Here is a 288358-nt window from a genome sequence, read left to right on the forward strand (position 1 = left end):
GAGGGTATTGGGTTGAGTTTCAGGAGAAGTTAGTGGACTAGTTAGGATCAGGTCCTTAAATTTGGAAAGAGGGGTTTTGTAGTTAAGAATTTAGTATCTTAATTTAACAGCATCTAGCAAATATAAGAGAGAGGCGCCTCATGTGTGTATCAGTCACCAAATAGACAAATCAGATAGAAAATGTCAAACACAGGGTACTCACCTTTCCATAGAGCACCCTTATGTGCTAATAGACGCAGGCAGGCAGTATGAAGGTGTGTCAGCTCACCTCCTCTCGACAGCTGCACGTAGTCCAGGGACAGCTCAAACACACTCACAGTGATGAACCAAACACTAGGCCCAACACATACGTGCACCTGGCAATTAGGGCTTGTAAACACTTATAGTTTAAAAACTGATTTATTAAAACCATATAAAATTCAAACAATACAGTGTTAAAAGCTGGTGGGTATGCAGTCTGTACCCCCAGATATGCAACGCGTTTCTCAGCAGTTACGCTGTTTCCTCAGGCATAACAAACCCTATACAGATGCACTTATTTAAATGCTATCCTATCCAATCAGATTCTGAGAGCACAGGTGTAATGACAATGTCATCTAATAACTAACAGTCTTTAGCTGTAGTATCAGTCAGTTTCAAAACAGTGTTAGATCTAAAATATGTCTACATTATATAATACAAATCAATCAATCCCAACTGATTAATCCTTGTATACAAAGCTATTTCACAGATAAAATAATATGTATATATATCCTATTGGAATTGCGATGAAAAATGCTTATGATGAAACAGAATAAAATAAATAACTGACACATCACATATGATAGATCAAAAGTAGATGACTCATTAATGCTAACATTAAGAAAGTTAATGCATACAGTGTATAGACAAAATAATACAATGTAACAGCTTTGTTGAATAATACAATGTAAAATTTCAGTTGAAGCTGACAGAAATAACCCACAACCTAAAAAAATATAACTAATAATAAAAATGAATAATGTGTGGACTTCAAATGAGTAATGTACGAAAATGCCTATAAGTGTGCACTAACTGCTATCTGTGTGTGCACAAACTAATATTCACAATTCTAATACCATAAGTGTCTTACCTAAAATATCTATTGACAGTGAAAAGTCTATGGAGGTGAATCTCTAAACGTGTGTAAGCTTATTGCTCACTTAATATGAGTAAGTGCCTATAAGAGTGTGCACAAACTGCTAAATGTATGTGCACAAACTGCTGTTCACAATTCAAATTCTAATTCCATAAGTGTCTTTACCAAAATTCTCTATTAGGAACTCCAGGATCTTTAATCGTGTGTGAACTTATTGCTCACTTTAAATGAATTATGTGCTTCAGTGCCTATAAGTGTGTGCACAAACTTCTATATGTGTGTGCACAAAATGCTATTCAAAATTCTAATTTTAATTCCTTATGTGTATATACCTAAATTATCTATTGAAGGTGAAAACTTCAAGATGGTGAATCTCTAATCGTGTGTGAGCTTATTGCTCACTTTGAGGGGATTATGTACGTTAGTGCCTATAAGTGTTTGCACAAACTGCTGAATGTGTGTGCACAAACTGCTATTCTAATACTAATTCCATATGTATCTATACATAAATTATCTATTTGAACGGAAAAACCACAAAGTAATGGTAAAGACCCGTGGAAGGCCATCTTACATTGGAGAAACACTCCAACAGAAGGCATGGATAGTAGTCCGGCATAGAGACTGATGTCAAGGAGATTAAAGACATCCTTAGCAGTAGCCAACAAGCTACTTAAGCCCTCTGTGATACATGGTATACCAGAAAAGTTACCACTTTAGAGGCAAGTGTTCAAGGCACAATATGACACATCTGCCAGAGATTTGCCTGAATTAAATATTGGGGAACGAATTCCTATGAAACCGCTGCCTGGAGATCAAACAAGTCATTGGAGAATGGGTACCTGTCTGCAAAAGGTTGCACCACGCTCCTATCTTGTGGACATTGAAGGAACCCATCATGTGGATCTGCGAGTGGCTGAGCAGCCTCATTCTCAATATCCAGTTGACAGGCCAGACTCGCCTGGTATTAGAAGGGCACACTCATCCATTGGCGGTAAGGAATGTACAGAGGTGATGCCACAGACTAATATTAAACAGTCCTGAGCAAGCAGGAATACCTGTTGGTAGTCAAGCACAGAGCATGCCAGCAAGTGGTGAGAAGAGCCCAGTAACCTCAGAGAGAGCTAAGAAACTAGTCTGTACAAGAAGGGCCAGTCTTCACCCGTAATGGCAGACATTCACAACCACCCAAGAGACTTAACCTGTAGAATGTGTTATTACAAGGACTCATCCAAATGTCACATTGTTGATTTATTAACACTAAAAGAGGGAGAAGTTATGGGTTTTATGTTTAGTTTATATGCAACTCTATGATTTATTTCTATTGCACTTGTTTCCTGTTTTGCATTTCCTGTTCTGTTGGTTCTCTTCTATGACAGACATCCCAACCTGCAAAAACTCATTTCAGTGAGTCAGTAAATAAGGTAGTATTTGTGTTTTATTTTATTAAAATCAGTGGGGGGCTTTTTGGTTACTGATGCATGCTTTAAGGGTTCTATAATGTCCCAGCAACTAAAAGCATTCCTTAAAGAAACACTTTTCCGGATTTAGGCCACATTGGATCATGGTACTTGGAGTCTCCGGGAGATTGCATTCCATTTGCTGGCATCAGGGAGTTGCTATTCCAATCAGGGAGACTCCCTGAACTTCAGGGAGAGTTGGGATGTCTGCTATGATCATGGCTTCTGTACACTAATGCCTTGTACTGTCATTATTTACACCAACTGAAACAACACACACACAGTACAGTATATACAGAAATATAACACTCAACACCGGTAAATTATATACACGTATACTATAGAGACACAAACACACACAACTTATACATAGATATGTTGACACCTGTGCTTATAGCTGCCTAAATAAATTCGTTACAATTTTTTTCTAATTAGCTAAAGGGCCAATTATTGCATAGGAGCCGCTTTACCTTTAGCCTCAGCAATCACGTGACTTACGATGATATAACTAGTCCTTTAGTTGAATAGGGACTAAGTTCTACGTCTCATAAATCAACAATCAAAGTCATACTGGTAAATACCTGTGTATACTGTACTAAAGAAGGTGTTTGTGTGTATGTTGTTATGAGGCGGCAGGAACTGATTGTGTATCACAGGGAATCTTGGAAAGGGGCTTCCTGTTTGTAATAATATTAACTCCACAATACTATATATATATATTACTTTCATCATCTGCCTCGTACCAACACAACCTGTTTCCAAGTAACTTATATACAGACACATAATATTGTACAACTGCCATTCTGCCTCTCAATCACACAGACAACCCATTCCCCCGCGCTATATAAACAGATATATTTAAAAAAAAAAAAAAAAAAAAAAGACCCCTGTTTATAGATACCTTCCCGAATCCGCATAGAGTTGAGAGGTGACAGCTAGTTCCCATCTACCTAAAGGACCTGCAATGTCGCAGTAAACACGTTACTGTTGAGAGTATTTTATACAGATCTTAGGACGCAACACTGTATTCTACTGATCAGCTGCTTTATGCTCTCTGTACTATTTGGTGGCTGCAGTTCGTGCAAATATAGCGAAACACAGCTTCTTTAGCTGGTCCGGACTCCGGAGCTCGCTGCTATCGCTAGGTCCCATCCAGGCTCCAGCTGTAGGACCGATACAGTCACATGGTTGCCGTCACGTCAGTGATATGTTGGCTGAAGGCGACGAAGCAACAAGTTCGATAGACACATTTGTCTGTATTTATTGTGAGTTATCAGCTGCGTGTGACACTAGCGGCTGATGTGTGTGCGCGCGCGAGATGGCGAGGGTTATGTGTGAGTCAGGATTGGGGTAGCTTTATTATTAGGGAGCTGTGTGGGGGTGAAGATGCCGAATATGGAGCTATGTGTGCGGGACTGAGGCTGAGGGGAGGGGGGAGTAGGAGGCTGTGTGAAGGTAATAAAGGCTTTATAAGGAAGAGGGGGAATCTGATAGGGTGACGAGGGAGCTGTGTAAGGTAGAGAGTGACTGAGAGGGCGAGGAGGCGTCTGTGTGAGGTAGATGGTTAGTAGGGATCTGCGAGGGAGAGGAGGGCTCAGAGTGTAAATGGGGTCTCTGTGAGGGATAGGGGTGTCAATTGGGTAAAAAGGGGACTGTGTGAGTGTAAATCATAAGAAGATGGGTATAAGGCTGTGTGATGGATGGGAGGGTGACACTTAACACCATGTGTGTTGTACATTGTGAGCTATTATGGGGCATGTGAGTTAGGGGCTGTGATTGAAAGAGGAGGCAGCACAACAGCTAATGAGAGCCTCCTGTAAAGCAGGTGAGAAGGGGGCTGAATGAGGGAGATGTGAGAGCCTGAAGATGGTGTATGAGGGTGAGGAGGGGGCTGTATGACTAAAGTGGGGGTGAGAAGGAGCTCTTGAGAGGGGAGGTGAGAGGGTAAGATGGGGTTGTTTTTTTTGCGAGAGGGGGAGAAAGGGGCTTTGTAAGGGAAAGGGACTGTATGAGGGAGAGAGGGGCCTGAGAGAGTAAGGAAGGTTCTGAAAGGGTGAGATGGGAGCTTTATGAGTAATATGGGGACTTAGAGGGTGAGAAGGTGGCTTTGAGGGAGTTGTCAGAGGCTGAAGATGATCTGTATATGAGTGTGAGGAGGGGGCTATATAATTAAGAAGGAGGTGTGAGGGTGCAGAGGGAGCTGTAAAAGGGAGAGGGGGTGACAGTGAACTAGGGACTCTGTCACTGCGATGGGGTGAGAGGCTGAAAAGGGGGCTTTGTAAGGTAGAGGGGGACTGAGAGAGTATAAAAGGTGCTCAAAGTGTGAGAAGGGGACTTAATTACCAATATGGGAACTGAGAGGGTGAGAATGGGGGATTTGAGGTAGAGGGGTGGAAAGGGTGAGGAGTAGGCTATGTAAGGCAGAGTGAGCTGAAAGGGTGATTATGGGGTTGTGTGACAGAGAAGGCGGCTCAGAGTGTAAGGTGAGTGCTCCCTGAGGGAAAGGGGGCTAAAAAGATAAGAATGGCACTGTGTGAGGTAGAGGGGGTTTGAGATGGTGAGGAGGCTGTGTGTGATGGAGAGGTTCTGAGATGGTAATGAGGGGGCAGAGTGAGGGAGAGGGGGGCTAAGAGGGTGAGTAGGGGGCTGTTTGTGAATGAGATTTGTGTGTGTGTGTGTATATATATATATATATATATATATATATATATATATATATATATATATTGTTATGGACTAGTTACAGGTATTTAGACATGAAGAGAATAGAGAACTAAATGGATACTGAGTTTCTACAGATTGTATGAGACCACACGCTTATCTGACTTTGTTTGCTGTGTGGTTGGTTCTGTATGTAAAACTGCTGTGCACTAATGTCGCACAAAGTCTCCTCAAGCGGGAAGGTTGAAAGGGAAGACTAAAGATACAGCACTGCCTGTCACATCTGGCTAATTAGTGAGGCTCAGATTCCAAAATGCAAAGGAAAAAAGATAAGACACAGCAATAGAATGAGGGGGCATAAGTGAAACCAGAGACTTCACTACCAGACAGGGAGATCTTCAGTGCGCACACAGCTGAAACAACCTCTGGCTATGTAATTGTACAAGTGAACTGAAAGAAGTGCGGCTGTGACTCACACCTCTTCCAGTTAAAGTGTACCGGCTGTTACGGTTGCCTCCAGGCTGGCTGGAAGTTGGACCGTAGAAAAGGATGCTCCTAGCGCTCACCAAAGGATCATCAGCACCGTAGACACTATAACTGCTGCGTAGCCACCATAAGTAATGCAGACTCTACGAACCACTGCTGCTGGGCTGGTATCTCGCCATCTGCTCTGCGCCCTGGACCTATGACCAGGCTCCAGTAGGTGAACCTCTTCCTTCTGTACAGCGAAGCAGGATCAGGAACAAGAGCTCTTACAGGAGCTCAGTAGCTAAGGGAGTATATAGAGCATAGCAATCCCTGTAGTGATTATAGCTGTCCCCTACAAACATGAGTCAAAGCTGCAAGTTAGAGGGTCAGAAAAGGTCTGATGTGCTGGAACACACATCCTGCTTTTTATTGAGGTTACATGCAAAAAAAGACACTCTCAGGGGGAGGCATAAAATCCCCAATCACACATTTGATACATTTAGATAGAGACAACGCCCTTTTACAGGCCATAGTAGAATTACATTTCTTCAGCAGATAACAATTTACACACAAGAAAACAATGCAGTCCATCTTATCACTAGCAGTCTGATTAGACAATGGGAAGGTTTATCACTAAACTTAATTAGAGCTGATCCTAGCAAACTTGTATTTAGAATTGAACAAAATTAACTCTTAATGGCACACAATGAAAACTAATGCTTTTGTAATAGTGCTCCCTTTCTGTGGAACACTCTGCCTGTGTGGTACTTGGTTCAGTAAGCCCTATTTACTGAACCAAGTGGGAGAAAGCCAGGGACAAGTTATTTTACAGGTCTGGGGACATAGTCTTAAAGGGGCATTGTTCACCAAAGTCACAATATGTCCCCAGACGGTTCTTAAAGGGCCATACACACCCAACAAAAGTTAATATGTTTTCAGGGGCACAATCTTCCAGGGGCCATAGTCATGAGGAAGGAGGCTGGCAAATAGGCTTCTCCAAAATCCAGGGAAGCAGGGCAATTTTCCATTTAAAGGGCCAGTTACAAATAGCAGTTTGTAACATATCTCCCCTTTTGGAGGGAGACTAACCAGGCACCTGACCTTCTGTTGGTCAGTGCCTAAGTTAGTCTCGCAACCCACCCACAAATAAACATTAGCAGCAAAGTAGCCCCCCCACAATAAGTAGTACTGGCCTGTAGGTTCCAGGTTGTAGGATGAAAGTGTAGCATCCTCGGCCTTCCTGGCGCAGCTGGGCAAATAGCTGGTGGTACTTGGGGGGCAGAGGCCAGCGGCACTCTGCCCTGGTGCCAGCGCTTCTGCTGGGGTGAGGGGTTTGCAAGCCAGTCCTGTAACAAGGGGGTCTGTAGGGCAGAGGCCAGCAGCGATCTGTCCTGATGCCAGCTCTTCTGCTGGGGGAATTGGGGCAAAGTCCTGCCCGGTGGCAAAGGGAACGTGGGGGTTAACATCTCCACTGTTAACCCTGGGCCCAAGTTAGGAGTTAGCTGGGGAGGGGGAGATTGGCTTACCTCCTCCTCCTGATACTCCGGCGGCCGTTGGGAAGGGAGGTCGATGCTCTCCGCTCCCTGTGGAACATGCTGCGGCTGGGGAGAGAGACCGGTTGTCTCCTCTCCCTGGAAGGCATACTCCGGCTGGGGAGGGGGGTCGATGCTCTCCCCTCCCTGTAGCTGGGTCTGTCGCTGGGGATCTGGGCCGCCTGCCCAGCATCCCTGTAGGGCCGGTAGAGAGACTGCGGTCCCATCTCCACCTGCCTGCTGGGGGTCCTCCCAGGACCAGTCTATGAGGCCTGCTGCCTCTGGTATCTCTGGTTGGGGAAGGAGACCGGTTGTCTCTTCCCTCTGCACGGTATACTGCCGTTGGGGAGGGAGGTCGCTGCTCTCCTCTCCCTGTGGAACATGCTGCGGCTGGGGAGAGAGACCAGGTGTCCATACCCTCAAACTCCACAGTTGGCGCTCAAAGGCTCGTGCCGCTTCGTTCTCCGTATCCAATTCCCGGATGATGCGACTGACTACCTCCTGCGCAGGGTCTGGACCATATCGGACTAGCCGCCTCTTTACCTCTGGAACGAAATCAGCGCCCTCATAGCGACGGATCCGGTTGAGGTGCTCTTCACAGGGTTCTGACCAGTGTCTTGTCAGCTCCATGCTGCTGTAGGTAGGGACGCTGCGCAGTGGCTAGCGTTGCCCTCAATAACTCTCCTACGATACCAGTGCTGTTGGGGTGCTGCTCCTTGCGCTAGGACGCTATCCCACCGCTGCCGCCAAATGTTACGGTTGCCTCCAGGCTGGCTGGAAGTTGGACCGTAGAAAAGGATGCTCCTAGCGCTCACCAAAGGATCATCAGCACCGTAGACACTATAACTGCTGCGTAGCCACCATAAGTAATGCAGACTCTACGAACCACCGCTGCTGGGCTGGTATCTCGCCATCTGCTCTGCGCCCTGGACCTACGACCAGGCTCCAGTAGGTGAACCTCTTCCTTCTGTACAGCGAAGCAGGATCAGGAACAAGAGCTCTTACAGGAGCTCAGTAGCTAAAGGAGTATATAGAGCATAGCAATCCCTGTAGTGATTATAGCTGTCCCCTACAAACATGAGTCAAACTGCAAGTTAGAGGGTCAGAAAAGGTCTGATGTGCTGGAACACACAGCCTGCTTTTTATTGAGGTTACATGCAAAAAAAGACACTCTCAGGGGGAGGCATAAAATCCCCAATCACACATTTGATACATTTAGATAGACAACGCCCTTTTACAGGCCATAGTAGAATTACATTTCTTCAGCAGATAACAATTTACACACAATAAAACAATGCAGTCCACCTTATCACTAGCAGTCTGATTAGACAATGGCAAGGTTTATCACTAAACTTAATTAGAGCTGATCCCAGCAAACTTGTATTTAGAATTGAACAAAATTAACTCTTAATGGCACACAATGAAAACTAATGCTTTTGTAATAGTGCTCCCTTTCTGTGGAACACTGCCTGTGTGGTACTTGGTTCAGTAAGCCCTATTTACTGAACCAAGTGGGAGAAAGCCAGGGACAAGTTATTTTACAGGTCTGGGGACATAGTCTTAAAGGGGCATTGTTCACCAAAGTCACAATATGTCCCCAGACGGTTCTTAAAGGGCCATACACACCCAATAAAAGTTAATATGTTTTCAGGGGCACAATCTTCCAGGGGCCATAGTCATGAGGAAGGAGGCTGGCAAATAGGCTTCTCCAAAATCCAGGGAAGCAGGGCAATTTTCCATTTAAAGGGCCAGTTACAAATAGCAGTTTGTAACACCGGCCATTACAACCAGAGCCAGGGTCCATTTTCTTGGCACCACTTGTATCCTAGCACACAGGATAATCAAGTTCTGCTATACACAGTCACCTGCTGTTTCTAATAATTTTTGCTGTCTCTTTAATATAAAATAAACGTGTCACCTCATGATGTTTGTCAAACATGCATAAAAAGATTGTCACGTATTGTAACTTTATATGTTATCTGCTCTACATGCAGCTTATCATGTCTAGAATAAGATTGTCCATAAGTTAAATAAACATGTTTAATATTACAAAATCTGCTCTTTACCATAATATAAATACAGGAAGAGCTCATATTATTTCCTATCTCTCATGTTGATGTTTTTCTTCTTGCAGGTGTTGCATATATAACATCAGACTCAGTCACTGACGATTAAGAAGATGAACAAACACAGGAAGCAGATGGCAGAGCAGTTCCTGAGTCAGGCCCTGGGCATCATCTGTTTGCTGACCGGAGAGGTGAGAGCTGCTGGGTAATGTTATGTAACACTGGTCCTATTTACTGTTCTGCTTCTGATACACGAGACTCGTCTCAATAACCCCAACTTTAGCTCACCCAGACCGTCTCACTAACCCCCACTTCAGCTCACCCAGACCATTTTACTAATCCTAACTTCATCTCGCCCAGACCATCTCACTGACCCTAACGTCAGCTCACCCAGACCATCTCACTGACCCTAACGTCAGCTCACCCAGACCATCTCACTGACCCTAACGTCAGCTCACCCAGACCATCTCACTGACCCTAACGTCAGCTCACCCAGACCATCTCACTGACCCCAACGTCAGCTCACCCAGACCATCTCACTGACCCCAACGTCAGCTCACCCAGACCATCTCACTGACCCCAACGTCAGCTCACCCAGACCATCTCACTGACCCCAACGTCAGCTCACCCAGACCATCTCACTGACCCCAACGTCAGCTCACCCAGACCATCTCACTGACCCTAACGTCAGCTCACCCAGACCATCTCACTGACCCTAACGTCAGCTCACCCAGACCATCTCACTGACCCTAACGTCAGCTCACCCAGACCATCTCACTGACCCTAACGTCAGCTCACCCAGACCATCTCACTGACCCTAACGTCAGCTCACCCACCTGTACAACCTACATCCACAAAACTTTCCTTTACATTCTACACTGTAAAACCTTCCCAAGCGCTCAGGATCCCCTGTACATCCCTCCATTGTAAAGCCTCCCTGGCGCCCAGGGTCACCTGCAAAACTTTCCTCTGCTAAATCTTCTCCCGCACCCCTTATCACCTGCATTACTTTCTGTCATGGGGTTAGTGTTGCCAGAGACTGCTGGAGGGAGGAGCGGACAGTCCTGCAGTCAGGGTGGCATTCCTGTGTCCTGAAAAAGACCCAGCTTCCAGCAGGTAGAATCCAGCAATCTCCTGCACCACTCCAGTGGAGATGATCTGTTGCTTACACCTGTGGGTTACATCCTACTTCAGCGTTTAAGGATCCTTAAAGGACCAATTTACTTAAATTAATAAACAATATTAGAAAATGTATCTTGAAATTAAAATAAAAATTAATGTTTTAAATGTTATTTTTACCTTTTATATTAATCCTCTGGAGCAGGTTTGCCCTGATATTTAGGGATGCCCTAACAGATGGGCAGAGGCAAGGCTATTGGAGCATGCACCAACTACGATCCTAAAGGAGTATGCAGAGAATCCCTAATTGCATCTGTCACATGAGCGCACATCCGTTAGCTTGACAATATAGATCAATATATTAGTATCCAAAAACAGGGGGTCCAGCAAAGAATAAAAAATAAAAAAAACATTTGTAGTGTTACAGCTGCAACTTGTGGGGGCAGCATCGGAAAGCAGGGTCCTGGAGACTGCACACTGAATTATCAGGAGCAGATCCCCGAGCTGTGAGTTGTAAATCACACAGGGCACAGAACCTGTGCTGTACTTCACTATAACACACACGCGCACACACACACACACACACACACACATATTACTACTAGCTCAAGTTCATGTCCTTTATAAACTGTGCAGTTGCAATCTTGTCAGCCATAATGTCACAGGCTATTTATATTGTAGCTCTGCATTACCATAGCCCTTTATATCACTACTATAAATTACAAAATGACAAAGGGATCCAGCCAACAATAAAAGAATTCATGATCAGATGGAGCTCAGCTCCCTGTTCACACTTTGGTTGACATCACTTGAGAGACTCACACATGCGCTGTAATAGACAAAGGAACAAGACTGGGACTCCATAGAAATTATATTTGACGTGCGTAAAGAAAAGTTTACATGGGGAAGAGATACGCTGAAGGAGGTCCTTACTTCCTGATAGATCTCCTGATGTCATTGCAATTACCCCAATATTAACTATATGCACCGGATTCTGCTGCTATGGATTCCTGGATGCTGTTTGGAAATCATCCTCCATTTGTGGTGAGAAAGCCGAGACTTGTAACCTGGGAAGTCTGCTTTATTGAGAGAACTGCAGGGGTATAAATAACACTTCTCATCACATGCCATAAAACAATAAAAACTCCCCTTTCATAGGCACTTAACAATAGCAGCCTTAATTGAGACACTGTGACCAATTTGCAGCCTGATGGTAAACCAGCTAATTGTAATAAGTCCACTACAGCGATTTCTGATTGGTCAGTAATTTGACTGTTGATTGGCTAAAACAGAACTAATCATATGAATGTGCTTCAGCCAATAAGAGGAGTCCCTACTTCCTATGGAGTTTAACATTGAGATTGCCTGACTGCTGAATCTTATTAATCCCACACATGTTATTAGTAACTGAAAAATATACTTCCCATTATTACAATAAATTAACATTTAATTATTATTTCAGAGATGGGGCATCCCTGACTCCCTCCATCAAATAACCCCCCCCCCCACAGCACCCAGTGTCACATGCACAAATGTTTACTTTAAAATGTTCCTCAGCACCCAGGGCTCCCTGATAACTATCAACTGTAAAACAACCCAAGCACACAAGATCCACTGCACAACCCTTCATCACAAAACCTTTCCAGACACCCAGGAACTTCAGCACAACCATCCACTGTAAAACCTCCCCAGCACCCAGGGCCTCTCTACAATCCTTTAATAAAAAAATTAAACAGCCCTAGCACCCAAGTCTCCTCATCCCCCGCAGCATGGTCCGTCCTACCAGGCCATACTACATAGCTCTTGGGGCAAAACTTCCTCCAGAACCCAAGGCTCCCCCTGCATAATACCAGAAAACACAAAATATATATAAAACGGTACTTCCCAAGGGCTAAATTGCCACACACCAGCAACTGAGGAACCTCCTATCACACAAAGACTCAACTCTATGAATCCTGAAATCAGACTCCCCAAAGGTTATATTTTACATTAATTGATGGTCCTACAATGTCTTAAAGGGACATTCAACACTGCCCACAACATTAATCTATGTTTCAAAACTAAATAAAAGGATAAAGCTGCAAGGTGCCCCCTTTCTCTTACTTACCACCTTCACTGTTGAATCGTCTTTCGCATCTTCCAAATTGTTGTCCTAATATGTCTTCCTAACTCCCCCCACCGTGACGTCTTCGCCTTCTTTCTCAAACTAGCAGCCAATGAGAGCCCATTCCCCGGACTGAAATCCAAGCGCGTTCACGGCCGTTAGGGCATGCGCAATATACTAGGAACTGTAAAAGCGGAACCAAAATAATAGAAGTTGTTTCCGTTACGCTGATATTACTTGTTGTTGCGGATAGGGTATTTACCTAGAAAAACGTAATCAAGTACTATAAGTAAGATAATCGGAACGGAAACACTTTGGGTTATTATGGTTCCGCTTTTAAGGTTCCTATTGTATCGCGCATGCGCTAACGCCCGTGAACGCGCTGGGATTGAAGTTAGTGAAAGGGGACAGAACTGCCGGCTAGTTTGAAGAAGACGAGCTGTACGTCACAGTGGGGGGAGTTAAGCAGCCATATTAGGAGACAAATTTTGACGATATCGATGAGGATTGAACAGTGAAGGCAGTAAGTAAGAGAAAGGGGGAACGTTGAAGCTTGCTCTTTAGACTTAGTTTAGAAACATAGATTAATGTTGTGGGCAGTGTTGAATGTCCCTTTAATTCTTGATTGAATCTCATGCCCTCCTTCAGCATCTTCAAACCACAAAGCTCCCACAAGGTAATTCAGTCAGCTACGTTTCTTTATGGTGATCAGCACTGTGAAGAAAACCCCCTTAATTTAAAAAGATTTAGAAGTAAATGAAAAATAGAGAAATGTTAGTTCAGAGAAATAGAGTCTGATGATTTTCTCTTATATATTGTATAGGAATATGCCATTGTGAAGAAGAGGCCCTCTCACAGCAGCATTCACCGGCAGAGCGGAGAGGTGAGTACTGCTGGGGAATGTAACATTTTATCAGAGTCATGTTACAGTGAATCCCTTTACTGAGATATTTGGCCCAGTGTGTGCTTTCCTAACGTTTCTCTGTGTGTCTGCATTTTCTCAGTATTATTATCCCCAACAAAAGCATTCACCAGCTGAAAGGAGCGTTAGCACTGCTAGGGAGTGTGACATTATAACAGTGCCATGGCACAGTGACTCCCTTTATTGACCCATCTGATCCTGTGTGCATTTCCTACCTTCTCTCTTGTGTCTCTGCATGTTCATCGTAACATTATTCCTCAGCAGCAGCATTCACTGGTAGAGCGGAGAAGTGACACTGCAGGGAATGTGACATTGTACCAGAGTCAAGGCCAGAGCAATATTTACATTTCAGGCGCCTGTAGCAACAGACATCTGAAGAATCTCCCTTTCTTTTCTTTTTTTTTTTCTTTCCCAGAAGATTTAATTGTAGCACATGAGTCACTAGTAGCCATTGGCTCAATCTGTGTCACTGAAGGACTAAGGCCCTGATGATCGAAACATCAAAATAATATATTTAAAAGGAATCAGTCACGGAAACAATAGAACCAGTGAAATATTCCAAAGGGCTGACATCGGTGTTTGAAGGCCGTCTCACCAAGACGCATTTTACTATACAGCTCAGTGGGTAGCGATGCTTTTCTGATACCGGCATTATATTCAAAGCAGCATCTACATTAAGGGTGTAATGTAAATGATCCCTTTACACAGTATTGTATGGCAATACAATTTACATGTGTCAATAAAAACGCAACTCCTTTTGTTACAATACAATAGAGAAATTATGAGATCAATAATACACCTATAGGAGCTGGGGGATTGTGGGTATATACTAGATGTATATATGCAATGTTTTATTTACCTGCATTGTATAATTTTATATTATGCAAGTAAAGTCTTGTGGTTGTAAAAAATGTGTATTTTTTTTTTTTTTTTTTAAAGGAAGATTTTGTGTTTGCCTATTTAATAGAAGACAGTAGGGGCAACTTTAGGTTTTATGTATGTATTGCCAAAATAAGTTCTCACTGTTCTGAACGTGTTATATGGTAATTACTGTAACAAATGTGTTATTAAAGGGACAGTAAACCTTAAAAATAATGTTATATAATTCTGCACATAGTGCAGAATTATATAACAATATTTAAGTGCTATAGTTATAAATGCCTTTTTTCCCTTTTGAATATTTTAAAAATATGGCGCTTTTACAGACCCGCTCTCTGCTGAGCGGGTCTGTTTTTTTTACTCAGCGCATCGGGCCAGCTGTATAGTCACAGCCCGGCCCGACCGCGCCATAACATTAAGTGAAGCTCGCTCCTGCTGCACTTAGTCTTATGGCGCGGTCGGGCCGGGCTGTGACTATACAGCTGGCCCGATGCGCTGAGTAAAAAAAACAGACCCGCTCAGCAGAGAGCGGGTCTGTAAAAGCGCCATATTTTTAAAATATTCAAAGGGAAAAAAGGCATTTATAACTATAGCACTTAAATATTGTTATATAATTCTGCACTATGTGCAGAATTATATAACATTATTTTTAAGGTTTACTGTCCGTTTAATAAAGAACTCCTCTGTTACAGTATATCACATTCAGAATAGTGAGAACTTACATTGGCAATACATATATAAAACCTGAAGTTGTGGCTTCTCTCTTCTATGAATTATTAATATCAAACACAATATGTTCTTCGGAAAGAAAAAAAAGACAAAAACATACCGAAGGCTAAATACATGATTTTTACAATCATGAGAAGTAGGGCTGCAACAACTAATCGGCAAGTTTGATCATAAAAATAGTTGTCAACAAATCTCATTATCAATTAGGTGGTCAGCAATTAGTTAGTCAGTTGCACAGCACCAGCTGCTTTAATCTGATGATCTACTGCAACTAAGATTGTGCAAAAAAAATTTAATGTATTTATTTTTTAAATCTTTTTTTCTATCCGATTAATCGGATAGAAAAAATAAAAAAAATAAAAATGTTTGCACAATACCATGTGCAGGAGTTCATCAGATTGAAGCAGCTGGTGCTGTGCAATTAACCAACTAATCGCTGACCACCTAATTGATAATGAGATTCTTTGACAACTATTTTTATGATCAATCTTACCGATTAGTTGTTGCAGCCCTAATGAGAAGACTTTTCGTACATATTATAACATTTATACACTACAGATAAATAAAACATTGCATATACATATATCACATCCCCACTCCTATAGGTTTAATAAGAAGGTTTTTTAAATTTATATTTTAGTCTTTATATTTGTGGTATCTGCAGTCAACTTTGTTAATAAAGGTTGTTCTCTGGGAGTTTTATGGGCATTGCATGGGAGCAACCTAATAGTTTAATGGGGACATCCGTGCGAGTGTAATATTTAAAACACTTCCCTCCATCTTAGATACACCTTTTCAGACTTGTCAGTCTTGCCAGCTTTTCAGTGGTGAGAATTTCCTGTGTGAGAAATCTATTGAATGTACATTTAAAACCTAATTTGCATATGCATAATTTGAAGTGTTACTACACCAAAACCATTTTTTTGTTTTCGCAAACACAGTCTATGTTGTGTAAACGCACTTTGATGATAGCCCCCCCTCCAGGCGAAATCACAGCTAAGTGGCGATGTTGGCAGAACTATTGCTGAAGCTGCTATCCCTATTATTTCCAAAGGGAGACACATCACACTTATTAAAACAGGTTTAGGACACTTTTTTTTTTTTTTTTTTAAATATTGGGGCCTAAATGTCTGCTCAGTAAACATTTTGCCAACATTTAAGGCTTAGGTAACAGTGCAAAAAGGATTTTGAAGGAAACAGTGCTTCTAAATAAGATGAATAGGTGAGGATACATCAGAAGAATGCAAGAAAAACTGTTCATGCTCAAATCGTGGCTTGATATGTAGCACCTGTGCTCCTTGGATATTGGGAGCTCCTGTATTAATCTTGCTACTTTTGCACAAGATGTAGTAATAAAACCTAAAGTAAAAGAAATAATAATATATAATAAATCTAAAAATATGTAATCCAAAAGTCCATCTGTTAAAAAGTGATCTGCTCAGGCTGCTCCGCTTCTAGCCTTAGTACCGCTATTTCAACTCTAAAGGTTATGAAAAATAAATGGCTGCCCCATAGTATAATCTTGTAGACATTATTTTGATTGGTAAAAAGTACACACAAACGTTTACAGCAAGTTTAATATAATCTGTTGCTTGCTTTGAAGGTGTGTTACCTGACCTCAGTTATCATATTACACTTGTTGGTTATAGGCTTGGGCAGTGACAAATACCCTTCAGCTGATGTGGACTACATTTTCCATAATGTGTAGCAAACTTTGCAGAGCACAATGGGAAAAGAAGTGAACACCAACAGTCATGTCTGAGACTGGCCATCACAAGAGTCTAAGCACTAAGTTTGAAGGATACATGCATAGACCTTCCAAAGATTCCACACAACTATTTTCCTAGTAGGGGCTGACAACTTCAATGAAGCTTGTAATTATTTCCTCAAAGCCTGTGGACAGCTCAGCTGTATTTTACTATACAATAATGCACGTGTTTGAAACCAGCCTATCTTAAAAGGTCCAAATGAATAGATGATGCGAAAATAGTGAATAGATGCCTTAGGAATAAATATTTTAACATACGGCTAGGGATCCCTTGTCATTCCCCCTAGAGACCCTGCCCGGAGCTTACCTTTTAATCTGATATGGGTGACTGGACTGACTGCTCTTTGCCGCAGGGATTACGTGCTGAGACACTGTGTGGAATTGCAGGTCCCCATATTTCAGCACAGATGGGTCCCAAGGGCCACCATTGACCACCACATGACCTGCTTGGCTCTGCCCCTAAGACCAGATCACCCCTGATCTCAACAGCTGTCCCTTCAGGTAATACACCAGGTTGGTTTTAGTGATTGTACGGATGACATCCTCAGAGACCGCCTGGGGCAGGACTTGCATCAGGTTTCCGACGGATAACCATTTTACCAGGGAAAAGTGATGCTGGTTAGGAGCAGCAAAATATTTAAAACTTACTGATTAAAACAGGCATGGAGTGCCCCTCTATGGAGGACACCTGTAGGCATGTGCCTACTTTGCCTTCTGTCTCTGGTCAGATCACAGTGACACCCTTTACTGATACATTTGACCCTGTGTGTATTTCCTACCTTCTGGCTGTGCCTCTGCATGTTCTCAGTAACATTATCCTGGCTCTGTCAGTAAAAGTGTGGGACAGAACCAGTCCCTGTATCAGCACTGAATGAGTTGTGTGTGTTTCAGGTGCCTATAAAGTGTGATGATGTTGCTATGCATTTCACTATGGAGGAGTGGGAGTTTATAGAGGGACACAAGGAGCTTTACAAGGACGTCATGATGGAGACTCACCAAGCACTAAGGACTATGGAGATCCCAGGAAATGAGAGCTCAGGTAACGCTGTGTAGCAATAAATATCTCACTCAGGAAATGCACAAACACTACTGACGTGACTGACAGGCAACAAATCTACAGTGAATCCATCACATGTTATATTACAAACATATTTAGAGGGTCGAGAGGGATAAATGTTAAATAAATAATATTAATTTATATACAGTATGTAAACATTTTTATATGCAAAAAGTAGCAGATGCTTTCTTTTTGTTCTTAAAAAAAAAATGAATACATTTTAATATGCAACAATTGTTTCATATCCATTTAACAAAATAAACTGATTCTATTCTTTATTATAATTAACAGGTCACAGTGATGAACATCTAGACACAGGAGCTGCAGAACTTGTACAGAATATTCAGCCAGTGGAGACCCCATCAGACGTCATTGCAGGTAACTGATATATGGCAGAAGCTACTAGTATTGTTTTCTTTACCAATTATTTGAAAACTCAGATTGTAAAATGATTTTATCCTTCAGGAAAATAATAACAACTATGGACCTGAAGATTGACCATTTCCAGTCATTAAATACTGTAGTGTTGTGCAATATTACTGTATAATTTGTGAGAGCTAATTGAGCTTACATCCATTTAACTAAAAAATAATAATTGCATTCTTTATCAGAACTAACAGGTTACAGTGATGAAAATCTAGACACAGGAGCACATGGAGACCTTGTACAGAATATTCAGCCATCAGATGTCTCTGCAGGTGAGTGATCTATGGTATAAGATTCACAGTTAAAAAATTCAGATTCTGAAATGATTTTACCCTATAAATATGATGATTCCCTTCTCTCTCACCTTCTATTTTATTCAAATACTCCACACGCACACACATGCCCTCTCTTCTCTCACGATCTGCTTCATGTGAATAGTACAAATGCCCTCTCTTCTGTCTCACCCTCTACTTTATTTGAATAGTACATACACATGCCCTCTCTTCTCTCTTACCTTCAGCTTCATGTAAATGGTACACACACATGTCGTCTCTTCCATTTCCCTCACCCTTTGCTTCAAGCTAATGGCACACACGTCCTCTCTTCTCTTTCACCCTCTGCTTTATACAGATATCCCAACCTGCAAATACTAATTTCAGGGAGATGGCTTCACCCGCTACTGTGCCACCCCCCCTCCCCTCCAAGTTATATATTGGACACCTCAAAACCCTAAATAAGATAGACTTATCATGAAAGTAGCTTCCCACTAAAGTCACATAAAAAAAAAAAGTAGCTTTATTGCACAACCACATACAACAAACCTATTTTCCAGTGATCGTACGCTTGTTGGTAGTATTTGTGTTTTATTTTATTAGAATCAGTGGGGGCTTTTTGGTTACTGGTGCATGCTTTGAGGGTTCTAGAACGTCCCAGCAACTAAAGGCATTCCTTAAAGAAACACTTTTCCGGATTTGGGCCACATTGGATCATGGTACTTGGAGTTTCAGGGAGATTGCATTCCATTTGCTGGCATCAGGGAGCCGTTATTACAATCAGAGGGACTCTCTGAACTTCAGGGAGAGTTGGGATGTCTGTTTATATGAATAGTACATACACATGCACTCTCTTCTCTCTCTCACCTTAAGCTTCGAGTGAATAGTTCATACACATGCCCTATATTCTCTTCTCTCTTACCTTAACATTTAAAGGGAATAGTACATGCCCTCTTCTCTCTCTCACCTTCTGCTTTGTGCTAATGGTACATACACATGCCTTCTCTTCTCTCACCCTCTTCTTTATGTGAATAGTACACATACATGTACTCTGTTCTCTTCTCTCACTCTGCTTCATGTGATTAGTACACACACATGCCCTATCTTCTCTCTCACCCTCTGCTTCATATGAATAGTATATACACATGCACTCTCTTCTCTTTCTCACCTTAAAGGGATATTCCAGCCAAAATTGGAAACCACATGGGTGCATTTCAGTATTGAACAGAAGCATTTTTGTAATATACATGCATTAGCAAAAATGCTTCTAATAAAAGCTATAGCTGTTTCAAAAGTGTATTTAAGTATGCAACGTGCACCAGCATTTTAAACACAACACTTGCTCAAAGAGCGTAAGGTGCTTGTACCATCTGGTAATTACTCAATTTGTTAATTGCTGACATGATACAAGCCCCACTGATGATGTGAGCAGCTGCATTATTTAAAATGTGAGTGCAGTGACAATATCTAGCTATGCTTCACATGCACATGCAGATAAAAATGTTAACACTAAAACAGCAATAACTTTTACTAGAAGCATTTTTGCCAATTCATTTATATTGCAAATATGTTTCTATTCAAAGATGTAATAAATCTATGTGCATTTAAATTTTGACTGGAATGTCCCTTTAAGCTTCAAGTGAATAGTACATACACATACCCTATATTCTCTTCTCTCTCACCTTAACCTTAATGGGAATAGCACATGTCCTCTTTTCTCTCTCACCTTAAGCTTCATCTGCATACTATATACATGACCTATATTCTCTTCTGTTTCAACTTAAGTTTTATGTGAATAGTACACATACATGACCTCTATTCTCTCTCACCCTCTGCTTTATATGATTAGTACAAACAGATGCCCTCTATTCTCTTCTCTCTCACCGTAAAGTGATGGTAAATTTCAGACTATAAGAATATTACAATGAAAAATGTTAGTTTGCAAGTAAAACCACAAGTTTTTTTTTTTTTTTTTATAACAAACAATTTATAATCTTTATAATCCTAATTTGTATTGTCAGTTCCTCCGCCCCCTTTCAGTTCTTCTTTTGGCAAGGCTGTGATGTATAGAACAGTCCCACCCACTCTCTACGTAGGCTGTCTAAGGGCTTTAAAGGGGCTGGACTTCAAGATTGTTTGACACATATGTTGATTGGATATTCACTGGAAATTTTATTAAAACAAAAAAGAGTTCATCCAAGTGGGCCGGCATAAGATTGCAATAGAAGCATTACTATATGCCCTAATTTAACCCTTTCACATATGGATTTAAAATAAAAAAAGGTTTACACATACTTTTTTTAATGGCAAAGATTACATATCTGGCATTTGATTAGTTAAAGTTTACCATCACTTTAAGCTTCATGTCAATAGTACATACACATGACCTCTATTCTATTATCTCCCACCTTCTGCTTCATGCAAATGACACACACACATGCCCTCTGTTCACTCTCACCCTCTGATTCAAGTCAATGGCACACACATTCTGTCCCTTTCCTTTTTTTTTTTTTCTCAGCCTCTGCTTCATGTAAATGATACACACATATGCCCTCTATCTTTTCTACTCACCCTCTAGTTCATCAAATGGTATTCTGAAAATTATGTTTTTTATTGTGAATTCAGTCATTTTGACCATTAAAAATAAACTGCCAACTGGTACTTTGCAGTATAACTATCCTTTTAAATCAATGACTGTATTGGAACATTATTTAATCTACAAATTATTCTACTGTATGTACATTTAAGTTCTGAAATATATTTTGGGTGTATAGGGTTCATACTCAAACCTTCAATTTTGCCATTTATTTTAAATATTGAACATTACATCTGAATTTGCAAATCTAATAAAAAACAAATTCTTGATGTTATCGATCAATCTGAATATGCCCCAAATATTGAGTGTAAGGAAATTATAAAGTGCCCATTGCTTTTAGGGTAAAATTAAATCCTAAACCATAAAATATTGTCTGCATTAAATGTTCTGACAGATGACATTAATACTGATGTATTTATGAAAACAGAAGATCTGAGTGTAACGTGTCAGCTGGAAGTTCTAGTGAAGGAAATCTGTTACAGCGACAATGAAGGTAAGTGCACATGTGTGACATGTCTTCTGTTTAATGAGGTAATTGCCTGGCTTTTATAGCGTATTATCTGTAAGTAGCAGACAGCTTTTTTAAGTACACCTAATAATATATTATACATAGTATATGCTAATATTTGGAAAGAAGATAGAAAGATAGAAAAGAGGAAACAAAAATAATGTAATGAATAAAAGTTAAGGTATGAGAAAATGTGTGAAGGAATAAATCAGATACTATATGACATAAGATGTGTACGGTATGTAAAAATTAAGTAGAATGTAAGTGTGATATGAGGGATGAATATGGTTATGTGTGAGGGAATGGTGAGTAAGTTTAATATAACATAAGGCGAAACTGATATTGTATGTGTGGAGAAAGAGAAAACAAAAATGGTGGGTTGTGAAACTATCTGAGATGTGTGGTGAATAGGATTTTTTGTTAAAGGTGGCAATTAAAGAGTGATAGGGAGGATAGGAAATTGGTGAAAAGTGTGTGATAAGGAGGAGTGTTGGAGACTGGAAATGTATTTGATAAAGGGAATAGATAGTTATGTTGATCTGGGTAATATCTGGAATATGTTGTAAGTGTCAAAAGGTGAGAGAAGGAAAAAAAAAAGAGAAAGCTTACTATGGCAAAATAATTTAATAAAAGCTTCAAACAATATCTTATTATACAGCAGTAAACAATTTTAAACCCCAGATTTAATTGATACCATTGGGTTTTCCTGTCTTCAGAGAAAAAAATCCAAAACACCTCTCTTTTGTTAAGTTGGGCTAATCTATCTCCTCCAAGAATACTAGGATGAACACAATCAATGGCTTAAAATGAAAACATACTCAGGGATCAATTTATCAAAATGTTATCTGAAAATACGCTTGAATCCAGCGTCATATTTGATGCGAGATTGATCCGCCGTAGTTATCAAAGCGTCATGATCGGCAAATGTTGAAATTTGTGACGTAAAATATGATCCTGCGATCTCAATCCAACGCAGATTGATGCTTGCGTCATTACAGATGTTTTGAATTCAGATTCCACTCTATTTGACCCTTTTCCCGATTTATCAAACATTTAACAGGTATACTCGCGTCTATTCCAACGCAGCATACCTAGTTTTCAATCCGCCACCCTTGAGGTCGCTGATGCCATAGAACTCAATGGGAGTCTGAAAACACAGAAAGCTTATGTTCGATGCTGCAAGAGAATGAAGTATATTACATAATAAAAGTAAATTAGAAACTTTATTAAAATTGTATACCCTTTCTAAATCAATCCATATTATTGCTCCACATTTGGTGCACTAGTAGATATAGAAATAAAAATGAAAAAATACATTACTACTTATGGATTATGCTACAAATTTGTCTCTCGTTATAAAGCAAGGGGACAATATTATTTCTACAAATTTGTTGAAAAGTTTTGCCCCAAACTTGTCGCACTAATAGATATAGAGATAAAAATGAAATAAATACACAACATAATATAGCTAACTTCCTTTTTATATTTTTAAAAAAAATCTATCTGCACCATGTTTAAGGCATGTAATAAAAGTCCCACTCTACACATTGCACCAATTTTGACGCAACACTTTTCGCATCAATTATAACACAAACTCCTAAACAACCCACACACTAGTGAATTTTTCAACCACTTTTGATTGGAATATGCATAATCACATGATTTATGACATCAGCCAATCTGATTCGAATATACATTTTAAACTATCACTATCGAATCAAATTGCTTGATACTTGTTATTGATCACTAATCAGAACTTGTAAGTGCCATTTGTTACATTGTGTATTTTACTTTGAAAGTATGTATATGTGAATTTAGAATTAAAGATAAACATTGATGCTGCCTTTAGGACACACAGTGTAATATTTTAGACAAGGATTTTAAAATTCAAATTGATGTTTGATTCAATATAATCTTAAACTGATAGCGCAAAGGGATAGCCCACCTAACATTAAACTGTCATGATTCAGATACAGCAGAAATAATTTCTACCTTTTCTTGAATTTCTTTTTCAGTAACAAATGTCATCTTATATACCAGGCCATTTTTTAACACCTGTGAAGGGGTGTTTTTTAAAACTAGATTGCAATCAGGAGGGGTTACACATGTACAGAGGGAAAACTGGCCCAGCTCTTAAAATATCCATTGATTTGCAAATAAATACATTTGATACTCTGATTACGTTATATTTGCAATTATTCCTGCTCAGAATAATAATACATTTACTTTATATATATCTGAATGGTTGGACTTAATCCTACAGAGAACAGTAAAATCACTACATAGTCATCTGAGAGATACTACCCATGTCCTGTCTATGTTCAGGGATTTCCAGTGGCTGGAGTGATATAGCTGGCTGACAATTGATGTTATATCATTGTATTCTAGCATCCCACATGACAAAGGACTCCAGGCCATTGGTTATTTTTTGGATCTAGGTAACAAATGAAATACCCCAAATAGGTAGTTTCTGCAACTCACAATGTGTGATTTTCCCAATATTCACACTAAAAGAATGTTAAATACCAAATGTCTGAGTGTGCATAAAAAGCTCTACCTAATAGTTATGACCTTAAATTTAATTCACTTAGAATATACTAAGATTTAAAATATTAATAGTTTATTTTTAAATGTATAAAATTCATACAAACGCACATTTATAAAAAATATATATGTATACTAGATTACTAAGGTGCACCTTTTCAAATTAATACATTAAAATCATAGCATCCAATTTGTACACTTATTTAAGTTAATATTCAATGTATATTTAATAAATGTCCAATGAATCCCAAAATATTAAGGAAAAAGCTTATAGTTAGTCTTTTTTAGAAAATTGTGTCCAATGTTGCAGCTTTGTTAATTAAGGCCTTTTAAGTCCGTTTATAAGCTGAAACAGTATCCTTTCAATTTGTTATAATATTACTATTGCAGTGTCTCTCCAATTCATATGCTTGTTAGGGAGATTGCGCATGAAGTATGTAAGCCCCAAAAAACCTTTTATACACTCACCAGATTACAAAAGTTTATATTTTCTTTCCCCGACCGTGCCTTTCACCTTTACAAACAGTTATCCGGCGTCTCCGAAATCGGCCGTTAGCTCAGGCCGTGACGTGTATCCTCACACGTGTCCAATGTGTTAAACCAATGGCTCGGTCGGGTTACCGGTGCAGTATGTCAGGCTGTGGGTTACCTTAAGTATGAATGTACCCGTTTTAAAGGGGTCTTAGTGTCATCAATGCTGTTCCTCAATGTGGCTCCGTTGATATAGCAATCTCCCCAATATTGCTTTAGCCGAAAAAAACGGCAGATAGGTGAATGTCAGCAAAGTCCAATCAGATCTTTCCAGCTGGCCAGCCTAGCAAGTTAGTTCATCTACGCGTTTCAGCTCGTAAGCTTTTTTCAAGATGAACCTGCTCCTGCCCAGCAAACTTTTATACACCTTTCCTTAAAGGCACAGTTGGATTCAATTTGGATTTCTGTATTTTATCCATTCCATCTATTAGTTTCAAATGTTATTCACTTTGGGATTCTATTTGACTTTATATTTTGATACAGTCTTCATTTGGGATATTTGTAATAAAGATTATTAAAACTTATACATTTTGATAATATATTGCAAATTGTTTTCATTGTATCGTTTCAAACCTTATTTAATTTGGGTCATAACATATGAGAACCACCTTTTATTAGAAAACCAAAATATTAGCTAGGGATATCTATTCTATCATATTTTCATACTCATCAGTCTTAAAAATAGGGATTTTTTTAAGTTAAATTTATAGATCTTTCCATTAAACCAATTTCTGAAATTTTTAAAAACACTTTTTAGCCATAAAATAATAATAGATGTATATATTATCAAGAAAGGGATTTCTTAAAAATGTTTTTCTTATTGTTCACAACTTCCTAAAAATTAATGAAATAAGGAATATTGATATATTAAAAATTCATTCAAAAAACTCTCTCTAGACTCTCTAAATATTAATTTAAAATATGAATATAAAAGGGATAGGAAAATTTGATGTTGTATTCACATTTTATAAGAATGCATTTAAAAACATATACTAGGTCAACATTTAATTTGTGGATTCTATAGGGTTTGTGAATGGGTAGGTTTTATAGGGGTTAGAAGGTGCAAAAATATACAAAAATTATTCCTATTCTTAACAATCTTATTATAAAATCACTAAAAATAGATTAATATAAAATTCTTATTAAAGAAACTTCCCTAAAAAACACTACATATATATATATATATATATATATATATATATATATATATATATATATATATATATATATATAAAATTAATTAAAATTATTTATATAAAATGATTAAGATCTAGCTCTGCATTTAATCCTAGAGGAGTTAGTGTTTTAAAGTTAAAAATTAGTTCCGCTTCTATTCTTAAAAGTTTTTTATTTACATCACCCCCTCTCCAGTCTGGTTTAATCTTCCTTAAGCCCCAATATTTTAAACCTTTTGGGTTCTGATCATGTTTTTCTTTTAAATGTTTGGACAATAAATGTCCTTCAAATCCATTTTCAATATTTAGGAGGTGCTCCCTGATCCTATCTCTCAACATGCGTGAGGTCTCGCCCAAATATTGCTTTTTACATGGGCATTCTATAAGATATACTGTATTTTTATCAGAGCATTTAATAAGATTTCTAATTTTAAAATCTCTTTGTGTTAAAGTTGATTTAACAATGGTCTTTTTACTGCTAAATTTACATGCCTTACATGATATGCATGGGATGTACCCCTCTATTTTATTCCCTTTTAGATCCACATCTATAGATTCCATCTTTCTAGGCTTAAAAGTGCTTGGTGCTAGCATATTCTTTAAATTTCTCGCTTTTCTGTATACTATTCTTGGTTTTTCAGTGAGGGATTCACCTATAAAGGGATCCCTCAACAATAAATGCCAGTGTCTATTTAAAACCTCTCTTAATTTATTATGATTGATGTTAAAATCTGTAATAAAAGGTATATCTAAAACTTCATTATTGCACTCTTTTAAAACTTTCCCTTGTAATAATTTGTTTTGTGTTTTTTCTTTGGCATTCATTTTAGCTATATTTACAAGATCTCTATTATATCCTCTTTTATTAAATTTATTTTCTAAAATAGTTGCCTGTTTTTCAAAATCTTCTAGCTCGGTACAGTTTTTTCTGATCCGCAAGAATTGATTTTTTGGGATGTTCTCTAGCCATTTTTTATAATGGCAACTTTTATTATGAATAAAATTATTGGAATCTACTTCCTTAAAATGAGTTCTTGTAATAATTTTATTATCTTGAGCTCTAATATCTAGGTCTAAAAAATTAATGTTACTTCTACTTATTTCATGTGTTAAATTTATTCCAAATTCATTATTGCTAAAATCTTCTAAAAATAATTATAAAAGTTCACTGTCACCTTTCCAAATTAAAACTATGTCATCTATGAAACGACGATAGAGCACCAAGTTCGCCTCCCATAAAAAGATTTGCATAACTGGGGGCGAACTTGGTGCCCATCGCTGTTCCTTTTATCTGTAGATAAAATTGATTATTAAAATTAAAATAATTGTTATTTAAAATAAATAAATATGGTAATAGAAAACTGGAACAAAGGCCAATAAATGATTATCACAAGCATAATACCAACAACGATGATAATAATTGGAATAGAGAAAGGGAAACTAATTATTGCACGGGACATGGGAGATGTAGAAAAAACATTTATTCTGCGTGTTACACAATTTCTCCTAGAACATAATTTCTTTATATTCAAGTTTTTTTTTTACCTGCAGCTACGAGGCACGCAAACTCTTAACAACCCACACACTAGTGAATTTTCCAACCACTTTTGATTGGAATATGCCTAATCACATGATTTATGACATCAGCCAATCTGACTCAAATATACATTTTAAACTGTCACTATCGAATCAAATTGCTCGATACTTGTGTCATTGATCAGTCATCAGAACTTGTAAGTGCCATTTGTTACTTTGTGTATTATACTTTGAAAGTATGTATATGTGAATTTAGAATTAAAGATAAACATTGATGTTGACATTAGGACACATAGTATAATATTTTAGATAAGGATTTTAAAATTCGAATTGATGTTTGATTCAATGCAATTTTAAGCTGATAGCTCAAAGGGATAGCCCACCTAACATTAAACTGTCATGATTCAGATACAGCAGAAATTAAAATCACCTCTTTACTGTCATGCTATTTTCAGTGTATTTCTACCTTTTCTTGAATTTATTTTTCAGTAACAAATGTCATCTTATATGCCAGGCCATTTTATAACACCTGTGAAGGGATGGTTTTTAAAACTAGATTGCAATCAGGAGGGGTTACACATGTACAGAGAGAAAACTGTCCCAGCTCTTAAAATATCAATTGATTGCAAATAAATACATATGATACTCTGATTACGTTATATTTGCAATTATTCCTGCTCATAATAATAATAATAAATTTACACTATATATGTCTGAATGGTTGGACTCAATCCTACAGAGAACAGTAAAATCACTACATAGTCGGACTTCCGGGAGGCGGAGCTACTGAGTGGCAGCAGGGACTGAGAGCTCCGGTAAAGCAGCGGCTTAAAATAACACGAGAGCCAGACATCCAGAGGACCAAGATTACACATGTATATCATCATCTAAACAAACATTGTTGAGGATAGATTTCTTCCTTATATCAACAGCTCTGAGCCCCCTAACACTAGACACAAAAATTGACGCAGTCACATTGTCTGATCACGCATCGATATCATTGTCATTGTCAGTGGGTCCCAAACGACTTAAAAGGGAGGGGTTGAAATTCCCATACTACCTATACAGAGATCCAAATCTCCTGAACCACCTTAAAGGGGAATGGCTGCACTATGCAGAAATAAGCAAAGCACATATTTCAAACCTGTCTTTGTTCTAGGATACCGCGAAGGCAGTACTATGGAGGGTAATTATGGCATATGCATCAGGGGTTAATAGGAAATGCAAACAAAGAGAAGAACTGTTAATAAAGCAGGTAACAAATGCTTACAATAAATACCTCGGATCCCCCAACGCAGAGAACAGACAAAATTACAACAGAATTAAACAGCAGAGGGACACTTTTCTCCTTCAAAATGCCCGTAGAACTATAACTAAATCGAAAGCACGTTTTTATAGGCACGGTAACAAGATAGGTAGTACCCTAGCTAGTATCACTAAACTAGTAAGAAAACCCAATGTCATACCGCCACTGAAGGTACAAGGGTAATCCCTGGTAACAGAAATAGAAAAGCAGCAGGCATTTTGTAGCTACTACTCAGTTATATAATTCAGTGCCAGTAGACAGGGGAAAAGAGAGCAGTTCTGGGATGGGATATAACATAACCACAAATTACTGAAGAGAATCTCCAACACTTAAATGCACCAATCAAAGTACAGGAAATACAAGCAGTGATCAGACATCTTCCCTTAAATAAGACAGCAGGGCCCAACGGCTTACCCAACAAATTTTATAAGCTCATGATAGAGGAGGTGTCAGGACCCTTGGAAAAGCTTTTGGCAACATAACAGAGGGAGGTACACATATGCATCCTTCCAAAACCTGGGAGAGACCCCACAGCTAGAGAGTCATATAGACCCATATCAACAGACTGGCGGAGATAATACCAAGCCTTATCCATAGTGACTAGACGGGGTTTGTTAAAGGTGATCATCTGTACTCAACATTAGGAAAGTGCAATTAATATTGCAACACTATTGGAATAGTCGTGAGAAAGAGACAGACACAACATCACAAAAAGCATGCATGCTGGCGATCGACGTGGAGAAGGCCTTCAATAAGGTGTTATGGGTCCATTTGTTCCATGCGTTACACAGATACGGTTTTGGGGGCCCTTTCTGCCCGGCGGTCGCCGGCATCTACTAGTCAGCACAGGCAGTGGTGATAGTCAATGGAACACTCTCCCCAAGATTTCAACTACTCAGAGGCACGAGACAGGGCTGCCCTCTGTCCCCTCTTCTCTTTGACTTAGTGATGGAGCCAATTCATCCATATTCAGTGTCATATCCTCTTCACACGTTACCTGCAATTGTTCTCCTTTTTTCCTTAAACCTTATGGATTGGTCTATACTTATATAACGCACCTTTTTCCTCTGTATATATTCCCACTTCAATCAAGTTACTGTAAGATAAATTGTATCTTTTAGAATTGTAGTGTGTTGCTAGTTGCAAACGCCAAGAGATACAAATTATAACCTGGCAATATGCTTCAAGCGTTTTGCTAAGAGTGAACTCACAGGAAATGCTGCTAGACAAATATGATTCTATTCAGACAAACAAGTGTGCAAGTCTGATAAATTCACAGAGGCAAATATGGATAGCTAGATCAAAAATAGAGTTCTTTAGCATAAGATCAATTGTTAATATAAAGACTGAGTAAGTACGGTTGATAATATGAACTAGAAACAACTTGAGAGAATCTGATTAGCAGAGTTATACTTGCGGTAGCCTGTGCTTGGCTTTCCCTTGCAGCATGGAACGCTGTAATGGCGGAGTGAGACTGGAGTTCTTCCTGAGAGCTGAGTGGCTAGTTGCAGTACTGGTCAGGCTGAGAGATTGTTCTGTAGCTTCCGGAAGGAAGGTGAGTTGAAGTCCTAGCGAAGCAGGTGAATGAATCAGCTGCAGCTGGAGATGTGAGAAAATCCTCTGTAATACTGTGGTGGAGCTGCACTTTAGGAGAGAGACTGACAGGCAATCTATGAAATGGATTCAGATGGCTGTGCAGATTAAGTGTCTTTAGTAGAAAGCAGCAATTAGTTAGAAAGTTCCTTTTTGAGGGTTAAATTCAAATAAGCAAAAGTTCAATATCACTCAGTTTGAGATGATAGCAGGAGTGACTTGATTTCTGTGAAGTATTCCAATCAGAACAAACAAAATAATCAAGCAAAGTAGATCTCAGGAAGTGAGGTTTTATAGGCAGGTGAAAAGGTGGAAGTGGAATGTCTTAAAGGGACATTACAGATCCCCCCCCTCAAAGCATCCGCTCCGAGGATGCAGGCTTAGCAGGATAACGCCTATGGAAAGCATCCAAGAGACGGGTAGCATGAACATGAGACCTTGGTACCCAGGAATCCTCCTCAGGACCGTAGCCCTTCCAACGGATGAGGTACTCCAAATGACCACGGTACATACGGGAGTCGAGTATAGAATCCAACTCAAATTCGTCATGGTCATCCAAGTGAATGGGCGGAGGTGGTTCTTTCGGCCTGCCCCTAAAGGTGCTGGATGTATATGGTTTCAGCAAAGACACATGAAACGTGGGATGCACCTTGTATCTAGGTGGCAGTTGTAGGGTCACAGAGGTTGGATTGAGTATCTTCTTTATAGGAAAGGGGCCAATGTATTGGTTAGCCAACTTCCTTGAAGGAACAGATAATTTCAGATATTTCGTGGATAGCCATACCAAATCACCTAATTTGTAATTCGGACTATCTCTGTGTCTTAAATCATAGTAATGTTTCTGCGAGGCTTTGGCAACCTGTAGATGTTCCTTTAGTAAGATAAGAGAGTCCTGGAGATTGATGAGATATGAAGTGGCTGCTGGTGAAGTAGAACCTATACGCGAAAGTGGAATGCTTTGTGGGTGGTAACCATAGGTAGCATAGAATGGACTGACTTTAGTCGAGGCTGATATTGAGTTGTTGTATGAATATTCAGCTAGAGGGAGAAGAGAGTACCAATTGTCTTGCAAATGTGTTATATAGCAACGAAGATACTGTTCTAAAATCCCGTTAATTCGTTCGGTTAAACCATTAGCCTGAGGATGGTAAGAAGTTGTTAATCTAGGTCGTATACGTAGAACTGAACATAAAGCTTTCCAAAAATGTGAAGTGAACTGAGTCCCTCGGTCTGTTATGATGGATTGAGGGATTCCATGGAGACGTACTATATGTTTTATGAATGCGTCTGCGGTGTCAGTTGCAGATGGCAAAGACGGTAGGGGAACAAAATGTGCTAATTTTGTGAGATGGTCGACCACCACCATAATGGTGTTATGGTTTTGAGATACTGGCAATTCCACTATAAAATCCATTGAAATTATTGTCCAAGGAATATCCGGAATTGGTAAAGGTGTGAGTAGTCCAATGGGCTTTAGTTTCTGAGTTTTATTTCTAGCACAGACTGTACATGATACTATGTACTGTTGAATGGCATCTGCCATCTTAGGCCACCAAAAATATCTCTGAATTGCTTCCTTAGTCTTATATATACCTTGGTGTCCAGAAAGGGGGTTATCATGGAATTGTTGCAAGATATAAGTCCTAAGTAGTGTAGGTATATAGAGCTTGTCATGGTAAGTATAAAGTCCTGTTTTGTCTTTTTGTAGTTGTGGGATGTCTGGTATGTCATCAGTTTGAAGAGCTTTGAGGATATCGTTTTCAAATGGTGTGAGGTTACCTATAATTTTGTCTGGAGGTATGAGACACATGTTATGTTCTGTCTTTTGATTTTGTTCATATACACGTGAAAGAGCATCAGCTCTAGAATTTAAAGGTCCTGGTCTGTATGTTATTACAAAGTTAAACCTGTCAAGGAATAATGCCCAACGGACCTGTCGTGACGAGAGGGTTCTACTCTGACGTAAATATTGAAGATTTTTATGATCAGTGTATATTGTGAATGGTCTGTTAGTACCTTCTAAGATATGTCTCCAGACTTCTAAAGCAGTCTTAATGGCCAACAGTTCCTTGTCGCCAATCGTATAATTTAGTTCTGCAGGTTGCAAAACTCTTGAATAGTAGGCAACTGGATGAAGCGTAGTATCTGTACTAGTTCTTTGGGAAAGGATTGCTCCTATGCCAATGTCTGATGCATCTGTTTCTAGTATAAATTCACAAGTATGATCAGGGATTGACAAGATGGGTGCTGATGAAAATTTCTCTTTCAAGAGTTTAAAAGATGCATCGGCTTCTGTTGACCAAAAGAACTTTGTATTAGTTTTTGTTAGATTGGTCAGAGGTTTCACAATAGCTGAGAAGTTGAATATAAATTTGCGATAAAAGTTGTCAAAACCCAAAAAGCGTTGCACAGCTCTCACTGTTTTAGGTTGTGGCCAATCTTTTATTGCAGATAATTTTTCTGGATCCATTTGAATCCTATCTGGTGTGATGATATACCCAAGAAACTTTATCTCATGCACGTGGAATAAACACTTCTCTAATTTAGCGAACAATCTATGTTCGCGTAAACGTGTCAACACCCACCTAACATGTTTTATGTGTTCAGATGTTGTTCTGGAGTAAATCAGTATATCGTCTAAGTATATTATTACGCATATATCAATGAGATCTTTAAATATTTCATTTATGAAATATTGGAAAGTACCTGGGGCATTGCACAGGCCAAAGGGCATGACTCTGTATTCAAATAGCCCGTATCGGGTTCTGAACGCAGTCTTCCACTCATCCCCATCTTTAATCCTGATCAAATTATACGCCCCCTTGAGGTCTAATTTAGTAAATATAGACGCACCGTTAAGGCGCTCAAGGAGTTCAGGGATGAGTGGAAGTGGATACCGGTTTTTAATGGTTACTGCATTCAGAGCTCTATAATCTATAATTGGCCTTAATGTTTGATCTTTGTTCTTTACAAAAAATATACCCGCTGCTGCGGGAGATACAGAAGGTACTATAAAGCCTTTTCTAAGGTTTTCATCTAGGTAGTCTCTGATATATTGTAGCTCTTGTTGTGATAGTGGGTATATTTTACCAAAGGGGGCAGCTGAACCTGGAACTAAATCAATCGGACAGTCGAAAGTCCAATGGGGTGGTAAGGTCTCAGCCTCTTTGATATCGAACACATCAGATAAATCCTGGTACTCAGGAGGTATGGTAGTCTGTAGTGTAGCTATAGTCTGTTGTGGGAAGCATGTGTTTTTACAGAACTCAGAAGTGAAATGTATGTTACATTTTTCCCAGTTGATACTAGGATTGTGTTTTACCAACCAGGGTAAACCTAAGATGACTGTGTGAATGGCTGTGGGTATGATGTCAAAGCTTTGAAATTCAACATGACCCTCTTCTGTCTGTAACAATAGTGGGATGGTGTGGTGTGTTACCGGTCCTTTCTGGATTAAAGATCCATCTATTACCTTAATAAAAAGAGGGTTTTGCTTTGAAATTATAGGTATTTTATTTTTTCTGACAAAGGAAGCATCCATAAAACAACCATATGCGCCAGAGTCAATAACAGCTTCAGTCTTGAACTGATGTTGATCCCACTGCAAAGATAAAAAAACGGTAAGTGCATGAGTCTGTTTCTGCAGGGATACAGTATAGATATGGGATGGCTTACCCTTCTTAGTACGTTGTAGAATGGGACAAGTACCCACTGTATGATCTTTACTAGCGCAATAAAGACATAGGTTAGAGGTGCGTCTCCTTGCTTTTTCCTCTGGTGTGAGGGGAGCCTTGATAATGCCAATCTCCATGGGGACACTTACTGGTGTGTTTCTGTCGATATAGGTAGCAGTTGGTCTTTTAAATGAGGAGTCAGAAGTCAGTCTCTCAGTGCGGCGTTCCCTTAGCCTGCGGTCTAAGGTGATTGCCAGCTTAATAAGTCCTGTTAGGGTCTCAGGCATCTCTACTCTGGAGATTTCATCTTTTAAGATGTCATTGAGCCCAAGCCTGAATTGATTTCTTAATGTGATGTCGTTCCACAATGTATCTGTGGCCCACATCTGGTATTCTGTGACATAATCCTCAACAGGACGTTTTCCCTGTCTGAGAGATCTAAGTTTGGTTTCTGCATTTATTTGTGTGTTGGCATCTTCATAAAGTGATGCCATTAAGGAAAAAAATGCATCAAGTGAATTCAAAATCTCATCACTGGATTCAAAAAAACGGTTAGCCCAGGTCCTGGGTTCCCCTGTTAAGTATGAAATAACAGTACACACCTTTATTTTTTCTGTATGATAAGTGCGGGGTTTCATAGAAAAAAGCAGCAAACAAGAATTTTTGAAGTCTCTGAAATCTGACCTCTTTCCTGAAAAGACTGCAGGAGGGTTAATATGTGGTTCAGGAGGGTCTAGATTTCTAGGAGTTATTATTTCCTTATAAACATTTTTTAAAGCAGTGTTCTCAGCTTGTAAGTCTGTGAGCGCTCTTGCCAAATAATCAACTTTTTGGTTTAAGGTTTCAAACTCTGTTTTTATGGCTTGGGAGTCCATATTTATATTTAAGGCTTGATTATTATGTAAGATAAATTGTATCTTTTAGAATTGTAGTGTGTTGCTAGTTGCAAACGCCAAGAGATACAAATTATAACCTGGCAATATGCTTCAAGCGTTTTGCTAAGAGTGAACTCACAGGAAATGCTGCTAGACAAATATGATTCTATTCAGACAAACAAGTGTGCAAGTCTGATAAATTCACAGAGGCAAATATGGATAGCTAGATCAAAAATAGAGTTCTTTAGCATAAGATCAATTGTTAATATAAAGACTGAGTAAGTACGGTTGATAATATGAACTAGAAACAACTTGAGAGAATCTGATTAGCAGAGTTATACTTGCGGTAGCCTGTGCTTGGCTTTCCCTTGCAGCATGGAACGCTGTAATGGCGGAGTGAGACTGGAGTTCTTCCTGAGAGCTGAGTGGCTAGTTGCAGTACTGGTCAGGCTGAGAGATTGTTCTGTAGCTTCCGGAAGGAAGGTGAGTTGAAGTCCTAGCGAAGCAGGTGAATGAATCAGCTGCAGCTGGAGATGTGAGAAAATCCTCTGTAATACTGTGGTGGAGCTGCACTTTAGGAGAGAGACTGACAGGCAATCTATGAAATGGTTTCAGATGGCTGTGCAGATTAAGTGTCTTTAGTAGAAAGCAGCAATTAGTTAGAAAGTTCCTTTTTGAGGGTTAAATTCAAATAAGCAAAAGTTCAATATCACTCAGTTTGAGATGATAGCAGGAGTGACTTGATTTCTGTGAAGTATTCCAATCAGAACAAACAAAATAATCAAGCAAAGTAGATCTCAGGAAGTGAGGTTTTATAGGCAGGTGAAAAGGTGGAAGTGGAATGTCTTAAAGGGACATTACAGTTACCTTGCTTGGTAATTCTGCTGTGTTAGGATTCATTCAGCCTATCTCCTACCTGCTACAATTGAGGATCGCAACTTCCTTTCAGAGCACCTGCGCTCCTGACCGTTACAGGCAAATTTCATTCAGAGCAACTGCGCACCATTCTCGCCTGCGGTGACGTCACGCCAACTCTGTTTCCGCCGAGCACTAATTGACTGAATGCCTTTGCATCTCACTCCTCACAGCAGCTAAACCTGCATCACGTACTTGAAGTAAGATTTATATGAAATTCGTTACTTTATGTGCAGTTCTTCTCTCTCCATGTTCAAACCAATCTTGCAACTAAGTTTCAAATTGCACGTGTCATTTATACCAAAGGGTTGTTACGCTTAAACTGCATTAAGATTCCTTGCTGTTTGAAATCAATACGCATACAGCCGATACTTAGTAACTTGTTATTGTCCTAATGTGCCTTACCTTACAGATGTACTTGTCAGGTTAACTTAGTATTTTCACTCTTTTCTGCTTATTTGTCACTTCCTGAATTCATATTCAATTGCCATAATTTTTTTTATTTTTTTTCTTCCCTTTTTTTTTTTATTTTTTTGCTGTACACATCAGTAGTTTATTTTAATGTTAATTTTGAACACATTCAAAAATAAGGAAACTGAAGAAATTCTTTCCATCTGCAAAAAGCTACTAACTTCTACTGGCATATAATGTTCAAATCATTACAGCAATGAAGATGGTAAACCATTCACCGCCTTCAATATCAAAATAATCAAATATGGTACGGCAAATGTGTTGAAATAGGAAGTTTAATGATAAGTCAATATCAAACAAAACATCTAAACAATAACTAAAGGGAAATTGCCACAATGTTGTATGAGGTACATTTACTGAAAAATCAGGACAATAAACACTTAAATGTACACAGTAGGTGATCACCAGGTAAACAACTCAGATGTTCACATGTTTATTTGTGGTATTTAAAAAAAAAAAAAAAAAAAAAAATATTGAAGCAGACTCTAAAGCTTAATGGCTCTGATGCTCCACTAGAATCATATTTTACACTTTACTTAGTCCCAGCTCCATTTGCCATTACACAGTTCAGATGATGGCAGGGTTTGAACAGCAAAAAAATAATAAAAAATCTGGCAAACATCCATAGCTAAATTGGAATGAGAATAAAAACTAGTCCCAATATTTGTTGTAAGCTAGGGAATTCAAGTAAAATACTTCCAGGTAACAGATTGCAAATGTAGAACTTTTATAACACAAAATATGTATGTATGTATATATAAAATAATAACCATGAGAAATCTGTGTCCCAGAAATGTATGAAATAGTGCAAGACTTGCCATAAAAACACAGAAGACCTCTACTGAGGACAGGGGGGGGGGGGGGGGGGAGGAGAAAAAAAAATAGTATGAGTCTTATTTTGCCTAGCAAACTGGAAAAAAAAATACCTTTGTGCACAGTTTTAGAAGAGGCTCAGAAAACAGTTGCATAAGTCAAAAGCAGCATGTTACTCCATGTGCATCTATGCACGTAGATTTGATTTCAGAGGAATGAGGTCTCCTATACTTCCAGATGCAGCTCTAAGTGTACACACTTCCCTTCTGAGCGAGGCTGGTCAGTATTTTCTTTTACATTTGCAGTGTACTGGAATGTAGAGAGAGACAATAGTCCTAAAATGGTGCATTTCAGGGGACCATTTGAGGAGAATAGCTGTAAAAAAAAAAAAAAAAAAAAAAAAAATGAATCCTCACAACTTCCTCAGAGACAGAAGGGTGGTTTCTGGTTAGTTTTCAAAGTTGTGCAAAAAAAATAAAATACTAATAATCGCAAGTAAAAACAAACCCTGTATAAGTGTAAAGTGCAGACACTTAGAGCTGTTCATCCCTTCATTGAGCACTGTAGTAGATCCTCTGCTTCCAAGTCTAGTAGAACTTCAATAAGTTAATAGAACTGTGCAACTGGACATTTGCGGAGCACCATGTACATATTCTCCACTTGATGCACTTTTAAGTAGATACAGTAAGGGCTTGAAACATACAGACATAGCCACTACTCGCTCCCACAAACGGTATCCCCCCACTATTGGTAAACAAATACCAATGAGATTAAGGTGAACCACAGCAAATACAGAAACTCTAACAACAGACCAATGTACAGATACTGCAGTTTGGTTAGGCAGGCGTTTCAATGATTCTTGAATGTATTGAAGCGGTTTGGCTTTGCAGCACAGTAATTCATTCACTGTACAAAATCACCAGCAAGGACTGGAATGATGTATTAATAGAAGGCACCATCATGCTTATTACATTACCAGAAAACTAAATTACAATAAAGTACTAATTGTTACTGTACAAAGCTGAAAAGGTTTTAAAGGGCGGAGTAGGTTAAGCAGCCAGCCATCTATATCTCAGAAGGGCAAGTGCAAAAAAAAAATCTTCATTTACATTTAAAAAAAAAAAAGGGCTAGTAGATTCAATCATATCTGAAGTACTGGATCAGGTTTAGTTCAGAACTAAGAACACTTCTGGAGTATTCACTTCTACCAACACTTGCTTGTGTACAAAATGTTAAGGTTGGCAGGCAAACCAGATGCCATTAACAACCTAGTGACTATTTTTTTTACATATGTGACAAGAGGACACATTTAGTGCATTTTGAAGAGCACACTGATTTCCACTGTAAGGGAAGCATTGTGAAGGGCTTGGGAGAAGGCACACGTTGCACTGCTGTTTCCAACGAAGAAACCATAATACAAGCAACATGCGCAGTGGAAGGGTTTCAATACAGATTTTTTTTTTTTTTTACTATGTCCTTTTAACGTCTGATTACTTGCAGTGCTAATGGTCATTTCAGTCAAATTTCCAAAAATGGGATGTATAACAGTTTAAATTCTGTTCTGAAACTGGGGAAAAGAAAGTTCACCTCAACTTAAAAAAAAAAATGCTGTTTTTTCCACATCAAACGATAGGGGGTGGAGGTGAGCGCCAAAGTAGGCTGAGGAAGGGAAAGGGGGACAACTATAGCCCACAATGTGGGTCCTCCTACTAGTAGTTATGGAGTGAATGTACAAAAGATATATGCTAAAATGGGTATATAAGTTAAAAATGTATATCAATATTTATTCCACACAATCGGTTAAAAATATCGGTGATCTTCTAAAACATACAGTCAAAACGATATATTACACATTCATAAATAATCATGGATCCATGTTACAATAACGAAATGTAGAAAATGACATAAAATCTGAAAAAATAATAAAAATAAAGATAAAAGAAAAAATGACCTGTACCATAGAGTACCACCCATACTAAGACACTTGGCCTATCAGGTCATTCATTGTCAGACGTTTTTAGGTGCACCAGGTCATTTTTTCTTTTATCTTTATTTTTATTTTTATTATTTTTTCAGATTTTATGTCATTTTCTACATTTCGTTATTGTAACATGGATCCATGATTATTTATGAATGTGTAATATATCGTTTTGACTGTATGTTTTAGAAGATCACCGATATTTTTAACCGATTGTGTGGAATAAATATTGATATACATTTTTAACTTATATACCCATTTTAGCATATATCTTTTGTACATTCACTCCATAACTACTAGTAGGAGGACCCACATTGTGGGCTATAGTTGTCCCCCTTTCCCTTCCTCAGCCTACTTTGGCGCTCACCTCCACCCCCTATCGTTTTCTGTTTACATCGGGTACACTAGGGTATCCGTTGAGGAGAGCTAGAGGTATTCCCAATCCCCTCCCCCCATCTGTCTTCTGCGCAGGATCTACATTCACTCTCTTTTTTTCCACATCAAAGAAATGAGGGGAAGAAAAAGGCTGTGTCACATTCCAAAGCTAAAAATTAACAAGAATGCAAACACGACGATTAATGTGTCAAGTAGGCTTGACTTTGTTTTAATAACATTTCAGCGGCGTTGAGCTGTGAAACGGCCTTCCATGGGTGTGGTTCCTCTTCCAGTTCCTATCTTTTGCGCCATTCCACCTCGAGGTGGGGGACCTCTCCTATCCCTTTCACGCATCATTCCTCCACCAATTATGCCACGAGGGCCCCCTGGTCCCCTATCATTATGGCGTACATCTCTCCGATCATCTCCACGAGTTTCCCTCTCACGTGCGGCTCTTGTTTTCTTCTCTTCAACATTCAAACGCACTTCTCCACGAAACATTATTGGTTTTGCAAGTAAAATCCACTGGACTGGTTCCGAGTCATCAAAAACCACAAAGCCAAAGTTTGGCAATTTTCCTCCAACACCTTTGGTATTGATTCTTAGTTCCATTACATTTCCATAACTCATGAAAAACTCCTTCAGTTCACTTTCATCAATATCATGTGGTAAATTTCCCACAAAAAGCTGATGACTATCTGGGTAGCGAAACATGCGTCTATTTTCAGATTCTCCTTGTTCTGAATCACGACCTGGTCTTGGGCCTCTTGGTTGAAAACTTGGTCTGTCTGGAGGGCGCTGATCTCTCACACGAGGGGACTGAGCTTGTGCATCAGGCTTATTTTCAGTTCTTACCTGTGAGGCTGGAGCTTTAATTACATGGGGTGAAATTCCTGATGATGGGACAGTACCACTTGGAGGATGGTTTTTACTGGTCACTGACGCCCAGGAAAAAGCCTTTGGTGGCTCTTGGGGCAAAGTGATTGGCTCTACAGGTGGTGGTGTTGGTGGTTTTTCCTCTGGCTCCTCAAAGCTTTTCTCTTCAGTCTCTGGTTTTAGCTCCTCACTTTTTAATTCTGGTTCAGGCTCAGGCTCAACGATTGGTTCTTCCAAAGTTTCTTCTATGCCATTGGTGACAGCGTGAGCATCATAGTAAGAGGAGTTTGTGTTCTCTTGTACTGGTTCTGGGGATGGCTGCCTTTCCTCTTGTTCTTCTTCTACTTCTTCTTCAGATTCTTCATCCAGTTCTGCTTCTGAATCACCAAAAACCTCATCCTCATAGCGGAAGAAGTCATTATGAACATACAATTTGTTTGGAACAGACCCTTCTGGAGCAAGAACAAAGGTTTGCATAAACTTTCTCATTGGTTGTCCATTATTTGACAGTTCACCCATGACTTGCACAACAACGCCATCACTCAAAGTAGCATGTGCATCTACATGTCTAATTGTTGTGCGACATTCGCTGATTTGGAGGGACATAACCTTTTTGTGAATTTCTGCTTGCCCATAAACTGCATCCTGGGGCTTCCCACTAGCATCCAGTCCACCATCAACATACAAAGAATTTCTTCCATAAAACCTGTGCAAAAAGTCTGGAGCTTTGTTTAGAAGTGTGTAATACTGTCTCACGAACTCCCCCCCTACAAGCAGGGGACTTGGCTTCTCCATCACCATTTCTTTGGTACAGAAAAGGATTTGCTCCTCACACAGAGCCAGTCAAGCGGTCGGGCGTGCACGTTGTTATTGTTATGATCACCCTTAGGCGGCAGGGGGCGGGGTTAAGGACTCAATTGCCATATTTTATATATAGCTATATCTCTCATGAGAATAGGTTGGCTAATTGTTTACACACTTCCAGTAACTTGTTGCTTGAGTTCCATGTGTGTTTAACTAAATCAACCTTAAAGGGACAGTCTAGTATAAATTAAACTTTCATTATTCAGATAGGACTTTTAATTTTAATCAACTTTCTAATTTACTTTTATCATCAAATTTGCTTTTTTCTCTTGGTATTCTTAGTTTAACCTAAACATAGGTAGGCTCATATGCTAATTTCTAAGCCTTGGAGGACTGCCTCTTATCACTAGCTTTTTAAATCTCTTTTCAACACAAAGAGACAGAAAGTACACGTGGGCCATATAGATAACACTGTGTTCAGGCACAGGGGGTTATTTTAAGATTTAGCACAAAACAATGCTAAATTAAAGACATTAGATAATAAACAGTCACAGTCATGTGATCAGGGGGCTGGAAGAAGGTTCTTAGATACAAGGTAATCACAGAGGTAAAAAGTATATTCATATAACTGTGTTGGTTATGCAAAACTGGGGAATAGGTAATAAAGGGATTATCTATCTTTTAAAACATTAACACTTCTATGGTAGACTGTCCCTTTAAATTAACTGTTTGGATGCCTACCTATACAGAGACTGTATTTGCCTCCGTTATTCTGTACCATCTTATACTCTGTATGCTAGGCGGACTTACAAACACCCCTTCACCAGAATCTAAACTTGAGTTATCTGCAGTTGTGGCTCATAACATTAAAACCAGACTTAACCCTTCCTTTTAGGATCTTGTATTCTGATTGACTCTGACAGTATTACCATGCCCGTTATGATGGACCCAGCAGATCTCATAAACACTTACAAGCCCTAACTGAAAGAGTTGAAACACTCACTCAGGGTCTCACCTCCCTTCAGCAAGAAAATATAACACTTAAGACTACATTAATGACAAGATACATACTCTCAAAACAGACAAACAAAGTCCAAGCACCAAAGAACATTCGAATTTAGAATTCTGTGTGACCTGTGATAGGTGTATTAAACCCTGAGTAAAAATCATGACATTGTTCTAAGAAATGCCGATAAAGGCGGCTCAATTGTAATATTAGATAGAATAAAATGTATACAGGAAGCACACAGACAACTACATGATACCAATCAATTTGTACAATTACAGGGGGATCCCACAAACAAATATAAAAATGAACTTACACATTTAATAGATGATGGGTTTGAATATGGATACTTTGATTCAAATACCAAAGAATATCTTTCAGTAGATCAACCAACTGTACCAATTTTTAATTTACTACCCAAAATACATAAGGGCATTGATAATATGACCCGGAGACCAATCATTAGTGGGATAGGATCCCTAAATGAACATCTATCCGAATGGTTAGATGGGATATTACAACCAATAGTTTCTGATCTAAATAGCCACTTAAGAGATACAAAACAACTGCTAACAGAATTAAGACATCAAATGGGATAAAAACTTTAGTTGGCTAACAATCGATGTACAAGCTTTGTATTCCTCAATACCACATAACATGGGTCTGAGAGCAATTGAATTTTTCATAAATAGACTAACTAACCATGATCCAGACTTTTGCAAATATATTGTCGAAGTTACTATCTGTTAACTCATAATTACTTTTCTTTTGAGGGGGTCTTTTACCTCCAGAGATGTGGGACAGCTATGGGGGCAAAATTTGCCCCCTCCTATGCCAACCTATTTATGGGTTGGTGGGAGCTGTCCCACATCTATGGATGTCAGGATCCCCTCAAGGATAAGATAATTTATTATAAACGATACATAGATGATCTAATATGTATCTGGAATGGTGAAGTGGACAGCGCAGACAGTTTTGTATCCTTGTTAAACACCAATACAATAGGAATACAATTTACCTCTGAATGGGCCAAAAATGAAATACACTTTTTGGATGTATTACTAAGAGGAACCATGACAGGCAATATAGAAACAGAAGTATATGTGAAACCAATTGCAGGTAATACATTACTACATGCAAATAGCAACCATCCAAAGAGAGTTTTCAGTTCAGTGGCCAAAGGGCAATTCACAAGATTGAAAAGGAATTGCAGCACAGATGAATTATTTAATAAGCATGCAGAAATTCTAGCTGATAAACTGAAAGCCAGAGGCTATTCAAATAGTTTAATAACTAATACCAGGGAAGCAGTATCAAACATCCAGAGAGAGGACTTATTGAAAGACAAAATAAAGAGTAAGAAATTTTATAAAGATGAAAGAGTCACATTTGTTACGCAATACAGCAATCAATACGAGCAAATTTGTAAGATTATACAGAAACATATGCCCATGCTACAAGCAGATGACAAACTTATAAATACAGTTAAACAAGGGTGCAGATTCTCCTTTAAAAAGGGCATGTCCTTAGGTAATAAGGTAGCAACTACACGTCTAAAAACCAGTGAAGACAAAAAAAGCTCATGGCTTACATGTACTGGAACATTTCATTGTAGTAACCAGTCCTGCAAAGCTTGTGAATATCTACAACCAGGCAATCAGTTCAAATGTTCAGTTACAGGTCAGACATTTAATCATAGACTATGTTTAAACTGCAGACAGAGCAATGTGGTGTACCTCCTTACATGCAATTTATGTGACCTACAATATGTAGGACTCACGACAAGAGAACTACGTGAGAGAATTAGGGAGCATGTCTCTAGTATTAAAAGGGGTAAAATGACAACACCATTGGTACAGCATTTTAAAATGAATCATAATTGTAATCCCATCTCATTAAGATGGACAATTATAGAAAAACCACACAAGGGTAACTTAGACACAGAGAATAATCTAGCATTAAGAGAAGTATTTTGGATTCATAAATTGAAGACCAGAATACCAACTGGTCTAAATAGTGAATATGATCTGATCAATTTCTGGCAAAGGTAAGATCAGAAATAGATAGAATACTGGAGTTAACAGTCTAAACAGAGACGTAAGCAAGTAGATTGCAGACTCAAACAATGAGAAAGATTCATTTTTTCTGGATTCACAATTTTCTATCTTCTTTACATTTTTTATCTGGTCTTCAACAAACGATAGTGGAAAACAAAGTAACCAGTAAAAATATAGAATATAGTGAACATTCATAATAAAGCTAACATTGCAAGGTCTCTGTAAGAAACTAATGAAATAAACTAAAAACAAAAGATTCATATTCGGAAGATTAAGAAAACTGGCCTAGATTTGGAGTTTGGCGGTAGCCGTGAAAACCAGCGTTAGAGGCTCCTAACGCTGGTTTTAGGCTAACTCCGGTATTTGGAGTCACTCAAAATAGGGTCTAACGCTCACTTTTCAGCCGCGACTTTTCCATACCGCAGATCCCCTTACGTCAATTGCGTATCCTATCTTTTCAATGGGATCTTTCTAACTCCGGTATTTAGAGTCGTGTCTGAAGTGAGCGTTAGAATTCTAACGACAAAACTCCAGCCGCAGAAAAAAGTCAGTAGTTAAGAGCTTTTTGGGCTAACGCCGGTTCATAAAGCTCTTAACTACTGTACTCTAAAGTACACTAACACCCATAAACTTCCTATGTACCCCTAAACTGAGGTCCCCCCACATCGCCGCCACTCGATTAAATTTTTTTAACCCCTAATCTGCCGACCGCCACCTACGTTATACTTATGTACCCCTAATCTGCTGCCCCTAACACCGCCGACCCCTGTATTATATTTATTAACCCCTAATCTGCCCCCCACAACGTCGCCGCCAACTACTTACAATAATTAACCCCTAATCTGCCGACCGCAAAGCGCTGCTACTTAAGTTATCCTTATGTACCCCTAATCTGCTGCCCCTAACACCGCCGACCCCTATATTATATTTATTAACCCCTAATCTGCCCCCCTCAACGTCGTCTCCACCTGCCTACACTTATTAACCCCTAATCTGCCGAGCGCACCGCTACTATAATAAAGTTATTAACCCCTAATCCGCCTCACTAACCCTATAATAAATAGTATTAACCCCTAATCTGCCCTCCCTAACATCGCCGACACCTAACTTCAAACATTAACCCCTAATCTGCCGACCGGAGCTCACCGCTATTCTAATAAATTTTTAAACCCCTAAAGCTAAGTCTAACCCTAACACTAACACCCCCCTAAGTTAAATATAATTTAAATCTAACGAAATAAATTAACTCTTATTAAATAACTTATTCCTATTTAAAGCTAAATACTTACCTGTAAAATAAACCCTAATATAGCTACAATATAAATTATAATTACATTGTAGCTATTTTAGGATTAATATTTATTTTACAGGCAACTTTGTAATTATTTTAACCAGGTACAATAGCTATTAAATAGTTAAGAACTATTTAATAGCTACCTAGTTAAAATAATAACAAAATTACCTGTAAAATAAATCCTAACCTAAGTTACAATTAAACCTAACACTACACTATCAATACATTAATTAAATAAAATACCTACAAATAACTACAATAAAATAAACTAACTAAAGTACAAAAAATAAAAAAGAACTAAGTTACAAAAAATAAAAAAATATTTACAAACATAAGAAAAATATTACAACAATTTTAAACTAATTACACCTACTCTAAGCCCCCTAATAAAATAACAAAGCCCCCCAAATGAAAAAAATGCCCTACCCTATTCTAAATTACTAAAGTTCAAAGCTCTTTTACCTTACCAGCCCTGAACAGTGCCCTTTGCGGGGCATGCCCCAAAGAATTCAGCTCTTTTGCCTTTAAAAAAAAACATACAATACCCCCCCCAACATTACAACCCACCACCCACATACCCCTAATCTAACCCAAACCCCCCTTAAATAAACCTAACACTAAGCCCCTGAAGATCTTCCTACCTTATCTTCACCATACCAGGTTCACCGATCCGTCCTGAAGAGCTCCTCCGATGTCCTGATCCAAGCCCAAGCGGGGGGCTGAAGATGTCCATGATCCGGTCGAAGTCTTCATCCAAGCGGGGCAGAAGAGGTCTTCCATCCGATTGAAGTCTTCATCCAGGCGGCATCTTCTATCGTCATCCATCCGGAGCGAAGCGGCAGCATCCTAAAGACCTCCGACGCAGAACATCCATCCTGCCCGACGACTGAACGACGAATGACGGTTCCTTTAAATTACGTCATCCAAGATGGCGTCCCTCGAATTCCGATTGGCTGATAGGATTCTATCAGCCAATCGGAATTAAGGTAGGAATATTCTGATTGGCTGATGGAATCAGCCAATCAGAATCAAGTTCAATCCGATTGGCTGATCCAATCAGCCAATCAGATTGAGCTCGCATTCTATTGGCTGTTCCGATTAGTGTTAGGTTTATTTAAGGGGGGTTTGGGTTAGATTAGGGGTATGTGGGTGGTGGGTTGTAATGTTGGGGGGGGGGTATTGTATGGTTTTTTTTTACAGGCAAAAGAGCTGAACTTCTTGGGGCATGCCCCGCAAAGGGCCCTGTTCAGGGCTGGTAAGGTAAAAGAGCTTTGAACTTTAGTAATTTAGAATAGGGTAGGGCATTTTTTATTTTGGGGGGCTTTGTTATTTTATTAGGGGGCTTAGAGTAGGTGTAATTAGTTTAAAATTGTTGTAATATTTTTCTTATGTTTGTAAATATTTTTTTATTTTTTGTGACTTAGTTCTTTTTTATTTTTTGTACTTTAGTTAGTTTATTTCATTGAAGTTATTTGTAGGAATTGTATTTAATTAATTTATTGATAGTGTAGTGTTAGGTTTAATTGTAGGTAATTGTAGGTATTTTATTTAATTAATTTAATGATAGTATAGTGTTAGGTTTAATTGTAACTTAGGTTAGGATTTATTTTACAGGTAATTTTGTTATTATTTTAACTAGGTAACTATTAAATAGTTCTTAACTATTTAATAGCTATTGTACCTGGTTAAAATAATTACAAAGTTGCCTGTAAAATAAATATTAATCCTAAAATAGCTACAATGTAATTATAATTTATATTGTAGCTATATTAGGGTTTATTTTACAGGTAAGTATTTAGCTTTAAATAGGAATAATTTATTTAATAAGAGTTAATTAATTTCGTTAGATTAAAATTATATTTAATTTAGGGGGGTGTTAGTGTTAGGGTTAGACTTAGCTTTAGGGGTTAATACATTTATTAGAGTAGCGGTGAGCTCCGGTCGGCAGATTAGGGGTTAATAATTGAAGTTAGGTGTCGGCGATGTTAGGGAGGGCAGATTAGGGGTTAATACTATTTATTATAGGGTTAGTGAGGCGGATTAGGGGTTAATAACTTTATTATAATAGCGGTGCGGTCCGCTCGGCAGATTAGGGGTTAATAAGTGTAGGCAGGTGGGGGCGACGTTGTGGGCAGCAGATTAGGGGTTAATAAATATAATACAGGGGTCGGCGGTGTTAGGGGCAGCAGATTAGGGGTACATAAGGATAATGTAAGTAGCGGCGGTTTACGGAGCGGCAGATTAGGGGTTAAAAATAATATGCAGGGGTCAGCAATAGCGGGGGCGGCAGATTAGGGGTTAAAAATAATATGCAGGGGTCAGCAATAGCGGGGGCGGCAGATTAGGGGTTAATAAGTGTAAGGTTAGGGGTGTTTAGACTCGGGGTACATGTTAGGGTGTTAGTTGCAGACGTAGGAAGTGTTTACGCATAGCAAACAATGGGGCTGCGTTAGGAGCTGAACGCGGCTTTTTTGCAGGTGTTAGGTTTTTTTTCAGCTCAAACAGCCCCATTGTTTCCTATGGGGGAATCGTGCACAAGCACGTTTTTGAGGCTGGCCGCGTCCGTAAGAAACTCTGGTATCGAGAGTTGAAGCTGCGTTAAATATGCTCTACGCTCCTTTTTTTGAGCCTAACGCAGCCTTTATGTGGACTCTCAATACCAGAGTTATTTTTATGGTGCGGCCAGAAAAAAGCCGGCGTTAGCTTTTCGGGTCGTTACCGACAAAACTCTAAATCTAGCCGACTGATTTTAAGTATAAACGAAGTGATCCAAGTTTATTTATAAACTGACAGGCAAAGATATAGAGTATCAGTATGTGAAGAGGTCACTTTATAATCTCAAGTTTCCAAGTAATAAGTAACAACAAAATATTAAAATTGTTTAAACAGAAGTGTAAGTATTGAAATAATGAGAGAGGTTCAATTTTTGTTTCATAATTTTCTATGTTTTTCTTTAACAAATGATAGCAGAAAACAAAGCAAATAGAAAAAATATCCAATATAGCGAACATTTACAACAAAGCTATTTTTGTGTAGTATCTGTAACATTGCTTAATTATATGTGTGTAAGTTCCGGTACACATTTAAAAATTAGTAAAAAATCAAATGATGAATTTACCATTAAAATGTAAATGAACATCAATATTACAAGGACGTTAGAGAGGCAAACAATATTTAAAGCATAGAACAGGTATAACCTATAGTTACATTGATTTACTTAATTTCGATAAACAAATATCAGGTTAAAAGCTTCAAGAACCACAATGGTAACTGCCTAAGTTAAATGTAAAAATAATGACATATTGTGGCACTTATAAGATATACTGTGTCAAAATGAAAATATGCACTAAATATACAATAAATAACATATGAAAGTGTTCGTTTAGGAAATCAAGGGTTAATATCACACCTGTACAAGTGGATTAGAGAGGTGAATGAGTCATGGCTGAAGAGCCAATCAAATGGAAGTCAGTAAAGTTTTTACAACCAATTGGATTTTGGTGGGGATTTTAAAAGTATTCTGTGTTTGTAAATTTCTCAAGCTATGAGTACGGCTATCGCCGAAACGCGTAAGCAGAGAAATACTGACCATTTGTATTTTGTGAAGAGCTGTAAAGTTTTAATTTGAGACAATGGGCCTAAGAAAGGTTAAGTTTTACATAAAGAACTTTGTCTGGTGCTCCTCAATTGATCATTTTTTGATCGCTGCTTGAACTGTAAGATACATACTCTCACACGTTCAGACTCCCCTCCTGAACCCCAGCCCAGTCCTCCTGAGAAATTATTTGGTGATAGGAAAGAATTTAGGGAGTTTAAAAATGCCTGTTTATTATTTTTTGCCTTAAAACCAAAGACCTATCCAAATGACCACATTAAAGTACTCACTACAATTTCCTATCTCAGGGGAGAACCACAGACCTGGGCCAATACATACTTTGAGAGTAATGACCCCATATTGCATTCCATTGAGGATTTCTTTAAGGCCATGGCACAGCTCTATGAAGACCCTTACAAGCAGCTTAGTGCTGAAATAACATAAAAAAAACTGTTGAAGATTACGTCACAGAATTTAAGAAATGGGCTAAAGATACCCTATGGGACGATTTATCCTTACGAAACCAGTTCCGTTTGGGTTTATCAGACCCATTAAAGGACGAATTAGCACGTCTAGAGTTACCCGAATCTCTAGATGAATTAATTAACCTCAGTATAACTTCAGATAGACGATTAAGGGAAAGGAGATCAGAAAGACAGCACATTGAGTACCCTTCAAAGAAACTACCTATCACAACTACACCTATATCTTACACTAAACAAGGTTTTAAACCTCCTACTGAACCAATGGAATTAGGTTTTATCCGAGCATCTTTGACACAGCAAGAGAAGTTAAGAAGAAGAACAAATAACCTTTGTATGTTTTGCGGTAATCAAGACCACACTGTTAAGGACTGTCCCCTGGTACAACAACAGAAGGGTTTGCTGAACACTAACTCATTCTGTTTATCTACCCAGGCTAAGAGTCTTACACACTGTTCCTTTCCTGTTCTCTTGCAGTGATAGGATCAACAAATCTGAACACAAGTGATTCTTGACTTGGGAGCCAGCTTTAATTATATAGATTTTGGGTTCACGGTAGCGAATAAAATACCACTGATTAAAAAGAAAAGACCCATTGTTTTGCGTTTTATTAATGGCAAGGAATTGTCATCTGGTCCAATACTTTACCACACTGTTCCCCTACAGGTAACTACTGATGAATTCCATCACTGGGCTTATAACCTTTGATGTTATCTTGTCTCCCTTATTCCCTATAATTCTGGGAATAACATGGTTTACCTTACATGACCCAACAATAATTTGGTCTAAATCTCAAATAAAGTTCTGCTCAGATTATTGTAAAAAAACCTGTTTTACACATGCACATATTTTGCATACATCCACAACATCTATTCCTCAGGAATATATCCACTTCTCTGACAATTTCGATAAGAAAGAATATGAAAATCTTCCACCACATAGGAAATACGATTGTCCTATTGATCTCCTCCCAGGTGTTGATATCCCTTATGGACATGTCTTTCCCCTGTCTGAACCAGAGTTAGAGTTTTTAAAAAATGATATCCAGGACAACCTTAGAAAAGGGTTTATCCGCCCTTCGACCTCTCCAGCTGGAGCAGGGATTTTCTTTGTTCATAATAAGGATCAGAATCTTAGACCTATTGTGGATTACCGAGAATTAAATAAACAATAAAAAATCGGTACCCTTTACCCTTAATACCTGAACTCATAGAAAGGCTTCAAGGAGCTGTATTCTTTACCAAATTAGACCTAAAGGAGGTATATAACCTAGTAAGGATAAAATCTGGATACGAATGGCTCACAGCCTTCCGAACCCGATATGGCTTATATGAATACACCGTTATGCCATTCGGGTTATGTAACGCCCCTGCGACTTTCCAGTATCTAATGATATATTTAAGGATTTACTAGATCAATTCCTAGTAATATACTTAGATGACATCCTAATTTATTCAAAAATCTTAGATGAACTCATAAAACATGTCAGTATAGTTTTATCTTGCCTCCGTGAAAACTTACTATATGCTAAACTGGAAAAATGTATATTCCATTCCAAGGAAATAACATTTTTGGGCTATACCATTCCTCCCAACGGTATTAACATGCAAGATGAAAAAGTCTCATCTACAAAAAATTGGCCAGTTCCCTCTACTAAGAAACATGTTCAAAGATTTATGGGCTTTGCCAATTTTTATAGAAAATTTATTAAGAACTTTGCACAAAAGACGAGACCCTTAACGAACCTCACTAGGTCCACTATGAAGTTTTCTTGGAATTCTCAGTTACAATCCTTATATGATGAGTTAAAAAACCCCTTCACAACCGCCCCAATTCTCAGTTTCCCTAACCCCTCGTTACAGTATATAGTAGAGGTAGACGCCTCTAATTCTGCTATCGCTGGAATTCTATCACAAATGCACAGTCTTACAGAACCACTTCATCCAGTAGCATTCTACTCACGAGTACTCTCTTCCGCTGAAGAAAATTACCCCATTGGGGAAAAAGAACTCTTGGCTATAAAAAGTTCCCTTGAACATTGGAGGCATCTACTAGAAGGTACCATTATTCCAATCCTAATTTAAACGGACCACAGAAATTTGCAATATCTGAAATCGAATACCACGTTAACATCTCGTCAGGTACGATGGAATTTGTTCCTCAATAGGTTTAATTATCTCATCACCTATCGCCCCGCTAACAAAACCGGGAAGGCTGATGCCCTCTCCAGACAGTGTAACATCTCGTCCACACAAAAAAAAAAAATTCCTTCTGATCGCTTTCTATGTTTAACCATAGAACAAAAAGAACTCTTCAGAACTAAACAGGCTTCTGATTCCAAAATACCTACAACTGACCTAAAGTTAAACGAAGATGGACTTTACTACCATAATTCTCAACTCTATGTCCCACCTTCTTTACGGAATATGGTTCTTCAAACAATACACAATTCTTCCCTCGCTGGACATCCTGGAGTTACATAGACTCAAGATCTAACAAAAAGGTTTTTTTGGTGGCCAGAGCTCAACAAGGACATCACAGACTACGTACTTGCTTGTAAGACCTGTACCATTTCAAAAAGGGATAAAAGAGCACCATATGGACAACTCATTCCACTTCCCACTCCTGATCGACCTTGGCAAGACATTGCACTAGATTATATAGTGCATCTGCCAATATCCAACAAAAATAACACTGTACTAGTTGTAGTCGATCTGTTCAGTAAAATGGCACACTTTATCCCCTACTACAAACTGTCTACTGCCTTCGAGACTGTTCACCTTTTAATAACCAACGTATTCAAACTACATGGCCTTCAGAATTCCATCACCTCTGACAGAAGCACACAATTTACCAGCAGATTCTGGTGCCAACTCTGTCAAACCATGGGAATCTCTCGCAACCTCGGTACATCTTTCCACCCTCAACGTAATGGCCAGACTGAGAGGACCAACCAGTGGGTAGAACAGTACATTAGATGTTTTACTTCTGCTAAACAAGATGATTGGTCAACCCTTCTACCTTATGCCGAGTTCGCCTTTAACAACTCAGTACACACATCTACAAAAACCTCTCCCTTCTATGTTAATTATGGATTTCATCCAACCTTCCATTGGGACACTGACAGTTCATGTGACTGTCCTTTAGTTAATGAACTTATCAATACCATCTATGATACGTTCGCCCTGGTAAAAGAGAATATCGTACAAGCCAATGCTTCACATAAAAAGTACTATGACAAACATGTCTCCGAACTACTCTCTTGGAGATTGTCTGGTTATCCACCCGCAACTTAAAACTACAATGTCCTACAAAAAACTCTCCGCTGCCTACATCGGACCGTTTCCTATTGAGAGAATTGTTAATCAAAATGCTGTTACTCTTAAACTTCCACCTAGTATGAAGACACATCCGACCTTCCATGTCTCCCTGTTGAAACCCTACAGACCTATACGTGATCTGGATGTTACCACTCCTCTGCTCCCAAGCTTTCAAGATATTTCACCTGAGTACCCGATTCACTGGAAAGAATATCCAGATGAGGATGACTCATGGGAACCAGCTTCCAACTTATCTGCTCCCAGACTTCTTGCCCAGTTCCATCGCAGACATCCTGACAGGCCATCATCTGATCCCCGGAGTTGATCTTTGAGGGTGGAGTCCTGTCATATCCTCTTCACATGTTACCTTCAATTGTTCACCTTTTTTCCTTAAACATTATGGATTGGTCTATACTGATATCACGCCCCTTTTTCCTCTGTATATATTCCCACTTCAATCAAGTTCCCTTACTTGGAAATTCTACTGTGTTAGGATTCATTCAGCCTATCTCCTTCCTGCTACAATTGAGGATCGCAACTTCCTTTCAGAGCACCTGCGCTCCTGACCGTTACAGGCAATTTTCATTCAGAGCAACTGCGCACCATTCTCGTCTGCGCCAACTCTGTTTCCGCCGAGCACTAACCGACTGAATGCCTTTGCATCTCACTCCTCACAGCAGCTAAACCTAAACCTGCATCACGTACTTGAAGTAAGATTTATATGAAATTTCGTTACTTTATGTGCAGTTCCTTTTAGGATCTTGTATTCTGATTGACTCTGACATTCAGGGAATAAGATTAGGACAGACAACTTCACACCTCTCACTATACGCGGATGATATGATAATATTCATGTCGGAACCAGAGACCGAAATACCACGGTTGATGTCCCTTATTGAAGAATTCAGCCAGATCTCAGGGTATCAAATTAATAAAGATAAAAGCGAAATTCGATGGCTCTCACCCCATGACTCTAAAGAATCTTTAGGATATAATTTTAAAATACTAGAAGACAAAATTAAATACTTGGGGATAGTCCTCTCAAAAGACCCCTCCAGATGATATAAACTTAACTATAGCCTAATCACAAATAAAATAGTGGAAGGTCTTAAAAATTGGAGGATGTTGCCGGTATCGGTGTCGGGCAAGATATGCCTAATAAAGATGATTCTGTTTCCAAGGATCCTGTACGCCTTTCAAATGCTTCCCATATTATTACACACAAGACCTGAAACACTTAAATAAACAGTTCACAAACTTTGTATGGTCAGGGAAAAAACACAGGTTTAGTATTGAGAAACTAATGTGTTCAGTACAATCAGGGGGTTTTGGATTACCAAATTTGGAACTATATAACTGGGCAACGTCCAGTAAATAAGTGTTAGATTGGTTGAGCCACACAAATCACTTTACACACACGGACATAGAGAGGAATATGGTGAAGCCATGGTCGCTAGCAATGCTGCCGCACATGGAGACACATAAAATAAATACAATGACTAAAGGCTCTCCATTATTTGGAGACTCACTCAGGGCCTGGAAGAAGTTGGGCGACTGGATGGGGGTATCACATACACATACCAAATTCTTACCTATTGGAGGGAACCCAGAATTCCCGGCAGGACTAACAACCAAACCTTTCGTACATTGGATGGAAAAAGGACTACATTCAGTACGGCAGTTAGTATCAGCAACAAACGGACAAATGCACACATTTCAAGACCTACAAAAAGAATAATCACTCACCTCACAAGGCAACCATTCTATCTCACCTATCTATAAGATGCTATTAGACAGATTTAATCAAAAACACAAGGAAAATTTGAGTAACAAATGGTCGGACCTCCTGCAGATACAGATATCTGAGTAACAAATTACAAAGAGCGTTGAAAGGGTCATAAAAGCTACGCTACTGGCGGACATAAGGGAAATGCACACTAAAACAATACACAGAGCATACATAACCCCTAACGCATATAGCAAGTGGGTGAAAGATGCAGACAAGGCCTGTATCAAATGCCGGCAACCCAACCCTGACTACACACACCTGTTTGAGAAATGTCCACGTTTAACTAAATTTTGGGCAATGACATAATTCTCCTAGCGAGAAAACTAATACTTAAAGAATGGAGAAATAGGGATCCACCAACACTAAGACAATTCAAAAATTCACTATTACAGTTGATTATAACAGAACAATTTGACACTATGGGAGACGTAAAAGGGAGGGTAAGGGCCTTCATGAGGAAATGGGGAAAAACTGATCTTACAACAGCCACAGCAGATCCAAAAACAAATAATATAGCCGTTCCGCAACTCAGAGTACATACTGACCGCACAATTTAGAGGGGAATGGAACATACTGTAAAATCAAAAAGGAGGAACCAAGTCCCAGGGGAAGGAGGAGTCAACTGTTAAGCACCCACGATCAAAGGTATTTAATTAAAGAGATATGCTTGAGTTATGTTACAGCTTGTTTTAGTAATTAGCAATTCAAAGGATTATGTAAAGATGATGGCACAGAAGTGGTAAGAGTGGAGGTCTCCCTCTGAGTTTTGGTCCTACTCTGGCGAAGGGGAGGGGGTTTCAGAAGAAGACATTTATAGTATAAATGGTGAATAAATACAAAATGAGAGACATTTGGACAACACGTGATAAGACTCTGACTCTGCGTCAAATCACGTATTAGAGACAATATTGCTTCTTACTGAAGGACTCATTCTCAATAAGATTGATGTAACCAAATGGCACTAGACTGTAATTGTTGTTAATTTGTCACTATAAAAAAATACGTTTAAAAATAAAATAAAAAAAATCACTACATAGTCATCTGAGAGATACTACCCATGTCCTGTCTATGTTCAGGGATTTCCAGTGGCTGGAGGGATATAGCTGGCTGACCATTGATGTTATATCATTGTATTCTAGCATCCCACATGACAAAGGACTCCAGGCCATTGGTTATTTTTTGGATCTAGACAGAGACATGGGAGATGTAGAAAAAACATTTATTCTGCGTGTTACACAATTTCTCCTAGAACATAAGTTTTTTTTTTACCTGCAGCTACAGGCACTGTGATGGTGGCAAACTTTGACCCCTTGTATGCCAACATTTTTATGAGTTGGCTAGAAAGCAAGTTTGTTTATTCTGATGCCATCCCCTTGCGGGAGGGCATCATTCTATACAAACGCTACATAGACGATTTGCTTGTAGTCTGGAGATTTGGTGAACAAGAAGCTGAACAGTTTGTTCGGTAATTAAATGCACAAGATACAGGTGTTAAGTTCACCCAGGAATGGAATAAAGAAAGAATGTTTTTCTTGGATATTAAACTTTCAGGGTCTGTAAAGACTGGGAAGATCAAAACAAATCTGTATCTCAAAAAGATTGCAGGCAACTCCTATCTTGCGTGCCAAAAGTGCTCACCCTGAACATGTGTATAAAGGAATTTTGAAGAGTCAGTTCATTCGAACTAAACGTCTGTGTTCAGAAAACATTGATTTTCTTGAACAGAGTAATGAACTTAAAAATATATTCAAAGATAGAGGGTACAAACCCAAATTAATTAATAAGATCTTTAATGATACATATACCCTTAAAAGGGAAGAAACTTTGCTGCCCAAAGTGAAGATCACGCAGACAAAACAGCCACTTTCTATCACCAAATATTCAACGGAATATCCAGAAATTTGTACCATTATTAAAAAATATTTTCCCATTCTGTATGGCGATAAAAAACTGAAAAAGGTTGTAGAGGATGGCTGTAGATGTTCTCAGGGAATCTAACAATTGGTAACATACTCTCCCCTAGCAACCTAAGATCATCTAACAATACAAGCTCTTGGTTATAAACTAATGGCCCATTTAGGTGTGGTCATCCACGATGCAAGTCATGTTACTTTTTATCGGTGGGTTAAGATTTTTACTCATGTGTGACAGGATAGACATTCCAAACAAAGGGTTGTATCATATGTTCCACCACATACGTTATTTATCTTATTGAGTGTACAGAACACAAACTTCAAAATGTGGGAATGACGAGCAGAGCCGTAAGAACACGAATTAGAGAACATCTTGGATATATACATAATGAAAAAAGATGTTCAGCCCTTTCTAGACATTTTCTAGACATACATCAGTAGAACACTAAATCCTTTAAATGGAGGGCAAAAGAACATGTCAGAATACCAAAAAGGGGATGAGATAAAGAGATCGATTACTCTCTAGACGAGAAATTTTCTGGATTTTTAAACTGGATACACAAATCCCCAAAGGGTTTAATTCTGAATTCGATGTAATTAATTATTGGGAATAAGATTTCTATGTATATATTTCTCTTCCCATACTCCCATTACATATACTCATTTAGAGAACTGATTTCATCTCACTAGTTGATTGTAAACTTATGATAGTCTTTCACTGGTAAAATATATTTTACATTATACTTGATTGGTATCATCCTTCTGTGAACTATACACTATTTATATAAAAAAAATATTTTTATTTAATCATCTGTAATGTACCAGGTTTTGGAAAGTTGTAGTCGGAGAGGATATAACAATATTAAAGTACTCCAAAATTCATGTACTTACTCGAAGCTTAGCTTTTTAGCTAATGGTAACGAGTGAACATAATGGAATAATTTGTACATATATTTATCCTTTCCCTAATTTTCGAACAATTATTAAATTCTTGCATTTGAATTTTAGCACCTGTTTTATAACAGTATTTCATTATAGTGTAAATAAGTGTATTTAATTAATTCTAAGTTGGAAATTATTTCATTATATCTAGCATTCCCATAGCAATAATCTATGTATGAGGTGTAGTCACTTTAATAATCAATTGTTGATTTCCTGTCCCGATGACGGTAAACCAGCCCCTTTTTAAAGTAAGTTGACTTAGCACTCAGTAGGTCTATGAATACGGCACCATTTGTACCTTGTCATGAACTGTGTTCATCATTTTTAATTGATAAAGAATAAAGGATTGTTTTTTACTCACATGGATTGAGACTGCTTTCCGGACCATTTCTTCTGTCTGTCTGTTTTCACATGGTATAAATAAACACTGAGATATGAAAGACAACATTGTTTAGAACAAAAAAAGGAATTTAGGTAAATGTAAATATGTTTGCAAAATATTTCTGACATAACACACACACACAAACACATATATATATATATATAGATAGATATACAGTATATATATATATATATATGAAAAATATATGTACAAATTCTAGCATTAATAATCATTTATAAAAAAAAAATGAGATAAAAGCATATAATGACTTCTAGAAATACAAATACACATTAATTTATGTGATAGTATCATATAACCTATTTTTTTTTTTGTATAACAAATAAATATAAAACTAACTTTCTATGAGATATTGTTTGTTGAGGTATAAATGTAGCTATTTCTTGGACATTAACAGCTGAAAAATAAAAGATTAGCTTTAGAGAAATGTGCTTGTTCATGGACAGTAATGAAATGGTATTAATAAAGTTGGGAAAAACCTGAATAACCGCAACATCGATGACTGTTGGTTAACACCAGTCCGATGCTCTTTGCTCCGTACTTGAGGCGTGTGTTTTTGACGGCTTTTTTTTTATAAATAAGGGTATCGTATTCAGATCCGTGTCAGCGATGTCTGCCGTGCGTATAGATGCCGGCGAATGCACTGAGATTGACGCTTTAATAAACGACCCCCTAGGTAGTAATTTCTCGTCAAAAACATCAAAATGGGTGGCATGATGTCGAGCTACTGGAGTTTTAGGTGGAACAGCCAATATAGAAAAACATCAGACTTTCATTTAAATTACTGAAAGAATTTTGTTGCTGCAGAAATAGGTAGTCTGTCCTTTAACTGACTAGTTAATCACACATCTAGGGCTGCAACTAATGATTATTTTCATAATCGATTAATCGGACGATTGTTTTTTTTTCGATTAATCGACTAACCGGATAAAAAAGAATCCATAAGCAAAACAAAACCACAAACTGTTTGAAAAGAGGAAGAACTAGTAATAGGTAGACTATCACTGTTAATAACATTCTGTTACTCACTTTTTCAGAAACTTTGCATTGAAATCCAAAAATTTCAATATGTCCACATGCTTCTGGCTAAGGCTGGTTCTCTGTTTGCAGCAATATTTCCTGCAGCAGAGAAGAGGCACTCAGATGGTGTTGAGATGCATAAGTAGGGTTTCTGCCAATTTCACCAAAGTGGGATATTTATCTTTGTTAGCTCTTCACCAATGCAAAGTGTTTTCCTCCTTGGCAAGGGGCCTCTCAATAAAGTAACCCTTGACTTCATTCTAACATAAAAAAATATCTTGATTATCTATATGCAATGGTAAATAACCAGCTAAAAGGTTAGGGGAAAATATATACTCCGCTCTAAAAATAACAGATATATACTTATAAAGGTTTAATCTGATACATAATATCACAATTTATTAAAAATATAAAAAAAAAACAATAAAAAAAATCAAAAGCGCTAAAGACTATATTTAAATAACAGGACAAAGCCTTACACATTTATCTATATAGTACATATAATCAGCAATAGCAAGCATCTGTTAATAATTGTGCAAACAGAAAACAATGCACATCAAATAATTCCCATCAATCTAGGGGCTAGGTGTAAATAATAAGCTTGGCACTATATCATGCAAAGCATACTTCCAAATTACCTGATTTAATATAAACAATCCAAATGATGACTCCTATTATTTCTGGGTTGCACATAAGCCAGGAGTAGTTGTAAACTTATACTGTTGTAATGAGTCACTAGATTATGTGACTAATTTTACTTATCTTGAGGATAGAACTCTAGGATAGAACTAAGTAAATTGAGTTTGTGTTACAGACCAAGATTTATGCTTGCTAGTAAGGAAACATGTAATCTTAACTACTTGTTATATTGCCTATTCAAGCTTCCAATAACTATATGTGTAATTACTGGATTACTACTAGGCAGAACATTAGATAATAAGTAGTAAATGACTTTAGGTAAAGTCTAGTTAAGCCCAAGACAATAATTAGTACTCATAGCATACGTTAATAAAGCATACTGCAGGATTGATAAGATACTAAGCGTTTCTAAGAGACAAGTAAAGCTATAGCTGGGGGTTAGCTGGCAGATATTAACCCAAGCTGAACAGTTAGTGCACAAAGTACAGCAAACAAGAGATACCAAGCTTTAGGCACAAGTTATGTGAGAAGCTGAGTCAGATCACAACAGGTTAATTACACATACGGAACCTAATAGGTAGATGTAATGCTGTTGATGTAGCAAGCTGAAGACACAGTGAGTGTATGAGTTCTGGAGAGCTGTGACTGTGTTTCACAAGGTCCGTGCAAGCTGTGGAAGTTGGAACGCTGCCAGGCCTCAGCAGCGTGTATCGAGTGAACGGCTTGTAGAGTGACGTCAGAGTAAGCTGGAAGGAAAGACAACAAGCAGCGCTTTTGCCAAGTAGTAACGAGAGGTTTTCTTTAGAAGCAGCAGAGTACTTGCTAACATAAGGAGACGAGCTGGAGATGTGAGTAGATCACTTCAATAAACCAGCAAAGATTGTTTAGTCAGTGCAGGCTTTATAGGCAGCAAGAAACAATGTTGAGGTGGTATGGAATTGATATGGCATAATGCATTAAGGTGGAACATTTGAGATAGAACCATGACAGATTCCCCCCACAAGGAAACATCAAAGAGGTTTCAAGGAGCAGGACGATACGGATGTCTCCGATGGAAAAGAGAGACCAACCTATCCGCACACAGATTAGAAGCGGGTTCCCAAGAATCCTCTGAGGGGTAGTATCCAGACCAGTGTACCAGATATTGCAGTTCACCATGCCAACGTCTGGAGTCCAGAATGGCTTGGACCTCGTATTCAGGATCCGGGATAGGTGAACCCAGGGATGCAGATGGTAGAGAGGAAGAAGAGTTGCAAGGTTTGATGAGCGACACATGAAAGGTCGGGTGGATGCAGTATGAGGGAGGAAGCTGCAGCGTTACTGTAACAGGGTTAAGAAGAGCAGAGATTGAAAAAAGACCAACAAAAAGCAGGATTCCAACCCCATGCAAGAAGTTTAAGTTCTTTGTTGATAACCAGACTTTCTGACCGACAGCATAGGTAGGATGAGGTCGATGGCGTAGGTCATAAAACCTTTTTTGGGAGGCTTGTGCTTGCTTGATGTTATTTTGAATGGTTACATAAGTCTGTTTGATGGAATTAATCAAATCATTAACCTGAGGACAAGGAGAATGTGACATAGGTAATGGATGAAAACGAGGCTGGAAGCCTGAGTTGATATAAAAGGGGGAAAACCCTGTAGATAGGCCCAAAGGTGGTTGGTGTGAAGGCTTACAGGTTTGACAGGTAATGCATAATTTAATGTATTCTTTGACAGTGTTTCTCATGGAAGGCCACCAAAAATACCTCTGTAGGAGGTCAAGTGTCTTGTGGATTCGCATATGACCTGCTAATAGTGAATCATGGGCAATGGACACTGCCTGGCTACGCAATGAAGGTGGAACGTATAGTTTGGAATCTTTGTAAAGGACTCCAGCATTATCAGGAGTAAGCGTGTAAGCGGTTCTAGTAGTGTCTTGTTGTTGGTGTGTTTTTAGATCTGCCAGATCATCTGATAGAAGACCTATGAAAGAGGTTTTTGGAATGATGGTGGATGGTTTTTGGGTAGACATAGGCTTTATATCCCTTCTTGAAAGAGCATCTGCCTTTCCATTCCGTATGCCAGGACGGTAGGAGAAGTGAAAGGAGAAACAAGAAAAATACAGGCTCCAACGGAGCTGTCGTGCTGAGAGGGTTCTGTTTGTCTGGAGATACTGTAAATTCATATGGTCTGTGTATATGATTATGGGTTGTTCTGTACCCTCCAATAAATGCCTCCATTGGTCAAAGGATGACTTAATAGCCAACAACTCCTCACCAACTGTATAATTCAGATCAGCTGGTGTTAGGAGCCTAGAGAAGTATGACACGGGATGTAACAAGTCCTTAGGAGTGGATCTTTGAGATAGCACGGAGCCAATGGCATAATCTGATGCGTCAACCTCTAACACGAATTGACACTTTGTGTTTGGAAGATGGAGTATTGGAGAGGTGGTGAAAAGAAGCTTTAGTTGGTCAAAGGCAGCTTGGGCCACAGGTGTCCAAAGAAATGGAGTCTTTCCCTTGGTCAGATTTGTCAGAGGTTTTGTTATGGCAGCAAAGTTCTGGATAAAACGTCTATAGAAATTTGCGAAGCCTAGGAATCGTTGGACTTCTTTCACAGAGGAGGGTACAGGCCATGATGATATAGCTGAGATTTTGTTATCCTCCATCTTTATCTGACCCTTACTGATGTGATAGCCCAAGAAAGAAACCTCTGTGACGTGAAACAAACATTTTTCTAACTTAACATAGAGTCTATGTGTTTGTAGTCTAGACAAAACAAGCCTTACATGTTGTATATGTTCTGTCAAGGAGGGTGAGTAAATAAGAATGTCGTCTAAGTAGACAACCAAAAATGTGTCAACGATGTCTCGAAAAAAATATCATTAATAAAGTTCTGAAATGTCGCCGGGGCGTTGCAAAGCCCGAATGGCACAACAGTATACTCATAGAGACCATAACTAGTCCTAAATGCGGTCAGCCACTCGTCCCCGGCTCTTATTCTAGCAAGGTTATAGACATCCCTTAGATCTAATTTAGTGAACACTGTGGCGCCACGTAACCTCTCAATCAATTCTGGGATGAGAGGTAACGGTTATCTATTTTTTCTGGTTCTTTTGTTCAACTCACGATAATCTATTATCAGGCGTAAAGACCCATCCTTGTGCTTTACATAAAACATAGCTGCTGCTGCGGGTGAGGTGGAGGGACGGATTAACCCTTTTTGTTAAATTCTCAGTGATATAAGTTTTAAGATGTTGTAACTCAGGTCTAGAGAGGGGATAAATATGGCCATGAGGTATCGTTGCACCAGGCAGCAAATCTATGGGGCAATCATAGGCCCTATTGGGAGGCAATATCTCGGCCTCTTTTTTATTGAATACATTAGAAAAATCAGAATACTCAGCAGGTATGACAGGAGTGGATGTGATCAAGATATGTTTTCTAGGGAAGCAAGTGGTAGTACAGTAGGAGGAGGGAAAGGAAAGAGAGAGAGTGGACCAGTGCAAAGTGGGTTGGTGTAAACGAAGCTAGGAAATTCCCAGAACAATAGGGTAGATAGGAGAGGATATGATATCAAAAGTGATTGTTTCGGTATGACCAGAGGGAGTTGTAACTAAAAGAGGGACAGTTTGCTGTGATACTGGACCAGAAGCTAAGTGAGACCCATCAATGACTTTGAGAGGCAGTGGAGTGCTTTTTAACTGAAAAGGAATTTTATTACATTTAACCAAACGAACATCAATGAAATTTGTACATGCGCCTGTATCAATGATGGCGTTAGTGCTGATCCTGTGCTTATCCCACTGCAATTGTAAAGGTAAGGTAATATAAGTTGATGAGGCTGACTTTGTGTGTAGACAATTACTGTCTGATTTTGTCTTACCTAGCTTTTGTTTTAAAAGCAGGGGACAATCCTTGACCACATGCTCCGTTCCAGCACAGTACATACAAAGATTCAGATTACGGCGTCTGGTCTTTTCTTGCATGGTGAGAGGTCCCCTCAGGAAACTGATGTCCATAGGCTGGTCAGGGGGAGTAGTAGTAGGCGGAGTTGGGAGCAACCGGCGTGTAGGACGGGCAGAGCTACCTCGTTCCTGTCTACGCTCTCGAAGTCTGCGATCTATAGTAGTTGTTAAGGTATAGAAATCCTCTAGGCGATCTGGTATACCAGTTCTGGAGAGTTCATCTTTGACCTCCTCTGACAACCCCATTCTGTACTGATTCTTGAGAGAGACCTCATTCCAGAGCGAATCTCTGGCCCAAATTTTGAAACGGGTTATATACTCCTCTACTGGAGATTTTAGCTGTTTGAGACCTCTGAGTTTAGTCTCAGCAGTGATCTGTCGATAAGGATCATCATAAAGATTAGATAAAGCTTTTAGGAAGGTATCTAAAGAATTCAATATTGGGTCCTGGGACTCATAAAACGAGTCAGCCCAGGCCCGAGGTTCCCCACGCAGGTAGGAAAGAACAGTTAGTACTTTAGATCTGTCTGTAGGATAAGTTCTCGGCTTTAAATCGAATAACAATAGGCAAGCGTTTCTAAACTGGCGAAAGGTGGAGCAATCCCCAGAAAATTTCTCAGGGTATGAGACCTGGGGCTCAGCCTGGTGGTCATTTCCAGCATTCTCCTATTGGCCAACACTTCTCTAAGGCAGGCTTTGAGACTCTGGTTTTCCACCTGTAAATCTCTGAATGCCTGAGTTAAGTTGTCCAGGCGCTGATTTAAACTATGTAGCTGAGGGGCCACATCTGAAGGCTCCATAGTTACAATTATTTATATATAGGGCTGGTTTATTATGTAATGAGTCACTAGATTATGTGACTAATTTTACTTATCTTGAGGATAGAACTCTAGGATAGAACTAAGTAAATTGAGTTTGTGTTACAGACCAAGATTTATGCTTGCTAGTAAGGAAACATGTAATCTTAACTACTTGTTATATTGCCTATTCAAGCTTCCAATAACTAAATGTGTAATTACTGGATTACTACTAGGCAGAACATTAGATAATAAGTAGTAAATGACTTTAGGTAAAGTCTAGTTAAGCCCAAGACAATAATTAGTACTCATAGCATACGTTAATAAAGCATACTGCAGGATTGTTAAGATACTAGGCGTTTCTTAGAGACAAGTAAAGCTATAGCTGGGGGTTAGCTGGCAGATATTAACCCAAGCTGAACAGTTAGTGCACAAAGTACAGCAAACAAGAGATACCAAGCTTTAGGCACAAGTTATGTGAGAAGCTGAGTCAGATCACAACAGGTTAATTACACATACGGAACCTGATAGGCAGATGTAATGCTGTTGATGTAGCAAGCTGAAGACACAGTGAGTGTATGAGTTCCGGAGAGCTGTGACTGTGTTTCACAAGGTCCGTGCAAGCTGTGGAAGTTGGAACGCTGCCAGGCCTCAGCAGCGTGTATCGAGTGAACGGCTTGTAGAGTGACGTCAGAGTAAGCCGGAAGGAAAGACAACAAACAGCGCTTTTGCCAAGTAGTAACGAGAGGTTTTCTTTAGAAGCAGCAGAGTACTTGCTAACACAAGGAGACGAGCTGGAGATGTGAGTAGATCACTTCAATAAACCAGCAAAGATTGTTTAGTCAGTGCAGGCTTTATAGGCAGCAGGAAACAATGTTAAGGTGGTATGGAATTGATATGGCATAATGCATTAAGGTGGAACATTTGAGATAGAACAATGACAACTGTCCTGACGGCATAACCATAAAACACAATACCATGTGCAGGAGCTCATTGAAGTGAAGCAGCTGGTGTTGTGCACAGACTAAGTAATTGCAAACCAACTAATCGATTATGAGATTCGTTGACAACTATTTTCATAATCGATTATGCCGATTAGTTGTTGCAGCTTTACACACATCCTTCTGTCAGCTAAACAAATCAACAATATCGAAGACAATCCACTTTTCTACACTGGACCCACTGTTTCGTACAATGACACATCCAATTAAGGAGAAAAATTAAGTAAAATTCTTCCATTTATTGGTCATAAGTAAAAGTCAACTCTTAAAGTTCAGCATTCATGTTACACTGACCTTGCACGTCATCTGACTTGTTTTGCATCCGCTTTCTCAAAGATTATTTAATTTTTCTCTTTGATTTGATGTATATCATTGTACCCCATAATGGGTCCAGTTTTAAATTTTCTTTTAGTACATTTACATCCTACATATTGTTTAGAACATCATTTGTATGTTGTGTGAAAGAGCTGCTTCATTACTGTAGATGTAAAGGAATCACCTTTTATGTACATATTCACAACTTTTGCATGGTGAGCACCCACAGCTGTAAAAAAAACAACTTTTGGTTTTAACCAAGTATGATTGATGTCTGATTTTTTTTTTTTGTAAAAATGTTCACCAGGGACCCGATCCGATATGCAGCGTCGCCGAATTTTGCGTGGGTTTGGTATCCTATATACGGCGTAACCTAGAAGTTACGCTCGTATATTTCTGCCTTCACCCGTAGTTTTTTGGGCCATAGGCAGGTATACCAAACCTGGGAAGTTTGGTATCCAATATACAGCGTAAGGACTTACGTGGCGAAAATGGAGAAATCTTACTCCATTTTCATCTCGCCACAAAATGCAGCCGTAGTAAGCCTTACGCTGTGTATTGGAGCCCCGTAACTCCATAAACTACCTGCTAAATAAAACCTAACGCATGCGCAATGTCTATCTACCTGTCAACCGAGATCTGCAAAATAAAACCTAACATCTAACGCATGCGCAATGTCTATCTACCTGTCAACCGCGATACCCCGCCGCAATCCCTAATAAAGTATTTAACCCCTAAACCGCAGCTTCAGGACCCCGCCGCCACCTACATTAAAAGTATAACCCCCTAATGTGATCCCCCTACACCATCGCCAGCTACATTACCTACTCCCTAATGTGAGCCCCCTACACCGCCGCTACCTACATTAACTACCCCCTAATGTGAGCTCCTACCCCGCCGCCAGCTATATTACCTACCCCCTAATGTGAGCTCCTACCCCGCTGCCAGCTATATTAAAATTATTAACCCCTAATTTAATCCCCCTACACCGCCGCCAGCTATATTAATTACATTAACCCCTAATTTAATCCCCCTACACCGCCGCCAGCTATATTAATTACATTAACCCCTAATTTAATCCCCCTATACCGCCGCCAGCTATATTAATTACATTAACCCCTAATTTAATCCCCCTACCCCGCCGCCATCTATATTAATTACATTAACCCCTAATTTAATCCCCCTATACCGCCGCCAGCTATATTAAATTAATTAACCCCTAATCTAATCCCCCTACACCGCCGCCACCTATATTAAATAGATTAACCCCTAATCTAATCCCCCTACACCGCCGCCAGCTATTTTAACCCTAATTATATTAGGGTTAATATAGTTATTATATATATTAACTATATTAACCCTAATTATATTAGGGTTAATATCGTTATTATATTATATATATATTAAGTATAATAACCCTATCTAACTCTAACATCCCTAACTAAATTCTTATTAAAATAAATCTAATTAATATTAATATTATTAATTAAAATATTCCTATTTAAATCTAAATACTTACCTATAAAATAAACCCTAAGATAGCTACAATGTAATTAATAATTACATTGTAGCTATTTTAGGGTTTATATTTATTTTACAGGTAATTTGGTATTTATTTTAACTAGGTACAATAGCTATTAAATAGTTAATAACTATTTAATAGCTACCTAGTTAAAATAATTACCAATTTACCTGTAAAATAAATCCTAACCTAAGTTACAAATACACCTACACTATCAATAAATTAAATAAACTACAAATATCTAAACTAAAATACAATTAAATAAACTAAACTAAATTACAAAAAACAAACACTAAATTACAAAAAATAAAAAAGATTACAAGATTTTTAAGCTAATTACACCTATTCTAAGCCCCCTAATAAAATAATAAAGCCCCCCAAAATAAAAAAATGTCCCTACCCTATTCTAAAATACAAAAGTTAACAGCCCTATTACCTTACCAGCCCTTAAAAGGGCCTTTTGCGGGGCATGCCCCAAAGAAATCGGATCTTTTGCCTGTAAAAAAAACCCCCACAATACCACCCCCCAACATTACAAGCCACCACCCACATACCCCTACTCTAACCCAAACCCCCCTTAAATAAACCTAACACTACCCCCCTGAAGATCTCCCTACCTTGTCTTCACCCAGCCGGGCAGAACTCTTCATCCGATCCGGAATTAAGGTAGAAAAATCTGCCAATCGGAATTCGACAGATGCCATCTTGGATGACGTCATTTAAAGGAACCTCATTCATCAGGAAGTCGTCGTGCCGGATGGATGTTCCGCGTCGGAGGAGCGAAGAAAGAAGTTTGAAGATGCCGCTTGGAAGAAAACTTCGCCCCGATGGAGGACCTCTTCTCTGCCGCTTGATTGAAGAAATCGCTGGATGGAAGACTTCTTTGCCGCTTGGATGAAGACATCGCCGGATGGAAGATTTCTTCTCTGCCGCTTGATTGAAGACATAGCCCGGATCGGATGAAGAGTTCTGCCCGGCTGGGTGAAGACAAGGTAGGGAGATCTTCAGGGGGGTAGTGTTAGGTTTATTTAAGGGGGGTTTGGGTTAGAGTAGGGGTATGTGGGTGGTGGGTTGTAATGTTGGGGGGTGGTATTGTGTTTTTTTTTAACAGGCAAAAGAGCTGATTTCTTTGGGGCATGCCCCGCAAAAGGCCCTTTTAAGGGCTGGTAAGGTAATAGAGCTGTTAACTTTTGTATTTTAGAATAGGGTAGGGACTTTTTTTATTTTGGGGGGCTTTATTATTTTATTAGGGGGCTTAGAATAGGTGTAATTAGCTTAAAAATCTTGTAATCTTTTTTTATTTTTTGTAATTTAGTGTTTTTTTTTTTTGTAATTTAGTTTAGTTTATTTAATTGTATTTTAGTTTAGATATTTGTAGTTTATTTAATTTATTGATAGTGTAGGTGTATTTGTAACTTAGGTTAGGATTTATTTTACAGGTAAATTGGTAATTATTTTAACTAGGTAGCTATTAAATAGTTATTAACTATTTAATAGCTATTGTACCTAGTTAAAATAAATACCAAGTTACCTGTAAAATAAATATAAACCCTAAAATAGCTACCTTAGGGTTTATTTTATAGGTAAGTATTTAGATTTAAATAGGAATATTTTAATTAATAATATTAATTAGATTTATTTGAATAAGAATTTAGTTAGGGATGTTAGAGTTAGATAGGGTTATTATACTTAATATATATATATATATATAATATAATAACGATATTAACTATATTAACCCTAATATAATTAGGGTTAATATATATAATATAATAACTATATTAACCCTAATATAATTAGGGTTAATATAGTTAATATAGCTGGCGGCGGTGTAGGGGGATTAGATTAGGGGTTAATCTATTTAATATAGCTGACGGCGGTGTAGGGGGATTAGATTAGGGGTTAATTCATTTAATATAGCTGTTGGCGGTATAGGGGGATTAAATTAGGGGTTAATGACCGGACCATTTTTCAATTTTCTTACCCTTAATGACAATGGCTATTTTTACATTTCTGCAGTGTTTGCGTTTAGCTGTAATTTTCCTCTTACTCATTTACTGTACCCACACATATTATATACCGTTTTTCTCGTCATTAAATGGACTTTCTAAAGATACCATTATTTTCATCATATCTTATAATTTACTAAAAACAAAATGATAAAATATGAGGAAAAAAACACACTTTTTCTAACTTTGACCCCCAAAATCTGTTACACATCTACAATCACCAAAAAACACCCATGCTAAATAGTTTATAAATTTTGTCCTGAGTTTAGAAATACCCAATGTTTACATGTTCTTTGCTTTTTTTGCAATTTATGGGGCAATAAATACAAGTAGCACTTTGCTATTTCCAAACCACTTTTTTTCAAAATGAGCGCTAGTTACTTTGGAACCCTGATATCTGTCAGGAATACCTGAATATCCCTTGACATGTATATATTTTGTTTTAGAAGACATCCCAAAGTATTGATCTAGGCCCATTTTGGTATATTTCATGCCACCATTTCACCGCCAAATGCGATAAAAAAAAATAAAAAGTTCACTTTTTCACAAATTTTGTCACAAACTTTAGGTTTCCCACTGAAATTATTTACAAACAGCTTCTGCAATTATGGCACAAATGGTTGTAAATGCTTCTCTGGGATCCCCTTTTTCAGAAATAACAGACTTATATGGCTTTGTGGTTGCTTTTTGGTAATTAGAAGGCCGCTAAATGCCGCTGCGCACCACACATGTTTTATGCCCAGGAGTGAAGGGGTTAATTAGGGAGCTTGTAGGGAGCTTGTAGGGTTAATTTTAGCTTTAGTGTAGTGTAGTAGACAACCCCAAGTATTGATCTAGGCCCATTTTGGTATATTTTATGCCACCATTTCACCGCCAAATGCGAGCAAATAAAAAAAAAAAACTTTACATTTTTCACAATTTTAGGTTTCTCACTGAAATTATTTACAAACAGCTTGTGCTATTATGGCAGAAATTGTTGTAAAAGCTTCTCTGGGATCCCCTTTGTTCAGAAATAGCAGACTTATATGGCTTTGGCGTTGCTTTTTGGTAATTAGAAGGCCGCTAAATGCTGCTGCGCACCACACGTGAATTATGCCCAGCAGTGAAGGGGTTAAATTAGGTAGCTTGCAGGGTTAATTTTAGAGATCAGCCTCCCACCTGACACATCCCACCCCCTGATCCCTCCCAAACAGCTCTCTTCCCTCCCCCACCCCACAATTGTTACCGCCATCTTAAGTACTGGCAGAAAGTCTGCCAGTACTAAATAAAAGTTTTTTTGTTTTTTTTTTTAAATAAAAATTATAAAATATTTTAGTTGTGATGGACCCCTGCCTTAGCACCAACCTCCCTGATCCCCCCCTCCAGCTCTCTAACCCTCTCCCCTACCTAATTACCGCCATCTTGGGTACTGGCAGCTGTCTGCCAGTACCCAGTTTGGCCCCACAAACCAAACTATTTAAATTTTATTTATAACTTTTATTTGTATTTTTAATTATTTCTGTAGTGTAGCAGCCCCCCCACAATACCCCCACCCCCTCCCCATCCCAGATCCTTTTATATGTAAAAAAAAAAAAAAAAAAATTTAACTTTTTTTTAACTTTTTTTTCCCCCCTTCCTTCATTGGTGTCAGTGTGGCTAATGCGTGCACGTGCACACGCGCACCCGTGCATGTGCGCTCGCATCGTGCACGCGCGCGCACACGCTCCCTCCTCCCACCGGACAAAGGCACCATCGGCACCATCACTACCGGTGCAGAGAGGGCCACAGAGTGGCTCTCTCTGCATCGGAGGCTTGTAAAGGGGTATTGCAGGATGCCTCCATATCGAGGCATCACTGCAATACCCTCAGAGCTGCTGGAAGTGATTGTGATCACTTCCAGCACTCTGTTAGACAACTGACGTACCAGGTACGTGCATTGTCATTAACTGCTTGTTAATGCATGACGTACCTGGTACGTCAGTTGTCATTAAGGGGTTAATATAGCTGGCGGCGGGGTAGGGGGATTAAATTAGGGGTTAATGTAATTAATATAGCTGGCGGCGGGGTAGGGGGATTAAATTAGGGCTTAATGTAATTAATATAGCTAGCAGCGGTGTAGGGGGATTAAATTAGGGGTTAATAATTTTAATATAGCTGGCGGCGGGGTAGGTGGATTAGATTAGGGGTTAATAATTTTAATATAGCTGGCGGCGGTGTAAGGGGCTCACATTAGGGGGTAGTTAATGTAGATGGCGGCGGGGTAGGAGCTCACATTAGGGGGTAGTTAATGTAGATGGCGGCGGGGTAGGAGCTCACATTAGTGGGTAGTTAATGTAGATGGCGGAGGGGTAGGAGCTCACATTAGGGGGTAAAATAGATAATGTAGGTGGCTGCGGGGTCCGTGAGCGGCGGTTTAGGGGTTAATACATTTTTTATTGTTAGGATAGTGAAGGGGTATAGCGGATAGAGGGTTAGACGTGTCAGGCTATGTTTGGGAGGCGTGTTAGACAGTACGGGAGATTTAATAATTTAGTCAGGTTTTGTAGTCGCCGGCAGTTTCTAAAGTGCCGTAAGTCACTGGCGACTCCAGAAATTTGTACTTACGCAGATTTCTGGACATCGCTGGTTTATCGATTTACGGCACTTTAGCATCTGACGGCACCGTATATAGGATAGCTCGAGTTGCGAGCTGAAACTACGGACGGCGGGGGTTCCCTCGCTTGCGCCGCAAACTACGATCTTTATCGGATCGCGCCCCAATTGTTTTAGCTTTTCTAGATGCAGATTGAATACCATATTGATGTATATCCTTGCCTTTTTTGGAATCCTTTTCTAATATTGGAACAAATATTCAAATAATATCACACTCTTTTCCAAATTGTTTGCTATATGTTGTAATAAACCTAAATGAAGAATCCCTAGATCTAGCTACAGTGTAATCTTTATATCTCAAACAATCTGTTCTGCTCATTTGATCAACTTCTGACCTCAACTTAGTTGGTTCAATGTAGTCATAGGCCTCTATGTATTAAGCCGTCTACTTTCCTGCATTCGCCGCCCCAATACGCTCGCCTAAGCTCGCCTACCATCGCCGCCGCGGACCTGAATACGTTCGCCAAAGTTATCAAAAAAGCTGTCAAGAATCCTCGCACCAAGTACGGAGCGATGAGCAGCGGACTGTTGTTAACTAACAGTCATCGATCTCGCTGCTCATCGACTTCTTTGCAGCTTTTTTGATAGCCTGTCACTAAGCACCCACACTAAACTACACTGTTTTACCCCCTAAACCGCCGCTCCCGGAGCCCCCCGCACCTAAATAAAGTTATTACCCCCTAAACCGCCGCTCCTGGACCCCGCCACAACTATAATAAATGTATTAACCCCTAAACCGCCGCTCCCGGACCCCTCCGCCACCTACATTATACCTATTAACCCCTATCCTGCCGCCCACTACACCGCCACCACCTATATTCAACTTATTAACCCCTATCCTGCGGATCCCGGACCCCACCGCAACTAAATAAATTGTTTAACCCCTAAACCGCCGCACCCGGAGCCCACCGCCACCTATATTAAACTTATTAACCCCTATCCTGCCTCCCACTGTTTAACCCCTAAGCCGCCGCACCCGGAGCCCACCGCCACCTATATTAAACTTATTAACCCCTATCCTGCCTCCCACTACACCGCCGCAATCTACATTAAACTCATTAACCCCTAAACCGCTGCTCCCGGACCTCGATGCAACTAAATTAAATGTTTAACCCCTAAACCGCCGCTCCCGGACTCCGCCACCACCTATATTAAACTTATTAACCCCTAAACCTAAGTCTAACACTAACACCCCCCTAACTTTAATATTATTTTAATAAATCTAAATCAAACTTACTCGTATTAACTAAATTATGACTATTTAAAACTAAATACCTATAAAATAAACCCTAAAATAGCTACAATATAACTAATAATTACATTGTAGCTATTTTAGGATTTATTTTTATTTTACAGGCAACTTTGTATTTATTTTAACTAGGTACAATAGCTATTAAATAGTTAATAACTATTTAATAGCTACCTAGTTAAAATAATTACAAAATTACCTGTAAAATAAATCCTAACCTAAGTTAAAATTAAACCTAATATGGCTCAATAGATCAGCCAATAGAATGCAAGCTCAATCCGATTGGATCAGCCAATCGGATTGAATTTCAATTTGATTGGCTGATTGAATCAGCCAATCAGATTTTTCCTACCTTAATTCCGATTGGCTGATAGAATCATAACAGCCAATCGGAATTCGAGGGACACCATCTTGGATGACGTCCCTTAAAGGAACCGTCATTTGCCGTTAGTCTATCGGGGAAGGTGGATGTTTCGCGTCGGCGGTCTGAAAATGGACCTGGAAGAAAGAAGATAGAAGATGCCGCTTGGAGGAAGACATCGCCTGGATGGAGGACCTCTTCTTTGTCGCTTGGATCAAGACTTCTACCGGATGGAGGACCACATCGCCCGGATTGGATGAAGAATTCGGCTCGGCTGGGTGAAGATGGCTCAAGGTAGGGAGATCTTCAGGGGGTTAGTGTTAGGTTTTTTTAAGGGGGGATTGGGTGGGTTAGAGTAGGGGTATGTGGGTGGTGGGTTTTAATGTTGGGGGGTTAGTATTTTTTTTTTCAGGTTAAAGAGCTGATTACTTTAAGGCAATGCCCCGCAAAAAGCCCTTTTAAGGGCTGGTAAAAGAGCTGGTTACTTGGTAATTTAGAATAGGGTAGGGCATTTTTTTATGTTGGGGGCTTTATTATTTTATTAGGGGCTTAGATTAGGTGTAATTAGTTTAATCTTCTTGTAATTCTTTTTTATTTTCTGTAATTTAGTGTGTGTTTTTTTTTGTACTATAGTTTATTTTATTTTATTTAATTTTAGGTAATTGTAGGTAATTTATTTAATTTATTTAATGATAGTGTAGTGTTAGGTTTAATTGTAACTTAAGTTAGGATTTATTTTACAGGTAATTTTGTAATTATTTTAGCTAGGTAGCTATTAAATAGTTATTAACTATTTAATAGCTATTGTACCTAGTTAAAATAAATACAAAGTTGCCTGTAAAATAAATATAAACCCTACGATAGCTACAATGTAATTATTAATTATATTGTAGCTATCTTAGGGTTTATTTTACAGTTAAGTATTTAGTTTTAAATAGGAATAATTTAGTTAATACGAGTAAGTTTGATTTAGATTTATTAAAATAATATTAAAGTTAGGGGGTGTTAGTGTTAGACTTAAGTTTAGGGGCTAATAAGTTTAATATAGGCGGTGGCGGGGTCCGGGAGCGGCGGTTTAGGGGTTAAACATTTAATTTAGTTGCGGCGGGGTCCGGGAGCGGCGGTTTAGGGGTTAATGAGTTTAATGTAGATTGCGGCTGTGTAGTGGGGGGCAGGATAGGGGTTAATAACTTTAATATAGGTGGCGGTGGGCTCCGGGAGCGGCGGTTTAGGGGTTAAACCTTTCATTTAGTTCTGGCGGGGTCCGGGATCCGCAGGATAGGGGTTAATAAGTTTATGTAGGTGGTGGCGGGGTCCGGGAGCGGCGGTTTAGGGGGTAATAAATTTATTTAGTTGCGGCGGTGTAGGGGGGGCAGATTAGGGGTGTTTAGACTCGGGGTACATGTTAGGGTGTTAGGTGTAGACGTTTCCCATAGGAATCAATGGGATATCGGGCTGCAACGAACATGAACTTTCGCTATGGTCAGACTCCCATTGATTCCTAAGGGATCCGCCGCCTCCAGGGCGGCGTATTGAAATCCAGGTACGCTGGCCCGGAATAGTGGCGAGCGTACCTGGTAGTAGTTTGATAACTACCAAAAGTAGTCAGATTGTGCCGAACTTGCGTTCGGAACATCTGTAGTGACGTAAGCATCGATCTGTGTCGGACTGAGTCCGGCGGATCGAAGCTTACGTCACTATATTCTACTTTTGCCGGGCAGTAGGGGTTGATAACTAAGGCAAATCAGCCTCGCCACAAATACACTGCGGAATTCCAGCGTATTTGCGGTTAACGGCTTGATAACTAGATGCCTTTATATTCAAAACCTCGCCTCTCAGGTGAGATATTCTAAAATGATCCTCCAGTACTGCGAGATCCCTAGTAAAATTTTCAAAAGGCAGATTTTGCTTTACTTCTCCAAAGGACATTCCCTGCATTTCTGTATGTAAAGGAGAGATAAGTCCAGTGCAATATAGCACAGCATGACATGACATTTCTGCTGCATTTACACTTTTTGCTTTCTCTTATATCAATTTACACTTCAGATTAAATTGTATTACATTCAAACTTTGCACTTTCTATTTTGTATTTTATTTTGTATACAGCAGTGTATTTGGGATTGTGATTTTATAAATTCTACAAACAAATTTTACAAATAAAGTTTCTGTGTAACTTTAACAACTTAGGCTCATACTTTGTATATTTATGTGTATCTTTTACCAATTAGATTGCACTTTGCATGTCTTTTTAATTAAATTAAAACTGAAAAACTGTCAGTTTCCCAGAGAGCGTCATTACTTTCTAAGGGCCAGATAATAAAACATTCTCTAGTTTGAAGAGAGACTATAGTGCTGACTTCACAGGGGCAGAACTCACTTAATTTTCTAAGAAAAGGGAAAGCACGTGGAAATCCCAGAGATATGTCTTCCATAGAAAGTATTGAAGCTCTCTGGGATACAAAATTTCACATGGGAGAGAGAAGGTAACTGGAGAACAACTGGGGCTGATATAAAGTCTCCATTTGCATCAATTCCAAATTAAACTGAATTTTTTTCACTACAATTTGCTTTTGTCTATATTTTAGCATATTTTGTGTTTCTATTAGTTAAAATAAGTGTATTGTGAATTTTGAATAAACTTCACCTGCATACAGCTGGCGAGACAAATCAGTGAGACCAGCTTGTTTAAAGAAATAGAAAACCTGCAAGTTTTCTCATTTGCATCGCACAGAACATTGCCTTCTAAAGAATTATGCAATATATTGTTTAACAAATATTTAAAGTTTTTATGCAATTTACCTTTAAAGTTTATAAGCTTGCCCAAGCCCTCCAAATTTCACTGCTAATCTGCCAATAATAGCAATCATATGCACAAATCAGGAGAATCCATTATGGCCCCTGGCACATGCGCATTATTACCCGTACGCCTCAGCTACATCACAGTAACACTCATATAGTTCCAGGGAGGGTGTTAATGTGAATGAGCAGGCTGGAAGTAGGGCTGTACTAAGGGGCATTAAAGGGACACTGAACCCAATTTTTTTCTTTCATGATTCAGATAGAGCATGCAATTTTAAGCTACTTTCTAATTTACTCCTATTACCACTTTTTCTTCTGTTAAGTGTGATCAGTCCACGGGTCATCATTACTTCTGGGATATTACTCCTCCCCAACAGGAAGTGCAAGAGGATTCACCCAGCAGAGCTGCATATAGCTCCTCCCCTCCACGTCACTCCCAGTCATTCTCTTGCACCCAACGACTAGATAGGATGTGTGAGAGGACTATGGTGATTATACTTAGTTTTATATCTTCAATCAAAAGTTTGTTATTTTAAAATAGCACCGGAGTGTGTTATTATCTCTCTGGCAGAGTTTGAAGAAGAATCTACCAGAGTTTTTGTTATGATTTTAGCCGGAGTAGTTAAGATCATATTGCTGTTTCTCGGCCATCTGAGGAGAGGTAAACTTCAGATCAGGGGACAGCGGGCAGATGAATCTGCATAGAGGTATGTAGCAGTTTTTATTTTCTGACAATGGAATTGATGAGAAAATCCTGCCATACCGATATAATGTCATGTATGTATACTTTACTCTTCAGTATTCTGGGGAATGGTACTTCACTAGAATTACACTGTAAGAAATACATAAAGCTGTTTAACAACTAGAGATTATGTTTAACGTTTTTGCTGGAATGTAAAATCGTTTTCATTTACTGAGGTACTGAGTGAATAAATGTTTGGGCACTATTTTTCCACTTGGCAGTTGCTTAATCTGTTTTCTGACAGTTTCTGTTCTCCCTCACTGCTGTGTGTGAGGGGGAGGGGCCGTTTTTTGGCGCTTTTACTACGCATCAAATATTTCAGTCAGCAACTCATTGTATTCCCTGCATGATCCGGTTCATTTCTACAGAGCTCAGGGGTCTTCAAAACTCATTTTGAGGGAGGTAATTTCTCTCAGCAGAGCTGTGAGAATTATAGTTTGACTGAGATAAAAAACGTTTATTCTGTAATTTGTTTCCTGCTTTCAGAATTTGTTATCTTTGCTAATGGGATTAAACCTTTGCTAAAGTTGTGTTATTTTCAAGGATTGAGGCTATAACTGTTTCAATTTATTAATTTTCAACTGTCATAGATCTTCTGTGCTTCTTAAAGGCACAGTACGTTTTAATATTATTCTAATTGAATTGTATTTCCAAGTTACAAGTTTATTTGCTAGTGTGTTAAACATGTCTGATTCAGAGGATGATACCTGTGTCATTTGTTGCAATGCCAAAGTGGAGCCCAATAGAAATTTATGTACTAACTGTATTGATGCTACTTTAAATAAAAGTCAATCTGTACAAATTGAACAAATTTCACCAAACAACGAGGGGAGAGTTATGCCGACTAACTCGCCTCACGTGTCAGTACCTACATCTCCCGCTCAGAGGGAGGTGCGTGATATTGTAGCGCCGAGTACATCTGGGCGGCCATTACAAATCACATTACAGGATATGGCTACTGTTATGACTGAGGTTTTGGCTAAATTACCAGAACTAAGAGGTAAGCGTGATCACTCTGGGGTGAGAACAGAGTGCGCTGATAATATTAGGGCCATGTCAGACACTGCGTCACAGGTGGCAGAACATGAGGACGGAGAACTTCATTCTGTGGGTGACGGTTCTGATCCAAACAGACTGGATTCAGATATTTCAAATTTTAAATTTAAACTGGAAAACCTCTGTGTATTACTAGGGGAGGTGTTAGCGGCTCTGAATGATTGTAACACAGTTGCAATACCAGAGAAAATGTGTAGGTTGGATAAATATTTTGCGGTACCGACGAGTACTGAGGTTTTTCCTATACCTAAGAGACTTACTGAAATTGTTACTAAGGAGTGGGATAGACCCGGTGTGCCGTTCTCACCCCCTCCGATATTTAGAAAAATGTTTCCAATAGACGCCACCACAAGGGACTTATGGCAAACGGTCCCTAAGGTGGAGGGAGCAGTTTCTACCTTAGCTAAGCGTACCACTATCCCGGTGGAGGATAGCTGTGCTTTTTCAGATCCAATGGATAAAAAATTAGAGGGTTACCTTAAGAAAATGTTTGTTCAACAAGGTTTTATATTGCAACCCCTTGCATGCATTGCGCCGATCACGGCTGCAGCGGCATTCTGGATTGAGTCTCTGGAAGAGAACATTGGTTCAGCTACTCTGGACGACATTACGGACAGGCTTAGAGTCCTTAAACTAGCTAATTCATTTCGGAGGCCGTAGTACATCTTACTAAACTTACGGCGAAGAATTCAGGATTCGCCATTCAGGCACGCAGGGCGCTGTGGCTAAAATCCTGGTCAGCTGATGTTACTTCTAAGTCTAAAATGCTTAATATACCTTTCAAAGGGCAGACCTTATTCGGGCCCGGGTTGAAAGAGATTATCGCTGACATTACAGGAGGTAAAGGCCATGCCCTGCCTCAGGACAAAGCCAAAGCCAAGACTAGACAGTCTAATTTTCGTTCCTTTCGTAATTTCAAAGCAGGAGCAGCATCAACTTCCTCTGCACCAAAACAGGAAGGAGCTGTTGCTCGCTACAGACAAGGCTGGAAACCTAACCAGTCCTGGAACAAGGGCAAGCAGACTAGGAAACCTGCTGCTGCCCCTAAAACAGCATGAATTGAGGGCCCCCGATCCGGGATCGGATCTAGTGGGGGGCAGACTTTCTCTCTTCGCCCAGGCTTGGGCAAGAAATGTTCAGGATCCCTGGGCGCTAGAGATAATATCTCAGGGATACCTTCTGGACTTCAAATACTCTCCTCCAAGAGAGAGATATCATCTGTCAAGATTGTCAACAATCCAGACAAAGAAAGAGGCGTTTCTACGCTGCGTACAAGAGCTCTTGTTAATGGGAGTAATCCATCCAGTTCCACGATCGGAACAGGGACAGGGGTTTTACTCAAATCTGTTTGTGGTTCCCAAAAAAGAGGGAACTTTCAGACCAATCCTGGACTTAAAGATCCTAAACAAATTCCTAAGAGTTCCATCGTTCAAGATGGAGACTATTCGGACAATTTTACCTATGATCCAAGAGGGTCAGTTCATGACCACTGTAGATTTAAAAGATGCTTACCTTCACATACCGATTCACAAAGATCATTATCGGTACCTAAGGTTTGCCTTCCTAGACAGGCATTACCAGTTTGTGGCTCTTCCATTCGGATTGGCTACAGCTCCAAGAATCTTCACAAAGGTTCTGGGTGCTCTTCTGGCGGTACTAAGACCGCGGGGAATCTCGGTAGCTCCATACCTAGACGACATTCTGATACAAGCTTCAAGCTTTCAAACTGCCAAGTCTCATACAGAGTTAGTGCTGGCATTTCTAAGGTCACATGGATGGAAGGTGAACGAAAAGAAAAGTTCACTCGTTCCACTCACAAGAGTTCCCTTCCTGGGGACTCTTATAGATTCTGTAGAAATGAAGATTTACCTGACAGAGGACAGGCTAACAAGACTTCAAAGTGCTTGCCGCACCCTTCATTCCATTCAACACCCGTCAGTGGCTCAATGCATGGAGGTAATCGGCTTAATGGTAGCGGCAATGGACATAGTACCCTTTGCACGCTTACACCTCAGACCACTGCAACTGTGCATGCTAAGTCAGTGGAATGGGGATTACTCAGACTTATCCCCTTCTCTGAATCTGGATCAAGAGACCAGAAATTCTCTTCTATGGTGGCTTTCTCGGCCACATCTGTCCAGGGGGATGCCATTCAGCAGACCAGACTGGACAATTGTAACAACAGACGCCAGCCTTCTAGGTTGGGGTGCCGTCTGGAATTCTCTGAAGGCTCAGGGACAATGGAGTCAGGAGGAGAGTCTCCTGCCAATAAACATTCTGGAATTGAGAGCAGTTCTCAATGCCCTCCTGGCTTGGCCCCAGTTGACAACTCGGGGGTTCATCAGGTTTCAGTCGGACAACATCACGACTGTAGCTTACATCAACCATCAGGGAGGGACAAGAAGCTCCCTAGCTATGATGGAAGTATCAAAGATAATTCGCTGGGCAGAGTCTCACTCTTGCCACCTGTCAGCAATCCACATCCCGGGAGTGGAGAACTGGGAGGCGGATTTCTTAAGTCGTCAGACTTTTCATCCGGGGGAGTGGGAACTTCATACGGAGGTCTTTGCCCAAATACTTCGACGTTGGGGCAAACCAGAGATAGATCTCATGGCGTCTCGACAGAACGCCAAGCTTCCTCGTTACGGGTCCAGATCCAGGGATCCAGGAGCAGTCCTGATAGATGCTCTGACAGCACCTTGGGACTTCAGGATGGCTTACGTGTTTCCACCCTTCCCGTTGCTTCCTCGATTGATTGCCAGAATCAAACAAGAGAGAGCATCAGTGATTCTAATAGCACCTGCGTGGCCACGCAGGACTTGGTATGCAGACCTGGTGGACATGTCATCCTGTCCACCTTGGTCTCTACCTCTGAAACAGGACCTTCTGATTCAGGGTCCCTTCAAACATCAAAATCTAACTTCTCTGAAGCTGACTGCTTGGAAATTGAACGCTTGATTTTATCAAGACGTGGGTTTTCTGAGTCAGTTATTGATACCTTAATACAGGCTAGGAAACCTGTTACCAGAAAGATTTACCATAAGATATGGCGTAAATACCTATATTGGTGTGAATCCAAAGGTTACTCTTGGAGTAAGGTTAGGATTCCTAGGATATTGTCTTTTCTACAAGAAGGTTTAGAAAAGGGTTTATCTGCTAGTTCATTAAAGGGACAGATCTCAGCTCTGTCCATTCTGTTACACAAACGTCTGTCAGAAGTTCCTGACGTCCAGGCTTTTTGTCAGGCTTTGGCCAGGATTAAGCCTGTGTTTAAAACTGTTGCTCCACCATGGAGTTTAAACCTTGTTCTTAATGTTTTACAGGGCGTTCCGTTTGAACCCCTTCATTCCATTGATATAAAGTTGTTATCTTGGAAAGTTCTATTTTTAATGGCTATTTCCTCGGCTCGAAGAGTCTCTGAATTATCAGCCTTACATTGTGATTCTCCTTATTTGATTTTTCATTCGGATAAGGTAGTCCTGCGTACTAAACCTGGGTTCTTACCTAAGGTAGTTACTAACAGGAATATCAATCAAGAGATTGTTGTTCCTTCTTTATGCCCAAATCCTTCTTCAAGGAAGGAACGTCTACTGCACAACCTGGATGTAGTCCGTGCTCTAAAATTTTACTTACAGGCAACTAAGGAATTTCGACAAACGTCTTCTCTGTTTGTCATTTACTCTGGGCAGAGGAGAGGTCAAAAAGCTTCCGCTACCTCTCTTTCTTTTTGGCTTCGTAGCATAATTCGTTTAGCTTATGAGACTGCTGGACAGCAGCCTCCTGAAAGAATTACAGCTCATTCTACTAGAGCTGTGGCTTCCACTTGGGCCTTCAAGAATGAGGCCTCTGTTGAACAGATTTGCAAGGTTGCAACTTGGTCTTCGCTTCATACTTTTTCCAAATTTTACAAATTTGACACTTTTGCTTCATCGGAGGCTATTTTTGGGAGAAAGGTTCTTCAGGCAGTGGTTCCTTCTGTATAAAGAGCCTGCCTATCCCTCCCGTCATCCGTGTACTTTTGCTTTGGTATTGGTATCCCAGAAGTAATGATGACCCGTGGACTGATCACACTTAACAGAAGAAAACATAATTTATGCTTACCTGATAAATTCCTTTCTTCTGTAGTGTGATCAGTCCACGGCCCGCCCTGTTTTTAAGGCAGGTAAATATTTTTTAATTTATACTCCAGTCACCACTTCACCCTTGGCTTTTCCTTTCTCGTTGGTCCTTGGTCGAATGACTGGGAGTGACGTGGAGGGGAGGAGCTATATGCAGCTCTGCTGGGTGAATCCTCTTGCACTTCCTGTTGGGGAGGAGTAATATCCCAGAAGTAATGATGACCCGTGGACTGATCACACTACAGAAGAAAGGAATTTATCAGGTAAGCATAAATTATGTTTTATTCGTTCTCTTGCTATCTTTATTTGAAAAAGCAGGCATCTAAGCTTTTTTTGGTTTAGAACTATGGACAGCATGTTTTTATTGGTGGATGAATTTATCCACCAATCAGCAAGGACAACCCAAGTTGTTCACCAAAAATAGGCCGGCATATAAACTTACATTCTTGCATTTTAGATAAAGATACCAAGAGAATAAAGAAAATTTGATAATAGGAGTAAATTAGAAAGTTGCTTAAAATTTCATGCTCTATCTGACTCATGAAAGAAATAATTTGGGTTCAGTATCCCTTTAACTATTACTCCTAGTCACTAAGGGGCGTTGAATATCACTTCTGTTGACTCCCTCAAGTATACGGAGCATCAAATTAATGCAGAAAAGTACACCCACAAAACACAAATTATTAATATTGAATATAAGTTACTATTTACCTTATATAATGAATAAACATTAGGAATATGAAACTATAATAATAAATTAGCAGTCAACAGGATTGACACAAGCAGCGTGTTATATAAAAAAAATGCACTTGCACTCAAACTAATTATAGAACGGCAAGTCAACTGCATTGTGCAAAAACGAAAATTGTGAATGCACATTTTGTGTTTCAATATAGCACGGCACTACCGATTGAGATTGCATATAGAATAAACTAAATGGCAGGGCTGTCAATCGGATTGCAGAGGAACTGTCCAATATGACACATAGATGTCAGTCAGATACAGAATGCTCTGCCAATCCTAACTACATAATCATCAAAAAGGCCCCGTATGCATGAGGAATTCTTTTAGCGAAATATGCCTAAAGAGGAAGTGATTTCTGATTGGCTTTCTCTCCTAGAGTGCCAGTACCAGAAATAATTGGTCTACACAGAGGGCATGTGTGTGTACTAATCCCAAAAAGCAGAGGGTGAGAGAGAAGGATTTTTGTGAACCTTTGGTAGATGTTTGAATACTGGCCCTCTGGGAGAGTGGATCACTACTAGACAATCCATTGTGCAAGTAGTTCTAATACCCTGCCTCATTGCAGTTTGTAAAAAGTCATTCAGTTCTTTCTTAAATTTAATTGTGGGATTGAAAGTAATTCTGGCATATGTATTAGTGTAGCTCAAATGTCTATTAGCGTCCAATACATATTTGTCCCTATCTTGAAGTAATATTGATCCTCCCTTATCAGAATTTAAAATGATTAGTTGAGTAATGTTTTTGTAATTGTTTTAAAGTTAAAAAGTCTCCTCTAGTATTTCCTTCCATAAAGCAGGGTGAGTCCATGACTTAATTCCTTACTGTTGGGAAATACAACACCTGGCCACCAGGAGGAGGCAAAGACCCCCCAGCCAAAAGGCTTAAATATCCCTCCCACTTCACCCAAGTCATTATTTGCCTTTCGTCACTGTAGGAGGTGGCAGAGAAGTGTCAGAAGATTTGGATAGTCCTGTAATGAGTATGTTCCCTTCAAGAAAGGAATGGAGTTTTAAGTAATCATGTCATCCTCTCAGTGAGACTAAAGATGAAAGTTAGAGTCTGGAGATGCAGGGAAAGTTTTTCTGCGAACCCATCCAATCTGTTGCTAACAGCTCCTGAGCAATCAGTATTGACGAGTTTCACTACTTGCTGTTACACACTCAAGTCCATGTCAGAAGCGTTGCTGCAAGACTGTCACACTTGAGAGGCTGTGCCTGTTCCACAGCATGGATCCTGGAGGGTAAGAACGTTTTTATATATACACTTTAAACGCTATAGTGGGTCACAGTTTTGCTCCTTTATACCTCGATAGGATCACGGGTTAATATCCCCTTCAGGGAGATTATTTGAACAGATCGGGAATTTTATATTTGCTTTAATGTGAGAGTTTTCGGGCTCATAGACTGTGTGTGTTTTTGGCTTGGAACAAACTGGTTTCACTTTCGTTTTTGAAGTGTTGCGTAGCTCATAATAGCTTAGCACCCTTTTCATAGCAGGGGAAGTCCTGTCTTACGCACCACGTTACCGGGTGCGTTCTCTTTCATTTCCTACGATCTTGCTGCAGACATCACTCCTGAGGAGAGCACTGTTAGCTGTCTGGATCTAGGAGGTGGTGAGTGCCCCAGCCATTGGGAGTATAAAGGTGCTGGTTTAAAAAAAAAAAAAAAAAAAAAATCTTCTTTTTGTTTGTCCTTCTGTGGGTATATACAAAGCTATGGAGGACTCTGATACTACATTAGAAGGTTTCACTCCTTCTGTCCTGAATAATAATTCCTGTTTATATTGTGAGGAGGCCGTGGTTTGCCCACCTGCTCAATTTTGTTCCATTTGCCTAAATACTGTTCTAAAGTCTAAGATGGGAGACAAGCCTGCTGATACTCATAGGGGTACATTTATCAAAGCCATTCTCCTTTTAATTCCGTCCAAAATGACGCATACGAACTGATCGTCATATTCATCAAAGCACTCTGCGCCTATAATTGCACAAATCTGAAAGGAACTTCTTCGCACTCCGCTTGCATTCGCCTAGGCGCACAGGCACGCTCCTGAGTGCAACAATATACATTAGTAGTAGGCGTACTTTAACAGCACGACCAACAAATACGCCTAGTTTCTTGTTTATCATTGCTTTGCGCCGATAGGGAACTGAAATTTCGGCTTCAATTGCGTGTTGTATATTACGCCATACAGACTGAGGCGAACACCATTATAATACATGCTTTTACATCTTGTGATGCATTACTTTCTTCTTTTAACTAATTTTTCAAAGGCTCAGCGCCAAGAAGAGACTGTTATTGTCAGAAATTTGCGCTTCCACAGTTTTATATATATATATATATATATATATATATATTTATTTTTGCAATCTTAAATGATCAACATATGGCAAAAACAGCACAAAAAAAACATTATATAATATAACTATAAGCTAAATAGTTACCTAAAAAACACTTTTTTAATAATCAAAACATGGCGGCTTAAATATTTATATGGATGTACTGTGATAAATAGGGAGTAAATGCTTTTCCAACAGGCAAAATGTATCATTATTACGCCCCAGCTCGCCTGCACAAAGTTACGCCTATTTTTTTTTTATAAATTCAGGTGCTCATGTGCGCTTCTCCAGAGGAGAGCTGGGGTGCAGTTACAGTCGAAGCACATACAGAGTTCACCTAGCGTTTGATACATCTAGCCCATAGCGCTATTAGTCCCTCTGAGCCGTTTACCTCTCAGGATTCTATGTCCCGAGAGATTACTACCCTTTCTATGTTCCACGCTCCATATGCAGTTCCCCACGGCACAACTAATCCTCCATCTTGAGGGGGCTTTTTTCCTGCGGACTTTACCACACAGTTACAATCGGTGGTGTCTGCGGCCCTGAGTGCCTTAACTTCCTCTGGCAAACGTAAGAGAATGGTTAAACATAGTTCTCCTGACCTAGAGTCATCTACATATTTGTCGGATTTAGCTACTATGTCCCAGCTGTCCGAGGATGAGTTAACCTCTGTAGCTTCAGAGGGCGAGCTTTCTGAGTCGGGGACTTCAGTGTCTAAACCTCCTACAGTGGAGGAGCCCTCCTTTATATTTAAAATTGAACATCTGTGTTTTTTATTAAATTAGACATGGTTTATGAAGACAGGAAGGTCCCTCTGACTTCTCCTGTGCCCGTTAAAATAGCGTACATTATTAGTAACGAATGGGAAAGAATCGGATCTTCTTTTCGCCCTCGTCTACCTTTTAAAAAATGATTCCCGGTCCCTGACTCTCAATTTGAAATGTGGGCTCCATCCCTAAGGTGGATGGCGCTATTTCAACGCTTGCTAAGCGTACTACTCTCCCCCTTGAGGATAGTTATTCCTTTAGAGAGCCGATGGATAAAAATAACTTTTCTGAGGAAGATGTTTCAACATGCAGGGTTTTTATTTCAACCGGCGCAGGGAACATTTTAAGTTCCTGAAGTTTGCTTTTCTGGATCAGCACTTCCAGTTCATAGCCCTTCCGTTTGGCCTGAAGTGCCTAAACAGGTTTCTCAGTGTCCCCTCCTTCAAGATGGACGGTACGCTCAATTCTTCCTCTGGTTCAGGAAGGACCGTTTATGACCACCATAGACCTGAAGGATGCATACCTTCACGTTCTAATACACAGGGAACATTTTCAGTTCCTGAATTTTGCTTTTCTGGATCAGCACTTCCAGTTCATAGCCCTTCCATTTGGCCTAGCTACTGCCCCAAGGATAATTATGAAGGTTTTGGGGGCTCTTCTAGCTGTTTCCAGAACACGAGGTATTGCAGTAGCACCTTACATGGACAATATCTTGTTACAGGCACACTGGAGCACTAGGAGTCCCTTCTCAGTGTTCTTCGATCAAATGGATGGAAAACAGTTCTCTTTCTCCAAATACCAGGGTGAATTTCCCTGGGTACTATAATAGAGTCCTTATCTATGAAGATATTTCTAACAGATCAGAGACGTTGCAAGCTAACTACTGCATGTCTTGCCCTCCAGGCCTTCTTGAGTCCCTTAGTGTATGGAGGTGATTGGAATCATGGTGTCCTGTATGGACATCATTCCTTTTGCCAGATTCCATCTCATTCCCTTACAACTCTGTATGCTGAGACAATGGAACAGCGACCATTCAGATCTGTCTCAACAGATTTTGTTAGACAACCGGTCGAGAGACTCGCTCTCTTGGTGGCTCTGTCCAGAACATCTGTCCCAAGGCACGTGCTTCTTGAGATCATCCTGGGAGATTGTGACTACGGACGCAAGCCTTTGTGACTACGGACGCAAGCCTATCTGGCTGGGGAGCCGTTTCGAATACCAGGAAGACACAAGGGTTGTGGACTCAGGAGGAGTCCTCCTTTCCGATCAATATTTTGGCACTCCGGGCAATCTTCAATGCTTACATTCTTCTTGGTCCGTCCCAGTTTATCAGATTTCAATCAGACAGTATAACTTTGGTTGCCTACATCAACCTTCAGGGGGAACGAGAACTTCCCTGGCGATGAGAGAAGTATCTTAGATACTAAAGTGGGCAAAGACTCACAACTGTACGCTGTCAGCGATCCACATTCGGTGTATGGACAACTGGGAAGCGGACTTCCTCAACTGGAAATCATTTCACCCAGGGGAATGGTCTTTCCACCCCGAGGTGTTTGCAGAGATATGCAGCGAGTGGAGGATGCCAGAGATATATCTCATGGCATCCTGCCTCAATACCAAGCTACCCAGGTACGGGTCGAGGTCGGGGGATCCTCAAGCGGAGCTAATAGATGCCCTAGCAGTGCCATGTAGGTTCAGACTCATATATCTTTTTACTTCATTACCACTTCTCCCTCATGTGGTGGCCCGCATCAAGCAGGTCTGAGCATCAATGATTCTGTTTGCTCCATCGTGGCCGCAAAGGACGTGGTTTACAGATCTGATGGGGATGTCCCCATCTCCTCAGTGGAGGTTTCCTTGTCGCAGAGATCTGCAGATACAGGGTCCCTTCGTACATTAAAATCTAGATTCTCTGAGGCTGACTGCGTGGAGATTGAACGTTTAGTCTTAGCCAAGAGAGTATTTTCTGAGAGTGTTATCGACACTCTGATTCAGGCTCGTAAGCCAGTTGCTCGTCGTATCTACCATAACGTGTGGAGGACTTACTTGTACTGGTGTGAAGAGCGTGGGTTTTCCTGGCATAAGGCTAAGGTTGCCAGAATTGTATCTTTTCTCCAGAATGGACTGGAGAAGGGTTTGTGACGAATTCCCTGCTACCCCGACTGGCTAGCTCTGCCAAAACGATCTTCCAACACCTGGAACGAGCCACTATGTAGCAGAGAAAAAGTGATTTCAGCAATCCCCACCCAAATAACTAGACAACTAGCATTTAGGTGGAACAAAGAAGAACTAATTTTATTGGAAAACACACACTCCTTTTATACACAAAGCTCATCTTGATGAGACACTGGACAATGTTCCCGCTATTCCTGCCCCTCCAGACAGGCTGGCGCCTCCATAGCAGCCACAGTCTCACAGAATCCTATTACCCAGGGGTGGAGGCGGTTTTTTGGTGACCCAGGGTGTCATTTGAAAGCTCTCAGTCCCCAGATGCCACAGTCCAAAAAGCGGGGTGATTCGTTATTGGGGACTGGAGATACAGTCCGTTGATGTTATGGGGGTAGGGGTGTCCAAAACCCCCGGTTCCCAACGGAGCTCCCCTCCGGTAATTCCCCCTCCTCTTGTCCTCCCTAGGGGCTACGAATCCCCAAAAGAGCGGAGCTCTGGGGCAAAGGGCCGTTGGAGCGACCAGAGGTAAAGTTAGCGGGTGTCCTGCTGTTCTGTGGCCGACCGAGAGTTCCAGGAGCCCGGCCAGCCTGAGAGGGGTTAGGCTGGTGTCCGTTGTGAGGCGGCCGATCGGGAGTTCCAGGAGCCCGGCCAGCCTAGGAGGGTCAGTAACCAGCTCTTCTCTGACAAAGTAGAAACACAAAAACAAGCAAACAAAGACTCATAGAGATCACAGTTGCTCTGAGGAGCCCAAAACAGCTGAGGAACAACAGGGGTGAGGTAGTAGGGGGGTAGAGGTTTAACCCTTGCAGCCCGGTGCCTGTGACATGTTTCTTGCTTTGAAGTTTTATCTTTAGGCTACTAAGGAGTTCAGACAATCTTCCTCTTTGTTAGTTATCTATACGGGGAAGCGTAAGGGGCAGAAGGCTACTACTTCCCTATCTTTTTGGTTGAGGAGTGTCATCAGCATAGCTTATGAGACAGCGGGACAACAGCCTCCTGAGAGGATAACGGCACATTCCACTAGAGCAGTGGCTTCCTCCTGGGCTTTTAAGAACGAAGCTTCTATGGATCCAATTTGTAAGGTGGCTACCTGGTCCTCCTTAAACACTTTTTTTCTAAATTTTTCAAGTTTGATGTGTTTGCTTTGGCTGAAGCAGCTTTCTGGAGAAAAGTTTTGCAGGCTGTGGTGCCCTCAGACTAGAGTCCACCTCTCTTTTTTGTTCCCTCCCGTTATTCTTTCAGTGTCTTCTGGACTTGGGTATAGTTTTCCCAACAGTAAGGAATGAAGTTGTGGACTCTCCCTGCCTTATGTAAGGAAAACATAATTTATGCTTACAGATACATTTCTTTCCTTTCTGGCAGCGAGAGTCCACGACCTCGCCCATAATTTATTTTTGTTGGGCGGCTCCCTTTTTATATTATTTCTTCTGGCACCTTTATACCCTGGTGTTTCTCCTACTTTTCCTTGTTCCCTCGGCCGAATGACTGGGGTGATAGGGGAAATGGGAGGGATATTTAAGCCTTTTGGCTGGGGTGTCTTTGCCTCCTCCTGGTGGCCAGGTGTTGTATTTCCCAACAGTAAGGAATACAATCGTAGACTCTCACTGCCAGGAAGGAAAGAAATTTATATGGTAAGCATAAATTATGTTTTCTCTTCTGTTTTTGATTAGGACAGAATCAGCTAATTTAGTAATTTCCTTTTCAACCATGTTATGGAACACCTACAAAAGGTCACCTCTCATTTTGAAAAGGATACAAATATTTGTTTGAAGGTAAATATTAAAATTAGGAAGACATAAAGACTGTTGGTCATATTTATAACTTTTACTCTTCAGATGTTGTAATGTGACTAAATCGCATTGTTCATCAAAAGATAATGTATCTAGACCGAAAGTAATTTCATCACATTAATTATTTATTTATACACTGTATTTATAAATATTTTTATATGCAACAAATAACAGATGCTTTTATTTTTGTTCTTAAAAAAATAATACATTTTTGATGCATTTATTAGATGCAACGACAATTGTTTCATATCCATTTAACAACATACACTAATTGCATTCTTTATTAGAACTAACCGGTCACAGTGATGAAAATCTAGACACAGGAGCACAAGGAGAACTTGTACAGAATATTCAGCCAGTGAAGACCTCATCAGACGTCTCTGCAGGTGAGAGATCTGTTTTCTTCACCATTTATTTGAAAACTCCGATTTTAAAATGACTTATTCCTTAATAAAATGATGTAAATTATGGACCTGAAGACTGACCAATTCAAATCTTAAAATATTGAAGTGTTGTGTAATATTACTATATATTCAGATTTGTGTGAGCTAACAGATTAAATCCATTTAACCACAAAAACTAATTTCTTCAATGGCATGGAGAATCCACAAATTAATTTATTACTGTTGGGAATTAAACACCTGGCCACCAGAGGAGGAAGCAAAGACACCCCAGCCAAAGCATTAAGTTTCCCTCCCACTTCCCATACTCCCCCAGTCATTATTTGCCTAGTAAACTATGAAAAGTGCTCTGAAGATTTATCAAAGTCCTTTAATGGGTAGTTTCCCTACAAGACAGGACTGGGGTTCACAGAGTAGCTTTGTAAGTCTCTTACTCAGAGTGAAAGTTAGCTGCTGAATGTTGCAGGGAAGCTTCTCTGTCCTCCTTCCAGCAATTTGTGCTAACATCCCCTCTGACAACCAGTGTAAGCTTACACTGCTTTCCTTTCTACCTCAGGTCACTGTCAGATGTGGATATGAAGCTGTCAGACCTAGAAGTGCTGTGACTGTTCCACAGCAGAGACCCTGGAGAGTAAGTCCTTTATTGTATATCCTTTAAACTTGGACCCCTGGATACTCACTACTGGGATAAGAGGACTTAAGAGTATCCACCTGCACTTACTTGCCCTGAGGAGGGTTTGGGGAATTGTAAGTTATATCCCTTATGCAGGATATCAGTTATGGAGCAGTATGGAACCCCTTTTGATGGCGGGTGACTTTCTGTCCGGTGGGGTTAGGGTTAATCCCTTTCCCGCTGAGGAACAGTTTTGGTGTGCTCTCTCCTCAGTTTATGGCGTCTTCTATGACACGGGCATGTTCCACTTCTCTGTCAAGCTCTCTATAATACTAAGCTTGTGGGATATTTGTGGCGCCTTATTTATTACATTGTGTGGTAATTTTTATTTTATCAAAAGTTTCTACAGCTCAGTGGATAGAGCTCACAAGTTTTGTGTAAGATAACTTCAGCTGCTTTATATTGATTTTCAAGAGATCCTTTATCTAAACTTTCTCTTTAGTTACAAATTATTTAGAGTTATGAACTTTTATAAGTTCTGGTTTTTCCATGTTTCATTTTCTGTACTTTGCTGACATCTAGTGGCTATTGTGATTACAGTACGACTGCTAAAATTCAGGTTTAAGCTGGAATATCCTCGCTTTTTTTCTAAAGGAGGTTTTTTCACCTCAAGTTTCCTGAGTCTAAGCTGTCTGAGGAACCTAAGGCTTCTAATCTGGACCTTTCCAGAAGCGGCTCGAATAGCGGATATCATTTCTAAGAATTGGGAGAAGCCTGGGTTCCTTTCTCCTCATCTACTAGAAAAATGAAAAAAAAACTTTTCCAGGTTCCTGTCTCTCTTTTATTTAAAGGGTGATGGACCTATTTCCTTACTGGAAGTGTACTACTTTTCTTCTTGAGGATAGTACCTCCTTCTGAAACCCCTTGGACGTAAAGATGGAGGGGTATTTAAGGAGAATGTTTAGCCAGATGCGACTTTTCTTCAACTGACTGATAGGTTGTGGGTTTTAACCCAGGTAAGCTCTGGCATGTGATTATGGTGAAAGCAAACATTCCAAGCGTGCGTGGTTATGGAATGGCGATCTTTCCGGTCTATTCAATCAGGTCGTTCTGGTTAGCCATCGAGAGACTCTCCTGGTGACTCTATCAAGAACTATTGTCTCAGGCTCATGCTTTTTATGTCCTTTATGGGAAATTCTGACTGTGGACGCCGGCCTTCTTGGCTGGGGTACAGTTTGGAGGTAACTTGAAAGCACAGGGGAACTAGTACCTGGAGGAGTTTTCACTTCCCATCAACTTACTGGGATTGAGGGTCATCTTCAATACTCTGATGGCATGGCGCCAAATTCGTTACATTTAGTTTATCAGAACAAAATATTTTCTGTTGTTTATATCAATCCTTAGAGGAACGAGGACTTCTCTGGTGAGGAGAGTAATGTCTCGACCCTCAGTGAGTGAAGTCTCACATGTGTCACATTGTGCCCATCTCAGCACAGGGGTTGACATTTGAGAAGCAGATTCCCTGAGCGGCCTTTCTTCTCTGGGAGTAGTCCTTTCTTCCCGAAGTTTTATCCGAAATAACTCTCAGGTGGGGAGTTGTCAGGGTGCCAGGAATCAGACTGAGATGAGAAGTTCAAAAATAATCACACCTTTATTCATAGCAAATAATAATAAAAAGTCCACAAGTCAAATAACAAGCCAGGAGTCAAAACCAGAGCTGGTAGTCAGACGAGCCGAGTCAGGAGCCAAAGCGAATAGTCAGACGAGCCAGAATCAGGAACAAGGAAAACAGCAGAGTCAGGAACACGCTAGAGATCAGGAACCAGGAAGAACGTCAGGCAGCCAGGTAATACACAGGAACTCTCACAAACAGGTCTGAGACAACGCAAAGGCAAAGCATATTGAACAGAGGCCCTTTAAATAATAAGTGATGACATCACAATTCTGAGACTGCATCCTGTCTCACATGGATGATGCACACCAGTCTGGCCATAAAAGGAAGTGTAGGAAATGAGCAGCATCCCCCACAATGCACCATAGTCAGGAAGAGAGGTGAGTAACATGGCAGCCAGCAGCACATGGCAAAAAACAGGGAAAAAGCCCTGACAGTACCCTCCCCTCAACTACCCATCCCCCGCGGGAGGACAAAAGGCTTATTGGGGAAACAGGCATGGAAGGCACGGAGGAGGGCGGGAGCATGAACATCACAGGAGTGAACCCAAGAACGCTCCTCCAGGCCGTAGCCCCTCCAGTGAACCAAATACTGTACACAGCCCCTGGACATACGAGAGTCAATAATGCTGCTGACCTCATACTCCTCATGGTTGTCAACAAAGATAGGATGGGATGAGGCAACACAGTGGTAAACCGATTACAAACCAATGGTTTCAAGAGGGAGACATGAAAAACATTGGAGATACACATAGCAGGAGGAAGGTCAAGAGCATAGGCCACAGGATTAACCCGTCTGAGTATTCAAAAAGGACCAACATAACGGGGAGCCAATTTATTGGAAGGCACACGAAGGTTCAAGTTGCGGGAGGACAGCCAAACTCTCTCACCAACCTGGTAGGAAGGTGCAGGCAGACGCCTATGATCAGCCTGGAACTTTTGGCGCTACATAGAACGATGAAGGGAATCCTGAATCTGCATCCACGTGGAACGGAGTTGCCGGAGATGCTCCTCCAAAGCCGGAATACCCTGAGACATGAATGAATCGGGCAACAAGGATGGTTGAAACCCTTAATTCGCTATGAACGGGGATAACTTGGAGGAAGCATTAATAGCACTATTACGAGCAAACTCTGCCCAAGGTAACAGTTCAGACCAATTATTGTGGTGATCTGAGACATAGCAACGGAGGAACTGTTCCAGAGGTTGATTAGACCGTACCGCAGCCCCATTGGATTGAGGGTGCTATGCCGAGGAGAAGGAAAGCTGGATCCCCATTTGAGCACAAAAGGAACGCCAAAATCTGGAGACAAACTGGCTACCCCGGTCCGACACTATCTCCTTGGGTAACCCATGTAAACGGAAGACCTCCCGGGCAAAAATCGAAGCAAGCTCCTGAGCGGTAGGCAGCTTCATCAAGGGAATGCAATGGGACATTTTAGAAAAACAGTCAACCACCATAAGGATAACAGTATTGCCATTGGAAACAGGGAGCTCGACAATGAAGTCCATGGAAAGATGTGTCCAAGGACGCTCACTATTAGCAATAGGTTGAAGAAGACCCACAGGAAGACGTAGAGGAGTCTTATTCTGTGCACAAACTGAGCAGGAGGCAATATACGCAGCAATATCAGAACGAAGACCTGGCCACCAGAATTTTCGAGTGACAGACCAAATCATTTGGTTCTTGCATGGGTGACCTGCGGCTTTAGGATAGTGGTAAGTGTGCAAAAGTTTAGTTTGAATATTCTCAGGAAAAAAACACTTATCACTAGGTTTCTCAGGAGGTGCATTGGTTTGTGCAGCCAGGATCTCCTCCCCCAAGGGAGAAGTCAAATTAGTACGTATGGTAGCCAAAATATGGTCAGGAGGTATAACAGGAGTAGGTACAGACTCCTCCTTGGACAGAGGCGAAAATTGTCGAGAGAGGGCATCAGCCCTAACATTCTTACTACCAGGCAGGTAGTAGACCACATAATTAAAAATAGCGCCCATCTGGCCTGTCGGGGCGACAAATAGATAGATAAGTTAAATTCTTGTGATCAGTAAAAATGAGCACTGGCACGCTAGTACCCTCGAGAAGATGCCTCCATTCCTTAAGTGCCAAAATTATGGCCAGTAATTCCCTGTCGCCAATTTCATAATTGCACTCCGCTGGAGACAATTTCTTAGAGAAGAAACCACACAGATGCAAGGAACCGTCAGGCGTAGGACGTTGAGACAAGAGGGCACCTACTCCAGTCTCAGACGTATCGACCTCAAGAACGAAAGGCAGGACAGGGTTAGGATGAGCCAGAACTAGAGCGGCAGCAAAGGCAGTCTTAAGACTATCAAAGGCCTTAATGGCAGTAGGTGACCAATGGAGTGGATCATTCTCTTTACGGGTCATGTCTGTGATAGGTTTGACCAAGGAAGAAAAGTTTTTAATAAACTTTCTATAGTAATTGGCGAACCCCAAAAAACGTTGAATAGACCGAAGACCAACTGGGCAAGGCCACTGCAAAACTGCAGATAACTTGTCAGGATCCATGGAGAACCCTGCAACGGAGATAACATAACCTAGGAAGGTTACTTGAGTCTGATGGAACTCACATTTCTCGAGTTTACAAAACAGGCCGTTTTCACGTAGTCTCTGAAGAACCTGTGTAACATCAGAACGATGAGCCTCAAGTGTGGGTGAGTGTATGAGGATGTCGTCTAAGTACACCACAACACACTGTTGCAACATATCTCATAGGACATCATTAATAAATTCCTGAAAAACAGCAGGAGCATTACATAGGCCAAAGGGCATTACAAGATACTCATAATGCCTGCTCCTGGTGTTAAATGCTGTTTTCCATTCGTGACTCTCCTTAATCCTAACGAGATTGTACGCTCCTCTCAAATTAAGTTTAGTAAAGACTGTAGCTCCCTTAAGGCGGTCAAATAGTTCCGTAATGAGCGGAATAGGGTAAGCATTCTTAATGGTAAGACGATTAAAGGGACATGCCATCCACATTTTTTCTTTTATGATTTAGAAAGAGAATGCAATTTTAAACATCTTTCTAATTTACTTATATTATCTAATTTGTTTTATTCTCTCGATATTCTTTGATGAAAAGCATATCTAGATATGCTCAGTAGCTGCTGATTGGTTGCTGCACATAGAAGCATCATGTGATTGGCTCACCATGTGCATTGATTTTCCTTCAAATAAGGATATTTAAAAAATGAAGCAAAATAAATTATGGAAGTAAATTGTAATGTTGTTTAAATTTCTATTCTCTATCTGAATCATGAAAGAAAGATTTTGGGTTTAGTGGCCCTTTAAGACTTAAAATTTTAAATCTCCATATTATCCTTAAAGCTTTTTTTTAGCGCTCCCAAACTTTAATAATTGACTCTTGTTTGGTTTATACTAAAAGTGGTAATCATAGGGAAGATTACCTGTGAGGGAGCTTAAGGATAATAACTTGGCGCTTATCTTAAATTAACCCACGCAACAAGACGATTAAGACTCCTATAATCGAGACATGGTCTTAACTCGCCACCCTTTTTCTTCACAAAGAAGAAGCCAGCCCCTGCAGGAGAGCAGGATTTGCGGATGATTTCCCGCGACAGAGCATCGGCAACATACTCCTCCATAGCACAATTATCTGCAACAGACAGAGGGTATACCCGGCCCCGAAGAGGAATGGCTCCGGGTTGTAGGTCTATGGCACAATCGTAAGACCGGTGAGGAGGCAACGTACCGGCACGCACCTTGTCAAACACGTCTAGGAACTCTCGGTACTCCTCTGGCAATTGATATACCGAAGAAGTGCACAAGACTTTAACTGGTTTCCGAAGACAAATCGAAATACATTGCGGGGACCACAACAAAATTTCGGACCTGCGCCAGTCGAGACTGGGATTGTGCTATTGGAGCCAGGGATAACCCAGAACAACCGGAAAATGCAGAGAGTTTATCACCTGGAACTGGAGGGTTTCAAAATGGAGAGCCCCAACAACCATGGACAACGGAACAGTTTCGTGAGTAACGAGTGCGGGCTGAAGGGGCCTGCCATCAATGGCCTCAATAGCAAGCGGAACGGACCGAGGCAAAACAGGAATGGAGTGCTTTGATACAAAAGCACTGTCAATGAAATAGTCCGCAGCACCGGAGTCAACACGAGCCTGAGTGACTATGGAGGAGTCCACCCAGGAAAGGACAACCGTGACAAAAGGTTTCTCCTTAAGAGGTTCCGGGGACCTTAGGTGTGAGCATTTCCCGGCCGTGTAGGACAATACTTCAAAAGGTGGCCCTGTAACCCACAATAGAGGCAAAGCCCCTCCCTCCTCCTAAAGGCCCTCTCCTCCGCGGATAGACGTGTGAATCCCAACTGCATTGGTTCAGCAGTACCTGGTGACTCGGGACCAGGATACAGCGCTACACTACCCCTGATGGGGGTTGTGTGGCTAAAGATGGTGTCCACGACTAGTTAGAATATTCGTGATATACAAATAGATAGACGTATATATATATATATAAGATAAAAATGTTAAAATCATAAATCAATAGATAAAATATAACAATTAGTTTTTATTCAATGAAATGTATACACAATCAATAAAAAGAATAATATAGGATAAAACCTATATATATATATATATATATATATATATATATATATATATATATATATATATATATAATAAATGAAAACCGGATAATAGAGGTTTATATGGGATGAGCTATAGGTAAAACTCTATAGTTGGTATTTTACAGAAGTCTTATCCTTGGTGTATCACTGATATGTAACGGATATCCAATCTTATTGAAGTCCTATTAAATGTCCAAAAATTAAATGTCCAAAAAATTAAATGTCCAAAAAATTTAAATTAAGTGTCCAAAAATTAAATATCCAAAAATTAAATGTCCAAAAATATTGGTGGGTGGTGATCCAAAGCTAATGCATTAATTAAAGTGATCAATAAAAAGAATTGGTTTGTTAAAAAACTCCAAAATATGGTAACATTTTTAAAATATAAAAAATATAAAAAAATATAAAAAGTAGTGATCAACAATCCATGTGGAAAAAAGAGAAAAAAGAAAAAATTATACAAAATGAGGTGTACACCTAAAATTCTGCCCTAAAAGCGTGTCCAAAAAATGGCCTAAAAAATGCCCTTAAAACAGTGTGACCTAGCAAATTCTGGATCCTTGTGATGACAAAAAAGCAATATCCTTGCAAGTAGTCTTTATATAAATCCTTGTGTTAGCCAAAAGAAATGTTCATAAAGATAGTATAGTTGTGAATAGCCCAAAGTTAAGTGATCCAAATGTAAATGTATGAGGTTCTAAGATGATGTTCCTCTTCTCAAAGGGTATATCAGTTTGTTAGGATGTCCTCATGTACCTATAAGACTGTACAAAAAACGGACATAGTGCAATAAAGTCACCATAAAGATTGCAATATTAGTGTTCTACTCACCAGATATAAGCCTGAGCTGCAATACCAGTATATAGCCAACGTGTTTCGGTCCCCAGGGACCTTTCTCAAGACTGGTCTATATTTTTTATATTTATATTTTTTAAATTTTACCATATTTTGGAGTTTTTTAACAAACCAATTCTTTTTATTGATCACTTTAATTAATGCATTAGCTTTGGATCACCACCCACCAATATTTTTGGACATTTAATTTTTGGATATTTAATTTTTGGACACTTAATTTAAATTTTTTGGACATTTAATTTTTGGACATTTAATAGGACTTCAATAAGATTGGATATCCGTTACATATCAGTGATACACCAAGGATAAGACTTCTGTAAAATACCCACTATAGAGTTTTACCTATAGCTCATCCTATATAAACCTTATTATTCGGTTTTCATTTATTATATATATATATATAGGTTTTATCCTATATTATTCTTTTTATTGATTGTGTATACATTTAATTGAATAAAAACTAATTGTTATATTATATCTATTGATTTATGATTTTAACATTTTTATCTTATATATATATATATATATATATATACGTCTATATATTTGTATATCACAAATATTCTAACTAGTCGTGGACACCATCTTTAGCCACACAACCCCCATCAGGGGTAGTGTAGCGCTGTATCTTGGCATTCTATTTTTTAAACTGATACATCGGAATCTGGTTGGGAGACTCCGCCTTTTTGAGGTATAGCCTGTATGGTATTTATTGTGGCGCTGCAAGACATACACTTGTTTGACTCGGGACCAGGAGGCATGGGAGGAGCGGGAGACATGGGTGGGAACGAACATGTAAGAGACAACGGAACAGGAGGCTTCTGCAATCGCTCCTTGAAAGAGGGCCTCTCTCTGAGTCTGATGTCAATTAGGATAAAAAAAGACACCAATGCCTCGAGATCCTCTGGTAAATCTCTGGCAGCAACTTCGTCTTTAATCGCATCAGAGAGCCCATGAAAGAAGGCGGCAACAAGGGCTTCATTGTTCCAACATACCTCTGCAGCATGCGTACGGAACTCAATAGCATACTGAGCAACAGATTTTGTACCTTGCTGAATGGACATGAGTCGTTTAGCAGCAGAGGAGGAGCATGCCGGAACATCAAATACCCTTCGAAATGAGGCCACAAATTCAGGGTAATTTGAAATCACAGGTTTATTAGTCTCCCACAAGGGATTAGCCCAGGCAAGAGCTGTGTCAGAGAGTAACGAGATGAGAAATCCCACCTTAGCTCTGTCGGAGGGAAACGCCTGAGGTAACATCTCACTTTTGTTTATTGTAACAACACAAGGAGTTTATATAGGGTACAGATATACATTGAATCATATAATCATTGCCTAATTCTTAAGATTATCTAACACCAGATGTATCCTGTATGTAATTAATCAGCTTTTCTGATATCTTTAAGTCTAAATCTTTGAAGAAAGGATACTCCAACCTTGGCAAGTTTTCATAAAAGAAAGACCTTTATTATACCATGATCCACAAAAAAAAGCTGCTTTTTTGTGTGGACCATGGTATAATAAAGGTCTTTCTTTTATGAAAACTTTAAACAAAGGAATTTCTCCAGCTCTAAGTTTTACATAAAAGGCCTTTATTAATCATACAGGGTTCAAAGAACAAGCAACGTTTCAGGCTAAGACTTAGCCCTTTCTCAAGCTTAACATAATGTGAATAAAAGGATGTTTAAATAGCCATTTTGGTGCCAACAATTCGTAATTAGCACATATATTATGCCATCTACTGGTAAAAATAGTGAATGACATTGTGTTGAACAAAATCAATCGATACAACAGCTCCCTCTAGTGGTTATCAAAATGCATGTGCACAAATCTATATTTTTACAAGATCCTAAATATATATTTATGTTTTAACCCCTTAATGATAATTGACGTACCAGGTACGTCATGCATTAACAAGCAGTTAATGACAATAGACGTACCTGGTACGTCAGTTGTCTAACAGAGTGCTGGAAGCGATTGCGATCGCTTCCAGCATCTCTGAGGGTATTGCAGTGATGCCTCGATATGGAGGCATCCTGCAATACCCCTTTACAAGCCTCCGATGCAGAGAGAGACACTCTGTGGCCCTCTCTGCACCGGAGTGTCGGTGGGTGGGAGCAAGGCAGGGATGCGGGTGGGCGGCCTGCCAAGGGCCTGTGATGTGGAGGGGGCGGGATTGGAGGCGGCAGTGTCCGGGGGCGCGCACACGGGGGGGGCGGCAGGAGCTGGTGGGAACTGCTACACTACAGAAACATTTAATACAAAATTGGGAGAAAAGGGGGGGATTTTAATTTAAAAAACAATTGAAGGGTTCTGGGAGGGAGGGAGGGAGGGAGGGAGGGGGTATGAGCTACACTACAGAAAAGCTAAACTACAGCAAAAAAAGCAAAAAAAATAATAAAAGCATGTTTTTTTTTACTAAACTGGGTACTGGCAGACAGCTGCCATTACCCAAGATGGCGCCCATTAAGCTAGAGGGGGAGGGTTAGAGAACTGTTTGATGGGGGATCCGTGAGGTTGGGGGCTAAGGGGGTATTCTATACAGCAGCTTATGTAAATATGCTATAAAAACAAATATACCTTGTATTTTAGTACTGGCAGACTTTCTGCCAGTACTTAAGATGGCGGGAACAATTGTGGGGTGGGGGAGGGAAGAGAGCTGTTTGGGAGGGATCAGGGGGTCTGATGTTTCAGGTGGGAGGCTGATCTCTACACTAAAGCTAAAATTAACCCTGCAAGCTCCCTACAAGCTACCTAATTAACCCCTTTACTGCTAGCCATAATACACGTGTGATGCGCAGCAGACTTTAGCGGCTTTCTAATTACCAAAAAGCAACGCCAAAGCCATATATGTCTGCTATTTCTGAACAAAGGGGATCCCAGAGAAGCATTTACAACCATTTGTGCCATAATTGCACAAGCTGTTTGTAAATAATTTCAGTAAGAAACCAAAAATTGTGAAAAATGTAAAGGTTTTTTTTTATTTGAACGTATTTGGCGGTGAAATGGTGGCATGAAATATACCAAAATGTACCTAGATCAATACTTTAAGTTGTTTACTACACTACACTAAAGCTAAAATTACCCCAAAAAGCTCCCTACATACTCCCTAATTAACTCCTTCACTGTTGGGCATAATACACGCAGTGGCATTTAGCGGCCTTCTAATTACCAAAAAGCAACGCCAAAGCCATATATGTCTGCTATTTCTGAACAAAGGGGATGCCAGAGAAGCATTTACAACCATTTATGCCATAATTGCACAAGCTGTTTGTAAACAATTTCAGTGAGAAACCGAAAGTTTGTGAAAAAATTTGTGAAAAAGTGAACGATTTTTTGTATTTGATTGCATTTGGCGGTGAAATGGTGGCATGAAATATACCAAAATGGGCCTAGATCAATACTTTGGGATGTCTACTAAAAAAAAATATATACATGTCAAGGGATATTCAGGGATTCCTGAAAGATATCAGGGTTCCAATGTAACTAGCGCTAATTTTGAAAAAAAGTGGTTTGGAAATAGCAAAGTGTTACTTGTATTTATGGCCCTATAACTTGCAAAAAAAAACAAAGAACATGTAAACATTGGGTATTTCTAAACTCAGGACAAAATTTAGAAACTATTTAGCGTGGGTGTTTTTTGGTGATTGTAGATGTGTAACAGATTTTGGGGCTAAAAGTTAGAAAAAAGTGTTTTTTTTTCTCCATTTTTTCCTCATATTTTATAAAAAAAAATTATAGTAAATTATAATATATGATGAAAATAATGCTATCTTTAGAAACTCCATTTAATGGCGAGAAAAACGGTGTATAATATGTGTGGGTACAGTAAATGAGTAAGAGGAAAATTACAGATAAACACAAACACCGCAAAAATGTAAAAATAACCTTTGTCACAAACGGACAGAAAATGGAAAAGTACTTTTGTCATTAAGGGGTTAAAAAAACATTAAAATAAAAAAATCAAATTTACATAGATAATTGCAGTCATGACAATCATATTTGAAATGTTATTTGTCAAGAATATGGTTACTCAGAAAAAAAACAAGACATAAGGATCTAATCCAAAGGCTATATCTGCATATATTAACTGTCAATATCCATAGACATTTATTGGAAAAGTTGGAATAAATATAACATTATGTTGTATGGAAAAATCTAAGTAAATTTACATATACTGTACATGTGTTCTTAAAAGAGAAGTATAATCACCAAAAAGCTGTCCAATTGCATTCCCTGTTGTGTGTTGTGGATTAATGAACTAGATACCTTGACCCCAAAGGGACTTAACATGGAATGCAATTGGACATCTTTTTGGCGATTATACTTCTCTTATAAGAACACATGTACAGTGTATGTAAATTTACTTTGTTCCCCACCTTTGTATTTCATCTTTAGGTCTAAAGGCAGATTTATTGCTGACAGGATAACGGAGACGGTGGAAATTTTAAAATACATTTGATGATGTATAGTTCACCTATCAACTGCATAATCAGCATTTTGCACATAACTAGTGAGGGCAAAAGGACATGTATAGTATTTGTAGAATTGATATTACAGAGTTTATGATTAAAGGGACAGTATACACTCATTTTCATATAACTGCATGTAATAGACACTACTATAAAGAATAAGATGCACAGATACTGATATAAAAATCCAGTATAAAACTGTTTAATAACTTACTTAAAAGCTCTCAGTTTAGCTCTGTTGAAAAGGTAGCTGGAAAGCCCACTGCAAGTGGGAAATAAGACACTCCCCCTTTTGCATATGAAAAGACCCTTTACACAAACAGGAGCAAGCTGGAAAAGGTAGCTGACGGTATTCTCATAAAACTTTGGGGCTTGGTTAGGAGTCTGAAAATCAGAGCAATGTTATTTAAAAATAAGAAAAACTATACATTTAAAAAAAATATATTTATGCAAAAATGAGTGTATAATGTCCCTTTAACATAAAGTTACATAGCAGGATTTAGTATTACTGTTTGATACAATTATACATTTATGTGTGTATACTATAATTAAAGGGATAGTAAACCCCAAAATTTTCTTTTATGATTCAGATAGAACATAAATTTTAAACAACTTTCCAATTTAATTCTATTATCAAAATGTATTCATTCTCTTGTTATCCATTGCTGAAGGGACAGCATTGCACTACTGACAGGAAGCTGAAAATATCTATTTAGCCAATCACAAGAGACAAATGTGTGCAGGCAGCAGCAGCTCCCACTAGTGTATATGTGCATATTCTTTTTTTAACAAGGGATACTAAGAGAACAAAGCACATTTGAAAATAGAAGTGAATTTAAAAGTGTCTTAAAATGACATGCTCTATCAGAATCATGCAAGTTTAATTTTGACTTTCCTATCCCTTTAATATAATGAGATACATATGATACATGGTATAATATTCTTACACTTCCTGATGTGCAGTCCTTTGTTCAGGCTCTGATTATAATAAGGCCTGTGTTTTATCCTGTTGCTCTTCTGTGGAGCTTTAATTTTGTTTCTTTGTGTTCTGCATCAGGTTTCGTTTTGAACCTATGCATTCTGTTGACCTTAAAGCTTTTGTCTTGGAAGATTTTGTTTTTGTTGTCTATTTCTTCCACTCGCAGAGTTTCTGAGTTATCCTCTTTGATGTATGTTCCGTGCAGATAAGGCTATTTGTCGTTCCTAGTTCGGTTTTCAACCTAAGTTGGCTCGATTCACATCTTCAATTAAGACATTGTAGTTTGTTCCCTTTTGTCCACCCTTCGTTTCAGAAGGAACGTTTTCTTTACGTTCTGGTTGTAGTGCGTGCTTTGAGGATTATTTCTTCATGCACTCAAGGATTTAGACAATCTTTTTCTTAGTGGGTTTGTATGCTGGTGAGGGCTGGACAGCAGAATCCTGGGAGGATTACAGCTCTTTCTACCATGCAGTGTGTTTTTGGGCTTTTAAGATCCAAGCTTCTATGGATCAAATCTATAAGAAAGTGGTATTGGCAGATTTTGTAAGCAGCGCTAATTTAAATAAGTAAAAACAAAACAGTCTTACTGCTCTGTTGCCTCCTGGTTATCTGGAGGGAAAGACACATACAAATGTAGGCGCATAGAATGGATTCCAAGTGTTGTTTCTTACGCTCCCAAACAGTCCAACTGCCGCCTCTCTCTGTCCCTGTGTGTTTCTCCCCACACCGGAAGTAGAAAAGTAGTCAATCGATCTGAATAGAAGAGAGCAGCGCAAAAGGACACGATTCAAGGCAGTTTTATTAACAGGTAAAACAGTGCAATACAAGTACTACTTACAAACAGTAAGTGCAATCAGACATTTCACAAATTATGTTGTGAACATATGGGGTCTCAGTCCGCCAATCCAGATCACCACAGCTAGCCGATAGTTCTGACAGGGGATGTTCTCCTCCCGAATTCAGCCTCCAGCAGCAGGGCACCTTCTCTGACAGCAGACTTGACCAGTATAGCTCAACGCGTTTCCCCCGGAGTACGCCCGGGCTTTTTCTAGAGCAGAATATTCAGTAGGAGTGTGTGTCACTATTTCTAGTAGATGGTAGAATCTTATTGGTCTAAATATTAACCAATGCAAGGCTAATTATCCTTACACACCCATATCACAACAAACATCATTTTGGTAAGACATATACAATCTATGCAATTGGGCTCACATACATTATAAAAGTTAACCGTGTTGCAAAATCATAATATTAATAATGATATTAGAAAGAACTAATTTGATTCAAGTGACATAACAATCATGTTCACATCGCAATCATGTTCATATTATAAAATAACTAATAGAATATATAATAAAATTACATCATGGTACATAATAAAATACATCATATTAAAAACAATTGATAATAAACATATACAATATGATAATACATATATAAACAGATACTAAAAAAATATATCTATACACTATAATGATATCTATACATCTGGATTAAATAAATTCGTATATGTTAAAAATAATCTCATCCTAAAAATTGATAGCAATAGTTAAAATAATACAAAAATGTAATTATATAAAAAAAAGGGAATAAAAGAGCACTCAAAGGATTTACTATATATAATATCCACAAAAGGTCCATATGGATATCCACGCATATACATATATACACGCATACACGTGCACACACTATGCATACATATCTTGTAGTGTGTAACTGCACATATATGCATATACACACATACACACGTGCATACACACATACACATACATATACAGGTAAACACTTATATTTCAAAAGTGATGTCCTGAAATGAGATAAAACAGAAAGACCCATAATTAATCAACATGCAAGGATAATATGACAAAACAGAGTAAAATAGGATAAAATAAGATAAAATAGACCATTAGGACAGGATGCATCATGACAATTAGATCACAAAAAGGCCTGAACATCCAAGTCAATATTTAATCCATGTGGATCCAAGGTTTTCAGCTTATATATCCATTCTGTTTCTCTTTGTCTCAATGCTCTCAGTCTATTTTTATTATCAGGGGGTATCCAATCAATAATCTGTATCTCGAGGCCCCTAGGATCACTCCCATGGACTATTGAAAAGTGATTTGGAACACTATGTTTATTTAGACCATTCTTTATATTATATAGATGTTCATTAAACCTGGTTCTTGTCTTTCTTTTAGTGCGCCCTACATAGAGCAACTCACATTTACACCTCAATAGGTATACAGTATATGTGGTCTCACAGTTACATCTATATCTGATCTCAAAGTGTTTTGTCCCCTCAGAATTTACAAACTCATTGCCTCTTTTTACATGCGAGCACATATTACATTTCCCTTTATTACATTTATATGTGCCCATAGGTAGGGATAACCAATTATGAAGTGTACCTCCCTTCTCATTAATCTTACTTGGCCCAGCCTCTAACTTTTTTAACTTGCTGGGTGCCAAATGATTCTTTAAATTCCTATTTTTTCTAAAGGTAATGAGTGGTTTATCTCCTATCATCTCACCCAAGATGGGGTCAGATTTTAAAATACCCCAATGTTTCCTCATTACTTTCTTAATCACTCGGGCTCCTTCATTGTAAGTTGTCTTAATCACTCGGGCTCCTTCATTGTAAGTTGTCTTAATCACTCGGGCTCCTTCATTGTAAGTTGATATAGATCAAATCTATAAGCACTAGATTGACCTCTTTATATATATTTTCCAAAATTTTCACATTGGATGTTTTTGCCTCAGCTTAGGTTTCTTTGGGGAGTAAAATACTTTAAGTGGTGGTGCCTTCAGATTAGGGCCGTCTACTTTATTTCTGTCCCTGTTCATTCTGTGTCCTCTCTAGCTTGGGTATTAGATTCCCAACAGTAATGAATATATTTGTGGACTCTCCATGCCATTGGAAAGAAAACAAAATGTATGCTTACCTGATAAATTCTTTTCTTTCCTGGCATGGGAGAGTCCACAAACCCGCCCTGTGTTTTTAAGGCAGCATTTTTCCTAATCTTCTGGCACCTCTATAGCCCTAGTGTTTCTTCTACTTTTCCTTTATTTCCTTGGCTGAATGACTGGGGGAGTATGGGAAGTGGGATAGATACTTAATGCTTTGACTGAGTTGTCTTTGCCGCCTCCTGGTGGCCAGGTGTTGAATTCCCAACAGTAATGAATGAATTTGTGGACTCTCCATGCTAGGAAAGAAAAGATTTTATCTAGTAAGCATACATTTTGTTTTTATTCTTTATTAGAACTAACAGGTCACAGTGATGAAAATCTAGATACAGGAGCACATGGAGAACTGGTAGAGAATATTCAGCCAGTGGAGACCCCATCAGACGTCACTGCAGGTAACTGATATATGGCAGAAGCTACTAGTATTGTTTTATTTACCAATTATTTGAAAACTCAGATTTTAAAATGATTTTATCCTTCGGGAAAATAATGTAAACTATGGACCTAAAGATTGACCAATTCCAGTCATTAAATACTGTAGTGTTGTGCAATATTACTGTATAATTTGTGAGAGCTAATTGAGCTTACATCCATTTAACCAAAAAATAATAATTGCATTCTTTATTAGAACTAACAGGTTACAGTGATGAAAATCTAGACACAGGAGCACATAGAGAATTTGTACAGAATATTCAGCCATCAGATGTCTCTGCAAGTGAGTGATCTATGGTATAAGCTTTTCAAATAGAAAACTCAGATTCTGAAATGATTTCACCCTATAAAAAGGATGAGCCTCAATACACAAAGATTTCAATGATAAAATCTATTTGGTACATAAACGTACCATGTATTCCCTTCTCTTTTACCTTCTATTTTATTCTAATACTACACACAAACACACACATGCCCTCTCTTCTCTCACAATCTGCTTCATGGTAATAGTGTTGTCGAGTCCTAAAAGACACAAAAAGGGCGCCCTTGGTGCAGCAACTTCTAGGTATGCAAAGCGGTATCATACTCACAAATATACATGCACATCAAGTGCAATAATAGACGAGCCGAAACTTCAGAGCCATTCGGCTGACTCCCCAGCGGCAAATGAGCTGCGAGAGGGGCTCGTCTCCTGGTAGAATAACGGCTTCCGGTGTCAAAGTGTGCTACACCTGGTTGGATAGTTAGGTGGAGAGACGCTAACAAAATGTCCCCACAATACGATTCCCAAGGAGTGTGATGTTGAATAATCCAAGAGCAAGGTACAGCTATATTAAAAGTTTTATTAAAACAGGTTTAAAAAATGTTGCTTAGCAACGCGTTTCTCGGCTCAATACGCTGTTTCATCAGGCTACATATTGTCTACTAATACCTTGCTCTATTTAAAAGCCTCAGCTGGCCAATCAAAGGCTCTGAATATCACACACCCACAAGTTTTACGTGAGCTCTTATCCTATTTGGCCAACAGCGGATCATGTTTATCTATCGAGGGTGTGATTGATACACAGAGACCATTACCATAAAGATATTGGTGTAAATAACTTCTTACAGAATAAAAATATTTGTGACATATCACCAAACATATAATATAGCAATTTCACAATACATAAATAATAACAGAATTATTTAAACAATATAAAATAATGTGAGTCAAGCAATAATGACGAGATATATATTACAATACCATATCACTATAAATTGATAACTATTGATAACGTCTGTAGACTATACTCCCATACATGCAGCTGTTACAATATACATTGGCCCTATAAAAATGAATATATATTTATATATATAAATACATCCAAACTATCTACTATATAAGTGCATAGTAAACAGAAGCCTCTATAACAAAAAACAGCCCATGATACATAGACACAACTTATTTGCTAATATATTAGCATAAATTTGAAAATTTAATATAATCGTCGCATACTAAATAAATACAATGTGCATATAATTAATGTGAATATATTAAAAATAATAATGGTAAAAAAAAAAAAAGTAAATATGTGAAATATAACAAACCATTGCTATATGCATGCTAACTATAATAAATAAATACCCTAATGTGTATAGTGAAAATAGTGATTGATAGTGGATAATATCAACGGAAATGTTAATCAGACAGCGCCACAATATACAACCACACAAGCTTCTACTCAGAGAGGCGAAATCTCCCAACCAGATTTCGAATGAACAATAAGAAAACTGCCAAGAGTCAGCGCTACAGTGTCCCTATTGGGGGATAAAGTGCTTAAGGTGGTGTCCACGATCAGTTAATATAAACAATACGTCTTATAGTATATAAAATGTAAAATTTAATAGGGTTACAATGTATAACAAATGGATATGTAAAACAAATGGATGTGTAAAACAAATTAAAAATGCATTATATTAAAAACAATGTATCGATGAGATGTCTACAAGACCTAACGTTCTATTGAACCTAATGTTCCACTATTTATAAACCTGATATTCACTATCTGATAATCAGTGGTGAAAGCAAACAAGAATACATTCAGTATGTGATAACTAATAGAGCAAATTACAATATGTCTGGTGTATAGAAGTCCATGTTTGTGTCCATATGGAGGAGTCCCAAAATTAAAATAAAATGTCCAAATTGTGTTCCAGTCCTATTGAATGGTTCAGTGTTGGTGATGAAAAAACCGTGTATGAATAAATCTAGAAGAAAAAATCTCAAAAAATGTCAAAAGATGTGAAACAATTAGAAAATCAAAAATGAAATTATATATATATATATATATATATATATATATATATATATATATATATATATATATATATATATATAAAAGTGAGAAAATGAAAAATAAATAAATATGTATATAAAATGTGATATAATATATGGCCAAACGGTGAAAAAATATATATGGTGTACACCTAAAAATATGTATATAAAAACATGTATATAAAACTAATCCTAAAAATAGTCCTAAAAAAGATCCTTTGGCGGTGTCTTAAAGGACTGATGATATGTATCCAAATTTAACGTGTAAGGTTCATTTTAAAATAAATCCTTAGTATCCTAAAAATGAGTGGTATCCCAAATGTAATAAAAATGGTGTTAGTGTTCTAGTGGTTACACTCTAGTGATGATCCTCTTCACGTCACCATAATTTATCAAAATTCATATTTGGATACATATTATCAGTCCTTTAAGACACCGCCAAAGGATCTTTTTTAGGACTATTTTTAGGATTAGTTTTATATACATAGTTTTATATACATATTTTTAGATGTACACCATATATATTTTTTCACTATTTTTTCACTGTTTGGCCATATATTATATCACATTTTTTATACATATTTATTTATTTTTCATTTTTTCACATTTATATATATATATATATATATATATATATATATATATATATATATATATATATATATATATATATATATATATATATATACAGGTGGCCCTCGTTTTACAACGGTTCAATTTACACCGTTTCAGAATAACAACCTTTTTTTTCCAGTCATGTGACTGCTATTGAAAAGCATTGAGAAGCAGTGCATTTATTAAAATAGCCAGTAGGTGGAGCTGTCCGCTTGTGTTGCAGCAAAGCCAAGCACGCTGAAATTCATCAGTTTAACCAGACCTGAGCTATCGAGCAGATTTCAAAGGAACAAGATCTTCCTGTCTATAAATCAATCCAGATTGGAATGCATAGAAAGAACTGTTTGCAGAAAAATGCAAGTGAAGTCTGCGTTGTGTGATTATTTTATTAGGTTTATAATGCTGCTTAGCAAATGTTTTTGTTCATTTAACTTAGTTTAATTATATATTCTGTGTTGTGTGATTATTTTATTAGGTTTATAATGCTGTTTAGCATTTAAAGTCTTCATTTCAAAGCTTTAAAAATAATGTATTAGGTTTTACTTATGACAATTTTGAGAGGGGCCTGGAACCTATCTCCCTCACTTCCCATTGACTTACATTATAAACTGGGTTTCAATTTACAACGGTTTCAATTTACAACCATTCCTTCTGGAACCTAACCCCGGCGTAAACTGAGGGCTACCTGTATATATATATAATTTCATTTTTGATTTTCTAATTGTTTCACATCTTTTGACATTTTTTGAGATTTTTTCTTCTGGATTTATTCATACACGGTTTTTTCATCACCAACACTGAACCATTCAATAGGACTGGAACACAATTTTGGACATTTAATTTTGGGACTCCTCCATATGGACACAAAGCTCGACTTCTATACACCATACATATTGTAATTTGCTCTATTAGTTATCACATACTGAATGTATTCTTGTTTGCTTTCACCACTGATTATCAGATAGTGAATATCAGGTTTATAAATAGTGGAATATTAGGTTCAATAGAACGTTAGGTCTTGTAGACATCTCATCGATACATTGTTTTTAATATAATGCATTTTTAATTTGTTTTACACATCCATTTGTTTTACATATCCATTTGTTATACATTGTAACCCTATTAAATTTTAAATTTTGTATACTATAAGACGTATTGTTTTTATTAACTGACCGTGGACACCACCTTAAGCACTTTATCCCCCAATAGGGACACTGTAGCGCTGACTCTTGGCATTTTTCTTATAGGATAGTGGATAATATGTAGTGTAAATTAATATATAATGTGAATAATAATGATAATAATAATAAATAGTGAACTAGTATGATAGAAGTCTGATGCTATATAAACGCATAAGACTAGAGACAGAGGAAATTCCTTTTAAAACTCTGAATAATTATCAAAAAGCCGCTAAATCCACATTCATGTTAAGCCCCAAAGGGTGCATAGTTTTTAATTTGTGGATCCAGTAGGTTTCCCTCTGTCTCAGTCTCATGAATCTATTATATAAGTGAAATACACCGATAATAGCGGGCATAGGTAGCCTCACTGAAAATGCATCTGCATATATCGACTATTTTTTTCAGAAATACGTGGTGAATCTAGATTCATATATTGGGGATTCTTTTGACTTATTGGAAAAATTAAATCGTTTTCAAGTCACAAAAGGTCTCTTATGGATAACTTGCGATGTACAAACACTTTATTCTAATATTCCCCACGGCTTGGGTGTAGAAGCTGTAGCTGGATTTTTGGAGGGGAATTGGTATATTCCTCCACTTCAGAAACAATTAATTTTACAACTTATTCTATTTATTTTACAACACAATTATTTTTTATTTCAAGATGATTTTTATCTACAGGTCAAAGGGACTGCCATGGGCACCAGGTTCGCCCCGAACTTTGCAAACCTGTATATGGGTTGCTTTGAACATCAATATATATATATATCAATCTAGATTCGAGTCGAACCTGGAGTTCTATGGCAGATTCATAGATGATCTTATTTTTTTATGGAACGGTACCATGGAAGAAGCGGTACAGTTTGTGGACCATCTCAATACTAATAACAGAGGTTTAGTTTTTACTAGTTGTATCCACCCCGAATCAGTGGTGTTTTTAGATCTATGTCTGCTATTTACTTATGTAGGTGGAATAGATAGTCATACCCATTTTAAAACTGTCGATAGTAATAGCTATCTAGACTTTTATAGTAATCACCATTATCCATGGAAAAGGAATGTCCTTTATGGACAATTTAAAAGAATTAGGCGTAATTGTAGTAAACTTTCCGATTATGAAGAACAAAGCCCCATACTTAAAGAAAGGTTTATAGAAAAACATTACCCTTTGGATATCATAGATAAAAGCTATCATCGTGCTAGAAATGAAAATAGGCAAGAGTACTTTCAACCTTACAAAAAAAGATAATAGGGCATTACAAGAGGTAGCAAAGTCTTCTGATGTTAGATTTATCACACAATTTAATTGTAGCCATAAACGTATTCGCCAAACCCTTAATAAGCATTGGAGAATACTCAGGAGAGACCCTATTTTAAGTGAATTAATTTGGGAAAAACCCTCCATAGTTTTTAAGAAGGCTCCCAATCTAAAAAACATCTTAGCTCCAAGTAAATTGTTAAACATAGGAAAACCATTAGAACTAACTGTCAAAATAATAGTAGCAGAATTATGGGACGCCTATCTACAATTAGTAGAGGAGCCTTTAAATGTAGAAGTACTAATTTCAAGATGTGTGACCATATCGGTCATGGTAATCTTGTTTTCCATTCACATGTAAATAAGAAAACTTATAAAATTAAAAGTTTATTGACCTGCGCTTCACACTATGTGATTTATCTATTATCCTGCGAGTGTGGGATTCAATATGTTGGCCGCACTATTAGGCATCTCAGCCATCGATGGTCAGAACACTATTGTAGTATCATCAAGAATAAAAAATCACACAGTGTAATTAAAATTGTCATATGAAGCATAAGGGGACTTCCAATTGTTACACTATTACACCTATAAAAGAAGTTCCTGTATCTCACTTATATAATAGATTCATGAGACTGAGACAGAGGGAAACCTACTGGATCCACAAATTAAAAACTATGCACCCTTTGGGGCTTATCATAAATGTGGATTTAGCGGCTTTTTGATAATTATTCAGAGTTTTAAAAGGAATTTCCTCTGTCTCTAGTCTCATGAGTTTATATAGCATCATACTTCTATCATACTAGTTCACTATTTACTATTATTATTCACATTATATATTAATCTACACTACATATTATCGACTATCCATCACTATTTTCACTATACACATTAGGGTATTTATTTATTATAGTTAGCATGCATATAGCAATGGTTCGTTATATTTCACATATTTACCTTTTTTTTTTTTACCATTATTATTTTTTATATATTCACATTAATTATATGCACATTGTATGTATTTAGTATATGACAATTATATTAAGTTTTCAAATTTATGCTAATATATTAGCAATTAAGTTGTGTCCATGTATCAAGGGCTGTTTTTTGTTATAGAGGCTTCTGTTTACTATGCACTTATATAGTAGATAGTTTGGATGTATTTATATATATATATATATATTCATTTTTATAGGTCAAATGTATATTGTAACTGCTGCATGTATGGGAGTATAGTCTACAGACGTTATCAATAGTTATCAATTTATAGGGATATGGTATTGTAATATATATCTCGTCATTATTGTTTAACTCACATTATTTTATATTGTTTAAATAATTCTGTTATTATTTATGTATTGTGAAATATATATTATATGTTTGGTGATATGTCACAAATATTTTTATTCTGTAAGAAGTTATTTACACCAATATCTTTATGGTAATGGTCTCTGTGTATCAATCACACCCTCGATAGATAAACATGATCCGCTGTTGGCCAAATAGGATAAGAGCTCACGTAAAACTTGTGGGTGTGTGATATTCAGAGCCTTTGATTGGCCAGCTGAGGCTTTTAAATAGAGCAAGGTATTAGTAGACAATATGTAGCCTGATGAAACAGCGTATTGAGCCGAGAAACGCGTTGCTAAGCAATATTTTTTAAACCTGTTTTAATAAAACTTTTAATATACCTTGCTCTTGGATTATTCACATCACACTCCTTGGGAATCGTATTGTGGGGACATTTTGTTAGCATCTCTCCACCTAACTATCCAACCGGCTGTAGCACACTTTGACACCGGAAGCCGTGATTCTACCAGGAGACGAGCCCCTCTCGCAGCTCATTTGCCGTTGGGGAGTCAGCCAAACGGCTCTGAAGTTTCGGCTTGTCTATTTTTGCACTAGATGTGGATTAATATTTGTGAGTATCTGATCATTATTATATGATACCGCTTTGCATACCTAGAAGTTGCTGTGTCTTTTAGGACTCAACGACATTATCTTCTTTCATCTGTAAAGAGAGCTGCCCATCTGCCATATTTTTGGTCCGCTGCTGAAAGACCAATATTTGCTACTGTTATAATAAGCTCATATTATTGTTCTAATTAACATTCGTCTAGATTACGAGTTTTGTATGTAAAAACCTGCGGAGCTAATGCTCCTTTTTTTCTTACCGCTCCCTTTAAACAACGCTGGTATGGTTAAATTAAACTGTCCAGGGGGGCGGAGCCTGACCGAGCTCTAGCATGGCTGCTTAGTTAGGGAGATCCGAGCAGTATTTGAGCTATTTCTCCAACATAGGTGTGTCCGGTCCACGGCGTCATCCTTACTTGTGGGATATTCTCTTCCCCAACAGGAAATGGCAAAGAGCCCAGCAAAGCTGGTCACATGATCCCTCCTAGGCTCCGCCTTCCCCAGTCATTCTCTTTGCCGTTGTACAGGCAACATCTCCACGGAGATGGCTTAGAGTTTTTTAGTGTTTAACTGTAGTTTTTATTATTCAATCAAGAGTTTGTTATTTTAAAATAGTGCTGGTATGTACTATTTACTCTGAAACAGAAAAGAGATGAAGATTTCTGTTTGTAAGAGGAAAATGATTTTAGCAACCGTTACTAAAATCGATGGCTGTTCCACACAGGACTGTTGAGAGGAATTAACTTCAGTTGGGGGAACAGTGAGCAGACTTTTGCTGCTTGAGGTATGACACATTCTAACAAGACGATGTAATGCTGGAAGCTGTCATTTTCCCTATGGGATCCGGTAAGCCATTTTATTACAGACAGTAAATAAGGGCTTCACAAGGGCTTTTTAAGACTGTAGACATTTTCTGGGCTAAATCGATTTATATATAAACATATTTTATACTCCATAGCCTTGAGGAATTATTTTAATCTTGGGAATTTTGTAAAATAACCGGCAGGCACTGTATTGGACACCTTATTCTCTAGGGGCTTTCCCTAATCATAGGCAGAGTCTCATTTTCGCGCCTGTATTGCGCACTTGTTTTTGAGAAGCATGACATGCAGATGCATGTGTGAGGAGCTCTGATACATAGAAAAGACTTTCTGAAGGCGTCATTTGGTATCGTATTCCCCTTTGGGCTTGGTTGGGTCTCAGCAAAGCAGATACCAGGGACTGTAAAGGGGTTAAATATAAAAACGGCTCCGGTTCCGTTATTTTAAGGGTTAAAGCTTCCAAATTTGGTGTGCAATACTTTTAAGGCTTTAAGACACTGTGGTGAAATTTTGGTGAATTTTGAACAATTCCTTCATACTTTTTCGCAATTGCAGTAATAAAGTGTGTTCAGTTTAAAATTTAAAGTGACAGTAACGGTTTTATTTTAAAACGTTTTTTGTACTTTGTTATCAAGTTTATGCCTGTTTAACATGTCTGAACTGCCAGATAGACTGTGTTCTGAATGTGGGGAAGCCAAGGTCCCTTCTCATTTAAATAGATGTGATTTATGTGACACAAAATTTAGAGAAAATGATGCCCAAGATGATTCCTCAAGTGAGGGGAGTAAGCATGGTACTGCATCATCCCCTCCTTCGTCTACACCAGTCTTGCCCACACAAGAGGCCCCTAGTACATCTAGCGCGCCAATACTCCTTACTATGCAACAATTAACGGCTGTAATGGATAATTCTATCAAAAACATTTTAGCCAAAATGCCCACTTATCAGCGAAAGCGCGACTGCTCTGTTTTAGAAAATACTGAAGAGCATGAGGACGCTGATGATATTGTTTCTGAAGGGCCCCTACACCAGTCTGAGGGGGCCAGGGAGGTTTTGTCTGAGGGAGAAATTTCAGATTCAGGGAAAATTTCTCAACAAGCTGAACCTGATGTGATTACATTTAAATTTAAGTTGGAACATCTCCGCGCTCTGCTTAAGGAGGTGTTATCCACTCTGGATGATTGTGAGAATTTGGTCATCCCAGAGAAACTATGTAAAATGGACAAGTTCCTAGAGGTCCCGGGGCCCCCCGAAGCTTTTCCTATACCCAAGCGGGTGGCGGACATTGTAAATAAAGAATGGGAAAGGCCCGGTATACCTTTCGTCCCTCCCCCCATATTTAAAAAATTGTTTCCTATGGTCGACCCCAGAAAGGACTTATGGCAGACAGTCCCCAAGGTCGAGGGGGCGGTTTCTACTCTAAACAAACGCACCACTATACCCATAGAAGATAGTTGTGCTTTCAAAGATCCTATGGATAAAAAATTAGAAGGTTTGCTTAAAAAGATGTTTGTTCAGCAAGGTTACCTTCTACAACCAATTTCATGCATTGTCCCTGTCACTACAGCCGCGTGTTTCTGGTTCGATGAGCTAGAAAAGGCGATCACTAGTAATTCTCCTTCTTATGAGGAGATTATGGACAGAATCCGTGCTCTCAAATTGGCTAATTCTTTCACCCTAGACGCCACTTTGCAATTGGCTAGGTTAGCGGCGAAAAATTCTGGGTTTGCTATTGTGGTGCGCAGAGCGCTTTGGTTAAAATCTTGGTCAGCGGATGCGTCTTCCAAGAACAAATTGCTTAACATTCCTTTCAAGGGGAAAACGCTGTTTGGCCCTGACTTGAAAGAGATTATCTCTGATATCACTGGGGGCAAGGGCCACGCCCTTCCTCAGGATAGGTCTTTCAAGGCCAAAAATAAACCTAATTTTCGTCCCTTTCGTAGAAACGGACCAGCCCCAAGTGCTACGTCCTCTAAGCAAGAGGGTAATACTTCTCAAGCCAAGCCAGCCTGGAGACCAATGCAAGGCTGGAACAAGGGAAAGCAGGCCAAGAAACCTGCCACTGCTACCAAGACAGCATGAGATGTTGGCCCCTGATCCGGGACCGGATCTGGTGGGGGGCAGACTCTCTCTCTTCGCTCAGGCTTGGGCAAGAGATGTTCTGGATCCTTGGGCGCTAGAAATAGTCTCCCAAGGTTATCTTCTGGAATTCAAAGGGCTTCCCCCAAGGGGGAGGTTCCACAGGTCTCAATTGTCTTCAGACCACATAAAAAAACAGGCATTCTTACATTGTGTAGAAGACCTGTTAAAAATGGGAGTGATTCATCCTGTTCCATTAGGAGAACAAGGGATGGGGTTCTACTCCAATCTGTTCGTAGTTCCCAAAAAAGAGGGAACGTTCAGACCAATCTTAGATCTCAAGATCCTAAACAAGTTTCTCAAGGTTCCATCGTTCAAAATGGAAACCATTCGAACAATTCTTCCTTCCATCCAGGAGGGTCAATTCATGACCACGGTGGATTTAAAGGATGCGTATCTACATATTCCTATCCACAAGGAACATCATCGGTTCCTAAGGTTCGCATTCCTGGACAAGCATTACCAGTTCGTGGCACTTCCGTTCGGATTAGCCACTGCTCCAAGGATTTTCACAAAGGTACTAGGGTCCCTTCTAGCGGTGCTAAGACCAAGGGGCATTGCAGTAGTACCTTACTTGGACGACATTCTGATTCAAGCGTCGTCCCTTCCTCTAGCAAAGGCTCACACGGACATTGTCCTGGCCTTTCTCAGATCTCACGGATGGAAAGTGAACGTAGAAAAGAGTTCTCTATCTCCGTCAACGAGGGTTCCCTTCTTGGGAACAATAATAGACTCCTTAGAAATGAGGATTTTTCTGACAGAGGCCAGAAAAACAAAACTTCTAAACTCTTGTCAAATACTTCATTCCGTTCCTCTTCCTTCCATAGCGCAGTGCATGGAAGTAATAGGTTTGATGGTAGCGGCAATGGACATAGTTCCTTTTGCGCGCATTCATCTAAGACCATTACAACTGTGCATGCTCAGTCAGTGGAATGGGGACTATACAGACTTGTCTCCGACGATACAAGTAAATCAGAGGACCAGAGATTCACTCCGTTGGTGGCTGTCCCTGGACAACCTGTCACAGGGGATGAGCTTCCGCAGACGAGAGTGGGTCATTGTCACGACCGACGCCAGTCTGATGGGCTGGGGCGCGGTCTGGGGACCCCTGAAAGCTCAGGGTCTTTGGTCTCGGGAAGAATCTCTTCTACCGATAAATATTCTGGAACTGAGAGCGATACTCAATGCTCTCAAGGCTTGGCCTCAGCTAGCAAAGGCCAAGTTCATACGGTTTCAATCAGACAACATGACGACTGTTGCGTACATCAACCATCAGGGGGGAACAAGGAGTTCCCTGGCGATGGAAGAAGTGACCAAAATCATTCAATGGGCGGAGACTCACTCCTGCCACTTGTCTGCAATCCACATCCCAGGAGTGGAAAATTGGGAAGCGGATTACATCCGGGGGAGTGGGAACTCCATCCGGAAATCTTTGCCCACATTACTCAACTGTGGGGCATTCCAGACATGGATCTGATGGCCTCTCGTCAGAACTTCAAGGTTCCTTGCTACGGGTCCAGATCCAGGGATCCCAAGGCGACTCTAGTAGATGCACTAGTAGCACCTTGGACCTTCAAACTAGCTTATGTATTCCCGCCGTTTCCTCTCATCCCCAGGCTGGTAGCCAGGATCAATCAGGAGAGGGCATCGGTGATCTTGATAGCTCCTGCGTGGCCACGCAGGACTTGGTATGCAGACCTGGTGAATATGTCATCGGCTCCACCATGGAAGCTACCTTTGAGACGAGACCTTCTTGTTCAGGGTCCGTTCGAACATCCGAATCTGGTTTCACTCCAACTGACTGCTTGGAGATTGAACGCTTGATCTTATCAAAGAGAGGGTTCTCAGATTCTGTTATTGATACTCTTGTTCAGGCCAGAAAGCCTGTAACTAGAAAAATTTACCACAAAATATGGAAAAAATATATCCGTTGGTGTGAATCTAAAGGATTCCCTTGGGACAAGGTAAAAATTCCTAAGATTCTATCCTTTCTTCAAGAAGGATTGGAGAAAGGATTATCTGCAAGTTCCTTGAAGGGACAGATTTCTGCCTTGTCTGTGTTACTTCACAAAAAGCTGGCAGCTGTGCCAGATGTTCAAGTCTTTGTTCAGGCTCTGGTTAGAATCAAGCCTGTTTACAAACCTTTGACTCCTCCTTGGAGTCTCAATTTAGTTCTTTCAGTTCTTCAGGGGGTTCCGTTTGAACCCTTACATTCCGTTGATATTAAGTTATTATCTTGGAAAGTTTTGTTTTTGGTTGCAATTTCTTCTGCTAGAAGAGTTTCAGAATTATCTGCTCTGCAGTGTTCTCCTCCTTATCTGGTGTTCCATGCAGATAAGGTGGTTTTACGTACTAAACCTGGTTTTCTTCCGAAAGTTGTTTCTAACAAAAACATTAACCAGGAGATAGTCGTGCCTTCTTTGTGTCCGAATCCAGTTTCAAAGAAGGAACGTTTGTTGCACAATTTGGATGTTGTTCGCGCTCTAAAATTCTATTTAGATGCTACAAAGGATTTTAGACAAACATCTTCCTTGTTTGTTGTTTATTCTGGTAAAAGGAGAGGTCAAAAAGCAACTTCTACCTCTCTCTCTTTTTGGATTAAAAGCATCATCAGATTGGCTTATGAGACTGCCGGACGGCAGCCTCCTGAAAGAATCACAGCTCATTCCACTAGGGCTGTGGCTTCCACATGGGCCTTCAAGAACGAGGCTTCTGTTGATCAGATATGTAAGGCAGCGACTTGGTCTTCACTGCACACTTTTACCAAATTTTACAAGTTTGATACTTTTGCTTCTTCTGAGGCTATTTTTGGGAGAAAGGTTTTGCAAGCCGTGGTGCCTTCCATTTAGGTGACCTGATTTGCTCCCTCCCTTCATCCGTGTCCTAAAGCTTTGGTATTGGTTCCCACAAGTAAGGATGACGCCGTGGACCGGACACACCTATGTTGGAGAAAACAGAATTTATGTTTACCTGATAAATTACTTTCTCCAACGGTGTGTCCGGTCCACGGCCCGCCCTGGTTTTTTAATCAGGTCTGATAATTTATTTTCTTTAACTACAGTCACCACGGTATCATATGATTTCTCCTATGCAAATATTCCTCCTTTACGTCGGTCGAATGACTGGGGAAGGCGGAGCCTAGGAGGGATCATGTGACCAGCTTTGCTGGGCTCTTTGCCATTTCCTGTTGGGGAAGAGAATATCCCACAAGTAAGGATGACGCCGTGGACCGGACACACCGTTGGAGAAAGTAATTTATCAGGTAAACATAAATTCTGTTTTTTGGCAAAACATGCTTTAATGACCAACAATCACACAAATATGTAGAGGGGACACATCTGGCACAATACAGCTCATCCGCTTGCATGCTTTTTTACTGGGACACACGGAGGGGACGGAGACCTGACCCTGAAGCCTAATGGCGGCCATAGACATCGCATTGGCAAATGCATGACGAGTAAGCAGCGCTTCCGACCAGAAACACCTCCGCTCTGTCAGCAGCTATAGATACGCTATGTCAAGGATGGAAACAGATAAGCTGACATGCGGAGGGACGGAGGCGGTGATATGCATTGACCGGAAGGTAAGCCATGTGTGACGCAGCAAAGATCGGGGGCCCACGACAGTTGGTATGATAACGGCTGCACTAACACCATTACAAAAGTTTACGCATGCAAGCTGAATCAACATAGGCAGCAGTCGGCATTTTTGTCTCACTCGCAGATATCGATTATAAAGCTGAGGTGAAGGGGGCCATATTACATAGCATAACGGACAATAAACTATTGCAATAAGGTCCATACTAAGGAGGAGCTATATAACCTCAATCACTAAGCATAGAAGATCCTAAACACCGGAGGCAGATTTGACAAAAAATACACAGAGTTGACAGCAAACAGAATTGCACAGCTGAGAAGTATTTAGGAGATTATCTTATCATTGAGGTGCAGATACCATTTTCTGGGACAAGGCCTAACACTTATTTCCCATTGATCTGAAAGCATATCGCTGCTCATGTGGAGCCCAAGATTCTTTTAACTCAGAGATGAAAGCCAGAAAGAACACCAAATTAGATAAAAACCTCAAATCTACTGCTATGGATAACTTTTTAAAGCAATCCAAAGGTCTCAGCATGACAGAGGCATTGGAGAGGGTAGGTGAAGAGGTACACATTTTAGCTGGGAATCAGCAGGATACAATGGAGACTCTTACAGCAGTCACAAAAGCTGATCTCCAAACATTAGTCTCCAAAGCAGATATGACCTCCAGCTTTGAAAAGTTAATGAACAAAATAGATAACCTCCATACCTCGGTAACAAATAGCTTAGCCAAACTCAAGCAAGACATATCTGAACTAGGAGATAGAGTGGAGACGATAGAGAATGATCATGAAACCCTAGCAGAAGATATGGCTACAGCTACTGAATCCATCTCACATCACCAACAACAAATTCAGGACCTCCAAGACAAGATGGAGGATCTTGAAAATAGAAATAGAAGAAATAACATTAGATTGAAGGGTATTCCAGAGAGTGTGGAAATCACTGATTTGCTTTCTTATCTTGCCCAACTATTCAGGGCCATCACTGGAGATGAGGGGGATTCGGATTTCCCAATAGAAAGAGCCCTCAGGGCCCTGAAACCTAAGCCAAAAGGTCAGGATGTTGAGATTTACTGATAGAGAAACCATCATGTCAGCCTCCAGAAAACATCAAACCTTTAAATTCAAAGGAACTGTCATTCAATTCTTCCAAGATTTGTGCATACGCACTCTCCAGCGGAGGTATGCCCTACGTCCTCTCACATCTTTGCTGAGGAAACAGAAAATCCCTTACAGATGGGGTTATCCCTTCGCCCTCCACATCTCTCATAACAGCAGGCTGATCACTCTCAAGTCAGATAAAGATATCCCAGAGATCTGCAGCTATCTGAACCTTGATCCACCGGAGATGCAACAGGATTCCTCTACTCCATCACATCATGGGTCACAGAAACCACAAACATCGGCTCGGAAATCCAGATGGACCAGAGTAGAGAATAAGAAAAAACTAAAAACCTGAACGGCCACTCTGGGGAATATTGTGTGAAATCTTACAGAATGCCAGGAGGCCCATTAGAGGCCAAGGTTTGGTTTTTCATATTGACTCAATTTTGTTAGTATCTTTAATATCAATATGTTGTTTCACATGTTTTATTTAAATGTTCTGCTCTTACCCACACTAAATTCAATTACATGCCTGGGCAGCTTAATGCCTGGATTCATGATGTAGTTTCATGTGTATATATGTTTTCTATTTTCTTTAATTTCTATTGTATAGTTGTTGGTCACTGTGGGAATAATACCCTTCCCTCTGATTTCTTATTTAGTTCTATGAATAACCTAGGTTTTATCTCTAAGTCTGTGATACAATATTGTCAGGGTCAGTGAATGAGCATACGCCGCTTGCGGTGGTCAGATACTGATCATTTGCGGAGTTATTATATACATATATGGCTCTACCAACAATTAGTCTAGTCTCACACAATGTGAGAGGGTTGAATTCAGATTGCCAAAAACGCACAGCTTTTGATCATTATAGAAAATTACAAGCAAATGTGATCTTCTTACAAGAAACTCACCTCACTAGGCCGCACATTCCCAAATACTGGTATAGAAACTTCCAGCAGAATTACCACTCCACGGCAGACACACAAAAAAAGGGGGGTCTCAATATTGCTGCATTCTTCACTACACTTTAAACATACTAAAACAATTGCAGACAAGGAGGGTAGATACTTGATAGTACAGGGTCAAATACAGGGAGAGGAAGTGCTATTTTGCAATGTCTATGACAAGACAAGACTCATTCTTCAGGGAAATTTCACATCTGCTAACAGACTGGTCGCAAATGCGGATAGTTTTAGCCGGAGACTTCAATATTGACATACAGGCACTCAAATACAGGACAAATGTACATTCTTCTAAAAAACAAACCCGGTTGAGAACAATGGCTAATACTATTCTAAATCTTCTCTCCCCACATACTCTAATTGATACATGGAAATACCTATATGGTAACACAACTGATACCACATACTTTTCAGCTGCTCATAATAGCTATTCCAAATTAGACTATATTCTGATTAGCCAGCTTCTATGCCCGCTACTAGTGTCAGCTAACATTCACGTTTGCACTTGGTCAGACCACTCTATCACACAGATACTACTCAAAAGCATAAAAGACAGAGGTAGGACCCAGACCTGGACATATGACCCGGCATGCTTTAGGGACCCGCAAACAAAAGCTAACACAATTCAAGCCATGGGGGAATATTGGAATATTAACCTCGGTACCACTATATGTCCAATGTCGGTATAGGCGGCTCATAAGACGGTGCTTAGAGGTATCTTAATAAAAGAGAAATCGATACTTATTAAAAAAAGAAACTCCACATTCAATACCCTCACTAAAGATATTGAGACATTAGAGAGGCAACACAAACTGACACTAGCAACGTCCATCTTGAAACAGATACAACAAAAAAGACAACAACTAGATACGATTCTCAAAGATCAGTCAGTAAAGTATGCTCATAGAATGAAAACTCATTACTTCTTGTATGCCAACAAACTTGATAAATTCTTAGCCAAAAAGATTAGAGATGGTTATATGGCTACATCCATCCCTGCACTATACAAAGCAGACGGTGTGGAAACTTCTCACCCACAGGAGATTGTTGACGCTTTTGCTTCATACTACGGGGAGCTTTATGATGGTAGGAAGGTTAATCACACTCACTCTACTCAAGACTTACTCACAGACTTTCTAACTAAGGCGAACTTAAGGAAAATTACAGACTCAGACAGAGACCAATTAAATGCCACGATCACCTCAAAGGAGGTTTCTCAGGCTATAAAAGACCTAAAACCAGGGAAGGCACCAGGTCTTGATGGCCTACCGGGGGAGTATTATAAGCTGTTTGCGGACACACTTGTTCCACATCTCACTAAATTTGCGAATCATATATTAGAGGGTAGGCCATTGCCCAAAGACTTACTCCAAGCCAAAATAGTGGTTATTCCAAAACCGGGGGAAAATACAAAGCATTGTTCAAGCTACAGACCGATCTCCCTCATAAACCAAGACATTAAAATCGTAACAAAAATATTAGCAAACAGATTAAAACAGATTCTTCCTACTATTATACACCCCGACCAAGTAGGTTTTATTAAAGATAGGGAAGCCCCAGACAACATAAGGAGGATGGTGTCGGTGCTGGATTATCTCAGGGCTCATGGAGTGCCTTCTCTGCTCCTTTCGTTGGACGCGGAGAAGGCATTCGATCGGGTGGTTTGGAACTATATGCAGACGGTGCTAAGGGAGGTGGGATTTGAAGGACCCTTTGTGTCTGCAATTACAACACTGTTCTCCTCCCCCACAGCATTTGTCAGGGCGATAGGACATCAGTCACACACTTTCAATATTCTAAACGGCACTAGGCAGGGGTGCCCATTGTCGCCCTTGCTCTTTGCATTATGCATAGAACCACTAGCTGAGACTATCCACAAAGAAATAGACATTAAAGGCTTAGAGCTGGGAGGGAAATCCTATAAAATAACACTATTTGCAGATGACGTCTTGTTAACTCTGACCAAGCCATTGATTTCCCTACCTGTAGTATATAACATTCTACACAAGTTCTCAGTCATCTCGGGATACAAGATCAATGCAGACAAATGCGAGGCCCTCCCCATTAATATCCCTAATCATACAGTTAAACGTATTGAGGCCAATTTTGACGTTAGGTGGGCGAAAAGTCATATACAATATTTGGGGGTGAAACTAACGCAGGACTATGATAAACTCTATCAAGCCAATTATTTAGCACTCTTTAAAACTATGAAAAATGAGATTTCCAAATGGCAACATTATAACTTTTAGTGGTATGGGAAACTCTCTGCGATTAAGATGAATCTGCTACCTAGACTGTTGTACCTCTTTCGGACGTTACCGATTAGAGTACACAAAAAAGACTTAGAGGCTTTGCAAGCTACATTTCTTACTTACTTACGTGGTAATAAGCATGCTAGAATACCCAGCCAAATTCTCACACGACACAGACAGTTGGGGGGAGTGGGGTTTCCCAATTTATGGGATTATTACCAAGCCTCCAGACTGGCCCAGAATTCAATTTTTGGACGACGGAATTGCGATATAGTATGGCCCACCTTAGAAGCTTCTATGGGAGGATTCACCTCCCTAGAGGATATCCTCTGGAGGAAAGATGACGGTACGACTGGGAAGGTATACAGACCACGAGCTCTCGTGCTCACACTTCAGCAGTGGCATAACTCTATACTTGACAGATTGATCCCAGAATACACTGGCATACGACCGCTGAAATATATTCTCCCGAAAGATAGCCATGCTCTTCTGGATAAATGGGAAAACAAGGGCTTATATAGGGTAGCTGACTTCCTACATAGAGGACTCCCACTTACATTTACCCAATTACAGGAGAAGATACATCCACTTCCATTACATTGGTTTTTATACTTACAGATACTATCTGCGGTCCGTACTTACATACCAAAGGGAACTAAGAGTCAGACCACAACACTTGAGAAGCAGTGTAGTGCAATGATCAGGCCCAAACAAACAATTTCCACCATGTATCTAGCCATCCAGTCATCTAAAATCAAGAGCAAACCACCTATTATCAGTAGGTGGGAGACAGATCTAGGGCTGGCCATATCGGCGGAAGAATGGGACTCATTGACAAGTGAGGCTTGCAGAGGATTATTGAGCGCAGATTTGAGGGAAAACAGTATTAAATCAGTGTTTTGATGGTATCTGACCCCTGAAAGGACAGCACACTCTGTAGCAGGAAACTTAAATGCATGTTATAGGGGGTGTAAAGTCAAGGGAACCTATATGCACATGTGGTGGGAGTGCCCCAAGGTAGAGATGGTGTGGAGACGGGTGTCAGATCTCTTGTCGGGACTGTTGGGGGATCCAGTTATAGTTTCAGCATCACAGGCTTTATTGAATGCTAGAAACAAAACTTACAATAAATATAGCAATACATTTCTTAGGATTATATTCACTATTGTTAGGACTTCCATCGCTAAATACTGGAAGACAGGGGTTCCGGAATGGTCAGAGATTATTCTCAAAATTAAGAACACATACGCAATGTATGAGACAGCTGCTCATTTACAAAATACCATGGATACATTTGGTAAGATTTGGTTTTACTGGATGATGGAGGGGGCCAATTACGATAACAACTAGGTGCAGGGCTCAAGTGGTATTTGTAAAATCAATTAGACAGTGAAAAGTGAGATTCAGCATATGTTGAGGTTGGGGTTTGTGATCACAGTGACCTATATTGTTTAATATTGTTTTGTGATTTTATCCATTTATTCTACACTGATAAGAGGTTTTATTTGGAAAATGTTATGGATGGTTAAAAAAAAAAAGCCTTGAAAAATGAGTTACAATCGACTAAACCAACAGGATTCTACTCTGCACTCGGGACTTTATAAGATCACATAAAGACTATTAATCCAAGCTATCCAGAGTGGGGGTGGTGGATCATGTCATGGTTATTGGAATTGTTTGTATTATTTCTTCATTTTGAATTGTACTCAATAAAAAATTATTTCAACTAAACAACGCTGGTATTACAAGTTTTCTGAATGGCTGCGTTAGCCTCAGAAAAGTGAGCGTTGAGCAAAATTTAGCTCCACTTCTAACCTCAATACCAGCGTTGTTTACGGTAGCGGTAAGCTGGAACAACGTGCTTATGCACGATTTCCCCATAGGATACAATGGGGCTGAGCTGGCTGAAAAAAAAAACTAACACCTGCAAAAAAGCAGCGTTCAGCTCCTAACGCAGCCTCATTGTTTCCTATGGGGAAACACTTTCTAAGTCTACACCTAACGTGAACCCCGAGTCTAAACACCCCTAAGCTTACACTTATTAACCTCTAATCTGCCGCCCCCGCTATCGCTGACACCTACATTATATTATTAACCCCTAATCTGCCGCTCCGGACACCGCCGCCACCCACATTATCCCTATGAACCCCTAATCTGCTGCCCCCAACATCGCCAACACCTATATTATATTTATTAACCCCTAATCTGCCCTCCCTAACATCGCCGCCACCTACCTCCATTTATTAACCCCTAATCTCCCACCCCCAACGTCGCCGCTACTATAATAAAGTTATTAACCCCTAAACCTAAGTCTAACCCTAACACCCCCCTAAGTTAAATATAATTTAAATAAAACGAACTAAAATTACTATAATTAAATACATTATTCCTATTTAAAACTAAAAACTTACCCATAAAATAAACCCTAAGATAGCTACAATATAACTAATAATTACATTGTAGCTATTTTAGGATTTATATTTATTTTACAGGCAACTTTGTATTTATTTCTTCTATAAGGTACGACGAGTCCACAGATTCATCCTTTACTAGTGGGATATTATCCTCCTGCTAACAGGGAGTGGCAAAGAGCACCACAGCAGAGCTGTCTATATAGCTCCTCCCTTAGCTCCACCCCCCAGTCATTCTCTTTGCCTACTCTAAGTACTAGGAAGGGTAAAGTGAAAGAGGTGATAAAATATTAGTTTTTAATTTCTTCAAGCAAGAGTTTTTTGTTTTAAATGGTACCGGTGTGTACTATTTACTCTCAGGCAGCAGATGGATGAAGACTTCTGCCTGGAGGATGATGATCTTAGCATTTGTAACTAAGATCCAGTGCTGTTCCCACAGAGGCTGAGGGGTACAAGAAACTTCAGTGTGAGGAACGTTTTCATGCTATATAGCAGTGAGGTATGTTCAGTCATTTTTTCTGGAGAGACTGTGTATTTCAGAAAGGCTGACAGTATCCCCATGAGGGTAAGGGTAGGCAGTAATCCTAAGAGCTATAGAAAGGCATTACTAAGCTTGCATAAGGGGCTAATTAAAAAATGGTTGACACTGAGTTTTGAATGTTTGTGGGCAAACGTTTTTTGAACTGGGAGTGCTGTTAACGTTTTGTGGGCAATAACGTTTTTTGGGCAACTTTATTGAGGGTACACTTGGCTTATCTTTTGGGTCTCAGAACCCACATGGCTAGTTTTAGTTGAAATAATTTTTATTGCATATCACACACAGAAATTACAGGATAAGTTATTCAACAGCGACAGATAGAGCTTCCCCCCTTTTCACATTAGGGGTTCTCCTAAACATCAAATTCTTAAAAACCATCAGGATAATACCTTAAATTCTCCAGATTTACATCTTAAACATCCGTCAATGTTGTTTTAAAGTTTAAAAGTCCTGAATCTCCAAGTGTCCTCAAAAGAAAACCCAATTTGACGTAAGAGAAAATAAGACAGAATAAGGTACATAAAGACATCAAAACATTGTCCCCGCTTTTTCCTCCCCGCCTATCACTTTTAGTTTAAATAACAATAACCTTCTCCCCTCCCCAGACCTGCCATAATTGCAAAAGAAAGAAAAGCAAATAAAGAAATAAACTTCATCCAACCTATTCGCTTCTACAATACCATATCAAAAGACCCGAGTGGGGGTCCCCGCCATCATTCTGCAGCCCAGAGATCCCTCTAGTCCGTTACTGTCTCAAGGCAGGATGATAGTCTCCTCCCCCTGTCTGATCTGCCTAACAATTTGTATCAATCTCCCAATATCTTATCCCCCTAGTAGCCTTGCAGGATCCAATACCCCCACACCTTTAGGAATTGGTCATGAGTACCTAATATAAAGGCCGCTGTTTCCGACATTCTATAGGTATTTTGAATCTTCTCCATTACCTCCCCCCAAGTGGGCATCCCCGTCTTCCAATACCTTGCTACACATATTCTAGTGGCTGTGCATAAAGTACGGATAAAAGTGTTAGTTGCTGCATTAAGTGGTTTAATATGTTCATTTAATAGCGCTTGGGATGCAGTCAGGGTGAAGTTTTCCGATAACACCGTGTTTAGCAAGTCATTTAATCTGACCCATATCCTCTAAATCTGGGGGCAATCCCACCACATATGAATATACGCCCCTACCTCTTGGCAGCCCCTGTAGCAGTTTTTACTGCCATGTTGGGTATAGTGTGATGTGATTATAGGGGTGAGGTACCACCGGAAGGCAGTCTTAAAGCAATTCTCTTTAAAATCCGCTCTAATTAAGCCTTTGCTAGCTGAGTGTAAAATCGTGTCCCATTCATCCTTCGAATAGACCTTATGTATATCCAATTCCCATTTAACCATAAGAGGTGTTTTAAGGGTGTCCTTGGCCCTCTGTAGTGTCAAGTAAATACGTGAGATCAGCTTTTTGTGTCTTATGGTCGTATTGCAGCTTTGTTCTAGTTTTGTCAGGCCTTGTCTAGGGCAGTCTGATGAGTATTTTGCTATAGCCGAAGCTATTTGTAAATATAAAAACCATTGTAGTTTGTCTGGTTGCACATGGCTAGTTTTAAACCGCTCTGGTGCGGTTCTTTGAGGCTGTAGAGACATCAAATGAGATGGGCGGGGACTATTTTCGCGCCTCAGATGCGCAGTTGTTTTCACTCTGCAAGCAGCAAGCTCCAACTCCTGAGGGCCCTTGTGGATGTTTTGGGCCAAATCGAAGCTTTAACCCCATATTTACAATCCCTGAGGAAAGGTAGGAGCCATAGTAGGGCTGTGGCAAGGTGCTGGGGGTGTTTTTTCCGGATTTAGGCCTTATTTCAATCCAGTTTGCACAATAAAAGGTTAAATGTTAAAAAAAAATTGTGGAACAAACTTAACTACACATTTTCAGTCTGCTATCAAAAATTTGGTGCATTTTAAAGCAGTTTTGCAGAACGTGTATGCTTTTTTCTCTTAAAGGCGCAGTACCGTTTTTTAAGATTGTTATTTCTTTCATGTAATTGGCAAGAGTCCATGAGCTAGTGACATATGGGATATACAATCCTACCAGGAGGGGCAAAGTTTCCCAAACCTCAAAATGCCTATAAATACACCCCTCACCACACCCACAATTCAGTTTTACAATCTTCGCCTCCTATGGAGGTGGTGAAGTAAGTTTTTTTTTTTTTTTTTTTTATAAATAATTTTTTTATTGAGGTTTTTGTCAAAATAAACATTTGGTAATTGCCAATATACAATAAAAAAAGAAAACAGGGGAGTATTACAAAGTGAGCTGCAAACATATGACAAATAGGAGAACCAAACAATTGAAAGACAATTACATTCTCATATTATACAGTATTGGAGAGGGCCACTCATGGACCCCAAATGAAAAACCTAATTTTTTGTTTTTTTTGTTTTCTAGGATAATATAATGTTAAGCTCCCTTACTAGTAGATGGATTTATAATGAGACATTGGAACCCCTCCATAAAATTAACTAACAGCTGTGTTAAAATAGCATGCGTAGAAGACACATATTAGTGATCAGTCCTACTGATCTAGACGGGCATATGAACACATGCCTATTATGCTATGAAGGGTTAGATACTTAGGGAGCAATTTAGAGCTGTGATTCAGATGCGGTATAGACGAGACAAACCGCCTTGTTAGTTCCCCTAGAGAAGGGGATACTTTATTGTGGGGGGGAGAGGGGGGGGAGGGGGAGGAGGAGGTGTTTTACATATTTTCCAAGATTATCTCACCGTGGAGGAGCATTGAAACAGGATAAAATGTGCCTTAGGACTATCTATGTTATATAAAATATGAACAGGAAGAGTTTAAACACGCAATAATAAGCGATGCGAGTACCATATAAAGAAATGTGATACATTATACATGCTAATAGTAAGATAACTATACTTAGAATCATGCAACAAAACATGTTAAAAGATGTAGTGGAAGAGGAGGAGTTAAATTTAAATGAGCAAAATCAGGGATAAGGATTTCTTTTCTGTCTGACATTAGCTAGGAGGACCAGTCATAATACTTAAATCCTGTGGGGAAATAATACTTAAAACACACAAATAAGCTTACATGTGGCTTGTGAGAAAACATATATAACTTACACATCTCCTTAACTAAAATTGCAGCTAATGACAAAAAATGTTTAACCAGCTTAGAAAAATAAAATTGCACTTTAACACTGAATTCTAAGTGAAATCTAGTATAGACCTTAGTGCACTTATAACTATAACCCGGTCTGCTAAAGGATACATGGAAAGCAATGTTTAAGTGTAAAACAATTGGTAATCATATTAGTGTAGTCCCAGCTTTAATAAACATGTCAGTGAACAGTAGCAAACAATACTTGCTCTATGTAAAGGGTTAAAGCAGTGAGCAATCTCGCAGATTGGCTCTCCAAATAGGTTTGGACTGTTTATATCTGAATTGCGGCTAGTGCTCTGTGTCTCTGCCCATTTCCTTCCCTGTCATGGAGTCTATGATGACTGATATTTTATTAAATATTATATATGGTATATGTGTGAAGGGTCGAAATTAAGATGGCAAAATAGAGTATGAGTGCTCTCCCAGTGCCTTTCAACCTAAAGACCTGAATTCGGCTTGTGATATCATATTTAACTAATTGAGGGAATGTGAAAAAACCAACCGCACAGACTTCAGCTTGTAACGTAAGGTGAGGATGGTGCAGTGTACTTTACATTAAGATCTGGGCATGTGATGGCTAAGATACTGACTAGTAGGTGAACGAGGCTACTAGGATAAAAGTGACGTCCACCAAGATTATAAGACTTCAATGGACATTAAGGAATAGGGTATTAGCTAGGCTATACAAGTTGAGGACAAAATATGAGCAGATAAATGTCAGGGTAATTAATTAAACAGTTAAATGTTTCCCCTCTGTACAGAAATACTATGTCACCTGAATGTGGGCCCAGCACCCAGGGACAGGAAGGTCATACCAATAACACATATCTATTGCCAGAGGAGAACATGATAAACTAGACCCTGCTATAGCTTAGTTGTAAAAACGTTCATGTGACATCCTAGCGGAAATTATGTAAATTTAGAAGCGAGAACACCCATAGTACAGATACTAGCTCCTAGGTCTATATGGCAAAGCTAACAATACAGCTTAAGGTTAAAACCAGAATGTATAGCCAAGAACCGTTTTAGCCTCAGTAAATAACACCAAGTAAGCAAATTTAAGTATAACAAGATACATCAGCTTAACAGATAGGAAAGTCGTGGTGTAAACTGTCTTCAATATCTCTCAAAGAAAGCAGTACATTTTTATATAGTATGAGGGAATCTGCTAAGCTGAAGACACTTTATATTATTAGGCTAAAGCACCTTAGGGGTATTGTTGAGCACTTCAAATAGAGTAAAAGACAGACAATGTATTTCAGCATTTTACATTCATTTAAGTCCAGGAGTGATCCTAGATTGGGCTATTGCATTCAATGTAGAAGTCCATGAGAAGGGAAGGAAAACAAAACAAACCATACACAATGAAAGCACACATGTAAATGTCAGTGAGGAAGAACACATTATTGTAAATCAAACCTAGAAAGAAAATTATTAAGTAAACTTGTAGAGTCAATTTATGGGGCTAGCTGGTGACAGTCCCATTTTGCATTTTTAAGGTAGAACAAAATGTCTCACATTCACTTGTCACACGTTTTTCAGTGGGCTATGAAACTAAGTCCTCCATACGGGAAAAAAGTCTATTCCTCATTTGTTTAAATTATATGCAGACGGGCAGCAAGGTAAACATGTAGCAGACTATGTGCAGATCGCTAAGACTGCTGGAAACTAGTAATAAAGACAGAAACCTGCCAATGAGCGAAAGCTTAATTAAACTTGTAATGAAATTTGGTACATCTAAGTCCATGTCTAAGTATAGGCTTTTGGTTAGCTATAGAGCCAGGAATCATCCAGAGGGGTGTCCATAGCGGTAAAGATTAATTCACATAGGTGCCAAATTAAATGATCAGCGGTTCACTAGCGACCTGTCCACAACATCAGGTATGGCAAGAGCTTCAGGGTGTTTAGCCTACACCTTGTTTTTGGCGGACCAGTGGAATGGGGAGCCTCTCTGCTAAACATGCCAAATTGTCGCTTCTGCTTCCAAGGTAGCCCGTCTCCGCTAATGAGGCATTGAAATATGTTGCCCCACTAGCCCGATCCTCACGTGGCTGAATACAAGAGCAGCTGCAGGCCATAGTGTAGAAAGCTTGATTTCTCGCCGGGATATTGCGATCTGTAGCATTGATGCGGGGTATGTTGATCTTTGGGTAAACTGCTGCGCTAGGTTTGTCTGCAGCGTCCGGCTTTTTCCCACGGGCCATATCCGTGATCTGCTTTGCTTGCGAAGCACTCTGCAACTGACGATAAGCTGGTGGTGAGTGTTTGGCCTTCAGGGCGCCCACTTTCCTTGGAACAGTTGTAGAAGTAAGTAAGTGGGCAGCGCATACTGCAACCTCCGTTGCGGTCTGTTGGGGCGGCATAGATAGGAAGTGTTCGAACATCTCTCTGCACCCATCAATCAGGCTATGCATTTCCTCCAGAATACACTCTGCCGCCTCCATGCGTAGGCAGGGTGTTGGGCTTCCAGCTAGGGAGTAAATTAGTAGCTTCTGGCCTGTCTCCTTTCCCTCCGTATGTATTGCCTAGGCCGCAAGATGGCTGCTTAGGAGCCTGTTGTCAGTATTACCCGTGTCAAGGTAGTGAGGATCTGTCCATGTGGGGTTCCTCTTTGTAAGGGTAGGTGATCAGGGACAAACGTGCATTCTGAGCTTCGAAAATATCTGTAAAAATAAGTTTGGACGATCGCTGGAAGTGAATTTTATATAGAATACAGCCGGAGCTGCTGTAATGTGCGACCGTCCATTTGCAAAGCTGGCTCCTCCCCCCCGTGGTGAAGTAAGTTTGTGCTAAGATTTCTACGTTGATATGCGCTTCTCAACATTGTTGAAGCCTGATTCCTCTCAGAGTACAGCGAATGTCAGAGGGACGTGAAGGGAGTATCACTTATTTGAATACAATGATTTCCCTAACGGGGGTCTATTTCATAGGTTCTCTGTTATAGGTCGTAGAGATTCATCTCCTACCTCCCTTTTCAGATTGACGATATACTCTCAATTTACCATTACCTCTACTAATAACTGTTTTAGTACTGGTTTGGCTATCTGCTATATGTGGATGGGTGTCTTTTGGTAAGTATGTTTTTTATTACTTAAGACACCTCAGCTATGGTTTGACACTTTATGCATTTATATAAAGTTCTAAATATATGTATTGTACTTATATTTGCCATGAGTCAGGTTCATGTATTTCCTTCAGCAGACTGTCAGTTTCATATTTGGGGAATTTAAACATTTTAAGAAATGTATTTCTTACCTGGGGTTTAGTCTTTTTTCCAATTGACTACTTCTTGCTATTGCAGGTATTAGGCCCGCGGGTGCGTCAAATGCTAAACTTTATTGCGTCATTTTTGGCGCGAAAATTATTTTGGTGCGGAAAAAAAGACGTTTATGACGCAACTTCGTCATTTCCGGCGTCATACGTGACGCCGAGACCTTTCACATGGCGGCGTCATTAGTGACGCGAGTGTGTCATTTCCGGTTATTTTTGGTGCCAAAAAAGTTTACGTTACGTTGTGTGTCATACTTGGCGCCAAATTTTTTTCATTATTTCAATACCCCTTGTATGTTTGCCTCTTGCTTTTTGCTATCAGAGGCCTATGCTATTGCATTTTTTTTCCCATTCCTGAAACTGTCATATAAGGAAATAGATCATTTTGCTTTATATGTTGTTTTTTCTCTTACATTGTGCAAGATGTCCCAATCTTTTCCTGCCTCAGAAGTTTCTGCTGGAACATTGCTGCCTGACATCGGTTCTACCAAAGCTAAGTGCATTTGTTGTAAAATTGTAGAAATTATTCCACCGTATGTCATTTCTTTCATGTAATTGGCAAGAGTCCATGAGCTAGTGACGTATGGGAGATACATTCCTACCAGGAGGAGCAAAGTTTCCCAAACCTCAAAATGCCTATAAATACACCCCTCACCACACCCACAATTCAGTTTTACAAACTTTGCCTCCCATGGAGGTGGTGAAGTAAGTTTGTGCTAGATTTCTACGTTGATATGTGCTTCGCAGCAGGCTGAAGCCCGGTTTTCCTCTCAGAGTGCAGTGAATGTCAGAGGGATGTGAAGAGAGTATTGCCTATTTGAATACCATGGTCTTCCTCTAGGGGATCTATTTCATAGGCTCTCTGTTATCGGTCGTAGAGATTTCTTCTCCTACCTCCCTTTTCAGATCGACGATATACTCTTATATACCATTACCTCTACTGATTCTCGTTTCAGTACTGGTTTGGCTATCTACTTTATGTAGATGAGTGTCTTTGGGTAAGTAAGTCTTATTTTATTTATGACACTCTCAGCTATGGTTTGGCACTTTATATGTAAAGTTCTAAATATATGTTTTATACTTATATTTGCCATGATTCAGGTCAATCAGTTTATTTTCCTTCTTTCAGACTGTCAGTTTAATTTTTTGGGAAAATGCATATGAATGAAATATTTTTCTTAGCTAAAATTTTCAATTGACTTTTTTCCTTTAAACTGCGGGCTGTTAGGCTTGCGGGTGCAAAAAATGCTAGAATTTATTGCATCATTTTTGGTGCGAGATTGACGTTTGTATGACGTCATTTCCGGCGTCGTAGTTGACGCCGGAAGTTTTCACGTAGTTGCATTATTTTTTACTCTCGTGTTTGTTACAGACGTTTTTGGCGCCAAAAAATATGTGGGCGTCATACTTGGCACCAGTTTTTTTACATTATTTAAGTCTCACTTTTTAGTTGCTTCTGGTTTCTAGAGGCTTGTTCTGTTTGCATTTTTTTCATTCCTGAAACTGTCATTTAAGGAATTTGATAATTTTGCTTTATATGTTGTTTTTCTATTACATATTGCAAAATATTCCAAAAACTGTTCCTGTATCAGAAAATACTGTTGGATTCCTGAGTTCATTTATTTTAATGTTATGAATTTTATCTTTAGCTATGGTTTGTAATAAGTTATCATGATAAACTTTTACATGCAGAGTCCATTAGTATTTATGCATTATCTATTGCTATTCTTTTTACATCTAATGTACAAGATATACCTAGGAATTTATGAGAATGTTTTTCTGATTCTATCCTAAAGGCTTTGTCTGACATCCCGCCTTCTAATAAAATTTATAGTTTTTTTTTTTAAACTTCTCATTTAGTTGATGAATTTTTAAATGACCGACAACATACTGAATTATCCTTCTCTGATGATGTTTTTTCTCATTTAGAATATACTTCATCAGATATTTGACACTAACAAATCTACTTTCTTTCATGTAATTAGCAAGAGTCCATGAGCTAGTGACGTAAGGGATATACATTCCTACCAGGAGGGGCAAAGTTTCCCAAACCTTTAAATGCTTATAAATACACCCCTCACCACACCCACAATTCAGTTTTACAAACTTTGCCTCCCATGGAGGTGGTGAAGTAAGTTTGTGCTAGATTCTATGTTGATATGCGCTTCGCAGCAGGCTGAAGCCCGGTTTTCCTCTCAGAGTGCAGTGAATGTCAGAGGGATGTGAAGAGAGTATTGCCTATTTGAATACAATGGTCTTCCTCTAGGGGATCTATTTCATAGGTTCTCTGTTATCGGTCGTAGAGATTTCTTCTCCTATCTCCCTTTTCAGATCGACGATATACTCTTATATACCATTACCTCTACTGATTCTCGTTTCAGTACTGGTTTGGCTATCTACTATATGTAGATGAGTGTCCTGGGGTAAGTAAGTCTTATTTTATGTGACACTCTAAGCTATGGTTGGGCACTTTATATGTAAAGTTCTAAATATATGTCTTTAAACTTATATTTGCCATGATTCAGGATAATCAGTATTCCTTCATTCAGACTGTCAGTTTCATTATTTGGGATAATGCATATGAATAAATATTTTTCTTACCTTCAATTTTCAATTGACTATTTTTCCCTGCGGGCTGTTAGGCTCGCGGGGGGCAGAAAATGCTTCATTTTATTGCGTCATTCTTGGCGCAAAATTTTGTCATTTCCCGCGTCATAGTTGATGCCGGAAGTTGTTTGTAGTTACGTCATTTTTTTGACGCATGTGTATTCAGACGGTTTTTTGCGCCAAAAAATGTGGGCGTCGGGTTTCGACGTCAGAGGATGTGGCGTCATACTTGGCGTCAAAAAATATGGGCGTTGTACTTAGCGCCAATAATGTGGGCGTCATACTTGGCGCCAAAAATGTGGGCGTCAAGGTGCGATTCTTATTCCAGTTTGGCTGGTAAGGGGCAGGTTAAGACTTTTTTGAAACTTGTTTGGTTCTATTCGGTCCAAACTTCTTAAACTTTGGGTACAGAATAGGTTTCAGAGTAAAACCGTCTGTGAGAAGTCTTTTTTCTCTATCATATTCCAGCTATTCCAGTAAGACTAACACTTTCCTGAAGTGTGTCTCAGACATGGAGTTTTCTGGGTATTTTTTCCAGTTTCATTTTAGGAACTGGGTTTTGGGTTTTTCAAGACTATTCATTGTTCCAAAGATAGAAAATCTTTTTGAACAGTCATATAAGTGTACCATCTTTTAGAATGGTGTTTATATGGTCTATTCGGCCTTTTTGGTCAGTGATGGCATTATTTGTATACAATAGATACAATAGATGCATATCTTAATTTTCTGTTTTCAATCAGATTATTTTTATTTTCTGAGATTCTCTTTTTTTGACAAGCATTATCAATTTGTTGTTTTTCCTTCTGGTCTAGCGACAGCTCTAAGAATCTTTTCAAGGTTCTCAGTGTTCCTTATTTGGACGGTATCGTAGTACTGGCTCAGTCTTTTCGTTCTGCGGAATCTCATACGGTTCAACTTTGTTGTTTCTTCAAGACATGGTTAGAGGATCTTTTTATCAAAAGTTCCTTGTTTCCTCACACAAGGGTCACCTTTTTTAGGTTTACAGATAGATTGTGTCAATGTTTTTGTCTCTAACAGACAAGTGACAAGTTTATTGGGTTCCGTTTGTCGGAACCTTCAGTCTCTATTATTTCCTTCAAGTTGCTATTTATGCATGGAAGTTTTAGGTTTCATGGCTGCAGCATTGGATTTGGTTCCCTTTGCTCATTTCATAGGAAACCTTTCCAGTTTTTTATGATCAATAATGGTGCAGGGATTCTAGGATATCACTTTTTATATCTTTGCATCCTAATGTTTATCTATCTTTGATTCGGTGGTTAAGATCACCATCATTTAGTTCTACAGGTCTCTTCGGTTCATTCAACCTGGACCATGATCTCTACAGATGCAAGTCTTTTAGGTTGGGAGACTGTCTGAGGATCTCTGTCAGCACAAGGGGTTTGGAAATCTCAGGAGGCGAGATTACCATTTGATATTTTGGAACTCCATGCATTCTCATAGTTCTTCAGTTTGGTTTCTTTTTGAAGAAGAGACTTTTTTTCAGACAGACAATGTCACAACTGTGGCATATGTCAATCATCAGGGTGGGACTATCAGTCTTTAAGCTGTGACAGAAGTATCTCGGATATTTCCTTGGGCTAAATCCAGCTCCTATCTAATTTCTGTGGTCTTTTTCCCAGGTATAGACAATTGGGAAGCGGATTATGTCTGTTAATCAAGCTTTACATCCGGGAGAATGGTCTCTTTACCCAGATATGTTTTTCAATTCTGTTTTTCAATTTTTTCAGATGTGAGGGCTTCCAGAAATAGATCTGATAGCATCTCATCTAAACAAGGAACTTCCCAGGGGCCAATTCAGGATCTGGGATCCTCAGGCGGAAGTAGTGTATGCATTAACACTTCTTTGGAATTATCAATCTGCCTATATTTTTTCATCTCTGGTTCTTCTTTTTAGAGTGATTTTTCTAAATCATCAGAGAACAATCTTTGGTGTGGCTGTTGGCTCCAGCATGGCCACACAGGTTTTGGTATATGGTTCTTGTTCGGATGTTCAGTTGCCAATCTTGGTTACTTCCATTAAGGCCAGACCTTATATCTTAACATTCATTTTTTTCATAAGGAATTCAAATTATTAATTTGATGGTATAAAAATGTAACGCTTAGTACTTAGTCATAGAAGTTTCTCTGACTCAGTGATTAATACTATGTTGCAGGCTCGTAAATCTGTGTCTAGTAGGATTTATTATCAAGTTTGGAAGATTTACATCTCATGATGCTCTTCTTATGAATTCTCTTGGCATTCTTTTAGAATTCCTAGGATTTTATAGTTCTTCATAAGGTTTTGTCTGCATGTTCCTTGAAAGGAAAAATCTCTGCTTTTTCTGTGCTGTTTCACAGTAAGAATTGCTAAATCTTTCTGATATTCATTGTTTTGTTCAGGCTTTGGTTCGTATCAAGCCTGTCATTAAACCAATTTCTCCTCCTTGGAGTCTTATTTTGGTTCTGAAGGCTTACAGGCTCTTCTGTTTTGAGCATATGCTTTCTTTGGACATTAATTACTTTCATGGAAAGTATTGTTCTTTTTAGACATCTCTTCAGCTAGAACAGTTTTTGAATTATCTGTTCTTTCTTGTAAATCTCCTTTTTCTGATTTTTCATCAGGTTAAGGTGGTTTTCTCCAACATAGGTGTGTCCGGTCCACGGCGTCATCCTTACTTGTGGGATATTCTCTTCCCCAACAGGAAATGGCAAAGAGCCCAGCAAAGCTGGTCACATGATCCCTCCTAGGCTCCGCCTACCCCAGTCATTCTCTTTGCCGTTGTACAGGCAACATCTCCACGGAGATGGCTTAGAGTTTTTTAGTGTTTAACTGTAGTTTTTATTATTCAATCAAGAGTTTGTTATTTTGAAATAGTGCTGGTATGTACTATTTACTCAGAAACAGAAAAGAGATGAAGATTTCTGTTTGTATGAGGAAAATGATTTTAGCAACCGTCACTAAAATCCATGGCTGTTCCACACAGGACTGTTGAGAGCAATTAACTTCAGTTGGGGGAACAGTGAGCAGTCTCTTGCTGCTTGAGGTATGACACATTCTAACAAGACGATGTAATGCTGGAAGCTGTCATTTTCCCTATGGGATCCGGTAAGCCATGTTTATTACGATCGTAAATAAGGGCTTCAAAAAGGGCTTATTAAGACTGTAGACTTTTTCTGGGCTAAATCGATTGATTATTAACACATATTTAGCCTTGAGGAATCATTTTATCTGGGTATTTTGATATAATAATATCGGCAGGCACTGTTTTAGACACCTTATTCTTTAGGGGCTTTCCCAAAGCATAGGCAGAGCCTCATTTTCGCGCCGGTGTTGCGCACTTGTTTTTGAGAGGCATGGCATGCAGTCGCATGTGAGAGGAGCTCTGATACTTAGAAAAGACTTTCTGAAGGCGTCATTTGGTATCGTATTCCCCTTGGGGCTTGGTTGGGTCTCAGCAAAGCAGATACCAGGGACTGTAAAGGGGTTAAAGTTCAAAACGGCTCCGGTTCCGTTATTTTAAGGGTTAAAGCTTCCAAATTTGGTGTGCAATGCTTTAAGACACTGTGGTGAAAGTTTGGTGAATTTTGAACAATTCCTTCATGTTTTTTCGCAATTGCAGTAATAAAGTGTGTTCAGTTTAAAATTTAAAGTGACAGTAAAGGTTTTATTTTAAAACGTTTTTTGTACTTTGTTATCAAGTTTATGCCTGTTTAACATGTCTGAACTACCAGATAGACTGTGTTCTGAATGTGGGGAAGCCAGAATTCCTATTCATTTAAATAAATGTGATTTATGTGACAATGACAATGATGCCCAAGATGATTCCTCAAGTGAGGGGAGTAAGCATGGTACTGCATCATTCCCTCCTTCGTCTACACGAGTCTTGCCCACTCAGGAGGCCCCTAGTACATCTAGCGCGCCAATACTCCTTACTATGCAACAATTAACGGCTGTAATGGATAATTCTGTCAAAAACATTTTAGCCAAAATGAACACTTATCAGCGTAAGCGCGACTGCTCTGTTTTAGATACTGAAGAGCATGACGACGCTGATAATAATATTTCTGAAGGGCCCCTAACCCAGTCTGATGGGGCCAGGGAGGTTTTGTCTGAGGGAGAAATTACTGATTCAGGGAACATTTCTCAACAAGCTGAACCTGATGTGATTGCATTTAAATTTAAGTTGGAACATCTCCGCATTCTGCTTAAGGAGGTATTATCCACTCTGGATGATTGTGACAAGTTGGTCATCCCAGAGAAACTATGTAAAATGGACAAGTTCCTAGAGGTGCCGGGGCTCCCAGAAGCTTTTCCTATACCCAAGCGGGTGGCGGACATTGTTAATAAAGAATGGGAAAGGCCCGGTATTCCTTTCGTCCCTCCCCCCATATTTAAAAAATTGTTTCCTATGGTCGACCCCAGAAAGGACTTATGGCAGACAGTCCCCAAGGTCGAGGGAGCGGTTTCCACTTTAAACAAACGCACCACTATACCCATAGAGGATAGTTGTGCTTTCAAAGATCCTATGGATAAAAAATTAGAAGGTTTGCTTAAAAAGATGTTTGTTCAGCAGGGTTACCTTCTACAACCAATTTCATGCATTGTCCCTGTCGCTACAGCCGCATGTTTCTGGTTCGATGAGCTGATAAAGGCGGTCGATAGTGATTCTCCTCCTTTTGAGGAGATTATGGACAGAATCAATGCTCTCAAATTGGCTAATTCTTTCACCCTAGACGCCACTTTGCAATTGGCTAGGTTAGCGGCTAAGAATTCTGGGTTTGCTATTGTGGCGCGCAGAGCGCTTTGGTTGAAATCTTGGTCGGCTGATGCGTCTTCCAAGAACAAGCTACTTAACATTCCTTTCAAGGGGAAAACGCTGTTTGGCCCTGACTTGAAAGAGATTATCTCTGATATCACTGGGGGTAAGGGCCACGCCCTTCCTCAGGATCGGCCTTTCAAGGCAAAAAATAAACCTAATTTTCGTCCCTTTCGTAGAAACGGACCAGCCCAAGGTGCTACGTCCTCTAAGCAAGAGGGTAATTCTTCTCAAGCCAAGCCAGCTTGGAGACCAATGCAAGGCTGGAACAAGGGAAAGCAGGCCAAGAAACCTGCCACTGCTACCAAGACAGCATGAAATGTTGGCCCCCGATCCGGGACCGGATCTGGTGGGGGGCAGACTCTCTCTCTTCGCTCAGGCTTGGGCAAGAGATGTTCTGGATCCTTGGGCGCTAGAAATAGTCTCCCAAGGTTATCTTCTGGAATTCAAGGGACTTCCCCCAAGGGGGAGGTTCCACAGGTCTCAGTTGTCTTCAGACCACATAAAAAGACAGGCATTCTTACATTGTGTAGAAGACCTGTTAAAAATGGGAGTGATTCATCCTGTTCCATTAAGAGAACAAGGGATGGGGTTCTACTCCAATCTGTTTATAGTTCCCAAGAAAGAGGGAACGTTCAGACCAATCTTAGATCTCAAGATCTTAAACAAGTTTCTCAAGGTTCCATCGTTCAAGATGGAAACCATTCGAACTATTCTTCCTTCTATCCAGGAAGGTCAATTCATGACCACGGTGGATTTAAAGGATGCGTATCTACATATTCCTATCCACAAGGAACATCATCGGTTCCTGAGGTTCGCATTCCTGGACAAACATTACCAGTTCGTGGCGCTTCCTTTCGGATTAGCCACTGCTCCAAGGATTTTCACAAAGGTACTAGGGTCCCTTCTAGCTGTGCTAAGACCAAGGGGCATTGCTGTAGTACCTTACTTGGACGACATTCTGATTCAAGCGTCGTCCCTTCCTCAAGCAAAGGCTCACACGGACATTGTCCTGGCCTTTCTCAGATCTCACGGATGGAAAGTGAACGTGGAAAAGAGTTCTCTATCTCCGTCAACAAGGGTTCCCTTCTTGGGAACCATAATAGACTCCTTAGAAATGAGGATTTTTCTGACAGAGGCCAGAAAAACAAAACTTCTAGACTCTTGTCGGATACTTCATTCCGTTCCTCTTCCTTCCATAGCTCAGTGCATGGAAGTGATCGGGTTGATGGTAGCGGCAATGGACATAGTTCCTTTTGCACGCATTCATCTAAGACCATTACAACTGTGCATGCTCAGTCAGTGGAATGGGGACTATACAGACTTGTCTCCGAAGATACAAGTAAATCAGAGGACCAGAGACTCACTCCGTTGGTGGCTGTCCCTGGACAACCTGTCACGAGGGATGACATTCCGCAGACCAGAGTGGGTCATTGTCACGACCGACGCCAGTCTGATGGGCTGGGGCGCGGTCTGGGGATCCCTGAAAGCTCAGGGTCTTTGGTCTCGGGAAGAATCTCTTCTACCGATAAATATTCTGGAACTGAGAGCGATATTCAATGCTCTCAAGGCTTGGCCTCAGCTAGCGAGGGCCAAGTTCATACGGTTTCAATCAGACAACATGACAACTGTTGCGTACATCAACCATCAGGGGGGAACAAGGAGTTCCCTGGCGATGGAAGAAGTGACCAAAATCATTCTATGGGCGGAGTTTCACTCCTGCCACCTGTCTGCTATCCACATCCCAGGAGTGGAAAATTGGGAAGCGGATTTTCTGAGTCGTCAGACATTGCATCCGGGGGAGTGGGAACTCCATCCGGAAATCTTTGCCCAAGTCACTCAGCTGTGGGGCATTCCAGACATGGATCTGATGGCCTCTCGTCAGAACTTCAAAGTTCCTTGCTACGGGTCCAGATCCAGGGATCCCAAGGCGGCTCTAGTGGATGCACTAGTAGCACCTTGGACCTTCAAACTAGCTTATGTGTTCCCGCCGTTTCCTCTCATCCCCAGGCTGGTAGCCAGGATCAATCAGGAGAGGGCGTCGGTGATCTTGATAGCTCCTGCGTGGCCACGCAGGACTTGGTATGCAGATCTGGTGAATATGTCATCGGCTCCACCTTGGAAGCTACCTTTGAGACGAGACCTTCTTGTTCAGGGTCCGTTCGAACATCCGAATCTGGTTTCACTCCAGCTGACTGCTTGGAGATTGAACGCTTGATCTTATCGAAGCGAGGGTTCTCAGATCCTGTTATCGATACTCTTGTTCAGGCCAGAAAGCCTGTAACTAGAAAGATTTACCACAAAATTTGGAAAAAATATATCTGTTGGTGTGAATCTAAAGGATTCCCTTGGGACAAGGTTAAGATTCCTAGGATTCTATCCTTCCTTCAAGAAGGATTGGAAAAAGGTTTATCTGCAAGTTCCCTGAAGGGACAGATTTCTGCCTTGTCTGTGTTACTTCACAAAAAGCTGGCCGCTGTGCCAGATGTTCAAGCTTTTGTTCAGGCTCTGGTTAGAATTAAGCCTGTTTACAAACCTTTGACTCCTCCTTGGAGTCTCAATTTAGTTCTTTCAGTTCTTCAGGGGGTTCCGTTTGAACCCTTGCATTCCGTTGATATTAAGTTATTATCTTGGAAAGTTTTGTTTTTAGTTGCAATTTCTTCTGCTAGAAGAGTTTCAGAATTATCTGCTCTGCAGTGTTCTCCTCCTTATCTGGTGTTCCATGCAGATAAGGTGGTTTTACGTACTAAACCTGGTTTTCTTCCAAAAGTTGTTTCTAACAAAAACATTAACCAGGAGATTATCGTACCTTCACTGTGTCCGAAACCAGTTTCGAAGAAGGAACGTTTGTTGCACAATTTGGATGTTGTTCGCGCTCTAAAATTCTATTTAGATGCTACAAAGGATTTTAGACAAACATCTTCCTTGTTTGTTGTTTATTCCGGTAAAAGGAGAGGTCAAAAAGCAACTTCTACCTCTCTCTCTTTTTGGATTAAAAGCATCATCAGATTGGCTTACGAGACTGCCGGACGGCAGCCTCCCGAAAGAATCACAGCTCATTCCACTAGGGCTGTGGCTTCCACATGGGCCTTCAAGAACGAGGCTTCTGTTGATCAGATATGTAGGGCAGCGACTTGGTCTTCACTGCACACTTTTACCAAATTTTACAAGTTTGATACTTTTGCTTCTTCTGAGGCTATTTTTGGGAGAAAGGTTTTGCAAGCCGTGGTGCCTTCCATTTAGGTGACCTGATTTGCTCCCTCCCTTCATCCGTGTCCTAAAGCTTTGGTATTGGTTCCCACAAGTAAGGATGACGCCGTGGACCGGACACACCTATGTTGGAGAAAACAGAATTTATGTTTACCTGATAAATTACTTTCTCCAACGGTGTGTCCGGTCCACGGCCCGCCCTGGTTTTTTTAATCAGGTCTGATATTTTATTTTCTTTAACTACAGTCACCACGGTACCATATGGTTTCTCCTATGCAAATATTCCTCCTTAACGTCGGTCGAATGACTGGGGTAGGCGGAGCCTAGGAGGGATCATGTGACCAGCTTTGCTGGGCTCTTTGCCATTTCCTGTTGGGGAAGAGAATATCCCACAAGTAAGGATGACGCCGTGGACCGGACACACCGTTGGAGAAAGTAATTTATCAGGTAAACATAAATTCTGTTTTTGCTGTCCTCATTTCAATTTTTACCTAAACTTGTGAATTCTTACAACATTAGTAGAGGGATTATTGTCTCTTCCTTGTGTCCTAATCCTAAGAATTCTTTGGTAAGATTCTTACATTCTTTGGATGTGGTAAGAGTTTTGAAATATTATGTTGAAGCTACTCAGATTTCCGACAGACTTCTAGTCTATTTGTTATCTTTTCTGGTTTTAGGAAGGTCAGAAGGCTTCTGCCTTTTCTTTGGCATCTTGGTTAAAGCTTTTGATTCTTCATGCTTATTTGGAGTCGGGTTAATCCCCGCCTCTGAGGATTACGGCTCATTCTACTAGGTCAGTTTCTATTTTCTGGATTTTTAAGAATGAAGCTTCTGTTGTTCAGATTTGCAAAGCAATGACTTTGTCTTCTTTGCATATTTTTACTAAATTCTACCATTTTGATGTTTTCTCTTCTTCAGAAACAGTTTTTGGTAGAATAGTACTTCAAGCAGCTGTTTCAGTTTGATTCTTCTGCTTATATTTCAGTTTTTCTCATTATAAAATTGAAACTTTTGATTGGGTAGTGGATTAATTTTTTCAGCGGAATTGGCTGTCTTTATTTTATCCCTCCCTCTCTAGTGAATCTTGCGTGGAAGTTCCACATCTTGGGTATCTGCTATCCCATACGTCACTAGCTCATGGACTCTTGCTAATTACATGAAAGAAAACATAATTTATGTAAGAACTTACCTGATAAATTCATTTCTTTCATATTAGCAAGAGTCCATGAGGCCCACCCTTTTTGTGGTGGTTATGATTTTTTTGTATAAAGCACAATTATCCCAATTCCTTATTTTTGATGCTTTCGCTCCTTTCTTATCACCCCACTTCTTGTCTATTCGTTAAACTGAATTGTGTGTGTGGTGAGGGGTGTATTTATAGGCATTTTAAGGTTTGGGAAACTTTGCCCCTCCTGGTAGGAATGTATATCCCATACGTCACTAGCTCATGGACTCTTGCTAATATGAAAGAAATGAATTTATCAGGTAAGTTCTTACATAAATTATGTTTTTTTTTATTTTTAAATAGAGTACATTCGTTGTTGAAAAGGTGTTGATTATATTGGATATTGAGGAGTCTAGTTCTTTTGATTTAAGACTAGCTAACATTTAAATTATGCTCTTTAACCTCCTGTGGTTTCTTCAGAGGTTTTTTTCCCAGTTCATGATACTAGGGAATGGAATAGGCCTGGGACTTCTTTTATTCCTTCTTTAAGGTTTTTAAATTGTATCCTTGCCGGCAGTTAGTTTAAAAGTTTTGAGGAAAGATCCCCAAAGTTAATGGGGCTATCTCTACTCTTGCTAAACATACTACTATTCTTATAGAAAATAGTATTTATTTATTTTTTTCCTTCAGATGGGAAACTTGTATCTTATTTAAGGAAAAATATTTTAATTCAGGTCCTTTTCTTAGGCCTGCAATTTATTTGGCTGATGTTGCAAATTCTTCAACTTTCTGGTTGGATACTTTAGTGCAACAAGTATCGGATTATGATTTGTTTTAGCATTGTTAAGTTGATCAACATGCTAATAATTTCATTTGTGTCGTCATTTTTTTTATATTTTCACAATTGAGGTTAAATCTATGTCTTTAGCTATTTTTAGCTAGAAGAACTTTGTGACCTAATCTTGGAATGCTAATTTGATTTCTAAAATCCATATTTCTTTTTTTCCAAGGTAATCAATTATTTGGTTATCAATTGGATTCAATTTTTTCCAACTGTTACTCTGGGGAAGGGAGTTTTTTGTTGCTTCAAGATTGAGTTCTAAGAGTAAATCTTAAGCTTATATTAGTTTGTTCTTAATAAGGAACGGAATCCTAATTCTTCCCCAAGTAACATGTTTATAATTGGAAGCTTTCTTCAACATGGAATGAATCTAAGCTATTTAAAAGATCAAAGTCAGCCCCCCAAATTTGCATGTAGGTGCGTTTTTTTTATTCCAGCTTAGCTGGTAAGGGGCAGGTTAAGACTTTTTTAAATTTGTTTGGTTCAATTCGGTCCAAACTTCTTAGATTGGGGTACTGAATAGGATTCAGAGTAAAACCGCCTGTGAGAAGTTTTTTTCTCTCTAGCATATTACAGCTATTCCAGTAAAGGCTCACACTTTTCTGAAGTATGTTTCAGATCTGTATGTGTTGGGTACTTGTGAGGCGTGGCTGGTTACCCATCGGAGTCTCAAGGCGCTGCTCAGACCTGGAGTTATCTGGGGTATTCATACCAGTTCCATTTCAGGAACAGGGTTTGGGGTTTTGTTCAAAACTATTCATTGTCCCAAAGATAGAAAATCTTTTTGATTTGTCATATAAGAGTTCCTTCTTTCAGAATGGTGTTTATATGGTCTATTCGGCCTTTTTGGTCAGTAAGGGCATTATTTGTTTACAATAGATACAATAGATGCATATCTTCTTCTGTTTTCATTCAGATTATTTTCATTTTCTGAGATTCTCTTTTTTTGACAAGCATTACCAATTTGTTGCTTTTCCTTCTGGTCTAGCGACAGCTCTGAGAATCTTTTCAAGGTTCTCAGTGTTTCCTTATTTGGACGATCTCGTGGTACTGGCTCAGTCTTTTCGTTCTCCAGAATCTCATACGATTCAACTTTTGTTGTTTCTTCTAAGACATGGTTGGAGGATCTTTTTATCAAAAGATCCTTGGTTGCTCAGACAAGGGTCACCTTTTTTAGGTTTCCAGATAGATTGTGTCAATGTCTTTGTCTCTAACAGACAGGAGACAATTATATTGGGTTCAGTTTGTCGGAACCTTCAGTCTCTATTATTTCCTTCAGTAGCTATATGCATGGAAGTTTTAGGTCTCATGGCTGCAGCATTGGATTCGATTGCCTTTGCTCATTTTCATATGAAACCTTTCCAGTTTTTTTATGCTGAATTAATGGTGCAGGGATTCTAGGATATCATTTTTAATATCTTTGAATTCCAATGTTCAACTATCTTTGACTTGGTGGTTAGATCACCGTCATATAGTTCTACGGGTCTCTTCGATTCATCCAACCTGGACCTTGATCACTACAGATGCGAGTCTTTTAGGTTGGGAGGCTGTCTGGGGATCTCTGTCAGCACAAAGGGTTTGGAAATCTCAGGAGGCGAGATTACCATTCAATATTTTGGAACTCCGTGCATTCTCAGAATTCGTCAGTTTTGGCTTCTTTTTGAAGAGAGAGACGTTATTGTTTTTCAGACAGACAATGTCACAACTGTGGCGTATGTCAATCATCAGGGTGGGACTCTCAGTCCTTAGGCTGTGAAAGAAGTATCTCGGATACTTGCTTGGCTAAATCAAGCTCCTGTCTAATTTCTGCGGTCCATATCCCAGGTTTAGACAATTGGGAAGCGGATTATCTCTGTCAATCAAGCTTTACATCCGGGAGAATGGTCTCTTTACCCAGATGTGTTTTTTTCAAATTGTTCATATGTGAGGGTTTCCAGTAATAGTTCTGATGGCATCTCATCTAAACAAGAAAACTTCCCAAGTACCTATTCAGGTCCGGGGATCCTCAGGCGGAATCAGTGTATGCATTGACACTTCCTTGGAGTTATCAATCTGCCTATATTTTTGCTCCTTCTGGTTCTTCTTTTAAGAGTGATTTTTCAAAATCATCATGGAGCAATCGTTTGTGCTGCTGGTGGCTCCAGCATGGCCGCTCAGGTTTTGGTATATGGTTCTTGTTCGGATGTCCAGTTTCCAACCTTGGTCACTTCCATTTAGGCCAGACCTTAAGATTCGTTTTTTTCCGTCAGGAAATCAAATTATTAAATTTGATGGTATGGAAATTAAAACGCTTAGTGCTTAGTCATAGAGGTTTCTCTGACTCAGTGATTAATACTATGTTGCAGGTTCGTAAATCTGTGTCTAGAAAGATTTATTATCGAGTTTGGAAGACTTACATCTTATGATGCTCTTATTTCTCTTGGCATTCTTTTAGAATTCCTAGGATTTTATAGTTTCTTCATAAGGTTTTGTCTGCAAGTTCATTGAAAGGACAAATCTCTGCTCTTTCTGTGCTGTTTCACAGAAAAAATTTAAAATCTTTCTGATATTCATTGTTTTGTTCAGGCTTTGGTTCGTATCAAGCCTGTCATTAAGCCAATTTCTCCTCCTTGGAGTCTTAATTTGGTTCTGAGGGCTTAACAGGCTCTTCCATTTGAGCATATGCATTCTTTGGACATTAAATTACTTTCATGGAAAGTGTTGTTCCTTTTGGCCATCTCTTCTGCTAGAAGAGTTTTTTAATTATCTGCTCTTTCTTGTGAGTCTCCTTTTCTGATTTTTCATCGGGATAAGGCGGTTTTTGCTGTCTTTATTTAAATTTTTACCTCAAGTTGTGAATTCTAACAACATTAATAGAGGAATTATTGTTCCTTCCTTATGTCCTAAATCCTAAGAATTCTTTGGAAATATCCATACATTCTTTGGATGTGGTCAGAGTTTTGAAATATTATGTTGAAGCTACTAAGATTTAATTAAGACTTCTAGTCTATTTGTTATCTTTTCTGGTTTTAGGAAAGGTCAGAAGGCTTCTGCCATTTCTTTGGAGTCTTGGTTAAAGCTTTTGATTCATCATGCTTATGTGGAGTCGGGTAAATCCCCGCCTCAAAGGATTACGGCTAATTCTACTAGGTCAGTTTCTACTTCCTGGGCTTTTAAGAATGAAGCAGCAACTTGGTCTTCTTTGCATACTTTTACTAAATTCTACCATTTTGATGTTTTTTCCTCCTCAGAAGCAGTTTTTGGTAGAAAAGTACTTCAGGCAGCTGTTTCAGTTTCATTTTTCTGCTTATAATTTCATTTTTTTTCATTATAAAGATTAAAACTTTTTGATTTGGGTTGTGGATTGTTTTTTCAGTGGAATTGGCTGTCTTTATTGTATCCCTCCCTCTCTAGTGACTCTTGCGTGGAAGTTCCACATCTTGGGTATCTGCTATCCCATACATCACTAGCTCATGGACTCTTGCCAATTACATGAAAGAAAACATAATTTATGTAAAAACTTACCTGATAAATTCATTTCTTTCATATTGGCAAGAGTCCATGAGGCCCACCCTTTTTGTGGTGGTTATGATTTTTTTGTATAAAGCACAATTATTCCAATTCCTTGTTTGATGCTTTCGCTCCTTTCTTTATCACCCCACTGCTTGGCTATTCGTTAAACTGAATTGTGGGTGTGGTGAGGGGTGTATTTATAGGCATTTTGAGGTTTGGGAAACTTTGCCCCTCCTGGTAGGATTGTATATCCCATATGTCACTAGCTCATGGACTCTTGCCAATATGAAAGAAATGAATTTATCAGGTAAGTTCTTACATAAATTATGTTTTTTTTCCCACTAAATAAAGTGTTTTCATGCTTGTTTGTAGTCATTACTAGCCTGTCCAACATGTCCGACATTGAGGAAAGTCATTGTTCAATATGTTTAGAAGCCATTGTGGAACCCCCACTTAAAATGTGTCCCTCATGCACTGAAAGGTCAATAAATTGCAAAGAACATATTTTAGCTACTTAAAGTATGTCGCAGGATGATTCTCAGTCAGAAGGGAATCAGATTATGCGATCTAATTCTCCCCAAGTGTCACAACCATTAACACCCGCACAAGCGACGCTAAGTACTTCTAGTGTATCTAATTCTTTCACCCTGCAAGATATGGCCGCAGTTATGAATACTACCCTCACAGAGGTTTTATCTAAGCTGCCTGGGTTGCAGGGGAAGCGCAAATGCTGAGCCCTCTGATGCTTTATTCGCCATATCCGATGTACCCTTACAATGTTCTGAGTTGGGGGTGAGGGATTTGCTGTCTGAGGGAAGGATTTCTGATTCAGGAAAGATGTTCCCTCAGACAGACTCAGATATGATGGCTTTTAAATTTAAACAAGAACACCTCCGCTTGTTGCTCAGGGAGGTTTTAGCGACTCTGGATTATTGTGACCCTATTGTAGTTCCAGAGAAATTGTGTAAAATGGACAGATTTCTAGAGGTTCCTGCCTACACTGATGTTTTTCCGGTCCCTAAGAGCGACTCCTTACTAAGGAGTGGGATAGACCAGGTATTCCGTCTGCTCCCCCTCCTACTTTTAAGAAAATGTTTACCATATCAGACACCATGCGGGACTTGTGGCAGACGGTCCCTAAGGTGGAGGGAGCTATTTCTACCCTGGCTAAGCGTATAACTATATCTATTGAGGACAGTTGTGCTTTCAAAGATCCTATGGATAAAAAATTAGAGGGTATCCTAAAGAAAATATTTGTTCATCAGGGTTTTCTTCTCCAACCTATAGCGTGCATTGTTCCTGTAACTACTGCAGCTGCTTTGCTCTGGAAGAGGCTCTTCAGGTTGAGACCCCATTAGATGATATTCTGGATAGAATTAGGGCTCTCAAGCTAGCTAATTCTTTCATTATAGATGCCGCTTTTCAACTGGCTAAATTAGCGACAAAGAATTCATGTTTTGCCATTTTAGCGCGTAGAGCGTTATGGCTTAAGTCCTAGTCTGCTGATGTGTCATCAAAATCTAAGCTTTTAGCCATCCTTTTCAAGGGTAAGACCCTATTCGGGCCTGAACTGAAAGAGATAATTTCAGACATCACTGGAGGGAAAGGCCATGCCCTTCCTCAGGATAAGACAAATAAGATGAGGACCAAACAAAATAATTTTCATTCCTTTCGAAACTTCAAAAGTGGTCCCTCTAGGTCTTCCCCTGCTGCAAAGCAAGAGGGGAATTTTGCTACAATCCAAGTCAGTCTGGAGACCTAACCAGACTTGGAACAAAGGTAAACAGGCCAAGAAGCCCGCTGCTGCCACCAAGACAGCATGAAGGGGTAGCTCCCGATCCGGGACCGGATCTAGTAGGGGGCAGACTTTCTCTCTTTGCTCAGGCTTGGGCAAGAGACGTTCAGGACTCCTGGGCTTTAGAAATCGTAACCCAGGGGTACCTTCTAGATTTCAAAGATTCTCCTCCAAGGGGGAGATTACATCTTTCTCAATTGTCTGTAAACCAGACAAAAAGAGAGGCGTTCTTACGCTGTGTAGAAGACCTATATACCATGGGTGTGATCTGCCCAGTTCCGAAAACAGAACAGGGGCAGGAGTTCTACTCCAATCTGTTTGCGGTTCCCAAAAAAGAGGGAACCTTCAGACCAATTTTAGATCTCAAGATCCTAAACAAATTCCTCAGAGTCACATCCTTCAAGATGGAGACCATTCGGACTATTTTACCAATGATCCAGGAGGGTCAATATATGACTACCGTAGACTTAAAGGATGCGTATCTACAAATCCCTATCCACAAAGATCATCACCAGTTCCTCAGGTTCGCCATTCTGGACAAGCATTACCAGTTTGTGGCTCTTCCCTTCGGGTTGGCCACAGCTACCAGAATTTTCACAAAGGTGCTAGGGTCCCTTCTGGCGGTTCTACTAGGCCGCGGGGCATAGCAGTGGCGCCTTATCTGGATGATATCTTAATTCAGGCATCGACTTACCAACTAGCCAAATCTCACACGGACATCATGTTGGCTTTTCTAAAATCTCACGGGTGGAAGGTGAACGTAAAAAAGAGTTCACTTATCCCTCTCACAAGAGTTCCATTCCTGGGAACTCTGATAGATTCGGTGGACAAGAAAAATTTTCTGACGGAGGTCAGGAAATCAAAGATTTTAACCACCTGCCGAGCTCTTTATTCCATTCCTCGGCCGTTAGTGGCTCAGTGTATGGAGGTAATCGGTCTAATGGTAGCGGCAATGGACATTGTTCTGTTTGCTCGCTTGCATCTCAGACCACTGCAACTATGCATGCTCAAACAGTGGAATGGGGATTATGCAAATTTATCTCCTCAGATAAATCTGGATTAAGAGACCAGAGACTCTCTTCTTTGGTGGTTGTCACAGGATCATCTGTCCCAGGGAATGTGTTTCCGCAGGCCAGCATGGGTCATAGTGACGACGGACGCCAGCCTATTGGGCTGGGGTGCAGTCTGGAATTCCCTGAAAGCACAGGGTTTGTGGTCTCAGGAGGAGGCTCTCCTCCCGATAAATATTCTAGAACTGAGAGCGATATTCAACGTGCTTCAGGCATGGCCTCAGCTGGCTTCGGCCAGATTCATAAGATTCCAGTCGGACAATATCACGACTGTAGCATATATCAATCATCAGGGGGGAACAAAGAGTTCTCTAGCGATGATGGAGGTTACCAAAATAATTTGATGGGCAGAGACTCACTCTTTTACCATCTATCGGCAATCTATATCCCAGGAGTGGAGAACTGGGAAGCGGATTTTCTAAGTCGTCAGACTTTTCATCCGGGGGAGTGGGAACTCCATCCGGAGGTGTTTGCACAATTGATTCAGCAATGGGGCACACCAGAATTGGATCTGATGGCGTCTTGTCAGAACACCAAACTTCCTTGTTATGGGTCCAGGTTAAGGGATCCTCAGGCAGTACTGATAGATGCTCTAGCAGTACCCTGGTCGTTCAACCTGGCTTATGTGTTTCCACCATTTCCTCTCCTTCCTTGTTTGATTGCCAGAATCAAACAGGAGAGAGCCTCAGTGATTTTGATAGCACCTGCGTGGCCACGCAGGACTTGGTATGCAGACCTGGTGGACATGTCATCTCTTCCACCATGGACTCTGCCACTGAGACAGGACCTTATGGTTCAAGGTCCGTTCCAGCATCCAAATCTAGTTTCTCTGCGGCTGACTGCTTGGAGATTGAACGCTTGATTTTATCCAAGCAGGGTTTCTCTGAGTCGGTCATAGATACCTTGATTCAGGCTCGAAAGCCTGTCACTAGGAAAATTTATCATAGATATGGCGTAAATATCTTTATTGGTGCAAATCCAAAGGCTACTCATGGAGTAAGATCAGGATTCCTAGGATTTGAGAAGGGGCTATCAGCGAGTTCCTTAAAGGGACAGATATCTGCTTTATCAATTCTACTGCACAAACGTCTGGCAGATGTTCCAGACGTTCAGTCGTTCTGTCAGGCTTTCTTTAGAATCAAGCCTGTGTTTAAACCTGTTGCTCCGTCATGGAGTTTGAATTTAGTTCTTAAAGTTCTTCAAGGGGTTCCGTTTGAACCTATGCATTCCATAGTTATTAAGCTTCTATCTTGGAAAGTTCTGTTTTTAGTTGCTATCTCTTCGGCTTGAAGAGTTTCTGAACTATCTGCATTGCAATGTGACTCGCCTTATCTTGTTTTCCATGCTGATAAGGTGGTTTTGCGTACCAAACCTGGATTTCTTCCTAAGGTTGTTACTAATAGGAATATCAATCAGGAAATTGTTGTTCCTTCTCTGTGTCCTAATCCTTCCTCTAAGAAGGAGCGTCTGTTGCACAACTTGGACGTGGTTCGTGCTTTGAAGTTTTAATTGCAAGCAACCAAAGATTTCCGTCAAACATCTTCTTTGTTTGTTGTCTATTCTGGAAAACGTTGAGGTAAAAAAGCTACGGCTACCTCTCTTTCTTTTTGGCTGAAAAGCATCATCCGTTTGGCATACGAGACTGCTGGACAGCTGCCTCCTGAAAGGATTACAGCTCACTCTACTAGAGCGGTGGCTTCCACATGGGCTTTTAAAAATGATGCTTCTGTTGAACAGATTTGTAAGGCTGCGACTTGGTCTTCGCTTCAAACCTTTTCCAAATTTTACAAATTTGATACTTTTGCTTCTTCAGAGGCTATTTTTGGGAGAAAAGTTTTTCAAGCAGTGGTGCCTTCTGTTTAACCATCTGTTTTGTCCCTCCCGTTCGTCCGTGTCCTGTAGCTTTGGTATTGTATCCCACAAGTAAAGGATGAATCCGTGGACTCGTTGTACCTTATAGAAGAAAAGTAAATTTATGCTTACCTGATAAATTAATTTCTTCTATGGTACGACAAGTCCACGGCCCGCCCTGTCATTTTAAGACAGATTATATTTTTTTATTTTAAACTTCAGTCACCTCTGCACCTTTTAGTTTCTCCTTTTTCTTCCTGTACCTTCGGTCGAATGACTGGGGGGTGGAGCTAAGGGAGGAACTATATAGACAGCTCTTCTGTGGTGCTCTTTGCCACTTCCTGTTAGCAGGAGGATAATATCCAACAAGCAAAGGATGAATCCGTGGACTCGTCGTACCATAGAAGAAATTATTTTATCAGGTAAGCATAAATTTACTTTTTAACTAGGTACAATAGCTATTAAATAGTTAATAATTATTTAATAGCTACCTAGTTAAAATAATTACAAAATTACCTGTAAAATAAATCCTAACCTAGGTTACAAATACACCTAACACTACACTATCAATAAATTAATTAAATAAATTACCTACAATTATCTAAAATAAAATACAATTAAATAAACTAAACTATAGTACAAAAAAAAACACTAAATTACAAAAAATAAAAAAATATTACAAGAATTTTGAAAGTTTGGCCTTTGTTAAAGAGAGAACCATTCATTTGTTTTCAGACAGACAATATCACAACTATGGCATATGTCAATCATCAGGGTGGGACTCAGTCCCCAAGCTATGAAAGAAATATCTTGGATATTTGCTTGGACGGAATCTAGCTCCTAATTTCTGCGGTTCATATCCCAGGTATAGACAATTGGGAAGTGGATTATCTCATCCTTCAGACTTTACATCCGGGGGAGTGGTCACTCCATTCAGATGCATTTTCTCAGATTTTTCAGATGTGGGGTCTTCCAGAAATAGATCTGATGGCTTCCCATCTAAACAAGAAACTGTCCAGGGATCCTCAAGCGGAAGTGGTGGATGCGTGATCAGTTCCTTGGTGTTACCAACCTGCTTATATCTTCCCGCCTCTGGTTCTTCTTCCAAGAGTGATTTCCAAGATCATCATGGAACAATCGTTTGTGTTGCTGATAGCTCCAGCATGGCCTCACAGGTTTTGGTATACACATCTTGTTCAGATGTCCAGTTGCCAACCTTGGCCACTTCCATTAAGGCCAGACCTTCTGTCTCAAGGTCCGTTTTTCCATCAGGATCTCAAATCATTAAATTTTAAGGTATAGAAATTGAACGCCTAGTGCTTAGTCATAGAGGTTTCTCTGGCTCAGTGATTAATACTATGTTACAGGCTTGTAAAGCTGTTTCTTGGAAGATTTATTATTGAGTTTGGAAGACTTATATTTCATGGTGTTCTCATAAATTCTCCTTGCATTCTTTTAGAATTCCTAGAATTTTACAGTTTCTTCAGGATGGTTTGGATAAGGGTTCGTCTGCAAGTTCTTTGAAGGGACAAATCTCTGCTCTTTCTTTTTTTTTTCACAGAAAGATTGCTAAGCTTCCTAATATTCACTGTTTTGTACAGACTTTGGTCCATATTAAGCCTGTCATTAAATCAATCTCTCCTTCTTGGAGTCTTAATTTGGTTTTGAAGGCTTTACAGGCTCCTCCGTTTGAGCCTATGCATTCTTTTGACATTAAACTACTTTCTTGGAAAGTGTTGTTCCTTTTGGCCATCTCTTCTGCTAGAAGAGTTTCCGAATTATCTGCTTTTTCTTGTGAATCTCCTTTTCTGATTTTCCTATCAGGATAAGGCAATTTTGCGGACTTCATTTAAATTTCTACCTAAGGTTGTGAATTCTAACAACATTAATAGAGAAATTGTTGTCCCTTTTTTGTGTCCTATTCCTAAGAATTCTTTGGAGAGATCCTTACATTCTTTGTATGTGGTAAGAGCTTTGAAATATTATGTTGAAGCTACTAAAGATTTCAGGAAGATTTCTAGTCTATTTGTTATCTTTTCTGGTTCTAGGAAAGGTCAGAAGGCTTCTGCCATTTCCTTGGCATCTTGGTTAAAGCTTTTGATTCATCAGGCTTATTTGGAGTCGGGTCAGGCCCTGCCTCAGAGAATTTCAGCTCATTCTACTAGATCAGTCTCCACTTTGTGGGCTTTTAAGAATGAAGCTTCAGTTGATCAGATTTGCAAAGCAGCAACTTGGTCTTCTTTGCATACATTTACTAAATTCTACCGTTTTGATGTATTTGCTTCTTCGGAAGCAGTTTTTGGTAGTCTTTTCAGGCAGCTGTTTCAGTTTGATTCCTCTGCTTATGTTTAAGTTTTTTCTTTTCATTTTGAGAATAAACTTATATTTTGGGTTGTGGATTAATTTTTTTCAGCGGAAAATGGCTGTTATTATTTTATTCCTCCATCTCTAGTGACTCTTCTGTGGAGTTCCACATCTTTGGTATTACTATCCCATTCGTCACTAGCTCATGGACTCTTGCCAATTACATGAAAGAAAACATAATTTATGCAAGAACTTACTTGATAAATTAATTTCTTTCATATTGGCAAGAGTCCATGAGACCCACCCTTTTTATGGTGGTTATGTTTTTTTTTTTATAAAGCACAATTATTTCCAAATTCCTTTTGTTGACGCTTTTTACTCCTTTCTTTATCACCCCACTACTTGGCTATTCGTTAAACTGAATTGTGGGTGTGGTGAGGGGTGTATTTATAGGCATTTTGAGGTTTGGGAAACTTTGCCCCTCCTAGTAGGATTGTATATCTCATACGTCACTAGCTCATGGACTCTTGCCAATATGAAAGAAATGAATTTATCAGGTAAGTTCTTACATAAATTATTTTCACAGATTCATCCTTTACTTGTGGGATATTCTCCTTCCCAACAGGAAGTGGCAAAGAGCATACAGCAGAGCTGTCCATATAGCTCCCCCTCTAGCTCCACCCCCCAGTCATTCTCTTTGCCGGCTCTAAGCAATCGGAAGGGTAAAGTGAATGTGGAGACAGTCCCTAAGGTGGAGGGGGCTATTTCTTCACTTGCTAAACGCACAACCATACCAATTGAAGACAGTTGTGCTTTCAAAGACCCTATGGATAAAAAATTAGAGGGTTTACTTAAGAAAATTTTTGTTCAACAAGGTTTTCTTCTCCAACCTATTGCGTGCATTGTTCCTGTAACTACTGCAGCTGCTTTCTGGTTTGAGGCGCTGGAAGATGCGCTCCAGACAGAGACCTCATATGAGGACATTATGGACAGAATTAAGGCTCTTAAGCTGGCTAATTCTTTTATCACAGATGCCGCTAAGTTAGCGGCAAAGAATTCAGGTTTCGCCATTTTAGCACGCAGGGCGCTATGGCTAAAGTCCTGGTTGGCCGATGTGTCATCAAAATCCAAACTCTTGAACATCCCTTTCAAAGGAAAGACCCTCTTCGGGCCTGAATTGAAAGATATTATTTCAGAAATCGCTGGGGGAAAAGGCCATGCTCTCCCTCAGGTCAAGTCCTTCAAGATAAAGAACAAACAAAATAATTTTCGTTCCTTTCGGAATTTCAGGAGCGGTCTCGCTTCATCCTCCCCTGCTGCAAAGCAAGAGGGTAACGCTTCACAACCCAGGTCAGCCTGGAAACCTTACCAGGGCTGGAACAAGGATAAACAGGCCAAGAAGCCTGCAGCTGCCTCCAAGATAGCATGAAGGGGTAGCCCCAGATCCGGGACCGGATCTAGTAGGGGGCAGACTCTCTCTCTTCGCTCAGGCCTGGGCAAGAGATGTACACGATCCCTGGGCCTTAGAGATTGTATCCCAGGGATATCTTCTAAAATTCAAGGACTCCCCTCCAAGGGGAAGGTTCCACATTTCTCGTCTGTCTACAGACCAGACAAAGAAAGAGGCGTTCTTACGCTATGTAGAAGACCTACATACAATGGGAGTGATCCACCCAGTTCCAATTGCGGAACAAGGGCTGGGTTTTTACTCAAACCTGTTTGTGTTTCCCAAGAAAGAAGGAACTTTCAGACCAATCCTGGATCTCAAATGATCCAGGAGGGTCAATATATGACCACCGTGGATTTAAAGGATGCGTATCTGCACATTCCTATCCACAAAGATCATCACCAGTTTCTCAGGTTCGCCTTTCTGGACAAGCATTACCAGTTTGTGGCTCTTCCTTTCGGGTTGGCCACTGCTCCTAGAATTTTCACAAAGGTGCTAGGTTCCCTCCTGGCGGTTCTAAGACCGCGGGGCATAGCAGTGGCGCCTTATCTAGACGACATCTTAATTCAGGCGTCGACTTTCCAAAGAGCCAAGTCTCACACGGAAATTGTATTGGCCTTTCTGAGGTCTCACGGGTGGAAGGTGAACATCAAAAAGAGTTCTCTCTCCCCCCTCACAAGAGTTTCCTTCCTAGGAACTCTGATAGACTCGGTAGAAATGAAAATATTTCTGACGGAGGTCAGAAAGTTTAAACTCTTAACCACTTGCCGAGCCCTTCATTCCATTCCTCGGCCATCTGTAGCTCAGTGCATTGAGACAATCGGACTAATGGTAGCGGCAATGGACATAGTCCCTTTTGCACGGATACACCTTAGACCACTGCAACTATGCATGCTCAAACAGTGGAATGGGGATTATGCAGATTTGTCTCCTCAAATACAGCTGGACCAGAGGACCAGAGATTCTCTTCTCTGGTGGTTGTCTCAGGATCACCTCTCTCAGGGAATGTGTTTCCGCTGTCTGGGACTCCCTGAAAGCTCAGGGCTTATGGTCTCGGGAGGAAGCTCTTCTCCCGATAAACATTCTGGAACTGAGGGCGATATTCAACGCGCTTCAGGCATGGCCTCAGCTAGCTGCGGCCAAATTCATCAGATTTCAGTCGGACAACATCACGACTGTAGCTTACGTCAATCATCAAGGGGGAACAAGTTCCCTAGCAATGACGGAAATAACCAAAATAATCAGGTGGGCGGAGGATCACTCCTGCCATCTCTCAGCAATTCACATCCCAGGAGTAGACAACTGGGAGGCGGACTTTTCACCCAGGGGAGTGGGTACTCCACCCGGAGGTATTTGCCCAGCTGACTCAGCTATGGGGCACTCCAGAATTGGATCTGATGGAGTCCCGTCAGAACACCAAAACTTCCTCTTTACGGGCCCAGGTCCCGGGATCCCCAGGCGGTGCTGATAGATGCTCTAGCAGCGCCTTGGTCCTTCAATCTGGCCTATGTTTTTCCACCGTTTCCTCTCCTCCCTCGTCTGGTTGCCAGAATCAAGCAGGAGAGGGCTTCGATGATTCTGATAGCGCCTGCATGGCCACGCAGGACCTGGTATGCAGACCTAGTGGACATGTCATCTGTCCCACCATGGACACTACCAATGAGGCAGGACCTTCATACAAGGTCCTTTCAAGCATCCAAATCTAATTTCTCTGCGTCTGACTGCTTGGAGATTGAACGCCTAATTCTATCTAAGCGTGGTTTCTCTGAGTCGGTTATTGATACCCTGATTCAGGCTAGAAAGCCTGTCACCAGGAAAATCTACCATAAGATTTGGCGAAAATATCTTTTTTGGTGTGAATCCAAGGGTTACTCATGGAGTAAGATTAGGATTCCCAGGATATTGTCCTTTCTCCAAGAAGGATTGGAGAAAGGATTATCAGCTTGTTCCTTAAAAGGACAGATATCTGCTTTGTCTATTCTTTTACACAAACGTCTGGCAGAGGTACCAGACGTTCAAGCGTTTAGTCAAGCTTTAGTCATAATCAAGCCTGTTTATAGACCTGTGGCTCCGCCATGGAGTCTGAATTTAGTTCTTTCAGTTCTGCAAGGGGTTCCGTTTGAACCTTTACATTCCATAGATATTAAGCTTTTATCTTGGAAAGTTTTGTTTTTGGTAGCTATCTCTTCTGCTCGAAGAGTTTCAGAGTTATCTGCTTTACAGTGTACTTCACCATACCTGGTTTTCCATGCAGATAAGGTAGTTTTGCGTACCAAACCCGGTTTTCTTCCTAAGGTTGTGTCTAATAAGAATATTAACCAGGAAATTGTTGTTCCTTCTCTGTGTCCTAATCCTTCTTCTGTTACACAATCTTGATGTGGTTCGTGCTTTAAAGTTCTATTTACAAGCAACTAAGGATTTCAGACAAACACCTTCATTGTTTGTTATCTATTCTGGCAAGAGGAGAGGTCAGAAGGCGACTGCTACCTCTCTTTCCTTTTGGCTGAAAAGCATCATCCGTTTGGCCTATGAGACTGCTGGCTAGCAGCCTCCCGAAACAATTACTGCTCATTCTACCAGAGCAGTGGCTTCCACATGGGCTTTTAAAAATGAGGCTTCTGTTGAACAGATTTGTAAGGCAGCGACTTGGTCTTCGCTGCACACTTTTTCCAAATTTTACAAATTCGATACTTTTGCTTCTTCGAAGGCTATTTTTGGGAGAAAGGTTTTACAAGCAGTGGTGCCTTCTGTTTAAGGTACCTGTCTTGTTCCCTCCCTTCTAAAGCTTTGGTATTGGTATCCCACAAGTAAAGGATGAATCCGTGGACTCGATACATCTTACAAGAGAAAACAGAATTTATGCTTACCTGATAAATTACTTTCTCTTGTGATGTATCGAGTCCACGGCCCGCCCTGGCTATTAAGTCAGGTAGCTTTTTTGTTTAAACTACAGTCACCACTGCACCCTATGGTTTCTCCTTTTTCTTCCTAACCTTCGGTCGAATGACTGGGGGGTGGAGCTAGAGGGGGAGCTATATGGACAGCTCTGCTGTGTGCTCTCTTTGCCACTTCCTGTTGGGAAGGAGAATATCCCACAAGTAAAGGATGAATCCGTGGACTCGATACATCACAAGAGAAAGTAATTTATCAGGTAAGCATAAATTCTGTTTTTTCCGTTGAAAAAATAAATCCACATCCAGAAGCCTGATTAGTATTTATTTGCTGGGGGCGGTCAAGCTGTCTATTGCCCGTTTGAGGAAGTAAACTACACTCCCCACCTGGAGCGATATCTCTAAAACCATGACTTACCTAGAATTGATGGAGTGCCCCATTTTCACCTCCAACAATAAGACACAGCTCCACTGCCAAGCCTGGGAAGTCTGGGAAACAATAAATGATGATTGACATATGCCACAGTTGTGGTATTGTCTGTCTGAAAACAAATGACTGGTTCTTTCTTCAACAAAGGCCAAATCTAAAGAGCCCTGAAAATAGCACAGAGTTCTAAAATATTCATTGGTAACCTCGCCTCTTGTGCTGTCAGAGATCCCCAGACAGCTCCCCAACCTGAAAGACTTGCATCTGTTGTGATTACAGTCCAGGTTGGACGAACAAAAGAGACCCCTTGAACTATACGATGGTGATATAACCACCAAGTCAGAGAGTGTCGAACATTGAGATTTAAGGATATTAATTGTGATATCTTTGTATAATCCCTGCACCATTGTTTCAGCATACAAAGCTGAAGAGGTCTCATATGAAGAAACAACACTAGTTGATTTGTGAGAGTTTCGGCAGAATGTAAAGACTGAGCTAGTACCAAGATATTGTCCAAATAAGGAAACACCGCAATACCCTGTTCTTTGATTACAGAGAGTAGGGCACCGAGAACCTTTGAAAAAATTATTGGAGCTGTAGCTAGGCCAAATGGAAGAGCGACAAATTGGTAATGCTTGTCTAGAAAATAGAATCTCAGAAACCGGTAGTGGTCTGGATGAATCGGAATATGAAGATATGCATCCTGTAAGTCTATCGTGGACATATAATGACCTTGCTGAACAAAAGGCAGAATAGTCCTTATAGTCACCATTTTGAAAGTTGGCACTCTTACAAAACGACTCAAAATTTTTAGATCCAGAACTGGCCTGAATGAATTTTCTTTTTTTTGGGACAATGAATAGATTTGAATTAAACCCCTGACCCTGTTCCTGAAATGGAACTTGTATGATTACCCCTTTAAAGCTCTAGATCTGAAACAAACTTCAGAAAAGCCTGAGCCTTCACTGGATTTCCTGGAACGTGTGAGAGAAAAAATCTTCTCACAGGAGGTCTTACTCTGAATCCTATCCGATACCCTTGAGAGATAATACTCTGAATCCATTGATTTTGGACAGAATCTGCCCAAATGTTTTGGAAAAAATTTAATCTGCCCCCACCAGCTGAGCACCTTCATGCAGACTTGGGGGCTGGCTTTGGTTTCTTAAAAGGCTTGGATTTATTCCAACTGGAAGAAGGTTTCCAATTGGAACCAGATTCTTTGGGGGAAGGATTCGCTTTCTGTTCCTTATTCTGTTGAAAAGAACGAAAACGATTAGAAGCTTTAGATTTACCCTTAGATCTTTTATCCTGAGGCAAAAAACTCCCTTCCCCCCAGTCACAGTTGAAATAATTGAATCCAACTGAGAACCAAATAAATTGTTACCTTGGAAAGAAAGAGATAGTAATCTAGACTTGGATACCATGTCAGCATTCCAATATTTGAGGCACAAAGCTCTTCTAGCTTAAATAGCTAGACATAGATATAACATCAATTTTGATGATATCAAAAATAGCATCACAGATAAAATGATTAGCATGTTGAAGCAAGCAAACAATGCTAGACAAATCAGGATCTGTTTCCTGTTGCGCTAAGCTTCCCAACCAAAAAGTTGATGCAGCTGCAACATCAGCCATGGATATAGCAGGCCTAAGAATGTAGCCAGAAAATAAGCTTTCCTTAGATAAGATTCAAGTTTCCTATCTAAAGGGTCCTTAAAAGAAGTACTATCTTCCATAGGAATAGTAGTACGTTTGGCAAGAGTAGAAATAGCCCCATCAACTTTGGGGATTTTTTCCCAAAACTCCAATCTAACTGCTGACAAAGGATACAACTTTTTAAACCTAGAAGAAGGAATAAAAGAAGTACCAGGGCTATCCCAATCCTTTGAAATCATATCAGAAATAGCACCAGTAACTGGAAAAACCTCTGGAGTAACCACAGGAGGTTTATAAACAGATTTTAAACGTTTACTAGTTTTAGTATCAAGAGGACTAGTTTCCTCAATATCCAAAGTAATCAACACCTCTTTTAAAAAGGAACGAATATACTCCATCTTAAAGAGATAAGTAGATTTGTCAGTATCAATATCTGAGGTAGGTTCTTCTGAATCAGATAGATCCTCATCAGAGGAGGATAATTCAGTATGTTGTCGGTCATTTGAAATTTCTTCAACTTTATGAGAAGTTTTTAAAGACCTTTTACGTTTATTAGAAGGCGCAATAGCAGACAAAGCCTTCTGAATCGCATCAGCAATAAAATCTTTTATAATCACAGGGTTATTATGTACATTATATGTTGAAGGAACAACAGGCATTGTACTATTACTGATGGACACATTTTCTGCATGTAAAAGCTTATCATGACAACTATTACATACCACAGCTGGAGATATAATCTCCACAAATTGACAAAAAATGCACTTGGCTTTGGTAGATCTGTTGCAAATGTAAGAGAAAAAAACAACATATTAAGCAAAATTATCAATTTCCTTATATGGCAGTTTCAGGAATGGGAAAAAATGCAAACAGCATAGCATATAGGACGTGGGGTTTAAATAATTACATTATTTGACGCCAAGTATGATGCACAACGCAAAATGAAATAATTTTTTGGCGCTAACAACATCCAGAAATGACGCATCATGGCAGAAGCAACCTTGTCCAAGGAAACCTGCTGTCAACTAAGACGCCGGAAATGACGAATTTGTATCACTGACCGTACCTTCGCGCCAAGAAAGACGCAATAAATAAGCATTTTGCGACCTCGCAAGCCTAATTTTGCCTGTGAAAATTAATGAAAAAGCAGTCAATTTGAAGAAAAGACTATACCCCAGTTAAGAAAAAATAACTTCCTAAATATGTTTCCCAATTTTGAAACTGATAGTCTGCAAAAGGAAATATACATAAACCTGGTTCATGGCAAATATAAGTACAATACATATATTTAAAACTTTATATTAATACATAAAATGCCAAACTATAGCTGAGAGTGTCTTAAGTAATGAAAACATACTTACCGAAAGACACCCATCCACATATAGCAGATAGCCAAACCAGTACTGAAAAAGTATCAGTAGAGTTAATGGAATATGAGAGTATATCGTCGATCTGAAAAGGGAGAGAACCTATGAAAAGATTTACCATAGAATCAATAGGTGATACTCCCTTCACATCCCTCTGACAAACTCTGTACTCTGAGAGGAATCAGGCTTCAAAATGCTGAGAAGCACATATCACTGAAGAAAATCAAGCAAAAACTTACTTCATCTCCATAGGGAGGCAAAGTTTGTAAAACTGAATTGTGGGTGTGGTGAGGGCTGTATTTATAGGCATTTTGAGGTTTGGGAAACTTTGCTCCTCCTGGTAGGATTGTATATCCCATACGTCAGTAGCTCATGGACTCTTGCCAATTACATGAAAGAAATAGTGATATTCTGGTCTTTCTTACAAGTAAAGAATATCTGGTAAAAATATAAAATTCTAAAAAATAAAACTGAATGCTTTGTGCACATAAGCAATAAGCCTCATGTTGTATATTAACCACTTAACAACCAAGGACGTACCAGGCATGTCCTACAAAAACCGGTCGTTAATGACCAAGGATGTGCCTGGCTTGTCCTTTGGGGTTTCAAGCGCTGGAAGTGATCAGGATATTGCAGCGATGCCTCGATATTGAGGCATTGTGAAATACCCTTTTTTAAGCAATTGATGCAGAGAGAGCTTCTCTGTGGTCCTCTCTGCATCGGCCTCCGATCGTTGGTGACGTGGGAAGGATAGCTGGGAGGAGGGTGGGCGGCCTATTGCTGGAGGTGTTCCGTTTTGCGATGAAGAGATGTCCTGGAGCGTGCGTAAGGGGCAGGACTGCGCACGGGAGCGGTTGGGACTGCTACACTGTGGAAATTTTTTAATGAAAGAGTAGGAGGGAGAGGGGGGCTAAGTGTTGGGAAAGGGATCTGGGAGGGGGAGGGTATTGAGGGGGGGCAGCTACACTACATAACAAAATGGGTTTTCTATTTATTATTTTTTTAAGGGGAAAAAAAGCATAAAATTTAGCAAACTGTTTACTGGCAGACAGCTGCCAGTACCCAAGATGGCAGCAAATAGGTAGGAGGGGGGGGAGCTATTTGCGGGAATCAGTGAGGTTGGGTGGTAAAGGGGATCCTACACTGCAGTATATATATTTATTAAAGAAAGCCTTTTATTTTATAACGCTGCAGAATCTGTTGGTGCTCTGCAAATAACCAATAATAATAATAATAATTTTAGTACTGGCAGACTTTCCTCCAGTACTTAAGATGGGGGTGACAATTGGGGAGAGGGGGAGGGAAGAGAGCTGTTTGAGAGGGGTCAGGGAGGGATCAGGGTGTGCGATGTGTCAGGTGGGAGGCTGAACAAAGGTGATCCCAGAGAAGCATTTACAACCATTTCTGCCATAACTGCACAAGCTGTTTGTAATTAATTTCAGTGAGAACCTAAAGTTTATGAAAAAGTGAACAATTTTTTTTATTTGATCGCATTTTGCGGTGAAATGGTGGCATGAAATATACCAAAACGGGCCTAGATCAATATATACAGGGATTCCTAACAGATATCAGTGTTACAATGTAACTATCACAAATTTTTGGTGGGAAATGGTTTGGAAATAGCAAAGTGCTACTTGTACTTATTGCCCTATAACTTGAAAGAAATGCAAAGAACATGTAAACATTGGGTATTTCTAAACTCAGGACGAAATTTGGAAGCTGTTTAGCATGGGTGTTTTTTGGGGGTTGTAGATGTGTAACAGATTTTGGGGGTCAGTTAGAAAAAGTGTGTGGGGTTTTTTGTGGGGTTTTTTTCAATTTTTTTCATCATATTTTATAATTTTTTAACAGTAAATTATAGTGATGCACCGAAATGGAAATTCTGGACCAAAACTGAATCCGAAAATCCGAGATGTACTTGGCCGAAAACCGAAACTGATACCGAAAATGTATTTTTTTAATTTTTTTTTTTTTAGGTTTTTTTTTTTTGCATAATTAGAGCCAATAAAAAAGCCCACACTTTTATTGAAAGTAACACACTAACATTGGACAAAAATATCTTAAAACAATAATATGCTACACAATAATTCTACCAAGAAAAAAAAAACAGGCAAAAAATAATGCCATTTTCGGGCAAAATGTTTCTGCGACCAAAATTTTGGTGCATCCCTACTTAAAACAATTATAAATATCAATATACTGTATTATTCTTTATTTAGTTCTATGTAACAGAATCATATTTAACAGGTTTTTTTTTACCAATTATCCAAATAAAGTATAGTCCTAGAAAACTCATTATATGCAGAACAGTAAGTCAAGTAATAAACTTAAACAGTAGCTCTAGGCTAGCATCAAATTTGAAACATGCTACACAATAATTTTACCGAAAATAACAGGCTAAAAAAACGAAAACCGAAATAGCCAAAAATGCCATTTTCGGCCGAAACTTTCTGCGGCCGAAATTTCGGTGCATCCCTAGTAAATTATATGATATGAAAATAATGGTATCTTTAGAAAGTCCATTTAATGGAGAGAAAAACTGTATGTAATGTCTGTGTACAGTAAATGAGCTAAACACAAACACCGCAGAAATGTAAAAATAGCCCTGGTCCTTAACGGTAAGAAAATTGAAAAATGGTCTGGTCACTAAGGGGTTAAACAAACTTGACCCTCTGCTGTGGTGTAAGAGCTCTTAGCCTTTTTTAAGGACCAGTTCACTCAGGAGAGAGAAAGTTACTTAGCAGTAATCAGACCTTTATTAAAGGGACAGTATACACTCATTTTTTCTTTGCATAAATGTTTTGTAGATGATCTATTTCTATAGCCCATAACTTTTTTTTTAATGTATAGTTTTGCTTATTTTTAAATATCATTGCTCTGATTTTCAGACTCCTAACCAAGCTTCAAAGTTTTATGAGAATACCGTCAGCTACCTACTCCAGCTTGCTCCTGTTTGTGTAAAGGGTCTTTTCATATGCAGAGGAAGGGGGAGGGGGGGAGTGTCTTATTTCTGTTTTATAGCAAATACCTTAGCCATCATATGCTCACTACCTAGTCTTGTGTATCATGTTTCTGGTGTCAAGCAGGTTGTGAGAATCTGTTTTGTAGCAAGTACCTTAGCCATCATATGCTCACTACCTAGTCTTGTGTATCATGTTTCTGCTGTCAAGCAGGCTGTGAGAATCTCTGTTTTGTAGCAATTACCTTAGCCATCATATGCTCACTACCTAGTCTTGTGTATCATGTTTCTGGTGTCAAGCAGACTGTGAGAATTTGTTTTGTAGCAATTACCTTAGCCATCATATGCTCACTACCTAGTCTTCTGTATCATGTTTCTGCTGTCAAGCAGGCTGTGAGAATCTGTTTTGTAGAAAGTACCTTAGCCATTATATGCTCACTACCTAGTCTTGTGTATCATGTTTCTGCTGTCAAGCAGGCTGTGAGAATTTGTTTTGTAGCAAGTACCTTAGCCATCATATGCTCACTACCTAGTCTTGTGTATCATGTTTCTGCTGTCAAGCAGGCTGTGAGAATTTGTTTTGTAGCAAGTACCTTAGCCATCATATGCTCACTACCTAGTCTTGTGTATCATGTTTCTGGTGACAAGCAGGCTGTGAGAATCTCTGTTTTGTAGCAAGTACCTTAGCCATCATATGCTCACTACCTAGTCTTGTGTATCATGTTTCTGGTGTCAAGCAGGATGTGAGAATTTGTTTTGTAGCAAGTACCTTAGCCATCATATGCTCACTACCTAGTCTTGTGTATCATGTTTCTGGTGTCAAGCAGGCTGTGAGAATCTGTTTTGTAGCAAGTACCTTAGCCATCATATGCTCACTACCTAGTCTTGTGTATCATGTTTCTGGTGACAAGCAGGCTGTGAGAATCTGTTTTGTAGCAAGTACCTTAGCCATCATGTGCTCACTACCTAGTCTTGTGTATCATGTTTCTGCTGTCAAGCAGGCTGTGAGAATCTCTGTTTTGTAGCAAGTACCTTAGCCATCATATGCTCACTACCTAGTCTTGTGTATCATGTTTCTGCTGTCAAGCAGGCTGTGAAAATCTGTTTTGTAGCAAGTACCTTAGCCATCATATGCTTACTACCTAGTCTTGTGGATAATGTTTCTGGTGTCAAGCAGGCTGTGAGAATGTTAACTGCAGTGATTTCTCTCCTAGTCTAGCGATATTATTACACAGCCTGTCCCAGTCTCATGAATGTGTGCAGTCAATGTTCTTATTTTTATTACGCATAAGAATTTTTCAAGGTTGTAAAGGGGATTTATGATCACTGTTACACAGCATACTTTGCAGGATGTACAATGCAGCCACTATTTTTCAGCAGGTTTAACAGCAGTACAAAGTTGTCATCCATTCCCCCACTATTGCCCCCCCCCCCTTCTCAGAGCATTGTAGATTGATAAATATAACGTGCGCACAGGTCATCAGGCACAGCTCATCGGATAAACCTTTTTAACACCGCTCCAAACTTAGATTAACATAAATCATGCTTCATCTGTCTGTGCTAAGTGAGCTTGTTACAATAGCTCTGACATAAGAGGGAATAACAAGATTGAGGGGCGGCGCATGCACAATGCGCTAAAGGGAGTAATAACAGACTGGCCGCACGTCAAGAACATATTCTAAGGGGCTTAGGTAGTGTACTTTGTAAACGGACATTAAAAAAAAAATGGTAAATTCAGAAAACGATTTACACAGAAAATTCAGCACTACCAAACTTAATTTCCTGCTATTATGTTTCGAAAATTGATTACTTTTTGGGTGAACTGTCCCTTTAAATTAACTGTGGGATTTTTATGTTATTTTGGAAAATTGGCAAGAATTAATATCCTTTTTGGTTTTACCAGTATTGAAGGAACCATGTACTGTAAAATTGGTTTCACATTAAAGTGATGGTAAACTCTATCATTTAACTAAGTGCCATCTGAAAGTAACTGCATAAAAATCACTATTGCCATTTTTTAAAATACCTTCAATTTCTAACTATAAGTCTCCAAATATAGTATTCCCTGCCGCTTAAACACCATCCCCGCTCCATACTTTATTTGTTTTCCTCTGACCGCATCGCTATTGTCCTATTGCAGTCAGTTGACAGTCTTTTTATAATTGCCTTAGTTTTCAGCATCAATGCGCATGCACAAAAGTTTGTGTTGCACCATCATTCTAAAATACCCGTCGTCATTATGTGCATTCACGATCCCCACAGACATGTACATTACTTCCATGGGCAGTTTCAGGATTGCTACATTGTAAACAGTGAATTTTAGTTTTTGTGATGGTTCAGTGTTTATTTGGATTGCTGCCAGCAGCTTCTTCTCATTGCGCTACTCTGCGGATCAGAGGGGAAGAATGTGAAAGTATTGAAAACCTTCCGTTTTGAACTGGGGGCAGATTTTTTTGGCAATTAGCTAATTTTAATAATCATATTAGCCCAACTTGGTACTACTTGATATAAAAATGTGAATTTACAGTATAGTAATAGTATAGTAATATGATGATCTTTTATTTTATATTACTATAAAACTTTTATACATTTTACACAATTAAATGCTCGTTACATTCGTAGGGGAACTTTACAAGACGATGTAAACCGTGAATCTCGTAATTCACTGTTTACATATAGTATCTCACAAATGTGAGCACACCCCTCACATTTTTGTAAATATTTTATTATATCGTTTTATGTGACAACACTGAAGAAATTACACTTTGCTACAATGTAAAGTAGTGAGTGTACAGCGTGTATAACAGTGTAAATTTGCTGTCCTCTCAAAATAACTAAAAACACAGCCATTAATGTCTAAATCATTGGCAACAAAAGTGAGTACACCCCTAAGTGAAAATGTCCAAATTTGGCCCAATTGGCCATTTTCCCTCCCCGGTGTCATGTGACTCGTTAGTGTTACAAGGTCTCAGGTGTGAATGGGGAGCAGGTGTGTTAAATTTGGTGTTATCATTCTCACACTCTCTCATACTGGTCACTGAAAGTTCAACATGGCACATTATGGCAAAGAACTCTCTGAGGATCTGAAAAAAAGAATTGTTGCTCTACATAAAGATGGCCTAGACTATAAGAAAATTGCCAAGACCCTGAAACTGAGATGCAACACTGTGGGCAAGACCATACAGCAGTTTTACAGAACAGGTTCCACTGAGAAAAGGCCTCGCCATGGTCGACCAAAGAAGTTGAGTGCACGTGCTCAGCATCATATCCAGAGGTTGTCTTTGGGAAATAGATGTATGAGTGCTGCCAGCATTGCTGCAGAGGTTGAAAGGGTGGGGGTTCAGCCTGTCAGTGCTCAGACCATATACCGCACACTGCATCAAATTGGTCTGCATGGCTGTTGTACCAGAAGGAAGCCTCTTCTAAAGATGATGCACAAGATAGCCCCCAAACAGTTTGCTGAAGACAAGCAGACTAAGGACATGGATTACTGGAACCATGTCCTGTGGTCCGATGAGACCAAGATAAACTTATTTGGTTCAGATGGTGTCAAGCGTGTGTCGTGGCAACCAGGTGAGGAGTACAAAGACAAGTGTGTCTTGCCTACAGTCAAGCATGGTGGTGGGAGTGTCATGGTCTGGGCCTGCATGAGTGCTGCCAGCACTGGGGAGCTACAGTTCATTGAGGGAACCATGAATGCCAACGTGTACTGTGACATACTCCCTTCAGAGACTGGGCCACAGGGCAGTAGTCCAACATAACAACCCCAAATACACCTCCAAGACAACCACTGCCTTGTAAAGAATCTGAGGGTAAATGTGATGGACTGGCTAAGCATTTCTCCAGACCTAAACCCTATTGAGCATCTGTGGGGCATCCTCAAATGGAAGGTGGGGGAGTGCAAGGTCTCTAACATCCACCAGCTCTGTGATGTCGTCATGGAGGAGTGGAAGATGACTCCAGTGGCAACTTGTGAAGCTCTGGTGAATTCCATGCCCAAGAGGGTTAAGGCAGTGCTGGAAAATAATGATGGCCACACAAAATATTGGCACTTTGGGTCCAATTTGGACATTTCCACTTAGGGGTGTACTCACTTTTGACGCCAACGGTTTAGACATTAATGTCTGTGTGTTGAGTTATTTTGAGGGGACACCAAATTTACACTGTTATACAGGCTGTACACTCACTACTTTACATTGTAGCAGTGTCATTTCTTCAGTGTTGTCACATGAAAAGATATAATAAAATATTTACAAAAATGTGAGGGGTGTACTCACTTTTGTGAGATACTGTAAATCTGTGTGAAATATTGAGCATGCGCACAGTAAGGTGATATGGGAGCGTGCATCGATAGCAGGCGGAAGTCTAATTCTTTGGGATAACATCCGCCCTTCCTGTGACGTTAGATAGGTACAACCCTCAGTGAACGTCATTTACTCTAGGCTTGGGGAAACGGTGAGGGCGGTCTGGAGACATACGACTGAGAGGTACAAAATTTATGAATATTACAATAATAAAACGCAACATTAAAAATAAATAATATGCGATTATGCTGTTTAGGATATGTGCAATCTAAAATGTGAATGCTGTATACACTACATTTGGCATCACTTTAATGTGTTCCCAATTACATATTATAGTGGCAGCTGAGTTTAAAGTGTATGGAAACATGTTCATTTAGTTTTTTTATATATATGAAATAGCTTTTTGTTGCTGATTAAATCCTCAAACTATTTTTCTCAAGAGTAAACCTATATAAATGGACTGAGCCTGCAGAAATAGCAGACCCTTATAATCTTGTCTTTCTCTCTATACAATAATGCTTCCTTATCTATCTGTCTTTACTCAATGGCCAGGAGAGACTGCAATTGAAAAGGCCATTATTGTTGCATATCTCTTCCATACCCTACTGGGAACTTTATTGCTGCTTGCTGACTCTTGTTTACATAGAGAATACCAAAGTATTCATATTTTCAGTATAGGTGGTGATTTCAACAGACAAAATCAACTCATTTAAATGACAAAATAAAGATAAAGTAGTTGTTTATTCACAATTTGTTATACTTCAGTGTCTAATGCAGATCATAGGGAGCATATTAAAATGGAGCACAATTACTGCACAATGTCCATTTAAACCTACAGAAGAGACTAAAGAGTGATTATTTATTCTTTTTTTTCCCCAGATGAAAACGATGCTAAGATTTCATGTAACATGGAACAAACAGAGGATCAGTTGCTAAGAAATGTTGAACCATCAGAGCAGGAAATTTGTGGCAATATAAGTGCAGGTGAGTGGGTGAGTGTGAGATGTCTAAGGGACGCAGGGTGTAGGTGAGTGTACGTGTTTGACATATCTGTGGGATGCAGGGTACAGGTGAGTATGTGTGTGCTATGTCTGGGAAGTAGGGCACAGGTGAGTGTATGTGTGACATGTCTGAGGAAAGCAAAGCACGTGAGAGTGTATGTGTGTGGCATGTCTGTGGGAAGCAGGGCACATGTGAGTGTATGTGTGTCACGTCTGTGGGAAGTATGGCACATGTGTGCGTGTGTGGCATGTCTGTGGGAAGCAGGGCACATGTGATTGTATGTGTGTGATATGTCTAAGGGATGCAGGGCATAGGTGAGTGTATATTGGTGACACGTGAGAGGGACACAGGGAATAGGTTAGTGTAAGTGTGTGATATGTCTAAGGGATGCAGGGCATAGGTGAGTGTATATTGGTGACACGTGAGAGGGACACAGGGAACAGGTTAGTGTAAGTGTGTGACATGTCTGTGGAAAACAGGGCACAGGTGAGTGTACATGTGTCTTCCCTTTGTAAAGTAGGGCACAGGTGAGTGTGCGTGTGTGACATGTCTGTGGAAAGGAGGGGATAGGTGAGCATACGTATATGACATACCTAAGGAAAGCAGTTTAAATGTGTGACACTTGAGAGGGATGTAGGACAAAGTGAGTGTTTGTGTGTCATGTCTGTGGGGAAACAGGGCACAGATAGTGTATGTGTGCCACATGGGAGGGTTTCAGGGCAGAGGTTAGTGTACATGTGAGATGTGTGTGCTGGAAATAGGACACAGGTGAGTGTACATGTCTGATGTGCATGTTCACTAATAAAGTTGATTTTACATATTATATATTACTTTTTATATAAAATGATATTCTGGTCTTCATTACAAGTAAAGAATGTATGGCATAAATGCAACATTCTAAAAAAATATAAAACTGATTCAAGGAACACTAGTCAAAATAAACTTTTATGATTCAGAAAGAACTTTCCAATTTACTTCCAACTGTATCAAATTTTGCATTCTTTTTATATACACAATTTCTGGGGAACAAGCTCTTATTGAACATGTGCACAACCTCACAGGGTATAAATATACTAGTCTGTGATTGGCTGATGTCTGTCACATGATATAGGGAGCGGAAAAAGAGAAAAAATAAATTTGAAATTCAGAGTAAGTGTTATTGCATTGTCTTTTTATTATGCATTTGTTAATTATGTAATTGTACTGTATTAAGTGGTCCTTTTATTTGCATATTAACCCTTTCTTTCATGTAATTGGCAAGAGTCCATGAGCTAGTGACGTATGGGATATACAATCCTACCAGGAGGGGCAAAGTTTTCCAAACCTCAAAATGCCTATAAATACACCCCTCACCACACCCACAATTCAGTTTTACAAACTTTGCCTCCTATGGAGGTGGTGAAGTAAGTTTGTGCTAGATTTCTACGTTGATATGCGCTTCTCAGCATTGTTGAAGCCCGATTCCTCTGAGTACAGCGAATGTCAGAGGGGCGTGAAGGGAGTATCACTTATTGAATACGATGAGTTCCCTAACGGGGGTCTATTTCATAGGTTCTCTGTTATCGGTCGTAGAGATTCATCTCCTACCTCCCTTTTCAGATCGACGATATACTCTCAATTTACCATTACCTCTACTGATAACTGTTTCAGTACTGGTTTGGCTATCTGCTATATGTGGATGGGTGTCTTTTGGTAAGTATGTTTTTTATTACTTAAGACACCTCAGCTATGGTTTGGCACTTTATGCATTTATATAAAGTTCTAAATATATGTATTGTACTTATATTTGCCATGAGTCAGGTTCATGTATTTCCTTCTGCAGACTGTCAGTTTCATATTTGGGAAATATAAACATCTTTTAAAGAAATTTTTTTCTTACCTGGGGTTTAGTCTTTTTTTCAATTGACTACTTCTTGCAAATTGCGGGCGGCATTAGGCCCGAGGGTGCGTCAAATGCTAAACTTTATAGCGTCATTTTTGGTGCGAAAATATTTTTGGCACGGAAAAATACGTCTATGACGCAACTTCGTCATTTCCGGCGTCATACTTGACGCCGAGACCTTTCACATGGTTGCGTCATTAGTGACGCAAGTGTGTCATTTCCGGTTATTTTTGGCGCCAAAAAAGTTTGTTTCGTTGTGCGTCATACTTGGCGCCAAACTTTTTCATTATTTCAATACCCCATTGATGTTTGCCTCTTGCTTTTTTCTCTATCAGAGGCCTATGCTATTTGCATTTTTTCCCATTCCTGAAACTGTCATATAAGGAAATAGATAATTTTGCTTTATATGTTGTTTTTTTTCTTACATTTTGCAAGATGTCTCAATCTGATCCTGCCTCAGAAGTTTCTGCTGGAACATTGCTGCCTGACATCAGTTCTACCAAAGTGCATTTGTTGTAAAATTGTAGAAATTATTTCGTCGAATGTCATTTATAATAGTTGTTATGATAAACTTTTACATGCAGATAGTGTATCCATCAGTAATAGTACATTGCCAGTTGCAGTTCCTTCAACTTCTAATGTGCATGATATACCTGTAAATTTTAAAGAATTTGTTTCTGATTCTATCCTAAAGGCTTTGTCTGCATTTCCACCTTCTAATAAAAATAAAAGGTCTTTTAAAACTTCTCATTTAGTTGATGAAATTTCAAATGACCAACAATATAATAATTTATCCTCTTCTGATGAGGATCTATCTGATACAGAAGATCCTTCCTCAGACATTGACACTGACAAATCTACTTATTTATTTAAAATAGAGTATATGCGTTCTTTATTGAAAGAAGTGTTAATTACTTTGGATATTGAGGTAACCAGTCCTATTGACATTCAGTCTAATAAACGTTTAAATGCTGTTTTTAAACCTCCTGTGGTTTCTCCAGGGGGTTTTCCTATTCCTGAGGCTATTTCTGATATGATTTCTAAGGAATGGAATAAGCCAGGTACTTCTTTTATTCCTTATTCAAATTTTAAAAAATTGTATCCTTTACCAGCAAAATCTATAGAGTTTTGGGAAAAAATCCCCAAATTTGATGGGGCTATTTCTACTCTTGCTAAACGTACCACTATTCCTATGGAAGATAGTACTTCCTTTAAGGATCCTTTAGATAGGAAGCTTGAATCTTATCTAAGGAAGGCCTATTTATATTCAGGTCATCTTCAAAGACCTGCAATTTCTTTGGCTGATGTTGCGGCTGCATCAACTTTCTGGTTGGAGAATTTAGCGCAACAGGAATTGGATTCTGACTTATCTAGCATTATTTGCTTACTGCAATATGCTAATCATTTTATTTGTGATGCCATTTTTTATATTATCAAAATTGATATTAGATCCATGTCTTTAGCTATATTAGTTAGAAGAGCTTTGTGGCTTAAATCTTGGAATGCTGATATGACTTCTAAATCTAGATTACTATCTCTTTCTTTCCAAGGTAATAATTTATTTGGTTCTCAGTTGGATTCTATTATTTCAACTGTCACTGGGGGAAAGTCAGTTTTTCTGCCTCAGGATAAAAAAACCTAAGGGTAAATCTAAGGCTTCTAACCGTTTTCGTTCCTTTTGTCAGAATAAGGAACAAAAACTCAATCCTCCCCCCAAGGAATCTGCTTCCAATTGGAAGCCTTCCTCAAATTGGAATAAATCCAAGCCATTTAGGAAACCAAAGTCAGCCCCATATATCCGCATGAAGGTGCGGCCCTCATTCCAGCTCAGCTGGTAGGGGGCAGATTAAGGTTTTTTAAGGATATTTGGATAAAATCTGTCCAAAATAAATGGATTCAGAGCATTATCTCTCAAGGGTATCGAATAGGATTCAGAGTAAGACCTCCTGTGAGAGGATTTTTTCTCTCACATATCCCAGCAAATCCAGTAAAAGCTCAGGCTTTCCTGAAGTGTGTTTCAGACCTGGATTCTTCAGGGGTAATCATGCCAGTTCCTCTTCAGGAACAAGGTTTGGGGTTTTATTAAAATCTATTAATTGTTCCAAAGAGGGAAAATTTATTCAGACCAGTTCTGGATCTGAAAATTTTGAATCGTTATGTAAGAGTACCAACTTTCAAGATGGTGACTATAAGGACTATTCTGCCTTTTGTTCAGCAAGGACATTATATGTCCACAATAGACTTGCAGGATGCATACCTTCATATTCCGATTCATCCAGAACATTATCAGTTTCTGAGATTCTCTTTTCTAAACAAGCATTACCAATTTTTTGCTCTTCCATTTGGCCTAGCAACAGCTCCAAGGATCTTTTCAAAGGTTCTGGGTGCCCTACTATCTGTAATCAGAGAACAGGGTATTGCGGTGTTTCCTTATTTGGACGATATCTTGGTACTAGCTCAGTCTTTACGTACTGCAGAATCTCACACAAATCAACTAGTGTTGTTTCTTCGGAAACATGGTTGAAGGATCAATTTACCAACACGTTTCTTGATTCCTCAGACAAGGGTCACCTTTTTAGGCTCCCAGATAGATTTAGTGTCCATGACTCTGTCTCTAACAGACAAGAGACGTTTAAGATTGGTTGCAGCCTGCCGGCACCTTCAGTCTCAGTCATTCCCTTCAGTGGCTATGTGCATGGAAGTTTTAGGTCTCATGACTGCAGCATCGGACGCAATCCCCTTTGCTCGTTTTCACATGAGACCTCTACAGCTTTGTATGCTAAATCAGTGGTGCAGGGATTATACAAAGATATCACAATTAATATCCTTAAATCCCAATGTACGACACTCTCTGACATGGTGGATAGATCACCATCGTTTAGTTCAAGAGGCTTCTTTTGTTCGGCCAACCTGGACTGTGATCACAACAGATGCGAGTCTTTCAGGTTGGGGAGCTGTTTGGGGATCTCTGACAGCAAAAGGGGTTTGGAAATCTCAAGAGGCGAGATTACCAATAAATATTTTAGCTCTCCGTGCAATTCTCAGAGCTCTTCAGTTTTGGCCTGTTAAAGAGAGAACCATTCATTTGTTTTCAGACAGACAATATCACAACAGTGGCATATGTCAATCATCAGGGTGGGACTCACAGTCCCCAAGCTATGAAAGAAGTATCTCGGATACTTACTTGGGCGGAATCCAGCTCCTGTCTAATCTCTGCGGTACATATCCCAGGTGTAGACAATTGGGAAGCGGATTATCTCAGCCGCCAGACTTTACATCCAGGGGAGTGGTATCTCCATCCAGATGTGTTTTCTCAGATAGTTCAGATGTGGGGTCTTCCAGAGATAGATCTCATGGCCTCTCATCTAAACAAGAAACTTCCCAGATACCTGTCCAGGTCCAGGGATGTTCAGGCGGAAGCAGTGGATGCGCTGACACTTCCTTGGTGTTATCCTGCTTACATTTTCCCGCCTCTAGTTCTCCTTCCAAGAGTGATCTCCAAAATCATCATGGAACAATAATTTGTGTTGCTGGTGGCTCCAGCATGGCCACACAGGTTTTGGTATGCGGATCTGGTTCGGATGTCCAGTTGCCCGCCTTGGTCACTTCCGTTACGGCCAGACCTACTATCTCAAGGTCCGTTTTTCCATCAGGATCTCAAATCATTAAATTTGATGGTATGGAAATTGAACGCTTAGTAATAAGTCATAGAGGTTTCTCTGACTCAGTGATTAATACTATGTTACAAGCTCGTAAATCTGTCTCTAGAAAGATTTATTATAAAGTTTGGAAGACTTACATTTCATGGTGTTCTTCTCATAAATTCTCCTGGCATTCTTTTAGAATTCCTAGAATTTTACAGTTTCTTCAGGATGGTTTGGATAAGGGTTTGTCTGCAAGTTCCTTGAAAGGACAAATCTCTGCTCTTTCTGTTTTATTTCACAGAAAGATTGCTATACTTCCTGATATACACTATTTTGTACAGGCTTTAGTTCGTATTAAGCCTGTTATTAAATCAATTTCTCCTCCTTGGAGTCTTAATTTGGTTCTGAAAGCTTTACAGGCTTCTCCATTTGAACCTATGCATTCTTTGGACATTAAACTACTTTCTTGGAAAGTGTTGTTCCTTTTGGCCATCTCTTCTGCTAGAAGAGTTTCTGAGCTATCTGCTCTTTCTTGTGAGACTCCTTTTCTGATTTTACATCAGGATAAGGCAGTTTTGCAGACTTCTTTTCAATTTTTACCTAAGGTTGTGAATTCTAACAACATTAGTAGAGAAATTGTTGTCCCTTCCTTGTGTCCTAATCCTAAGAATTCTTTGGAAAGATCCTTACATTCTTTGGATGTGGTAAGAGCTTTGAAATATTATGTGGAAGCTAATAAAGATTTCAGGAAGACTTCCAGTCTATTTGTTTTATTTTCTGGTCCTAGGAAAGGTCAGAAGGCTTCTGCTATTTCCTTGGCTTCTTGGTTGAAACTTTTGATTCATCAAGCTTATTTGGAGTCGGGTCAGGCCCCGCCTCAGAGAATTACAGCTCATTCTACTAGATCAGTCTCCACTTCGTGGGCTTTTAAGAATGTAGCTTCAGTTGATCAGATTTGCAAAGCGGCAACTTGGTCCTCTTTGCATACATTTACTAAAGCAGTTTTTGGTAGAAAAGTTCTTCAGGCAGCTGTTTCAGTTTGATTCTTCTGCTTTTGAATTAAGTTTTTTTCTTTCAATTATGAAAATAAACTTATTTTTTTGGGTTGTGGATTAATTTTTTCAGCGGAAATGGCTGTTTTGTTTTTATTACCTCCCTCTCTAGTGACTCTTGAGTGGAGATCCACATCTTGGGTATTGCTATCCCATACGTCACTAGCTCATGGACTCTTGCCAATTACATCAAAGAAAACATAATTTATGTAAGAACTTACCTGATAAATTCATTTCTTTCATATTGGCAAGAGTCCATGAGGCCCACCCTTTTTATGGTGGTTATGATTTTTTGTATAAAATACAATTATTTCCAAATTTCCTTTGTTGGTGATTTCTACTCCTTTCTTTATCATCCCACTGCTTGGCTATTAGTTAAACTGAATTGTGGGTGTGGTGAGGGGTGTTTTTTTAGGCATTTTGAGGTTTGGGAAACTTTGCCCCTCCTGGTAGGATTGTATATCCCATACGTCACTAGCTCATGGACTCTTGCCAATATGAAAGAAATGAATTTATCAGGTAAGTTCTTACATAAATTATGTTTTTTACTGTGATGTAAACGCTCTTAGCCTTTTTTTAAATAAACACATTAACTGTGGTGGTTTGATGTTTTCTTTTTTATGACACAATGAGTCCACGGATCATCTTAATTACTAATGGGATATTCATCTCCAGGTCAGCAGGAGGCAGCAAAGAGCACCACAGCAAAGCTGTTAAATAGCTCCTCCCTTCCCTCCCACTCCAGTCATTCTCTTTGCCTTCGTTAGTGATAGGAAGTGGTAAAGTGAGGTGTTAGAAAAGATTCTTCAATCAAGAGTTTATTATTTTTAAGTAGTACAAGATTGTGCTGCTTTGTTCTAGGGTGTAGCCGTAGTCCATATCAGTCTCTTCAGTAGAGCAGTGGTGGCTTTAGAGCAATGAGAACTGGTGGGACATAATTCTCACTGCGCCTCTCATAGATTTCATGCTCCCCTGATTGTGAAGATCTGGGGGAAAATAAAGAACTCAGTCCTTCTTATTCCACAGGCCTATGTGAGGGTGAGGACCTCTCAAGCCGGGTGAGATGCCTTGCTGTCGGGCATTAATCAGGTAAGTGCTTACTTTAATTTTTTCTGGAGGTGACACAGTTTTCACATCAGAAAGAGTGGGCACTATGTTTACTTGAACGAGAAAAGGGTTGACAGACTCTTTATTCTCATATGGGACAGTTTATTTATCCTTAGTAAAGGAGAATTATTAGGCAGCGTAGCAGGCACTGGGGCTGGGGATGCTGCGTGGATACAACTTTTTGGCGTTTCCACTAAACTCCCGGCGGTTTTAATACAGTATAATACCGACCTGGAGGTTGTTTACAGAGACACCCACGAGGGGCGGGGCTTAGTGTAGCAGGTTTGTTAGCACTGCGCGCCATTTCTCTGACACATACGGATGTGACTCAGCTCCAGGCCGACTAGAAACGCTTAGAAACGTTTTATAAGAACAAGCGTTTCTAGGAGTGGTTTTCTTGCATCCTTTTCTTGCTACTCTACGGATCATCTCCTGTCATAGTGGGACGTATCTCTGGTGTTGTGGGAAGGTAGGCACCTCAGCAGACAGCTGAGGTGTAGAAGTGTACTGTTTTTTGGTCAAATTATCGTTTTTACTACATTATGCAGTTTAATAAAAAAAAAAAAAAAGTTAGTTTAATTCTTAAACAGACAGTAAAGTTTTTTTGCAAAGTTTAATTTTATTAAAATATTTACTTTTTACTTGCTACTCCTGGTCATTAAGAGTAATAATGGACCGTGAGGCATTGCAAAATGTCACCTGCACTTTGTTTTGATGCCAATGTGGAACCACCAATCCCTTTGTGTCCCTCTTGTGTTGAAAGGACTATAAGTTACAGGGATAACATTTTTCCTGAGCCATCACTCTCTAAGGAGGATGAGGGTCAGGAATCTAATGACAATGTTCATTTTTTTTTTTTTTATTTAATAATTTTTATTGAGGCATACAATGTTCCGACATACATAAATAGCAAAAATAGCATTAAACAAGGAGTAAATCTTTAACATAAATTGTACTGAAGTCCAGTTTAAACTAGTCGGTTACATATCATGGTCGAGTTCCCAAATTGAGAGAAAGCCTCACATTTTTTGTTTTACATTACTTTTCCAGTAATTAATTAACATTGAAACAATTGACTTGACAAGCATATATAATGTTCATTTTATGCCGCAGTTTTCTCCCCAAGTGTCCCAAATTTTGCCGCCCTCACATGCAGTGCCCTGCGTTTCCTCAGTAGCTCCAGTTGGGTTTACTTTAAAAGACATCGCTTCTCTCATGTCTGCTACAATTTCAGGTGCGTTGTCTGCCTTTCCAGTATTGCAGGGAAAGCGTAAGAGGAAAATCAGACATTTAGTAAGTGAGGTTTCTGACGCAAATGTTGCTATTTCAGATACCCCCTCCCAGAAGCCTGAGGAGGGGGATACCGTAGTAGCATCTGAAGGAGAAATTTCAGATTCGGACAGTGTAATTCCTCTTACTGATACTGAAGTTGTATCTTTCAGGATTAAGCTAGAACATCTCCGTCTACTACTTAGGGAGGTTTTAGCTACCTTGGATGACAGCGACTCCAGATGTTTCCCATAGCCGACTCTGTTAAGGAGGCTTGGCAAACAGTCTCCAAAGTTGAAGAAGCCATTTCCTCCTTAGCCAAGAGAACTACTATTCCCATAGAGGATAGTTGTGCTTTCAAGGATCCTATGGACAAGAAACTAGAAGGATTACTCAAGAAGATGCATGTACATCAGGGCTTACAATGGCAGCCAGCTGTGTGTATTGCTACCGTCACTATCGCGGCTGCATATTGGTTTGATGCATTATCTGATGCTATCAGAACAGAGACTTCTCTGGATGAAATCTAGGATAGGATTAAAGCTCTTAAATTGGCTAATTCCTTTATTATGGATGCTTCCCTTCAAGTTGATAATCTGGGAGCAAAGTTTTCAGGTTTCTCTATTTTAGCTCGCAGAGCCTTATGGTTAAAACCTTGGTCTGCGGCTGTGTCCTCTAAGTCTAAGCTTTTAGCAATTCCTTACAAGGGAAAAACCTTGTTTGGACCTGGCTTGACTGAAATTATTTCTGATATCACGGGAGGTAAAGGTCTCCTTCCTCAGGACAAGAGAAACAAACAAAAAGGTAGGAGGGGGGGGAGCTATTTGCGGGAATCAGTGAGGTTGGGTGGTAAAGGGGATCCTACACTGCAGTATATATATTTATTAAAGAAAGCCTTTTATTTTATAACGCTGCAGAATCTGTTGGTGCTCTGCAAATAACCAATAATAATAATAATAATTTTAGTACTGGCAGACTTTCCTCCAGTACTTAAGATGGGGGTGACAATTGGGGAGAGGGGGAGGGAAGAGAGCTGTTTGAGAGGGGTCAGGAAGGGATCAGGGTGTGCGATGTGTCAGGTGGGAGGCTGAACAAAGGTGATCCCAGAGAAGCATTTACAACCATTTGTGCCATAACTGCACAAGCTGTTTGTAATTAATTTCAGTGAGAACCTAAAGTTTATGAAAAAGTGAACAATTTTTTTTATTTGATCGCATTTTGCGGTGAAATGGTGGCATGAAATATACCAAAACGGGCCTAGATCAATATATACAGGGATTCCTAACAGATATCAGTGTTACAATGTAACTATCACAAATTTTTGGGGGGAAATGGTTTGGAAATAGCAAAGTGCTACTTGTACTTATTGCCCTATAACTTGAAAGAAATGCAAAGAACATGTAAACATTGGGTATTTCTAAACTCAGGACGAAATTTGGAAGCTGTTTAGCATGGGTGTTTTTTGGGGGTTGTAGATGTGTAACAGATTTTGGGGGTCAGTTAGAAAAAGTGTGTGGGGTTTTTTGTGGGTTTTTTTTCAATTTTTTTCATCATATTTTATAATTTTTTAACAGTAAATTATATGATATGAAAATAATGGTATCTTTAGAAAGTCCATTTAATGGAGAGAAAAACTGTATGTAATGTCTGTGTACAGTAAATGAGCTAAACACAAACACCGCAGAAATGTAAAAATAGCCCTGGTCCTTAACGGTAAGAAAATTGAAAAATGGTCTGGTCACTAAGGGGTTAAACAAACTTGACCCTCTGCTGTGGTGTAAGAGCTCTTAGCCTTTTTTAAGGACCAGTTCACTCAGGAGAGAGAAAGTTACTTAGCAGTAATCAGACCTTTATTAAAGGGACAGTATACACTCATTTTTTCTTTGCATAAATGTTTTGTAGATGATCTATTTCTATAGCCCATAACTTTTTTTTTAACCCCTTAACGACCGACGACGTATGCCATACGTCCTCAAAAAAAAAGCACTTAACGACCGAGGACGTATGGCATACGTCGTCGGTTTAACAGAGCACTGGAAGCGATCGAAATCGCTTCCAGCTGCTCTAACAGTATTGCAGGCTTGCCTTGAGGTCTAGGCATCCTGCAATACTGTTCCCGAGTGCCGGGACCGGATTGATCACTCCCCCACGAGTGATCACTTCCGGTTTCGCTCCACGTGGAGCCCGGCAGTGTTTTAGAGCATCGGAAGCGATCGGACACGCTTCCGATGCTCTGCTTGTTTGCTAAGTGCCTCGGTGGGTCGAGGCACTTAGTTAGTTATAAATTAAAATAAAAATATAAAAAAAAAAAAAACGAATAATAAAAAAAAAAGCCCTAAATAGCCCCCCCCCCTCCCCCTTCACTAGGCATCCAAGATGGCGATGCCCAGTGCATCATGGGGCCTCTGGGGGTGTCCCTAGCCTGCATCATCATAGGGGCAAGCTAGGGTCACCCAATCTGAGCCTCCCACCCTAAAAAAAAAAATAATAATAAAATACCCCATTTGTCTGATCATGTCAATATTTGTAAATATTGACTATGATCAGTGTGGATCTCCCTCCCTCTCCTCACTTGCCATTTTGTTGGAGAGAGAGAGAGACCTGTATTTAGCAGAGAGAGAGATTTATTTCTTTTATTTGTTAAAAAATATAGAACCAAAGGCTCTTTTCAGAGCCATTAACCCCTAGCTTGCCAGTGATCACTATATATCACTGGCAGTAACATAGGTGCACTTTTTTTTTGCTGCATTTTGCTGTCTGTGCGTTTTTTTAGGGGTTAATTTTGTTGTTGTAATTTTTAAAAAACCCAAAGGCTCTTTTCAGAAACATTTAGTTAATTTAATTTAATTTTCAGAGCCATTAACCCCTAGCTTGCCAGTGATCGCTATATATCACTGGCAGTAGCAAAGGTGCACTTTTTTTTTTGCTGCATTTTGCTGTCTGTGCATTTTTTTAGGGGTTAATTTTGTTGTTGTAATTTTTTAAAAACCCAAAGGCTCTTTTCAGAAACATTTAGTTAATTTAATTTAATTTTCAGAGCCATTAACCCCTAGCTTGCCAGTGATCGCTATATATCACTGGCAGTAGCAAAGGTGCACTTTTTTTTTTGCTGCATTTTGCTGTCTGTGCATTTTTTTAGGGGTTAATTTTGTTTTTGTAATTTTTTAAAAACCCAAAGGCTCTTTTCAGAAACATTTAGTTAATTTAATTTAATTTTCAGAGCCATTAACCCCTAGCTTGCCAGTGATCGCTATATATCACTGGCAGTAGCAAAGGTGCACTTTTTTTTTGCTGCATTTTGCTGTCTGTGCATTTTTTTAGGGGTTAATTTTGTTGTTGTAATTTTTTAAAAACCCAAAGGCTCTTTTCAGAAGCATTTAGTTAATTTAATTTAATTTTCAGAGCCATTAACCCCTAGCTTGCCAGTGATCGCTATATATCACTGGCAGTAGCAAAGGTGCACTTTTTTGCTAGTTAATTTAGTTAATTAATTTAGTTAATTTAATTTAATTTTCAGAGCCATTAACCTCTAGCTTGCCAGTGATCGCTATAAATCACTGGCAGTAGCATAGCTGTACTTTTTTGCTAGTTAATTTAGTTAATTAATTTAGTTAATTTAATTTTTTTTAGTAATTGTTTTCTGTGATACAAAAATGTCACAGAAAAGATATAGTGCTGAGGAGGCGTATGCCATCCTTGCGTCAGAGTCAGATGCCTCTATTTCTGACTCAGACCCCAATTTTGACCCTGCCATGTGCTCAGATACATCACTAGATGCAGTCTCAACTGATAGTGATGTATCTGTGGCTGCTAGCCCCCCTGCCAGCCCCCCTGCCAGCCCCCCTGCTAGCCCCCCTGCCAGAAGGAGGCGTGTTGCTGCCATTGCTGCTGAAGAGTGGGTAACGCCTCATCTCCAGAGGCCAGATATCCCACCCTTCACAGCAAATGCTGGCATAAATATAGATGTGGCAGGTTTTAGCCCCCAGCAGTTTCTGGAAGTGTTTCTGGGCGATGATATATTGGGGAACATTGTCGCCCAAACTAATTTATATGCCCATCAGTTCCGTGCTGCAAAGCCTGGAACATATTTGGCAAAGCAGCAATGGGCCCCCATCAATGTGCCAGAATTCAAAAAATTCTGGGCATTGACTATGCTGATGGGCATCATAAAGAAACCCTCCATTCGCTCCTACTGGAGTACTAGCCCCATCTGCTCTACCCCCATTTTCTCCCAGACTATGTCGAGGAAGAGGTATGAAATGATTCTGCATTTCATGCACTTCAGCGACAACAGCCTGTGCCCCCCTAGGGAGCATCCCCAATTTGACAGGCTGTATAAAATCCGCCCCCTGATAACCCACTTTTCTGCCAGGTTTGCAGAGGCTTATACACCTGGAAGGAATATATGCGTTGATGAATCCCTAATGAAGTATAAGGGAAGGCTGGGATTCAAGCAGTATATTCCTTCCAAACGCTCCAGATATGGGGTAAAGGTGTATAAGCTCTGTGACAGCGAGACTGGGTATACTCAGGCCTTCCGGGTGTATGAGGGAAAGGATAGCCACCTTGACCCTCCAGGTTGCCCAGAACATATGGGAACCACTGGCAAGATTGTCTGGGACCTGATATTACCCCTAATGAACAAAGGGTATCACTTGTACTTAGACAATTTTTATACAAGTGTCCTTTTGTTCAAGCTACTGTATTGCTTTGATACAGTAGCTTGCGGTACAATTAAAAAGAACCGCGCAGGTTTCCCAGGACAGCTTGTACGCACCCGGCTACGAAGGGGGGAGACCTCAGCTCTGCGCCAAGAGGAGCTGTTGGCACTGAAGTACAGAGACAAGAAGGATGTATACCTTCTTACCACCATCCACACAGAGAGGACGGTGGCGGTTTCTGTACGTGGCAGAGCTGAGATCATAAGGAAGCCAGTGTGCATCAAGTCTTATAACCGGCATATGGGTGGGGTTGATCTGGCTGATCAGCTGCTGCAGCCCTATCTAATTATGCGGAAGACAAGGGCCTGGTACAAAAAGGTTGCAATTTACCTAATGCAGATTGCAACCCACAACGCTTTTTTGTTGTTCAAAAAAGCAAACCCCAGAGTTAAAAAGACTTTTTTACAGTTTCAGCTCCAGATTATTACGGGGATTTTGTACCATGATGCACCTGCTCCCCGGGCGGTGATGGGAGAGAGCAGAGTTGGGGCTACCCATTTTATTTTTAAAATCCCCCCTAATGCCACAAAGCAGAAACCACAAAAAAAATGCAGAGTCTGTACCAAGAGGGGGAAGAGAAGGGACACCATATATTACTGTCCTGATTGCCCTGGACAGCCTGCACTCTGCATTGGGGACTGCTTCAAGCGGTACCATACAATGGTCAATTTTTAAAAAAAATAAATACATTTGCTGTTACATATATATATATTTTTTTGGTTATGTTTATAGTTAGATGTTTTTTTGTTTTTTTTACTTTTACTGTGCCAGATTTTTACATTTCACTACTCTATTTTTTTCTAAAATTGGGCCTGTTTTTTTTTTTAACCAAAACCCCTGTCAAACCTATGCATGGGGGACATAGGTGTTCTCAGGGTGCCTTGCAGAAAACAACCTGAAGTATGTTTTTGTAATAACTTACAACAGTCTCTCCTAAATTATAGTCAAAAAGCAATGTGTCTGTAAAAATGAAAATTGAAAAATTACCACCATACACTTTCTCCAATTTTTTGGGCTAAAACGGTTGCTTCAAAGGCATCAAAGCACACCATATACAATACCTTGGGGTGTCAACATTTAAAAAATATACACTTTGAATGCAATAAATAAAAGTGGGGTATGCGATAGGCCCCAAACTAAAGATAGGCCTATCAGAAGAAATACTCTCATTTTTAATAACTAAAATCACAAGTCATAAAATTGTAACATAACCTTCCCAAAATCCTGGCAAACCTATGCATGGGGGGCATAGGTGTACTCAGGGTGCCTTGCAGAAAACAACCTGAAGTATTCTTTTGCAATAACTTACAACAATCTCTCCTAAATCATAGTCAAAAAGCAATGTGTCTGTAAAAATGAAAATTGAAAAATTACCACCATATACTTTCTCCAATTTTTTGGGCTAAAACGGTTGCTTCAAAGGCATCAAAGCACACCATATACAATACCTTGGGGTGTCAACATTTAAAAAATATACACTTTGAATGCAATAAATAAAAGTGGGGTATGTGATAGGCCCCAAACTAAAGATAGGCCTATCAGAAGAAATACTCTCATTTTTAATAACTAAAATCATGTAACATAACCTTCCCAAAATCCTGGCAAACCTATGCATGGGGGGCATAGGTGTACTCAGGGTGCCTTGCAGAAAACAACCTGAAGTATTCTTTTGCAATAACTTACAACAGTCTCTCCTAAATCATAGTAAAAAAGCAATGTGTCTGTAACAATGAAAATTGAAAAATTACCACCATATACTTTCTCCAATTTTTTGGGCTAAAACGGTTGCTTCAAAGGCATCAAAGCACACCATATACAATACCTTGGGGTGTCAACATTTAAAAAATATACACTTTGAATGCAATAAATAAAAGTGGGGTATGTGATAGGCCCCAAACTAAAGATAGGCCTATCAGAAGAAATACTCTCATTTTTAATAACTAAAATCATGTAACATAACCTTCCCAAAATCCTGGCAAACCTATGCATGGGGGGCATAGGTGTACTCAGGGTGCCTTGCAGAAAACAACCTGAAGTATTCTTTTGCAATAACTTACAACAGTCTCTCCTAAATCATAGTAAAAAAGCAATGTGTCTGTAACAATGAAAATTGAAAAATTACCACCATATACTTTCTCCAATTTTTTGGGCTAAAACGGTTGCTTCAAAGGCATCAAAGCACACCATATACAATACCTTGGGGTGTCAACATTTAAAAAATATACACTTTGAATGTAATAAATAAAAGTGGGGTATGTGATAGGCCCCAAACTAAAGATAGGCCTATCAGAAGAAATACTCTCATTTTTAATAACTAAAATCACAAGTCATAAAATTGTAACATAACCTTCCCAAAATCCTGGCAAACCTATGCATGGGGGGCATAGGTGTACTCAGGGTGCCTTGCAGAAAACAACCTGAAGTATTCTTTTGCAATAACTTACAACAATCTCTCCTAAATCATAGTCAAAAAGCAATGTGTCTGTAAAAATGAAAATTGAAAAATTACCACCATATACTTTCTCCAATTTTTTGGGCTAAAACGGTTGCTTCAAAGGCATCAAAGCACACCATATACAATACCTTGGGGTGTCAACATTTAAAAAATATACACTTTGAATGCAATAAATAAAAGTGGGGTATGTGATAGGCCCCAAACTAAAGATAGGCCTATCAGAAGAAATACTCTCATTTTTAATAACTAAAATCATGTAACATAACCTTCCCAAAATCCTGGCAAACCTATGCATGGGGGGCATAGGTGTACTCAGGGTGCCTTGCAGAAAACAACCTAAAGTATTCTTTTGCAATAACTTACAACAGTCTCTCCTAAATCATAGTAAAAAAGCAATGTGTCTGTAACAATGAAAATTGAAAAATTACCACCATATACTTTCTCCAATTTTTTGGGCTAAAACGGTTGCATCAAAGTCATCAAACCACTCCATGTATAATACCTTGGGGGGTCAACTTTTTAAATATAATCACATTTATGGAAAACAAATAAATTGGGGTATGTTAAAAGACCCCCAAAAAAAGACGATAGGCAAAGAAAATATGTTAAATGTGAAAAAAAATCACAAACACATGTCAGACATTTGGCATTGCACCGCCCAAACAAGCCACCAAACCTATGCATAGGTGGTATCACTGAACTCAGGAGATGTTGGTGACCACATATTGGTGTCTTCTTTGGTAGTAACACATAACAGGAGCTGTGAATCCATGTCTAAAGTACAATGTATGTGAAAAATAACACAAAGAAATGAATGCCCAATAGTTTGACAAAGACTAGTGGTTGAATTAGTGTATGGAAAGTGTTAAAACACCTGCATTTGAAATACCCTAGGATGTCTACTTTTCAAAAATATATGGTTTTATGGGGGTAAATTACATTGGCCGGCTTCAGAAATGTCTTAAATAGAACATGGGTGCATGGGATGTGAAAATGGGAAGTGTAAAAAATGGAATGCGCTTCCTAAAAATAAGGCCTTCTAGCCCCCAGAGAACCCAACACACCTATACATGGGTGGTATCACTGTACTCAGGAGATGTTGTTGAACACATATTGAGGTGTTTTTTGGCAGTAAACACATAACAGGAACTGAGAATCCATGCCTAAAGTACAATGTGTGTGAAAAATAACACAAAAAAATGACTACCCAAAAGTTTGACAAAGACTGGTGGTTAAATAAGTTCATGGAAAGTGTGAAAATACCAGCATTTCAAATACCCTAGGGTGTCTACTTCTCAAAAATATATGGTTTTATGGGGGTAAATTTCATTGACCGGCTTCAGAAATGTCCCAAATAGGACATGGGTGCATGATGACTGATGTGAAAATTCCAAGTTGAAAAACTGGAATGCGCTTCCTAAAAATAAGGCCTTCTAGCCCCCAGAGAACCCAACACACCTATACATGGGTGGTATCACTGTACTCAGGAGATGTTGTTGAACACATATTGAGGTGTTTTTTGGCAGTAAACACATAACAGGAACTGAGAATCCATGCCTAAAGTACAATGTGTGTGAAAAATAACACAAAAAAATGACTACCCAAAAGTTTGACAAAGACTGGTGGTTAAATAAGTTCATGGAAAGTGTGAAAATACCAGCATTTCAAATACCCTAGGGGGTCTACTTCTCAAAAATATATGGTTTTATGGGGGTAAATTTCATTGACCGGCTTCAGAAATGTCCCAAATAGGACATGGGTGCATGATGACCGATGTGAAAATTCCAAGTTGAAAAACTGGAATGCGCTTCCTAAAAATAAGGCCTTCTAGCCCCCAGAGAACCCAACACACCTATACATGGGTGGTATCACTGTACTCAGGAGATGTTGTTGAACACATATTGAGGTGTTTTTTGGCAGTAACACATAACAGGAACTGAGAATCCATGCCTAAAGTACAATGTGTGTGAAAAATAACACAAAAAAATGACTACCCAAAAGTTTGACAAAGACTGGTGGTTGAATTAGTGCATGGAAAGTGTTAAAATACAAGCATTTGAAATACCCTAGGGTGTCTACTTTTCAAAAATATATGGTTTGATGGGGGTAAATTCCATTGACCAGCTTCAGAAATGTCCCAAATAGGACATGGGTGCATGATGACCGATGTGAAAATTCCAAGTTGAAAAACTTGAATGCGCTTCCTAAAATTAAGGCCTTTTAGCCCCCAGAGAACCCGACACACCTATACATGGGTGGTATCACTGTACTCAGGAGATGTTGTTGAACACATATTGAGGTTTTTTTTGGCAGTAACACATAACAGGAACTGAGAATCCATGCCTAAAGTACAATGTGTGTGAAAAATAACACAAAATAATGACTACCCAAAAGTTTGACAAAGACTGGTGGTTGAATTAGTGCATGGAAAGTGTTAAAATACAAGCATTTGAAATACCCTAGGGTGTCTACTTTTCAAAAATATATGGTTTGATGGGGGTAAATTCCATTGACCAGCTTCAGAAATGTCCCAAATAGGACATGGGTGCATGATGACCGATGTGAAAATTCCAAGTTGAAAAACTGGAATGCGCTTCCTAAAATTAAGGCCTTTTAGCCCCCAGAGAACCCGACACACCTATACATGGGTGGTATCACTGTACTCAGGAGATGTTGTTGAACACATATTGAGGTTTTTTTTGGTAGTAACACATAACAGGAACTGAGAATCCATGCCTAAAATACAATGTGTGTGAAAAATAACACAAAATAATGACTACCCAAAAGTTTGACAAAGACTGGTGGTTGAATTAGTGCATGGAAAGTGTTAAAATACAAGCATTTGAAATACCCTAGGGTGTCTACTTTTCAAAAATATATGGTTTGATGGGGGTAAATTCCATTGACCAGCTTCAGAAATGTCCCAAATAGGACATGGGTGCATGATGACCGATGTGAAAATTCCAAGTTGAAAAACTGGAATGCGCTTCCTAAAATTAAGGCCTTTTAGCCCCCAGAGAACCCGACACACCTATACATGGGTGGTATCACTGTACTCAGGAGATGTTGTTGAACACATATTGAGGTTTTTTTTGGCAGTAACACATAACAGGAACTGAGAATCCATGCCTAAAGTACAATGTGTGTGAAAAATAACACAAAATAATGACTACCCAAAAGTTTGACAAAGACTGGTGGTTGAATTAGTGCATGGAAAGTGTTAAAATACAAGCATTTGAAATACCCTAGGGTGTCTACTTTTCAAAAATATATGGTTTGATGGGGGTAAATTCCATTGACCAGCTTCAGAAATGTCCCAAATAGGACATGGGTGCATGATGACCGATGTGAAAATTCCAAGTTGAAAAACTGGAATGCGCTTCCTAAAATTAAGGCCTTTTAGCCCCCAGAGAACCCGACACACCTATACATGGGTGGTATCACTGTACTCAGGAGATGTTGTTGAACACATATTGAGGTTTTTTTTGGCAGTAACACATAACAGGAACTGAGAATCCATGCCTAAAGTACAATGTGTGTGAAAAATAACACAAAATAATGACTACCCAAAAGTTTGACAAAGACTGGTGGTTGAATTAGTGCATGGAAAGTGTTAAAATACAAGCATTTGAAATACCCTAGGGTGTCTACTTTTCAAAAATATATGGTTTGATGGGGGTAAATTCCATTGACCAGCTTCAGAAATGTCCCAAATAGGACATGGGTGCATGATGACCGATGTGAAAATTCCAAGTTGAAAAACTGGAATGCGCTTCCTAAAATTAAGGCCTTTTAGCCCCCAGAGAACCCGACACACCTATACATGGGTGGTATCACTGTACTCAGGAGATGTTGTTGAACACATATTGAGGTTTTTTTTGGTAGTAACACATAACAGGAACTGAGAATCCATGCCTAAAGTACAATGTGTGTGAAAAATAACACAAAATAATGACTACCCAAAAGTTTGACAAAGACTGGTGGTTGAATTAGTGCATGGAAAGTGTTAAAATACAAGCATTTGAAATACCCTAGGGTGTCTACTTTTCAAAAATATATGGTTTGATGGGGGTAAATTCCATTGACCAGCTTCAGAAATGTCCCAAATAGGACATGGGTGCATGATGACCGATGTGAAAATTCCAAGTTGAAAAACTGGAATGCGCTTCCTAAAAATAAGGCCTTCTAGCCCCCAGAGAACCCAACACACCTATACATAGGTGGTATCGCTGTACTCAGGAGATGTTGTTGAACACATATTGAGGTGCTTTTTGGCAGTAACACATAACAGGAACTGAGAATCCATGCCTAAAATACAATGTGTGTGAAAAATAACACAAAAAAAATGACTACCCAAAAGTTTGACAAAGACTGGTGGTTGAATTAGTGCATGGAAAGTGTTAAAATACCAGCATTTGAAATACCCTAGGGTGTCTACTTTTCAAAAATATATGGTTTGATGGGGGTAAATTCCATTGGCCAGCTTCAGAAATGTCCCAAATAGGACATGGGTGCATGATGACCGATGTGAAAATTCCAAGTTGAAAAACTGGAATGCGCTTCCTAAAATTAAGGCCTTTTAGCCCCCAGAGAACCCGACACACCTATACATGGGTGGTATCACTGTACTCAGGAGATGTTGTTGAACACATATTGAGGTTTTTTTTGGCAGTAACACATAACAGGAACTGAGAATCCATGCCTAAAGTACAATGTGTGTGAAAAATAACACAAAATAATGACTACCCAAAAGTTTGACAAAGACTGGTGGTTGAATTAGTGCATGGAAAGTGTTAAAATACAAGCATTTGAAATACCCTAGGGTGTCTACTTTTCAAAAATATATGGTTTGATGGGGGTAAATTCCATTGACCAGCTTCAGAAATGTCCCAAATAGGACATGGGTGCATGATGACCGATGTGAAAATTCCAAGTTGAAAAACTGGAATGCGCTCCCTAAAAATAAGAGCTTTTAGCCCCCCGAGAACCCGACACACCTATACATGGGTGGTATCACTGTACCCAGGAGATGCTGCTGAAGACATATGAGGGTGTTATTTGGCAGTAACCCTTAATATTATCAGTAAATGTATTCTTAAATTGCTATTTTGTCAAAAAATCTAATTATTTTTTTTTCCCCCCCAAACTTTGGCATAGATTGGTGGTAAAATGGTTGCATGAAAAAAGTCAAAATACCCCAAGTTTAATACCTTAGGTTGTCTTCTTTTAAAAAATATATACATTTGAAGGGTTATTCAGGGATTCATGACAGATATTGGTGTTACAATGTAACTATCGCCAATTTTGAAAAAACATGGTTTTGAAATAGCAAAGTGCTACTTGTACTTATTGCCCTATAACTTGCAAAAAAAGCAAAGAACATGTAAACATTGGGTATTTATAAACTCAGGACAAAATTTAGAAACTGTTTAGCATTGGTATTTTATGGTGGTTGTAGATGTGTAAGAGATTTTGGGGCTCAAAGTTAGAAAAAGTGCATTTTTTTTTCATTTTTTCCTCATATTTTATATTTTTTTTTATAGTAAATTATAAGATATGATGAAAAAAATGGTATCTTTAGAAAGTCCATTTAATGGCGAGAAAAACAGTATATAATATGTGTGGGTACAGTAAATGAGTAAGAGGAAAATTACAGTTAAATACAAACATCGCAGAAATGCAAAAATAGCCTTGGTCCCAGATGGTCAACAAATTGAAAAGTGGTCTGGTCACTAAGGGGTTAATGTATAGTTTTGCTTATTTTTAAATATCATTGCTCTGATTTTCAGACTCCTAACCAAGCTTCAAAGTTTTATGAGAATACCGTCAGCTACCTACTCCAGCTTGCTCCTGTTTGTGTAAAGGGTCTTTTCATATGCAGAGGAAGGGGGAGGGGGGGAGTGTCTTATTTCTGTTTTATAGCAAATACCTTAGCCATCATATGCTCACTACCTAGTCTTGTGTATCATGTTTCTGGTGTCAAGCAGGTTGTGAGAATCTGTTTTGTAGCAAGTACCTTAGCCATCATATGCTCACTACCTAGTCTTGTGTATCATGTTTCTGGTGTCAAGCAGACTGTGAGAATTTGTTTTGTAGCAATTACCTTAGCCATCATATGCTCACTACCTAGTCTTCTGTATCATGTTTCTGCTGTCAAGCAGGCTGTGAGAATCTGTTTTGTAGAAAGTACCTTAGCCATTATATGCTCACTACCTAGTCTTGTGTATCATGTTTCTGCTGTCAAGCAGGCTGTGAGAATTTGTTTTGTAGCAAGTACCTTAGCCATCATATGCTCACTACCTAGTCTTGTGTATCATGTTTCTGCTGTCAAGCAGGCTGTGAGAATTTGTTTTGTAGCAAGTACCTTAGCCATCATATGCTCACTACATAGTCTTGTGTATCATGTTTCTGGTGACAAGCAGGCTGTGAGAATCTCTGTTTTGTAGCAAGTACCTTAGCCATCATATGCTCACTACCTAGTCTTGTGTATCATGTTTCTGGTGTCAAGCAGGATGTGAGAATTTGTTTTGTAGCAAGTACCTTAGCCATCATATGCTCACTACCTAGTCTTGTGTATCATGTTTCTGGTGACAAGCAGGCTGTGAGAATCTGTTTTGTAGCAAGTACCTTAGCCATCATATGCTCACTACCTAGTCTTGTGTATCATGTTTCTGGTGACAAGCAGGCTGTGAGAATCTCTGTTTTGTAGCAAGTACCTTAGCCATCATATGCTCACTACCTAGTCTTGTGTATCATGTTTCTGGTGTCAAGCAGGATGTGAGAATTTGTTTTGTAGCAAGTACCTTAGCCATCATATGCTCACTACCTAGTCTTGTGTATCAGGTTTCTGTTGTCAAGCAGGCTGTGAGAATTTGTTTTGTAGCAAGTACCTTAGGCATCATATGCTCACTACCTAGTCTTGTGTATCATGTTTCTGGTGACAAGCAGGCTGTGAGAATCTGTTTTGTAGCAAGTACCTTAGCCATCATGTGCTCACTACCTAGTCTTGTGTATCATGTTTCTGCTGTCAAGCAGGCTGTGAAAATCTGTTTTGTAGCAAGTACCTTAGCCATCATATGCTTACTACCTAGTCTTGTGGATAATGTTTCTGGTGTCAAGCAGGCTGTGAGAATTTTAACTGCAGTGATTTCTCTCCTAGTCTAGCGATATTATTACACAGCCTGTCCCAGTCTCATGAATGTGTGCAGTCAATGTTCTTATTTTTATTACGCATAAGAATTTTTCAAGGTTGTAAAGGGGATTTATGATCACTGTTACACAGCATACTTTGCAGGATGTACAATGCAGCCACTATTTTTCAGCAGGTTTAACAGCAGTACAAAGTTGTCATCCATTCCCCCACTATTGCCCCCCCCCCCCTTCTCAGAGCATTGTAGATTGATAAATATAACGTGCGCACAGGTCATCAGGCACAGCTCATCGGATAAACCTTTTTAACACCGCTCCAAACTTAGATTAACATAAATCATGCTTCATCTGTCTGTGCTAAGTGAGCTTGTTACAATAGCTCCGACATAAGAGGGAATAACAAGATTGAGGGGCGGCGCATGCACAATGCGCTAAAGGGAGTAATAACAGACTGGCCGCACGTCAAGAACATATTCTAAGGGGCTTAGGTAGTGTACTTTGTAAACGGACATTAAAAAAAAAATGGTAAATTCAGAAAACGATTTACACAGAAAATTCAGCACTACCAAACTTAATTTCCTGCTATTATGTTTCGAAAATTGATTACTTTTTGGGTGAACTGTCCCTTTAAATTAACTGTGGGATTTTTATGTTATTTTGGAAAATTGGCAAGAATTAATATCCTTTTTGGTTTTACCAGTATTGAAGGAACCATGTACTGTAAAATTGGTTTCACATTAAAGTGATGGTAAACTCTATCATTTAACTAAGTGCCATCTGAAAGTAACTGCATAAAAATCACTATTGCCATTTTTTAAAATACCTTCAATTTCTAACTATAAGTCTCCAAATATAGTATTCCCTGCCGCTTAAACACCATCCCCGCTCCATACTTTATTTGTTTTCCTCTGACCGCATCGCTATTGTCCTATTGCAGTCAGTTGACAGTCTTTTTATAATTGCCTTAGTTTTCAGCATCAATGCGCATGCACAAAAGTTTGTGTTGCACCATCATTCTAAAATACCCGTCGTCATTATGTGCATTCACGATCCCCACAGACATGTACATTACTTCCATGGGCAGTTTCAGGATTGCTACATTGTAAACAGTGAATTTTAGTTTTTGTGATGGTTCAGTGTTTATTTGGATTGCTGCCAGCAGCTTCTTCTCATTGCGCTACTCTGCGGATCAGAGGGGAAGAATGTGAAAGTATTGAAAACCTTCCGTTTTGAACTGGGGGCAGATTTTTTTGGCAATTAGCTAATTTTAATAATCATATTAGCCCAACTTGGTACTACTTGATATAAAAATGTGAATTTACAGTATAGTAATAGTATAGTAATATGATGATCTTTTATTTTATATTACTATAAAACTTTTATACATTTTACACAATTAAATGCTCGTTACATTCGTAGGGGAACTTTACAAGACGATGTAAACCGTGAATCTCGTAATTCACTGTTTACATATAGTATCTCACAAATGTGAGCACACCCCTCACATTTTTGTAAATATTTTATTATATCGTTTTATGTGACAACACTGAAGAAATTACACTTTCCTACAATGTAAAGTAGTGAGTGTACAGCGTGTATAACAGTGTAAATTTGCTGTCCTCTCAAAATAACTAAAAACACAGCCATTAATGTCTAAATCATTGGCAACAAAAGTGAGTACACCCCTAAGTGAAAATGTCCAAATTTGGCCCAATTGGCCATTTTCCCTCCCCGGTGTCATGTGACTCGTTAGTGTTACAAGGTCTCAGGTGTGAATGGGGAGCAGGTGTGTTAAATTTGGTGTTATCATTCTCACACTCTCTCATACTGGTCACTGAAAGTTCAACATGGCACATTATGGCAAAGAACTCTCTGAGGATCTGAAAAAAAGAATTGTTGCTCTACATAAAGATGGCCTAGACTATAAGAAAATTGCCAAGACCCTGAAACTGAGATGCAACACTGTGGGCAAGACCATACAGCAGTTTTACAGAACAGGTTCCACTGAGAAAAGGCCTCGCCATGGTCGACCAAAGAAGTTGAGTGCACGTGCTCAGCATCATATCCAGAGGTTGTCTTTGGGAAATAGATGTATGAGTGCTGCCAGCATTGCTGCAGAGGTTGAAAGGGTGGGGGTTCAGCCTGTCAGTGCTCAGACCATATACCGCACACTGCATCAAATTGGTCTGCATGGCTGTTGTACCAGAAGGAAGCCTCTTCTAAAGATGATGCACAAGATAGCCCCCAAACAGTTTGCTGAAGACAAGCAGACTAAGGACATGGATTACTGGAACCATGTCCTGTGGTCCGATGAGACCAAGATAAACTTATTTGGTTCAGATGGTGTCAAGCGTGTGTCGTGGCAACCAGGTGAGGAGTACAAAGACAAGTGTGTCTTGCCTACAGTCAAGCATGGTGGTGGGAGTGTCATGGTCTGGGCCTGCATGAGTGCTGCCAGCACTGGGGAGCTACAGTTCATTGAGGGAACCATGAATGCCAACGTGTACTGTGACATACTCCCTTCAGAGACTGGGCCACAGGGCAGTAGTCCAACATAACAACCCCAAATACACCTCCAAGACAACCACTGCCTTGTAAAGAATCTGAGGGTAAATGTGATGGACTGGCTAAGCATTTCTCCAGACCTAAACCCTATTGAGCATCTGTGGGGCATCCTCAAATGGAAGGTGGGGGAGTGCAAGGTCTCTAACATCCACCAGCTCTGTGATGTCGTCATGGAGGAGTGGAAGATGACTCCAGTGGCAACTTGTGAAGCTCTGGTGAATTCCATGCCCAAGAGGGTTAAGGCAGTGCTGGAAAATAATGATGGCCACACAAAATATTGGCACTTTGGGTCCAATTTGGACATTTCCACTTAGGGGTGTACTCACTTTTGTTGCCAACGGTTTAGACATTAATGTCTGTGTGTTGAGTTATTTTGAGGGGACACCAAATTTACACTGTTATACAGGCTGTACACTCACTACTTTACATTGTAGCAGTGTCATTTCTTCAGTGTTGTCACATGAAAAGATATAATAAAATATTTACAAAAATGTGAGGGGTGTACTCACTTTTGTGAGATACTGTAAATCTGTGTGAAATATTGAGCATGCGCACAGTAAGGTGATATGGGAGCGTGCATCGATAGCAGGCGGAAGTCTAATTCTTTGGGATAACATCCGCCCTTCCTGTGACGTTAGATAGGTACAACCCTCAGTGAACGTCATTTACTCTAGGCTTGGGGAAACGGTGAGGGCGGTCTGGAGACATACGACTGAGAGGTACAAAATTTATGAATATTACAATAATAAAACGCAACATTAAAAATAAATAATATGCGATTATGCTGTTTAGGATATGTGCAATCTAAAATGTGAATGCTGTATACACTACATTTGGCATCACTTTAATGTGTTCCCAATTACATATTATAGTGGCAGCTGAGTTTAAAGTGTATGGAAACATGTTCATTTAGTTTTTTTATATATATGAAATAGCTTTTTTTGCTGATTAAATCCTCAAACTATTTTTCTCAAGAGTAAACCTATATAAATGGACTGAGCCTGCAGAAATAGCAGACCCTTATAATCTTGTCTTTCTCTCTATACAATAATGCTTCCTTATCTATCTGTCTTTACTCAATGGCCAGGAGAGACTGCAATTGAAAAGGCCATTATTGTTGCATATCTCTTCCATACCCTACTGGGAACTTTATTGCTGCTTGCTGACTCTTGTTTACATAGAGAATACCAAAGTATTCATATTTTCAGTATAGGTGGTGATTTCAACAGACAAAATCAACTAATTTAAATGACAAAATAAAGATAAAGTAGTTGTTTATTGGGGGCGGAGTTAACTGCCGTGCAACTTAGACGCATATCTAAGGAGCTCCGGGCATTTTAGCTCTATAAAATAAATAAAACTTAGAATCTGACTACAAGATTTGAAAATTTGGGGCATATCTTTTTAGTACACCTGTAAGGAGTCCCCTGCCTGAATTGAAGAGAGGAGCGCTGCTACAGTTGTGAGGAAATCCTCCTCTACTTCACACCAGAACACCAGAGACGGGCGGCCATTGGTGTCCTGCTCCGGAGGGTCGGGGCTCCGCTCCGGAGCAGTTTTACTGCTTGCACACGGGCGCACACAATAGAGAGAAGATCCTCTGAACAGAAGTACCCCTGCATTACGGACCGGCTTTATTGCAGAATCCAGCTGCGAGCAGGGGCTACACGCAATTCTAGAGGATTATCTGCACGGCTCTGCTGGGGACTTACGGATTGAGAGGTGAGCTGCTGGAGTCCTTTGTGGGGAGGAGGAGATCTTTGGGACCACCCGGGGGGCCGAAGCCAGTCACCAAGCACCAGCCTGGTTTGGCGCGTAGCGCGGCCATCTTGCCGGTGATAAGGCCCACACACCCACTGACTAAACGAACCCTGCATGACCCGCAAAACACAGCCAGCATAAAGGAGTGAGTGCAGTTGTACAAAGTGAAAGTTAGGTCACTAACAGCCTTTCAGCGACTGTGATTGAGATCCTGCCTGCTGTACTGACCGGGGGATATTATAGATGTAACTTCACTTTGTTTTCCGGACTACTGTTACGGTTACCCTTAGTCTCGCTGAGAGATGGACCGCTTAGTAGCCTGGATTCCTATTGCTGAAGAGGGGAGAAACTGCTTTCCATAGTATTCTATATGAGTCTCGCAAATGTAGAATAATCCCCCTTAGCTGTAGTACAGCTAGGATACCCTTCTGCCCACAAAAACGAGTCAACGCTGCGATTGAGGGACAACCAAGAACTGAGGACTGGGATGCCCAGCCTGCTTTTTATTTAGGTTACATGCACACAGGGCACTCCCAGGGGGGGAAGCATAAAATCCCCCATCACACATTTAGACAAAGCCCTTGGACAGGCCACCGCAGATAACAAGTACACACAAGAAAACAATTGAGTCCTTCTTATCACCTAGCAGTGAATGCTTATCACAAACTTAATTACAGTACACAATATGCTAGGAAACCTGCCTCAGAAAATAGTTTTCTCAAAACTGAACAGAGTTAACCCTTTATGAAATGATACTTGTTACAGTTTTCTTGGAGCCCTTCTTAGGCGCTGGCTTGGCTGGTTCAGGCATTGCTGCTGGGAAATAAGTTTCTTCACAACAAAATAACTAATGCTTCTGTAACAGTGCTCCCTTTCTGTGGAACACTCTGGCAGACACGGTCTGACCCCTTTTCGGGGCAGACTAAGGCTGTCCAGACCGCTGGTTATGCGGGGCTGAGGTCGGTTTGTCTGGACAACCCGTCGGCGTTGCCATTCTGTTTCCCAGGTCTGTAAGTAATGGTGAAATTGAAGGGTTGCAACGATAAACTCCAACGTAATAGCCTGCCATTATCTCCAGAGACCCGGTTCAGCCACACCAACGGGTTATGGTCGGTGACCAGAGTGAACTCCTGCCCATATAAATAGGGAGTCAATTTCTTTAATGCCCACACCAAAGCCAAACACTCCTTTTCGACCGCTGCATAGCTGACTTCGCGGGGCAGGAGCTTCCGGCTGATGTAGGCAACTGGATGCTCCCCTCCATCTTCGCCTACTTGGCTGAGGACGGCTCCCAGCCCGAACATGGAAGCATCTGTGTGGACGATAAAACGTTTGTTAAGGGCTGGAGCCGCCAAGACAGGAGCGTTAATTAGAGCATTTTTGAGAGCCTGGAAAGCCGTTTCACAGTGGGGAGACCACAGGACCTGTCGAGGTAAGTTCTTCTTGGTCAAGTCAGTCAGGGGTTTGGCAAGTGTGCTGTAGTCTGGTACGAACCGTCTATAGTACCCTGCCGTGCCCAGGAAGGCTAGGACCTGAGTCTTAGTGATGGGGGTGGGCCAATTGGCGACAGCTTCTATCTTGGCCGGCTCTGGTCGCTGCTTTCCACACCCCACCCGGTGACCCAGGTACTGTACCTCGGCCATCCCAAAGTGGCATTTTTCTGGCTTCAGAGTCAGGCCAGCAGCCCGGATCTGATCCAGAACCATTCCTATGTGAGCTAAGTGGTCCTCCCATGACTCACTGTGGATCGCTATGTCGTCCAGGTAGGCGCAAGCAAAACTCTGGAAGCCATCCAGGAGCCTATCCACCAAGCGCTGGAATGTAGCTGGGGCATTCTTCATCCCAAACGGCATTACCCTAAACTGATATAAGCCGAATGGGGTGACGAATGCCGACTTGGGGATAGCCTCCGGGGCCAGGGGAATCTGCCAGTAACCTTTGCAGAGGTCAATAGTGGTCAGGTAATTTCCCCTGGCTATACGATCGAGTAGCTCGTCTACCCTGGGCATAGGGTAAGCGTCCGTCACGGTCTTTTCATTGAGCCTCCGATAGTCTACGCAGAACCGGGTGGTCCCATCTTTCTTGGGCACCAAGACAACTGGGGAGGCCCAGGGACTATCGGAGGGCTCAATTACCCCGAGTTGGAGCATCTCATCGATCTCCTTCTTCATTCCTATCCTAACTGCTTCGGGGATTCGGTACGGAGCCTGGCGCAAGGGAGCTTGTCCCGGAGTATCTACCTGGTGGGTGGTTAAAGTAGTGTACCCTGGCTTCGGGGAGAAAGTGAGGTGTTTGGACTGTAGGAGTTGGTTGAGCTGCTCCCTTTCAGTGGGGCTAAGTCGGTCTCCTAACTGAACCTGAGCCACTATACCTGTGGGGAGACTCTTTTCTAATAGGTCTGGAATGGGTAGACTGTCGGGGCCTTCCTGAGGGGAACAACATACGGCCGTCACGTTCTCTGGTCGCTCAAAATATTCCTTGAGCATGTTTACATGGAATGTCTTTCTAAGATTGTTGTCGTGGCAGCTAGCTATCACATAAGTGGTGTCTCCCCTTTTCTCTACGATCTGGTAGGGGCCCTGCCAGGACGCCTGCAATTTGTCTGTCTTCACCGGCTTAAGTACTAACACCTTTTGTCCTATGGTAAAGATTCTCTTTCGGGCCCCCCGATCGTACCATACTTTCTGTCTTCTCTGGGCCGACTGGAGATTAGCCCGCACGGATTTGGCTAATTGCTCCATTCGGTCCCTGAGTTCCAGCACGTATGGCACAATGGGGACACCGTCAGTCTCCATCTCTCCCTCCCAGTGCTCCCGGATCAGGTTTAGGGGTCCCCGTACCTTTCTTCCGTAGAGCAACTCGAAGGGAGAGAACCCTGTCGTTTCCTGGGGCACCTCCCGATAAGCAAAAAGGAGGTGCGGCAGGAAGCGTTCCCAGTCTCGGTATTCCTGAGTGAACGTCTTGAGCATTTGCTTGAGGGTCCCATTGAACCTCTCACACAGCCCGTTCGTCTGGGGGTGGTATGGGGAGCTCAGGAGGGACTTAATTTTGCAAACCTGCCAGAGTTGTTGGGTCAATTCAGCCGTAAATTGGGTGCCTCGGTCGGATAGGATTTCTTTTGGAAATCCTACCCGGGAGAACACCTGTACTAGTGCATTCGCTACCGTATCCGCTTGTATGTTGGATAGGGCGACAGCCTCTGGGTACCTGGTAGCGTAGTCCACTACGGTAAGAATGTAGCGCTTACCGGAGGGACTAGGGGTAGCCAGTGGTCCCACTAGGTCAATAGCAACCCGGCTGAAGGGTTCCTCTACAATGGGCATATTTACTAGATGGGCTTTAGGGTGATCGCCTCGCCTTCCTACTCGTTGACACACATCGCAGGTGTTACAGTAAGTTCTAACGTCGGCGTGTACCCCTGGCCAAAAGAACGTGTGAGTAATGCGGTGTAGGGTACGGGTTACAGCTAGGTGGCCTGCTAAGGGGATGTCATGGCCTATCTTGAGGATTTCTTGACGGTATTTGTGGGGCACTACCAGCTGTCGCCTACGCTGTCCCCTTTTCTCTGTCCAGCGGTATAGTTTCCCTTTTTCCCATAAGAATGTTTCATTATCTGCCCCGCCCCCTCCGGTCTCTGCTCGTTCCCGGTACTTTTGTAAGGTCGGGTCAGTCTTAGACTCTGTCTCGAAAGCATCTGGGGTGTCCCAGGGTATGGGGCCTAACATGTCAGGCAATGTCGGGGTAGGTCTTACCTGTGTCTCCCACACTGGTGAGAGTTCTCGCTCCGTCCGGGCTTGGGCCCGTGTAGTCACTGGGTCCGCCTCGTTGTTGCATACTGGAGCATAGGCAGAAGTCATGGGGCCCAAATCATTGCCCAGTAGTACTTCGGCAGGTAAATTATCCATTATGCCCACGTTCACAGCCCCCTTTCCCGCTCCCCAATCAAGATGCACTTTAGCTGTTGGAATTTTGTACACATCCCCCCCCGCCACTCTAACGGCCACAGTCTGTCCAGATCGCTTGTGCTCCGGCACCAAATGACTCTGTACCAGCGTGATAGTAGCCCCTGTGTCTCTCAATCCCTCGGTAGATCGCCCCTCGAGCCATACCTTCTGCCGATGGTGCTGGCGGTTATCTGAGGCAGCATATACAGGGTCCGCCTCGTGAAGCGGCCCCAAATATTCCTCCATAGGGGCCTCTTGGTTAACACAGAGGGTCCGGGCCGGACGATATGCCCCAGAGGGGTAATTGTAATTCCTGGGTGTCTGGTGCGTATTAAGGGGGCAGCTAGCCATGAAATGCCCTGGTTGCTTGCATCGGTGGCAAGTCGGTCTGGGACGCTCAGAGCTGTTATTGGGTGGTCTTGAGTGTCGGGCGGGCCCTGCGGGCACCGGGGCTCGGAATTCAGCACAAGGGGGTGCACGGTAAACCTCTCTGGGTTCGTGAAGACGGGAGTCATAATGTTCATCGGCCAATTTGGCTGCTTCTTCTAAGGTAGAAGGTCGCCTGTCTCGCAGCCATTCCTTCCCTTGCTGTTCCATGCCATTATAAAAATGTTCTAAGAGAAACAATTGTAAAATTTCCTCACCAGTCACCGCTTTACTTCCGCTCATCCAGTGATTTGCCGCTCTCCGCATTCGGTGCGCCCATTCCATATGGGTATCGTTAGGCTTCTTTTTCGTGCCCCGAAACTGTCGGCGATACGCGTCCGGAGTTACTGCGTACCGTCGCAACAGTGTCTCCTTAACTAGCTCATACTGTGTCACTTCCTCAGCACCCAGAGTACGAAAGGCTTCCAGGGCTCGCCCGGATAGTTTCCCAGACAATATCGTGGGCCACTCCCTGTTGGGAATCTGGTGCAGGGCACATTGCCTTTCGAAGTCCGCCAAATATTCATCAATCCCTGTCTCGCTCTCTAGGAAGGGTCGAAATGCCGCATAGGGTATCTTGGGCCTCCCAGCATTTTCGACAGGGATGATTACCTGCGGGGCTTCAGCATTGCGGTGTGCGTTCGCTAGGTTGAGTTCGTGGGCTCGAGTCTCTCGTATATCCTTGTCCGCTTCCGCCATCAACTGCTGTACCAATTCCATGGAGGGGTTCGGCCCGTACAGTGAGAGCCTCTCCCGAACAATCCTGGTTTTTTCGTCACTAATCGTGGTCGGTGTTTCCGCCATTGTGAAGCTCTGATCCAGTTCGGTCAATTCTGCGATCAGCTCTCTCCTCGGCCGGTTGCTGGCGTACCCCCCTCTGCTTTCAAGTAAATCCTTTAGGGTTGTACGCTTCAATTTTTCGTAAGCGCTCTCCATCCGTTCTGTACCTCTCCTAGGAAATCCAGGAAAAATCCCACCGCTGCCGCCAAATGTTACGGTTACCCTTAGTCTCGCTGAGAGATGGACCGCTTAGTAGCCTGGATTCCTATTGCTGAAGAGGGGAGAAACTGCTTTCCATAGTATTCTATATGAGTCTCGCAAATGTAGAATAATCCCCCTTAGCTGTAGTACAGCTAGGATACCCTTCTGCCCACAAAAACGAGTCAACGCTGCGATTGAGGGACAACCAAGAACTGAGGACTGGGATGCCCAGCCTGCTTTTTATTTAGGTTACATGCACACAGGGCACTCCCAGGGGGGGAAGCATAAAATCCCCCATCACACATTTAGACAAAGCCCTTGGACAGGCCACCGCAGATAACAAGTACACACAAGAAAACAATTGAGTCCTTCTTATCACCTAGCAGTGAATGCTTATCACAAACTTAATTACAGTACACAATATGCTAGGAAACCTGCCTCAGAAAATAGTTTTCTCAAAACTGAACAGAGTTAACCCTTTATGAAATGATACTTGTTACAGTTTTCTTGGAGCCCTTCTTAGGCGCTGGCTTGGCTGGTTCAGGCATTGCTGCTGGGAAATAAGTTTCTTCACAACAAAATAACTAATGCTTCTGTAACAACTACTTTTAAACAGGCCTATATATCTTAACCTGCAAACCTCCCTCCCAGGCAAAACATATACTGACACTCCTGCATAGTTGGCCTTGAGAGAAAAAGGGCTCTTACACACACAATCTGGCCCAAGTGCAGGCTTTGCTCCCTGGTGGCACTTCTACTATAAAGCCTCAGAAGCCTCAGTTAATACCTGGCCTGTGACTGTTTTCTCTCCTCCAAATACCCTTCAGATTGCTGCATCCCATATCCCCTCTGCTCACTCTGCCAGTTTACTGATCTAAATTACCCTGTCTCACACTAACAGAGTGCCCCCATTAACAGTTTGGCTCATTCTGCCTCCATTTCTGCCCACCTGTCTCAGACTTGAAATGTAGAGACTAATTAGAGACTATACCTGAATCCTCACACGGGACTACAGAGATTGGAAGACAGCGACTGCTGCGCTAGATTCCTTTTTTCCTTTTTGCTGTTTTTCATTGTAATCTAAGGGTAGCACTCAGTATAAAAACACAGCAATAATTTCTACTCTCTCAGACTTCAATTGTTTTTGCGCTAGATACAGTCTACCTTCTTGCAATCCTTACATCAGTTACAAACAGTGCCAGACCAGAATACCATGGACTCCTCCTACAACCCCCTGGCTCCAACAGAACAGACCCAGAGACAAGGAGTCTAGTCAAAAGCCTGCACCCAGAATAAAGCTGAGCCCTCTACATTCCTTAAAACTCCTATACTTTAGTTAGTACCCAACAGGGAACCTCCAGGCCTCACACAGACCAATACCTTCTAATTCCAGACTGAAGCCTCAGCAACCCAAATACCTAACCAGAGGTACATTGTAGCCTATACTTCCCATGTTAACAACTACACTACCTCTCTAACCAAAGAGAACAGAGACTTGGTCCCTCTCCTCCCTTTCCCGCCGGCCCATTTGCCTGCGGGTCATATCCCAGACACCCTTTTCCAGCTACGCCCAAAGGGGGCACTTCCCCAGGAGAGGGGCTTACCGAACAGAGAGTCCCCAACCATTGTATCAGGAGGGGAAAACAAAGAAAATCTTTAAGACAACATAGAGGTCTGAACCCTCTCTGGACCTAGTCCATATTTTCCCCCCCACCTCCTCTTTCTCCTGAGACCTCCTGATATACCACAATATGTAATTTAACCACACAGGGTGTGCACCCCCGCCAGTCGATGAAACTCTGATAGCAAATCAAGAGCAAGCAGGTTCCCACTAACACAAGCTAAAGCCGCCTGTGACCGAAGCTGTTGACCCTCTTTCAAAATGTCCCAGCCCCACAAAAGAAAACAAAAACCTCATAACACACCAAAGAGAACGGTGGTTGACCACTTCCAACACAAGGGCAAACCGAACCATGGAAGATACGAAGAGGAGGGCTCTGATACTGGGAGCCTCTCAGATAACCAACCAGACAGGCCTCTCAGCAGCCAGATGCCTCGGATGCCGGCAATAGATGGTGCCTCTAACAATCTAATGGACTCTATTGAATCACTACTAAAGTCTCATCATGATTCTCTATCAAAGAAATTTGAAAGGTCTCATGCCGATTTAAAGAGGGATATTGGTCTCATCAGTGAGCGCACAGATACACTGGAACGCAGACAAGAAGACCTCACCGTAGACCACTCAAACCTTCTTGCCTACTCGCAAAGTCTGGCATGTCAGATCTCAGACCTAGAACTTAAGCTAGCCGATCTAGAGGACCGCTCACGTCGCAACAACATAAGGATCAAAGGGATCCCAGAGTCAGTGAGCCCACAAGATCTAAAAGACTACCTGCAAGATCTATTTAAAGAAATTCTAGGATCAGAACAATCAAGTGAGACCCTCATTGATAGAGCGCACAGAGCACTCCGGCCTAGATCCGCAGATGAAGGAAAACCCAGAGATGTCATAGCCAAGTTACACTATTACACATTTCGAGAGAAGATCCTCAGAGCCCTAGCCAGGGAGAAGTCCCTGCCAGGCAAATTTGCGGAGCTCCAGATTTTCCCAGACCTCTCTCCCCACACATTACAGCTGCGTAGACACTACCAACCGTTCACTAAACTACTAAGGGAGAAGGGTCTAAAGTATAGATGGGGTTTCCCAGTGAGGCTATTCATTACAAAAGACAGTCAGCAGTTCATAGCCTCCTCACCGCAACAAGCACGAGAGCTACTGCAGAAATGGGGCCTACTTCCAGAGGACCCCGAAGATAGATCCACGGACATAAACAAAGGAAGCGGCCTCAGAGCCTCAGCACCAGTATGGAGACCTCTCCCACAACGACCCTCCTCAACTTCAAAAAGATCTCTTGAAACAAGAGGGGTATCCATATCTGAGGATACATAGAAAACCTGCTTGCAGATCATTGAAAATAGAACACAGTACAGTCGACCAACCACTGATTAGCTAGAGACATATGCAGGTTGACCCCGCACACTTTCTTGAAGGTGATGTAAGAAAAATGAAGAAGACGGGTGAGCCATATTGAACTGTTACAACTGATTTCCAAGGGACTCTGTGTCATTACATTTAGTAGAGCAGATGTTAACTGTAATTGATGCACTCTCGTTAGCATTTAACCCCTTTTTCTTTTCCAGGATTTGGAGTGAAGTTTAACGTCTTATTAGTTATTATATGTTATGACTAGGCTTGTATCAACTTAGCTATGTCTTAGAAAAAGGGTGTAGTTGAGAGACTCTACATACTTATGGCCTGACGCCCCTCCAGTCATCCTTTTAACAGGGGACATACCTAAAGAGAGACTAGAGAGAGACTTCCTCCGACCCTAGCTCGACTATTCACCAAAATCCTCGGGCCATATCGACACTGCCCACGACTACAGACTATCTCCCATCCTAGCCCCGACACTTTAACCTAACCTACTAAAGCCACGTCAGCCCCGACCCACTACGGACTCACCCACTAGTATCCGACTACACCTAACCGACTCGACGGGCCATTCCCTTTGACCTAGGAATAACACTGGACGCTGCTTCCTCCCTTACTATCTGCTGGCGAGTACGGTATCTATAACATGTGTCCGCCCGGTGCATCCCACCTTCTCTAAGACGGAGAACCTTAGCCCATTGACAGCTTTCAGTCTCTCTCTGACTTAAAGTTCAGCTTTGTTCCAAGTTTACTGTACTGTTTATGTTATTAGTTATGTCATTTGCAATGTTTAAATAGCAATACTGTTAATGTTTCTTTTATGACTGGCGGGGGCATGACCTGGCTCTGCCCGACTCCGCCCCACAAATTTAGTTGTGCCTCCCTGGCTGTTATACCAGTGGAGACACTCATTGTGAAAGTGACTACCTGACACTTTTTTCTCAGCCTAGCCCCTTAGGGCCCTGAATCTCTTAAACTACAACAAGCACCATGGGCTTCATCAATAGCCCTATCTGACTGACAGGGGGAATCCCCTGCCGTCCGGTTACACGTTTTCCCAATCCGTATTCCCTTTGGCGATCCACAAAAACCGCCTACATGGCACCTATCCGCATAGCCACATTAAATGCCCAAGGTCTTAATTCACCCACAAAGAGGAAACTCTTACATAACTATATGTATACACACAAGGTCCACATACTCTTCTTACAAGAGACTCATTGGACCGGTGATTCCCACGTAATCAAACAATCTCAGAATTATCCTACATGCGAAATTGCATCCAACAGAGATGGAAAATCAAGAGGGGTGGCAATTTTGATAAGTAAGGACTTGGTATTCTCCCCGGAACACATTGAGAGAGACCCAGAAGGTAGATTCCTTATATTAGTGTGTAAACTAAATGAAATTCCATATACCCTGGTTTCTATCTACACCCCCAATGTGAAACAAATACCGTTTGTCCGTGCTCTCCTATTAAAGGTAGAGAAACTCAAACGAGGACACATACTTATTGGCGGAGACTTCAACATGGTATGGGACCCTCAAAAAGATAAGCAATCTACCCTTACCACACACGCAGACAGAAACATCTCTTCCACCTCTAATGCATTCCGCAAACTTATGTACCAATTCGACCTCTATGACACATGGCGCTGTTTAGCGCCCACCCAAAAAGATTTCACACACTATTCCAAAGCCCACAATTCCTATTCAAGAATTGACTATCTCCTGTGCGACCCATGGTCCCTAGACAAATGTAAGAACCCTACCATCCAACCATGCACATGGTCGGATCACGACATGGTATACATAGATTTTATTGCACTGCAGACCTTGACCACCAGACCTCCTTGGAGGCTTCCTATACAGCTCCTAGCGGAGGAGGAACTCCCAGCATTAGTTCAGACGATAACTGACTTCCTAACACATAATGACAACGACACCATGGACCTGACTATGATCTGGGCAGCCCTCAAAGCTTATCTTAGGGGATACTTTATCAAAAAATCAGCCCACCACCGCAAACTCAATGGCCATCCACTTGCTAAATTGTATGGAGATCTCCGGAAAATGGAGACCACTAATAAAGCATGCCCCGACACCCACATAGCCCACCAGATCGGTTTAATCAGGGAGGAAATAGCCAAAAAGGAAACACTTAGAGTACAAGACAATCTACATAAGCTCAAACAGCTATATTACTACAAGGGCAATAGGGCAGATAGGCTGTTGGCAAACAAATTACGAAAACGCACACAGCAGAGTAGGATAGCCTCCATCAACACACAGAAGGGCCCAGTCTACTCGCCCAAAGAAATAGGGGTGGCTTTTGAAAAGTACTACTCTTCCCTGTATAATATCGCAACCTCAGAATCGACGGGTAGTGCCAGCGAGGAAAACATCCGTGAGTTCCTAGACAGCCTAGACTTACCCACACTAACAGAGGACGCTAAATCCTCATTGATGAACCAATTCACAATAGAGGAAGTCAAGGCCGCCATAACCAATCTATCTCCTCATAAGGCCCCAGGCCCAGATGGATTCATAGTCACCTTCTACCAGGCCCTGAGCCCTGTACTCTCGCCGATACTGCTCCGATTTTTTACAAGTGTGGCACAGACAGGCAAATTTTTACCAGAATTCCTTGAAGCCAGTATTATTACAATTCCCAAAGAAGGCAAAGATCCCACCTTATGCCCGAGTTACCGGCCTATTTCCCTTATCAACGTGGATGCCAAAATTTATGCCAAAATCCTTGCTAACAGACTGGGTACCCATCTACAGACCCTCGTTCACCTAGACCAGGTGGGATTTGTTCTTAACAGACAAGGCTCGGATAATACTCGCCGCCTATTGAATATCTTCACAGAGGCAGCTGACCTGGGCCTCCCCGTACTCACCCTGTCGTTGGATGCCGAAAAGGCCTTCGACAGGGTGAGGTGGGAATACCTGTTCCGCACACTCACAGCCTTTGGCATACCTGACAGCTATGTCAATGCTGTCAAGGCTCTATACTCCTCTCCCACAGCCGTGGTGAGAGGTCTGGGATTTTGCTCTCCTACCATAAGAATAACAAATGGGACGAGACAGGGGTGCCCTCTGTCCCCGCTCTTATTTGTCCTAGCTATCGAGCCCTTGGGGGTAGCTATCAGGAGAAGCCATGAGATCCAAGGCCTTCAAATTCATGACACTGTTCAGAAGCTAGCCTTGTTTGCGGACGATCTCACAGTCTTCCTTGCAGACCCCCTAGATTCCCTCCCCCCATTGTTCAAACTATTACGACGATTCGGCGAACTCTCATACTATAAAATCAATGTCGGTAAAACGGAGGTCTATTCTATACACATCCCTGCAGAGGACAAAGCTAAAATCCAACTTCTCTACTCTTTCAAATGGTCCTCTAGAGGTGTGCGGCATTTGGGAGTGTTCCTCTCCCATTCTAAGACCATAACCATCAGAGAAAACTATGAGCACCTTGTAAAAGAGACTGCATTGGATCTTACCTCCAAGAGATTCGACGAGATTTCTTGGCTGGGTAGAGTGGCAGCCATCAAAATGATGGTGCTACCCAAGCTCACTTATCTTTTCCGTTGTATCCCGATCCCCGTCCCCATGTCTCTGCTACGAAAGCTACAGACCCTTTTTAACACTTACACCTGGCACTATAAGAGGCCTCGGGTGGCGGCCCACATACTCCAGGCTCCCATCGATAGGGGCGGCGTGGGCCTGCCGAACGTAAGGAGGTACCACGAAGCCGCAATGATTACCCATGCTTCCGCATGGGGCAACGGTCTCCCTGTAACCAGATGGAAAGAGCTGGAACAAGCTTCACTTCCGGCTTTTGTGGACCTAGAAGACCTCCTCTGGTTACCCCCACACTGGCAGTCTAAAATTACCATCTCCAATGGTATTGTAAAAGGGTGCCAGGATAGATGGCTGAAACTCAGACATAGCAGACTTATTGCCCCCCATCCTTCACCGGTACACTCCATAAGAGGGCTCCTCTGTGGACTGCCTGAGGCCCACATTACCTCGTGGCCTAACACGGGCATCGATACCCTGCAAGATTTTTACGAAAATAAAAATCTAAGATCTCACTCCGCAATGCTAACTTTGCCTTCACTGACCCCAAGGTTCCAATTTGACCTAATGCGACTCCGGTCTCTAATGAAATCCTGGGGCTTTTTAGAGGATCACCTCCGCGACCTCTCCCCATGGGAATCACGTTGGAAAGCAAACCTCCAACTCTATAAACCTCTTTCCGCACACTACAGATGTTTGATTGAAGATGATATTCCATCTAAATCAATACATATGGAAACCTGGGAAAGTGAACTACAACAAGTACATCCCCTAGAAATGTGGGACATGGCAATCAACCATACTAAAAAAGCTACTCACTGTGTTACTCTCTATGAGTTACACTTCAAAATTATCACGAGATGGCATCTGGTCCCCACCAAACTCCAAAAACTGTACCCTGACCATTCCCCCATGTGTTGGAGGGACTGCGGAGAAAAAGGCTCCCCACTCCACATTTGGTGGGCCTGTCCGAAGCTTGTGGGCTTGTGGGATAAGGCAGGGGCATTGTGCAGGGATTTGGGCCTGGTAGACACACTCCCCCCTGCACTCGCTATACTTCACTTAGGAGTAGATTCGATCCCCAAGCACAAACGTAACTTACTCATAAACATCCTCATCTCCACCAAACTACAAATAGCCAGGAATTGGAAGAAACTCCAACCCCCCAGATGGCAAGGAGTAATTGACTGTGTTAACCACATTCAAAACATGGAGAATTATGTATACAGGGAACGCAGACAACTGACAGACTTCTGCTTAATATGGGAACCGTGGGATTCTTACTGGACTTGTAAACCCAAATAGACTAATTGACCCCTGACTAAGTAGGGTCAACCTAACCGACTGATCTTTCCCTTACCCAATCCCTAGATTTATACAGAACCCCAATGAACCTCCAAAAGGTCCCCCTAGAATCCCCTCGGAGGGAAACCAGACATGGGAAAGGGGAGGTCCCTCAGATGGAAAAACACACGGGCTCTCTCACACCCCACATATCTCCTACCGAACCACGGGAACCCACACTTCCTGTGACCTGATGAAGTCTATGGTGCTTGAATATTGAGACACCCTGGCGGGCTGACCCGCTAAATCGAAGGCCACTTCAAACATACTGCTACTATGATTAAGTTAAAGTTTTGGTAAAGTTAAAATAGAAAGCTCTTGAATAATGGCCTCTGTAAAAACGAGGTGATACAGATAATGGAGGTGAGGATACACCCCCAGAACAAAAGACTATGTATTCATGTGATGATGTTGTAAGGATATGATTTCGATTGTTATACATAAGTTGTTTGTAATTTTGACTGCCTCAATAAAAATTACTATTTAAAAAAAAAAAAAAAAAAAAAAAGTAGTTGTTTATTCACAATTTGTTATACTTCAGTGTCTAATGCAGATCATAGGGAGCATATTAAAATGGAGCACAATTACTGCACAATGTCCATTTAAACCTACAGAAGAGACTAAAGAGTGATTATTTATTCTTTTTTTTCCCCAGATGAAAACGATGCTAAGATTTCATGTAACATGGAACAAACAGAGGATCAGTTGCTAAGAAATGTTGAAACATCAGAGCAGGAAATTTGTGGCAATATAAGTGCAGGTGAGTGGGTGAGTGTGAGATGTCTAAGGGACGCAGGGTGTAGGTGAGTGTACGTGTTTGACATATCTGTGGGATGCAGGGTACAGGTGAGTATGTGTGTGCTATGTCTGGGAAGTAGGGCACAGGTGAGTGTATGTGTGACATGTCTGAGGAAAGCAAAGCACGTGAGAGTGTATGTGTGTGGCATGTCTGTGGGAAGCAGGGCACATGTGAGTGTATGTGTGTCACGTCTGTGGGAAGTATGGCACATGTGTGCGTGTGTGGCATGTCTGTGGGAAGCAGGGCACATGTGATTGTATGTGTGTGATATGTCTAAGGGATGCAGGGCATAGGTGAGTGTATATTGGTGACACGTGAGAGGGACACAGGGAATAGGTTAGTGTAAGTGTGTGATATGTCTAAGGGATGCAGGGCATAGGTGAGTGTATATTGGTGACACGTGAGAGGGACACAGGGAACAGGTTAGTGTAAGTGTGTGACATGTCTGTGGAAAACAGGGCACAGGTGAGTGTACATGTGTCTTCCCTTTGTAAAGTAGGGCACAGGTGAGTGTGCGTGTGTGACATGTCTGTGGAAAGGAGGGGATAGGTGAGCATACGTATATGACATACCTAAGGAAAGCAGTTTAAATGTGTGACACTTGAGAGGGATGTAGGACAAAGTGAGTGTTTGTGTGTCATGTCTGTGGGGAAACAGGGCACAGATAGTGTATGTGTGCCACATGGGAGGGTTTCAGGGCAGAGGTTAGTGTACATGTGAGATGTGTGTGCTGGAAATAGGACACAGGTGAGTGTACATGTCTGATGTGCATGTTCACTAATAAAGTTGATTTTACATATTATATATTACTTTTTATATAAAATGATATTCTGGTCTTCATTACAAGTAAAGAATGTATGGCATAAATGCAACATTCTAAAAAAATATAAAACTGATTCAAGGAACACTAGTCAAAATAAACTTTTATGATTCAGAAAGAACTTTCCAATTTACTTCCAACTGTATCAAATTTTGCATTCTTTTTATATACACAATTTCTGGGGAACAAGCTCTTATTGAACATGTGCACAACCTCACAGGGTATAAATATACTAGTCTGTGATTGGCTGATGTCTGTCACATGATATAGGGAGCGTAAAAAGAGAAAAAATAAATTTGAAATTCAGAGTAAGTGTTATTGCATTGTCTTTTTATTATGCATTTGTTAATTATGTAATTGTACTGTATTAAGTGGTCCTTTTATTTGCATATTAACCCTTTCTTTCATGTAATTGGCAAGAGTCCATGAGCTAGTGACGTATGGGATATACAATCCTACCAGGAGGGGCAAAGTTTTCCAAACCTCAAAATGCCTATAAATACACCCCTCACCACACCCACAATTCAGTTTTACAAACTTTGCCTCCTATGGAGGTGGTGAAGTAAGTTTGTGCTAGATTTCTACGTTGATATGCGCTTCTCAGCATTGTTGAAGCCCGATTCCTCTGAGTACAGCGAATGTCAGAGGGGCGTGAAGGGAGTATCACTTATTGAATACGATGAGTTCCCTAACGGGGGTCTATTTCATAGGTTCTCTGTTATCGGTCGTAGAGATTCATCTCCTACCTCCCTTTTCAGATCGACGATATACTCTCAATTTACCATTACCTCTACTGATAACTGTTTCAGTACTGGTTTGGCTATCTGCTATATGTGGATGGGTGTCTTTTGGTAAGTATGTTTTTTATTACTTAAGACACCTCAGCTATGGTTTGGCACTTTATGCATTTATATAAAGTTCTAAATATATGTATTGTACTTATATTTGCCATGAGTCAGGTTCATGTATTTCCTTCTGCAGACTGTCAGTTTCATATTTGGGAAATATAAACATCTTTTAAAGAAATTTTTTTCTTACCTGGGGTTTAGTCTTTTTTTCAATTGACTACTTCTTGCAAATTGCGGGCGGCATTAGGCCCGAGGGTGCGTCAAATGCTAAACTTTATAGCGTCATTTTTGGTGCGAAAATATTTTTGGCACGGAAAAATACGTCTATGACGCAACTTCGTCATTTCCGGCGTCATACTTGACGCCGAGACCTTTCACATGGTTGCGTCATTAGTGACGCAAGTGTGTCATTTCCGGTTATTTTGGCGCCAAAAAAGTTTGTTTCGTTGTGCGTCATACTTGGCGCCAAACTTTTTCATTATTTCAATACCCCATTGTTGTTTGCCTCCTGCTTTTTTCTCTATCAGAGGCCTATGCTATTTGCATTTTTTCCCATTCCTGAAACTGTCATATAAGGAAATAGATAATTTTGCTTTATATGTTGTTTTTTTTCTTACATTTTGCAAGATGTCTCAATCTGATCCTGCCTCAGAAGTTTCTGCTGGAACATTGCTGCCTGACATCAGTTCTACCAAAGTGCATTTGTTGTAAAATTGTAGAAATTATTTCGTCGAATGTCATTTATAATAGTTGTCATGATAAACTTTTACATGCAGATAGTGTATCCATCAGTAATAGTACATTGCCAGTTGCAGTTCCTTCAACTTCTAATGTGCATGATATACCTGTAAATTTTAAAGAATTTGTTTCTGATTCTATCCTAAAGGCTTTGTCTGCATTTCCACCTTCTAATAAAAATAAAAGGTCTTTTAAAACTTCTCATTTAGTTGATGAAATTTCAAATGACCAACAATATAATAATTTATCCTCTTCTGATGAGGATCTATCTGATACAGAAGATCCTTCCTCAGACATTGACACTGACAAATCTACTTATTTATTTAAAATAGAGTATATGCGTTCTTTATTGAAAGAAGTGTTAATTACTTTGGATATTGAGGTAACCAGTCCTATTGACATTCAGTCTAATAAACGTTTAAATGCTGTTTTTAAACCTCCTGTGGTTTCTCCAGGGGGTTTTCCTATTCCTGAGGCTATTTCTGATATGATTTCTAAGGAATGGAATAAGCCAGGTACTTCTTTTATTCCTTATTCAAATTTTAAAAAATTGTATCCTTTACCAGCAAAATCTATAGAGTTTTGGGAAAAAATCCCCAAATTTGATGGGGCTATTTCTACTCTTGCTAAACGTACCACTATTCCTATGGAAGATAGTACTTCCTTTAAGGATCCTTTAGATAGGAAGCTTGAATCTTATCTAAGGAAGGCCTATTTATATTCAGGTCATCTTCAAAGACCTGCAATTTCTTTGGCTGATGTTGCGGCTGCATCAACTTTCTGGTTGGAGAATTTAGCGCAACAGGAATTGGATTCTGACTTATCTAGCATTATTTGCTTACTGCAATATGCTAATCATTTTATTTGTGATGCCATTTTTTATATTATCAAAATTGATATTAGATCCATGTCTTTAGCTATATTAGTTAGAAGAGCTTTGTGGCTTAAATCTTGGAATGCTGATATGACTTCTAAATCTAGATTACTATCTCTTTCTTTCCAAGGTAATAATTTATTTGGTTCTCAGTTGGATTCTATTATTTCAACTGTCACTGGGGGAAAGTCAGTTTTTCTGCCTCAGGATAAAAAAACCTAAGGGTAAATCTAAGGCTTCTAACCGTTTTCGTTCCTTTTGTCAGAATAAGGAACAAAAACTCAATCCTCCCCCCAAGGAATCTGCTTCCAATTGGAAGCCTTCCTCAAATTGGAATAAATCCAAGCCATTTAGGAAACCAAAGTCAGCCCCATATATCCGCATGAAGGTGCGGCCCTCATTCCAGCTCAGCTGGTAGGGGCAGATTAAGGTTTTTTAAGGATATTTGGATAAAATCTGTCCAAAATAAATGGATTCAGAGCATTATCTCTCAAGGGTATCGAATAGGATTCAGAGTAAGACCTCCTGTGAGAGGATTTTTTCTCTCACATATCCCAGCAAATCCAGTAAAAGCTCAGGCTTTCCTGAAGTGTGTTTCAGACCTGGATTCTTCAGGGGTAATCATGCCAGTTCCTCTTCAGGAACAAGGTTTGGGGTTTTATTAAAATCTATTAATTGTTCCAAAGAAGGAAAATTTATTCAGACCAGTTCTGGATCTGAAAATTTTGAATCGTTATGTAAGAGTACCAACTTTCAAGATGGTGACTATAAGGACTATTCTGCCTTTTGTTCAGCAAGGACATTATATGTCCACAATAGACTTGCAGGATGCATACCTTCATATTCCGATTCATCCAGAACATTATCAGTTTCTGAGATTCTCTTTTCTAAACAAGCATTACCAATTTTTTGCTCTTCCATTTGGCCTAGCAACAGCTTCAAGGATCTTTTCAAAGGTTCTGGGTGCCCTACTATCTGTAATCAGAGAACAGGGTATTGCGGTGTTTCCTTATTTGGACGATATCTTGGTACTAGCTCAGTCTTTACGTACTGCAGAATCTCACACAAATCAACTAGTGTTGTTTCTTCGGAAACATGGTTGAAGGATCAATTTACCAACACGTTTCTTGATTCCTCAGACAAGGGTCACTTTTTAGGCTCCCAGATAGATTTAGTGTCCATGACTCTGTCTCTAACAGACAAGAGACGTTTAAGATTGGTTGCAGCCTGCCGGCACCTTCAGTCTCAGTCATTCCCTTCAGTGGCTATGTGCATGGAAGTTTTAGGTCTCATGACTGCAGCATCGGACGCAATCCCCTTTGCTCGTTTTCACATGAGACCTCTACAGCTTTGTATGCTAAATCAGTGGTGCAGGGATTATACAAAGATATCACAATTAATATCCTTAAATCCCAATGTACGACACTCTCTGACATGGTGGATAGATCACCATCGTTTAGTTCAAGAGGCTTCTTTTGTTCGGCCAACCTGGACTGTGATCACAACAGATGCGAGTCTTTCAGGTTGGGGAGCTGTTTGGGGATCTCTGACAGCAAAAGGGGTTTGGAAATCTCAAGAGGCGAGATTACCAATAAATATTTTAGCTCTCCGTGCAATTCTCAGAGCTCTTCAGTTTTGGCCTGTTAAAGAGAGAACCATTCATTTGTTTTCAGACAGACAATATCACAACAGTGGCATATGTCAATCATCAGGGTGGGACTCACAGTCCCCAAGCTATGAAAGAAGTATCTCGGATACTTACTTGGGCGGAATCCAGCTCCTGTCTAATCTCTGCGGTACATATCCCAGGTGTAGACAATTGGGAAGCGGATTATCTCAGCCGCCAGACTTTACATCCAGGGGAGTGGTATCTCCATCCAGATGTGTTTTCTCAGATAGTTCAGATGTGGGGTCTTCCAGAGATAGATCTCATGGCCTCTCATCTAAACAAGAAACTTCCCAGATACCTGTCCAGGTCCAGGGATGTTCAGGCGGAAGCAGTGGATGCGCTGACACTTCCTTGGTGTTATCCTGCTTACATTTTCCCGCCTCTAGTTCTCCTTCCAAGAGTGATCTCCAAAATCATCATGGAACAATAATTTGTGTTGCTGGTGGCTCCAGCATGGCCACACAGGTTTTGGTATGCGGATCTGGTTCGGATGTCCAGTTGCCCGCCTTGGTCACTTCCGTTACGGCCAGACCTACTATCTCAAGGTCCGTTTTTCCATCAGGATCTCAAATCATTAAATTTGATGGTATGGAAATTGAACGCTTAGTAATAAGTCATAGAGGTTTCTCTGACTCAGTGATTAATACTATGTTACAAGCTCGTAAATCTGTCTCTAGAAAGATTTATTATAAAGTTTGGAAGACTTACATTTCATGGTGTTCTTCTCATAAATTCTCCTGGCATTCTTTTAGAATTCCTAGAATTTTACAGTTTCTTCAGGATGGTTTGGATAAGGGTTTGTCTGCAAGTTCCTTGAAAGGACAAATCTCTGCTCTTTCTGTTTTATTTCACAGAAAGATTGCTATACTTCCTGATATACACTATTTTGTACAGGCTTTAGTTCGTATTAAGCCTGTTATTAAATCAATTTCTCCTCCTTGGAGTCTTAATTTGGTTCTGAAAGCTTTACAGGCTTCTCCATTTGAACCTATGCATTCTTTGGACATTAAACTACTTTCTTGGAAAGTGTTGTTCCTTTTGGCCATCTCTTCTGCTAGAAGAGTTTCTGAGCTATCTGCTCTTTCTTGTGAGACTCCTTTTCTGATTTTACATCAGGATAAGGCAGTTTTGCAGACTTCTTTTCAATTTTTACCTAAGGTTGTGAATTCTAACAACATTAGTAGAGAAATTGTTGTCCCTTCCTTGTGTCCTAATCCTAAGAATTCTTTGGAAAGATCCTTACATTCTTTGGATGTGGTAAGAGCTTTGAAATATTATGTGGAAGCTAATAAAGATTTCAGGAAGACTTCCAGTCTATTTGTTTTATTTTCTGGTCCTAGGAAAGGTCAGAAGGCTTCTGCTATTTCCTTGGCTTCTTGGTTGAAACTTTTGATTCATCAAGCTTATTTGGAGTCGGGTCAGGCCCCGCCTCAGAGAATTACAGCTCATTCTACTAGATCAGTCTCCACTTCGTGGGCTTTTAAGAATGTAGCTTCAGTTGATCAGATTTGCAAAGCGGCAACTTGGTCCTCTTTGCATACATTTACTAAAGCAGTTTTTGGTAGAAAAGTTCTTCAGGCAGCTGTTTCAGTTTGATTCTTCTGCTTTTGAATTAAGTTTTTTTCTTTCAATTATGAAAATAAACTTATTTTTTTGGGTTGTGGATTAATTTTTTCAGCGGAAATGGCTGTTTTGTTTTTATTACCTCCCTCTCTAGTGACTCTTGAGTGGAGATCCACATCTTGGGTATTGCTATCCCATACGTCACTAGCTCATGGACTCTTGCCAATTACATCAAAGAAAACATAATTTATGTAAGAACTTACCTGATAAATTCATTTCTTTCATATTGGCAAGAGTCCATGAGGCCCACCCTTTTTATGGTGGTTATGATTTTTTGTATAAAATACAATTATTTCCAAATTTCCTTTGTTGGTGATTTCTACTCCTTTCTTTATCATCCCACTGCTTGGCTATTAGTTAAACTGAATTGTGGGTGTGGTGAGGGGTGTATTTATAGGCATTTTGAGGTTTGGGAAACTTTGCCCCTCCTGGTAGGATTGTATATCCCATACGTCACTAGCTCATGGACTCTTGCCAATATGAAAGAAATGAATTTATCAGGTAAGTTCTTACATAAATTATGTTTTTTACTGTGATGTAAACGCTCTTAGCCTTTTTTTAAATAAACACATTAACTGTGGTGGTTTGATGTTTTCTTTTTTATGACACAATGAGTCCACGGATCATCTTAATTACTAATGGGATATTCATCTCCAGGTCAGCAGGAGGCAGCAAAGAGCACCACAGCAAAGCTGTTAAATAGCTCCTCCCTTCCCTCCCACTCCAGTCATTCTCTTTGCCTTCGTTAGTGATAGGAAGTGGTAAAGTGAGGTGTTAGAAAAGATTCTTCAATCAAGAGTTTATTATTTTTAAGTAGTACAAGATTGTGCTGCTTTGTTCTAGGGTGTAGCCGTAGTCCATATCAGTCTCTTCAGTAGAGCAGTGGTGGCTTTAGAGCAATGAGAACTGGTGGGACATAATTCTCACTGCGCCTCTCATAGATTTCATGCTCCCCTGATTGTGAAGATCTGGGGGAAAATAAAGAACTCAGTCCTTCTTATTCCACAGGCCTATGTGAGGGTGAGGACCTCTCAAGCCGGGTGAGATGCCTTGCTGTCGGGCATTAATCAGGTAAGTGCTTACTTTAATTTTTTCTGGAGGTGACACAGTTTTCACATCAGAAAGAGTGGGCACTATGTTTACTTGAACGAGAAAAGGGTTGACAGACTCTTTATTCTCATATGGGACAGTTTATTTATCCTTAGTAAAGGAGAATTATTAGGCAGCGTAGCAGGCACTGGGGCTGGGGATGCTGCGTGGATACAACTTTTTGGCGTTTCCACTAAACTCCCGGCGGTTTTAATACAGTATAATACCGACCTGGAGTTTGTTTACAGAGACGCCCACGAGGGGCGGGGCTTAGTGTAGCAGGTTTGTTAGCACTGCGCGCCATTTCTCTGACACATACGGATGTGACTCAGCTCCAGGCCGACTAGAAACGCTTAGAAACGTTTTATAAGAACAAGCGTTTCTAGGAGTGGTTTTCTTGCATCCTTTTCTTGCTACTCTACGGATCATCTCCTGTCATAGTGGGACGTATCTCTGGTGTTGTGGGAAGGTAGGCACCTCAGCAGACAGCTGAGGTGTAGAAGTGTACTGTTTTTTGGTCAAATTATCGTTTTTACTACATTATGCAGTTTAATAAAAAAAAAAAAAAAGTTAGTTTAATTCTTAAACAGACAGTAAAGTTTTTTTGCAAAGTTTAATTTTATTAAAATATTTACTTTTTACTTGCTACTCCTGGTCATTAAGAGTAATAATGGACCGTGAGGCATTGCAAAATGTCACCTGCACTTTGTTTTGATGCCAATGTGGAACCACCAATCCCTTTGTGTCCCTCTTGTGTTGAAAGGACTATAAGTTACAGGGATAACATTTTTCCTGAGCCATCACTCTCTAAGGAGGATGAGGGTCAGGAATCTAATGACAATGTTCATTTTTTTTTTTTTTATTTAATAATTTTTATTGAGGCATACAATGTTCCGACATACATAAATAGCACAAATAGCATTAAACAAGGAGTAAATCTTTAACATAAATTGTACTGAAGTCCAGTTTAAACTAGTCGGTTACATATCATGGTCGAGTTCCCAAATTGAGAGAAAGCCTCACATTGTTTGTTTTACATTACTTTTCCAGTAATTAATTAACATTGAAACAATTGACTTGACAAGCATATATAATGTTCATTTTATGCCGCAGTTTTCTCCCCAAGTGTCCCAAATTTTGCCGCCCTCACATGCAGTGCCCTGCGTTTCCTCAGTAGCTCCAGTTGGGTTTACTTTAAAAGACATCGCTTCTCTCATGTCTGCTACAATTTCAGGTGCGTTGTCTGCCTTTCCAGTATTGCAGGGAAAGCGTAAGAGGAAAATCAGACATTTAGTAAGTGAGGTTTCTGACGCAAATGTTGCTATTTCAGATACCCCCTCCCAGAAGCCTGAGGAGGGGGATACCGTAGTAGCATCTGAAGGAGAAATTTCAGATTCGGACAGTGTAATTCCTCTTACTGATACTGAAGTTGTATCTTTCAGGATTAAGCTAGAACATCTCCGTCTACTACTTAGGGAGGTTTTAGCTACCTTGGATGACAGCGACTCCAGATGTTTCCCATAGCCGACTCTGTTAAGGAGGCTTGGCAAACAGTCTCCAAAGTTGAAGAAGCCATTTCCTCCTTAGCCAAGAGAACTACTATTCCCATAGAGGATAGTTGTGCTTTCAAGGATCCTATGGACAAGAAACTAGAAGGATTACTCAAGAAGATGCATGTACATCAGGGCTTACAATGGCAGCCAGCTGTGTGTATTGCTACCGTCACTATCGCGGCTGCATATTGGTTTGATGCATTATCTGATGCTATCAGAACAGAGACTTCTCTGGATGAAATCTAGGATAGGATTAAAGCTCTTAAATTGGCTAATTCCTTTATTATGGATGCTTCCCTTCAAGTTGATAATCTGGGAGCAAAGTTTTCAGGTTTCTCTATTTTAGCTCGCAGAGCCTTATGGTTAAAACCTTGGTCTGCGGCTGTGTCCTCTAAGTCTAAGCTTTTAGCAATTCCTTACAAGGGAAAAACCTTGTTTGGACCTGGCTTGACTGAAATTATTTCTGATATCACGGGAGGTAAAGGTCTCCTTCCTCAGGACAAGAGAAACAAACAAAAAGGTAGGAGGGGGGGGGGAGCTATTTGCGGGAATCAGTGAGGTTGGGTGGTAAAGGGGATCCTACACTGCAGTATATATATTTATTAAAGAAAGCCTTTTATTTTATAACGCTGCAGAATCTGTTGGTGCTCTGCAAATAACCAATAATAATAATAATAATTTTAGTACTGGCAGACTTTCCTCCAGTACTTAAGATGGGGGTGACAATTGGGGAGAGGGGGAGGGAAGAGAGCTGTTTGAGAGGGGTCAGGGAGGGATCAGGGTGTGCGATGTGTCAGGTGGGAGGCTGAACAAAGGTGATCCCAGAGAAGCATTTACAACCATTTGTGCCATAACTGCACAAGCTGTTTGTAATTAATTTCAGTGAGAACCTAAAGTTTATGAAAAAGTGAACAATTTTTTTTATTTGATCGCATTTTGCGGTGAAATGGTGGCATGAAATATACCAAAACGGGCCTAGATCAATATATACAGGGATTCCTAACAGATATCAGTGTTACAATGTAACTATCACAAATTTTTGGGGGGAAATGGTTTGGAAATAGCAAAGTGCTACTTGTACTTATTGCCCTATAACTTGAAAGAAATGCAAAGAACATGTAAACATTGGGTATTTCTAAACTCAGGACGAAATTTGGAAGCTGTTTAGCATGGGTGTTTTTTGGGGGTTGTAGATGTGTAACAGATTTTGGGGGTCAGTTAGAAAAAGTGTGTGGGGTTTTTTGTGGGTTTTTTTTCAATTTTTTTCATCATATTTTATAATTTTTTAACAGTAAATTATATGATATGAAAATAATGGTATCTTTAGAAAGTCCATTTAATGGAGAGAAAAACTGTATGTAATGTCTGTGTACAGTAAATGAGCTAAACACAAACACCGCAGAAATGTAAAAATAGCCCTGGTCCTTAACGGTAAGAAAATTGAAAAATGGTCTGGTCACTAAGGGGTTAAACAAACTTGACCCTCTGCTGTGGTGTAAGAGCTCTTAGCCTTTTTTAAGGACCAGTTCACTCAGGAGAGAGAAAGTTACTTAGCAGTAATCAGACCTTTATTAAAGGGACAGTATACACTCATTTTTTCTTTGCATAAATGTTTTGTAGATGATCTATTTCTATAGCCCATAACTTTTTTTTTAATGTATAGTTTTGCTTATTTTTAAATATCATTGCTCTGATTTTCAGACTCCTAACCAAGCTTCAAAGTTTTATGAGAATACCGTCAGCTACCTACTCCAGCTTGCTCCTGTTTGTGTAAAGGGTCTCTACCTAGTCTTGTGTATCATGTTTCTGGTGTCAAGCAGGTTGTGAGAATCTGTTTTGTAGCAAGTACCTTAGCCATCATATACTCACTACCTAGTCTTGTGTATCATGTTTCTGCTGTCAAGCAGGCTGTGAGAATCTCTGTTTTGTAGCAATTACCTTAGCCATCATATGCTCACTACCTAGTCTTGTGTATCATGTTTCTGGTGTCAAGCAGACTGTGAGAATTTGTTTTGTAGCAATTACCTTAGCCATCATATGCTCACTACCTAGTCTTGTGTATCATGTTTCTGCTGTCAAGCAGGCTGTGAGAATCTGTTTTGTAGCAAGTACCTTAGCCATTATATGCTCACTACCTAGTCTTGTGTATCATGTTTCTGCTGTCAAGCAGGCTGTGAGAATTTGTTTTGTAGCAAGTACCTTAGCCATCATATGCTCACTACCTAGTCTTGTGTATCATGTTTCTGCTGTCAAGCAGGCTGTGAGAATTTGTTTTGTAGCAAGTACCTTAGCCATCATATGCTCACTACCTAGTCTTGTGTATCATGTTTCTGGTGTCAAGCAGGATGTGAGAATTTGTTTTGTAGCAAGTACCTTAGCCATCATATGCTCACTACCTAGTCTTGTGTATCATGTTTCTGGTGTCAAGCAGGCTGTGAGAATCTGTTTTGTAGCAAGTACCTTAGCCATCATATGCTCACTACCTAGTCTTGTGTATCATGTTTCTGGTGACAAGCAGGCTGTGAGAATCTGTTTTGTAGCAAGTACCTTAGCCATCATGTGCTCACTACCTAGTCTTGTGTATCATGTTTCTGCTGTCAAGCAGGCTGTGAGAATCTCTGTTTTGTAGCAAGTACCTTAGCCATCATATGCTCACTACCTAGTCTTGTGTATCATGTTTCTGCTGTCAAGCAGGCTGTGAAAATCTGTTTTGTAGCAAGTACCTTAGCCATCATATGCTTACTACCTAGTCTTGTGGATAATGTTTCTGGTGTCAAGCAGGCTGTGAGAATTTTAACTGCAGTGATTTCTCTCCTAGTCTAGCGATATTATTACACAGCCTGTCCCAGTCTCATGAATGTGTGCAGTCAATGTTCTTATTTTTATTACGCATAAGAATTTTTCAAGGTTGTAAAGGGGATTTATGATCACTGTTACACAGCATACTTTGCAGGATGTACAATGCAGCCACTATTTTTCAGCAGGTTTAACAGCAGTACAAAGTTGTCATCCATTCCCCCACTATTGCCCCCCCCCCTTCTCAGAGCATTGTAGATTGATAAATATAACGTGCGCACAGGTCATCAGGCACAGCTCATCGGATAAACCTTTTTAACACCGCTCCAAACTTAGATTAACATAAATCATGCTTCATCTGTCTGTGCTAAGTGAGCTTGTTACAATAGCTCTGACATAAGAGGGAATAACAAGATTGAGGGGCGGCGCATGCACAATGCGCTAAAGGGAGTAATAACAGACTGGCCGCACGTCAAGAACATATTCTAAGGGGCTTACTTAGGTAGTGTACTTTGTAAACGGACATTAAAAAAAAATGGTAAATTCAGAAAACGATTTACACAGAAAATTCAGCACTACCAAACTTAATTTCCTGCTATTATGTTTCGAAAATTGATTACTTTTTGGGTGAACTGTCCCTTTAAATTAACTGTGGGATTTTTATGTTATTTTGGAAAATTGGCAAGAATTAATATCCTTTTTGGTTTTACCAGTATTGAAGGAACCATGTACTGTAAAATTGGTTTCACATTAAAGTGATGGTAAACTCTATCATTTAACTAAGTGCCATCTGAAAGTAACTGCATAAAAATCACTATTGCCATTTTTTAAAATACCTTCAATTTCTAACTATAAGTCTCCAAATATAGTATTCCCTGCCGCTTAAACACCATCCCCGCTCCATACTTTATTTGTTTTCCTCTGACCGCATCGCTATTGTCCTATTGCAGTCAGTTGACAGTCTTTTTATAATTGCCTTAGTTTTCAGCATCAATGCGCATGCACAAAAGTTTGTGTTGCACCATCATTCTAAAATACCCGTCGTCATTATGTGCATTCACGATCCCCACAGACATGTACATTACTTCCATGGGCAGTTTCAGGATTGCTACATTGTAAACAGTGAATTTTAGTTTTTGTGATGGTTCAGTGTTTATTTGGATTGCTGCCAGCAGCTTCTTCTCATTGCGCTACTCTGCGGATCAGAGGGGAAGAATGTGAAAGTATTGAAAACCTTCCGTTTTGAACTGGGGGCAGATTTTTTTTGGCAATTAGCTAATTTTAATAATCATATTAGCCCAACTTGGTACTACTTGATATAAAAATGTGAATTTACAGTATAGTAATAGTATAGTAATATGATGATCTTTTATTTTATATTACTATAAAACTTTTATACATTTTACACAATTAAATGCTCGTTACATTCGTAGGGGAACTTTACAAGACGATGTAAACCGTGAATCTCGTAATTCACTGTTTACATATAGTATCTCACAAATGTGAGCACACCCCTCACATTTTTGTAAATATTTTATTATATCGTTTTATGTGACAACACTGAAGAAATTACACTTTGCTACAATGTAAAGTAGTGAGTGTACAGCGTGTATAACAGTGTAAATTTGCTGTCCTCTCAAAATAACTAAAAACACAGCCATTAATGTCTAAATCATTGGCAACAAAAGTGAGTACACCCCTAAGTGAAAATGTCCAAATTTGGCCCAATTGGCCATTTTCCCTCCCCGGTGTCATGTGACTCGTTAGTGTTACAAGGTCTCAGGTGTGAATGGGGAGCAGGTGTGTTAAATTTGGTGTTATCATTCTCACACTCTCTCATACTGGTCACTGAAAGTTCAACATGGCACATTATGGCAAAGAACTCTCTGAGGATCTGAAAAAAAGAATTGTTGCTCTACATAAAGATGGCCTAGACTATAAGAAAATTGCCAAGACCCTGAAACTGAGATGCAACACTGTGGGCAAGACCATACAGCAGTTTTACAGAACAGGTTCCACTGAGAAAAGGCCTCGCCATGGTCGACCAAAGAAGTTGAGTGCACGTGCTCAGCATCATATCCAGAGGTTGTCTTTGGGAAATAGATGTATGAGTTCTGCCAGCATTGCTGCAGAGGTTGAAAGGGTGGGGGGGGTCAGCCTGTCAGTGCTCAGACCATATACCGCACACTGCATCAAATTGGTCTGCATGGCTGTTGTACCAGAAGGAAGCCTCTTCTAAAGATGATGCACAAGATAGCCCCCAAACAGTTTGCTGAAGACAAGTAGACTAAGGACATGGATTACTGGAACCATGTCCTGTGGTCCGATGAGACCAAGATAAACTTATTTGGTTCAGATGGTGTCAAGCGTGTGTCGTGGCAACCAGGTGAGGAGTACAAAGACAAGTGTGTCTTGCCTACAGTCAAGCATGGTGGTGGGAGTGTCATGGTCTGGGCCTGCATGAGTGCTGCCAGCACTGGGGAGCTACAGTTCATTGAGGGAACCATGAATGCCAACGTGTACTGTGACATACTCCCTTCAGAGACTGGGCCACAGGGCAGTAGTCCAACATAACAACCCCAAATACACCTCCAAGACAACCACTGCCTTGTAAAGAATCTGAGGGTAAATGTGATGGACTGGCTAAGCATTTCTCCAGACCTAAACCCTATTGAGCATCTGTGGGGCATCCTCAAATGGAAGGTGGGGGAGTGCAAGGTCTCTAACATCCACCAGCTCTGTGATGTCGTCATGGAGGAGTGGAAGATGACTCCAGTGGCAACTTGTGAAGCTCTGGTGAATTCCATGCCCAAGAGGGTTAAGGCAGTGCTGGAAAATAATGATGGCCACACAAAATATTGGCACTTTGGGTCCAATTTGGACATTTCCACTTAGGGGTGTACTCACTTTTGTTGCCAACGGTTTAGACATTAATGTCTGTGTGTTGAGTTATTTTGAGGGGACACCAAATTTACACTGTTATACAGGCTGTACACTCACTACTTTACATTGTAGCAGTGTCATTTCTTCAGTGTTGTCACATGAAAAGATATAATAAAATATTTACAAAAATGTGAGGGGTGTACTCACTTTTGTGAGATACTGTAAATCTGTGTGAAATATTGAGCATGCGCACAGTAAGGTGATATGGGAGCGTGCATCGATAGCAGGCGGAAGTCTAATTCTTTGGGATAACATCCGCCCTTCCTGTGACGTTAGATAGGTACAACCCTCAGTGAACGTCATTTACTCTAGGCTTGGGGAAACGGTGAGGGCGGTCTGGAGACATACGACTGAGAGGTACAAAATTTATGAATATTACAATAATAAAACGCAACATTAAAAATAAATAATATGCGATTATGCTGTTTAGGATATGTGCAATCTAAAATGTGAATGCTGTATACACTACATTTGGCATCACTTTAATGTGTTCCCAATTACATATTATAGTGGCAGCTGAGTTTAAAGTGTATGGAAACATGTTCATTTAGTTTTTTTATATATATGAAATAGCTTTTTGTTGCTGATTAAATCCTCAAACTATTTTTCTCAAGAGTAAACCTATATAAATGGACTGAGCCTGCAGAAATAGCAGACCCTTATAATCTTGTCTTTCTCTCTATACAATAATGCTTCCTTATCTATCTGTCTTTACTCAATGGCCAGGAGAGACTGCAATTGAAAAGGCCATTATTGTTGCATATCTCTTCCATACCCTACTGGGAACTTTATTGCTGCTTGCTGACTCTTGTTTACATAGAGAATACCAAAGTATTCATATTTTCAGTATAGGTGGTGATTTCAACAGACAAAATCAACTCATTTAAATGACAAAATAAAGATAAAGTAGTTGTTTATTCACAATTTGTTATACTTCAGTGTCTAATGCAGATCATAGGGAGCATATTAAAATGGAGCACAATTACTGCACAATGTCCATTTAAACCTACAGAAGAGACTAAAGAGTGATTATTTATTCTTTTTTTTCCCCAGATGAAAACGATGCTAAGATTTCATGTAACATGGAACAAACAGAGGATCAGTTGCTAAGAAATGTTGAACCATCAGAGCAGGAAATTTGTGGCAATATAAGTGCAGGTGAGTGGGTGAGTGTGAGATGTCTAAGGGACGCAGGGTGTAGGTGAGTGTACGTGTTTGACATATCTGTGGGATGCAGGGTACAGGTGAGTATGTGTGTGCTATGTCTGGGAAGTAGGGCACAGGTGAGTGTATGTGTGACATGTCTGAGGAAAGCAAAGCACGTGAGAGTGTATGTGTGTGGCATGTCTGTGGGAAGCAGGGCACATGTGAGTGTATGTGTGTCACGTCTGTGGGAAGTATGGCACATGTGTGCGTGTGTGGCATGTCTGTGGGAAGCAGGGCACATGTGATTGTATGTGTGTGATATGTCTAAGGGATGCAGGGCATAGGTGAGTGTATATTGGTGACACGTGAGAGGGACACAGGGAATAGGTTAGTGTAAGTGTGTGATATGTCTAAGGGATGCAGGGCATAGGTGAGTGTATATTGGTGACACGTGAGAGGGACACAGGGAACAGGTTAGTGTAAGTGTGTGACATGTCTGTGGAAAACAGGGCACAGGTGAGTGTACATGTGTCTTCCCTTTGTAAAGTAGGGCACAGGTGAGTGTGCGTGTGTGACATGTCTGTGGAAAGGAGGGGATAGGTGAGCATACGTATATGACATACCTAAGGAAAGCAGTTTAAATGTGTGACACTTGAGAGGGATGTAGGACAAAGTGAGTGTTTGTGTGTCATGTCTGTGGGGAAACAGGGCACAGATAGTGTATGTGTGCCACATGGGAGGGTTTCAGGGCAGAGGTTAGTGTACATGTGAGATGTGTGTGCTGGAAATAGGACACAGGTGAGTGTACATGTCTGATGTGCATGTTCACTAATAAAGTTGATTTTACATATTATATATTACTTTTTATATAAAATGATATTCTGGTCTTCATTACAAGTAAAGAATGTATGGCATAAATGCAACATTCTAAAAAAATATAAAACTGATTCAAGGAACACTAGTCAAAATAAACTTTTATGATTCAGAAAGAACTTTCCAATTTACTTCCAACTGTATCAAATTTTGCATTCTTTTTATATACACAATTTCTGGGGAACAAGCTCTTATTGAACATGTGCACAACCTCACAGGGTATAAATATACTAGTCTGTGATTGGCTGATGTCTGTCACATGATATAGGGAGCGGAAAAAGAGAAAAAATAAATTTGAAATTCAGAGTAAGTGTTATTGCATTGTCTTTTTATTATGCATTTGTTAATTATGTAATTGTACTGTATTAAGTGGTCCTTTTATTTGCATATTAACCCTTTCTTTCATGTAATTGGCAAGAGTCCATGAGCTAGTGACGTATGGGATATACAATCCTACCAGGAGGGGCAAAGTTTTCCAAACCTCAAAATGCCTATAAATACACCCCTCACCACACCCACAATTCAGTTTTACAAACTTTGCCTCCTATGGAGGTGGTGAAGTAAGTTTGTGCTAGATTTCTACGTTGATATGCGCTTCTCAGCATTGTTGAAGCCCGATTCCTCTGAGTACAGCGAATGTCAGAGGGGCGTGAAGGGAGTATCACTTATTGAATACGATGAGTTCCCTAACGGGGGTCTATTTCATAGGTTCTCTGTTATCGGTCGTAGAGATTCATCTCCTACCTCCCTTTTCAGATCGACGATATACTCTCAATTTACCATTACCTCTACTGATAACTGTTTCAGTACTGGTTTGGCTATCTGCTATATGTGGATGGGTGTCTTTTGGTAAGTATGTTTTTTATTACTTAAGACACCTCAGCTATGGTTTGGCACTTTATGCATTTATATAAAGTTCTAAATATATGTATTGTACTTATATTTGCCATGAGTCAGGTTCATGTATTTCCTTCTGCAGACTGTCAGTTTCATATTTGGGAAATATAAACATCTTTTAAAGAAAATTTTTTCTTACCTGGGGTTTAGTCTTTTTTTCAATTGACTACTTCTTGCAAATTGCGGGCGGCATTAGGCCCGAGGGTGCGTCAAATGCTAAACTTTATAGCGTCATTTTTGGTGCGAAAATATTTTTGGCACGGAAAAATACGTCTATGACGCAACTTCGTCATTTCCGGCGTCATACTTGACGCCGAGACCTTTCACATGGTTGCGTCATTAGTGACGCAAGTGTGTCATTTCCGGTTATTTTTGGCGCCAAAAAAGTTTGTTTCGTTGTGCGTCATACTTGGCGCCAAACTTTTTCATTATTTCAATACCCCATTGATGTTTGCCTCTTGCTTTTTTCTCTATCAGAGGCCTATGCTATTTGCATTTTTTCCCATTCCTGAAACTGTCATATAAGGAAATAGATAATTTTGCTTTATATGTTGTTTTTTTTCTTACATTTTGCAAGATGTCTCAATCTGATCCTGCCTCAGAAGTTTCTGCTGGAACATTGCTGCCTGACATCAGTTCTACCAAAGTGCATTTGTTGTAAAATTGTAGAAATTATTTCGCTGAATGTCATTTATAATAGTTGTCATGATAAACTTTTACATGCAGATAGTGTATCCATCAGTAATAGTACATTGCCAGTTGCAGTTCCTTCAACTTCTAATGTGCATGATATACCTGTAAATTTTAAAGAATTTGTTTCTGATTCTATCCTAAAGGCTTTGTCTGCATTTCCACCTTCTAATAAAAATAAAAGGTCTTTTAAAACTTCTCATTTAGTTGATGAAATTTCAAATGACCAACAATATAATAATTTATCTGTTACAGAAGCATTAGTTATTCTGTTGTGAAGAGCTTATTTCCCAGCAGCAATGCCTGAACCAGCAAGCCAGCGCCTAAGAAGGGCTCCAAGAAAACTGTAACAAGTTTCATTTCATAAAGAGTTAACTCTTTTTTTTCAGCTTTTAGAAACTATTGTCTAATCACCTCTGGAGCCAGACTGCTAATTGATAAGATGAACTTGTAAACTTGTTATCTTAAGTACTGTAATCCTATTGTGGCCTGTCAAAGGACAGTGCTCTCTATCTAAATGTGTGATGGGGGATTTTGTGCTTCCCCCCCTCTCCCCCTGGGAGTGCCCTGTGTGCATGTAACCTTAATAAAAAGCAGGCTGGGCATCCCAGTCCTGAGTTCTTGTTTGACCCTCAATCGCAGCGTTGACTCGTTTTTGTGGGCAGAAGGGTATCCTAGCTGTACTGCAGCTAAGGGAGATTATTCTATATTTGCGAGACTCATATAGAATACTATGGAAAGCAGCTTCTCCCCTCTTTAGCAATAGGGATCCAGGCTACTAAGCGGTCCATCTCTCAGCGAGACTAAGGGTAACCGTAACATTTGGCGGCAGCGGCGGGATTTTCCTGGATTTCCTAGGAGAGGTACAGAACGGATGGAGAGCGCTTACGAAAAATTGAAGCGTACAACCCTAAAGGATTTACTTGAAAGCAGAGGGGGGTACGCCAGCAACCGGCCGAGGAGAGAGCTGATCGCAGAATTGACCGAACTGGATCAGAGCTTCACAATGGCGGAAACACCGACCACGATTAGTGACGAAAAAACCAGGATTGTTCGGGAAAGGCTCTCATTATACGGGCCGAACCCCTCCATGGAATTGGTACAGCAGTTGATGGCGGAGGCGGACGAGGATATACGAGAGACTCGAGCCCACGAACTCAACCTAGCGAACGCACACCGCAATGCTGAAGCCCCGCAGGTAATCATCCCTGTCGAAAATGCTGGGAGGCCCAAGATACCCTATGCGGCATTTCGACCCTTCCTAGAGAGCGAGACAGGGATTGATGAATATTTGGCGGACTTCGAAAGGCAATGTGCCCTGCACCAGATTCCCAACAGAGAGTGGCCCACGATATTGTCTGGGAAACTATCCGGGCGAGCCCTGGAAGCCTTTCGTACTCTGGGTGCTGAGGAAGTGACACAGTATGAGCTAGTTAAGGAGACACTGTTGCGACGGTACGCTGTAACTCCGGACACGTATCGCCGACAGTTTCGGGGCACGGAAAAGAAGCCTAACGATACCCATATGGAATGGGCGCACCGAATGCGGAGAGCGGCAAATCACTGGCTGAGCGGAAGTAAAGCGGTGACTGGGGAGGAAATTTTACAATTGTTTCTCTTAGAACATTTTTATAATGGCATGGAACAGCAAGGGAAGGAATGGCTGCGAGACAGGCGGCCTTCTACCTTAGAAGAAGCAGCCAAATTGGCCGATGAACATTATGACTCCCGTCTTCACGAACCCATGAACTACCGAGCTCCAGCACGGGTCGAACCCAGAGAGGTTTACCGTGCACCCCCTCGTGCTGAATTCCGAGCCCCGGTGCCCACAGGGCCCGTCCGACACTCAGGACCACCCAATAACAGCTCTGAGCGTCCCAGACCGACTTGCCACCGATGCAAGCAACCAGGGCATTTTATGGCTAGCTGCCCCCTTAATACGCACCAGACACCCAGGAATTACAATTACCCCTCTGGGTCCTATCGTCCGGCCCGGGCCCTCTGTGTTAACCAAGAGGCCCCTATGGAGGGATATGTGGGGCCGCTTCACGAGGCAGACCCTGTATATGCTGCCTCAGATAACCGCCAGCACCATCGGCAGAGGGTATGGCTCGAGGGGCGATCTACCGAGGGATTGCGAGACACAGGGGCTACTATCACGCTGGTACAGAGTCATTTGGTGCCAGAGCACAAGCGATCCGGACAGACTGTGGCCGTTAGAGTGGCGGGGGGGGATGTGTACAAAATTCCAACAGCTAAAGTGCATCTTGATTGGGGAGCGGGAAAGGGGGCTGTGAACGTGGGCCTAATGGATAATTTACCTGCCGAAGTACTACTGGGCAACGATTTGGGCCCCATGACTTCTGCCTATGCTCCAGTATGCAACAACGAGGCGGACCCAGTGACTACACGGGCCCAAGCCCGGACGGAGCGAGAGCTCTCACCAGTGCGGGAGACACAGGTAAGACCTACCCCGACCTTGCCTGACAGGTTAGGCCCCATACCCTGGGACACCCCAGATGCCTTCGAGGCAGAGTCTAAGACTGACCCGACCTTACAAAAGTACCGGGAACGAGCAGAGACCGGAGGGGGCGGGGCAGATAACGAAACATTCTTATGGGAAAAAGGGAAACTATACCGCTGGACAGAGAAAAGGGGACAGCGTAGGCGACAGCTGGTAGTGCCCCACAAATACCGTCAAGAAATCCTCAAAATAGGCCACGACATCCCCTTAGCAGGCCACCTAGCCGTTACCCGTACCCTACACTGCATTACTCACACGTTCTTTTGGCCAGGGGTGCACGCTGACGTTAGAACTTACTGTAACACCTGCGATGTGTGTCAACGAGTAGGAAGGCGAGGCGATCACCCTAAAGCCCAGCTAGTAAATATGCCCATTGTAGAGGAACCCTTCAGCCGGGTTGCTATTGACCTAGTGGGACCACTGGCTACCCCTAGTCCCTCCGGTAAGCGATACATTCTTACCGTAGTGGACTACGCTACCAGGTACCCAGAGGCTGTCGCCCTATCCAACATACAAGCGGATACGGTAGCGAATGCACTAGTACAGGTGTTCTCCCGGGTAGGATTTCCAAAAGAAATCCTATCCGACCGAGGCACCCAATTTACGGCTGAATTGACCCAACAACTCTGGCAGGTTTGCAAAATTAAGTCCCTCCTAAGCTCCCCATACCACCCCCAGACGAACGGGCTGTGTGAGAGGTTCAATGGGACCCTCAAGCAAATGCTCAAGACGTTCACTCAGGAATACCGAGACTGGGAACGCTTCCTGCCGCACCTCCTATTTGCTTATCGGGAGGTGCCCCAGGAAACGACAGGGTTCTCTCCCTTCGAGTTGCTCTACGGAAGAAAGGTACGGGGACCCCTAAACCTGATCCGGGAGCACTGGGAGGGAGAGATGGAGGCTGACGGTGTCCCCATTGTGCCATACGTGCTGGAACTCAGGGACCGAATGGAGCAATTAGCCAAATCCGTGCGGGCTAATCTCCAGTTGGCCCAGAGAAGACAGAAAGTATGGTACGATCGGGGGGCCCGAAAGAGAATCTTCACCATAGGACAAAAGGTGTTAGTACTTAAGCCGATGAAGACAGACAAATTGCAGGCGTCCTGGCAGGGTCCCTACCAGATCGTAGAGAAAAGGGGAGACACCACTTATGTGATAGCTAGCTGCCACGACAACAATCTTAGAAAGACATTCCATGTAAACATGCTCAAGGAATATTTTGAGCGACCAGAGAACGTGACGGCCGTATGTTGTTCCCCTCAGGAAGACCCCGACAGTTTACCCATTCCAGACCTATTAGAAAAGAGCCTCCCCACAGGTATAGTGGCGCAGGTTCAGATAGGGGACCGACTTAGCCCCACTGAAAGGGAGCAGCTCAACCAACTCCTCCAGTCCAAACACCTCACCTTCTCCCCGAAGCCAGGGTACACTACTTTAACCACCCACCAGGTAGATACTCCGGGACAAGCTCCCTTGCGCCAGGCTCCGTACCGAATCCCCGAAGCAGTTAGGACAGGAATGAAGAAGGAGATCGATGAGATGCTCCAGCTCAGGGTAATTGAGCCCTCCGATAGTCCCTGGGCCTCCCCAGTTGTCTTGGTGCCCAAGAAAGATGGGACCACCCGGTTCTGCGTAGACTATCGGAGGCTCAATGAAAATACCGTGACGGACGCTTACCCTATGCCCAGGGTAGACGAGCTACTCGATCGTATAGCCAGGGGAAATTACCTGACCACTATTGACCTCTGCAAAGGTTACTGGCAGATTCCCCTGGCCCCGGAGGCTATCCCCAAGTCGGCATTCGTCACCCCATTCGGCTTATATCAGTTTAGGGTAATGCCGTTTGGGATGAAGAATGCCCCAGCTACATTCCAGCGCTTGGTGGATAGGCTCCTGGATGGCTTCCAGAGTTTTGCTTGCGCCTACCTGGACGACATAGCGATCCACAGTGAGTCCTGGGAGGACCACTTAGCTCATGTGGGAATGGTTCTGGATCAGATCCGGGCTGCTGGCCTGACTCTGAAGCCAGAAAAATGCCACTTTGGGATGGCCGAGGTACAGTACCTGGGTCACCGGGTGGGGTGTGGAAAGCAGCGACCAGAGCCGGCCAAAATAGAAGCTGTCGCCAATTGGCCCACCCCCATCACTAAGACTCAGGTCCTAGCCTTCCTGGGCACGGCAGGGTACTATAGACGGTTCGTACCAGACTACAGCACACTTGCCAAACCCCTGACTGACTTGACCAAGAAGAACTTACCTCGACAGGTCCTGTGGTCTCCCCACTGTGAAACGGCTTTCCAGGCTCTCAAAAATGCTCTAATTAACGCTCCTGTCTTGGCGGCCCCAGCCCTTAACAAACGTTTTATCGTCCATACAGATGCTTCCATGTTCGGGCTGGGAGCTGTCCTCAGCCAAGTAGGCGAAGATGGAGGGGAGCATCCAGTTGCCTACATCAGCCGGAAGCTCCTGCCCCGCGAAGTCAGCTATGCAGCGGTCGAAAAGGAGTGTTTGGCTTTGGTGTGGGCATTAAAGAAATTGACTCCCTATTTATATGGTCAGGAGTTCACTCTGGTCACCGACCATAACCCGTTGGTGTGGCTGAACCGGGTCTCTGGAGATAACGGCAGGCTATTACGTTGGAGCTTATCGTTGCAAACCTTCAATTTCACCATTACTTACAGACCTGGGAAACAGAATGGCAACGCCGACGGGTTGTCCAGACAAACCGACCTCAGCCCCGCATAACCAGCGGTCTGGACAGCCTTAGTCTGCCCCGAAAAGGGGTCAGACCGTGTCTGCCAGAGTGTTCCACAGAAAGGGAGCAATGTTACAGAAGCATTAGTTATTCTGTTGTGAAGAGCTTATTTCCCAGCAGCAATGCCTGAACCAGCAAGCCAGCGCCTAAGAAGGGCTCCAAGAAAACTGTAACAAGTTTCATTTCATAAAGAGTTAACTCTTTTTTTTCAGCTTTTAGAAACTATTGTCTAATCACCTCTGGAGCCAGACTGCTAATTGATAAGATGAACTTGTAAACTTGTTATCTTAAGTACTGTAATCCTATTGTGGCCTGTCAAAGGACAGTGCTCTCTATCTAAATGTGTGATGGGGGATTTTGTGCTTCCCCCCCTCTCCCCCTGGGAGTGCCCTGTGTGCATGTAACCTTAATAAAAAGCAGGCTGGGCATCCCAGTCCTGAGTTCTTGTTTGACCCTCAATCGCAGCGTTGACTCGTTTTTGTGGGCAGAAGGGTATCCTAGCTGTACTGCAGCTAAGGGAGATTATTCTATATTTGCGAGACTCATATAGAATACTATGGAAAGCAGCTTCTCCCCTCTTTAGCAATAGGGATCCAGGCTACTAAGCGGTCCATCTCTCAGCGAGACTAAGGGTAACCGTAACATTATCCTCTTCTGATGAGGATCTATCTGATACAGAAGATCCTTCCTCAGACATTGACACTGACAAATCTACTTATTTATTTAAAATAGAGTATATGCGTTCTTTATTAAAAGAAGTGTTAATTACTTTGGATATTGAGGTAACCAGTCCTATTGACATTCAGTCTAATAAACGTTTAAATGCTGTTTTTAAACCTCCTGTGGTTTCTCCAGGGGGTTTTCCTATTCCTGAGGCTATTTCTGATATGATTTCTAAGGAATGGAATAAGCCAGGTACTTCTTTTATTCCTTATTCAAATTTTAAAAAATTGTATCCTTTACCAGCAAAATCTATAGAGTTTTGGGAAAAAATCCCCAAATTTGATGGGGCTATTTCTACTCTTGCTAAACGTACCACTATTCCTATGGAAGATAGTACTTCCTTTAAGGATCCTTTAGATAGGAAGCTTGAATCTTATCTAAGGAAGGCCTATTTATATTCAGGTCATCTTCAAAGACCTGCAATTTCTTTGGCTGATGTTGCGGCTGCATCAACTTTCTGGTTGGAGAATTTAGCGCAACAGGAATTGGATTCTGACTTATCTAGCATTATTTGCTTACTGCAATATGCTAATCATTTTATTTGTGATGCCATTTTTTATATTATCAAAATTGATATTAGATCCATGTCTTTAGCTATATTAGTTAGAAGAGCTTTGTGGCTTAAATCTTGGAATGCTGATATGACTTCTAAATCTAGATTACTATCTCTTTCTTTCCAAGGTAATAATTTATTTGGTTCTCAGTTGGATTCTATTATTTCAACTGTCACTGGGGGAAAGTCAGTTTTTCTGCCTCAGGATAAAAAAACCTAAGGGTAAATCTAAGGCTTCTAACCGTTTTCGTTCCTTTTGTCAGAATAAGGAACAAAAACTCAATCCTCCCCCCAAGGAATCTGCTTCCAATTGGAAGCCTTCCTCAAATTGGAATAAATCCAAGCCATTTAGGAAACCAAAGTCAGCCCCATATATCCGCATGAAGGTGCGGCCCTCATTCCAGCTCAGCTGGTAGGGGGCAGATTAAGGTTTTTTAAGGATATTTGGATAAAATCTGTCCAAAATAAATGGATTCAGAGCATTATCTCTCAAGGGTATCGAATAGGATTCAGAGTAAGACCTCCTGTGAGAGGATTTTTTCTCTCACATATCCCAGCAAATCCAGTAAAAGCTCAGGCTTTCCTGAAGTGTGTTTCAGACCTGGATTCTTCAGGGGTAATCATGCCAGTTCCTCTTCAGGAACAAGGTTTGGGGTTTTATTAAAATCTATTAATTGTTCCAAAGAAGGAAAATTTATTCAGACCAGTTCTGGATCTGAAAATTTTGAATCGTTATGTAAGAGTACCAACTTTCAAGATGGTGACTATAAGGACTATTCTGCCTTTTGTTCAGCAAGGACATTATATGTCCACAATAGACTTGCAGGATGCATACCTTCATATTCCGATTCATCCAGAACATTATCAGTTTCTGAGATTCTCTTTTCTAAACAAGCATTACCAATTTTTTGCTCTTCCATTTGGCCTAGCAACAGCTCCAAGGATCTTTTCAAAGGTTCTGGGTGCCCTACTATCTGTAATCAGAGAACAGGGTATTGCGGTGTTTCCTTATTTGGACGATATCTTGGTACTAGCTCAGTCTTTACGTACTGCAGAATCTCACACAAATCAACTAGTGTTGTTTCTTCGGAAACATGGTTGAAGGATCAATTTACCAACACGTTTCTTGATTCCTCAGACAAGGGTCACTTTTTTAGGCTCCCAGATAGATTTAGTGTCCATGACTCTGTCTCTAACAGACAAGAGACGTTTAAGATTGGTTGCAGCCTGCCGGCACCTTCAGTCTCAGTCATTCCCTTCAGTGGCTATGTGCATGGAAGTTTTAGGTCTCATGACTGCAGCATCGGACGCAATCCCCTTTGCTCGTTTTCACATGAGACCTCTACAGCTTTGTATGCTAAATCAGTGGTGCAGGGATTATACAAAGATATCACAATTAATATCCTTAAATCCCAATGTACGACACTCTCTGACATGGTGGATAGATCACCATCGTTTAGTTCAAGAGGCTTCTTTTGTTCGGCCAACCTGGACTGTGATCACAACAGATGCGAGTCTTTCAGGTTGGGGAGCTGTTTGGGGATCTCTGACAGCAAAAGGGGTTTGGAAATCTCAAGAGGCGAGATTACCAATAAATATTTTAGCTCTCCGTGCAATTCTCAGAGCTCTTCAGTTTTGGCCTGTTAAAGAGAGAACCATTCATTTGTTTTCAGACAGACAATATCACAACAGTGGCATATGTCAATCATCAGGGTGGGACTCACAGTCCCCAAGCTATGAAAGAAGTATCTCGGATACTTACTTGGGCGGAATCCAGCTCCTGTCTAATCTCTGCGGTACATATCCCAGGTGTAGACAATTGGGAAGCGGATTATCTCAGCCGCCAGACTTTACATCCAGGGGAGTGGTATCTCCATCCAGATGTGTTTTCTCAGATAGTTCAGATGTGGGGTCTTCCAGAGATAGATCTCATGGCCTCTCATCTAAACAAGAAACTTCCCAGATACCTGTCCAGGTCCAGGGATGTTCAGGCGGAAGCAGTGGATGCGCTGACACTTCCTTGGTGTTATCCTGCTTACATTTTCCCGCCTCTAGTTCTCCTTCCAAGAGTGATCTCCAAAATCATCATGGAACAATAATTTGTGTTGCTGGTGGCTCCAGCATGGCCACACAGGTTTTGGTATGCGGATCTGGTTCGGATGTCCAGTTGCCCGCCTTGGTCACTTCCGTCACGGCCAGACCTACTATCTCAAGGTCCGTTTTTCCATCAGGATCTCAAATCATTAAATTTGATGGTATGGAAATTGAACGCTTAGTAATAAGTCATAGAGGTTTCTCTGACTCAGTGATTAATACTATGTTACAAGCTCGTAAATCTGTCTCTAGAAAGATTTATTATAAAGTTTGGAAGACTTACATTTCATGGTGTTCTTCTCATAAATTCTCCTGGCATTCTTTTAGAATTCCTAGAATTTTACAGTTTCTTCAGGATGGTTTGGATAAGGGTTTGTCTGCAAGTTCCTTGAAAGGACAAATCTCTGCTCTTTCTGTTTTATTTCACAGAAAGATTGCTATACTTCCTGATATACACTATTTTGTACAGGCTTTAGTTCGTATTAAGCCTGTTATTAAATCAATTTCTCCTCCTTGGAGTCTTAATTTGGTTCTGAAAGCTTTACAGGCTTCTCCATTTGAACCTATGCATTCTTTGGACATTAAACTACTTTCTTGGAAAGTGTTGTTCCTTTTGGCCATCTCTTCTGCTAGAAGAGTTTCTGAGCTATCTGCTCTTTCTTGTGAGACTCCTTTTCTGATTTTACATCAGGATAAGGCAGTTTTGCAGACTTCTTTTCAATTTTTACCTAAGGTTGTGAATTCTAACAATATTAGTAGAGAAATTGTTGTCCCTTCCTTGTGTCCTAATCCTAAGAATTCTTTGGAAAGATCCTTACATTCTTTGGATGTGGTAAGAGCTTTGAAATATTATGTGGAAGCTAATAAAGATTTCAGGAAGACTTCCAGTCTATTTGTTTTATTTTCTGGTCCTAGGAAAGGTCAGAAGGCTTCTGCTATTTCCTTGGCTTCTTGGTTGAAACTTTTGATTCATCAAGCTTATTTGGAGTCGGGTCAGGCCCCGCCTCAGAGAATTACAGCTCATTCTACTAGATCAGTCTCCACTTCGTGGGCTTTTAAGAATGTAGCTTCAGTTGATCAGATTTGCAAAGCGGCAACTTGGTCCTCTTTGCATACATTTACTAAAGCAGTTTTTGGTAGAAAAGTTCTTCAGGCAGCTGTTTCAGTTTGATTCTTCTGCTTTTGAATTAAGTTTTTTTCTTTCAATTATGAAAATAAACTTATTTTTTTGGGTTGTGGATTAATTTTTTCAGCGGAAATGGCTGTTTTGTTTTTATTACCTCCCTCTCTAGTGACTCTTGAGTGGAGATCCACATCTTGGGTATTGCTATCCCATACGTCACTAGCTCATGGACTCTTGCCAATTACATCAAAGAAAACATAATTTATGTAAGAACTTACCTGATAAATTCATTTCTTTCATATTGGCAAGAGTCCATGAGGCCCACCCTTTTTATGGTGGTTATGATTTTTTGTATAAAATACAATTATTTCCAAATTTCCTTTGTTGGTGATTTCTACTCCTTTCTTTATCATCCCACTGCTTGGCTATTAGTTAAACTGAATTGTGGGTGTGGTGAGGGGTGTATTTATAGGCATTTTGAGGTTTGGGAAACTTTGCCCCTCCTGGTAGGATTGTATATCCCATACGTCACTAGCTCATGGACTCTTGCCAATATGAAAGAAATGAATTTATCAGGTAAGTTCTTACATAAATTATGTTTTTTACTGTGATGTAAACGCTCTTAGCCTTTTTTTAAATAAACACATTAACTGTGGTGGTTTGATGTTTTCTTTTTTATGACACAATGAGTCCACGGATCATCTTAATTACTAATGGGATATTCATCTCCAGGTCAGCAGGAGGCAGCAAAGAGCACCACAGCAAAGCTGTTAAATAGCTCCTCCCTTCCCTCCCACTCCAGTCATTCTCTTTGCCTTCGTTAGTGATAGGAAGTGGTAAAGTGAGGTGTTAGAAAAGATTCTTCAATCAAGAGTTTATTATTTTTAAGTAGTACAAGATTGTGCTGCTTTGTTCTAGGGTGTAGCCGTAGTCCATATCAGTTTCTTCAGTAGAGCAGTGGTGGCTTTAGAGCAATGAGAACTGGTGGGACATAATTCTCACTGCGCCTCTCATAGATTTCATGCTCCCCTGATTGTGAAGATCTGGGGGAAAATAAAGAACTCAGTCCTTCTTATTCCACAGGCCTATGTGAGGGTGAGGACCTCTCAAGCCGGGTGAGATGCCTTGCTGTCGGGCATTAATCAGGTAAGTGCTTACTTTAATTTTTTCTGGAGGTGACACAGTTTTCACATCAGAAAGAGTGGGCACTATGTTTACTTGAACGAGAAAAGGGTTGACAGACTCTTTATTCTCATATGGGACAGTTTATTTATCCTTAGTAAAGGAGAATTATTAGGCAGCGTAGCAGGCACTGGGGCTGGGGATGCTGCGTGGATACAACTTTTTGGCGTTTCCACTAAACTCCCGGCGGTTTTAATACAGTATAATACCGACCTGGAGGTTGTTTACAGAGACGCCCACAAGGGCGGGGCTTAGTGTAGCAGGTTTGTTAGCACTGCGCGCCATTTCTCTGACACATACGGATGTGACTCAGCTCCAGGCCGACTAGAAACGCTTAGAAACGTTTTATAAGAACAAGCGTTTCTAGGAGTGGTTTTCTTGCATCCTTTTCTTGCTACTCTACGGATCATCTCCTGTCATAGTGGGACGTAATCTCTGGTGTTGTGGGAAGGTAGGCACCTCAGCAGACAGCTGAGGTGTAGAAGTGTACTGTTTTTTGGTCAAATTATCGTTTTTACTACATTATGCAGTTTAATTAAAAAAAAAGTTAGTTTAATTCTTAAACAGACAGTAAAGTTTTTTTGCAAAGTTTAATTTTATTAAAATATTTACTTTTTACTTGCTACTCCTGGTCATTAAGAGTAATAATGGACCGTGAGGCATTGCAAAATGTCACCTGCACTTTGTTTTGATGCCAATGTGGAACCACCAATCCCTTTGTGTCCCTCTTGTGTTGAAAGGACTATAAGTTACAGGGATAACATTTTTCCTGAGCCATCACTCTCTAAGGAGGATGAGGGTCAGGAATCTAATGACAATGTTCATTTTTTTTTTTTTTTATTTAATAATTTTTATTGAGGCATACAATGTTCCGACATACATAAATAGCAAAAATAGCATTAAACAAGGAGTAAATCTTTAACATAAATTGTACTGAAGTCCAGTTTAAACTAGTCGGTTACATATCATGGTCGAGTTCCCAAATTGAGAGAAAGCCTCACATTTTTTGTTTTACATTACTTTTCCAGTAATTAATTAACATTGAAACAATTGACTTGACAAGCATATATAATGTTCATTTTATGCCGCAGTTTTCTCCCCAAGTGTCCCAAATTTTGCCGCCCTCACATGCAGTGCCCTGCGTTTCCTCAGTAGCTCCAGTTGGGTTTACTTTAAAAGACATCGCTTCTCTCATGTCTGCTACAATTTCAGGTGCGTTGTCTGCCTTTCCAGTATTGCAGGGAAAGCGTAAGAGGAAAATCAGACATTTAGTAAGTGAGGTTTCTGACGCAAATGTTGCTATTTCAGATACCCCCTCCCAGAAGCCTGAGGAGGGGGATACCGTAGTAGCATCTGAAGGAGAAATTTCAGATTCGGACAGTGTAATTCCTCTTACTGATACTGAAGTTGTATCTTTCAGGATTAAGCTAGAACATCTCCGTCTACTACTTAGGGAGGTTTTAGCTACCTTGGATGACAGCGACTCCAGATGTTTCCCATAGCCGACTCTGTTAAGGAGGCTTGGCAAACAGTCTCCAAAGTTGAAGAAGCCATTTCCTCCTTAGCCAAGAGAACTACTATTCCCATAGAGGATAGTTGTGCTTTCAAGGATCCTATGGACAAGAAACTAGAAGGATTACTCAAGAAGATGCATGTACATCAGGGCTTACAATGGCAGCCAGCTGTGTGTATTGCTACCGTCACTATCGCGGCTGCATATTGGTTTGATGCATTATCTGATGCTATCAGAACAGAGACTTCTCTGGATGAAATCTAGGATAGGATTAAAGCTCTTAAATTGGCTAATTCCTTTATTATGGATGCTTCCCTTCAAGTTGATAATCTGGGAGCAAAGTTTTCAGGTTTCTCTATTTTAGCTCGCAGAGCCTTATGGTTAAAACCTTGGTCTGCGGCTGTGTCCTCTAAGTCTAAGCTTTTAGCAATTCCTTACAAGGGAAAAACCTTGTTTGGACCTGGCTTGACTGAAATTATTTCTGATATCACAGGAGGTAAAGGTCTCCTTCCTCAGGACAAGAGAAACAAACAAAAAGGATGACAAAGTAATTTTCATTCCTTTCAAAACTTCAAGGGAAATTCTTCCTCCTCTGCCTCCAAACAGAACCAACCTAGACCTTCATGGAGACCCAATCAGTCTTACAATAAGGGAAAACAATCCAAGAAGCCTGCTCCTTAGTGAAAGACAGCATGAAGGGTCTGCCCCGATCCGGGACCGGATCTTGTAGGGGGCAGACTATCTTTCTTCATTCAGGCTTGGGTTCGAGATGTTTGGGATCCCTGGGCAGTAGAAATAGTGACCCAGGGATACAAACTAGGGTTCAAAAGTTTTCCTCCCAGAGGTAGGTTTCTGATTTTAATATTATCTGCAGACCAGACAAAAAGAGAGGCATTCTTACATTGTGTAGGAGACCTCTCCGATCTGGGAGTGATTGTTCCTGTTCCGATACAGGAACAGGGTCTGTGATTTTCCTATCTGTTCGTGGTTCCCAAAAAGGAGGGAACCTTCAGACCAACTTCAAATCAGATAGTGATAAGAGCTAAAGAATCCTACTCACAAGGTGTAAAGCACTGATGTGCAGTACAAGCAGTCCGGAACCACCCGTCGTCCAGTAGAGCAAATGAAGATATCGCCAAAAGGGATCCTCGTCTCACCAGGGAGAGTCCAAAGATACCAGGAAAGGAAGGGTCTAGACAAGCCTGTATGGCAGTGGTCAGCCAGCGGGTCCAAACACCACTCAAAAGGTGCAAAGTGTCCGAGAAGTCAAGTTGATGGAAAAGTATCAGAAACAAAAATGAATCAGCAGCAGATGGAGAGTTAAAAAGATTTAAAAATTTAATAAAATGATAAAAACAACAGCAACGCGTTTCTCAGTGTAACACACTGTTTCATCAGGCTATACAAACAAACTCTCAGCTGCCATATTTAAAACCAAATAGAACCAATCAGGGATCAGAAAAAATGCACAGCAGGCAATACCAAAATACATGTGGCAGGGGTGGAGGATTGGCATAAATAAAGATATATTAATACTGAAATTTAGTTAAAAATCATATAGACAAATAGTAAACACTGATCATTTCTCCAAGGACAACAGATCATTAATTTTATATGTGAAAGACTAAGATATAGAAATATATTTAAGTATTAAATAACCAGTCAGGTTAACCTGTGACTAGCTGATAATGGTATATTCCATTATTCAATAGTGGAACATAGAAAGCGTTTATGTTGAGAACATGTCAATCATACTATATTGAAAACACTTTAATTGTCATTATTGAGCTGTTATTTCCAAATTGGGGAGAATGTTAAATAGTTTATCTAATGTGGTTCATTATCCTAACGAGTAAGTGATAAAAAATTCCTAGTGTGATGTCACTATATAACCCAAATTGTAATGCGATCTGTTTAGGACAAATCACCCTTCTTTTAATGATTTTCCCTGATGTCTGTTAATCACGGTCTTTTATATAATTATACTCAGTGTGACTGACCACGCCCCTTTTTTTCTGACATCACAATAGGATTTTTTCTCCAACATAGGTGTGTCCGGTCCACGGCGTCATCCTTACTTGTGGGATATTCTCTTCCCCAACAGGAAATGGCAAAGAGCCCAGCAAAGCTGGTCACATGATCCCTCCTAGGCTCCGCCTACCCCAGTCATTCTCTTTGCCGTTGTACAGGCAACATCTCCACGGAGATGGCTTAGAGTTTTTTAGTGTTTAACTGTAGTTTTTATTATTCAATCAAGAGTTTGTTATTTTAAAATAGTGCTGGTATGTACTATTTACTCAGAAACAGAAAAGAGATGAAGATTTCTGTTTGTATGAGGAAAATGATTTTAGCACCGTAACTAAAATCCATGGCTGTTCCACACAGGACTGTTGAGAGCAATTAACTTCAGTTGGGGGAACAGTGTGCAGTCTCTTACTGCTTGAGGTATGACACATTCTAACAAGACGATGTAATGCTGGAAGCTGTCATTTTCCCTATGGGATCCGGTAAGCCATGTTTATTAAGATAGTAAATAAGGGCTTCACAAGGGCTTATTAAGACTGTAGACTTTTTCTGGGCTAAATCGATTCATTATTAACACATATTTAGCCTTGAGGAATCATTTGTTCTGGGTATTTTGATATGATTATATCGGCAGGCACTGTTTTAGACACCTTATTCTTTAGGGGCTTTCCCTAATCATAGTCAGAGCCTCATTTTCGCGCCGGTATGGCGCACTTGTTTTTGAGGACAGCATGGCATGCAGCTGCATGTGTGTGGAGCTCTGATACATAGAAAAGTCTTTCTGAAGGCATCATTTGGTATCGTATTCCCCTTTGGGCTTGGTTGGGTCTCAGCAAAGCAGATTCCAGGGACTGTAAAGGGGTTAAATATAAAAACGGCTCCGGTTCCGTTATTTTAAGGGTTAAAGCTTCCAAATTTGGTGTGCAATACTTTTAAGGCTTTAAGACACTGTGGTGAAATTTTGGTGAATTTTGAACAATTCCTTCATACTTTTTCGCAATTGCAGTAATAAAGTGTGTTTAGTTTAAAATTTAAAGTGACAGTAACGGTTTTATTTTAAAACGTTTTTTGTGCTTTGTTATCAAGTTTATGCCTGTTTAACATGTCTGAACTACCAGATAGATTGTGTTCTGACTGTGGGGAAACCAAGGTTCCTTCTCATTTAACTATATGTATTTTATGTCATAAAAATTTTTTAGTAAAAATGATGCCCAAGATGATTCCTCAAGTGAGGGGAGTAAGCATGGTACTGCATCATCCCCTCCTTCGTCTACACCAGTCTTGCCCATACAGGAGGCCCCTAGTACATCTAGTGCGCCAATACTCCTTACTATGCAACATTTAACGGCTGTAATGGATAATTCTTTCAAAAACATTTTAGCCAATATGCCCACTTATCAGCGAAAGCGCGACTGCTCTGTTTTAGAAAATTCTGTAGAGCATGAGAACGCTGATGATATGGTTTCTGAAGGGCCCCTACACCAGTCTGAGGGGGCCAGGGAGGTTTTGTCTGAGGGAGAAATTTCAGATTCAGGAAACATTTCTCAACAAGCTGAACCTGATGTGATTACTTTTAAATTTAAGTTGGAACATCTCCGCGCTCTGCTTAAGGAGGTGTTATCCAATTTGGATGATTGTGATTATCTGGTCATTCCAGAACCACTATGTAAAATGGAAAAGTTCTTAGAGGCCCCGGGGCCCCCCGAAGCTTTTCCTATATCCAAGCGGGTGGCGTACATTGTTAGTAAAGAATGGGACAGGCCCGGTATACCTTTAGTACCTCCCCCCATATTTATAAAATTGTTTTCCTATAGTCGACCCCAGAAAGGACTGATGGCAGACAGTCCCCAAGGTCGAGGGGGCGGTTTCTACTCTACACAAGCGCGCCACTATACCCATAGAAGATAGTTGTGCTTTCCAAGATCCTATGGATAAAAAATTAGAAGGTCTGCTAAAGATGTTTGTTCAGCAAGGTTCCCTTCTACAACCAATTGCATGCATTGTCCCTGTCACTGCAGCCGCGTGTTTCTAGTTTGATGAGCTAGGAAAGGCGATTATTAGTAATTCTTCTTCTTATGAGGAGATTATGGACAGAATTCGTGCTCTTAAATTGGCTAATTCTTTCACCCTAGACGCCACCTTGCAATTGGCTAGGTTAGCGGCGAAAAAATTCTGGGTTTGCTATTGTGGCGCAGAGCGCTTTGGTTAAAATCTTGGGCAGCGGATGCGTCTTCCAAGAACAAATTGCTTGACATTCCTTTCAAGGGGAAAACACTCTTTGGCCCTGACTTGAAAGAGATTATCTCTGATATCACTGGGGGCAAGGGCCACGCCCTTCCTCAGGATAGGTCTTTTCAAGACCAAAAATAAACCTAAGTTTCGTCCCTTTCGCAGAAACGGATCAGCCCCAAGGGCTACGTCCTCTAAGCAGGAAGGTAATACTTCTCAAACCAATCCAGCCTGGAGACCTATGCAAGGCTGGAACAAAGGAAAGCAGGCCAGGAAACCTGCCACTGCTACCAAGACAGCATGAAATGCGGGCCCCCGATCCGGGACCGGATCTGGTGGGGGGCAGACTCTCTCTCTTCGCTCAGGCTTGGGCAAGAGATGTTCTGGATCCTTGGGCGCTAGAAATAGTCTCCCAAGGTTATTCTCTGGAGTTCAAGGGGCTTCCTCCAAGGGGGAGGTTCCACAGGTCTCAGTTGTCTTCAGACCACATAAGAAGACAGGCATTCTTACATTGGGTAGAAGACCTGCTAAAAATGGGAGTGATTCATCCTGTTCCATTAGGAGAACAAGGGATGGGGTTCTACTCCAATCTGTTCATAGTTCCCAAAAAAGAGGGAACGTTCAGACCAATCTTAGATCTCAAGATCTTGAACAAGTTTCTCAAGGTTCCATCGTTCAAGATGGAAACCATTCGAACACTTCTTCCTTCCATCCAGGAAGGTCAATTCATGACCAAGGTGGATTTCAAGGATGCGTATCTACATATTCCTATCCACAAGGAACATCATCGGTTCCTAAGGTTTGCATTCCTGGACAAGCATTTCCAGTTCGTGGCATTTTCTTTCGGATTAGCCACTGCTCCTAGGATTTTCTCATAGGTACTAGGGTCCCTTCTGGCGGTGCTAAGACCAAGGGGCATTACTGTAGTACCTTACTTGGACGACATTCTGATTCGAGCGTCGTCCCTTCCTCAAGTAAAGGCTCACACGGACATTGTCCTGGCCTTTCTCAGATCTCACGGATGGAAAGTGAACGTGGAAAAGAGTTCTCTATCTCCGTCAACGAGGGTTCCCTTCTTGGGAACTATAATAGACTCCTTAGAAATGAGGATTTTTCTGACAGAAGCCAGAAAAACAAAACTTCTAGACTCTTGTCGGATACTTCATTCCGTTCCTCTTCCTTCCATAGCGCAGTGCATGGAAGTGATAGGTTTGATGGTAGCGGCAATGGACATAGTTCCTTTTGTGCGCATTCATCTAAGACCATTACAACTGTTCATGCTCAGTCAGTGGAATGGGGACTATTCAGACTTGTCTCCGAAGATACAAGTAAATCAGAGGACCAGAGACTCATTCCGTTGGTGGCTGTCCCTGGACAACCTGTCACAAGGGATGACCTTCCGCAGACCAGAGTGGGTCATTGTCACGACCGACGCCAGTCTGATGGGCTGGGGCGCGGTCTGGGGATCCCTGAAAGCTCAGGGTCTTTGGTCTCGGGTAGAATCTCTTCTACCGATAAATATTCTGGAACTGAGAGCGATATTCAATGCTCTCAAAGCTTGGCCTCAGCTAGCGAGGGCCAAGTTCATACATCAACCATCAGGGGGGAACAAGGAGTTCCCTAGCGATGGAAGAAGTGACCAAAATCATTCTATGGGCGGAGTCTCACTCCTGCCACCTGTCTGCTATCCACATCCCAGGAGTGGAAAATTGGGAAGCGGATTTTCTGAGTCGTCAGACATTGCATCCGGGGGAGTGGGAACTCCATCCGGAAATCTTTGCCCAAGTCACTCAACCGTGGGGCATTCCAGACATGGATCTGATGGCCTCTCGTCAGAACTTCAGAGTTCCTTACTACGGGTACTGATCCAGGGATCCCAAGGCGGCTCTAGTGGATGCACTAGTAGCACCTTGGACCTTCAAACTAGCTTATGTGTTCCCGCCGTTTCCTCTCATCCCCAGGCTGGTAGCCAGGATCAATCAGGAGAGGGCGTCGGTGATTTTGATAGCTCCTGCGTGGCCACGCAGGACTTGGTATGCAGATCTGGTGAATATGTCATCGGCTCCACCATGGAAGCTACCTTTGAGAGACCTTCTTGTTCTAGGTCCGTTCGACCCACTCCAGCTGACTGCTTGGAGATTGAACGCTTGATCTTATCAAAGCGAGGGTTCTCAAATTCTGTTATTAATACTCTTGTTCAGGCCTGAAAGCCTGTAACCAGAAAAATTACCACATAATTTGGTATATCTGTTGGTGTGAATCTGCAGGATTCCCTTGGGACAAGGTTAAGATTCCTAAGAGTCTATCCTTCCTTCGAGAAGGATTGGAAAAAGGATTATCTGCAAGTTCCTTGATGGGACAGATTTCTGCCTTGTCTGTGTTACTTCACAAAAAGCTGGCAGCTGTGCCAGATGTTCTAGCCTTTGTTCAGGCTCTGGTTAGAATCAAGCCTGTTTACAAAATTTTGACTCCTCCTTGGAGTCTCAACCTAGTTCTTTCAGTTCTTCAGGGGGTTCCGTTTGAACCCTTACATTCCGTTGATATTAAGTTATTATCTTGGAAAGTTTTGTTTTTGGTTGCAATTTCTTCTGCTAGAAGAGTTTCAGAATTATCTGCTCTGCAGTGTTCTTCTCCTTATCTGGTGTTCCATGCAGATAAGGTGGTTTTGCGTACTAAACCTGGTTTTCTTCCAAAAGTTGTTTCTAACAAAAACATTAACCAGGAGATAGTTGTGCCTTCTTTGTGTCCTAATCCAGTTTCAAAGAAGGAACGTTTGTTGCACAACTTGGATGTAGTTCGTGCTCTCAAATTTTACTTAGCAGCTACTAAGGATTTCAGACAAACTTTGTCTTTGTTTGTTGTTTATTCTGGTAAACGGAGAGGTCAAAAAGCAACTTCTACCTCTCTCTCCTTCTGGATTAAAAGCATTATCCGATTGGCTTATGAGACTGCCGGACGGCAGCCTCCTGAAAGAATCACAGCTCACTCCACTAGGGCTGTGGCTTCCACATGGGCCTTCAAGAATGAGGCTTCTGTTGATCAGATATGTAAGGCAGCGACTTGGTCTTCACTGCACACTTTTTCTAAATTTTACAAATTTGATACTTTTGCTTCTTCTGAGGCTATTTTTGGGAGAAAGGTTTTGCAAGCCGTGGTGCCTTCCATTTAGGTGACCTGATTTGCTCCCTCCCTTCATCCGTGTCCTAAAGCTTTGGTATTGGTTCCCACAAGTAAGGATGACGCCGTGGACCGGACACACCTATGTTGGAGAAAACAGAATTTATGTTTACCTGATAAATTACTTTCTCCAACGGTGTGTCCGGTCCACGGCCCGCCCTGGTTTTTTTAATCAGGTATGATAATTTATTTTCTTTAACTACAGTCACCACGGTAACATATGGTTTCTCCTATGCAAATATTCCTCCTTAACGTCGGTCGAATGACTGGGGTAGGCGGAGCCTAGGAGGGATAATGTGACCAGCTTTGCTGGGCTCTTTGCCATTTCCTGTTGGGGAAGAGAATATCCCACAAGTAAGGATGACGCCGTGGACCGGACACACCGTTGGAGAAAGTAATTTATCAGGTAAACATAAATTCTGTTTTTTTCACTTACTCGTTATGATAATGAACCGCATTATATAAACTATTTAACTTTCTCCCTGATTTGGAAATAACAGCTCAATAATGACAATTAAAGTGTTTTCAATATAGTATGATTGACATGTTCTCAATATAAATGCTTTCTATGTTCCACTATTGAATAATGGAATATACCATTATCAGTTAGTCACAGGTTAACCTGACTGGTTATTTAATACTTAAATATATTTCTATATCTTAGTCTTTCACGTATAAAATTAATGATCTGTTGTCCTTGGAGAAATGATCAGTGTTTACTATTTGTCTATATGATTTTTAACTAAATTTCAGTATTAATATATCATCTTTATTTATGCCAATCCTCCACCCTTGCCACATGTATTTTGGTATTGCCTGCAGGGGGTGTGTATTTTTTCTGATCCCTGATTGGTTCTATTTGGTTTTAAATATGGCAGCTGAGAGTTTGTTTGTATAGCCTGATTAAACAGTGTGTTACACTGAGAAACGCGTTGCTGTTGTTTTTATCATTGTATTAAATTTTTAAATCTTTTTAACTCTCCATCTGCTGCCGATTCATTTTTGTTCCTGATACTTTTCCATCAACTGGACTTCTCGGACACTTTGCACCTTTTGAGTGGTGTTTACACCCGCTGGCTGACCACTGCCATACAGGCTTGTCTAGACCCTTCCTTTTCTGGTATCTTTGGACTCTCCCTGGTGAGACGAGGATCCCTTTTGGCAATATCTTCATTTGGTCTACCGGACGATGGGTGGTTCCGGACTGCTTGTACTGCACATCAGTGCTTTACACCTTGTGAGTAGGATTCTTTAGCTCTTATCGCTATCTGATTTGAAGTTGCTTATGATCTGCACTATGTGGCGCCCTCTATTTTGCTTTCCATAGATTCTCTTACCTTGTGTTGTGGCACGACACCCTGGAGGAGCGGCCTACTGCTCTGGATGTGCATTTTTTGAAACCACCTGGGATTGCATGAGCAGGACTGTTACATCATTGTTTATCACCCACTGGACTATTTAGTCTGTATACCCATTTACCTTTGCATATTGTTGTTTTATTGAAATACCTAGATATTTTAGCATATTGTTGTATTATTGTATTTTTCTAGTACTGCATTTATTTGCCCCTAGGCGCCTCTTACAAGTACCCTGGTGACGTATCTTGTCACTAGTGTACTAGTTGCCATTTGAACCTTCAGACAAATTTTAGATCTCAAGAGTCTAAACAAATTTCTCAGAGTACCGTCCTTCAAGATGGAAACTATTTGTTCTATTCTCCCTTTGATCCAAGAGGGTCAATTTATGACAACGCTGGATTTAAAGGACGCGTACCTGCATGTTCCCATTCACAGGGATCATCACAAGTTCCTAAGGTTAGGCTTTCTGGACAAGCTCTTCCAGTTCTTGGCTCTTCCTTTCGGTCTTGACACAGCTCCCAGAATTTTCACAAAGGTTCTGGGTTCGCTGTTGGCGGTGCTTCGGTTAAGAGGCATTGCAGTGGCGCCCTATCAGGACGACATCCTAGTCCAGGCGCCATCCTTTTAACAAGCAAGATCACACACGGACAAGGTGTTATCCTTCCTGCGATCTCACAGATGGAAGGTAAATTTTGGGGAAAAAAAGTTCCTTAGTCTAAATACAAGGGTATCTTTCTTAGGAACCAGAATAGATTCCCTATTGATGAAGATTTTTCTGATAGATGTCAGGAAATCAAAGATTTTCAATACTTGTCTAGCCCTTCAGTCCACTCCTCGGCCATCAGTGGCTAAGTGCATGGAGGTAATAGGGCTGATGGTGGCGGCAATGGACATCATCCCGTTTGCTCGGTTCCACCTCAGACCTCTGCAGTTAAACATGCTCAGGCTAAGGAACAGAGATTATGCAGACTTGTCTCCTCGAATACTTCTGGAACAGGAGACAAGGTATTTTCTGCAATGGTGGTTGTCTCTGGATCATCTTTCCAAGGGAACATGTTTTCACAGACCATCTTGGGTAATAGTGACAACAGATGCCAGCCTTCTAGGATGGGGAGCAATCTGGGGCTCTCTAAAGGCTTAGGGGGTGTGGACTCAGTCAGAGTCTGTTCTTCCTGTAAACATTCTTGAACTGAGAGTGATCTTCAATGCTCTTCTGGCCTGGCCTCAGCTAGCCTCGGTCAAATTTATCAGATTCCAGTCGGAAAACATAACTTCAGTGGCTTACATCAATCATCAGGGAGGAACGAGGAGTTCCTTAGCGATGACAGAGGTATCCAAGATAATTCGATGGGCGGAGGCCCGTTCTTGCTATCTGTCAGCGATCCACATCCCAGGGGTCGACAACTGGGAGGCAGACTTCCTGAGCAGACAGACCTTTCATCCGGGGGAGTGGGAACTCCATCCGGAAATGTTCTCCAACCTGATTCTCAAGTGGGGTCAACCGGAATTGGATCTCATGGCATCTCAACAGAATGCCAAGCTCCCGAGATACGGGTCGAAGTCCAGAGACCCCCAGGCAGAACGATAGATGCTCTGGCGGTCCCTTGGACCTTCAGCCTAGCATACCTATTTCCTCGGTTTGCTCTGTTTCCTCGGGTAATTGCTCAAATCAAGCAGGAGAGGGCATTGGTGATCCTCATTGCACCAGCTTGGCCTCGCAGGATTTGGTATGCAGATCTGGTGGACATGTCATCTCTTCCACCTTGGAGACTTCCGTTATGGAAGGACCTTCTAATTCAAGGACCCTTCCTTCACCCAAATCTAGTTTCTCTGAAGCTGACTGCTTGGAAATTGAACGCTTAATTTTATCCAAGCGGGGTTTTTCTGACTCGGTCATAGAGACCATGATTTAGGCTTGTAAGCCTGTAACTAGGAGGATTTACCATAAAATATGGCATAAATACCTCTATTGGTGTGAATCCAAGGGCTACTCATGGAGTAGAGTTAGGATTCCTAGAATTTTGTCCTTTCTCCAAGAGGGTTTGGAGAAAGGATTATTGACAAGTTCCCTAAAGGGTCAAATCTCAGCCTTATCTAATTTGTTACACAAACGTCTTGCGATGTCCCAGATGTACAATCATTTTGTCAGGCCTTAGTCAGGATCAGGCCTGTGTTCAGACCAGTTACTCCTCCATGGAGTCTTAATTTAGTTCTCAAAGTTCTTCAAGGGGCTCCATTTAAGACTATGCATTCCTTAGATATTAAGTTGTTATCTTAGAAAGTTTTATTTCTTGTTGCTATTTCTTCTGCTTGTAGAGTGTCAGAGCTCTCGGCATTGCAGTATAAGTCTCCTTACCTTATTTTCCATTCAGATAATTTAGTTTTACGTACTAAATTAGGATTTCTTCCTAAGGTTGTTTCTGATCAGAACATTAATCAGGAGATTGTTATTCCTTTTTTGTGTCCTAATCCTTCTTCTCAGAAAGAATGACTTCTGCACAATTTGGACGTGGTCCATGCTTTAAAGTTTTACCTGCAGGCGACTAAGGACTTTCGTCAGTCTTTTTCTTGTTTGTGATTTTCTCAGGAAAACGTAAGGGACAGAAAGCTACGGCTACTTCTTTTTCTTTTTGGCTGAAGAGTATCATGCATTTTGCATATGAGACTGCTGGACAGCAGCCTCCTGAGAGAGTTATGGCTCATTCCACAAGGGCTGTTGCTTCCTCATGGGCATTCAAAAATAAAGCTTCTGTGGAACAGATTTGCAAGGCTGCAACTTGGTCTTCTCTTCACACTTTTTCAAAGTTTTACAAATTTGACACTTTTGCCTCGGCTGAGGCTGCTTTTGGGAGAAAGGTTCTTCAAGCAGTGGTGCCTTCCATTTAGGTTCCCTGTCTTGTCCCTCCCGTATCATCTGTGTACTCTAGCTTGGGTATTGAATTCCATTAGTAATTAAGATGATCCGTGGACTCATCGTGTCATAAACAAGAAAAGAAAATTTATGCTTACCTGATACATTTATTTCTTTTTTGACACGATGAGTCCATGGCCCGCCCTGTTCTTGTAAGACAGGTTGTTGGTTATTATAAACCTCAGACACCTCTGCACCTTGGTTTTTCCTTTCTTTCCTTTACTTCGGTCGAATGACTGGAGTGGGAGGGAAGGGAGGAGCTATTTAACAGCTTTGCTGTGGTGCTCTTTGCCGCCTCCTGCTGACCAGGAGGTGAATATCCCATTAGTAATTAAGATGATCCGTGGACTCATCGTGTCAAAAAAGAAATTAATTTATCAGGTAAGCATAAATTTTCTTATTTTGGAAATTTGTCACAAGTTGATATTCTTTTGGTTTAGCTGTATTGTTGTTTTTAAGCCTTTTCAGTTAAATAATCCTCTATATGGTATAACAGAATTGCCTGAGTAATACAGTTGGCTGCTGAGCTGCTAACTATCCCAGAAGGTGTAGTTGACACATGCGTGAAATTCTTCTCTCTGATGAATATTTGATATATTACTTTGGTATACTACACCACCTGGGGCCATTTTCATAGTTTTTGTTGTTCTAGAGTCATCCTTGTTTTAACTACAAGCACACAAGCAGTAGTTATAAAGATTAGTTTTTGGTCTGAAACAATTGTATTACTAAAAGATTCTGTGAACACAATTTTAAAAGTACTAGATATGTTGGGTAGAAAAACATTAATTTAAATTTAGTTTGGTCTTTGACTAAGTGTGGATTCTTAGAAATAGTCCCTAATGTCCAGTAAACTGCCCTTAAGCCTTAGCATGGAAGCTGTGAAAAGGTCTAGTTGTCACAGTGTCTACTACAAGTGTAGGGGACTGAATAAATCAGAACAGTTGATATGTTCTCATGATAAAATAATTATGTAATTAATAACATTACTCCCATTGTGTTTCTTATTGACAGGTGAATTCACAAACTGCGCTAATCCTAGCCATGATCAGAGTGCAGATGTTTCTTTAAATTTTCTTCAAAATCAAAGAAGCCACGTGGGAAATGTATGTTCTGAATGTGGGAAATGTTTTCTTAAGAAATCACAACTTTATAAACATCTAAAAATTCATAGAGGACAAAAGCCGTTTTCCTGTCCTATATGTGGGAAATGTTTTAACCGTAAAAAAAATCTTGTTGCTCATCGGAAAATTCATACAGGAGAAAAAGGATTTTCATGTTCTGACTGTGGGAAATGTTTTACTCGGAAATCAAATCTTATTACACATCAGAAAATTCATACAGGGGAGAAAGGATTTTCATGTTCTGACTGTGGCAAATGTTTTACTCTGAAATCAAATCTTATTACACATCAGAAAATTCATACAGGACAGAAAGCATTTTCATGTTCTGACTGTGGGAAATGTTTTACTCTGAAATCATCTCTTATTAAGCATCAGAAAATTCATACAGGAGAAAAAGCTTTTTCATGTTTTGACTGTGGGAAATGTTTTACTCAGAAATCACATCTTATTAGGCATCAGAAAATTCATACAGGGGAGAAAGCATTTTCATGTTCTGACTGTGGGAAATGTTTTACTCTGAAATCATCTCTTATTAAGCATCAGAAAATTCATACAGGAGAAAAAGCTTTTTCATGCTTTGACTGTGGGAAATGTTTTACTCAGAAATCACATCTTATTAGGCATCAGAAAATCCATACAGGGGAGAAAGCATTTTCATGTTCTGACTGTGGGAAATGTTGTAATCAAAAATCAAATCTTATTGCACATCAGAAAATTCATACAGGGGAGAAAGGATTTTCATGTTCTGACTGTGGAAAACGTTTTACTCTGAAATCAAATCTTATTAGGCATCAGAAAACTCATATTAAAATAAATCAAGTTTAACCTAAGTGCAGAGGGTAATAAGTAGTTGTCACCCACACAATACCAAGTGTTGTTGATGAATGCATGTGACCTGGGGCACACAGTTTTAGAGCTGTTTTAGGCCCCTTCTACACCTCAAACATTTATGAAGTGACCCCCAGGGTGGATGTGATTTAAAACAAATTGATTTAACTCATGATTTAAATCACTAGTCAGTAAGACTGATTTAAATTATGTTTTTCATTTTTAGAATGTTTTCAGATTATTTTTTTCAGTTATACGAGATCATTACTAAATTGGTTATATATCATTAGATATGCATAGATAGATCATTGAAATGAACAAAATTATTTGGAGATGAACTATCTCTAGTTTAATTGGTTAATCCTTAATATTTGATAAACTTTTCACCTGTACTTTATTGGAAGGGTAAAAATGATTACATTAATAATAACAATAGAAATAGTTTTATTTTACTAAAACAATAACATTATTTTTCATTTTTAATGGTTGTCCCTCCCTCCTCACACTTAAGTCCTTGTACAGATCTATTCCACTCCAAACAATCTTCTATTCAGTGAGCTTCTTGAAACTTAGTATGGGTTGATTCTGTGTACATAGATTTGCAGGGGAGCAATGGCATTAAAGGAAAGTAAAAATGAAATTTTCACGATTCAGAAAGAACATGAATTTTTTTTAACAATTTTCCAATTAACTTCTCTTATCTAATTTGCTTTGTTCTCTTGGTATTCATTAATGAAAATCCTACATAGGTAGACTCACTCAGACGCAATGCACTACTGTGAGCTAGCTGCTTGTCACTGTCTCATCAATTGTATTCAGATAGGCCAAAGTAGAGCATTTCTCTACTTCAACAAAGGATTCCAAGAGAATGAAGCAAATCTGATAAAGGAAGTAAATATGAAAATTGTATGCTCTATCTGAAACCCAAAAGTTATTTTTCATGATTATATCCGTTATCAACTCTGTGTGTTAATTTTATAAGATTTTGCAGTGAAGAAGGGGCATGTTATTTATGCAGACTCAAATTCACAGTTTTGAGAACTACAAAACCAATAATATGTGATAATATCTTCAAGATTGAAAAATTGTCCAAATTAATCTGACAGAAACCTCTGGGAGAGCATGATAATTATGAATGGATTAATGGAATTAATGTACCAAAAAAAAAAAAAAACATTACAGCCATGAATATACAGCATCTTGCTATGTAATTAAAACTTTATCTATACTTCAGGATTAATGACCATTGTATTATAATGTATTTTAAATAGAAACTATCTTTTAGGTAGATTTTTCCTCAAAAAGCATTTTATTTTTAAAATCCCTTTTTTTTTTTTTTAAATCATTGATTTTTATCCATCCTGTGTGACCCAGTGTGCTTGCCATCCCTGGGGGGGGGGGGGGGGGGTCCAGGGTCCCTATATAGGTTTGAATTATATATATATATATATATATATATAAAGTCCTAGATAGGATAGCACAATCTTACTGAAGTAATGCCACGGTGCTCTGCTACAAACATAACAATCTTCTCCAAAAAGCAGGCAACTCACTGGTCTTTGTAGTAAAACTTAGAATTTATTATGTCAGTTTAAAAAACATTTAAAAAATACAACGTTTCGGCACTGCATTGTGCCTTTGTCAATGTTATACAAAAAAGTACAAGGACAGAGTGCACCCTAGTACCCCGGATCAGTGAACAAACATTTAAAAACAACCCCCTTAAATAGGAGACAACATTACCCCACTACGACTTTGCCGCCAAAGCATTTGCATGTTCATCCAATTAGCTAGACGATACGTCACGCTGGCACGCTAGCCGTGCCTAGCGTGATGACGCATAGCACGGCGTTGCTATGACAACGTCTCAAGCGTTGCATCAGTGTATAAGTCAAATAATAGGAGATCACCAGGAGACAGTCTGCGCATGTTCAGAACCAACCGTATTCATGAAGCGCATCGGTTGCTCTAGGCAACCAGTGTAAACCTGTCAACCTGGCGGATGAAAACCGCTCTAGGTGTCTCATATTATGTGGCTAAGGCGGGTACTCAAGGAATATTAGATCTTATCAGCCTAGCAAATCGCACAACTCACATGATAAAAATCTATCCAATAAGAATACATGCAAATGTAAATCTGTTATGCTACTGAAATGCAAGTCTGAAAGATGTATAATACTTCATTGTCTAAGAGTTATATGCAACAATGTGTGTTAAAAAGTATATATACAGAAAAAAATATTAATAGATTTAAATATACATCAAGCCCATGGAGTACGGTAGTAACCATAACAGTGAGGTGTTCACTAGCTCAAGCCAGATGGACATAGGCATCGATTTCAATAGAAAGGGCTGAAATCCAAAGTGGTATTGAGTCCTTTTGGGGTCATAGTTCCCAACTTATGAATCCACCTGCTCTCGCATTGGAGTAATTTTTTACCCCTGTCACCACCCCTTGGATTTGGTGGGACATGGTCAATCAACATTGATCTAATGCTTGACACTGGATGTTTGTAGCTTGCACAGTGGCGTGCCACCGGTTGGTCCGAGTCACCATCTTTCAGTGCTTCCCGTATGACATGGCGATGGTTTGCCATCCTGTTGCGGAAGGAAGTTATTGTTTTACCGATGTAGATGAGGGAACACGGACAGGACAACATGTAGATCACATAGGTGCTGGTACAGCTGAGGCGATGGTTTATTTTAAACCTTTGGTTCTTGTGGGGGTGTTGGAAAGACTCCCCTTTACACATGCTGTTGCACGTTGTACAGCTCCCACAAGGGAAGCAACCTTTTTTGGATGTCTTGAGCCATGTTTCCTTTTTGTAGTGGTTAACAGGATCTGCTTTAACCAAGATGTCTCTCAGGTTCCTTGCTCTGCGATAGACCACCCTTGGAGCGTTCAACTTCTGAAACGGTAACATGGGGTCTGTCCCCACCACTGGCCAATGGCGACGTGCTGCATTGGCTAGGCGGTCACAACCAGGTGTGTATGTGGTGATCAAGTTCAGTTGTTCAGACTGTTCCCTTTTAGGAACCCTGGTGTCCTGTAAAGTGTCCGTGCATAGCAATTTCTCCTGTATCTCACAGATGTCAGTCATGGGATAACCCCTTTTGTTCAATTTCAAGCCCATTTCTTTAACTTGGGTAACCTGTGAACACCTTTCACTGTTGTTTCTCAGTGCTCTAGTGAGCTGGGAGGTGAGAATACCCTTTTTCTGGTGTCCCGGGTGAAAGCTGCTGGCATGCAACAAAGAGTTGCGATCTGTGGGCTTAGAGTACAATTTAGTACCAAATCGACAGCCATCAGCATCACTCACCTTGAACAAATTGAGATCCAGAAAATTAACATTATCTAAGCTGTATTCCAGCTTAAAACGAATAGGGCTAGCCATGAGGTTCAAATGTGACACCCACCCACGCAAAGACACTTCATCGCCTCTCCATATCAAGAGAACATCATCGATGTAGCGTGTATAAAAAGTCACCAATGGATGTTCAAAAGGCTTCATGAGCTCCTGTTCATACCATGACATGTAAATATTTGCGTAAGTGGGTGCCACATTGGACCCCATGGCTGTGCCGGCTATCTGGAGGTAATAGCAGTCCTCAAATTTAAAATAATTCTTCTCCAGGCAAATAGTCAATAATTCACACAAGAACTCGATAGGGGGACCACTGTAATGAATATTGTTAGTCACCATGGACCTGACCGCCTCGACCCCCCCAACGTGGGGGATCACCGTGTAGAGGCTATCTACGTCCATGGTGACCAGGATGTCATCCTGTCTAAGATCAACAAAATCAGTGAGTCTCCTCAGCAGGCAAGGCGAATCTTGTAAATAAGCCTTTGTGTTTTTGACAATATCCTGTAGGAAAGAGTCAACAAAAATGGCAATGTTGGTTAATACCGAGCCCCGGGCAGACACAATGGGTCTGCCTGGGGGGTTCACTAAAGTTTTGTGAACCTTAGGCAGTAGATATAGTACAGGGACTATAGGGTGTTCAGTGGTTAGGAACAGCAATTCTTTTTCAGTAATGAAACCAGCCTCCAAGCTACATTGTAGAAAAATATCAATTGCCTTTTTATACATTTGTGTTGGATTCCCTCTCAATTTGACATAGGTTTCAGAGTCAGCCAGTTGTCTTAAGGCTTCACTGCGGTAGTCAGTATAATCAAGAACCACAATGGAACCACCCTTATCTGCAGGACGCACAATGACTGTTCTATCCTTGCTCAACTCATTCAGTGCTTGCCTTTCAGCAGTGCTGAGATTAGGGTAGGGAGCAATCTGAGATTCATCATTGATATTGTGAGTGAGTAACCTCGTATAGTTCCTAATAGAGGGGTGGGTATTTGGTGGTTCAAAAGCTGACTTTTTCTTATGTAGATCAGGTGAATAAGCCTGTTCTCTGAAGTGGTCCCTAAGCTTGAGTTGTCGTTGAAACCTATGGATATCGACCAATCTCTCAAAAGGATCAGTGTGGGGAGTTGGGACAAAGGATAAGCCATGATTCAATAACGAAATCTCAGCCACACTGAGTGGTCTACTGCTGAGATTAAAAACAATATCTATTTCTTTCTCACTTGTTTTTGTTTTGCATTTGTGACCTCCCCTACGGGTCTTGAATTTCCTTGGCCTTTTTTCGCCATATGTTGTATTGGAGGTTTTAGGGTGGACCTTGTAGCTACCCCTAAAAAAGGTTGTTGGCTATTCTCAGTGGGCTCTTCATTATCTTTAGTTGTTTCACTTTCAGAGGAATCCCCTCCGCTACTGTCCACAATACTTAAGGTATTCTTGGATCTGTAATTTCTGCGACGTCTGAACGGCACTTCATCTTTGCCATATAACCACTTGTACACCCGCCTTTCCCTGTAGTCATTTTCCACACTATTAACCTTTTTATTTTTGAAAGCAATTAAATCATTACGGTATTTATTAACCAAACCATCTAATTTGTTGACCCAGTCCTGGCTAGTGTCACTGTTTAAAATGTGGAGACTCTGCGTCTTTATGGTGTCCAATTCAGATTTAATCTTGACCTCTAGTCTGGTGACCTCCTCTATAACTAAGAGAATGAGGTCATATGAACATTTGTTCAAAATTGAACACCATCTTTTGCAGAACTCCACATTTTGTCTCCCAAGGGTAGGTATGTTTTTCACCCTGAACCCCCTGGGTATAAATTTCTTCCTAAAATAGCCTGATAAGAACACTGCATGTAAGTGATAGTCAACCTCCTTCCTGCGTAAATTGAGTAATTTGTGGTATATATTAATAGGTGTCTCACCTCCCAGCTCACAAGTTTCATCTGAGACCAGAATCCTGTCTGCATCATCGTCAGTGAATGCTAGGGGATCTGTATTGAAGTCCTCCTCATTGTATGCTGTATCCATAATAGCTGCAGCCTCCGCCATCACAATAAAAAGACAAAAGTGGGAATATGTTAAAAACTTAAAACCAATAGAGCAAATGTGTAAAATGATCCTGAGGAGATGCAACACTGTGCACAGCCAAGTCCACAGTTCGTGTGTAATATCACAGCGGAGTGCTAATCCCAAAAGCCATAAGGCCAAAACACAAAGTCCTAGATAGGATAGCACAATCTTACTGAAGTAATGCACGGTGCTCTGCTACAAACATAACAATCTTCTCCAAAAAGCAGGCAACTCACTGGTCTTTGTAGTAAAACTTAGAATTTATTATGTCAGTATGTTTTTTAAACTGACATAATAAATTCTAAGTTTTACTACAAAGACCAGTGAGTTGCCTGCTTTTTGGAGAAGATTATATATATATATATATATTTTGTATAGGTTAGAAGTGATCATCTGGAGCACCATGTGCAGATCAAAGTTATAAATATAACCAAAAGCCCATTTCCTTTTGAATTCAATAGCTAATTTCTATAAAAAAGCTCCATGTGATTGTTTTCTGCTTATCTTAGAAATGTTACCTGATACAACTATAGGTCCACAACAGTTTTGACTATAGATTTAAGGGGACATTCCAGCCAAAATTTAAATCCACATTGATGCATTTTAGTTTTGAATAGAAGCATTTTTGTAATTTACATGCATTAGCAAAAATGCTTCTAATAAAAGCTAAAGCTGTTTCAAAAGTGTATTTAAGTATGCACCGTGCACCAGCATTTTAAACGCATCACTTGCTTAGAGAGCCTAACATAGTAACATAGTAGATGAGATTGCAAAAAGACTGAAGTCTATCGAGTTCATCCTTGTCATTCTGCAAAGTATTCACTGCACTCTGTTTTTTTTCCTCTCCTGTAACTCTATTTTGGTATGTAATATTTACATAGAGCAAATGATTTTAGTTTTTTAATTTAGTCCTACATTTGTTGTACTATTATCCAATGTTTTGATAATTGCCATTTGATGCTCAATCCTTGTCAATACTTGCTATTATTCTAAAATTTATAGCTGTCTTATGCCACAGTTTTAACCCCCTCCAAATTTTATTGTCTGTTTACTTAACATCTCACCCTGACCAGACCAGAATCTAACTTTCCAATTGGCCTTTCCAATTTTCTTTGATTAGCAATCAACTAAAGAATTAAGTGAACATTTTAAGTGAGGCATTAACATTAGAATTATACAAGAATTGAACAAGGATTGGACAAGGGGCAAGACACAAGGCAAGTACTTATGTAATATGTTTTATATACCTTTTTGTTTTCTTATGCAATACTGTAATTCTGTGTCTTATGTGTTTAACTGGTTCCCACTTTTGTAAAAATGCTCAATATATTCATATTCATTTTAGCTACCTCTTGTCTCTATAACAAACAACATTATTCAATTACTCCCTCTCCACCTGCACTGTTCATTAGCCCATCTCCCTTAAACTCACCTTGCATTTGTACTCATGAACTTTACCTATTCCTAAACACTCCCCCCTGCAGCTCGTCTCAAAAGCAGTCTCACTACTGCAAATCCGTATCTCATCTCATGTCACTTTCCCTCTTGCTTTTACTTACTGCTGGTGACATCTCCCCTAATCCTGGTCCCCAACCACTGCCTAGCCGTGCACATCCATGTGTACCGTCCCATAGACTCAGAAAACAAAATTCCGCCAACCTTACTCACATTCCTCTTGCATCAGAAGCCACTACCCCTTTCACTTGCGCACTCTGGAGCTCTCGCTCTGTTTGCAACAAGTTCACTTCTATACATGACCTCTTCATCTCCCGCTCCCTCAACCTTCTGGCCCTAACAGAAACCTGGCTCTCTCCCCTAGACACAGCATCCACTGCTGCTCTGTCACATGGGGGTCTCCACTTCAGCCACACTCTTAGACCTTGTAATAGACAAGGAGGTGGTGTAGGTATTTTACTTTCCTCTCGTTGCACCTTTCAACAAATACATCCCATCTCTTCCCTCACATTTCCCTCATTCGAAACCCACATAATTTGCTTATTCTCCCCTCTCTCTGTACGCGTTGCAGTCATATACCGACCCCCTGGCTCCTCAACTCAATTTCTAGATCACTTGGCTGCCTGGCTACCTTATTTCCTTTCCTCAGACACCCCTGCCCTCATTCTTGGCGACTTCAACATCCCTCTTGACAATCCCAATGCCTCATCTGCAAAACAACTTCTGCAACTCGCTTCCTCTTTCGGTCTGTCACAATGGACTAATTCTCTCACTCACAAAGACGGTCACTCTCTTGACCTGATCTTTAGCTATCGATGCACTCTCTCAAACTTCACAAACTCCCCCTTTCCTCTTTTTGACCACCATCTCCTTACTTGCAACATATCATCCCTCCCTACAACTCTCCCTCCTTCTACTCACAACAAACTTCACAGAAGCATTATGTCTTTAGATCAGCAACAGCTTGCTAATTCCCTCAAGCCTCTCCTCTCATCCTTCTCCTCCTTTTCCTGCCCTGAACAATCTATCTGCCACTATAATTCCACCCTTATATCCGCCCTTGACAATCTCGCCCCTCTTTCCATTGCTCGGAAATCACACACTCATCCTCAGCCCTGGCATACTCCTCTGACACGGTACCTACGCAGATGTTCCCGTACTGCTAAACAGCACTGGAGAAAATCTTGGAGTTCAGCTGATTTTCTTCATTACAAATTAATCTTGAACTCCTACTACTCTGCCCTTAATCTCCATACGCAACACTACTTCTCTACTCTTATCTCTAATCTTTTTCTTAAACCCAAAACATCTGTTCTCCACTTTCAATACTCTCCTCCGCCCTCCCCCACCTCCTAATGCAACTTTTCTGTCAGCTCAAGACTTTGCCAGCCACTTCGATAATAAAATTGACTCCATCAGAAATGAAATCAGCTCTCAACATAATTCCATTCTCCCCCGCCTCAAATGCTCTCACTCAACCACAACCCACATAACCTTAAACTTAGCTCATTCTCCACTGTTACTGAGGAAGAAGTTTCAGCACTTATACTGCGCTCTCAACTCAGTACCTGTCCCCTTGATCCTATCCCCTCACAGCTACTACCCTTACCCCATACTAACACACATTTTCAACCTCTTCCTCGGCACCGGTATATTTCCCTCATCACTGAAACATGCACTGGTCACACCTATCCTCAAAAAACCTTCCTTTGATCCTACCTCCCCATCCAACTACCGTCCTATTTCCCTCCTCCCTCTTGCCTCAAAGCTTCTCGAAAAACTAGTATATGCACGCCTATCCCATTTCCTTACGTTAAACTCCCTTCTTGACCCATTGCAATCTGGATTTCGTCCCCATCACTCTACAGAGACAGCTATTGTTAAGGTTACCAACGACCTACTTACAGCAAAATCAAAAGGCCACTTCTCTCTGCTTATCCTCCTTGATCTGTCCTCAGCCTTTGACACTGTTGACCACCCTCTTTTGCTCCAAACCCTCCAATCCTTTGGCATCTGTGACACAGCCCTTTCGTGGCTCTCTTCCTACCTGTCAAACCGTACCTTTAGTGTAGCCTTCTCTGGGGCCTCCTCTGCCCTGTCACCACTTTCTGTCGGAGTACCGCAAGGCTCTGTCCTCGGTCCCCTTCTCTTCTCAATCTACACGTCATCACTTGGTTCCCTAATAAAGTCCCACCGTTTCCAATATCATTTGTATGCCGACGACACCCAAATCTACTTCTCTGCACCAGACCTATCTCCTTCCTTGCTAACCCATGTCACTAACTGTCTTTCTCACATCTTTTCCTGGATGTCCTCTCACTACCTCAAGCTAAATCTCTCCAAAACTGGGCTCCTCATTTTCCGTCCTTCTTAAAAAATATCCACCCCAATCTCTCTATAACTGTCGACAACTCCATCATTACCCCTACCCCACATGCCCGATGTCTCGGGGTCACATTTGACTCCGATCTTTTTTTCATTCCTCACTTTCAGTCCTTGGCTAAAGCCTGCCACTTCCACCTTAAAAATATCTCTAAAATTAGACACTTCCTTACACAAGACGCAACTAAAATTTTAATCCACTCTCTCATTCTTTCCCGCCTCAATTACTACAACTCTGTCCTCTCTGGTCTCCCCACCTGCCGCCTAGCTCCTTTACAATCCATAATGAATGCCTCTGCCAGACTCATCTTCCTTACATGTCGCTCTTCATCTGCTGCACCTCTCTGCCAATCCCTTCACTGGCTTCCTCTACCCATTTGATCCCTATAATTGTTTTGTTGTACTCCCCCTTTGTTTATAGCGCTGCGGAATCTGTTGGCGCTCTACAAATAACCGATAATAATAATAATCCTATACAAATCTAATATACTTACAACAAAAAAAAGCTCCAGTTGAGCTTAAATTAATCCCACTAAAAGGTGACCCATTTAATACAAGCAATTGTATCCATGAATTGTTTTTCTAGCCAGAAATGTATCCAAACAATTTTTAAATTTATTTAGGGTATTGACATTCACTACCTCCTTTAGTAATGAGTTCCACAATTTTATTGCTCTTACAGTGAAAAAACTTTTCCGTTGCAGGAGATTAAATCTCCTTTCCTCCAACCTTAAATTTTGACCTCTTGTCACAATTAATTTTTTTGGAATAAACAGAGCTTCTGCCATCTCTGTATATTGAATCAATGACTCTTAATACATGCTAGTATCTTATTAGCCTTTGAAGCCGCTGCCCTGCATTGTGCATCCATCTTTAGCTTGTTATCTATTACTACTCCCAAATCCCTTTCCTCCTCTGTTTGGCTAAGTCTTGTACCATTTAAATAATACAGTGCCTGCTTATATTGACTTCCAAAATGTAGAACCTTGCATTTTCCCGTATTAAATCTAATTTTCCATTTACCTGCCCATACTTCTAATTTTTGCAGATCCCTTTGTAACGAAAGTTCATCCTGCTCTGACCTAATGACCTTACTTAACTTGGTATCATCTGCAAAAATAGAGATGTCGCAATTTAATCCTTGCTCCAAGTCATTAACAAAAATATTAAAAAGAACAGGGCTCAGTACTGATCCCTGGGGGACTCCACTGATTACCTTTTCTTTCATATAATTATAAAGAGTCCATGAGCTAGTGACGTATGGGATATACATTCCTACCAGGAGGGGCAAAGTTTCCCAAACCTCAAAATGCCTATAAATACACCCCTCACCACACCCACAAATCAGTTTATCAATTTGAAGGTATGGAAATTGAAAGCTTCATTCTTAGTCATAAAGGTTTCTCTGACTCCGTAATTAATACTATGTTACAGGCTCGTAAATCTGTGTCTAGGAAGATATATTATCGAGTCTGGAAGACTTACATTTCTTGGTGTTCTTCTCATCATTTTTCCTGGCATTCTTTTAGAATTCCTAGAATTTTACAGTTTCTTCAGGATGGTCTGGATAAAGGTTTGTCTGCCAGTTCCTTGAAAGGACAAATTTCTGCTCTTTCTGTGCTGTTTCACAGAAAGATTGCTAATCTTCCTGATATTCATTGTTTTGTACAGGCTTTGGTTCGTATCAAACCTGTCATTAAGTCAATTTCTCCTCCTTGGAGTTTGAATTTGGTTCTGGGAGCTCTACAAGCTCCTCCCTTTGAACCTATGCATTCTCTAGATATTAAATTACTTTCTTGGAAAGTTTTGTTTCTTTTGGCCATCTCTTCTGCTAGAAGAGTTTCTGAGTTATCTGCTCTTTCTTGTGAATCTCCTTTTCTGATTTTTCATCAGGATAAGGCAGTGTTGCGGACTTCATTTAAATTTTTACCTAAGGTTGTGAATTCTAACAACATTAGTAGAGAAATTGTTGTTCCTTCATTGTGTCCTAATCCTAAGAATTCTAAGGAAAGATCATTACATTCTTTGGATGTAGTAAGAGCTTTGAAATATTATGTTGAAGCTACTAAAGATTTCCGAAAGACTTCTAGTCTATTTGTTATCTTTTCTGGTTCTAGGAAAGGTCAGAAGGCCTCTGCCATTTCTTTGGCGTCTTGGTTAAAGTCTTTGATTCATCATGCTTATGTTGAGTCGGGTAGAACTCCGCTTCAAAGGATTACGGCTCATTCGACTAGGTCAGTTTCTACTTCCTGGGCATTTAGGAATGAAGCTTCGGTTGATCAGATTTGCAAAGCAGCAACTTGGTCTTCTTTGCATACTTTTACTAAATTCTACCATTTTGATGTGTTTTCTTCTTCTGAAGCAGTTTTTGGTAGAAAAGTACTTCAGGCAGCTGTTTCAGTTTGATTCTTCTGCTTATAATTTCAGTTTTTTTTCATTATAAGATTTAAACTTTGTTTTGGGGTGTGGATTATTTTTCAGCGGAATTGGCTGTCTTTATTTTATCCCTCCCTCTCTAGTGACTCTTGCGTGGAAGTTCCACATCTTGGGTATTTATTATCCCATACGTCACTAGCTCATGGACTCTTGCTAATTACATGAAAGAAAACCTAATTTATGTAAGAACTTACCTGATAAACTCATTTCTTTCATATTAGCAAGAGTCCATGAGACCCACCCTTTTTTTGTGGTGATTATGATTTTTTTGTATAAAGCACAACTATTCCAATTCCTTATTTTGTATGCTTTCGCACTTTTTTTCTTATCACCCCACTTCTTGGCTATTCGTTAAACTGATTTGTGGGTGTGGTGAGGGGTGTATTTATAGGCATTTTGAGGTTTGAGAAACTTTGCCCCTCCTGGTAGGAATGTATATCCCATACGTCACTAGCTCATGGACTCTTGCTAATATGAAAGAAATGAATTTATCAGGTAAGTTCTTAAATAAATTATGTTTTTCCAATCTGAGTATGATCCATTCACTACTACTCGTTGCTCCCTATCTTATATCCAGTTATTTATCCATGAGCTAACATTTTCAGTCTCTTAATTTTGTGCATTAATCTCTCATGTAGCACTGTATCAAACGCCTTTTGAGTTTATCTATATTTCTTTTACAAAGATATGACGAGTCCCCGGATTTCATCCTTACTTGTGGGATATTAACCTCCTGCTAACAGGAAGTGGCAAAGAGCACCACAGTAGGGCTGTATATATAGCCCCTCCCTTCCCCTCCACCCTCAGTCATTCTCTTTGCCTGTGTTATACTAGGAAGAGGTAAAGTGAGGTGCTAGTTTTATTTTCTTCAATCAAGAAGTTTTTTATTTTAAATGGTACCGGTGAGTACTATTTTCCTCAGGGGGTTATGGAAGAAGATTTCTGCCCTGAGGTTGATGATCTTAGCAGTTGTAACTAAGATCCACGCTGGTTCCCACAAGACTTCTGAAGGTAACACATGAGACATCTTCAGTGTGGAGACCGGTTTCATGCTAAAAGCAGCATTAAGGTATGTGCAGCCTTTTATTTCTGAAGAGACTTGATATATCAGAACTGGCTGGCATTTATTTCCCTATATGGGAGTGGGGTAAGCAGTAGACCTGTTTCACAGAAGGGTGTTACTGGAGTCCCTTGTTATTTTTTTTTATTTCTGACATAAGGGCATGATATGACACTCTGGGAGAGGCATAAGGACTTTTAATCATTAAGCTGTTAAACGATTGTTATTTTTTATATGACCAGCATGACTTGCTGGGATGTGTTTTGTGTTCCACTTAGCTGTATGATAAACCGCTTCCCATGCAGTTGTGTTTGGGCCTACTCCAATGTCGGCCATAAGGGGCGGGGCTTGTCTTTGCGCGCTCAGATGCGCACTTCCTTCTGACAGAGGAGCAGCAAGCAGTAACTCCGGTTGCTCCTGGACAGTAGTCTTTGGCTTGGAGTGTTGGCAGTGCTGTGGCGAGGTGCAGAGGGTGTTTTCGTGTAAACTGATATTTCTCCTACATTGGTGTGTCCGGTCCACTGCTTCATCCATACTTGTGGGATATTCTCTTTCCCTACAGGAAATGGCAAAGAGAGCACACAGCAAAAGCTGTCCATATAGCCCCCCCTCTGGCTCCGCCCCCCAGTCATTCTCTTTGCCGCTCTGAACAAGTAGCATCTCCACGGGGATGGTAAAGAGTATGTGGTGTTAGTTGTAGTTTTATTTCTTCTATCAAGAGTTTGTTATTTTAAAATAGTGCTGGTTTGTACTATTTTCTCTACAACAGAAAGTGATGAAGATTTCTGTTAAAAGAGGAGTATGATTTTAGCACCAGTAACTAAAATCCATTGCTGTTCCCACGCAGGACTGTTGAAACCAGAGAACTTCAGTTGGGGGGAACAGTTTGCAGGCTTATCTGCTTCAGGTATGACCAGTCTCTTTTCTAACAAGACATAGTAATGCTAGAAGACTGTCAGTTTTCCCTTATGGGACCGGTAAGCCATTTTCTTAGACTCAGTAACAGAATTAAGGCTTATAAATTGGGCTCTATGCTGGTTGACACTATTGTGGGCTAAATCGATTTATTTTTATCATATTTATATGACATTTGGAGTGTTTTGTGAACTTTGAAACACTTTTGGGAACGTTTATTTGCGCCTGGCAGTTGTTTAGACGCCTAATCTAGTCAGAAAGGCCCCTTCACTCTGGTATGCAGAGGGAGGAGGCCTCATTTTCGCGCCTCAGTTGCGCAGTTACTTTCTATAGGCAGTGCATGCAGCTTCACGTGAGAGGGTCCTGTGGCTGAGAAAAGGACTCAGAAAGGCTTATTACTGTGGTGAGGATCTAGACAAATCAGAATAGAGGGCGCCACATAGTGCAGATCAGAAGGTAAATAATATAACATGCAAAGAGGACATAAGAATCCTACTCACAATAAGTAAAGCACAGATGTGCAAAACCAGCAATCCGGAACCACTCGTCGTCCGGTAGACCGATAGATGTTAATCACAAGGGTAGATCCTCGTCTCACCAGGGAGAGTCCAGGGATACTCAGGGATGTTTGAACAGAAGTCAGTCCACAATAAAGGAATCCAGCAATGACCAGTCTCACGCCTCAGGCAGCTGGAAGGGAGACTAGAGCAACTCCAAAAAAAAAAAAAAGGGAGGTCAACGGTTCAAAAGATAAAGAGGTCGGCAGCAAGTGAGGAGATGGTTAAATCTTAAAATTTATTTAAAATGATAAAAACAAAAGCAACGCGTTTCTCAGTGTAACACACTGTTTCATACAGCCTGTATACAGCCTGATGAAACAGTGTGTTACACTGAGAAACGCGTTGCTTTTGTTTTTATCATTTTAAATAAATTTTAAGATTTAACCATCTCCTCACTTGCTGCCGACCTCTTTATCTTTTGAACCGTTGACCTCCCTTTTTTTTTTTTTTTGGAGTTGCTCTAGTCTCCCTTCCAGCTGCCTGAGGCGTGAGACTGGTCATTGCTGGATTCCTTTATTGTGGACTGACTTCTGTTCAAACATCCCTGAGTATCCCTGGACTCTCCCTGGTGAGACGAGGATCTACCCTTGTGATTAACATCTATCGGTCTACCGGACGACGAGTGGTTCCGGATTGCTGGTTTTGCACATCTGTGCTTTACTTATTGTGAGTAGGATTCTTATGTCCTCTTTGCATGTTATATTATTTACCTTCTGATCTGCACTATGTGGCGCCCTCTATTCTGATTTGTCTAGATCCTTTTCACTTGTGTCGTGGCGTGACACCCTAGAGGAGCGGCCCTTCCATCCGGATTTTTCACTTCTGGAACCTTACGCTACGGACATCAAGGACTTTCCCTTCCTATGCCATTCCATACTGGACTGATTGTTTGTATATCATAGTTATCATACTGTGTATATTACTGTCTTTAGCTAATTATTGACATATATATCAGATTCTATCACCAGTTATTGTTTGTCACTCCTAGGCGCCTCTTTTTAGTACTATAGTGACACAAGTTGTCACTACAGTACTTGTTTGCTTTATTACTGTGGTGAATAACCCCTAAGGAAGGTAAAAGCTGCAGCAAAGTCTGTGGCAGGGACTGTAGTGTGTTTAAACCGGTAAATTGAACTATTAGCTCCGGTTTGCTCATTTTAGGATTTAGAGACTTGAAATTTGGTGTGCAATACTTTCAAAGCATTAAGACACTGGGGTGTAAAGATCGGATATTTCTTTGATACTTTTTCGATCATTCAGAAAAAAAGTGTGCTCTTTTCATTATTTAAAGAGACAGTAACGGTTTTGTTTAAATTTGTTTTTATTGCATTAATAGCCTGCCTAAATCTGTCTAACATGTCTGTACCTTCAGATAGCATATGTTCTGTGTGTATGGAAGCCAAGGTGGTTCCCCCATTAAATGTATGTGCAAATTGTGCCATGGCGTCCAAACAAAGTAAGGACAGTAGTCACATTTAATAAGGTTGCCCAAGATGATTCTTCTAATGAAGGTAGTAGGGATAGTTCATCATCCTCTCCTTCTGTGTCAACACCAGTTTTGCCCGCGCAGGCGATACGTAGTACATCTAGCGCACCAATGCTTGTTACTATGCAGCAATTAACAGCAGTAATGGATAATTCTATAGCAGCTCTTTTATCCAAACTGCCAGCATTTCCCAGAAAGCGTGATTGCTCAGTTTTAAATACAGAGGATGAGCAAGTAGGCGCTGACGATAATTTATCTGTTATACCCTCACATCAATCTGAGTTGGCAGTGAGGGAGGGTCTGTCTGAGGGAGAAATTTCTGATTCAGGAAATATTTCTCAGCAGGCAGAACCTGATATCGTGGCATTTAAATTTAAGCTAGAACATCTCCGCGCCCTGCTTAAGGAGGTGCTAGTTACCCTTGATGATTGTGATTCTTTGGTGATTCCAGAGAAGTTGTGCAAAATGGACAAATTCTTAGAGGTCCCAGTGCACGCTGATGCTTTTCCGATACCCAAGAGGGTGGCGGACATAGTGACTAAGGAGTGGGAGAAGCCAGGTGTACCTTTTGTTCCACCTCCTATATTTAAGAAAATGTTTCCCATTGTCGACCCCAGAAGGGACGCATGGCAAACAGTCCCTAAGGTAGAGGGGGCAGTTTCAACGTTAGCCAAGCGCACAACTATTCCTATAGAAGACAGTTGCGCTTTCAAAGATCCTATGGATAAAAAATTGGAAGGATTGCTTAAAAAGATTTTTGTTCAGCAAGGTTTCCTTCTTCAACCAATTTCATGCATTATTCCTGTCACCACGGCGGCGTCTTTTTGGTTCGAGGAACTAGAAAATTCGCTCCAAAAGGAGACTACATATGATGAAGTCATGGACAGAATTCACGCACTAAAGTTGGCTAATTCCTTTATTTTGGATGCCGCTTTTCAATTGGCAAACTTAGCGGCGAAAAATTCAGGTTTTGCAATAGTGGCGCGCATGGCGCTTTGGCTCTTGGTCGGCGGATGTGTCGTCCAAAACAAAATTGCTTAATATTCCTTTCAAAGGTAAGACCCTTTTCGGGCCAGAATTGAAGGAGATTATTTCAAGGGCCATGCCCTCCCACAGGATAGGCCTTTCAAGGCTAAGAACAAATCTAATTTTCGTTCCTTTCGCAATTTCAGGAACGGACCGGCTCCTAACTCTGCAGCCTCTAGACAAGAGGGTAACGCTTCCCAGCCTAAACCAGCATGGAAACCATTGCAAGGCTGGAACAAGGGTAAACAGGCCAAGAAGCCTGCTGCTGCTGCTACCAAGACAGCATGAAGGGGTAGCCCCCGATCCGGGACCGGATCTAGTAGGGGGCAGACTTTCTCTCTTTGCTCAGGCTTGGGCAAGAGATGTTCCGGATCCCTGGGCACTAGAAATAGTCTCTCAGGGGTATCTTCTAGAGTTCAAGGAACTTCCTCCAAGGGGAAGGTTCCACATGTCTCGCTTATCTTCAGACCAGATAAAGAGACAGGCATTCTTACATTGCGTAGGATACCTATTAAAGATGGGAGTGATACACCCAGTTCCAACAGCGGAACAAGGTCTGGGTTTTTACTCAAACCTGTTTGTAGTTCCCAAAAAAGAGGGAACTTTCAGGGCAATTCTGGATTTAAAAATTCTAAACAAATTCCTCAGAGTTCCATCATTCAAAATGGAAACCATTCAGACGATTTTACCAACAATCCAGGAGGGTCAATATATGACTACCGTGGACTTAAAGGATGCGTACCTGCATATTCCTATCCACAAAGATCATCATCAGTTCCTGAGGTTCGCCTTTCTGGACAAACATTACCAGTTCGTGGCTCTTCCATTCGGTTTAGCCACTGCTGCCAGAATTTTCACAAAGATGCTAGGGTCCCTTCTAGCGGTCCTAAGGCCGAGGGGCATTGCTGTAGCACCTTACCTAGACGACATTCTAATCCAAGCGTCGTCCCTTTCCAAAGCAAGGGCTCATACAGACATTGTTTTAGCCTTTCTCAGGTCTCACGGGTGGAAGGTGAACATAGAAAAGAGTTCCCTGTCCCCGTCCACAAGGGTTCCTTTTCTGGGAACAATAATAGATTCTGTGGAAATGAAGATTTTTCTGACAGAGGTCAGAAAGTTAAAGCTTCTAAACGCTTGGTCATTCAATCTAGCTTATGTGTTTCCACCGTTCCCTCTCCTTCCCAGGCTTGTAGCCAGGATCAAACAGGAGAAGGCCTCGTGATTCTAATAGTTCCTGCATGGCCACGCAGGACTTGGTATGCAGACCTGGTGAATATGTCATCGGCTCCACCATGGAAGCTACCTTTGAGGCAGGATCTTCTAGTACAAGGTCCATTCGAACATCTAAATCTAGTCTCTCTGCAACTGACTGCTTGGAAATTGAACGCTTGATTCTATCTAAGCGTGGGTTTTCAGATTCGGTTATAGATACTCTGGTTCAGGCCAGAAAACCTGTGACTAGGAAAATTTACCATAAGATATGGCAAAAATATATCTGTTGGTGCGAATCCAAGGGATACTCTTGGAGTAAAATTAAAATTCCTAGGATACTTTCCTTTCTCCAAGAGGGTTTGGATAAAGGTTTGTCAGCTAGTTCTCTAAAAGGACAGATATCTGCTCTGTCTGTTTTGTTGCACAAACGTCTGGCAGCCGTGCCAGATGTACAGACGTTTGTACAGGCGTTAGTCAGAATCAAGCCTGTCTACAGACCTATGACTCCTCCATGGAGTCTAAACTTAGTTCTTTCAGTTCTTCAAGGGGTTCCGTTTGAACCCTTACATTCCATAGATATTAAGTTACTATCTTGGAAAGTTCTGTTTTTGGTTGCTATTTCTTCTGCTATAAGAGTTTCTGAATTGTCTGCTTTGCAGTGTACTTCACCCTATCTGGTATTGCATACAGATAAGGTAGTCTTACGTACCAAGCCTGGTTTTCTTCCAAAAGTGGTTTCCAACAGGAATATTAACCAGGAAATAGTTGTTCCTTCTCTGTGTCCGAATCCAGTTTCGAAGAAGGAACATTTGTTACATAACTTAGATGTAGTTCGTGCTTTAAAATTCTATTTAGAAGCAACAAAGGATTTCAGACAGACATCTTCTTTGTTTGTCGTCTATTCTGGTAAGAGGAGAGGTCAGAAAGCTACTGCTACCTCTCTTTCCTTTTGGCTAAAAAGCATCATCCGTTTGGCCTATGAGACTGCCGGCCGGCAGCCTCCTGAACGAATTACAGCTCACTCTACTAGAGCTGTGGCTTCCACATGGCCTTCAAGAATGAGGCTTCTGTTGAACAGATCTGTAAGGCAGCGACTTGGTCTTCTCTGCATACTTTTGCCAAATTTTACAAATTCGATACTTATGCTTCTTCGGAGGCTGTTTTTGGGAGAAAGGTTTTGCAAGCTGTGGTGCCTTCCGTTTAGGTTACCTGACTTGTTCCCTCCCTTCATCCGTGTCCTAAAGCTTTGGTATTGGTTCCCACAAGTAAGGATGAAGCCGTGGACCGGACACACCAATGTAGGAGAAAACAGAATTTATGTTTACCTGATAAATTTCTTTCTCCTACGGTGTGTCTGGTCCACGGCCCGCCCTGGCTTTTAGTCAGGTTTAAAATTTTTATTTTTCTGTACACTACAGTCACCACGGCACCTTATAGTTTCTCCTTTTTCTCCTAACCGTCGGTCGAATAACTGGGGGGCGGAGCCAGAGGGGGGCTATATGGACAGCTTTTGCTGTGTGCTCTCTTTGCCATTTCCTGTAGGGAATGAGAATATCCCACAAGTAAGGATGAAGCCGTGGACCGGACACACCATAGGAGAAAGAAATTTATCAGGTAAACATAAATTCTGTTATTTTTCACCTTAGAGCCTTATTTTTCACCTTTCTCATAGGGTGCAATAATTTTTGCGCTTTTAAAAACGATGCATCTGTTGAACAGATTTGTAAGGCTGTGACTTGGTCGTCCCTTCACACTTTTTCCAAATTTGATACTTTTGCTTCTTCTGGGGCTATTTTTGGGAGAAAGGTTCTTCAAGCAGTGGTGCCTCTGTTTAGGTTCCTATCTTGTCCCTCCCTTTCATCCGTGTCCTTTTGCTTTGGTATTGGTTTCCCACAAGTAAGGATGAAATCCGTGGACTCGTCATATCTTTGTAAAAGAAAAGTAAATTTATGCTTACCTGATAAATTAATTTATTTTACGATATGCCGAGTCCACGGCCCACCCTGTTATTTTTAAGACAGTTTTTCTTTATATTTTTTGTAAACTTCAGTCACCTCTGCACCTTTTAGCCTTTCCTTTTCTCTTCCTATACCTTCGGCCGAATGACCGAGGGTGGAGGGGAAGGGAGGGGCTATATATACAGCTCTGCTGTGGTGCTCTTTGCCACTTACTGTTAGCAGGAGGTTAATATCCCACAAGTAAGGATGAAATCTGTGGACTCGTCATATTGTAAAAGAAATTAATTTATCAGGTAAGCATAAATTTACTTTTTTACTTCCTTGTAGAATCTAATTAGATTAGTTTGACATCTATTTCTCATAAAACAATTCTGATTTTAACTCATAATCTTGTTTACATGAATATGCTCATCAATATAATCCCTTCAAATAATTTCCCATCCCCACTATTGATGTCAGACTAACTGGTCTATAGCTTCCTGGATCATCCCTGCTTCCCTTTTGAAGAGTGGCACCACATCAGCTTTACGCCAATCCTGGGGTACTATGTGTGAGGATAATAAAACTTGAAATATTAAGAGAGGTGTTTTTTCAATAACAGTGCTAAGTTCCCATTTTATTTACCTTAATATTATAGAGTTTTTTTCTGATATCCTCTAGACATAACCCAGTTAATAGTATGGGCTGGCATGTTTTAGTTTGCTCCAAATTTTCCTCCATTGGTTCCTCTCTTGTGTATACTGAAGAAAATAACTGGTTTAGTACCTCCGCCTTCTCTCTGTCACTGTTAATCATGCTACCCTCCATGCATTTTAATGTACCTTCATTGTCCTCCTTAGATTTTTTGCTATTTAGGTACTTAAATAGCCCTTTAGGGTTAGACTTAGAATCCTTTGCAAAGAAGCTTTCATTTTCAATTTTGACTAATTTGATTGCCTTTTTGCATGCTTTGTTACATTCCTTATAAGTTTGGTATGTTGAGTCTGTACTATTTTCTTTGAATAATTTAAATGCTCTACTTTTTTCCTAATTTCTCTTAACACATTTTTATTTAGCCATATTGGCTTGGATTTTTTTATTTTTATAACCATATGGTATATGTTGATATGTATATTTATTTAACAAAGTTTTAAATGTTATCCATTTATCCTCTGTATTTTTATTATAGAATACTTTGTCTCAGTTTGTTATTTAATGATTTCCTTAAATCGTTGAATCTTAAAAGTAAATGCCTTAGTTAAACCTTTAAGACACTGCTTATGAAAAGAGATTTCAAATGTGACCATGTTATGATCACTGTTACCCAAATGTTCTTTGACTTCTATGTTTGCAATTATATCTTTATTGTTTGATAGCACTGAATCCAATATAGCTTTATTCCTAGTTGGCTCCTCTATTAATTGTGACAAGAAGTTATCCCTGAGAACATTTAAAAATCTATCCCCCTTAGCTGAATTTTGAGTTTCATTGGCCCATAATTACAGCACTGTTATTAGCAGCCTTACCTATTTGCGTAAGTAGTTGTTTCCTCCATGTCACTAATGTTGGGGGGCTTGTAGCATGTTCCAAGTAATATTTTTTTAGGATTTTTTCCTCCACTCTTTATTTCAACCCACAGGGGCCTCTAGTTATCAAGCCGTCAACCACAAATACGCTGGAATTCCGCAGCGTATTTGTGGCGAGGCTGATTCGCTGTAGTTATCAATCCCTACAGCCCAGCAAAAGTAGAATATAGTGACGTAACATATGATCCGGCGGACTCAGTCCGACACAGATCGATGGTTACGTCACTACAGATGTTCCGAACGCAAGTTCGGCACAATCTGACTACTTTTGCTAGTTATCAAATAACTAGCAGGTACGCTCGCCACTATTCCGGGCCAGCATACCTGGTTTTTAATCCGCCGCCCTGGAGGCGGCGGATCCCATAGGAATCAATGGGAGTCTGACAGCAGCGAGAAAAAAATATCGTATAAAATACAATATTAAGGTAGCGCCACAAATAAACAAAAAATAATATAGTGAATATCACAGATAAAAAACACCACGTATTGAAAAGCTTAAAACATATATGCTTATGCTAAGGAGTAATAAAACAGTAACCACCTGTATAGCAAAATACCAGATAATGATAATGTATAGAAATGTTCAGTAAAAAATATATAGTCTCCTTATGAAGAGAAATAAAGTTTTTTTCTGTTGTGATAAAGAAATAGGTGCTATTAACTTCCCTTATAGAGAGTTCTTGTCTTTTTGTATGTTCGCCGTGCAGCTCCCTTCCAATCACTGGTGTGATCTCCGTGAGGTAAAAGGTTTGTTAGAAGAAATCTGTAGGAACAGAAGGGGGGATTGAGCGCAGCCAGGGGGGAACACACTGATCTAAGTGCAGATTAAAACAAATATTCCACTTTATTCATACAAATAAAACATCAAGATGTACACTTACAGACTTCACCCTCAAACATATGAGGTATGTAATGACACTTCGTTTTGATGTCCAAAAATAGGCAAATCAGTCCACACTTGTATATGCAGAAGGATTCCACAACAACTTTTGTCACACTGTGAAAAACACTTAGCCCACTGTGAGTGTAAAACTGTCCAGGGTAGTTGTATCCCTTAGTAACGTTCTATATGCGCTAATAGCGTTATTCCACACAGTCACAGATTAATAATTTGCCCCCAATTTTGCGAACCTCTATATGGGGTGGTGGGAGGACCTGTTCATATACAATGAGGAGAATCCACACAAACACCATATTATCAGATGGCATCGCTACATAGATGACATCCTGATAGTGTGGCAGGGTTCATTTGAGGACATAAAATTGTTCATGGAATATGTAAATAAGAATGTAATGAATTTAAAATTCACTATGGAGTTTAGTATGGAAAAGGTCACGTTTTTGGATCTAGAACTAATACGGGAGGGAACCAGTAAATACACTAGCCTATATAGAAAGCCCACGGATACCAACGGGTATTTACATGCCCAGAGTGGGCACCATGACAAATGGAAAAGAAATATTCCTTTGGGACAGTTTCAGAGGGCTAGGCGGAACTGCACCAAAGATACAGACTTCTTACGGGAAGCTGAAATAATTAAGAACAGATTTTTGGCTAAGGGCTACCCCGGAGCAATGTTGTCAGACACTCAAGAAAGAGTAGGTAAGATGGATAGGAACACCTTAATTAAAGGAAAAGGAATGAGTAAAAAAACAAAACAATCTCAGGAATCGAGAAATAATGGAGAAAAAGGAGGGGAGAAGAGAAAAATACAATTAGTAACTAGGTACAACAGAGCTTCTAGAGAAATAGAAAAAGCTATGAGAAAGCATTGGCCCATTCTTATGCAGGACCCACTGCTAAGAGATTCCATCAACGAGAAAGGACAGGTAGTGTTTAAGAGAGACATTAATATTAAAAATAAGATCAGTCCAAGTATGTTGAGACCTGTGGGCACGGACACATGGTTACAGAGACACACATATGGTTTTTACAAATGTGGTAGGAAAAATTGTAAGTGCTGCGCCCACCAGAATCCACAAAATAAGTATTTTGGTGTTTCAAGGAGAGATAATGAGTACCAAATAAAATACCTGATGACATGCAAGACCAGTTACGTTGTCTATCTCCTGAGGTGCTCCCGCGATAAAATTTACATAGGTCGTACGAAACGTCAAATAAAAACGACATTCAGGGAGCACCTCAGGAATATAGAGAACGGATTGGATAGTCATGGGGTGTCGGCACATTTTTTGGAGTGTCATAATAGAGATAGTACAGGGCTTACTGTTGTTGCCATTGAACACATTAAGAACACAGTGAGAGGAGGGGATCGCCTCCTGGAATTGAGGAAGCGGGAGACGTATTGGATCCATAGACTTGGGTCTATTGGTCCAGTTGGTCTAAATCGCGACATTGATCTAGCGGCCTTTTTGGACACTTAATGAAAGTGTGCTGCGGCTGGGATCACATCTATACAGTGTATATGTATTGTTTTTTATCACAAAGTTATAGTGGTAGTTTGTCTACCGTACTTATGTTTTTTTAGTACACAGCTATATACAGGAATAATAATAATATTTAACTTTCTGCCTTATCAGATATTCAGGCTAGTTTTTTTAGATGTGCGTTTTTTAGATAAATATATTGCTCATTCTGTATTTTATGGATTGTATCCCATTTGTATCACATTTAATGTATGTATTAGATTGTAGATGTATGAGCTGAAACATATGCATTATATGGTCTTTTAAAGTCTTTTGTTTTTAGGGACCGTTATTACGGCTTTGATTATTGAAGGTGTGTCCCCTGTAGGCGGTTTCCTTTGGCCAATATTGTGCAGGGTACCCCCCACATAAGACACGTCAGGACGCAAAATGGGCATTGCCTCTGACGAAGCTGGGAGGAGCCCAGCGAAACGCGTAAGGCCACGCCCATCTCGTAGACGGAGGTTTCAGGTGAGCTGTGTGCAGCGGCGGATCCATAAGCCGGCATTCAATTTTAGGATTACCGCTGCCACAGTATCTACCTCCTCCTATTGTAGGATATTGATGTCCTTTGTGGTTATCACGGCCCCCTTTGCACTTATTAATCTGTGACTGTGTGGAATAACGCTATTAGCGCATATAGAACGTTACTAAGGGATACAACTACCCTGGACAGTTTTACACTCACAGTGGGCTAAGTGTTTTTCACAGTGTGACAAAAGTTGTTTTGGAATCCTTCTGCATATACAAGTGTGGACTGATTTACCTAGTTTTGGACATCAAAACGAAGTGTCATTACATACCTCATATGTTTGAGGGTGAAGTATGTAAGTGTACATCTTGATGTTTTATTTGTATGAATAAAGTGGAATATTTGTTTTAATCTGCACTTAGATCAGTGTGTTCCCCCCTAGCTGCGCTCCATCCCCCCTTCTGTTCCTATAGATTTCTTCTAACAAACCTTTTACCTCACGGAGATCACACCAGTGATTGGAAGGGAGCTGCACGGCGAACATACAAAAAGACAAGAACTCTATAAGGGAAGTTAATAGCACCTATTTCTTTTTCACAACAGAAAAAAACTTTATTTCTCTTCATAAGGAGACTATATATTTTTTACTGAACATTTCTATACATCATCATTATCTGGTATTTTGCTATACAGGTGGTTACTGTTTTATTACTCCTTAGCATAAGCATATATGTTTTAAGCTTTTCAATACGTGGTGTTTTTTATCTGTGATATTCACTATATTATTTTTTGTTTATTTGTGGCGCTACCTTAATATTGTATTTTATACAATATTTTTTTCTGTGATTTTCCAAAGGGTGTGCTTGGTTGGTTACTGTTTGGTTCCCTTCTGGACACACCCTTTTACTGGTGTTTGTTAAAGGTATAGCAGCCAATACTAGTATCTTATGTGCATACGTTTTACAAAAGCAGCCTACAAACTCATCTCTAAGTTACTGTATGAATATTTAGATTCTTGAGGACTTATTCTTATCTCTGTATTACACAAAGATAGGGTAGATATATATCTGCATATAGATTTTATATAGATATATACATTGTCCCATACCCCTTTATCCCCTCCTAAATCTGAGGTCTCATCACAAATGGCAGCTTCAGATAGTTTTGGTAATTACTTTGACCCCACTACAAGGAGTAGACTACTATCTACATCTATAGGGAAAGAGGGGGAAGAAAGAGACCCTAAAATTTTGTTTTGCAGGTTAGAAAGATTGAGCAAATCGCAGATTAACTGTTGGTACGACTTAATTACATTAGAAAATTTTGAGAAATATGGGATTATCCCCAAGGGGTTAAAATTACACAAAGCCAATATTTTTGAGTTGGATGAAGTTGAAGCGATGGATGAATGCTCCAGAAAGTTTATATCTATTTTGAAAAAATATAGGGATAAAAAGGTGCAGAAACTAATTGAGGAGATTAGCCAGATTGAAATAATTATAAACGAATTTAAGGACGATGTCTTATACAGTGAACTAGATAATAGAAATCGAACCTCCTTGAAACATTTTGAATCTGAACTTATTAAGAATAAGAAGAAAAAACTATATCATGCCCTTTATGGGGGACAAGATCAAGGGAGTCAAAATGAAAAATCAGACTCAGAGGGTAAAGGACAGGAAGAAATGGAGGAGGGGGAGGAGTTAAATAGATCTTTTGATAGTAGACATTTCCATATTAATGGACAACCTAAACAGCAGCGAAAAAACACCTATAATAGTAACAACAAAAACAGAAATCAGATGAGAAGTGACCAGAAAAAAGATAGGGAGGCCCCTGGAACATATAGGGGCCAGAACTATAAAGGGAATGAGTGGAGAGAGAGTACTCAGAGTGGGAATTGGAGGAACAGACTTGGGTCTAATAGGAATAGCCCGAAAATAATGGGGGCCAGACCCAAAGAGAGGATTCAGGAGGGAAATTACTCCCAAAGTAATAACAAAAATAACAAAAACAGTATGGGGAGTAATAATTACAAAAAAGGGAGAAAATGGCCCCATTAAGAATAGAAATAGTGATCAGTCTAAAGATATGGGGGGATATTTTCCGTTCAGAAGCGAACAAGTGCAGGATCTTTTTTAAACATACACCCCAGGGACCCACCACACGAGGGGAACCGAAATCCCAAAAGTGGGATAGAGTACGAAGAAGAGGATGTAGAAAAAACACATGGGCAGAAGATTTTCAATATTTCAGAGAGAGTTCTAACTATAGAAGAAGAAAAACTCCTAGAAAAAGGTTTATCTTTCTCACCAGACATGGTCCCTAACGATTTTGAATTATTTATTGATATGAAAAAACTTGTGAGGAAACTTACTCTTGCCAGACATTTCCAATTAAAGACAGGGCAACGTATAGATAGAGAGGATGAGGAGCATGGGGATGAATCACTTTTGGTCCTAGAGAGTTTGGAAGTAGAGAGTCACGGTCCAGACGAAATTAATGAGGGAGAAGTTCTTGATATTTTACAAGAATTAGAAAAGGAAGCAAAAATTATACCCATGAACCATAGTTCCCTGAAGAAAAGATCCTCTTTCTATCCAATGCAATCTAAAGGTTATTGTATACCAGATTTTGAATCTCTAATGGATAAAGAGATTAGAGAAATCTGTAATAATAATAATAATAAAAATAAACGAATGCAATATAGGAAGGGAAACCTATCTAAATTGGAACGAGCTCTTAAAAAGCTTAGTGAAGATACAAGTATTATCATCCGGAATGCCGATAAAGGTGGCGGCATTGTGATACAGAGTAGGCAGGAGTATATTAAGGAAGCAGTTCGCCTTCTATCGGATACAGACACCTACTGTACTCTAAATAAAAATCCAACTAAAGTGTTTCTGAACGAATATGAAAATCTCATTAGGGATGGCAAAAAGAAAGGGGTTTTAACCAAAACCGAATTTGACTACCTGGTGGTGGAGAACCCTGTCCTCCCGATATTTTATCATTTACCAAAAATCCATAAGGGCCTTACCGACCCTCCAGGTAGGCCAATCGTATCGGGGATAGGGGGACTCACCACCAGGTTGTCTGAGTAAGTAGATGTTATACTGAAACCCATGGTACCTTGTCTAAGGTCCTATGTGAGGGATACACCTCACCTGTTAGAGCTTGTTGAGGGTTTGGAGTGGAAAGAGGACTATATATGGGTCACTATGGATGTGTGCGCATTGTACACATCCATCCCCCACTCCTTAGGCATAAAAAGGGAGAAAATGGCCCCATTAAGAATAGAAATAGTGATCAGTCTAAAGATATGGGGGGATATTTTCCGTTCAGAAGAGAACAAGTGCAGGATCGTTTTTTAGACATACACCCCAGGGACCCACCACACGAGGGGAACCGAAATCCCAAAAGTGGGATAGAGTACGAAGAAGGGGATGTAGAAAAAACACATGGGCAGAAGATTTTCAATATTTCAGAGAGAGTTCTAACTATAGAAGAAGAAAAACTCCTAGAAAAAGGTTTATCTTTCTCACCAGACATGGCCCCTAATGATTTTGAATTATTTATTGATATGAAAAAACTTGTGAGGAAACTTACTCTTGCCAGACATTTCCAATTAAAGACAGGGCAACGTATAGATAGAGAGGGTGAGGAGCATGGGGATGAATCACTTTTGGTCCTAGAGAGTTTGGAAGTAGAGAGTCACAGTCCAGACGAAATTAATGAGGGAGAAGTTCTTGATATTTTACAAGAATTAGAAAAGGAAGCAAAAATTATACCCATGAACCATAGTTCCCTGAAGAAAAGATCATCTTTCTATCCAATGCAATCTAAAGGTTATTGTATACCAG

The 288358-nt window shown here is 40.4% G+C and overlaps 3 protein-coding genes across 3 annotated transcripts; 2 read left to right on the forward strand and 1 right to left on the reverse strand.

Moving 5' to 3' along the window:
• The first annotated feature begins 9253 nt into the window (after positions 1-9253).
• On the forward strand, positions 9254-181407 carry LOC128657923 (gastrula zinc finger protein XlCGF66.1-like). Its single transcript, XM_053712350.1, has 11 exons — positions 9254-9492; positions 13348-13407; positions 17714-17861; positions 18171-18257; positions 18491-18577; positions 21568-21666; positions 90246-90344; positions 106840-106938; positions 107172-107258; positions 173622-173726; positions 181349-181407. Exons 1-11 carry the CDS (start codon positions 9415-9417, stop codon positions 181405-181407), a joined length of 1008 nt encoding a protein of 335 aa, XP_053568325.1. The 5' UTR covers positions 9254-9414.
• Positions 39668-41240, reverse strand: LOC128657142 (ras GTPase-activating protein-binding protein 2-like). The gene has a single exon (XM_053711388.1). The coding sequence runs from the start codon at positions 41142-41144 to the stop codon at positions 39708-39710; it is 1437 nt and encodes a 478-aa protein (XP_053567363.1). The 5' UTR covers positions 41145-41240; the 3' UTR covers positions 39668-39707.
• A 33879-nt stretch (positions 181408-215286) lies between the features above and the next one.
• Positions 215287-260103, forward strand: LOC128657143 (gastrula zinc finger protein XlCGF17.1-like). Its single transcript, XM_053711390.1, has 3 exons — positions 215287-215384; positions 231430-231534; positions 259164-260103. The coding sequence occupies exons 1-3, from the start codon at positions 215309-215311 to the stop codon at positions 260096-260098; spliced, it is 1116 nt and encodes a 371-aa protein (XP_053567365.1). The 5' UTR covers positions 215287-215308; the 3' UTR covers positions 260099-260103.
• Positions 260104-288358: the final 28255 nt, after the last annotated feature.

This window comes from Bombina bombina, chromosome 4 (assembly GCF_027579735.1).
Source record: "Bombina bombina isolate aBomBom1 chromosome 4, aBomBom1.pri, whole genome shotgun sequence".
Lineage (NCBI taxonomy): Eukaryota > Metazoa > Chordata > Amphibia > Anura > Bombinatoridae > Bombina > Bombina bombina.

Excerpts from the sequence above, each read along its gene's own strand:
- LOC128657142 (XM_053711388.1), bottom strand. The coding sequence starts at position 41,144 with ATGGTGATGGAGAAGCCAAGTCCCCTGCTTGTAGGGGGGGAGTTCGTG.
- LOC128657143 (XM_053711390.1), top strand. The coding sequence starts at position 215,309 with ATGGAACAAACAGAGGATCAGTTGCTAAGAAATGTTGAAACATCAGAG. Across the intron at positions 215,385-231,429 it reads TTGTGGCAATATAAGTGCAG|ATGAAAACGATGCTAAGATT; the intron begins GTGAGTGGGTGA and ends TTTTTTCCCCAG. Across the intron at positions 231,535-259,163 it reads TTGTGGCAATATAAGTGCAG|GTGAATTCACAAACTGCGCT; the intron begins GTGAGTGGGTGA and ends TCTTATTGACAG.
- LOC128657923 (XM_053712350.1), top strand. The coding sequence starts at position 9,415 with ATGAACAAACACAGGAAGCAGATGGCAGAGCAGTTCCTGAGTCAGGCC. Across the intron at positions 18,578-21,567 it reads GCCATCAGATGTCTCTGCAG|ATGACATTAATACTGATGTA; the intron begins GTGAGTGATCTA and ends ATGTTCTGACAG. Across the intron at positions 173,727-181,348 it reads TTGTGGCAATATAAGTGCAG|GCCTATGTGAGGGTGAGGAC; the intron begins GTGAGTGGGTGA and ends CTTATTCCACAG.